The following is a 288358-nucleotide window of genomic DNA, read 5'->3' as shown; positions in this document are numbered from 1 at the left end:
AACGCTCTTTGTCTCCCAACCCTACAAGCAGCAGCTCTGGCCTCTTGGCCTCAGAGCTTCTGCGTGTGCTCTCCGAATGCTCGGGGAGGAAATAGCCTAAACTTTGGATGTGGCTAATAGCATTCTCATGACTTTCTCACTCGAGGCTTGCCCCATCACCCGTACTGATCAGGGCTGGAAGTTTGGAGTCTGGATGGCTGACTTCCTGCAGACAGAGCAGAGAGGCTGAGCCACAGCCAGCAATTCACGGAGGTCACCAGGTCATTGTTCTCTTCTGTGTTCTTGTCCCCTGAAGCAGCATTTTGAGTAAACAGCTCTTTCCTCTCACAAACCAAGACATGAAAAATATTTCTGGGGTCCAGCTTGCTGCTTTCCTGGTCCTGTTTCCTGTGCTCTGTTCGTACATTCCCTCTGATTTCTGTCCTTTTAGGGTGTATCGTCATGACTAATAGGAAGAGAGCAAATAGGCTACAACACTAATACTGCTCCATTTCGGGAAGGCTCTAAGTTACAGGAATCTTTTGTGTTTGGAAAGATACTGTGTTTTCTTAAAGGTATTTCCCTTGTAGCAATCAAGATTTTTAAAAATTCCACAAAGAAATATTTCCATTCTCGGTCATGCTTGAGATCATGCATCACTTAGAATTGGATGAACATAATTAAAACAAGCAGGAGATTCAAATGCGTGCAGGAATATCAAGACTTCTGAATGCCAGTGCAGGAATATAAAGTTTGCGTCTCTCATCAGCAATGCCTCCGTTCTGTTTTCCCAGCTTTATTGACTCCATCAATGGCTACACACGTCTGCACAACCAACAGGCCGGCATGCAATTGCTAACTCTACACAGATCCCCAGATTTTTGATGATGATGATTTCTTTACGTAGGACAAACAAACATAAAATGCTTGGAGGAAAAAAATGTTCTTAGAATGTAAATAACATTTTGCATACCAGTCTGGCTGCTGCAATGATTAAAACTCATTCTGTCTCTTGTTTATTCCAAGTTCATTGCTTAGAAACCACTGAACACAGAGATGCAGAATAAGTTATCTACTCTTTTAGCCTTCTCTTTGTGAATCATTTATGTGATTATTTTCCTTTTTTTTCTTTTTACTTAATGTGTGTTTCCAGAGGTGGAAAAATTTGGTATTGTTCATCCTCTGTCTCCCAGTTCATTGATCTGAACTCAATGGCAATGATTTCATTATTTTGAGATTCAATTCCTCAGGGGCATCTTGGCTTCATCAGGCTATCATTACTTCTTACCCAAATGTGTAAGAGTTTTCATAACAGTTCACCTGAATATAAGTTGTTTTTCGCTTGATATTTTTAAGACTCTCTCTCTCTCTGATTCTGTCTTTCAGTAGTTTGGCTATGATAGGTATACATATGGATGTGTTTGTATTTATGCTTCTTGGATTTGTTAAGCTTTTTGGATCTATAGATTAATGTTTTTCATCAAATTTATGAAGTTGGTTGCCATCAGCTCTTCAAATATTTTTTCCTGCCTCCTCCCCCGCCTTTTTTCTCTCTTTTTTCTTCTTGGGTCCCCAGTAAATGTATGCTGATACTTGATATTGTCACCCAAGTCCCTGGGCCTCTGAATATGTTTTTTCAAACTCATTTCTCTCTGTTCTTCAGATAGAATAATTTCTATTATTCTATTTTCAAGACTCTTGATTATTCTGACATTTCAAATATTCTGCTGAAGCCCTTTATTAAATTTTTCATTTCAGTTATGCTTTTCAACTTCAAAATTTCCATTTGGTTCTGCCTTGTAATTGCTTAAATCTCTTCATTGAGATTTCCTAAGCCCTGAGTCATTGTCATCGTACTTCCCTTTAATTATCTTAAACATGATTTTCTTTAGTTCTTTAAGTATATTTTTGACTGCTACTTTGAAATCTTTCCCTGCTAACTCCAACATCTTGGGGGTGCTCAGAGATAGTTTCTCTTGTCAGCCCTTTTCTTCCTGAGCGTAAGTCATGTCTTCTTGTGTCTTTGCAAGTCTCATTGAAGTTCTGACTTTTTTTCTGAGGGTTGTGGTGGTGGTGATGTTTCTGGTTTTTCTTTAGTAACTTGCCTTGAAGGAATCTGTAAATTCTGCCCGCCCCCCCCCCAGCATTGCGCAGACACTGCTTTTCTTGCTTTTATTTCTAAGTCTGGTTTTTGAGTAGTTGCTCCTTTGTTTGCACAGCTTATGGTCCAGCTGAAGATCCACCAGTGGTTGTGCTCCAACACCTCAAGCCTATAAGAAGCAAATTCAGGCTGGGCGCAGTGGCTCACACCTATGGTTGTAGCACTTTGGGAGACTGAGGCTGGTGGATCACTTGAGGTCAGGAGTTTGAGACCAACCTGGCCAACATGGTGAAATGCCATCTCTACTAAAAAATACAAAGATTAGCCAGGTGTGGTGGTGCACACCTGCAATCCCAGCTACTTGGAAGGCTGAAGCAGGAGAATCATTTGAACCTGGGAGGCAGAGGTTGCCGTGAGCCGAGATTGTGCCACTGCACTCCAGCCTGAGCGACAAAGCGAGAATCTGTCTCAAAATAAATAAGTAATAAATGAATAAAAATAAAAAAGCAATTTCAAACTTCAAGCTATTACATCTGCCTGGTCTTTTATTCCTGCATGCTCTTTTATGTCTCCTCTGTGCATGGGAACAGGATGTGTACAATGGCTCGAGATGTGTGAATGGCTTGGGTTCTGGTCTCTGCTGTACGTTCAAATCGCTTCTTATCAACCTGGGATATATGGAATGCTTGCCAAGTTTCTTAGGGCCGTGTCATCACTTGGAATCCCTGTTAAATCCCCAAATAATCTGCCTACCTGTTGTTGTTCCCAAGCCAGACGGCAACCTCAGGCTACTGGAGTCCCTGGCTCTTCCTTTCACTTGCCAATGTGAACAAAGACCCCATTAACCAGCAATGCTTCAGGTAAAGGAAACTCACTCTGAAGGCAACTGCAAAGCTGCTGGTTTCCATGGCACCTGAAGAGTTTGGGGGGTGGGGAGAGATGGGAGCAGCCCTGGCCAAGAAAGCCACTGTTCTTATCCAAAAGTTAGTAGTATTCACAAATAAATGCTTTTCAATGTGCTGTATGACTTTGATTAAATTTCGGAAGGCAGGAGTTGGTGGGTTTTGCCAGTTTTGTCCAGTTTTATAGTTGCTTTTGGGAGTAAGGATTTGTTGACCTGTCACTCTGTCATGCTGGAAGTCAGACGCCTCTCTCTGGCTTCTTGTTTACCACTTTCCCCTCATTCACTGTGCTCTGGCCCCACTGACATTCTTGTATATGTTGAACATACTAAGTCAATTTCTCCTGCATGTCTTTGTGATGGTTAATTTTATGTGTCAGCTTGTCTGAGCTAAGAGCTGCCCAGAGAGCTTGTAAAACATGATTTTTAGATGTGTCTGTAAGAGTGTTTCCAGGAAAGATTAGCATTTGTATCTGTAGATCGAGTAAAGGTGATCCCCTCTCACCAACATGGGGGGACTGGGGGGCTGAGAGGATCATCCAGTTGGTTGAGGGCACCAAATAGAACAAAAAAGTAGAGAAAGGACACATTTTTGCCTCTCTTTTGTTAAGTTGGGCCATCCATCTTCTCCTGCCCTTGGATATCAGAGCATCCAATCCTGAACCTTCAGATTCTGGGGCTTAGACAGGCACCCCTGCCTCCCTGCTTCTCCCCAGTTCTCGGGTCTTTGACCTCAGACTAAGAGTTACATCAGGGGCTCCCCTGGCTCTCAGACCTTTAGACTTTGACTGAACTATGTAACTGGCATTCCTGGTTCTCCAGTTTGCAGGTGGCATATTGTGAGATTTGGTCTTCATAACCTCATGAGCCAATTCCTATAATAAATCTCCTCTTGGCCGGTGTTGTGGCTCATGCCTGTAATCCCAGCACTTGGAGAGGCCAAGGCAGGCAGATTGCTTGAGCCCAGGAATTTGAGACCAGCCTAGGCAGCACTGTGAAAACCCATCTCTACAAAAGATTAACTGGGCATGGTGGCGTGCACCTGCAGTCCCAGCCACTTGGGAGGCTGAAGTGGGAGGACCATCTGAGACCAGGAGGTAAAGGCTGCAGTGAACCATGATCATGCCACTGCACTCTATCCTGGATGACAGAGTGAGACACTATCTCAGGAAAAAACAAAACAAAACAAAACAAACAAACCAAAAAACCTCCTGTTAGGTCTCTCTGTCTATCCTGTTGGTTCCTTTTCTCTGGAGAAACCTGAGTAATACAACTTTTATACTTTAAGTTTCTGGGAAAGTTCTTTCTCCATATCTTACTTCATTATTTCTTTATCTTTCTCATTATTCAGATTTCAGTTCAAATGCCACCTTCTCAGAAAGGCCTTCCTTAACCATCTCTTTAAAATAGCCTTTTGCTCTCTCTTCAGATCCATCTCTTTATCTTGCTTTATTTTCCTCATAAGAAGCATCAGTATTATGTTATTAATCATTTTTTAGTTATTTTTTCTCTCAAGCTTCAAAAAGTAGGAATTTTGTCACATTTACAGCTGTATCCCCAGCACCCAGAACAGTTCCCAGCATATAGTATATCTCAACAAGCATTTGTTGAGTGAGTTGACAACAAAGTTGAACTTTGTCCTCTACATATGCCTGAACGTCATTTTTCTTATTTGAGTTTCTTCTTATATGTAGAGGACAAAATTTGACGCATGCCTGAAAGTCATTTTTCTTTTTCTTGTTCTGAAAATGTTTGCTTACGTCCAGTCTTAAAATTGGAGCTCTTTCAGGACACCACAAATGTCTTCATAGACAATGGGAGTTTTTTCTCAAGTACAAGGCAAGAGTGGATGCGCTAAGGAACAGAAAACTTGTGCTGCATTGATTGATAGGAAGATGCAGGAGATCACTCACTTGAGCGTCCTTAGGTGTGATGTTTGTTTGCAAAAGTGGTAGGAAACCCACCTTCCTCCAGAGCTCACTGTTCTGTTTCTTCTCCTTTTCCTTCCCCACCCCAACTCTGGCATATAAACAAATCCACATCTCACCAATCTAAGTTGCAGTGGAGGTTTGCTATAAAGACAGATAAAATGACATGGACACAATAATAGAAAGATTTATAGAACAATCAGAGAGATGAAAGAGAAGTAGAAAGAGCACAGTTAAGAGAAAGGGCACTTGGACGATGGTCCAGATTCTTCGCAAAGGGTAGGAATTTACCTGTTTTCTGAATGGGGAAGGCAAGGTCAGAATGGGAGGATGCAGGGAAAGGTGCTGTTATGACAGTGGGTAGAAAATTTTATGATGGCTGGCTTAGTCCATTTTCACACTGCTATACAGAAATACCCAAGACAGGGCAATTTACAAAGGAAAGCGGTTTAATTGAATCGCAGTTCTACATGGCTGGGGGGCTTCGGGAAACTTACAATCATGGCGGAGGGCGAAGGGGAAGCAGGCATCTTCTTCACAGTGTGGCAAGAGAGAGAAGAGTGAAGGAGGAACTTCCAAACACTTATAAAATCATCAGCTATCGTGAGAAGTCACTCTCTACCACGAGAATAGCATGGGGTAAACAGTTCCCATGATCCAATCACCTCCCTCCCTCAACATGTGGGGATTACAGGTCCCTCCCTCGACACATGGAGATTACAATTCTAGATGAGGTTTGGGTGGGGACACAGAGACAAACCGTGTCAGTTGCCCACCGGAGGGGGTCCTGATGTGTTCTTCTTGGTGGAAGAAGGTGGGCTAGGAGCAAGACAGGTGCTTCCAAGAAAGTCGAGCCTGGTGTGAATTCTAGCTCTAGGTTTGGTGGGGAGCAAGGGGTAGGATATTCCAAGCAGAATAAGTAGGCAGCAAACAGCAAGGAAGAAACAATCCCCTACATAATTGCTTTCCAACATTGGTCTTCAGAATTATGATTGTTTAGTTCAATGTGATCAGTATCTTAGTTCTGAGCACACAGCTGCTGAACATGAGAGAACGAGGCCCCCAGACAGGCTACATGGTGAGGGAAGCCAGCCTAAGTTTAAAATGTCCACAGGTAATATTCTGAAATCATAGTTCACAGAGATATTTGAATGATGCTTGCATTGACACTTTATTATGAAATCTGTATTACACTTATTTGCGGAGATGATTTCTCTACCACTTCCTACAGGAAGGACATATATAGTGTTTTTGTTTTGTTTTGTTTGCCCCAATGAATTGTCATATGTTTTGTCTATTCATTTAGGTGAGACTTTACTGAGGCACTTGACCATTAAAATCAGTAATAAAAATAGGGAAGTGTGTTCAGAGTAGTCTGGTGAACTTTGATTAAATGAGAAATTAAGCTGGGACCAGTAGTGCATGCCTGAAATACCAGCTACTCCGGAGGCTGAGGTAGGAGGATTGTTTGAGGCCATGAGTTCAAGGCTGCAGTGAGCTGTGATCCTGTCACTGTACTCCGGCAGCCTGGGCGACAGAGCAAGACTCCGTCTCCTAAAGAAATAAGTAATACATGAGGAATGCTACTCCAAGAGACCCTCGAGTCATTGCTAAACCAGGTTGGCCTCAAGCGAGGGTTGAGCGTTAGAAAAGTTCAGCACTGTGCCTTCCAGTAATAGCTTCTTCTCCGTCTCTATTAGTTATCTGACTGCAGTTAAAATAACATTTACTGCTTTCTGCTTAATGTTCTAGAACAGATGATCAGGAAGCCATGAAAGCAGAGACAATGGTACTTCTAAAATCAGTGCAATGTCCTAACCAGTCTTCCCCTGACTTGCTGTAACTGGTTAAAGGCAGAGGAGATAGCGTATCAAGCTGCCTTATGCCTGCCTTGAAGGGTGCCATTGGAATTACAGCGTGGGCTAGAGAGTTAGAGCCTGAAAAGAGTCTCGTCTAGAGAGGCTTAGGAGTGGTACAGACGGAGACTACTGGGGAGGGGCTGCTGGTGGAAATCCAGGACCTGCAACTCCAGTGAATCTCCATGTGGAGCTGGATTGGGGAATGGTGGAAATAGGATGGTATCAGCCATTTTTCTTCCCTGTGCAATTTTCTTTTCTTTTTCCTGCAGGAAGGAACCCTGAGCACTCATTTGTCTCACTGCTTTCTCCTTAGGAACCAGCAATGTTGCTGACAGGGAGTCCTCAGGATGTGAACTGCTGGGCTTCAGCCTTGTCCAGTAAGTCCTATTTCACCTAATTCCATCTCCTTTTCAATATGTGGTCTTCACATTTAACCTACGGTTGTTTTCTTCTACAGGAAACATACGGCGATCTTAAGACCACGTATCCAGACGTTGCTTTTTGACTTGTCGGTGTACAGATTCTTCCCTCCATCTGCCTCCCAAGAGTATTTTGAGAAAATGAATTGCACATGGCATCTGCTCAGATGGGCCCATGGGGTCCTGGTGGCAGGCAGACCCCTGGGAGATCTGGGTTAAATGTGACTCGCCATATCCTACGTACTGCACCTTTGAAAGGGCTCTCCCATCTTCTCTTTGAAATGTTTCTCTTCTCTTCCCCTCTCTCTGTTGCCATAACCATGCCTTTCTTATCTCAACTCCCATCCACACCTGGATTTTGGCACTAATCTGACCAGCTAGCTGGCCTAACTTCCTGCTTAGAAATGTGAAGTGGCTTCTTATTTTCTCATCATTTCTTCCTGCATAGCTTTCATGTCCTTCCTTGTCTGACCCCACACTACCCCTCCAAGGATGTTAGTGCAGTATCACAGACCCTCTGCTCTGACTGGACTGATGGCCTCACTCACCCCAAGGCCTTTCCCACAAATCCTGGCTTGCTGTCTGATTTTATTTTGGCGGGGGGATGTCTTTTTCCTTCCCTTCTGCCTGGTCACATCTTCCTTGGCCTTCATGACCCCATCTTCCAGGAAGCCTCTGTGGATATCCCTGCTTCCTTTCACCTGCGGACTTCTCTGGGGCTTTGTGATGATACCAGCAACTCCATGCAGTTTTGCATTGACTTCTATTGCCCTCTACTAGTTTTTGGAGCTTGGTTTTTCAATTTTAAAATGTTGTTAATGACGATGATTCTAGTACACACTTAGTCGGTGGGTTAAAAGTGTCCCCAGTGGTCCTGGGCCTATACTAATTCTTGACAAATGCTTGCTGCTTGATTAAGTCTGTACTGTCAGCACTAAGGGAGATTGCAGTCAATTTCACACATATATCACTCGTTTCCTTCTTCATGGTTACTCTAAGATACTTTATTTATTTATTTATTTATTTATTTATTTATTTATTGAGGCGGAGTCTCCCTCTGATGCCCAGGCTGGAGTGCAGTGGCAGGATCTCGGCTCACTGCAACCTCCGCCTCCTGGGTTCGAGTAGTTCTGCCTCCTCAGCCTTCCGAGTAGCTGGGACTACAAGTGCGTACCATCACACCCAGCTAATTTTTGTATTTTCAGTAGAGGCAGCATTTCACCATGTTGGCCAGGGTGATCTCTGTCTCTTGACCTTGTGATCCATCCACCACGGCCTCCCAAAGTGCTGGGATTACAGGTGTGAGCCACCACTTTTAACATCTATAGGGGACTGTGTGTTTCGGCATGATAGGGGCAGGATGAAGTGACTTGAGCTATTCATTTGGAAATTGTTTTGCATGATACAATCACTCTTGTGACCAGAGTTCTCTCATTTCCTCTAAATACCCCTCCCCTTCTCTCTTGCCTACTGAGTGCTAAGGCCTCTCAGGCAGGAATTTCCACCTAAGTATGGTGCTGTGTTCATTCCCTTCTTCTCCATGGTTATTTCAGTCAAAACATGTACATCGAGTTTAAAAATAAATTTCCCTTGAACCCATGTCATTATGCACAGATTCACGTATGCCACGTCGGTTCACAAACACACAAACTCTGAAACATAACGATCGCCTCTGGGTTTCACTGTGCTATCATCCCACCGGCAAGTGAAGGTTTATGTCCCAGTGCCTGTTACACTAAACCAAGCCCAAACCTGTATTGTTCTCAGGTGACTGGAATTTAGTTTTTCTGTTCTGCTGAATTGGAGATGAAAATTAACTGACTGGTAGGGAGTAGGAAAATTCCATTTTGTTAGGAGAAGCAGTTCATGAATCCCCAAGAATCCCCAATATTCGATTTCTCTATTTTACCGCAATAATTCACTAATGAATTTCCCACACTCTTCTCAGTCTTGCTCATGCTTTTAGAGGTCTGTGTTTTGTGTTATTTTCAATCAGAGGTAGAACATTTGCTGCGTCACAACGCCACACCTCTAATTCCATTTTGTTTATCTCTGGGTTTTCTTTAAATTTTGTTTCCTTTCTTTGCTCTTCATCTGCCAGATCATTAACAAAGATGCCTAATGGTCACCTCTAACACCTTTCACAAAAGAGTTTACTGTTAATTTATCATCAACCCAATTTCTCAAGAAAACTACATAATGTATTTTCTCATTCATTTAATCTTCAGTTAACAATTTTTAAAAAGATTGAACTATTGAGACAGTAATTTCGCACTAATTTCATACCACAGGGCTACTGGATTTCATTGTACTGTCCGAGTTAAAGAAATTATCTTTCACACTGATTCCTCAGGGATGAGTATTGCTTTTAGTTCACCTGCAAAGCAACAAACCATTCTGAAAGATTTTCTGGAGATGTAAATGAGTGAGATAAAAGGATTTAAGAGGTTACCTTTTGGGGAAAACCATCCATAATATAGAATATGTGATGCATCTCAAATCTTAAACTTGGTTAGGAGCGTCTTGTTTCTCCTTCACCATTTCTTTGTAAAATTCAGGAAATTTCATAGTGCCAAAAGCCTTGTTCTATTTCATTCTCTTCTTCTTCTTCTTTTTTTTGTTTTTTTCTTGAGATGGAGTCTCTGTCACCCAGGCTGGAACGCAGTGGCGTGATCTCAGCTCACTGCAGCCTCCACCTCCTGGGTTCAAGTGATTCTCTTGCCTTAGCCTCCTGAGTAGCTGAGATTACAGGTGCCCGCTACCATATCCAGCTAATTTTTGTATTTTTGATGGAGACGGGGTTTCACCATGTTGGCCAGGCTGGTCTGGAACTCCTGATCTCAAGTGATCTGCCTGCCTTGGCCTCCCAAAGTGTGTTTCATTCTCTTTTTAATCACTAACTCCAGAATTTCCCCTTCCCCAACAACCACCACTTGATTTCTTCTATTTCAGAGGATTTGTAATAGAGATTAGATTTAGAAATAATACTTTCGAAAGGAAGAAATTGCACCCATCTCAATGGGGATAGAATCCCCTACTTCTTAGTGAGCCTGAATTACCAAATCTTGCCTGAATGGCGTGCGAGGAATGTGGGTATTAGTAAGAGATTCAGGTTTCGAAATGGGAGTTTCTCGGTTGCACGGTGGCCTCCCCTTGGTAGTGTGGGAAGGAGGACAGTGTGTATTATTGAAGCATTCATGGGTGACTGGATAAACTGCAGAGAGTTCAGCAGGCTAAAGAGATAAACTCCTTCATTCCACATCCAGACATCCTGCTGCTGCCTAAAATCAATAGCCTTGTGTTCCTAGGAATCTCTGTCCAAGACTGTGTTTCGGTTGTATGGTTGTTTATTTTGGAAATGTAACAATAAATATCTGCAGAGAGGATATTAGAGGAGGCCTCCTTGGGAAAGGCTACGGATTCTTTGGGGACATAAAGCCTCATGCATGTGGCCTCTGATAAGAGGAAATCACGATAGATAATATTTGCTTTTTCTACATTCCCTGAGGACAATAAAATAGAAATAACATCAAGCAGTATATATATATACACACACACACACACACACAGTACATTTATATATATGTAAAATCTGTTTGTTTTGCCTAGTAAAGCCTTCTATTTTCGCCATTTTGGTTAAACAAGGGAATAGGGACACTCGATCCAGAGTTGAGTCAGTGCCCTGAGATGCACCATCAGATCTGCTGAACACCCAGGAGTTAGACGGTTATAGCCGGTGGGGCGAGACCCACTCGCACACCACAACTGCGCCAGCTCTTTGAGGGACTTGGCAAGGCCGTCCTGCATTGATTAGGTCTCTGGCTCATCTCATCTGCCACCATCTGAGAATATCTGGTATAGAGTTTGGAGACAGGTTTGCAGCCATGACTAAGAGGAAGGAAGGGGGGAAATCTGAATACGTCCCGCTCACAATGGCATGTTCTTGTTTGTCCACATGCCGAGGCCTCTATCATCCCTAATCTCTTTGAGCGTTGCTCTGTATGGGTTTTGGCCCATGCACAATCACTGCCACAAGAATCCACACGCCAGAGCCAAATCTTACATCACCGGGAAGATGAAACATTCCCCATGCAAGACCTGCAGCCGCAGAGGCCGTTGCTCAGGGGAGAGAAATGCATGCTGACTGTATCCTGGGGGTGGCCCTCCCCAGGAGCCCTACCCCTTACCTAGAGGAGGAAATGTCTCCCGAGGAGTCCCGGAATTACTCAGAGTTCATCAAAGAAAGGACTCTACTTCCCTGGAGAGTTGTTTATTTTTCTTCCTCATTACAATGCATGAAGGTATCTTTTCTGAAATGTTGATTCAGAGGTTCTGAACTTAATTTGTGAGGCTGCTTTCATTGTAGCTTGCAAAAGAGTTAGATTCTAAACAGCCCAGCAGGAAGCACCTTGGATTCTAATATCCTTAACATGGAAGGGGTAGTGCTGGAGAGTCAGAGAACGGCTAAATTACTGACACTTTCAAAGGAATGATTAAGGTGGACAAAGATGGACAAATAACCATGAAAGGCTCGAACCACTGCATTAAAAATAGAGTATTTTAACAAGAAGCGGTCCCCCAACCATCCAAAAGTGTGGGGGCAGGGGGAGTCACCCTGGAGTTAATTACACTTTAAATCTCAGAGGAAGATTCCTCTCATGCTGTAGTTGACAGAAATGAAGAATGAACTTTATTATCTGATCAGAGGTGGAGTCGGAAGTTGCTGAGGCAATACATACGGCTGGTGGGGAGGAAGGAAAAAGGGCAAGTTTAAAATAAGCCCAGGGAAGGCTTATTTTTATTTATTTACTTGGTTTCAAGGCAACTGAATCCTCCCCAGTTTGGACTATAATTGACATTTGTTTTACAAAGAAAGAAAACAACAACAAGAAAGGAAATACAAACCAGGTATCCAGGTCCCCTGAGGCGCTGTGACCCCTGGGACTCCCCCTCACAGCCTTTCTAAGGGAAGGTGTACTTTGTGGAGCCACCGACATGCTGGGCTAATCTGGGTTCTCTGGGAAATAAACGCCAGGATGAGGTCAGTGTGGGAAGATGTGTACAGGGGGTCACCTTTGTGAGAGACAATGGAGCAGGAGCCAGGAAGGGCTAAGAGAGCCATGAGATCCCCATGAGAATACCACCTAGAGCAAAGGAGGCCGTGAAAGAAGAAGGTTGGGTTCATATATCCAAGAGCACCGTGCAGTTCAAGAAAAGTTCAGTAAGGCCACTGGGGAGGCCTTCAGCCAAAGTCAGGTCCCACGTGTCAGAGAAGTGTCATGTTTCCCAGGGGTGCCCCGCTGTGCTCAGCCATTGGCTGGGTTCAGCTCATGAGAAGGGTGACGTTGACGTAAATGTAACTGTGGATTTCAGGGGGTGCTGCTGACCTCCTTGGTCACTTACACTTCCTGCAGTTGGAGGTTTGCAAGATGTGTTCTCATGGTCACTGCAGTTCTTCCATGGAGGATTCTCAAGAGCAGGATTATCCTCTGTGCAAGTGGAAGCAACTTGGAAGATCATTGTTCCAACTCTCTCACTGTGTAAAATGAAAAGACTCGGGTAGATGGGGCTAGGTGATTTCCAGGACTGGGAGCCCCTGGAGTGGGGGAATTAATATTTTCTAAACCTGGATGTTTCTAAGAACATCCAGCTTTTTAGAACTCCAGAACTACTCCTTCCATTGAGCCAACTATACTAAGAAAGTTGTGTGCTCCAGAACTACTCCTTCCATTGAGCCAACTATACTAATAAAAAAAAATACGGATTATATTTCTGATGATAAGAATGCATACATTCAAGAAAACTTGGGAAATAAAGAGAAGTAACAAGAAGGGGAAAATATTCAGAACATGTCCAGCCAACCCCTCAAGTTCTTAGCCATTTGGTATGTTTTCTTACAGTTATTTTCCCTATGCCTTTTTTACACATCGAAGTTTGTACTGCATAAAACTTGAATCCTGATTTTTTTTTCACATGGCATCATGACCTCAATGTTTCTCATGTTGTAAACATTTCGGAAACAATATGGATGACTGTACAACTTTTTTGGTTCAGCCGCTATGAAATATCTTGGAAAACAAAGGAACACTGAAGGACATTTAAATTGAGTATACACTTCTAAGGAAAAGTTTCTGAAACTTATTGCCTCAACCTGGGATATTTATCGTGGGCAAAATTTGTAACAATGCTTCTAGTTTATACTTTGGAATATCCTTCTTTTAAAGAAAAATATTCAGTCTAACCTCTTAAACTTCATAGTACTTTTTGACAGAACACTTACACATTCTCAACTGTTTCAATATACCTGTTTTCTGTATCCACATGTTTGTGTTTAGAGTTTTCGTTTTATTAGCTCTTTGGAAGTTGAAAACTGGTTTGCTGTTTTCAGACTAATTGACCTGGTGAAAGAGAATACTTCCAGGTCAGACTTTCCTAGTAACTCTGAATTTCAGGAAACGATGGGATAAAAGTGATTTAAAAGCATGAACTTTGGAATCAGAGAGATTTGAGTGTGAACCTCAGCTTGGTCTTGTTCAGTGGTCCTTAAATGACAGATCAGTTCTTCAATCTCTGTGAGCTTCAGTTTATTACTTATCCTAGCAGTATCCCCCAAAGAAAGGAAATCAGTATACTAAAGAGATACTTGCACTCCTATGTTTATTGCAGTACTGTTCACAATACCTGAGACTTGGAAGCAACCCGTGTCCATCATCAATACATGAATGGATAAAGAAAATGTGGTACGTACACACAGTGGAGTACTATTCAGTCATAAAAAGGAATGAACTCCTGTCATCTGCAATAACATGGACGGAACTGGAGGTCATTATGTTAAGTGAAATAAACCAGGCACAGAAAGACAAACTTCGCATGTTCTCGCTTATTTGTGAAAGCCAAAAATTAAAGCAAAACAATTACAATTTTTTGAAATTTTTATTCTTACTTTTATTCCCATTTCATAGGAAACAGAACGTAAATTTCATTTGTCTTATGTAAAGATCAAAAGGATAGAATGCAAAGAAAGTACTTTACATGGATGTGGTATCCAGTCGGGTACCAAATAAAATTACCATTATTACTGTCTCAAGCCTTAGTCTGTTAATATTTTGTTTATTATTAATTTTTTAGTCTGGTTTAACCTGAATGATGTATCTTGTTCATGTAGTAAACCCACAGATTTCCTTGCTTTGTCAAAGACAGGGACAAAGTCCTTTTGTTAACACTTACCTCTACTTGATATCCCTATTATCAATCAATCAGATGTGGTTTATTACTGCAAATACACAACAACTTTAGAGGAAAGTACTGAGTATTCAGTCTATGCCTTATTTACGCTTGAGCTATTAATTGTGATTAGTGTCTTCTGTAAGTAGACACGAATAGCTGTTTATAGATTTGTGTGCAAAATAATGTTCCTTGGTTTAAAGAGTTGAATCCTAAGCTCCTAGCACAGGTAATGGCAGAAAGTCTGGTTTAACCTAATTCAAGGCCTTAACCCACGGCTTTCTGACATACACAGGGATACCATATGTTCCCCACATTCCAGTGACAGAGTGAGCTGTCCTGTCCCTTGGTATCCTGTCCCACCAAGCTGTCCTAGCTTGGTGTCAGGTTGACCCTGGCTGCAGGTGTAAGCTGGCTGTGGCCTACGCTCCCCTGTAGTAGCTGGGACAAAGTCCAGTTGCTTGAGTACCTCTAGTGGCTGTGAGTGAGGCATCTTGTCCCAGCTGTAGTGATTCCTCAGAGTTGGGTGGCAATCTTTATTAATATATCTGGTGAAAATTACTTCCATCCAAACTGGCGGAACTTCACCATGAAACTCTTCCATTGTTCCTTCAGGATTTTCCAGGTTGCATGAGGCTGTTGCAGTAGCAAAACCCCTGTAGCGAGGGCCCTTCTCTCCACTTGGTTAGCTAGACTGTGTCTTGTTATGATATTTTAAAAAATATCATGCAGATATGAGAATATCTTTTGGTTGCAAAAGAGTATAAAGAACAATTTTGTTGTATTTAAAAAACTTGGATTACAACCTTACCCCACTCAAAACTCAATAGACAGGCTGAGCTCGGTGGCTCATGCCTGCAATCCCAGCACTTTGGGAGGCCGAGGCCTGGATCATCTGAGGTCAGGAGTTTGAGACCAGCCTGGCCAACATGGTGAAACCCCATCTCTACTAAAAATACAAAAAATTGGCTGTGCGTGGTGGCGGGCACCTGTAATCCCAGCTGCTCAGGAGGCTGAGGTAGGAGAATTGATTGAACCCAGGAGGCGGACGTTGCAGGGAGCAGAGATTGCACCATTGGACTCCAGCCTGGGCAACAAGAGTGAAACTTTGGCTCCAAACAAAAAAAACAAAAAACAAAATACAAACAAAAAAAAAAAAAAAAGAAAGAAAGAAAGAAAAGAAAACCCTCAATAGACAATGCTTCTTCATCTTAAGGTACTGAATATAGCAGTAGCATTGAGCACCACTGTAGTTTTTATGCCATTGTTGAGAAATATTATTCTTGCCTGCATGCTTAAAGAATTGTAAAAAAAGTCCTATGAGCTAAAGATTCTAATAATTTCTTCTTATTGCCTAACCCTTTATAGAGAACTTGCTTTATCCTCAGCCCTATGGGACAGCTCTAATCACTTGACCCTTCTCTTTTGGGCACAGATAAAGGACCATGGATGGATAACTGTCCAGAGCTGGACCATTAATCATCTTATCCAGGAATCCGTAACTGGGGAATTAGACTGAGCATGCTACCTGCAGGAAGTTGAATTCAGAGATAGTGTAGGCTCAAGTGCTGACGTTTCCTTTGGGGGCAGCCATTGTCAACCATGTATAAACAAGTAAATAAGCAGAGAAGCCAGTTTGTAGAGAAATTTGAATGAAGCAGTCATAGAGTGAAAATGAGAGATAGCTGTGTGTGCGTATGTGTGTGTGTGTGTGCATGTGTGTGTGTGTGTGTGTGTGTGAGAGAGAGAGAGAGAGAAAGAGAGGAATGCCTACTGGAGGCATTGCTATAGAGCACATGGCAAGGTGCACTGTCTTGAAAGTAGAGAATTTTCTTTTCTGTTTCTCCCCTCTTTACCGACTCCAGCAACTCTAGCCAGCCCAGTGCCTGGTCCCATCTGTGCATGTCTAGGGGAGAGCAGATCTGCTGCTTCCTCTTGAATGAACCAATGGCTGTGTGCCTCAGTGGCACTCAGTGCAGGGCTTTAGAGAGATAGGAAGGCGAGCTGGCCACTCTTCCTCTGATGAGGGACCCTTGGCCTTGCTTGGGCATGAAATAGACTTTGGAGCTATTTCAGAAGAAGGAGAAGCTTGGTCTGGAATTTGGGTAAAAATGCCTTAGAGGCCAGGAGGGGCTGAGTTGGAGGCAAGCCTGGGGTGGTTGGGAAAGGGATGGAAAGTGAGAATCTCCTGCACCTTTCAGATATGTCTTTTTCTAAATCCTGTCCCCTGCTTTACTTTTTCTTAAAGACCATGTGACACTGAGAAGTAGCTGATTTGGGGACCTTGGATGCCGAGGCAGGAAAATCAGTGGCTCCTGTTGGCAGATTAGGAGTAGAGTGTGAAAGAGAATGAGGTCTTAGTTGGATCCACTCAAGCAATTGAGAGTCTGGGCTCTCAGCGACACCTCTCAGTCCATTCACTGAGAATGTTGTTTGTGATAACCTGTGCTAAAAGGTTGAGACAGGATGAGACCCAGTGAAACAAAAGGCAAGGGATCATTCCCTTCAAATCACAGCTGATTATCGGACACAGAGGCGGTTTCCTTGTTCCTCTCACTGTTTCCTGGAGTGAGTTAATAAAATGGCACCATGGGAGGTGGCTCTCCAGATCCTAGCCTGGGGCAGGAGCTCAGCTGGAGTCTAACTGAGCCTGGGGAACATCAGGGATAGGATTTTGGCCATTGTTGGTAGACATATCATCTATACAGAAAGATGCCATCTCCTCTCCATAGAGGGTTTGGGTATTTGCAAATAGAATTTTGTTTTTAAAGCAGATGGTGGGCCTTGGAGAATGTTTCCAATTTCTGCAAAGCACTAGAAGCATTGATGGGAGCTGTCTGCATGACGAGTAGACGTCTAAAACTTTTGTCACAGATGATGAGCAATTCCAAAGTCTCAATAATTATTAACCATTTATCCCAAATAGCTGGCTTATTTCTAACTGAGAGAAGACTGAAAAGCCATTCAGTGTCTTGGCAAATTCAATCAGAGTTAAACATTAAGCCCACTGTTGAGGAACTGGGAAGTTGCCTAAGTCTTTCAGCAACAATGGAAATTATGTCTCTAAATTGTATTTGTTACTGAGAATACTATTTTGTCTTATGTGCCAATAAGGCTAACTGCCCAAGTGACACATGAACTATTTAAGTTATCTACACACAGCTTCAGTTTCTTGTCAAGCCACAGAGCCTTTACAAAGTGACTCTTTCTGCTTTCTTAAGCGGGAAAAGTGTCAATGAATTAGTAGAGAAGTTACAGCAATTCCAACGGTGTTGATTTCTTCCCCCTGCCAAACAGTAGGATCAAATAGCTTCTGCCTATATGGTTTTCATTATTTAAGGCTAAAATTAGAATAAAGTCACTTCTGAAAAGAAAGATTAGTTCTGACAAAACCAAAGTATTCTTAGCTATTGAAATCATCATCATGAACCTTCCTTTGATCTCTTTGTCTTGTAAAGCATGAAAGGTCAAGGAAGCTAAATGCCAAATGAAAGTGTTTAGTACAAAATATGAGAAGACGTTATAAAATATTGCTTTGCCTCAGTTGTACATGTTCATTCAGCTAAAAAATTTACTGTGCACATATTATGTGCCAGGCATTTAAGGCATGTGTTCATCACTGTATAGGGGTACAATAGGGGAACAAATCCAAGTTTCTTCCCTTCTGAAACTGACATGTAATAATACTAACAAAGAACTCATGTAATATGGAATTTCACCATGGCCAGTATGGCTTGGTGGCTGACAGCCCTGGGTGGTAAATGAAGAAACCTAGACTTTAAACCAAAGCTATGCTGCCAAAAGAGCTATGTGTTCTCAGGAAAGTGCCTGGTAGTTTCCATTCTACTGCCATAAATCTTCTAAAGGGCACGGCCAGCATCTGACTTGCGTAGGTCCCCTAAATTGCCTAACAGATTCCTATGTCTGACAGATGTTCAACAAATGTTTGCTGAATGAACAGACTTCATATTCTCTGACATTTCTATCATTCTATTCAATCTCATGGCAGATTACTTTTGCCATGGAGAGTCAAGCTCTCCATCTCTGACATGCCAGGTTTTAGAAAAATCCCTTAGAAAAGGAATACGGGAGAGATGGTCTTCCTTCCCTGCTCCTCCATGCACATATGAAAAAAGCCATTCACTCTTTGAACAGGTATTCCCCTATCTCTTCTATCTGGGCCACAGTGCTTCTATCCAAGATGAATTTCACTGGTTGTCCAGTAACTCTTCGTATCTGTCCACTGACTGGGGACATCCAGCAGCCATCGGTTTGATGCTCTTAATCCCAGTACGCAGGTTACCTCCCTGCAGATGTCCCTGTAAACAATGACTAAGTCAACTTTAAAATCCTATATCCAGAAGACTTTTTCAATGATGTCTTTTTTAAGACTTTTTCAAGAAGGGGAGAATTAAAAGTAATGGCAAAAACCGCAATAACTTTTGTACCAACCTAAATACTGCAATTAGTTTATACTTACCTAAATACTAACCTAGATACTGACTTAAACGCAACTATACTTACATTACTATTATAGTAAATACTTACTATACTTTTACCTAAATGCATTCCACAATTACTTTACTAAGAATCTTCATAGGCTCTACATGTATTTAGGTTCATTCAAAAGTAATTGCGTGTTACTTTTGTACCAATTTAAATACATGCAGAGCCAATGAAGATTCTCATTCCTTGGCAGCTGTTTCTGTTTCATTCCGACTCTTCCTCTCCTGGCTCTGCTGACCCCAGAAGCCAGGGACCATGTCTGTCTTGCAAATCACCACATGTCCAAAGGCAAGTCTAGTTGCTGAACAAATGAATCAACGTTTTCAGGCTCAGTCTTTTTTCTTTTTAAATTTCATTTTCTTAAATTTCTGTGTATCTCTCTCAGTTAATGAATAGTTTATTATCCTAACTATTGCATTTGTAATCATTACTGTATTACATTTTGGTATAATTTCAATGCTGGCATCTATATCTAAATCTAAAACTAAATGGAACTGAAGTCTCTACCCAAACAAGGCAAGCATTGCAGCTATCATCTAAAAAAGTCATTGACAGATACTTTTGAAACAATTGGTAAGACTTGGATATGGAGTAACTATCAGAAAATTATCGATAATTTTCTTAGTAGTAATAACGTGATTATGTGGAGAATGTCTTTATTTTAAGAAGGTGGATAATTGTAATATTTAGAAGTGAGTGTCATGGCGTCTTTCAAGTGACCTTCAATACCTATTTATTATCTCTGTATCTACCCATTATCTAGATACAACAAATGCAGTCGGGCACAGTGGCTGACAGGTATAATCCCAGCACTTTGGGAGGCCGAGGTGAGCGTATTGCTTGAGCCCAGGAGTTTCAGACCAGCCTGGGCAACATGGCAAAATTCCATCTCTACAAAAAATACAAAAATTAGCCAGGCATGGGGCATGCACCTGGAGTCCCAACTACTCGGGGAGTCTGAGATAGGAATGTCACTTGAGTCCAGGAGGTCAAGTTTGCAGAGTGAGATTCTGTCTCAAAAAACAAAACAGAACGCTCCAGTATGGTGGGGTGTTAACAATTTTGGTTCTTGAGATGGATCTCTGTGTAATTATCATTCTATTCTTCTATATGCTTGAGAATATCCATAAACACATTTTAAAAGTGATATGGCAGACGTTTCTGATCTTGAGGACAAGTATGAACTGATTTTGCTCAGGGTCACCTCCCACCCGAATCACATTTGAACCATGAGTGTTGCAGAGTAATCTTTCCTTCAAGAAAAAAGTCTCCCATCTTCTCTGGCAGCCTATCCTGAATTTTCATCATCTTTGCAGTCAAGAGGTTCTTTCTTCTGCCTATTTCAAATGGTGATGGAACTCGTTTGGCCCTCAGCTATTTTGGTATCTTCCGATTTCATAACATGGTGGTTTGGAGAATGTGTTAGATTTTGACTTGTCTTTAGGATTCATGTTCCCATGGGCATTCTGGAATGGCTGGTAGAAGAGATTTCTCTCCAGTGTGGTCTGATATTTATCTGGCAACTCTCCAGGGAAACAGTACACGGTACTCTGATGCTGAGCCACATGCCTGTCCCCCAACTTTTTTTTTTTTTTTGAGATGGAGTTTCACTCTGTCTCCCAGGCTAGAGTGCAGTGATGCGATCTCAGCTCGCTGCAACCTCCACCTCCCGGGTTCAAGCGATTCTCCTGCCTCAGCCTCCTGAGTAGCTGGGATTACAGGCACCCGCCACCATTTTTAGTGAAGATGGGGTTTCACCACGTTGGCCGGGGTGGCCAGGCTGGTCTCAAACTCCTGAACTCAGGTGATCCACCCTCCTCAGCCTCCCAAAGTGCTGGGATTACAGGCATGAGCCACCATGCCCGACCTATTGACCTATTTTTCACACATTTCATATTTACTTACTGTCTATCTCTTCCACTAGAATGTAAACTGTGAGGGTGTGGCCTTGGTCTGTGTCAATTTGGACTCAGTGGTTCGAGTTTACAGAATGTTCCTTTTTTGGCTTTGATGTCTTCCTGGGATGCTTATCCTTCATTAAGGGTATTTCCTTCTAGTCAGTTCCATTCTAAAGGAGCCACCATTATAAGAGACACCTCATTAGGAGTTTCACACTTAGGGGCACTTGGGCGAACAACAAGAGGTCATTCTCCAATCGTATTTAATCTCTAGAATCTCCTAGAAACAGAATAACTTCAGCTAAGTGCCCCCAAATACTTTTCCTCAAGCGAAATTTAATTGTATTCTACTGATATAAACAAAACATGATTTCCTCCATACAGAGAACTGGGTTATTGAACTGAGTGCCAGAGAATAAGAACAGATCAATCTTAGGTATTATTATTAGCAATGTGTCATCTTTGTGTAAAACGATAGTTTCCAAATGACACAAATGATCTCATCTTTCTTGGAATTATTCCGTAGTGGGCAGTTTGGTGTTTAAAGAACTTGGGGCGAATGGAGAAATGTGTCTTTCCAGAGGTACGTTTGTTGATGAACACTTTGCATGCACATGCCCTGTGGTAAAGATACGCTCTGGTCTGGAATTGCATGTGCGTGCCTATGTACACACACGCACACATACCATACACAAACACAAACACACACATACACACACACAGAGACACCAACTAAATACATGAGTTTGCACATTGGAATCCAGGCTGAAAAAAGTTACGCTGTCCTGGATGTGCTCAGATGGTTGGGGGAGTAGGGGTCTGGTATATTTTCAAGGCTCTGTTGTGGTGTCAGATTGAGTGGAGATAGAGCAGCCATTAATTTAGCAGAGCATCTGGGATCTTTAAAGCCAGAAAGAGCTATACAATTTATCAATCTTAATTTGCTCTCACTGTCATTAGACAGGGAAGATCTCTGGGAAACCCTGACAGGCCCCAGATGGTCTCCATTCGGCTGATATCACACACACCAGCAATGGCTGCAGGACTCCCACTCCCAACTTCCTCACTCTCCCTTATGCCTCATCCCTTGCACTTGGGCTTGCTGTGCTAGTGCCCGGACAGTATTTAGTAGCAAAAATGCACTTATTCAGTTAGGACTCTCTGGGCCACCCTCCTCGCAACAGGAAACTATCCTGTTGGAAGCCACTGGCACTGAGGGTCAGGGTAAAACTTTCAATCGAGAAAACATTTGTGTTCTTAGTTAGAGAAATGAGAGGAAACTGGCCGACGCACCCAGTGTCTAGGACACATTCGGGTCCCTGAAATGGTCTCCTGAGTCAGCCATGTCTGAGGACCCAGAGAAGAGCTATTATTGTCACTTCGTTATTTTAAGTTCCTTGAAGGTAGGACTTGAATGTAAGATGTCATTTATCTTCCTACGATTTCCCCTATGATGTCATATATGGCAATGTTCAATTAATATACATGGCCAAACTGCATCATGGGGCTCTCACCAACTTATCCATTTTCATACATTCATCTCCTCCTTGTAAAGTAAGTTCTTAGTTCTGCAGGGTGAAAAATAAACAAACACATTTCTATCTTCTTTAGGTTGTTCGTTTCCAACTATGTGTGCCATCCTGGGCAAACAGGAGATAAGACAGACAGCACTTTTGGCTCCACAAACTTTAAGGTCTGGTGGTTGAGACGGAGAAGTAAACAGCTGTTACACACAGAGTGATGAAAGTATAGGATGGGGGAGGGAGAAGTCCTGGATTTTCTGAAAGGAGATTGCTGATTTTTAAATACTAGTTTAGGGGTTGGGGGGAGGAAACAACATTTATTTTAATTCTTGAACGATGAGAAATGAGCCGGGTAAAGATGAGGGGTGACTCTTGGCACAAAGTTTACACAAAAGTTGAGCACGGCATTTCATTGTTGTTGCAGTTGTTTTGATGGCAGGGGGAGAAGGAGTGATTTCCCTTCATTTTCCTAGTCGTGACCCTAGGCATGGAAAGAAGAAGTGACTCTTCTGCTACATTTAGGCATAAGTTTCTTGGTATATGCACTATTCCTTTGAATTAAGCCATTCTGTTTCAGAAGGCTTCAGTAAAAGCGGAAATCACCCAGGGAGGTAATACAAATGACCCATTAGCAATTTCATATGACTTAAATTATTTCTTGATGTTTTCTAGTCACCTCTCTGGGCTCTGATGAAATAAGCAATGTGGCTATTGGATTTATTTTATTTACCTATTTATTTTGAGACAGAGTGTCACTCTTGTTGCCCAGGCTGGAGTGCAGTGGTGCAATCTTGGCTCACTACAACCTCTGCCTCCCAGGTGAAAGTATAGTAGCAAGTGATTCTCCTGCCTCAGCCTCCCAAGTAGCTGAGATTACAAGCATGTGCCACCACACCTGGCTAATTTTTGTATTTTTAGTAGAGACAGCGTTTCATCAAGTTGGCCAGGCTGGTCATGATCTCCAGACCTCAGATGATCCTCCCGCCTTGGCCTCCCAAAGTGCTAGGATTACAGGCATGAGCTACCATGCCTGGCCATGAATTTTAAAAGGAAGAAGTGAAGTTCAGAGGAAGGAAGGAAAAACAGAGATGGTAAGGTGTTGAGTTTACCTGATTGGGTTTTGGGAACTCTATTTCAACCTGGTCTGAAATTTCAACCTAGGTCTGAAATTTACTCCCCTCAAAAGGCCCCATGCTAAAATAAGTTGAGAAAACACATGTTTAAAGGAAGTGAAAGTTTATTTATAGTAGGCATTTTTGGAGCTTTCATTATGCCAAAGTGCAACATGACTCTTCAAGAGATGTTATAACATTTATCATTTTCTAAATGTACTTGACCTCAGAATCTCTCTTTTTTTGGGAAAGGAATTAGTGTTTCAGCCAACACACATTGGGTGATTCTGGTTTGGTCTATGGAGTAGTTGAGGGGATGAATAACTCCTGGAAGGGCCCCACTGTGTCACTGTAATGACCAAAGCACTACATGGTGGAGGGTGTTGGGTTGACTCATTTGTACCCAAGATCAGCCTGATTTCTTGCTTGAAAATATGTTTGTTGGCTGGGCGCACTGGTTCACGCCTGTAATCCCAGCACTTTGGGAGGCCAAGGTGGGCGGATCACAAGGTCAGGAGATCGAGACCATCCTGGCTAACTCGGTGAAACCCTGTCTCTACTAAAAGTACAAAGAATTAGCCAGGTGTGGTGGTGGGTGCCTGTAGTCCCAGCTACTCGGGAGGCTGAGGCAGGAGAATGGCATGAACCCGGGAGGCGGAGCTTGCAGTGAGCAGAGATTGCACCACTGCACTCTAGCCTGGGTGACAGAGTGAGACTCCGTCTCAAAAAAAAAAAAAAAAAAAGAAAATATGTTTGTACCCTTCCATAACCTAGTGTGAATTTAAGAATATGTTAGTTCTGTAAACAATCCTCCCCCCAATTTTTTTTTTTTTTGTGATTTATTATTATTTCAAGATTAAAGATTTTCCATTATGCTCCCTAAAATGAGGTAGATCCACAAAGAGTCTGAGCTCTCATGCAATTGCTTTCCGGCCAGATGAGTAAACTCCTTCTATAAAAGTACCAGGCAATCCATCTTGTCCACTTGACCTCGTTTATCTTGCTTAGTTTATCAGTTCATCTTGGAAACACACTTTCACCAAGCTGACCATGACTATTTATATACACTTGGAAGACATTCCACTGGAAATTATTCTCAAACTGCTCTGTTCAGTATAGCAGGGAAGTGGTAATAGGACCCTACTGTTTCATCACTATGTTTTCCTTAAGATAGTTTCCTGTGGTGTTATCAGCCGCTTAAAGATTAAGAAAATCTCCTGCAGGCATTCCAAAACTTCCAACTCTTTTGGTTTCTTCTGGAGCAAGAAACATTTATAAAAGATGGGAAGGCAAAAATCTAAGAGAGGAAAGAGGGGGAGAACTATTTGTTTTCTTTATTTCAACTATTTAGATGTCTATTGATGTCTGTTGTGCACAGGAGACTGTTCGGCACTGCAAAAAATGTGGAAAGGGGTATGATGTGGCCGTGAGGTCCTTGCCATTAGGAGGCTGACAAGGGAGGAAAACAAGGTATTTGCATAATTGATTAACTATCAGGCAGATAAAGGCAAATATGAGATAACATCAAAATGCCCCGTGATTCACACTCTGGAGGAGGGAGCATTTTCTGTAAAGACTTCATCGGAGGCCGGCCATAGTGGCTCATGCCTGTAATTCCAGCACTTTAGGAGGCTGAGGCAGGTGGATCATCTGAGGCCAGGAGTGCAAGACTGCCCTGGCCAACATGGTGAAACTCCACTTCTACTAAAAATACAAATATTAACTGGGCATGGTGGCACATGCCTGTAGTCCCAAAACTTCTCGGGAGGCTGAGGCAGGAGAATTGCTTGAACCTGGGAGCCAGAGGTTGCAGTGAGCCAAGATTGCACCACTGCACTGCAGCCTGGGCAATAGAGTGAGACTCCATCTCAAAACAAAAACAAAAACAAACAAGAAAAGAACACTTCATGAGAGAGGTGGCTCTTGAGATAGGCTTTGAAGGATGGATAAGATTTCACCTTGAAGACAATTGGGGATGATATTTCATGGGGAGGGAAGAATGGGAGAAAAAGTGTGAAGAGCAGGTGTATTCAAGAAGCGCACAGCAAGTTTTTGGATATTGGCAATCATCTGCCCTGTGACATCGGCTAGAATCAGGAGTCTTTCTCATTCCTCCTCCACCTCTTGCATCCTTTACTCAACAGCTCCCTCAGTCCAGTGGATTTGCTCTCCTAGTAGCTTTCAAACCCATGGCGGATCCATTCCCATTTCACCTTTTCTTTTCTTTTTTCTTTTTTTGAGATAGAGTCTCACTCTGTCGCCCAGGCTGGAGTGCAGTGGTGCCATCTCGGCTGACTGCATCCTCCACCTCCCAGGCTCACGCCATTCTCCCACCTCAGCGTCCTGAGTAGCTGGTACTACAGGTGTGTGTCACTATGCCTGGCTAATTTTTGTATTTTTAGTAGAGACGGGGTTTCACCATGTTGGCCAGGCTGGTCTTGAACTCCTGACCTTGTGATTGGCCTGCTTCGGCCTCCCAAAGTGCTGGGATTACAGGTGTTAGCCACCGTACTCGGCCCCATTTCATCTTTTCTAGCCTGCCTTCCTGTGATTGGCTCCTACTGATTTCTCCTTTTCCCTGCCTGTGTGGCCTCTGGTAAACTCTCTACACTACCACCAGAGAAAACTCCCCTAAGACAAACCTGAGTATTCACACGGCAGCCCAAGACCACCAGAGGCAAGTCCAGACTCCTTACCGTGTCCTGGGCTCTGTAGTTAGATGGGCCTGCACTCAAATTCCAGCTCTGTTGTTATAAGTTATGTGATCAGCTGTGTTAACCTGTGAGGCCTGACCTCAGTTTCATCATCTATAACGTGGGCATCATTATTAGTAGCCATCATTAATATTCTTTTTCTTTTTACTTTCTTTCTTTCTTTTTTTTTGAGACAGTCTTGCTCTGTCGCCCAGGCTGGAATGCAGTGGCGCGAACTCAGCTCACTGCAACCTCTGCCTCCCGGGTTCAAACGGTTCTCCTGCCTCAGCCTCCTGAGTAACTGGGATTACAGGTGCCCGCCATCATGCCCAGCTAATTTTGGTATCTTTAGAAGAGACGGAGTTTCACCATGTTGATCAGGCTGGTCTTGAACTGACCTCAAGTGATGGGCCCGCCTCGGCCTCCCAAAGTGCTGGGATTACAGGCGTGAGCCACCACGCCCGGCCACTAATATTCTTATCACTGTTTTCTCTCCAGTATTTCTCCTCACCCATTCTTATACGATGCCTGCCCCAGTTTTTGTTGGCAACTGCAGAATGTTCTCTCTTGGCCTTTATCCTCTCAGCCTCTCATCCTTTTCTGTTACTCCTTCCACCTGCCTCTGAAATGGGCCTCCAGCATCCCTGTCTCTTGGAAATCTGCTGGTATCCTCTTCTCTGCACTCCTGTCCCCAGGACTTACTGAGTATCAGTGTTCCCATCCCACTAGTACTTCCCTTGCAATGTTGTGTGCCTTCGTCTTTCCACACCTGGCTGACTATTTCTCTAGGATAAATTCCCAGAAGTGAAATTGCTGGTCCAAGGACAGGTGTACTTTGAGTTTGGACACCCAGTGCCATATCACCCTCTAAAAGGGAGTGTCAATTTCCACTCCCACAAGCTGGGGATAAAAGGAGCTCATTTTCTCACACCTTGCTAACACTCAGTAGGGTCACTCTTTTTAGTCTTCGCCAATCTGATAGCTGAAATATGATCCACCATTGTTGTTTAAGATGATTTTCTTTGATCTTTAACAGCGTTTCATGGTACCTATATTTTCACCTTTGTGAATTGCCTCTGCTTTTTGCCCGTTTTTCTAGTGGGGTTTGATTTGTAAGATGCTCTTCTATATTCGCCTTTAGAAAGGTGCATTGCAAATATTTCTCCTATCTTATTATTTACCTTTAAACTTTCATTATATCATAGGTCTTTTATTTATTTTTGCGGTAGGGAAGTTTACAACTTTTACATTGTTGAACTTATTTATATTTTTCCTTTTCAAAATCAGAGTATTTTTTCGTACTTAAAAAGATGTCCCTCATGCTAGGATTATAATACCCTACTCATTTTTCTTCAAATATTTTTAAGAGATGATGATGATGATGATGGGATGATTACATTTCAGAAATGGAGCCTCGCTCTGTCACCCAGGCTGGAGTGCTGGAGTGCAGTGGCACCACCATAGCTCTCTGCAGCCTTCAACTCCTAGGCTTAAACAATCTTCCCATCTCAGCCTCTCAGGTAGCTGGGACTACCAGCACATGCCACCACACCTGGTTAATTTTTTAATTGTTTTGTAGAGATGAGATCTGGCTATGTTGCCCAGGCTGGTGTTGAGCTCTTGGCTTCAAGCAATCCTCCAGTCTTAGCCTTCTAAATATTATTTAAAAAATATTTAAACCTCAATCTATTTAGAACTTATTTGGATATAGGATCTAAGGTAAGGATCAGCCTTCATTTCTCCCCTAAACTGGTAGTCCATTGTTTCAATAGTATTGGAGAACAGTTCTTTCTCCATGAATATATTTGAATCATACAATAAATTTTTGTGTGTGCACCGGTGCTGTTTGCCTCTCGTTCCTGGACTCTTCATTCCTTTCCATTGCTCTCTTTTCTGGTCTTTCCTTTTTTTTTCTCACTCTGTTACCCAGGCTATAGTGCAGTGGTACGATCTCAGCTCACTGCAACCTCTACTTCCCAGGTTCAAGCAATTCTAGTGCCACAGCCTCCAAGTAGCTGGGATTACAGGTGCCCGCCACCATGCCCGGCTAATTTTTGCATTTTTAGTAGAGACAGGGTTTTGCCATGTTGGCCAGGTTGGTCTCGAACTCCTGGCATCAAGTGATCCTCCCGCTTCGGCCTCCCAAAGTGCTGGGATTACAGGTATGAGCCACTGAGCCCGGCCTATTGGCCTATTTTTCTATTTCTACATGAGTTTTATACCATTAGGTTGGTGCAAAAGTAACTGTGGTTTTAATGGCAAAAACTTCAATTACTTTTGCACTAACCTAGTTAAACGTGGCATTTATTAAATGTGGCATTAATTATCATATTTTGATATCCGGCAAGCTAATCCTCCACAGTCTCATTTTCTCAAATGTTCTTACCCCCCTGCCCTTGTTACTGGGATTGAGATAAAGACTCATCCATCTGCAGTCCCAGGAGATGCCTGGGATTCTGGAGATGCTGGTGACCTGAACAGACCGAATGGCCTGGATTCGTGTGTTCTTTTAGAAATCCCTAGGCTTTGGGGGATGGCCTCAGATTTAGAAAACTCGCAGAGACCCTGGGTCTAGTGCTGGCTCTGACCTCTGGGGATGTCTGTGCAGGTCTGGGCTGTTCTGTAGCAGGGAAGGTTCTAGGGATTAGGTATGTCCTTTCTGAGGATTGATTGCCATGCCTTGCTGAGGGCAAGAATAGTGGTGAGAGGTCCAGAGAAAGAGTGACGGGCTTTTGACCTCTGTTTCATTCTGATTTATACTCAGTACCAGCCTGCTTTCTAAAAAAGGAAAATTTCTACATTCATAAAATATTGGTATACCTAAGCTGTTCAATTACTCTTAAAATAAGAACGTGAGAAATGACTGATTGCAAATGTGAATGCTGGTGACTCGGACACGGTGTGAAATGTTCATTTTCAGAAGGAATGAGGCATTGTTGATGCACACCATGTAATACTTTTAATATTTCTAGGGCCAAGAGAACAGGGACTTTACCCTAATACCTTACATGGGTCTCGTTCCTACCCTTTCTTGAGGAGAGTGCACGTGAGTTCACCATGCGTTCATTCATACATTTGCGTTCCCAGCCACTGAAACTGTCTGGCTGTTTTAACTCAATCCAGTCCCCCTAAATACCACTCGCCAGAAACAGATCAGGGAAAACAACAAGAAGCAAGGTTTAGATGAAGCCTCTGAGGAGGGGGAAATGGTTACACAGGTCAAATTCCACTGAGGCAAGACTTGGGCAAAATCTACGATGGTCTGCATTTTCCTACTGATCAATAGTTTTCCTTAAGTAGGTTTTCGCTTTAGGGTACAGCCATCTTTCGTTATTGTATGTTTTTGTGGTGACCAGATTTAACCTATAAATAGAACTTGCATGACTTTGTTCTTCCAGGAATGAGGAGCAAACAGGCCCCAAACTCAGCTTTCATAGGTGACTTCTCAAATTATGGTCAGGGTACAGTTTCTCCTTCCTTTGTTGGGAAACAACACATTTTTGCATGGTGGTGTCATCAAAAACTATGCAACACATGGACTTTCCCTAAAATGCTGTGATTGTGTTTAAGGATGTCTTCAGGCAGCTGATTTCTGCCTTGAGTTTGCAAAATGAAACCCAGATTTTTTTCTGGATATGTAAACAGAATTACTCCCATGTAGAAGCAGGGCCAGGGCATGTAAAAACAAGTACTTCATTAGCTTTCGATTGTCAGCCCATCCCATGGGAGAGAGTTGGGGACCTAAAGAGCACCCCTGGAGGTCTCTACTACAATATAGCTTCTTGTAACGTGGTCTAAGGTTTCTCTGATTTGTCATCACCTAACGAACCAGGGTCCTGGGAGTGGGGTGGGTGTGGCTCCAGAATTCTGCATTTTTACAAGCACTCCAGGTACTGCCCATTCTGTCCACACTGAAGTTGAGAACTACTATCTTGATGTTGATGTTGATGAAAGTTTATATAAAAATCATCTGAGGTCTGGGTGTGGTGGCTCACGCCTGTAATCCCAGCACTTTAGGAGGCTGAGGCAGGCAGATCACAAGGTCAGGAGATTGAGACCATCCTGGCCAACATGGTGAAACCCCATCTCTACTAAAATACAAAAATTAGCTGGGCTTGGTGGCGGGCGCCTGTAGTCCCAGCTCCTTGGGAGGCAGATGCAGGGGAATCACTTGAACCCAGGAGGCAGAGCTTGCAGTGAGCCGAGATCATGCCACTGCATTCCAGCCTGGTGACAGAGCAAGACTCTGTCTCAAAAAAAAAAATAAATAAAAATAAAAAAAATAAAAAAATATCATCTGAGACAGAAAGTTAAAAATCCTACTATTAAAAGTTGCCAGAGGGCTGGACATGGTGGCTCATGTCTATAATCCCAGCACTTTGGGAGGCCGAGGCAGGTGGATCTCTTGAGGTTAGGAGTTTGAGACCAGCCTGGCCAACAGCGTGAAATTCCATCTCTACTAAAAATAGAAAAATTAGCCAGGCGTGGAGGCAGGAGCCTATAATCCCTGCTACTTGGGAGGGTGAGGCAGGAGAATCACTCGAATTCGGGAGGTGGAAGTTTCAATGAGCTGAGATCTTACGACTGTACTCTAGCCTGGGCAACAGAGTGAGACTTTGTCTCAAAAAAAAAAAAAAGTTGCCAAGAATGGGACTTTGAAGACTTTCGTTGGTTTAGAACTGTATACTATTTCTTTATATTGAATCCAAGACTCTTGAAGAACTCAAAGCTTCTTTTTGGTTATATACTTAGGGTTTAATTGGGTATTGCAAGCTCAAATGTATTCAGAGGCTAGGACGGCATCGTAAATAAAAGACAATTAGAAATGATGGGACCCAAGAGAAAATGGAGATTGTGTCCCCAGTAAAGGCTTCCAAATTCGAAATTGTGGTAAATACCATGGTCAAACAAAACACATGTCTGAAAGCTGTATTGAGCAAGTAGAACTGTGGGTTTAGGACCTTTGCTTAGTAATTTCTGCCTCCTTCCAAACAAAACGATTCTTAGTTCTTTCATCTTTATTCATGAGCAGGCATTTTTGTTGTTGTTTTTAGACCTTTCTGCCTCATTTTTAAAGAGGTAAAGGAGGAAGGTCTGCAAAAGTTGATTTTATAGCATGAAAACAATCAGGGCTGAGAAAAGTTCTTTGTTTTCAAGTGTCATTATTACTATATGTTATCAGTGTGTTTATTTAAAAAAGGGTATTTAATTTTTTGTGTTATGAAGCTAATATATTAATAGAAGTCTAAAAGAATAATTGGAAAAGAAAAAGAAAAAAATAAGCAAAATTAACTCATTCTTTGGTGAACAATTTGATGTATTTTTTCCAGTTCTTTTTTTCTATATAAAGTTTGAACATAATTTATCTTTATTTTGTTTTTTAGAGAGGGTCTCAATCCCATCACCCAGACTGGAGTGCAATAGTGCGATCGTGGTTTACTGCAGACTGGACTTCCCAGGCTCAGGTGATCCTTCCACCTCAGCCTCCCAAGTAGCTGGAACCACAGGTGTGTGCCGCCACGCCCAGCTAATTTTTTGTATTTTTACTAGACAAGGCTTACTCATGTTGCACAGGCTGGTCTTGAACTCCTGGGCTCAAGTAATCTACCCAACTTAGCTGCCCAAAGTGCTGGGATTATAGGCGTGAGGCACCGTGCCTAGCCAATAACTTATTTTTCTAACTATACCTCATTCCATAAAGGATTAAAGACTATGATTGAAGAGTAAGTGATCCATTATGTTCCCGTATATTTATGCAAACATGTATATGTACATGTACACGTATTTTTTTTTTTTTTTTTGAGATGGAGTCTCACTCTGTCACCCAGGCTGGAGTGCAGTGGCACAGTCTCAGCTCACTGCAACCTCTGCTTCCCGGGTTCAAGCAATTCTCCTGCTTCAGCCTCTTGAGTAACAGGGACTACAGGCATGCGCCACCATGCCTGGCTAATTTTTGTATTTTTTAGTAGAGATGAAGTTTCACCATGTTGGCTACGCTGGTCTTGAATTTCTGAACTCAGGTGATCCACCCGCCTCGGCCTCTGAAAGTGCTGGGATTACAGGCGTGAGCCAGTGCGCCTGGCCTACGTGTACTTATAATAGCAATCATATTCTGCATGCTGTCGACAGTGTTTGCATGCATTTTTTTTAAACGTGTGTTTCAGAGATCTTTCCGTGTTGTTACTTGTAACAGCCATAGTAGCCACAGCTAACATTTATTGAACATTTTGTATATGTAGGGCACTGTTCTGAGAACTTCACATGTGCTACTTATTCAATTCTCACAACAAAGAGGGTGTTGTTCATTCTGCCTTTCAGATGACACTGAGGCACAGAGAAATTCAGGGGTTGCCAGTGACACAGACAGTAAGTGGTGCGGTTGGGATTTGAGGCCTGCCAGTCTGACTTCAGAGTCTGTGAGCTCAAGAGTCTATGAGTTTCAGAGTCTATGAGGTTAAGAGTCTATGAGTACCATGTGGTACTGCCTCTCAGGCTTCCGAACTATTGCAGAGTGTTTATATTGAATCCAAGACTCTTGAGGAATTTTAAGCTCCTTTTTGGTTATGTACTTAGGGTTTAATTGGGCACTGCAAGCTCAAGTGCACTCAGAGGCTAGGGAGGCATGGTAAATAAAAGACATAGAAACAATGGGACCCATGAGAAAATGGAGATTGTGTGTCGCAGTAAAGGCTTTCAAATTCGAAATTGTGTTAAATACCATGGTCAAACAAAACATGTCTCAAGGCTGTATTGAGCAAGCGAGCTGTGGATGTGTGGGTGTGGAAACTTTGCTAAGTAATCCCCTCTTAAAAACTGTACCATGTTTTAAAAAATCTATCAACACTAATTGACTTTAGGTGGTTCCAAAATCCTATTATTACAAGTAAGATAACAGAGATATCTTGGTATACACACGCCCATATTTCTGTAGATTAGATAGTAGGCAATGGGCTCTGCTGAGTCACCAGCTAATAGATAGTTAACATTTTATTATATACTACCACAAAAGCTCTACCAATTTGTATTCCAACCCACAGTCTATGAGAGTGACTATTTCTTTGCCAATGCATGATAACATTCTTTTAATTTTTTTTCTTTTTTTTTTTTTTGAGACGGAGTCTCGCTCTGTCACCCAGGCTGGAGTGCAGTGGCTCCATCTCGGCTCACTGCAAGCTCCGCCTCCCAGGTTCATGCCATTCTCCTGCCTCAGCCTCCCGAGTAGCTGGGACTACAGGTGCCCACCACCACGCCCGGCTAATTTTTTTGTATTTTTAGTAGAGATGGGGTTTCACCATGTTAACCAGGGTGGTCTCGATCTCCTGACCTTGTGATCTGCCCGTCTTGGCCTCCCAAAGTGCTGGGATTACAGGTGTGAGCCACCACGCCTGGTCCATTCTTTTAATTATGTAGTGGGTAAAAAAAAAAAAACATGTCTCATTTTAAAAATTTGCATATCCTTAATTACTAGTGAAATTTTGTATGTCTGTTGGTCATTTAAATTTTCTCTTCTGTGAATTGTCCACTAAGAATCTTTGCTGAGTTTTCTATTGAGTTGTTTTTTCTTATTGATTTTGGGATTTCTTTACATATTGTGAATATAAATTCATGGTCTCTTTTAGGTAGCATTAAAAAAAATGAGAGGGGGCCACGAGTGGTGGCTCATGCCTGTAATCCCAGCTCTTTGGGAGGCTGAGGGGAGCAGATCACTTGAGGTCAGAAGTTTGAGACCAGGCTGGCCAACACGGTGAAACCCTGTCTCCACTAAAAATACAAAAATGCGGGGTGTGGTGGCACATGCCTGTAGTACCTACTACTTGGGTGTCTGAGGCAGAAGGATAGCTTGGACCTGGGAGGCGGAGGTGAGCCAAGATTGAGCCACTGCACTCCAGCCTGGGGAACAGAGTGAGACTCCATTCGCCCTCCCCGCCTAAAAAATGAGAGGTGACATTGGGTATGGGTTATCAGCACAGTCCACGAAGCAAGGCTGTCTGGATTCTAATCTTGGTTGTGCCACTTACTAGCTGTGTGATCTTGGCCAAGTGACTCAACCTCTTTATATCTCAGTCTCCTAGCCTGAAAAGTGAGAAGGACAATAATAGTGCCTACTTCACCCTGTTGTAGGTTTAAATGAGTAAGGACACATTAGGGTGGCATCTGGCACATAATTAGCAGCATTTGAATCAGTCATTATTGTATTATTGTTACTTGTTGTAAATATCTTCCTATCTGCTGTTTGTTTTCAACTTTGTGCTGCCTTTAGTATTAAGAAAGTTTAAGTTTAAGCATATATATACACATATATATGTGTATATACACACATACATATATTTATTTATTTATTTATTTATTTATTTGAGACAGGGTCTGTCTCTGTTGCCCAGGCTAGAGTGCAGTGGCATGTTCATAGCTCACCACAGCCTCTAACTTCTGGACCCAAGCAATTCTCCTGCCCCAGCCTCCTGAGTAGCTGGGATAACAGGTGTGTACCACTGTATCAGGAAAATTTAATTTTTTTTGTTTTGTAAAGATGGGTTCTTATTATGTTGCCCAGGCTTACCTTGAGCTCCTGACCACAAACAACCCTCCCACGTACTTGGATTACAGGTCTGACACACTGCTCCTGGCTGTAAGTTTGAAATTTTTAAATAGTAAAATCCATCAATCTTTCTCTTCAAAGCTTCCGAATGTCATGTCTTTTCCAAAGGAGGACTTCTCTGTCTTAAGTTTATTTATGAACAAATTCTGTTTATTTTACTACCTATGTTGCATTTTCCTGCTGTTTAATCCACTTAGAATTCATTTTTGCGTGTAGTGTGGAACAGAACTCTACCCACTCCATGAAAGAGGCATCCAATGTACTGTGTCTACCTGCAGGCTGGCTGGTCCCCCTCCGGAATGTTGCCATGTCAGGGGCTTGGCTTGGTCTCTGTTGGCTGGGTGGGCACTCTGCCCACTGGGTGGTAGCCTGGTCAGTCTTAGGGAGGGAAAGTCAATGTTGTTGAGCTGGTAAATGGCTTTCACTCCGCGCCCTGTCGACCATTGCACATACTCTGTTCTGTGCCCTAGGCAGCTGATGACATTGGCCTGTGTTGGCCTCTGTCATCTGCTTGAGTCTGACCAATGACAGGTATTGGTGGGATATCAGAAGACAGAATGAAAGAAAAGTCAGAGTGTCGATTCCTCTTGCTCTTTCCCTGACTGGCCACAGATGTGTTCTCTGTAAATAATCCTTCTTTTAACTCACTTCAGTCCAATCTTTTGAATGTTCTCTAAGTGTCCTGCAGGAACTTTGATTCATAGAGCAATAGGAATTAAATGAATGAAAATGTCAAATGACAAGGTTTCAGATGGAAGGAAAGCAGGCAAGGCTGACACATACAGTAGAATTTGATATCAATTCAGCCAAAAATCTGCGAATGACAAGGAAATAATGAAATCCCTAGTTGATGGCCACTCTAATTTTTTCACCCATTCGGGGAGAAAGTTAATTGTTTCAGCAATTCCTAGTTGTTTTGGCACTATGGAGTGTTTAGCTGAGATTTAAAGTTTGTGGCCATGTGTTGTAACACAACATGATCGCCCAGGATGAATATTTGTGTCAGGGGGAGGAGGAAAGAGTCCTGGAGAAGGAGGGAGTGGATGGTGCTACTGTCAACACATAATTAAAAGACATTTTTCAAGGTCCTGTGTTTCAGGAACCTATGATTCTAGTGCGATAACAAGCATAAAATGTGGCTTGAACTACAGAAGCTTTGGAATAATTTTTAGTGATTGTATACAAAACCCTTTGACCTGGGTCCTGAGATTTGCCCCATGCTTTAAACTCCTTTAAAAATAGCCTCGTTACAGCTGTGTGAAGGATGGCCATATTTTTACCTACCTCCTACAAAACAGGACACCATGCTGTAGACCTGGTCAAGATAAAACAGTAGAAACACTGAATTAGCAACTTAGTGCACCTTCTGTTATGGTATATTAATTATACATGGGTAATAGTTAAGGAGTGGAAATCCATCCTACACAATTGTGATTATCTCCTTATTTCTCATTTAACTGACTTATAAAAACTGTCCATTTCTCCCTCTAATTTGTTTTGGGCAGTTTGGTACTTCCTCCTGATTCAACTACCATGAACTTAGCAGGAAGTAATTAAAATGTAAATACCGGCCAGGTGCGGTGGTTCATGTCTGTAATCCTAGCACTTTGGGAGGTCGAGGCAGGTGGATCACTTGAGGTCAGGAGTTCGAGACCAGCTTGGCCAACTGGTGAAACCCCGTCTCTACCAAAAATACAAAAATTAGCTGGGAGTGGTGGTGCATGCCTGTGGTCTCAGCTACTCAGGAGGCTGAGGCAGGAAAATCACTTGAACCTGGGAGGCAGAGGTTGCAATGAGCAGAGATTGTACCACTGAACTCCAGCCTGGGTGACAGAGCAAGAGTCCATCCCAAAAGAAAACACAAAAATCAAAAAACAAAATGTAAATACTCTTGATGATCGACTGCTCTGGTGGGAGGCGGGAAGCGTGGGATGCGGGACGTGTTGTCATTTAGGGATTTATGTGGAGAGTCATGAGACACTGAATTCTGTGCCATGGAAATCTGTTCCTGCCGGACTCTAGGCAGAAGGTGCCATTTCCCAACCATCATGTCTTAGCGAAGGCCGTCTCCTCCTTCAGTGTCCTGATCACCTACAGGGAATGTACAGAGAATTCAGTTAGAAGAACAAAGAGCAATAGAAGTTCCAAGACACAGCCAATATTTGTCAGGCCAATTAGGAGAAAAATAAAGCCTCCATAGAAATAAATAATAATGAAGTATTTAAATATTAGTTACTGGTTAGCTTATTTATGGTTTGTTCATCCACGAAACTGTAAACTCTATGAGAGCAGGGAACATCTTCTTTACCAGTCTATGTTTAGTTCCTAAGTAGTGCTTGGCCTGTGGTAGTTACTCATTGGCTATTTATTAAATGAATGAGTGAATGAATTCATGAGCAAGGATTTAGCACAAAGGACTCTGAAAAAAATGAAGGAATCCTGAGCACACACTGTAGGGTTAGTTAGGTCGCCTTGAGATTACAGAAGGTAATTAATTCAGTTTGTACCTTGTGGTAGGCAAAATAATGGTCTGCTAAAGATATCTGTGTCAAGGGGGAATTATAGTTTCAGATGGAACTAGGGTTGCTAATTAGCTGATCTTACATTAAGGAGTTTATCCTGGATTTTCCTGAGAAGCCCAATGTAATCATAAAAGTCCTTTAAATTAACCAAGGGAGGCAGACGAGGGGGTCAGAGTCAGAGAGAGATTTGAAATTTTGCTGGCTTTGAAAATGAAGGAAGAGGCTATAAGCCAGGGAATTCAGGCAGCCCCTGGATTGTGGAAAGGCAAGGAAACAGCTCTCTTGTGGAGCTTCCAAAAGGAACTCAGTTGTGCGAACACCTTGACTGTAGCCCAGTGAGACCCATTGCGGACTTCTGACCTGTAGAGCTGGGAGATAATAAATCTGTGTTGTCTTAAGTCACGACCTTTGTGGTGATTTGTTACAGCAGTAGTAATCCCCCTATGTAGTAGATACTTATTAATTTTCACCTGTCTCCTGTGAACAGTGCCCACATTATTCTTTGGGGAACTCCCTTTCTCAACCCTCCAGGTACTTTGTGTAAAGTCAGTTTCCTTCTTCATATTGGATGTGAACAGATGATTCAGACGTGGCCCCTGGGAATGTTGTATTTGCCTGGTCAAAGTTGTTAGTTAAGGATTGGTTAGATTTGTGTCCTTCAAAAGTAAAAGCGTTTTTCTCTGGGATCTTGGGGAGCAAGGCTTGTAGGCTTGAACTCTGGAGATGTGGGGAGCCATCCCACCACCATGGAGAGCCTAAAACTGAAGGCAACATGGAGGAGCTCAGAGCCAAGCGAGGACGACAGATTGGGTCTTTGGACAAAGCAGCTCTTGATTTTTTCTATTACACGAGCCAATAAATTCCTTCTATAAGCCAGTTAACTTTTGCTTTTCCAATTCTATCATCAAGTTCTAATAAGGAGGCATAGGAAAGTGATAGAAACAACCCTATGTCTTTTATAGTGCATATTTAGATATGTGTGTGTGATACAGTTTGGATATTTACCCCACCCAAATCTCATGTCGAATTGTAATCCGCCATGTTGGAGGTGGGGCCTGGTGGGAGGTGATTGGATCACGGGGGTGGATTTCTCATGAATGATTGAGCATTATCCTCTTGGTACTGTCCTCACAATAGTGAGCGACCTCTCACAAGACCTGGCTGTTTAAAACTGTGGCCCCCTCGCCTTCTTTCTCTCTTGCTCTTCCTTTCACCATGTGATGCGCCTCCTCCCCCTTCACCTTCCACCATGATTGGAAGCTTCCTGAGGTCTCCCAGAAGCAGATACCGCTATGCTTCCTGCACAGCCTGCAGAACCCTGAGCCAATGAAACCTGTCTTCTTTATAAATTACCCAGTCTCAGGTATTTCCTTAAAGCAATGTGATAACGGACTAATACAATTTGTGTTTGTAGATATGTGTGTATAATACACTGTATATATTCTCATCATAGCCATTCTCAGTTACTTTTTCATCTTTGTAAAAATCTGAGTTAAATACTTCCAACCCCAACACCATCAGTTATAGCTCTATAGAGTCAGGTTCTCTGCTTGACATTACCTGGCTATTAACATCAAGACTGTATCAGAAAGACAGTACCCTATTATGGAAGTAGCTGCAACACATCTTAATTCTGTCTTTGAATGTTCCACATTATAATCTTGCATAGCATAATGAAACTCTTCATCATTTGAAAACATTAGCTATGAAAAGTTTTAAGTATTACCAGGAGGCCATTTTTTAAGTGTAATAATTTTTTTAATGATTTGTCTTCACTAAGTAATTTCACTTGATTTTCTCAATATTTAACTAATCTATTTCTTTGAAACTCACCAACTTGCATTTTGACACACCAGTGGCTTTTTTTAGTTGAGGCTTATCTCATCACTGAGTTATTCAGCATCAAAGAGTAACATTTTCTCTCTGATTGTGTGTGTGGGAGCCTGTTGCAGGCGACTTCATTCTAGGTTTCAGGCTGTCATTCCCTTACAAAGGCCAGACTCACCAACTCAAGTGCCCACCACAGCCAGGGAGGTAACGAGTGAAGTGGGTTGGATGGGGACTGTGGTTGATCAGAAAACCCACACCTGTCTAGGGCTCCTGCCACTCAGGACCAGTGCTTGTTCTTGCAGAATGTAAACTCCATTGCTGATCTTTCAGATTTTCAGCAGAGGCCAGAAATCCACGTATTTATGTACAGCTCTGAAGCTTTACCTATAGGATTCAAATTAAAATAAAAAAAATACCATGTAGGTGAAATAAATCCTAAACAAACAACAAAAGTCATGCTCATTGGCTTTATTGTGGCCCCAGGCCACCAGTTTGTCCTTCCAGAATACATTGACTCTTTCGTGCATCCAAAATGTGAGTCTCACTTTGATCGTTTGTCTAATTGTGTTTATTGCACTCTGGCTTCATTTTCAGGTGTATTGGGACATTATTAATCCTGACATGCTCAATACGTACAAAGGCGACTATTGGTGAGAACACTAGTGAGGAAAGACATACATTTATGATGGAAGAATATTCTGGAGAAAAAAAATGCAAGAAAATGGTGAGGAAAGGACCAAAGTTGCACACACACACTGGATGAATCATTAGGGAGCTGGCATGATTCTGAAGGAGAAATAGAATCCTACAATGTGTGACAAGTTCATGCCCATGCAATCTACAAAATTAGCAAGAAAAGAAGAAGAGTGATTGAGCAAATTAAAATTAAAGAGTGCTTGACTAGAAGGTTTAGTCTAAAAAATAGATGCCTAGTAACCTAACATTAATTCAGAAGGCTAGCAATTTGTTGAAGAACTTAAAAATTATTAATACTTTGAAAGTCCTGCCGCTATAATTTTTATGGCAACCTGTGGTTATGTCCATTGGATCAAGGTCTAGTTTGGTGATGAGGTAGCAAAATTATGAATATTGGAGCTATTAAGGAGTTTTCTGCGATCTTTGTGGATGTCACCAATGAAGAGATTTATTTGCCTCAGCAGATTTTCAATATTGATGAAGCTTTTTAAAAATTGGGGTAAAATATATATATAACATTTACCATTTTATTCATGTTTAACTACACAGTTCAATGGCATAAAGTACACCTGCATTGCTGTGCAACCATCACCACCATCCACCTCCAGAAATTTTTCATCAGCCTCAACTGAAACTCTGCACGTACTAAATACTACCTTCCCATTCTCCCTATCCCAGCCCCGGGTAACTACCATTTTCTTTTACTGTCTCTATGAATTTGACCAATCTAGGTATTTCATGTAAGTGGAATCATACACTATTTGACTTATTGAAGATGTTTGTGGCCAGGCACGGTGGGCTCGTGCCTGTAATCCCAGGACTTTGGGAGGCCAAGGCAGGCAGATCACCTGAGGTCAGGAGTTCGAGACCAGCCTGACTAACATAGTGAAACCCCGTCTCTACTAAAAATACAAAAATTAGCCAGGCATGGCGGTGGGTGCCTGTAATCCCAGCTACTCAGGAGGCTGAGGCAGGAGAATCGCTTGAACCCGGGAGGCGGAGGTTGCAGTGAGCCGAGATTATGCCACCGCACCCCAGCCTGGGCAACAGAGCAAGACTCTGTCAAAAAAAAAAAAAAAAAAATCTGAAATGCTTATTATGTGTCCAAGTGCAGATGTTGAGGGGACAGTGTGGTGACAGATGTACCTACCGTGGCATGACTGGAGGTAGAGAATTGGAGTCATTGTCATCGAGATGGTGTCTAAGTCCATGGATCTGCGGCGGTAATCCAGAGAGAATGTAAACATATTCAATGAGAGCCTAAGATGAGCATGACAGAGCCTCACATTTGGAAACTGACCAGTGGAGAAGGAGACCAACAAAGAGACCCAGGCAGAACAGTGAGCAGAAGGTGAATGTGCTGATGTAAAAGCCAAGAGATGAGAATATTTCCAGAACGACCGAATGACTGGCTGAGCTGAATCCTGTGTGGAACTGGGAAGAGGAAAAAGAGATAGCCATTGGCTTCTTGGAGTCTAACTTATTACCTTTAGAAAAAAAAAAAAAAATTAATAGAGATGGGATCTTGCTATGTTGCCCAGGCTGGTCTCGAACTCATGGGCTCAAGTCATCCTCCCACCTCAGCTCCCTAAGTGCTGGGATTACAGACAATCCTAACTTATTTCTAAATAAAAGACTGTCCCTAAACAACCTTTGGTCAAGCCTTAAAAAGAGTTTAAAACATTTTAGCATTTTTTTTTTTCCTCTGAGGCAACTTGGGGCAGTGATTTGCATAGCAGTTCATGTTTTAGCATAGGCAAAATACTATTTTATACTCTGATGGGAATTTCATACTATTTTATACTCTAATGGGAGTATAAAATCAAAATGATTTTATGTGCCAGAAGTATTATTTTTCGTTAATCAAATGGTGCAGGTAGACAGATAAGAAGAGAAAGAATGACAAATTCTGATGATTTTAATAAAGGCACAGAGGCTAGGGGATGACAGTCGACTGGCAACACTCAAGACTGTTAGTCACCATCTCTTTATGACATCAGCCTGGATTATCAAAGCAGACATCACAGGGGAATGATATATGAAGACTTACATTTTCAAACCCTGTAAAAGATATTCTCCACGAAATCTCATCAAAAGCTCTGTGGGTGCCCAGTAACTAACGGCTGCACAAGATTTAGGGTTTCCCTAAGATCTCCCAATTTTAGTTAACAGGATCTTCCTGGTCAATAAATTTAGGGCAAACGTGGTTTAACAGCCTAAATAAACTGCCGAATTTCCTCTCCGAACATGCAGTATTTTCCTTCTGTTTCAATAAAACCCATAACCAGTAGAAAACATGCCCATTCCCAAGCAAAAGCAAAATGGTCACACAAGGGAAATCGCAGCATGACATCTTCTCAGCTGCTTTTGCGGCCACGCAACTTAACTCTCTCCAGATGTAACCCTTCATTCCTCCCACCTCCTCGTAATTTTTGTCTTGAGTGAAACTACTAAAGGAGGGTTTTTTTTTTTTTTTTTTTTTCTTATGTGAACTCAAAAGTAGGAGGGAGTGAATTGCAAGTTCGGTGATAAGTACTTGATAGAGTGGGCTTTATCTCCTGACCCTGGGATGTACGTATAAGGGTAATGGCATTATGAGGAAAAAAAAAAAAAAACCTAACAGAGATGGGTCAAAAAGGCTAGATTTTAAAAATCATAACTCATGTGGAGTCTATGGGCTGCCAGGGGATCAGCTAATCTACACTGGACTTGGGAGGAGGTGGCTCTGCTCCTTGTACCTCTAACATTTATTCTCCTCCTAGGACAAGCAGCATAGCCCTGGCATGTCCTTCTCATGGTGATGATAGAGGTGAAGGAGACCAGGCTTCATCGTGCACATGCTTTTTCCACATATTTGCTTTCCATTTGCTAATATCCCACTGGTCAGAGCATGCCACGTGGCTGAACTCAGAAGCAAGGGTCAGGAAAGCTAGTTGGCCCTTTGATGGGAGGAAGAGCAAAGCCATGTGGCCAAGGGCTTAGATATAGGGGAGAGTGAAGGATTGGGGTTGCTAATACAACCTACCATTTAGGGGCAGTTCCAATTCTCCCAGATGAGATCATTGAAAGGGCATCACAACACAGGAGGAAAAAAAGTTCTAACTTTCATGCTACATATGACTTCCCCATTGTCTATGGGATGAAGCTCTTTGCAGGGATTTCTCTTCTTCATGGCTCTCCCGTCCTTGACTCTGTCCCTGTATAAACCTACCTTTTTCCAGTCTCCATGCCGTAAATCTCATCTGCATGAGGGAAACTCCCTCCTCTCTCACCAGACCTCTCCTTAGAGCCAGTGCATTCCTCTCCAAAGCACTACATTTCCTCACACCTGAGCATCTAGGCTGGTAGAATGTTCCTTAGGATACTTGATGGTATGTTTTGACTTCCCAAGTGACCCTTTGAGGTTTTTCCATGAGCATGCATCACAAACTTTCTTCTTTCTCCACATACGTTATTCCCTCTCTCTCTTATATACATACACACATACACATACACACATACACACACACACACACACCCTTCACATGTATTCCTCTAAAGTCCTAAGGATAAATATTAATTCTTGAAGACAGTCAGGTCTTTATAAAGAGAAAGAAGAATATTGTCTGTGTTTCCCTCTCTTTCTGTCCAACCATAATGAAATGCTGTCAGTCCCAAGATGGCTTCACATCCCACATCAGGCAAAATCACACCATCGCCTTTCTTTCTCTGACCCAGTATTCAAGCCAGAAACGATGATTATCTTTTCCCTCTCACCATCCTACAGGGGAGTTAGGAGAAATTCATTCTTCTAATTCTACACACAGCATCTCCATTGAAAAAAAATGTATAGCATTTCAACATCACATAGCCTGAATTACATATGAACAGAGATTGCTGTTGATGCAATTAACAGACCTCCTAGGTCAAGGACTAAATTTGAATTCTATTTGTCTGGGTTAATCCTTAATAACTTCTAGTTTAAAGAAGATTAAAAAAAACTATTAGGTTAATCCCCCAAGTAAGGAGATCTTTAGACAGCAATTGTTTGGGGCCACTGCAGCCCAGTTATATGAGGTTGTAGTTTCCTAAAATGAAGCAGAGAAAAGCAAGATTTTTTGATTTGACAAAGGAAGTTTATTCTGCCATTTAGGCTTCTAAGAAGTAGCTTTTTGGTGTAAGGAAAATGATTTAAAATACACTGTTCTAAAATTCTGAAACCCCATGGCCTTGGGAGTCAGTTCCAACCTTCACAGATGACCTAAAGAAGGGATTTCTCTGTTGAAGTATGTTAAAATTAAATAGCACATGTATTAGCCTGTTCTCATGCTGCTAATAAAGACATACCTGAGACTGGGTAATTTATAAAGGAAAGAGGTTTAATTGACTCACAGTTCTACATGGCTGGGGAGGCCTCACAATCATAGCAGAAGGTGAATGAGGAGCAAAGTCACATCTTACATGGTGGCAGGCAAGGGGAGCGTGTGCTAGGGAACTCCCCTTTATAAAACCTTCAGATCTCGTGAAACTTACTCGCTATCATGAGAACAACAGGGAAAAGACCTTCCTCCCACTGGGTCCCTCCCATGACACGTGGAAATTATGGGAGCTACCATGCAATATCAGATTTGGGTGAGGACACAGCCGAACCATATAAGCATATATCAAAATTTTTAGGTGTCAGAGAATGTTGAGAATGTTTAGTCATGTGCATGAATCTAAATAGAATTCTGAAAATAGAAGGGGACAAAATGTCTGTGGTTCTCATTCCCAACTCTTTGTAAACTAAAGGAAGGATTCAGCTTTGTACTTCTGTATCTAGGAGCCTTTCACAGATCTTAGCTCTTTTATTCTCTGATTTTGGGAGAATTTAAAAGGGATCATGGAAGTCATGGCAAATGATTTCAACCTCATTATTTTAAACGGTTCTTCCCCTGCTTTCAACATGAATCTAGTAGGAATTCTCCATATTTGTTACCTGTGGCAGGTTGTAGGATCCTGGTCTCTGCAATTAGGCAGACCTAGATTTGAATGTCATTTCTACCATTTGCTATGGGGCAAACCAGCAGAGGAAGCTACAGAGTCCATCTAGCCTGCGATTCATCAGCAAAACAGGGATCAATTCCATATTGGCAAACATTCCTTCCTTGGCCAAACTTTTGTCAGGCTCCTCTGAGCCCTCTCCTTGACCAGAGCCAAACATGGGCTTTCATCTTTGTCTTCGTAGTATCCCATTTTAGCAAGAATCCTAAGTTCATTTGGAAAGAGCTCCCATCCTTTACATCTGACCAAATTCCTCCCCATCACCATGCCCCAGGTGATGTCTGATTACCTCAGTCTGTCTCGGCCTTAGCCAGAATCGCCCCGACCCTGATGTTTCCTCTTTGTGATTTTCAATGCGCCAACCCCCACCCTGCTCCTTGCCTATAATCCCCACTTTTCCTTGCTGTATTCAAAGTTGAGCCCAATCATTTTCCCTACTGCAAAACCCCATTGCTGTGGCCCCTACACCCATGGCGATGGTCCTGAATAAAGTCTGCCTCACCGTCTTAATAAGTGTCAGAATAAGTTTTTCCTCGGCAGTATCTGTCTTGTATGGTTGTGTTAAGGATTAAAAGGAAGATGCACATAAATTACTTAGTGGAGGGCTTCATACAGAGTGGATGCCTAATGCATTTTCATTCTTATTGCTGTTAATGCTGCTTTTATGATGCCATCCTCAACTCCTTCCTACTTTACTTCCTCTTCCTCAGAACAATCCGTTACAGACCTGGGGTCAGTGTTTCCCCCAGACATTCTCCTCTTCAGGTTAATCAATCCCAGATGACTCAGCTATTCCCTGCGTGGTGTGGTTGCGGCATCTCCTATTTTTGTTGTTTTTCTCTCAATGATCAAATGCAGCCAGTATCACTGACGCCTGGGGCTCATGGGCCCAGAGAGACTCCTCAACCTGAGTGTGGGGTGAGAGGCCACTGGCCAAAGGGAAATATTCAATGCCCTCCACCTGGAGGTGGAGCTGGAGCCACTCCTTACATATAAATCAATGGAAATCCCCCAATAACTGGAAAGAAGGCAGTGGGAAGAGCAGATAGGTGGGGTGGAAGCAAGAGAAAAGGGTAGCTTAGGGGACCTGCAGGCCAATTGCCCAACCTGTGAGACCACAGCGATGTATGTGGGCAGGCACAGTTCACTCTTACCTGTGGCACCAAGGGCCCTGTCTACTTATGCTTGGTAAATTCACTTCTACCACAAGTGTCTGGCCCAGTGCCACATACAATATGTGCCCAGAGAATGTTCATTATCTTTTTCTTCATTCTGTCACCCACTGTGGCAACTGTTTTTCTCACCTCTGGGTCACTGTAGATTTAAACAATGTCTTCTCTGTGTTAATAGTGGGCTGGGGGCCGGGTGCAGTGGCTCACGCCTGTAATTCCAGCATTCTGGGAGGCCGAGGCGGGCGGATCACGAGATCAGGAGATTGAGACCATCCTGGCTAACACCGTGAAACCCCGTCTCTACTAAAAATACAAAAAAATTAGCCTGGCGTGGTGGTGGCGGGCACCTGTAGTCCCAGCTACTCGGGAGGCTGAGGCAGGAGAATGGTGTGAACCTGGGAGGCGCAGCTTGCAGTGGGCGGAGATTGCGCCACTGCACTCCAACCTGGGCGACAGAGCGAGACTCTGTCTCAAAAAAAAAAAAAAAAAAAAAAAAAAAAGTAGTGGGCTGGGGACCAAGCCCTACAGCCCAAATACAGGAACTTCCTCTCTGCTTCCCACTAACTCAGTGATCAGCACCCTTTGGGTTCTAACCAGCCAGGAATCTACTCACATATATCATAAAACTCATATTTATGCCTATTGCTTATGAGAATAAAATGATTATTTCAAGGGACAAGAAAAACGGAGAAAGAGAATATGGCTGCTAGTAGTAAGAAATTGCAAAGCAAGGCAAAGTAGATGAGTTAATTATTTGAAAAATGCAATCGCCTTGATCTTGTAATATATGCATAGAGGCAGTAAGTGAAGGGAAAACATAAATATGTGTAAATCTATTATTCACTCAGCGAACGCAAGCATATTACCTGGGTGAGTAGGTAATACTCACTTTTGATTTCTGGAGCCACTCATTACATATAAATCAATGGAAATCTCCCAATAAATACTGGGAAAGAAGGCAGTGGGAAGAGCAGATAGGTGGGGTGGAAGCAAGAGAAAAGGGTAGCTTTTCAAAAGACTGATGTAAAGATATCCTCTTTAAAATCTTCAGCCTGTCCTTAATTCACATGCTTAGGAATTTTATTATTATTGTTAGAAACAGGGTCTTGCTCTGTTGCCCAGGCTGGAGTGCAGTGGTGCAATCACAGCTCACTGCAGCCTTGAACTCCTGGGCTCAGGTGATCCTCCTGCCTCAGCCTCCCAAAGCTCTGGGATTATAGGCAGGAGTCGCCATGTCCAGCCTAGAATAGACACTTTTGAAGGGGGATGTTGTGAGTTGAATTGTGTCCCCTCCAAAAGACATGTTGAAGTACTACCTTCTGGTATCTCAGAATGGAACCTCATTCGGAAAGAGGGTCTCTATAGAAGTAATCAAGTTGAAATGAGAAAATTTAGGTCTGACCATAATTTAATATGATTTATATGTCCTTATGAAAACAGGGAAACATGGACCCAGGTCCTCACAGAGGGAAGATGATGTGAGGACACATGGGAACATGATGTGACGAGGGAGTATCCATGTGCTGCGTTTACAAGCCAAGGAACACCTGAGACTCCCAGAAGCTGGGAGAGACGCCTGGAAACAGGTGCTTCCCTAGTGCCTTCAGAGAGAACACAGCTCCCCCAGTACCTTGATTTTGGGCTTCTGGTGTCCAGAACCGTGAGACAATACATTTCTGTTGTTTTAAGCCATCCAGTTTGTGGAACTTGGAGCCCTAGAAAACTCACACAGAAGAAAAATACGGAGTTTTGAAAAATTAAAAGCCCTTATGGAAATAAAAATTATAGTTATATGTGTACCTTTCAATCAATGAAGTGAATGAAAGTGGAAATACAAAACTTTAAATCCAGGAAAGTCCACTGTTACTGCTTAAAAATCAATCCCACCTAAAGGTTGGCTAGCAGGACGATTTGCTAATGACTTAGTTGTTTGTACAACACAAACCACAATCAAAATAAGCCATAGCACAGAAAGATGAGGAGCCATTCTTACTGTGTCATGTCATGTCACCAATAGAAGTTAAATCCGGTCAGGCATGGTGGCTCACGCCTGTAATCCCAGCAGTTTGGGAGGCCGAGGCGTGTGGATCACCTGAGGTCAGGAGTTCGAGACCAGCCTGGCCAACATGGTGAAACCCCGTCTCTTCTAAAAATACAATAATTAGCCAGGTATGGTTGTGCATACCTGTAATCCCAGCTACTAAGGGGGCTGAGGCAGGAGAATTGCCTGAATCCGCGAGGCGGAGGTTGCAGTGAGCCGAGAGCTCATGCGCCACTGCATTCCAGCCTAGGTGACAGAGCAAGACTCCGTCTCAAAAAAAAAAAAAAAAAAAAAAAGTTAAATCCAAGACTTTTTTTTGTCAGGAGGTCCTAGTGTCAGGCTACATTTCTATATGGATTTTGACCCATAATCACAAATAATGGAGAACTTGCTCATTAACAATTCCAAAGGTAGATGATATTTGGGGGGTCGGGAGAGTTTAAAATGGCAAGCAGAGTTATACCTAATGCATGCTGGCCATCCTGAATGTGCCATTGACTTATGCATCACTGGGGGAGTTATCGTTTTACTTGGCTCCCAAAATGAGCCTAAAGTTTCAATGCTTTAAACTTCTCATGCTAAAGAAATCAACATTTTAATGTAATCAGAGTTCTGGAGGAGAAAATCTGCTATATTTGGGAAAAAGAACACTAGACCCTAGGGGGATACTGTCTTAGCATTTATGGACATCAACCAAAGGTTTTCATGCTCTAGATCTTCCTGTGGGCACCAGAATGAATGCTCTTTTCTCTACAGGTAATCTGTGAGGATGGTGCAACTTTTTCAGAGGAAGTGTGCAATCCACAAGAGAATTTTACCTTGTTAGAATTCTGCAAGGAGTGATCCTTATCTCATTTTGCCCAGTCTAGGCACCCAAATCTCAACTCAACATTTAGGAAGTATTGCCACAGTTAAGCGTCTACATATAAAGTGATGGGACGTGGCAAAGAGATCAACAGAATTCGTTGAGAAGACTGAGCTCCCACCTCATTTGTCCAGCTACAGAGCATCTGACTACGATGGAAGACCTCATAGGAGTTCCTCTTCCTTTTTGCAATGAATATGTGCAGTCTTTAATCAGTGGGACTGGCCAAGGTGGAGCCTTCTTGTGTATGTCTCAGGCAAGTCTTGCACCACACAGGCTAGTTTACACTGGGTTGAATGCTTTGCTCTTCAGCATCAGGCCAGGCATGGTGGCTCACGCCTGTAATCCTAGCACTTTGGGAGGCCAAGGTAGGTGGATCACTTGAGGCCAGGAGTTTGAGACCAGCCTGGCCAACATGGCGAAACCCTGTCTCTGGTAAAAATAGCTGGGCATGGTGGCGTGTGCCTGTAGTCCCAGCTACTCTGGAGGCTGAGACGTGAGAATCGCTTGAATCTGGGAGGTGGAGGTTGCAGTAAACCAAAAGTGGAGTGATCATAGCTCACTGCAATCTCAAACTCATGGGCTCAAGCAATCCTCCTACCTGAGCCTCCTGAGTAGCTGGGACTACAGGTATGCGCCACCACACTAGGCTAATTTTTAATGTTTTTTTTCTGGTAGAGATGGGGTCTCACCATTTTGCCCAGGCTGCTCTTAAACTCATGGCCTCAAGCATACATCCCGCCTCAGTCTCCCAAAGTGTTGGGATTACAGGCGTGAGCCACTGTGCCTGGCCAAGTGTAGGTTTTGAAGCATGAGTAGTATATAATACAAAGTGAAGGATTCATCCTGCTGCTTGCTATGGGGTACAGGGAAAACATCCAGATAAATTGTTTTCACTGGGATTCATGAATGTCAGAGAAGTGGCAAGTATTTAAATATCTTATGGGTTATGAGCAATAAATTGGTTTATATTGAGTGGCTGATAAATATTAGAACTCAAAATTAAATGTGTACATTAAATTTACTAAATTCTAATGAAATATAAATTAATATAAAGTAACATTTGAAAACAATTATCAAACCATTTAAACCATGCTGAAAGAATTGGGAAGGAAGTGGTACACTTAGGTTAATGCAAATTAACTTAGTCCTTTTAAGAGCAACATGTTATCAAGAGCTACAAAACTCTTCATATGCTTTGACCAAGCAATCTCATTCTTCAGAAATTCATTCATTGGAATAAACAAAAAAGAAATCCTAAGTATGTAAGCATGAAAGTATTCAATTTAATGCCCTTCTTCTTCTCCTTCTCCTTCTCCTTCTTTGTTTGAGGCTGTCTCATGCTGTCACCCAGGCTGGGGTGCAGTGGGGCTCACTGCAATCTCAACCTCCTGGGCTCAAGCTATCCTCCCACCTCAGCCTCCTGAGTAGCTGGAATTATAGGCACACACCACCACGACCTGCAAATGTTTTGTATTTTTTGGAGAGACGGGGTTTCGGCATGTTCCCCAGGCTGGTCTCAAACTCCTGGACTGAAGCAATCTGCCCACCTCGGCCTCCCAGAGCGCTGGGATTAAGGCCAGAGCCACTGTGCGGGACTCATAATGCTATTCTTAATATAAGAATCTGTGACCAGCTATTCCCAATAAGAGGGGGATGGTTAAATGAACCATGGTTCACTAACTGAATAGAACATTTACTATTATCATCACACCGTATGAATATTGTAAATAGGAGGATGCACACACATTTGTCTATAGCTGGTGTTTAGTAATGAAGGGAATGACAAAAGCACCTGTTCACATGATTATGACTATGCGTGTATATATAGTCATGCATTCATTCTAGCAATTGTTTTGATCACTGATTGTATAACAGGTGTTGGTGCCAGGTACAGGAAACATACTGAGGAAATGATATGGTTTCTGCTCTCATTGACGGTCACTCAGCCGCAAGGTAGCTATGGGAACAAATGGAAAAGTACGGAAATTCACAAAACGCTAATGGAGGACAGTTAGGCAAAGATGAAGGGAAGGCTTCGTAAAGGAGCTAACATGTATCTACAGTGGAGAAATCACTTGCATAAGGGTGGAGGTACTAGAAAGTACTTAAACATTCTTAATGTCTTTATTGAGATATAATTCTCATACCTTAAATGTGCTTATTTAAAACATACACTTTAATAATTTTTACTATACTCACGGAGTTGTTTTTGTGTGTATGTGGTTTGTGGGGTTTTTTTTTTTGTTATTGTTTGTTTTTTGAGACGGAGTCTTGCTCTGTTGCCCAGGCTGGAGTACAGTGGTGCAATCTCGGCTCACTGCAACCTCCGCCTCCTGGGTTCAAGCGATTCTCCTGCCTCAGCCTCCTGAGTAGCTGGGATTACAGATGTGCGCCACCACGCTTGGCTAATTTTTGTATTTTCAGTAGAGACAGGGTTTCACCATGGTCAGGCTGATCTCAAACTCCTGACCTCATGATTCGCCGCCTTGGCCTCCCAAAGTGCTGGGAATACAGGTGTGAGCCACTGCGCCTGGCCACTCATGTAGTCTAATACAAACATCACTGTAATCTAAGCAGAACATTTGCATCCTCTCAGGGAGCACTGCATTTTTGCTCTATTAACTTTCTCCCAATCTTAAATGTTTTTCTAATAAGGAATTAAGATGTAGAGACAGAAACCTCTGATGTCTGGCCACAACAGGGAAGCTTATGTCGCATGTGAAATAAAACAGAAATATGCCATCGTATCTTTCAGTTTTAATTTTATTAGTGACAAGGTAAATAGGTACATGAAAATCTTCACAGATATCTACACATGTATTTAAATAAAACAAGAGTTGAGTTCTAAGAATGCAGTTTCAGTGGTGACTAGTACATTTTTTTTTTATTTACTGTATACAAATCTCCAAGTTTATAACACTTAATTTGCCCCTATTCTTGTGTCTTAAAACCCAGCGACAAGAATTTAAAAAGGGAATTCTTTGAAGAGGAATACAGATAGACCCTCAGAGGAGTACAGCACATTATGAATTATGAAGGCAATCGGCAGTGCTCTAACTAGAAGCAGATAAACTCTGTGTGTTCTCTGTCGTCAGTATGTTCTCCGGGCAAAACTGATTGCTGGAAGGTTTGCTTGACCTCAGTTTCCTCCCATCCTCCATTTGCTTCCATATTTTTTTTTTTGAGACAGAGTCTTGCTCTGTCGCCCAGGCTGGAGTGCAGTGGCGCGATCTCAGCTCACTGCAACCTCCGCCTCCTGGGTTCAAGTGATTCTCTCTCTGCCTCAGCCTCCCAGGTAGCTGGGATTACAGGCAACTGCCACCACGCCCAGCTAATTTTTGTATATTTAGTAGAGACGGGTTTTCGCCATGTTGGCCAGGCTGGTCTCGAACTCCTGACCTCAGGTGATCTGCCCATCTCGGCTTCCCAAAGTGTTGGCATTACAGTCGCGAGCCACCGGGCCCGGCCTTTTGTGTCCATATTCTAAAGGGCGGAGGGCCATTGCGCGCATGCGCATGTGCGCAGCAGCCTTCTGCAATTCCCATAGGGAGCAGTGCCTGTGGGCAGGTGGAAGGTGCCCGTCCCCCTGGAAAGGGGCCATCTTGGCTGAGACTCTGGGATGGTGCAGTTCACTTTGGAGCCTTCATGCCTTGCTTCATTCTGGGTCTCAGTCTTCCTTCCGCATCTCTAGTTCCTCCCAGGTATCCGCATAAACTATCTCAACAGGGGTCTCTGTTTATGTAGCCCTAAGAGTTCTCAGTTCCTTCACAAATACTGGCTTAAAGACAAGGGGTGCATTTTTTCAGGGACCTTTTAGGACCCCAAATACCGAGGAGCTAATCTTTATTGGTCACAGATCAGCCAGGATCACCAGAGTCAAGGCATTACCTGGAGACAGAGAAAGCTGTCTGCCATTGCTCACATCACATCCTATAGATGGCCACCTACTTGTAAAACTGGCTCTACCTGGAGGACTAACACCAAAGACCCCCAGAGGCTGGTGTGGACACCCCTTAAATTCTTTGAGGCAAGTTCAGTGCTCATCCATAGTCAGCCACACAAACCAGCCTTGAGCTCCTGACAGACCCGAAACTGCTACCAGGACAGTATTCAATTCACAGGCAGGAAGAACATGAACTGCACCAGTGCACTCGTCCATGTGCCTTTCATTTGCTCCTCATTGAAGTTCCGCAGCTGTAGCCAAATGGCTCCTCTCCAGGTTATGGCATGACATAAAATTTAGTGTCTGTGAGCTTGGCTCATCTTTCAAATAAAGTGTGATTGTTGAAATCGGGACACAAAGTTTTCCAACAGCTTTGTAAACTTAAGGATTTGGGTCAGCTTGTTCTATCATACTTAACGTTTAGGAAATTAATTAAAAAAAAATAACGCCAGTGTAAACATGCTTCAGATACATAGGTCTATAAAATATTGCACATAAAAATTTGTTCAGTACTTCTTCATAGTAATTTTTCATTATTAAAAAAGGATACAAAATTGTGCAGACTACCTATACACTTGGCTGGTCAATTTTACTTCAAAAATGATAATATTACATGATTATGAATTATTTACAAGAGTTTTAAACATAAAAAATTTGTGATGGTTAAATTCAAGATGATGGGAAAAGAGCTTAAATAAAAGATTGTTCTCCAAAGTTATATATTATAAGGATTAGCAGTAAAAATAAGTAATAAAGTTGGAATAAGTAATTTTAAATAAAATCTTTAGGAATCAGTTTTCCTAGTTTGGCTCATGCCTGTATAATTTTATGTTTTGTCTAAGTTATATTCAACATGTTTTCTCTGTGTATACAAGTACAAGGCATAGCCCGAAAAATAGGTATTTAATCCCAAGCTAAATATCTGTAAGAAGTGTTGCTTCTTATAGACATTAAAAATAATGTTTACCCATATTGTTAAATTCCTTTTTAATTAATGAACTCTAGACATTTTACCATTACTTTTAAACACTCCAAAGGGTAGAGAGTACCTTGAAATTCATGTATTAACTAAGTCAATGGAAAGATATACAAGGAAATATAAATGCAACATCTTGCAAAGCTAAATGAAGCAGATGTGAGTCCCTGGATAATGTGAGTGAAAGGAATTTCAGATCGAAGGCAGCAAGGTATTAAATAGAACTGATTCCTAATGCCAATCTTCCTTTCCTTAGCACTGTCTAAATTCTGAAGAAGCTCTGCTGAATGAGTTATCTGCACACAGTGGTTTGTTAGGAGGAAACTGAGTGAGTGATTTTGAAAACTAGCTAACCAAATCTTAATTTCCAAATTCTCTAGATGACAGATTCTCAACCTAGAGACATGGAAAATAAATAAATAAATGTTCACCCTCACTCACAAGATTCTTTTTGTCCTTTCAAAAGTACTTTCACAGTACCAACAACATATTACTTGTCTCCCTGAGCCATAATGTCCTTAGAAATGTTTCTTTTCCATAGGGAGGTGTCAAATGTTCCATTGGATACAGTAGTGTTGGACGGTGCGGTCTTAGTTCTAAGTTCTATAGTAATTCAGTCATTTCACCTTAGTTTACTTTGTAAATTCTATTGTGATTCAGACATTTCATCTCTGCAACTTATGCTGGATTGATCTGGACTGCAACTTACGTTCCCATACCCATTTCAAAGTGTCTGCCAAGTACAGAACGATTAAAGCAAAAGAAAATCTTCCACAATTGCTGATGGCTTCTCCAGCGTTGGTGTTTCCTTTTCCAGCAGGGCTCAGTGGGCACCCATGACAATTTCTCCAAAGTGCGGTGTAGATGAGGTGATGTTCCAGGGTCCCCTCCATTTCCTGGGTGACTGTCAGGTATCAGAAAGCCTTGATTTTTAACTCTCATGTTCTTTTTCTTTGAACAGGACCTGTGTTTGAGGTCTTTGGTCTTTTTCTTTTTTTTTCTTGTCATGCCTCGGGGGTCTTGTCATTTGTCAGCTGTTCCCTGTCGGTCATGTCCTCCTGAGGAGGTCTGGCTCTGTCAAAGAATCCACACTATAAAGGGAAAGATGGGCTATAAAATCACGTCATTCTGGGAATCTGTGAAACCCCTCATTCAAAGAATTTTCACTTTACGTATTTTTTTTTTTTTTTTTGAAACAGAGTCTTGCTCTCTATCGCCCAAGCTGGAGTGCAGTGGCGTGATCTTGGCTCACTGCAACCTCCGCCTCCTGGTTCAAGCGATTCTCCTGCCTCAGCCTCCAGAGTAGCTGGGATTACAGGCCTGCACCACCACACCCAGCTAATTTTTGTATTTTTAGGAGAGACAGGGTTTTGCCATGTTGGCCAGGCTGGTGTTGAACTCCTGACCTCAAGTGATCCATCTGCCTCGACTTCCCAAAGTGCTGGGATTATAGGCGTGAGCCACCATGCCTGGCCCTTTATGTATTTTCGAAGGAGCCTGGAGCTCTGTGCATATAATCAGCTCGTTTCTCCAAATTAGGAGGTGTGAGCACAGTGTTTGTTACTTGTAGAGAGTTTATTGCATAGGGCAAGGTGAGCAGGAGGGCAGAGTGCTCACACCCTTTCTCCTGTCCTGCAGTTGGAGTAGAAGATGTCTCTTTCAGACAAACCACTTATGGACCTTGGATACTTTCCCGAGATCACAGGAATGTGTCCCAAGGGTTTCCCACATGCTTACTGGAGCAGAAGCACTAACTATTGACCAGGAAAGGGAGATTGTCTCCTAAAGAATCCTGTCGGCTGCTTTGGGATGGATTATAGGAAGAAGTGAAGAAATGGCCACACATCCCTCGGTGCTTGGTGGAACATAGAGCATATATAGAGGGAGAATCGATTTGTTATTTATTTCGATGCCAGAACCAGGTAGGCACAGATTCTTAGCGACTTTCCAAAGATTAGCCAGCAACTCAAGGAGGAGGTGACTCTAGAATTTTCCTCCTCTTCAGTGTCAAATTAGTACTTTGTCAAGTAAACTATATTTTTTCCTAGACACCTGGAACTTCAATTTTTTCTTCTGTTTCTCATGTTGGAAGCCAATTAACTGGGTTTGGCTTATAGACATTGAGTCATCTCTCTTTCCCAGAGCTACCGGAATATCCTGTCAATTGGCACACGTGATTGTGTCTTATACTCATTGGAAATACAGTTACTGTGAGTGACAGAACAACACAAAAGTCCATTCTAAAGGTATGTCACAGACCACGTGGGTGTAGGATGGCAAAACAGCTGATAATGATCAGAAACACTAGCACTTAACTCAAAGTCAAGGTTTTCTCAGTTTATATGTCTATTAGCCATGCTGCATATTGTTTCAAAATAAAAACGCACTATGATTTTAGGGAACACCACATAGTTACAAAAGATGTGACTGGGTTAATTACTCTATAGTCATGTAACTGGGACGTCATTTCCATTTTGGAATGGAAGGCTCTGTGAAACCTGGCAATTGTTTAGGGGCCAGAAATTAATTTCTATTGTAGGCTTTTAGAACAAACCTCAGTAAAACACATCAAAGACTAAGTTCAGGCTTCCCAATGGAGACAAACTAATTGGCAAAATTAAAAACTAAGTACAAGCATCCTCTGACATACATGATCTATTTGGCCTCATTAATAGCTGAAATAAAAAATCAGAATTGACCTATATTAATTGCATCTGCATAGTGCTTATAAAAAATCTCAAAGGATTGATGATAGGGCCATGTCAATAAAAAGCTTACGATCTTGGTTAATTAAACAAGAAAAAGAAGTCTCCATTAGAATATTATCACTCTAAGCATATTGGAAAAAAGATCACAGGTCTTAGTTAATACAGCCTAACTCTCTATATATTTATTTACAAGAAATCTCAAGATGAAAGCAACACTAAGCACCTCCAGTCATCTTAAATGTCAGCTATATAAACACATTAAGTATGCCAAAGCAAACAATACATGATTTTCCCTTTATATCCTTCAGACTCTTCAAAATTTCCAAAAATGCCTCCATAATTGTCTTTTAAAATCTCTAACTATATCCCCCTAAATTCCCTCAACAGCCCCTCTAGTTTAAAAGGAAAATAAAGTAAATCAACTTACCTTCCATAAAGCTAAGGTTAAAATGGCCAGAACCAACAATCCAAGAAGTATTGCTAGTATTATTACCCATAATGGGATTGAGAAGGAAACATTCGGAGTTGCCCAAATAACTGATGTCTTAATCTGAAATGGAAAACAAAGCAAACGAGCTCTAATGGGGAAACTATTCGGTGAAATAAAATAGTAATTACCAACACAATACTGGAAGTTGATCTGAAAGGATCCATATGACAACTGAAATTACCTAGGGGATATTTGAAAGGTAGCACTAGAACATGAACTTTTAAAAGCTAGCACGTTCTCAGATCTGCTTCGTTCTGTAAAATTCTAATGAGAGATTTGGTGGGTAGGTGGCTTCAAGTCACAGAGACCCTAGAATAGAATTGAGTGGGTCAGGAATCAACAAGTTGGAAAGGAATGGCCATAACTTGGGTTGTACCTTTTATGGGAACAATGGCAAAAAGTAGACTCACTAAAAAACTGAATGAGTCTGTCTACCATGTGTCTCCTTAGAACTCAGCTAGCCTCACTGAGAGAGGTAAGCTTGTGAATAACCATGAATCCTTGGAGAGGTGACACTTGGAGTGGAGTGACACTCTGTCTCCCAGGCTGGAGTGCAGTGGCACGATCTTGGCTCACTGCAACTTCCACCTCCCAGGTTCAAGTGATTCTCGTGCCTCAGCCTCCCCAGTAGCTGGGGTTATAGGCATGTGCCACCACACCCAAATTTTTTTTTTTTTTTTTTTTGTATTTTTAGTAGAGACGTGGTTTCACCATTCTGGCCAGGCTGGTCTAGAACTGACCTCAAGTGATCCACCCGCCTGGGCCTCCCAAAGTGCTGGGATTACAGGTGTGAGCCACTGTGCCCAGCCGCTTCTGTCTTCTTAACTAGAGTTGAGCACTCTGATGGTGCCCTTCTCAGCTTGTCTTGGTTTTTATTGCTCCTTCCTTCTTGATCTGCATCCCCTATGCAGCAGACACTGATGACTCAATTCATTTGATTCTCCAGCCCCAAATGTCATTTATATCTACACTAATAAAGGAATTGACAGAGGAATAAGATAGGGAGGGAGTCATTCCACCTTGACAGGAACATGCCAAGGGTGTGACAGATGTTCTTCATGAGAAAAAGGCTGGCCTCAACCTACTCATCGTTACATTTTCTTCCTATTCCTGTTAACTTTCCTCGCTAGGCATTATTTCATCTTATCCTGATTTTATCTGACACATCAGTGTGAAGCATGACAGTCCATCACCACAGTGACATTACGTACACCCTGCTTGCCACTGTTTAAGGACAAGACACATAGTTCATATGTTGAAGAAATCCATTTCAAGGACCCACCGTGGTTGCAATGCCACCTGGATGTTGCAGCCTAAATAATTTATTCTGAAATGATCTAAGACAAATATTACACATTCTCATTCATACACGGGAGCTAAAAAAGTGGATCTCATGGAGGTAGAGAGTAGAATGGCGGTTACCAGAAGCTGGCATAGGGTGGGGAGGGCTGGACGAAGAGAGGTTGACTGACAAACATACAGTCAGGTAGAACGGATACATTCTAGGGTTCAGTAACACAGTGGGGTGATTCTAATTAACAATAATTTATTGTCTATTTCAAAATAGGTAGAAGAAATTTGAAATGTTCCCAACACAAAGAAACAATAAATGTTTGAGACAAGAGATATCCTAAATACCCTGATTTGATCACTATACATTATGTTCATGTGTGTTTCAAAATATCCCCTGTACTCCACAAATTTGTACAATTATTTATCAATTGAAAATAATTCTTTGCATGTACACAGCTACATGAGCAAATCAAGAACAAAGATTATTTCTCTTTTTATGTACCATTCTTTAATTACACCTGATGACATGTATGAAATTACTGCTGAATCCAAATATTTTACTGTACTCAGAGAAGGGGTATGAAGTGGTATTTCAGGATGAACTTAACATTGCTTGAAGTGGACTTACACAGTTTTGATAATGAGAATTTCAGAATTTTGGAACTGAAAGGGATGGTAGTGATCATCTACTCACAGGCCAGTTATAATGACCCCAGGAGAGAGAAATCTGGAGCCATGGAAAATTCCAAGGTTTCATGTAAATGTTACTTCCTCATAACCCCCAAGTCCATTGAGGACACAATATAGTTTTAGTCCCTATTTTGAGCATGTGTCAGAGCTCACCAGAATTTTCTAAGAGGTAATTCAGGGTGAGACAGGCAATGGATCTTTCCTCTCCTGGTTTACCTAATTAATACCTTAAGGCTGGGCACAGTGGCTTATGCCTATAATCCCAGCACTTTGGGAGGCCAAGGCAGGTGGGTCACCTGAAGTCAGGAGTTGGAGACCAGCCTGGCCAATGTGAAGCCCCGTCTCTCCTAAAAATATGAAAATTAGCCAGGTGTGGTGGCAGGCGCCTGTAGTCGCAGCCACTCGGGAGGATGAGGCAGGAGAATCGCCTGAACCCGGGAGGCGGAGGTTGCATTGCAGTGAGCCAAGATGGTGCCACTGCACTCCAGCCTGGGTGACAGAGCCAGGCTCAGTCTCAGAAAAAAAATAATTAGTATCTTAAGTTACTGCCTACTATTTTATGTTAAACAGAAAAGAGTTCAAGTTTTATAAGTTAGAGAAAACACAAAACATGCTAAAGGAGTTGAAATAGAGGCTTTTCAAATTGTTAGCTTAATAAAAAGAAATGGAATGGGCTTAGTGGCTACCCACTGAGTACTTTGCTAGGTGACTTTGCCACTTGGTTATTGCAGGTTTTGATGTATCATCTATAAAACTGGTGTATCTATAGAAATAAGCAGAGAAGGTCACTTACAAAGAGCTAGTAAAGACATTTGAAGTTTTTTTTTTTTTTTTTTTTTGGTAGCAGTGATGAAAAAGTACAATGAAAATGTGAAATTGATCAGGATATGCTTCTTAGGGTCTTTTGAAGCAGAGAACAACTTTATAGGGATAGTTACAGAACTTACTGGCTTTTTGTTTATATTTGCTCCCAAAGAGCCTGAAAACAGGGTCTTTAAAAAGTCTGTGGGAAGATGATCCCCATGCAGTGATCACAAATTCGGAAATTCCCTTTCAGTTCCCAAATTCTGAAATTCTCATCATCAAAACTCTTGCCGGTCTGCTTCCAGTAACATTAAGTTTATTTAAAAAAAATACCACTTTGGGTCAGGCGCGGTGGCTCATGCCGGTAATCCCAGCACTTTGGGAGGCTGAGACAGGTGGATCACTTGAGGTCAGAAGTTTGAGACCAGCCTGGCCAACATAGTGAAACCTTGTCTCTACTAAAAATACAAAAAAAACCCCAAAACAAACAAACAAAAAAATTAGCCAGTTGTGGTGGTGGTGGTGGTGCACACCTGTAGTCCCAGCTACTCAGGAGGCTGAGGCAGGAGAATCACTTGAACCCGGGAGGCAGAGGTTGCAGTGAACCAAGATCGCACCACTGCACTCCAGTCTGAGCAACAGAGCAGACTCTGTCTCAAACAAAACAAAACAAAACAAAACAACAAAAAACACTTCATACCTTTTCTCTGATGTTACAATTATGAATATCATATATATTTCCTACATGTCATCCTATGCAATTCATTAGCGGGAAGGAACACACAGAGTTTTAAAAGAAGGCAACCTCTGAGTGACTCTCCTCCCATGCCTGCTTTCTGCTTTCCTGGTCCTTTTAGCTGTAGGATGTCCATATGATACCGAGATTGCCCAATCTTCTCAATCTAAAATGGGTGCAGCTGCAGAGACCTTCCTTCACCCTCGATGTTTTGCTAAACTTATGTAGGCTTTTGCAGTGTAGTCCAGAAGTCACTACAGTAACAATAGTGGAAATACAGAAAACCAACAACAGCGACCCAGAGCATTTCATCTGGTGTCCAGTGCAGAGGAGATGCTGACTCTTACTAGAAAGACTTAGACAAGGAGCCAAAGGTAATTATTCAAATAACTGAATAATTTTTTTTTTTCTGCCCTGTAATGATTCAGTGTTCAGACATATTTCTCCGAATTAGGCAACCTCGTCCTTGCCTCTGCACACATCATTAAAAGAGTCACGTATATGTCTTGGCAAGAGAGGTCCTTCTGGGAATGGAGCAATGGGGAGTCATGTGACATGGTCATCTCTCTAAATCAGTAAATCGCCGTGGGGAATCCCATGTGCAGGTGGAAATCAGTAAAGCAAAGCTTTTCCTGAAACTCCATGCTCTGTATAGATAAACTAGAGACTTGACCGCACAGGCAAGCTTAAGAGAAGATGACTTAACTGATCACTTTTACAGGACCAAAGTTTCTTTAAATATGTGTTAGTGCTGTGGGATTGCAGGCTAGTTCTGGGGAAAGCTTGGGCAAGAAAGAAAATGTTGACAAACACCAAAACTTTGTTATTTCTAATATCTATATTTGTCTCACAGCTCATTTTGACAAGTCTACAGGAAGCTTAGATCGAAGTAGCCATTAGATAATAATAATGAGGAAAAATAAGTCACAAATGTTAGAGTTTCTCATGACTAAACACTGACATATACAAAGAATCTTTCATTCATTTCAAATAATATTTATTTATTTTTGGATTTATTTTAGAAACACACTGCAAGTCACAAGCATAATATAAAATTTTCTAATAGTCACATTACAAGGAGTAAAGGTCCAGGCACAGTGGCTCATGCCTATAATCCCAGCACTTTGGGAGGCCTAGGCGAGCGGATCACCTGAGGTCAGGAATTCGAGACCAGCCTGGCCAACATGATGAAACCTCATCTCTACTAAAAATATAAAATTAGCCAGGTGTGGTGGCACACACCTGTAATCCCAGCTACTTGGGAGGCTGAGGTAGGAGAATCACTGGAACCTGGGAAGTGGAGGTTGCAGTGAGCTGACATCATAGTGCCACTGCACTCCAACCTGGGTGACAAGATCAAAACTCTGTCTCAAAAAAAAAAAAAAAAAGGCGTGAAAACAAGCAGGGGATGTTAATTTTAATAACGTATTTTATCTAACCCTAAATATCAACTATTATTTATTAATGATAAAACTATTATCCTTTCAACATGTAATTGGTTATTTATTATGAATCATCTAATTATTTATTAATGATGAAACTATTATCATTTTAATATGTAATTCATATGAAAATATTCACAATTTACATTTTTTTACTAAGTCTCCAAAATCAATGTGTATTTCACATTTGCAGCGCATAACAATTACTGAATTTTTTAATGGTTAAAGGGAAATGTAGTCCTATGAAAGTAATACAACTGTGTTTAATGGAAAAAATACTATCTACTGCTTCAGTTCTTAAGTTTACATTGAAATGTGTGAAAATGAAATAAAACCACAAGTTCTTCAGTTCCACTAGCCAAGTAGCTACCATCTTGGACTGCATAGTTCTAGAACATTCTGTATAATTTCACACAATGGTGAGATGGCTTGAATTACCCAAGTCTTTCATTATAAGATTTTTTTTTTTTTTTTTTTTGAGATGGAGTTTTGCTCTTGTTGCCCAGGCTGGAGTGCAATCTTGTGATCTCGGCTTATTGCAACCTCCGTCTCCCAGGTTCAAGAGATTCTCCTGCCTCAGCCTCCTGAGTAGCTGGGATTACAGGCATGAGCCACCGTGCCTGGCTAATTTTGTGTTTTTAGTAGAGATGGGCTTTCACCATGTCAGGCTGGTCTCAAACTCCCAACCTCAGGTGATCCACCCACCTTGGCCTCCCAAAGTGCTGGGATTACAGGTGTGAGCCACCACACTTGGCCCATTATAAGATTCTTGGTAGACTCAGGGCAGAAGACAAAGCATATTTAGGACTAAAGGTTTACTTCCGGCACAGGGGCTTGTGATGAGATATTTCAATTGCTTTAAGAAAGAAGTTTCATGTTGAGTAATTGGAGTACTTAAATTTAGGAAAAACTATTCAATCTTGTGCCAGCTAGTCAATAAAATATTTTAATACAGTTTTATTTATCAAGAACTTCTAGCTATTTTAAAAATAGCTTTAAGTAAGTTTAACAAATCACTTTATTATAATTATCTGCAATTTTAGAAAGTAGTATTCATAAATTGTAAGTGGTTTAGATTTTCTTAAAATGATTCTAAGTAGGGAACATTTAATCTTACCTTCATCATGTCGTAAATCTTGTTGTTTTTTATTATGGAGGAAAGACCATAAATAAACCTTTAATACGCCTACATTTTATTGTGGACATTTATGATATGTTTTTGTATATTTTGACAAAAAATACCAAGGTATAAGGAAAAAGCTCCCTTGTATTTGCAACGGTAATTAATGTTGACGTCTCTATTTATGTATCACAAAATCTTGTGTAAACACACTCCAGTGGGGTCAGAAGAATGTTTTAAATAAACATACGAAGACACCCTACCTACACTGCCATTTAGAACAAAATAATCACATGAAGTGGACTAGCTGAGCCCACATTTTGACAACATTTAAACAGCTTCCCTATGAGACAAGCAGTTCCCATCATAACTTTCAACTCCAAATAATTGTTTAATATAAGAGTTCCATATTAAGGTACTGAAGTTTTGCTAACAATTCTGAAAACCAAATGGGTTCACAGTTTATATACGAGTTTTTAAATAAAGATTTTCATGAAACATTTTGTAATAACCACCTTTGGAATTACACTAGACAATCCCACTTTCTGCTAGATGTAAATTATAGAATTGGGGGTTACTTGTACGGCATGCAAAGGCCAAAGTTTCCTGGTGAGCCAAAAAAGTGTTCAAATAATTGAATTTCAATTTCTTCTGTTGCAGTATAATGATTCAGTGTTCAGGCATATTTCTTTGAATCATGCAATCTTTCCCTTGTCTCTGGACATGACAAGCATCACATGACATGAGGAATTTTATTTGTTACAAACACAGATACTATGCAAGCAGCAAATGGGAACTGTGATTTTCTTCCGTAAGTAAAACTAATACAGGCCTGAAGAGATGGCTGAATTATGACCATGCTGAAAAGGGAGTAGGAACAAACTAATCATCACACAAAAAGGTCTAGGAAAATAAGCAATTAGTAGTTAGTCTCATTTAGAAGAAGGAACAAAGAATAACTTTCCTCAGGGGCAGATCAGAGCTCTGATGCTTCTCAAACCACCAGTTCCAGTGGATTCCACCACCTTAAAGCAATTACCTTTCTGCTGGGCTTTTTTTTTTTTTTTTTTTTTTGAGACAGGGTCTTGTTCTGTTGCCCAGGCTGGAGTGCAGTAGTGCGATCTTGGCTCACGGCAACCTCCGCCTCTCAGGCTCAAGCAATCCTCCTGCCTCAGCCTCCTGAGTAGCTGGGGCTATAGGCGAGCATCACCACGCCTTGCTAATTTTATGTTTTTGTTGTTGTTGTTGTTGCTGTTGTTGTTTGTTTGTTTGTAGAGGCAGTGTCTCACTATGTTGCCTAGGCTAATCTCAAACTCCTGAGCTGAAGCAATCTGCCTGCCCTGGCCTCCCAAAGTGCTGGGATTACAGGTGTGAGCCACCCTCTTGGCCCTGCTGGGCTCCCTTCGAGAGAAGAATGACAAGACCTTTGAAAAGAGCTCACTATAAAACAACGTCTGCCAGCTCCACTCAGAGTTCTTCTCTCACATCAAGCCACGGTAAGGCAGCATTTCCCTGTGTGTTGCATAGTTAACTTTGCACTGGCAAGGTCTTCTCCAGTTGGTCAGCTGTGGGAGATTTGAAACTGTTTCCATTCCTGGATCTTTTTCCAATAACCTTTACATAACTGGTGTGGTAAATCTCCTACATCAGATAAAAAGTCTTTTTTTTTTTTTTTTTTTGGCAATTCAATAATAGGGTGGTAGGGCTGGGGAAAGCATGTATCAGATTATTTTGTGGATCTTTTGAGATGAGTTGAGAACAGCAGGCTGTCACCTGTGGCCAGCGCTGAAAGATACAATCCTGTTGATGGAATCAACCGTAACATGTGTTTCTGTTAGGGAACAGGTGCTTGGAAAAAACAAAAGGACCTAGATTTATTTCCCTTAGAGCTATAAACCTTTGAACATTTTTACATGGCACTTCTATATTAAAATCCCAAAGCCTGTTTTCTAGGTTGAACATAAATCCAAAATACAGAGGACATCGCTGGAAAGAAAGAGAGGTGGTGTAAATGAAGAAAGATGTGGCTGTGCTTGCTTTAAATACCACCGAAGTTTACTGAAATATTTTGACTATGCACATATCTATCTTTCTTTTCTTTTTCCTTCTCTTTTCTTTTTTCTTTTTCTTTCTTTCTTTTTTTTTTTGAGACGAGGTCTTGCTTTGTTGCCCAGGTTGAGTGCAGTGAGCGTGATCACAGCTCACTGTAGCCTTGAACTCCGGAGCTCAAGTGATCCTCCCACAACTGTGTAAATCTTAATTGCCGTTTTCAATTTGAACTTACTGGACTTAGCCAGAGAAGGGGAGACATTTTGAGAGGTTACTCTCATGTATTGAGATTTGAGACTAACTTGTTCCAGGTACAGTGCTAGAGCTTTATACAGATAATCTTATTGATCTTGTTAACAATTCCATCAGGTGGATGTGGTGGGCTGTCTCAGAGAGGCAAAGCGACTTCCCAAAGGTTTCCTAATGAGAGCAAGGCAGGGCCAGGATCAAGCCCAGGTGATTCTATCTTGAAAACCTTGGATTTTCCTCTAGGCCACCTGCCTGTGCTAGACGCTCTCAACCCTGGCTCCGCTGCAGAATTGCCCCTCATAAGACTTTTAAAGCGCAGTGTCAGGGTCCCACCCCAGACCTACTGAATATGTGCGAGGAAGTCTTAGCATGTGTGTACTTTCTAAGTTGCATGAGTGATGATTCTGCTGCATACTCAGGGCAGAGAATCACAAATCAAGTGATTAATTTAGATAACTGAAAGTAGACTAGGTTAGAAAGATTCAGTGTTACAATTAAGTTTATGATCTAGGCTAGAAAGAGATGACAATAGTATCAACTTATCTACCATCCAAAGCAGTGCTTCTCAAACTTGACCATGCCTAGGAATGCCCTGACGATTTTGATAAAATGCAGACTCTGACTCAGGGGATCTAGAGAGGTCTGTTTCTGCAGGCCTAAGAACCTCCCAGGTGATGCTGATGCCATTGATCTGCAATCACATTTTGAGTAACAAGGTCTGGGGGACCAAGAGCTCAAGCTGTGGATGGGAAATATCCACTGGCTACCAAGGGATGAAGGTAGAATTCTAACATTGTTTTTTTGGAGCACTATGTTTTTCAAAAGTCTCTGACTACCTTCACAAATAACTGAAAAGGCAGAGCTTTGGTGATGGTGCCTGCTGGTCTTGTCATTCATTCCTTCATCCCCTTTGCATGGCCTTGCCGGGTGGCAGAGGATGATCAGAGTTGTTCTGTGGCAGATATTTGGGTGTCAGTAATGTTTAGTAGTTTCAGTTTTTAATAAAGACATTTCGGCTGGGCACACTGGCTCATGCCTGTAATCCCAGCACTTTGGGAGGCTGAGGTGGGCAGATCACAAGGTCAGGAGTTTGAGACCAGCCTGGCCAACATGGTGAAACCCTGTCTCTATGAAAAATACAAAAATTAGCTGGGTGTGGTGGCAGGTGCCTGTAGTCCCAGCTACTCGGGAGGCTGAGGCAGAAGAATCGCTTGAACCTGGGAGGCAATGGTTGCAGTGAGCCAAATCGTACCACTGCACTCCAGCCTGGGCAACACAGCGAGACTCCTTCTCAAAAAAAAAAAAAAAAAAAGACATTTCATTCTATTGAAGATCAGAGTAGACTTTTTTATTCCCTTCTAGGTCAAAATTAAGGTTCTTTGCATAGCAAGAAAAAATGACTGTCCAAAGCCATGCGGCTGCTCCATGGCCTACTCTCCCTAAGAAGGAATTTCTTCTCTTCTTACTTGACTCACCGTGCTGTTTAAAATGAAAGAATCAGTACGATTTCATTGTAATGATAACTGCTATCTGAATTTCTCTGAACAAAATGTCTTCATTTAAAAATGGTATTAGTCCTGCCCTTTAATTTTCTGGGGTAGACATTTATATTGAAATTTCAAAAACCAGATCAAAAGGCACTAGGAAATTTCCAGACTAATGTAAGAAATTGGTGAGCTGAAGGGGAAAATTTTTCTCAAGTCAATGTAAACACTAAAGCCTCACACAAGCTAGACAGTGATTAAAACAATTATTTCAATTAAATTCTTTGTGCCTATATATATTTAAAGATACTCACTGCTATGCTTCCTTCTGGGAGTTTTGCTGGCTGGTCTTTATAAGGCATCTTCTTAACGTCGAAGGACACCAGCGATGCAAGAGCATAGGGATCATTTTTTCTCTGAAAGTAAAAGTATTTATTTAAATATATTTCATATAAAGTTTTTAAGAGTTATACTGGCAGCCACCCAATTATTTTCGGCGTTTTGCATTTCAAGGCAAAATTTCATCCTTACTTTTTAATTTCCTCTTTCTTTTAACTTTTTCCTCCCATTCAAGCATTCATCCATCTACCCACACATCCATCCATCCATCCATGCATCCATGCATCCAAGCATCCAAGCATGAATCCATCCATCCATCCATCCAAGCATCCATCCACATCCATCCATCCCTCCATCCATGCATCATCCAAGCATCCATCCATCCATCCTTCCAGACATCCATCTATCCAAGCATCCATCCATCCATCCAAGCATCCATCCATCCGTCCATCCATCTATCCAGGCATCCATCAATCCTTCCATCTATCCAAGCATCCATCCATCCATCCATCCACCCATCCATCCATCCATCCATTTATCTTCTTCCTATTTCTAAGGAGAATTTGCCTCATTAATAAAAGACTGTGTATAATAAGGTTAAAATAAAAACAAAAAAATCCCAAAAAGTCCTAAAAAGGAGCAAGCAAAGAATTAATATAGTTACTGCTAGTGAAGGACAAAGGAGAAACATGATGGATTACAAAATTCTTATCAGATAGAGGGAAATGTTTTAGGAGAGAAACTGGGAGTAAGTTATAAAGAAATGTATTGGCCGGGCGTGGTGGCTCATGCCTGTCATCCCAGCACTTTGGCAGACCGAGGCGGGCAGATCACCTGAGATCAGGAGTTTGAGACCAGCCTGGTCAACATGGTGAAACCCTGTCTCTACTAAAAATCCTAAAAACAATAAAAATTAGCTGGGCATAGTGGCAGGTGCCTGTAATCCCAACTACTCAGGAGGATGAGGCAGAAAAGTGGCTTGAACCCGGGAGGCGCAGGTTGCAGTGAGCCGAGAGCACGCCACTGCACTCCAGCCTGGGCAACAGGATCCAAACTCTGTCTCAAAAAGAAAAAAACAATTGTATTACATTTCACAGATTACACAAGACTCACAGCAGGGTTTCTCCGCCTAAGCACTGTCAACATTCTGAGTTGGGGTGGGGGTGGGGGGCCTGTCCTCTGCATTGTAGGATGTTTGGCCAGCGTCCTTGGCCCTTGGCTAGATGCCAATAGCACCCTCTCTCAGTTGTGACAATCGAAGATGCCGGCCAGGCGTGGTGGCCTGTAATCCCAGCACTTTGGGAGGCCAAGGCGGGCAGATCATGAGGTCAGGAGTTCAAGACCAGCCTGGCCAACTGAGTGAAACCTGGTCTCTACTAAAAATACAAAAAATTAGCCGGGCTTGGTGGCAGGTGCCTATAATCCCAGCTACACAGGAGGCTGAGGTGGGAGAGTTGCTTGAACCTGGGAGGCGGAGGTTGCAGTGAGCGGAGATCACGCCGCTGTATTCCAGTCTGGGCAATCAAGTGAGACTCCATCTCAAAAAAAAAAAGAAAAAAGCCTGTAGTTACGGCCAAGTGTCCCCAGGGGAACAAAATCACCCCAGTTAAGAACCACTGACCTACAGCCAAACAGTGTTTTTAACAGAGTTTCTCAGCCAAAGCCCTCTTTGTTTAATTGGATCTCATATTAACTGTTGATAAAAGTCAACGTTAAAATATTTAAGAGTGACTCAGGAAGGCTGCTTGGAGAACTGAAGCTTCTGTGGCTCTCTTCTATTGGATACAATGGTTAGATCTACCCAGTGCTGGGTCCTAACTGGCTCATGATGGCCCTTGAGACCCAACTGTTAATGATTTCAAGACTTTTCGGTACCGGTTGTCAAAGAGAGCCATTATTACAACTTAAATTATACAAATGTAAACTTTAAGTAAATTATATTTCTTAAAAAAAGGGTAATAAATACTCAAAACCACATGCTTGCTATTTTATTACATTTGACTATTATCTGTGCTCAGGATGTGATTTATGTCTATTGTCTCTGTAAGAGGAAATGCTACATAATGGTGTGGGACCTGGCATCTCTTCCCAGCTCTGTATTCCGTGACAATCGTGGTGGTGACTTGAAATCAGTGGCAAATGCTATGCATCAGGGCTCTTTTTCCTTCCCAGAGAGTAGTTAGTAAAAATCTACCAGTACGTCACTGTCTATAATTCAATGTTGGGCCTCATGAGTCCAGTCCAACAGGCTGGACTGTAATAATGTTGCTTAAATATTTTTTACAAAGTTCTTTTTCCCCTGTGGCAGAATTTTTTTCTCTATTAGATAAACCCTTTTTTTCTCTACATGGTAAGGGCAGGACATAGTATGTAACTTTTATATGTATGTAACTTTTATATACTTAAAGTTACAATATCTTTGAGTGTTTCTCTCTCTCTACTCCTACCCTCCAGAATAAACAACTCTACTCATTTGGGAAAATTCTTTTTTGGGTGTTATTCTAATGATCTCTTCTCTCTTAGCATTTTCATTTTAACTAAAAGTTGGATTTTTGTTTGTTTGAGAAGTGTTTTTATACAATTCAGAAACTTTTGCTCATAAAATCGTGGGTGTACCTGGTGATTTCAATCTAATTTCCTTGCCATCCTCACTGGTAGAAACAAGAGAAATTCTAGCAATGAGATCCTGTGTGTAAGGATTATAATTATATTCTCAAATGTGTTTCCATGCTCCCAAACCTCCAATGAAGAAGTTTTCTTTAATCTCCAAGTTCAATAAAAAATGATAGAAAATATTACCACTCTTGAAGTCATGTCTTTGATAAATAGTTTGCAAACTGCATCTCTGCATCAAAATCTTTCTAGATGGAATGCTTCTCTCTTACAGATTCTGCATTTATAAATGTGCAAGTTTCTTAATGCATCATAGATAGCATTTGAACTCTAGGATGTAAAATGTGGATTAACATGTTTCTTCAAGGGAATTTTCTTTCACTTCCTTCCTTTGCCCTTCCTGCTCTTGGCTGCAGTTTGATTTCTCATATTTTCCATTCATCACATTACCAATCATTTTTCTGAGATGGAGTGTCACTCTGTTGCCCAGGCTAGAGTGCAATGGTGTGACCTTAGCTCACTGCAACCTCCACCTCCTGGGTTCAAGTGATTCTCCTGCCTCAGCTTCCCAAGTAGCTGGGACTACAGGCAAGCACCACTATGTCCGGCTAATTTTTGTATTTTTTTAGTAGAGTCAGGGTATCTCCATGTCGGCCAGACTGGTCTTGAACTCCTGACCTCAAGTGATTCTCCTGCCTCAGCCTCCCAAGGTGCTGGCATCACAGGCATGCGCCACCACGCTCAGCCTCATCACCAATCTTGACTGTCGTTTCTGGTGGTTGCTGAACTTCAGAAACACCTGAGATCAGGCTCAGAGATTCCGATTCAGCAAGACTGAGATGAGACTGTATCTGACATATTTTTTGGAAGGTTCACATTGTTGTTTAATTTTTCTCTATTACTTTTCTCCCCAGCTATATGATACAAACATGGAAGGCATATTCCATGGAATATAATGTCTATATCTTCTACAGAACCTAGAACAATGTGCTTAGGATAGCTTAATCAATACTGGATGTCTGACCACATGAATGAAGGGTGAATGAACACGTCTAATGCTTTGGTCATTTGATAATCCTCTCACTCCATGTACCATCCATTTGATGGCAATTAGGAAAGATCTTTCCATTATTGAATTGGACACCCTTTCCTTTCTCCCTTTAACTAGAGTAAGCAGTTCAGGAAGTTGTAAAGGGTGGTAGTGATATAAAATGAGGGCTACAGTTCCTGTGAAGGGGATATTGACACGCTCTTACCTCCTCAATCGAACTAGCCGTGTGCACGGATGTAGCCTGGGGCGCTAGCAAATCTTAAGGTAAGTAAACAGCATGTAACACCACCTCTCCTAGATCAGTCTGTTCTTTGTTTTAGATGCATTCTCCAAAAGCAAGGTTTCTTTCACCCTTTTTGGAAAGAAAAAAATGCGTTTTCCTCACTTTTAAAGAATGCTCTGGAGTTCCAAGGAATGGAAGATGTGGTTTATTAGACTGATGAGCAGAGTCAGCATCAAAGATACCCAAGTCCTGCGCTATAGGTCAGAGGCATGGCACAGGTGAGTATTTAATAACTTATGAAAAGCAATCATGGGCAGAGTTGTAATAGGGATTCCACATCCAAAGTTAAATGCTTCCAGTTGTGCTCTTTATATAACAATAGTATTATTCTTATGTTCAAAATAATCTCCTCTCCCATACAGCAATCTACTCATGTAATAGCAATCACTGCCATATTGTAGGCAATTTAGGATTGAAAAACCAGCTGGGGTTAATAACCCTTGGCAACACTGAGGACCTTCGTCTTGCCCCAGCTGGCTATTAATCCCCAGAAAATGCATTGCTCCTCTGTCATTACCGCATCATTTAAACCGTGGTTTGTAGCTCACTGGCTGTCTCTATGATGCACTTTTGAACAATGATTTGCTTATAGGCATGGTACCAATAAGTGTAAGAGTTGTTAACAAATGGAGGAGTTAGCGACCTAGTGTGTCGGGCAATGACACAAGCTCTCCCACTCCCAACTTCCAGCTGCTTAATTTCTTCCCAATAATTATTTTTAAGCACATATCCATTTTATGTAGCCCATTTTGAAATACTCAATATTTACCAGAAACCAAACCCTTTGAGGTGACAAAACCTAAGGAATTACTGGCAAAACTTTTACCTGTAAAGGAAATTTCTATTTCAAGCACCAATCACAGAACAGGGGACCATTTAGGATTAACCTACATACAATCTGTTTCTGACCAGTTTGCATGTTCGTTACATGGACAGAAACCAACATAACGCAGCAAGTCATGTCCACCAAGAATTGTAAACTTTCTAGCCTGGATTAGGAGGGCAGAAAACATTTCCCTCCTCCTGGCTTGTATGACAAAACTGTTAATACGCCCCAGTGTACAGTCTCTTCTTGGAGAGAGAGAGATTATAATAACGCATTCCTCTTTAGCATTTGGCACCTGACACTGAAATGAGCAGAAATAGTGGCAGTGCAGAAATCTGGGCTAAGGATGTGGGTGAGCACACAGCGACTTGTACCCGTCTTTCCCATATCTCTGGAAGTGATGCTTTTCCCTAGGACTGCAAAATGTTGCTACAGATTCTTCTTTTCTGACTCTGCTTGTGCTAAATATTTATTGTTTCCAAAGCCCCTCAATTACCATTGACTTTTTGCAGATACTGGGTCTTCTTTAACAGAAAAACAAAGATGTAATTTTCACTCGATCGGCCTCCTACCGGAGTAGAATGTCGTGCATGGAACTGAAGTGTGTGGGCTAAAATAGTAACTTTCCCCTACACTCTAGTGTCATAATGATAGGAGTCCCACCTCATTGAAAAGCTGTTCTCCCTCATTTCGGTAGGATGTGATGCTCAAAGTAAAGAAGGAATGTGTTGTTGTCATCTAGGTTGTATAGACTTGGGAATTCGTTAAAGTACCTCTCTTCCGACTCTTGGATAAAAAGTAACAATTAGCTGGGCGCAGTGTCTCACGCCTGTAATCCTGGCGCCTTGGAAGGCCAAGGCAGGAGGATCACTTGAACCCAGCAGTTTGAGACCAGCCTGGGTAACATAGTGAGACCTCATCTCTACAAAAAATACAAAAATCAGCCAGGTGTGGTGGCATGCGTCTATAGTCCCAGACAATCAGAAGGCTGAGGTGGGAGGAACCTGGAAGTTTGAGGCTGCCATGAGCTACGATTGCACCACTGCACTTCAACAGAGCGAGACCCTGTTTCTAAGAAAAAAATAAAAAGCAACAGCCAAGCAATAGAGTGATTATAAGCAAATCAACTAAATGCAAGTGGTTCAGTCATCCTGGGTATTCAGCTAAAAAATTCTATAGCTGGCCGGGTGCAGTGGCTCACACCTGTAATCTTAGCACTTTGGGAGGCCGAGGCAGGCGGATCACCTGAGGTCAGGAGTTCAAGACCAGCCTGGCCAACATGGTGAAACCCTGTATCTACTAAAATACAAAAATTAGCCAGGCATGATGGTGGGTGCCTGCAATCCCAGCTACTCAGGAGGCTGAGACAGGAGAATCGCTTGAACCCAGGAGACAATGGTTGCAGTGAGCCGAGATCATGCCACTGTACTACAGCCTGGGCAGCTGAGTAAGACTCCATCTCAAAAAAAAAAAAAAAATCTATAGTTATGAAAATTGGCACTCTGGGGGAGCCTATGTCACTTAAGAAAAGTGGAATCTAATTTGAAAAGGCCAATGACAATTTTCAAGTTTATGACAAATTGTTAAGGTATTAAAATGACATCATTTTTGTTGTTCAGTCTTTAAAGAAACTGTAGTGCTAATAAATGTGTGCCAACAAAATAATTAAATGATAAAAGACTCAGATGGCAATTTATCATGAGGAGGCTAACACTTGGATTCTCTGAATTATTAAATTTAGAACTAGCTTTTCTTTGGACTCACATTTCCAGGTAAAGGTTTTTTTTTTTTTTTTTTTTTTTAAACATTTCCTTAGAAGACCAGGGAATGGACAGACTGGTTATAAACTATACAAAGATCTATGTGTAGCATTTCTGGAAGATATGTTGCACTCAAAGATATAGGATATTTTGCAAAGCTTCTTTGGGGTGTGTGCTTGCTTCTTACATTTCAACTACAGAATAGAGGGAAACTTGCCTCTCATTTCCTTAAAGTGAGAAGGAGTTTGTGACTGGCTCTGATCATGGAACCTACCTCAAACGAGGCAACAGAAATCTGATTGAATGTCACTAAGGGTCTCTGGTCTCTGTCTCAGTAGATGAAATAAAAGGTATCAAAACACCTCATCCCTCTGAATCTGTCCCCTGGTTGTGTCCAAGAAGCATGGTGAGTTGCAGCCAACATTATTCATCACCATGTCTCTCCCCCAGGTTAAGTCTAGATAAATTATGTCAGCATTTTGTACTACTCAGACGTTTGACACTATCTCCCCTTTGGAAGTGGACCGGAAGCTGAGCCAGTATGACCCAATACTGCTGGTCATCATTTTGGGCAGGAAATAAAAGAACAATCATGACTCTTTGGACTTGTCTCTGTTCCCTGAGATCCTGAATTGTCTACCTTATGGAACTAAAAAGAATCAAATTAGGGTGTGGCTCAAAAAGGAAAGGCAGCCTAATTCTTATTTATTTTTACTGATATCTATTAGTTGCATGCATTTTGGAGGTACATGTGATATTTTGGTACCTGTATGCAATGTGTAATGATCAACTCAGGGCAATTGGGATATCTGTCATCTCAGACATTTAGCATTGGGAACGTTACTGATATGATTTGGCTGTGTCCCCACCCAAATCTCACCTTGAATTGTCATAATCCCCAGTGTCAAGTGTGGGGCCAGGTGGAGATAACTGACTCATGGGTGATTTCTCCCATACTGTTCTTGTGGTAGTGAATAAGTCTCACAAGATTTCATGGTTTTACAAATGGGAGTTCCCCTGTACACGCTCTCTTGCCTGCCGCCATGTAAGACATGCCTTTGTTTCTCCTTTGCCTTCTGCTATGATTGTGAGGCCTCCCCAGCCATGTGGAACTGTGAGTCAATTAAACCTCTTTCCTTTACAAATTACCCATTCTCAGGTATGTCTTTATTAGCAGTGTGAAAACGTACTAATACAATTACAAATCTTCCTTCTAGCTACTTTGAAATAGACAATAAATTATTATTAACTATAATCTCCCCACTCTTACTACTGACTCTCAGAATTTATTCCTTCTGACTGTATTTTTGTATCCTTTAACCAACCTCTCTTCATCCCTGTTCGCCACCTTCCCTTCCAGGGCTCTGGTAATGATGAATCTGCTCTCTGCCTCCAGGAGATCCACCCTTTTAGTTCCCACATAGGAGTGAGAACATGTGATATTTGTATTTCTGTGCCTGGCTTATTTCATTTAACATAGCAGCCTCCAGTTCCATCCATGCTCTCTCCTCAGTTTGGAAGCCTTCTCATCTCAACCTGGAGGGTTTCAATTTGAAAGATGTAAGAAAATGAGATGCTTGCTTCTGCCCAAAATGCAAGAAGTCTTTGCTAAACTCACTAAATCAGAACAGCTTGTGGCTTGAGGGAGGATGAGGTGCGAGGATTTGGGAGAAAAGCCAAATGTCATAACAAACATGAGCCCAAGCTCCTCATGGAAGATTCTTCTGGTGAACGGGCTGGCTGGGCACAGATGTCAGCATAGGTGCATTCTTGGCTGCACCTGTGCTTCTGAGGTATGGGACCGGCAGGACTTGTTTTCTGGTCACAACCCTGATGACTAAAACAAGACCTGGCACAGACAGGATGAAGGGAAGAAACTGGCTGAAGGCAGCCAATAGCTACTAAAGCAATCCCTAGCTGCCCTCATTGCTCATCAGCGTAAGAACTCCCACCAGCACCATGACAGTTTACAAATGCCATGGCAACAGCCCAGAAGTTACTGCTCCTTTCTATGGCAACGACCTGGAAGTTATCGCCCCTTTCCTAGAGAGTTCTGAATAACTTGCCCTTCAATTTGCATTCACTCACCCCTTAAGTTGCATATAATCGAACATGGGTATAAGTGGATATAAAGAGAGTTGCCAAAAGCCCACCAAGTCCAGCTCTGTGTGTGCTGTCTAGGAGTTAGCCCTGCTCCTCAGGGAGCAGGTCCAGTTCAATAAAAGGCTGATCAAGACTGTGACTTTCCTTACATCCTCTCACAAAGTAAGAATGAAGCCCTTTTTCCCACAAAGCAGCGTCACCTGTCACCTGAAAAGGCAATGTAAGGTTGCTTGAATTCTTTTCTGAATGAAGCCAAGAATGCTCATGGGCTAAGCCCCAATTTTGGGGTTCACCTGCCCTGCGTCACTTTTGCATCTCAAAGCAAGCCATCAAGGTGGCATTTCCAGAGACCCCAGAGAAAGGCATCAAAAATCACTTCTTGTTCATTTTGTTCAAAGGTATCACAAGTTTTTACATTTCTAGAATATCTGCTGCTTCCTGGGCTACTTGCTTTACACCATGAGGGATACTTTGTTGTGATCTCATTTGCTGGTTAGTTGGACTGGTTTCATTCTAAATAGACAAGGACTTGTGTACCAGCCAAGCCTAGCATTTGGCCTGAGATGTTTCATTCGTTAAAGCATTATAAGTAGCATCCTGTGTCAGGTGATACAAGGGCTGGGAAGAAAATTCAAAGACAAGGAAACATTCCTCCTCCTCTTGAGGAGCTTACCCTCTGGTATCAACTACAGATATATTTTTGGGAAGATTCCTCCACTTCCCTCCGCAAAACAACTTCTTAACACAACCTCACAAGTTTTTGTTTTTTCATTGCATATTGCAGAATTTCAATATTTTACTCACTCAGCAGATCTGAATCCAAAAGTTTACTTGCATGGTTCATACTGTATCTAAGCTTTGAAGTAAAGCCAGTACATTTGACCCCTTGGTCTACGTTCACCTCTTTTGCTGTCTTTGCTCACCACTCAGGAGAGCGACCAGGAGGCTGCTGTGTTTATTCAAACCTGTAACATCACACTTAGGGAAAAGTAGATTCCTGATAGAGATTTTGCCTTTTGGGATGGTGAAAGACATTGTTATAGGGCAAAGAGGGCCTAATTCTTACTTTATGAGGGGATATAAGGGAAGTCACAAAACTATTATTAAACACAATCCAGGTCTACATTCATAGATACAAGAATTGATTATATGACCAAATCTTACAATTTTGAATGGAAATATACTTCCCTAACATTTTAAAACAGTGCTGCCCCATAGAACTTTCTTCAATAAGAGAAATGCTCTTAATCTGCACAGACCAATGCAGTAGCCGTGAGCTGTGACTCTTAAATACTTAAGATGTGATTGGTGAGACTGGGGAAATGAATTTAAAATTTTAGTCAAATTGAAATACTTTGAATAGCAATACATGACTATTACTACTGTACTGGACAGTATAATTCAATAATCATAAGATGTTTTCTTTATTGGATTCTGAAATAGCATGCTATACAATGTAAACATCTTGAAAAAGTTTAATACACGGTATTTAAAACCTTTGTATAGTAGTTATAGTATAGTTATCCATAATATAAGAGTTATAGTTTAGCCATCTGTAGTACAGTGATCAAAATATAAAATCTACAGAGGCTGTTATGGTAATCTTTAGTTCAGCAGTCTAGTGTAGTGACATACATGGGGTAAAAGCTCAAGATTCTCCCCCTTACTATCTATGTGCCTTGGGAAGGCCATATAGTATCTATGTCTCAGTTTGTTCATCTGTAAAATGCAGCTGACAATAATAATACATGTCCCATGGGATTGCTGTAAGAATTAAATGAGTCATTCATATACAAGCATGTATCATCGTACTTAGCTGCATGGCAATCACTCAATAGTAACCTGATTATTTGCAGACAAACAGCCCTCTTTGGAAAGATTGGCAGGCTGTTCCCTAAGTGTAAAGAGCCATTTAGATGTAGTCTGTTCTCAGTCAACCAAAACATCAACACAATAAAAAAGTAGGCTATTGAGACAGCATACAGAGTTATTGCTGGCTTACACCAAGTAGAATAAACACCATAAATTACTTGTGAGCTACCTATAGAATCAGTGAATTTTCAGGCACGAAAAGAGACTTTAGTCCAATCTCTTCATTTCACAAATAAGGAACTTGAGCCCCATGAAAGTTAAGTGCTTTGAACACAACCAGGTAGGAATGGAACTGAGCTCCTGCATCCTGACCCAGTATCTACCAAAGATAGAGAAAATAGACTGTCTGATGTTAGTCAGGGTCATTCCTCCTAGAACTTGAATTTAATGGATGTCTGTGGTTTTTTGCACATCACTTTGCTAATAGGCAGTTTTCACATACGAAATTCAAAAACAGGCTCACCCCTGTGTTTACTCATACACTTTTGCCAATATTTACCCAAACTGCAAGAGCATCTACACTGCATCTCCAGCCCCACTCAAGCCTTCAGATGACTTCGGCCCCAACTGTTCTGGTTCAAAATTTTGCCCATTTAGTGATAATGTCTAAGAGTAGATGGAAAATGTGTGTAGTGAACAGAGTCATAACAAAAACAATTTAAACCCCAATTAATTACTTTCTTCTCATACTAGTAAGGTTGGTGAAGTAGTTTAAGGAGCATATTTACTAGATTAAAGAAATTGGTGCAATACTGTGGCAAATAGAGTCAGGCTTTGCTAGTGGGGATAGAAGATTATTGATTTTAGGGGGTTGAATAATGTCTTCCCCAAATTCATATTAACTTAGAATCTCATAATATGACCTTGTTTGGAATAACGGTCTTTGCAGAATGAATTAAGGTAAGGTTTGAGATGAGATTGTACTGGGATTAGGGTGGGCTCTAAATCCAATGTCCTTATAAGAAATAGAAGACACAGTGACACAGAGACACAGAAGGGAAGGTGATGGGAGATGGAGGGAGAGTAGAGTGATGGTCTACAAGCCACTGAATGCCCAGGATTACTGGCAACCACCAGAAGCTAGGAGGGGCCAGGCCTGGTGGTTTATACCTCTAAGCCCAGTGCTTCGGGAGACCAAGGAAGGAGGATCACTTGAAGCCAGGAGTTTGAGACCAGCCTAGGCAATAGAGCAAGATATAATCTCTACAAAAATAATTAAAAAACTGCGTATGGCATGGTGCCAGGTACCTGTAGTCCCAGCTACTCAGGAGTCTGAGGTGGGAGGGTTGTTTGAGCCCAGGAGTTCAAGACTGCAGTGAGCTATGACTGCACCACTTCACTCCAGCTTGGGTGACATAGTGAGACCCTGTCTTTACAAAAAAAATATAAAAATAAAAATAAAAAAAAGAAAAAAAGAAAATAATAATAAAAAACAAAACTCCACAAAAACCAAAAATAACTTGAAGGGAGGCATGGGGTAGTTTATTCCTCAGAGCCTCCAGGAAGAACCAACCCTGCTGACACACTGGTTTCAGGCTTCTGGTTTTGGACTTTGAGAGAATAAATTTCTGTTGTTTTAAGCCACTTAGTTTGTGGTCCTTTGTTGCATCATCCCTAAGAAATGAATCTATTGATCACAATAATATAGCTTACTCCCAGCTTTCATCTGACTAGAGAAAAACAGGATTTACAGCTTAGGCTTTCAGACAAATTGCATCTAAAAGTAGGAAATTCAAGGGCTAATGATCTGTGGTATTAGATGGCCACCAGGGATTCTTCCCTCCTGGTATTCACACCCTTCTACGGGTGCCTCACCTACTGAATGAATACGACTGATATGTGCAAATGATAGGACATTGTGGAAATAAAAGAAAGTGACCATCCTACCTGTAGCAGCAGCCCTGCTGCGTACTCTTTATCCTACTACCCTGATCTCACTACCCGATTCTACTTTCTTCCTGGCACTGATCCATCTGTTTGCCTGCTCAGTTTCTGACTCCCTTCACTGAGATGAACAGCCCTGTGAAGGCAGGTGCTATGTCTGTTGTGTTCACAGCTATTTCTCCTATAACTAGACCCTGAAGCAGCCCTTGGCACACAGTAGGTCCTTCCTACATATTTGTTGAGTGAATGAATACATAATGGTTTGATTTAAAAATAAAGTCAAATAAATTGGGCACTGTGCCTCTCCTTAGGTCAGTGGTTCAAAATGGGATGATGTCCCCCGAGGACATTGGCGATATCTGGAGACAATTTTGGTTGTCACACCTGGGGTAAGGGTACTACCAGCACCTACTAGGTAGAGGCAGGGATGCTGCTAAGTATCCTATAATGCCCAGGGTGGCTCCCAACAACACAGCATGATCTGTTTCAAAATGTTAATAGTGCAGAGACTGAGAAACTCTGCCTTAGAAGAAAGGAAAGAAAGGAAGGAAAGAAAGAAAATGAAGTAAGAAAAGAAGGAGGGAAGGAAGATACAAAGAAAGAAAAAGAAGGAAGGAAAGGGAAAGAAAGAAAAAGAGAAAGAAAGAAAAGAGACACAGAAAGAAAGAAATGAAAAAAATAAAGACAGGAAGGAGAAAGGAAGGAAGGTAAGAAAAGGAGAGAAGGAAAGGGAAGGGAAATGAAGGGAAGGGAAGGGAAAGGAAGAAAGGAAGACGGCTTCACAAATGACCTTTAAAACAAAACTTTAATTTTCCTCGTTTTTATTTTAAAAACAAAAATAAGATTGACAAGACTATGGAAGCATATTAAATCAGGGAAAACATAAAAATCTAGAGATAAAAATCCTATATTTATAACTAGACTCAAAGGGATTTGACCCTTTGATTTTTCATGGCACAATAAACCAAATGAGTTTGTTTAGTAGTTAAAATGTGAGCAAGAATGCATAGACGTGGTAAGAGTTAATTTAGGATTAAAAAAAAAAAAACCCTAAAACAATAAGGTTGTAACACAGTAGTATCATTTAAATAGCACATTCCAAAATGAAACTCTCATTTTCTTAGCATAAAAGAGATTTTAAACTTTTAATATGCACACAGTCAGCCAGGAGCAATGGCTCATGCCTGGGAGCACTTCGGGAGACTGAAGCAGGTGGATCACTTGAGGCCAGGAGTTTGAGACCAGCCTGGTCAATGTGGCGAAACCCTATGTCTATTAAAAACACAAAAATTAGCCGGGCATGGTGGCCTACGCCTGTAGTCCCAGCTACTTGGGAGGCTCAGGCAGGGGAAATGCTTGAACCCAGGAGGTGGAGGTTACAGTTAGCTAAGACTGCACCACTGCACTCCAGCCTGGGCGCCACAGCGAGACTCCATCTCAGGGGAAAAAAAAAAAAATGTGCACAAATCAATGGAATGATCCCCGGCTGTTGTGGGATGCAGAGCCGATCACGTGAGTGGTGCGTAATCTATAAATCACACTCACATACTTGGAGCTTGGCTGAGGTGCTATCCTGGTTGGAGCCCATGCTGCTAAGAGGAACCTTCTAGAACAACCTCCCTTTTCCCTTCTAAATTGATTTCTATTTTAACTTCTCTGGTCATATATGTCTTGAATAATTATGTTCTGATACTCATCATGCTGCCACTGACTAATAGTTACTGTGCCCAACACTGGGTATGTAACAGTGGACTAAGTACATTTTCTGAATCTACTCTTCAAAGTCTTAGGGAATTAGGATATTTAAACTGTCTTCATCTGCTGGGAAAAATGGCCAGTTCATCTTGCTCAACTCCTCCACATAAATTTTAATTGAAATATTTTTTTAAATGGAAACTTTTACATTGAAAAATGTAAAAAAAAATTTTTTAAGTTTAAAATTCGTTTTAATTTTTCTTTCTTTTCTTTTCTTTCTCTCTTTCTCTCTCTCTCTCTTCTTTTTTCTTTTTGTTTGGCAGCATCTCACTCTGTCACCCAGGTTGGAGTACAGTGGTACAGTCTTGGCTCACTGCAACCTCTGTCTCCTGGGTTCAAGGGATTCTCATGCCTCAGCCTCCCAAGTAGCTGGGACCACTGGTGTTCACCACCATGACCGGCTAATTTTTGTAGTTTTAGTAGAGATGGGTTTTTACCATGTGGGCCAGGCTGGTCTCAAACTCCTGGCCTCAAATAATCCATCTGCCTCGGACTCTCGAAGTGTTAAATTAGAAATCTCTATGAAAAGACTTCCTACTGAGCTTTTGCGAAGCAGCTCCCAGTGAGCAGTGTGTATGTGCTTCTGTGGTTGTTTATTACCTGGAGGAAGGTGTGGGCCCATAATCGTGACCTGACTTTCAGGACTGCGCTTTCTCCTCCTTCGAGTCGTCCCACTGCACAGGAGATTTGTAAACACTCGATATTTGTACAATTCTGCAAACAACAGCAGTGGGAACACGTCAGAGCCTTTAAATCATGGTAGAGACAATGAAGTTAGCTTATTGACATTTTATTCCCTCAGAAGTCATCGCCTTATCATAAATTATTAATTTAAATAGAGAACAATATATTGCAACAACCAAGAAAATACAGTTTAGTGGCGAGGATGAATCAACTTTAGCGGTAATGTAGAGGTAAACTGGAACACAAAATACAACATAAAATTTAAGCTCTTTTCGAATGACTTTAAGACAATCTTTCTGCAGCAGCAGTAATTGAATTGTTCTGTTTCATTTTCTCCGAACTGGGGGAGGCATTGCTCATAGATATTCACAATACCCAATGCTGGGCTCAGCAAGTCTGGAAGGGATTGCAGAGGAAGACCTCTGAGCCCATATTATCTCAAAGACCTACAGTTACTGACCCATTGACGTACATTTGTTCCATAACGTTCTTCTGTCTAAATTATTTTTCTGGTTATAAAGGAGGTTTTTCTACGACTTTCATTCATTAGGCTATTTTTTAATGGTTTCTAGAATTGCCCAGCGTATAATGAATAACCTTTAATATATGAAATGCATGTTCCTGAAAAGGATTCATTATAATGACATTCTATCTATGAAATCAGATTTTCTTTCTTTTTTCTTTTCTTTTTCTTTCTTTCTTTCTTTTTTTTTTTTGAGACAGAGTTTTGCTCTTGTTACCCAGCCTGGAGTGAAATGGTGTGATCTCGGCTCATTGCAACCTCTGCCTTCGGGGTTCAAGCAATTCTCCTGCCTCAGCCTCTCCTGAGTAGCTGGAATTACAGGCACCTGCCATCATGCCTGGCTAATTTTTGTATTTTTAGTACAGATGGGGTTTCACCATGTTGGCCAGGCTGGTCTCAAACTCCTGATCTTAGGTGATCCACCTACCCTACCTCGGCCTCCCAAAGTGTTGGGATTACAGGCATGAGCTACCATGCCCAGCCTCAAATCAGATTTTCTAATCAGATTCCAGCATGGAAATAAATGAACAATCATAATTTCACATAGAAAATCATAATCCATTTTCTGTGTGCCATGCACAGAATGATACTTCTCTAACTGTACTCCCTCATGGGTTTAAATTTATACTGTGGCCCATGTGTATTCATTTTTCTTATCTCAAGCACTCAACATTGGCCTGTTAGTACTCAATAAAAATTAAAGTACTGGATATTATGTGAAGTACTTGACTGAGACATTTCACTTTAATGAAATGGATGTAACACAGAATAATCCAAGGAACCTATTACCATGAGAGCCTTTTTTGAGAATCTTTTTCAAGATCCTCAGAATTCTCTGCAAAGGGGTTAGTAATATATTGTCTGATAAATTGCAGTGAGGTTCATTTCCTACAGGACGCTCCCAAAGGCAGGTGGGTGGACTGTCCTTGGGCTACTAGAGTTGGGTGCTGAGGTGCTGATGTTTGGCTGTGTCCCCACCCAAATCTCACCTTTAATTGTAGCTCCCATAACTCCCATGTGTTGTGGGAGGGACCTGGTGGGGGATAATTGGATCATGGGGACGGTTTCCCACATACTGTTCTCACGGTAGTGAATAAGTCTCACGAGATCTGATTGTTTTACAAGGGGTTCCTTCTTTCACTTGGTTCTCATTCTCTGCTTGCCTGCCACCATGTAAGAAGTGCCTTCTGCCTTCCACCATGATTGTGAGGACTCCCCAACCTTGTGGAACTGTGAGCCCATTAAGCCTCTTTTTCTTTATAAATGACCCAGTCTCGGGTATGTCTTTATCAGCAGCTTGAAAATGGACTAATACAGGTGCCCCCAGCAAGAACAGGAATTCTCAAAACTCTGTGGTTTGTGGCCCTTTCAAGGACTCTCATGTTGACCTGTGCTCCACGGCTGACATGCTGTGTACCACTAACCCCACCCTTCAGAGGGAAGAGGGGTGTCAAGGTCAGGAGTTGTAGACTCCCTGCAGATGGGGATCCCACTTAGCCAGCTCTGCTAGAGGATTCTGGAGAAGATGATGCTTGGAATGAGCCATGAAGGTGTGAACGGGAGATCACCTAGCAGAATGGGAGACCTGGCCCATGATTCTGTTGTACTAGACTGGGGCATGCTCGAGAAAGGGAAGGGCAGGGTATATGAGGGTGAAATGGACAGATGGAAGTAGGATAGCAATGAGAGAAAGTCTATATGAAGAGTCTTCCTACACATGCTAAGGAGTTTAGATTGTATTCAGAAGGTACTGGGGAGCCTGTCATGCTTTTATATCCAGGGGGTATTGATCAAGTCTGTATTTTAGAGGGATGGGTAATATGAGAGGAAAGAGAAGAGAGAGGGAAGTGTAGGGGGCAGGAGGGTGATAGGGGCCCAATGCAAGAGCCCCCGGTGAGTGAGGCTGAGGCCCTGAACTGAGGCAGTGGAAATGGAGAGAGGAAGATACATTTTGGAGAAGTTTAGAAAATAGAATAAAGACATGATGACTACACAGAGGTTGCATGGAGAATGCTCTTTGGAGAAGAACGGAGTGGATGGGTACTGGTAACACTGAGACTGGGGATTCTAGAGAGGAGGTACATTTGAGAAGTCATGGAGACAAGGGTTTTGGGGATGTGAGGATGGAGGTGGCTCTTAGACACCCAGATCAGGCCTTTAAGGCTTGAATGCAGTAAGGGAGGTCTGAGATGACAGAAAGCACTGAGGAAGGACTGGAAATATGATCATCCAAAAAAATTAAATGGATGGGAGAGAAGAGAAGGGGGCTGGGATGGAATCCTGGGGCACAGGGGCATTGAAAGGATGGGCAAAGAGAAATCTTAGAAGAGACTTTCTAAGAAGGAGCCATTCAAATGGCAGAAAGAGAACCAGGCCAATAGTATCAAATGCTGGAGATGCATTAAGAAAGGCAAGGTGGCTGGAAGCTGGGCAATGAAAGGGAAGACAGGAAAGTTTGGAGAGGAGGAGATGGAGGTGATAGCTACAGAAGCAGCAGGGGCCCACGATGAGAAAGGGAAGGGTATTCTGGGGGTGGAGGAGAAATTCTTTTTCAGTGTTGTAGATACAAATTTTTCCTATGCAAATTGGAAATTATGATCCCAACACAGGATGTTGGCATTTTGCACTTTCAAATTCCTCATCAGAAATGTGATTCAGTAAGTTGTTTTTAACTAAACAAAAAACGCAGGCGGTCTCATTTCGCTTTTGATTTTAGAATAAACTTTGCATAATCACTTTCTATCCAGAGTTGTTTTGACTCCAGGACATGGGGAAGCATAGGATTTGCAATTTTCGAACCAATAAGAGAAAGAGAGTAATATATGTGTTAACAAAACCAGATACGGAAATCAGGAACTGCCTTGGCCTTCATCTGAGAGTTTCTGTGATATTCGGGAGTTTAAAATTATCTTACATCAATAATATTTAAAGAGAAACAATAGAAGGAAAGAAATGGGCCCTGCAACACAAATACATACAATTTTCAAAAACAATTTAGTTATTGATCTCTACTGTCTCAGTGTACTCATGAGACATACCCTGAAGTGGAAATTTAAAAACATACTTGAACTTTGATTTTTCTTTTTTTCTTTTCTTTCTTTTTTTTTTTGAGATGGAGTCTCGCTCCGTCACCCAGGCTGGAGTGCAGCGGCGTGATCTCCGCTCACTGCAAGCTCTGCCTCCTGGGTTCACACCATTCTCCTGGGTTCACACCATTCTCCTGCCTCAGCCTCCCAAGTAGCTGGGAGTACAGGCGCCCGCCACCATGCCTGGCTACTTTTTTTGTATTTTTAGTAGAGGCGGGGTTTCACCGTGTTAGCCAGGATGGTCTTGATCTCCTGACTTCGTGATCTGCCCGCCTCAGCCTCCCAAAGTTCTGGGATTACAGGTGTGAGCCACCACGCCTGGTCAAACTTTGATTTTTCAAATCATTAATACTGCATAGGTTTGGACATTGGTTTTTCAGAAGGATTTTCCCATTGGTAGTGCATATTAGAATTCTGTAGATGTCTTTTTTTTATTATACTTTAAGTTCTGGGATACATGTACAGAATGTGCAGGTTTGTTACATAGGTATACACGTGCCATGGTGGTTTGTTGCACCCATCAACCCGTCATCTACATTAGGTATTTCTCCTAATGCTATCCCTCCCCTATCCCCTCACCCTCTGACAGGCCGTGGTGTGTGATGTCCCCCTCCCTGTGTCCGCGTGTTCTCATCGTTCAATTCCCACTTATGAGTGAGAACATGCAGCGTTCGGTTTTCCGTTTCCTGTGTTAGTTTGCTGAGAATGATATCAATTGTTTTCTGTTCTATTGTACACCATGGAAGCTTCTTAAAAATGATAATATGCAAAGCTTTATTAATTTATCCTAAAAGGAATAGTATATGGATTCCAGACTCTTATGTTTCTTAAACATTACAGTGTCGTAAACATTTACTTGAGGCTGCATGCGCTGGCTCACACCTATAACCCCAGCATTTTGGGAGGCCCAGGCGGGACATTCACTTGAGGTCAGGAGTTTGAGACCAGCCTGGCCAATGTGGTGAAACCCCATCTCTTCAAAAAAACACAAAAATTAGCCGGGCGTGATGGTGGGCACCTGTACTCCCAGCTACTCAGGATAGAGGTGGGAGGATCACTTGAATCCGGGAGGCAGAGGTTGCAGTGAGCTGAGATCATGTCACTGCACTCCAGCGGTGACAGCACACACAGGTCCCACAGATGCCACTAAATTGGCTGAGAGAGTAGAAGACTATTTATCCCCAGTGCATTTTCCACTTTAGTTGAAGGGGCAACTGATTGTTAACATTCATTCATATTGTCATTACATTTTATCTTTTGCACTTCCTTCCTTCCTTCCTTCCTTCCTTCCTTCCTTCCTTCCTTCCTTCCTTCCTTCCTTCCTCTCTCTCTCTTTCGAAAAGACATTTAATTGACTCACGCTTCCACAGGCTGTACAGGAAGCAGGACTGGGAGGCCTCAGGAAACTTACAAGCACGGGGAAAGGGTGAAGGAAAAGCAAAAACCTTCTTCGCATGGCAGACAGGGAGACAGAGAGCAAAGGGGGAATTGCAAATCCTTTCTTAAACTTTAATTTTTCAGTTATGTAAATCAAGCATATGGGTTTCCATTCTACAGATGAGAAAATCGGGGATTCAGTTTCTTGAGCACTGATTTCCTTTCTTCAGTGACAGCTACTTTAAATTATTTCAGTGTCATAACTGGCTGGAGCAGTTCTAGTCCTCAAAGCATCCTTGAATGTTGTCATAAAAAATGGCTGCTTTTATTTATTTATGTCATAACATTTTATTTTGAATTCAGCAGGTCCGGAGGCTAATGAATTTGGTCACTACCAACACTATCTTTTAAATGGCTTGCAATATATCATTGGCTTATAATTGGATTTAGGATTAAGAGCGTTTAGGTTAAGAACACATAGAAGGGCACACCATGGAGCATTTTAGACGGTGATTCCAAAAGCTATCAGTATTGTCTGTGATGAGTTCATTCACTGTGTCATTCACATGTTTGCTCAACAGATGAGCTGGTATTATGCTACATGTTGAGAAAACAATACTGAGAAACCAAAACATGCTACCTACCCTAATGGGCTGTCAGGACTGCAGACAGGGAGGGAAGGAGGATGCTCCCTTAGGCCAGTGCACTGTGGCACCTGGACAAGTCTAGGAGCTATTCAAAGTTTCTGGGATGAAGCCACTCTGGAGAGGGTCGGCAGCATAGGTAGGTTAGTTGTCTGAAGGCTTTCAACCCAGCCAGGACTGTGACTGCTGCCCCTGTAGAAAGAATTCTAGCACCCTCCTTGGTTCAGGCTTTTCCAGTTCTACCTCCACCTTCCCTTTCTTATTACTCATTTGCCCTGAGGCCTTCTGCCAAGGGTTTCTCTCTCTCTCATTTTTTTTTTTTTTTTTTTTTGAGACCAAGTCTCACTCTTGTCCCCCAGGCTGGAGTGCAGTGGCATGATCTCAACTCACTGCAACCTCCACCTCCCGAGTTCAAGTGTTCAAGCGATTCTCCTGCCTCAGTCTCCTGAGTAGCTGGGATTACAGGTGCCTGCCACCACGCCTGGATAATTTTTTTTTTGTATTTTTAGTGGAGACGGGTTTCATCATGTTGGCCAGGCTGGTCTGGAACTCCTGACTTCAGGTGATCCATCCACCTTAACCTCCCAAAGTGCTAGGATTACAGGCTGAGCCACAACGCCCAGCCAGGTCTCTCTCTTTGGCTTGCTTCTTTGGATGGACAACCCTGGACTTATCACTGTGGCCTTTGATTCAGTATCACCACAAATCACTACATCTTGGACTGAGCTTCTGAACTGCAGCTTTGGGGCAAGAAGTACCTGCTTGGTCTGTCCCCCCAATACCTGACCCAGTGTTCCCAGCCTGTCCCTGCTCTAAGCACGGAATGTTTGTTTTCTTGCTTTATCTTTATTTTATATATATATATTTTTTAATTTTTATGGTTATATAGTAGGTGTATATATTTATAGGGTTTATGAGCTATTTTGATATAGGCATACAATGTATAATGATCACATCAGGGTAAATGAGGTACCAGCACTTCAAGCATTCATTTCTTTGTGTTACAAATGTTCCAATTATGCTCTTTTAATTATTTTTAAATGTACAATAAATTGTTGACTATAGTCACTCTGTTATGCTATCAAACAATAGATCTTATTCATTCTATCTAACTATATTTTGTACCTGTTCATCATCCCCACTTCCCTTGTTTGCTTGCTTTTGAGAAGGGTATTAGCTTCTGAGGTGATCTCTGGTTACTTCTGCATAGCTGGAGAATGTGCATGTAGCTTCCTACTTTCCATGGAGATGGTCTACAGAGGACAGATAAACCCTGGCATTCACTTTGAGGGTGAATGGTCAGGGAAGAGGCTGTGTATTCACATGAAAACATAAAGCACTAGAAGCTGCCGTAATAGGATGAGTGGAGAATAAAATCAAAAACGCTGACTCTGACCAGGTGTGGTGGCTCACGCCTATAATTTCAGCACTTTGGGAAGCCGAGGTGGGCAGATCACTTGAGGTTAGGAGTTTGAGACCAGCCTGGCCAACATTGTGAAACCTCATCTCTACAAAAATGCAAAAAATAGCTGGGCGTGGTGGCATGTGCCTATAGTCCCAGCTACTCGAGAGACTGAGGCAGGAGGATTGCTTGAACCCTAGAAGCAGAGGTTGCAGTGAGCTGAGATTGCACCACTGCACTCTCGCCTGAGTGACAGAGTGAAACTCTCTCTCAAAAAAAAAAAAAAAAGTGCTGCCTCATGAACACTGAAGATAGTATTGCTAAGCGCTGACTAAGCTCAGGCTTAAGCTGCCACAGACCCCAGTGCTAAGACTTAGCAGGAGTTTTGGCCCAGGAAACCTGAACACAGCATTCTTTTTTAAAAAGTAGAGGCTGTGTCTTGCTATGTTGTCCAGGCTGGTACCAAACTCTTGGCCTCAAGGGATCCTTCCACCTCAGCTTCCCAAAGTGCTGGGATTACAGGTGTGAGCCAAAATACCCAGCCCTGAACGCACCATTCTTGCCTCTTCCAGATAATCAGAAGACTCTGAGATTCTGGGACAGGTGCAAAACCCCAAGGGTCCACGCTCACTTCAAACTACCGCAGCCCAGCATCTATGCACAGACTAACAACGGAAACTGTATGTTCCTGAAATGGATTGAAGGCCACAGTTGATGTTTTCACCATTATTCTCCAAAGTGGCCTCCATGGCAGCTTTAGAAAAGTGAAAAGGTTATATTGCAAGTGCTCCTTAATTCTTACAGGAAAGTTGCTTTTCATTATCGAGATAAATACTGCCAAAAAATGTTAGGAATATCTGAGCAGTGAAGGAGACTAAGAACAATCCTTGAAGTTAAAACCATCTGTATTTGGGAGTTCTATCCAATCCATTCATTTCCCTCAGTTCTATGCACACTGGCATAACTCACCAGTATTTTTGCAGGGCTCTGTCTGTGGAATTCAACCACGGGCACATCCCTCTTCCTGACAAGATGAGGAATGGTAGAGTTTCGCAAAAAGGCGCTGAGCTCAGGGGTGTCCTCCGGGGAGGCAGCAGGCTGCAAAAGAAAGTGGGAGATGCCACACACAATTGCGTGAACAATTGTTACATTTTCATTAGCCTTGAACTCTAGGCAAATTTTTTTTTTTCTGAGTGGAATATGATTCACATGAGAATCCAGTCATGTGATTACCAGCAGTGTGTTTGACAGTGACGTGACCTGCACGCACAAAGAACAAGCTTTTCCACTCTTCGATGACAAGAATTCATGAAGCATGGGGAATGCATTCCTGGGAAGTTTATCTTGCAAGGAGAAGATGTGAAGCAGAAGTCATTTCCCCATAAGGATAGAAAACGTGCAAGTGACATTTCAGACATGAGCCATCCTTCTCTCATTACTTTCTTCTCATTGTAGAACAGGGCCAGTTAAACTGAGGGATGTTCTGTATGGGGAGATGAATCCTGAGGTGATAGAAAAGTGAGGTGCCAACCTCATTTGGGGAAACAGCCTGATGTGGTCAAGGACCCAACCTCCACATGGCTGAACCCCACGTTCCTGCACTCCTTTAGGAGAAAACTCTGCCTTGATGAAAATGACTTTTCCAAAGCATGCTACGTGCTCACTGTGCCACAGTGGAGTCTGTTTTCAGCCCCGAGTTTATTTTGCAAATGTCCTAGAACTTACTATTTTATCTCAGGTTCCATGCTGGGTCCATCTGCTGGCTGGATAAATATTTTGAGACTTCCAGTAAATCACGCAGAATATCCCACTGACATTCTTTATTTTAGACCCACTGAATACAAAGACCTAATTTTCTGCACCCCACTCCCACCCTTGAGAATTATGATTTCTCTTACACAGTTTCTCTTTGTAGTCACAGGAGCAATAATAGTATGCCCATCTCTATGGAATGATGAAAAGAAATTTCTACATTGCAGATGTAGGCTGCATCACAAAAGACGAAATAAGAGTGCTCGGTATGTCATAAAAACCTGGAAAAACCTACCAGACAAACAGAAGAATGGAGTCCAGACTCCCTAGCGTGGCACACACAGGTCCTCACGTGCTGGTCTTGGCCGGTTTCTCCAGCCTCTTCTCTGACCAAGAACCCTAGGTCCCCCACTCCAGCATGCTAACCTGCTCTCCACTCCTGACAGCCACAGGCACACTCGCCACGCCTCTGATGTTCTGCATGCCTGGTCTGGGGCCCATCTGTGCCTATCCGGCTGCACCTCAACTGCCTGCTAGCTGGTCTGCATTGCCAGATGAGAAAATGCAAAACACAAAGCAGAGAGTCACTTAGAGCCTCCCAGGAAACAGGGAGACGAAGATAATCTGGAGAGGAAAGCTAAGGCAGGGAGATCAGATGTAGGAGGTAATCCAGGGAAGTGTGGCTTTTATAGAAGCCCAAGGAAAAGAAAGTTTGCAAAAATAAGACAGTGACAAAGAATGCCAAATCCTGCAGAGGAGTAAAGGGCAAAGACCTTTATGCACTGAACTTGGAAATTTTGTCACGGCCTTTGCAGGGACATGGATGGAACTGGAAGCCATTATCCTCAGCAAACTAACACAGGGACAGAAAAACCAAACACCGCATATTCTCACTTATAAGTGGGAGTTGAACAATGAGAACACATGGACACAGGGAGGGGTACATCCCACACTGGGGCCTGTCGGGGTAGGGGGTAGGGGGAGGGAGAGCATCAGGAAAAATAGCTAATGCATGTTGGGCTTAATACTTAGGTGATGGGTTGACAGGTGCAGCAAACCACCATGGCACATGTTTACCTATGTAACAAACTTGCACATCCTTCACAAGTACCCTGGAACTTAAAATAAAATTAAATTAAAAAAAAATTATGGGCCAGGCTTACACCTATAATCCCACCACTTTGGGAGGCCAAGTCAAGAGGATCTTGGCTTGTGGCCAGGTGTTTGAGACCAGATTAGGCAACATAGTGATACCTCATTGCTAATTAAAAAAAAAAAAATAGCCAATGTAGTGGTACAAGCCTATAGTCCCAGACACTTGGGAGGCTGAGGCAAGAGGATCATCTAAGACCAGGAGTTCAAGGCTGCAGGGAGCTATGATCACGCCACTGAATTCTCAGCCTGAGCAACAGAGTGAGGCCCTGCTCCTAAAAAAATAAAAATACAAAAGAACAAAATTATAGATGTCATTTTATCAGAAGAGATTGGTGGAGGTAGAAATTTAACTGCAGTAGCTCAAGAGTTAATGGATTTTAACAAATGGATAATTATTATAAAAGATACAAAATTAAATCCTTCTGTTGTTTTTATATTAAATTCCCTATGGCTCAGAGACAAGGTGAGCCTTGTCCCCCAAATAAGGCATGAAAATGAAATATTGCTCTTTGTAGCAACGCTATTTATAACAGAGAAGAAAAACAGTAGCTTAACACTTTGTAGGCATATACAGATTACTGATTAAATAAGTTATGATATATTTATACAGAAGACTACTGGACAGGTTTTAAAAATGATGACATGAAGCTCCATTGGAATTTAGAAAGATACAATATATTTGCAAGGGAAAAGACAGGTTTACAACAGCATATGTAGTAAGATTGTATTTTTAATAAAAATGGATGTATCTGATATTGTAGATCTATAAGTAGAAATAATCTGGAAGGGCGGTCCTCAAAGTGTTACAGTGGTGGAGATCTGATGATACTAAGGGAGTTTTGCTTATTTCTTTTTAGGTATGATAATAATGTTATAGATTTTAAAAGGGTCTCCTTACTTATTTTTCATTTTTATAGACAGGGTCTCACTGTGTCTGTCAGGCTGGAGCACAGTGGGTACAATCGCAGCTCATTACGCAGACTGATCCTCCTGCTTTAGCCTCTCAAATAGCTAGGACTACAGGCACATCCTGCCACACCTAGTGAATTTCAGTTTTGTAAAGACAGCGTCTTGCTGTGTTGCCAAGGCTGGTCCTGAACCCTTGGGCTCAAGGGATCCTCCTGTCTCAGCCTCCCAAAACATTGAGACTACAGGCATGAGCCACTGTGCCTGGCCAAGCCTCCTTATTCATTGGCAATATATATAATAGTAAAGTGTTTACGGATGAAGTGGAAAAATAAGTTAATGCATAAATAAATGGAAAAAATAACAGTAAACAGGTGGTAACACTATTAGATATTGAAAATGCTCTTCTTTATGTTTTTACATATTAGCTGATATATTCTTATGATGAACATTTAGTATTTTTAACATAAAAATTATGAACAATGTACAAAAATGTAAAATTGTAAAAAAAAGTAAATGAGAAATGAAAAAGTAGGGATAGCAAGCACAGCTTGGCTGTAAATGGAAGGGGAAAGAGGTCCGTTCTTGGAAGAGAATACAGAGTGAAATTACTGCATTTACTGTTTGTTTTGAAGATGGGAGAAATTTAACAAAGTTTATAGAACCCAAGGAATGCCCAAGGAGAGAAGAAGAGGTTGAAGATACGGGAAATGGGGATACTTGATGTAGCAAAGTTAATTCATGGAGCTGGAAGAATAATCCTCCTTTCTCTGGAAGTGTTGGAAAGAAATTGAGGATGGAAGAGAGATGATTAGGAGGTGTGTGGAAGGCTGGGGTGGTGTGTTAGTCCATTCACACACCTCTATAAAGAACTGCCCAAGACTGGGTGATTTATAAAGGAAAGAGGTTTAATTGACTCACAGTTCTGCCTGGCTGGCAAGGCCTCAGGAAACTTACAATCATAGCAGAAGGTGAAGGGGAAGCAAGGCACCTTCTTCACAAGGTGGCAGGAGGGAGAATGAACACAGGAGAAACCACCAAACACTTATAAAAACATCAAATATCGTGAGAACTCACTCACTATCACGAGAACAGCATGGCGGAAACCATCCCCATGATCCAATTACCTCCACCTGGTCTCTCCCATGACACGCGGGGATTATGGGGATTATAATTCAAGGTGAGATTAGCCTAACCCTAGCAGGTGGGGAGGGGTTTGGGATGGGGAAATGGATCATTCCTAACAGTAATGATAGAGCTATTGCCTAGGAAGGACAGAGAGCGTGGTGAAGGTTTAGACAAGGCAACGAGGAGGATGGGGAGGAGCGATCATTACAATGGCAGATGCCCCTGCGAAGCTGGTGGCTCCGTGAACGTGCGCTGACATCCATCTGTCATGGCGCCATCAGGCTATGAGGTAGAGAAGCCAGGCTGTGGGACTGTGCATGCATGACTGAGATTTTCAGGGCAGGGGCTTGGAAGGATATTAGGAACAGGAGGTTATGGGGGCTTGTAAAAGCGTGTTTCAAGTAACGCATCGTGGAGTCCAGGCTTGGCAGAAAAGAAGGTATGGCCAGAGGAAGTCCTGAAAGTGGGTTGGGGTAACTGTGTCAGAGAAAGCATTTATACCAAGGAAGAAAAATTTTCTTGAAGAGAACAAGTGAGACCATCATAAAAACAGGAGATTGAATTGGAGGAGAAAGGAAAGTTGAGTTGAATGTCTTGGAGGCAGGGTAGTTTGAGGTGTTGTTGAAGACCAGTGGCAGAAACCCTGGGAGGTGGAGTGCATGGACCTGAGGGGAGGCCTTGGATATCCCAACCCTGTGGGCGCTGGGACATCCCAGAACCATGGAAGAGCCTGGCACAATAAGGAGGAGGGGAAGCCCCACAGTTGATCTAGGTTGCTGTTGTGGTTTGGGTATTTGTCCTCCCAAATCTCATGTCGAGTTTTAATTGCCAATGAGGGAGGTGGGGCCTGGTGGGAGATGCTGGGGTCACGAGGATGGATCCCACATGAATGGCTTGGCCATCGCATTGGTGCTAAGTGAGCTTCCACTGTGAGTTTAAAAGTGTGTAGCACTCCCTGCCCCACCCATCCTCTCTCTCTTGCTTCTGCTTTCACCATGTGAAGTGCCTGCTCCTCATTCTGCCTTCTCCATGAATAAAAGCTCCTTCGGGCCTCCCAGAAGCCAGGCAGGTGCCAGCTCCATGCTTCCTGTACAGCCTGCAGAACCGTGAGCCAATTAAACCTCTTTTCTTTATGAATTACCCAGTGTTAGGTATTTTTAGCCAGGCAAGAATGGCCTAATACAGATACTCAATGATCGAGGATCTGATAGAACAGTTTTTATGGCATAAGATAAAATGTGAGCTTAGACAGAAAATTAAGAATTGTGGAAATCGCTTGCTAAAATTTTCTCATATGTTTTCTATCATATACTATGTGGGCGTGCATGTAGATTGTGCTTTGAGATGAATCATGTGAATTCTTTTATAGGTCATTGACAGTTACGTTACAGAGGTTAACTCTGTAGTTAACCAAACTACAGAGAAGAGGCACTATAAAAAATGAGAGACTGACTCTTTATTCCCAAGCTATAGCCTATTATTATTATTATTAGCAGTAAGCAGTAATAGTAGTGGTAGTGGTAAAACAATAGCCCGAACAGCCGGGTGCAGTGGCGCACGCCTGTAATCCCAGCGCTTTGGGAGGCTGAGGCAGGCAGATCACATGAGGCCAGGAGTTCAAAACCAGCCTGGCCAACATGGCAGAACCCCATTTCTACCAAAAACATAAAAATTAGCTGGGCTGCTGGTGGTGCACACTGTAATTCCAGCTACTCAAGATGCTGAGGCAGGAGAGTTGCTTGAACCTGAGAGGCAGAGGCTGCCGTGAGCCGAGACAGTGCCACTGCATTCCAGCAGTCTGGGCGACAGAGTGAGGCTGTCTCCAGGAAAACAAAAACCAATACCCCGAAGAAAACTCTTTAACTTCCGGTGTGGTTTCATCAGATGTATCTTGTGTACAAATAAAGAACATGTCCTATTGGGGTAAATCGTCATTCACAAATATTTGTAAGTGGTCTCTCAATAAAATACAGGGCTTACTTTGAGCTAGAGAATGACAGCGTCGTGTGGCAGAGGTTGATGGAATACATCTCTGTATTTTGCGACACTGTTTTACAAATAGAGGAATGCCACTCTTACACACCATAGTCAAAAGGTCTCCAAATAGCTTGCAAACCAGCTTTCTGAAATGACATTCCAGAAATTATTTAAAAACAAAAGAAAGCAAAAAGGAAGAAGTTACCCAAGAAATCTAAACAACAGTTAAAGCCCATTTTCTACATGAACATTTGGAGCCTCTTTCACAGTTGACAATGAACCTCCAGGCCATGGTTTTCCACTGAGGGTGGAGGACGCTAGCCTCTTAGCATCCATGATAGGCAGACAGTTCCCAGGACAATTTGTTAAGTGCTAGGAGAAGCTGGTGGTAACCACTAAAGTGTCTTCTGCAGAACAAATGAAAATGACTTCTTTCTGCATAAGGAAATAATTGTTGGTAAACATGTTTCTTTCTACAGCTGCTACTCAGAATTTAGCCCAACAGGAGTTTTCTATTTTCATAATCTTTACCAAACTCTTCACTGTGTCATAAGTTTAAATTTATGGATTAAAGGGATACTGTGCAGCCAGAATGTGCAATACAGTCGGAAATGCGGCATTTGAAGAAAGGTAGTTGGGTGAAATCAGATTAAGGGCCCTGTGAACCCAAACAAAAGCAATGCACACTATCTTTTTCTTGTTTGTAATTTGTTTTTGGATTTCAGATATTCCTAGCACACAAAAAACAACAGACAACTCTCATGTACTTTGCCTATAATTAAACCGAAGTGGAGACAAGCCTGGGGGGGCAGTCCACCATGTAATTTTCTTTAAGACATGAATGTTGAGGGTTTGTAGGGAAAGAAAAACCCCACTTTTTTTAACCTCCTGAAAAGTTCATGCAAAGCATAACTAAAAGAATCAACTCACTCTGCTGGTGATGTTGAAGCTTTTGTTAGTATTTGAACATGGTGTTTTTACATTCCAAAATATATATGCAAACCTGAAGACCATCTCAAAGAGAAGGTAAAAATCTCAGACTGTATAATTCTTTTTGGTGGTCGAGAATTGGATCTTCAGGCACTCTTAAAAAGGCGAATACAATTCTTCTATCAGAGGTAGCATTCCCATAAGAAGGAGAAAGCCTACTTAGGACAGACTGACCAGGTCCAGAGGTAAGCCATAGATGTCACTAGCACGTCACAATCGGAGAGGAAGTAAATTAAAATTGACTACTCTTCTCCTGATCAGACCTTCTAAAATAATAAACAGTTAAGTTTTTTTTGTTTTTGTTTTTCCTGGGAGGAGAGTTTGTACAAGACAGCTGAGTATCGAAGGGGCAAGTAACAGCCATCAAATAATGCTTTAGCTAGGACATAGATTACGGTTCCTGTGGTCAAGGCTGTCAAAATGATTCCACAAAGAAATCAGGAGTTAATGGCAAAGATATACTAAATAATCTTCTTCCTTTCATGTCTTGATTTTTTTTTTTTTTTTTTTTTTTGAGACAGTCTTGCTCTGTCACTCAGGCTGGAATGTAGTGACGCGTTCTCAGCTCACTGCAACCTCCGCCTCCTGGGTTTAAGTGATTCTCCTGCCTCAGCCTCCTGAGTAGCTGGGATTGCAGGTGCCCACCACCATGCCCAGCTAAGTTTTGTACTTTTAGTAGAGATGGGGTTTTGCCATGGTTGCCAGACTCATCTTGAACTCCTGACTTCAAGCGATCCTCCTGCCTCGGCCTCCCAAAATGCTGGGATTACAGGCATGAGCCACTGTGCCTAGCCATATGTCTTGATTTTTAAGGGGGTGTGTGTGTGCGCGTGAGTGAGAGAGAGAGGGAAAGAGAACCAAGAACTGTTGTGCTAGGAAGTAACAAGAGTGCCTGCATTCTGAATTAAGGAAAACCGGTACACGAAGGCAGTCAGGAAGAAGAAAGTACCCTTAAGGATAACACAAAACTATGCAAATTTGCCAAGCCACTGTCTGCGGGCCCACTCATTCCAAAACACAACTCCAAAACTCTCATCCTTTTTTTTTTTTTTTTTTTGAGACGGAGTCTGGCGCTGTGTCACCCAGGCTGGAGTGCAGTGGCGCGATCTCGGCTCACTGCAAGCTCCGCCTCCCAGGTTCAGGCCATTCTCCTGCCTCAGCCTCCGAGTAGCTGGGACCACAGGCTCCCGCCACCACGCCCGGCTAGTTTTTTGTATTTTTAGTAGAGACGGGGTTTCACCATGTTAGCCAGGATGGTCTCGATCTCCTGACCTCGTGATCCGCCCGCCTCGGCCTCCCAAAGTGCTGGGATTACAGGCTTGAGCCACCGCGCCCGGCCCTCTCATCCTTAATGAACGGACAGTTTCTGTGTCTCTGCTTTCCTTGTTTGTACTATCTGGTTATAATTTGGACTTCCCATGGGACCGGTCTGGTTCAGGAGACATTCTCGGTGGCAACCTCCAGCTTTCCATGGCTCTCACAGCAGTTTTTACAAACAGTATTGGCTTTTGTAATTCTGTAATTTTGTAATTCTCTCATGTTAAGCTCTTCTTAGTCTATAGAGTCTTTCAGGCCACTTTAATCTCAGGATTATTTTCTTGAACTTGGGCCCAAAACGGTGTTCCATAGTCTTAACATAGGTTATATGTGGGCATCTTATCGGTCTTCCTCTCCTAGGTACGGTCTCACATCTAAGCCTTTTCCCTCTGCATCTCACACTTAGCTGTCTATTACAAAGTCTTGCCAATTAAAGAAAAATCCTAGGCCAGGCATAGTGACTCACGCCTGTAATCCCAGCACTTTGGGAGGTTGAGGTGGGTGAATTGCCTGAGCTCAAGAGTTTGAGACCAGCCTTGGCAACATGGTGAAACCCCATCTATACAAAAAAAATGCAAAAATCAGCAAGGCAGGGTGGTACATGACTATAGTCCCAGCTACTTGGGAGACTGAAATGGGAGGACTGCTTGAGCCTGGGAGGCAGAGGTTGTTGCAGTGAGCAGAGATAGCGCCACTGCACTCCAGCCCATGCAACAGAGTGAGATCCTGTCTTTGAAAAAAAAAAAAAAAAAGAGGCCAGGAGCAGTGGCTTACTCCTGCAATCCCAGCACTCTGGCAGGCTGAGGAGGGCGGATCACCTGAGGTCAAGAGTTCGAGACCAGCCTGGCCAACATGGTGAAAACCTATCTTTACTAAAAATACAAAAAGTAGCCAGGTATGGTGGTGGGTGCCAATCCCAGCTACTCAGGAGTTTGAGGCAGGAGAATCACTTGAACTCAGGGGCAGAGGTTGCAGTGAGCTGAGATTTCGCCTCTGAACTCCAGACTGACTGACAGAGTCAGACCCCATCTCAAAAAAAAAAAGAAAGAAAGAAAAAGAAGAATCCTTTACTCGTTATGAAACTTTTGGCTCCTCAATAGGTTTTACTTTTTCAACCTCATCTTATCTAAAGATCACAGTCTGTGTGCAGGACTCTCCAAACCCTAGGATAAAGCCCATCAAATAAGAAAATTGATAGTTTGAAATAATTATTGTACTGGCTTTAGATTAGTTGAGAAATACTTGACTCAACTCTTAAAATTTTCTTCCAAGAAAGATCTGGAAAAAATTAGCTCTAATGGATTGCTTTGGATGCTGCAGACCGTTGAACATTTCAAGAAGTTGTAGATGGTACGATGTGAATAAAGTGCCGTGTTAAAATCCTCTATCTCTGACCTAGATCCTGAAGCCTGGAGGGAGACCCTTCCCAGGCATCTGCTTATGCCCCTAAGTTTACAGAAAACACCAACGGAACCTTGTGAAGCAGAAACTGTCAACGGAGAAACAGAAACTCAAAGGCAGAGACATTGTCATTGGGAGGCAAAAGAGAAAGTGGGAAGGGACGTCCCCAAGGTACTTCCATGCCCGTACGCTGACCTCAGCTGGGCCCTGGGGCCAACTCACAGGGGAAACCCCAGTTGTGCAGCTCACCCAGCCTTTCCTGATCCCCTCCAGCCCCCCGCCCTGTTGCCTATCCCTGATTCTACCTTCCCTCATGCCCTAAGGTTCGAAAGTGTGGACACACCAAGCTGAGTGAATCCCATAAATCCTGATATGAGGCAAGTATTTATTTATTTATTTGTTTAGAGGCAGGATGTCATGCTGTTGCCCAAGCTGGAGTACGGTAGTGTGATCATAGCTCACTGCAGCCTCCAACTTCCGGGCTCAAGTAATTCTTCTTCCTCAGCCCCCTGAGCAGCTGGGACTCCAGGGACTATAGGCATGTGTCATCATGCCTGGCTAATTTATTTTTATTTTTTGTAGAAATGGGGTCTTGCCACATTGTCCAGGCTGCTCTTAAACTCCTGGCCTCAAGTGATCCTCCCACTTCAGCCTCCCAAAGAGTTGGGATCGTAGGCACGAGCCATGTGCCTGGTCCAAGACAAATATTCAGAATAAGAACTCTAGAAGCATTTGTGTGTGGTTGCCCCTGCCCCACCCCAATTTAGTTGCTAATGCTCTGTGTTTGGACAACAAGTGAGATGGTTGTGGGTGAGAACTTTTCACCACTATTTTTTAAAGCAGCTACAGGTTACGGGATGATCCCAGTGGTAGCTTACAAAAGCCGTCAATGTCTCCTACTGACTTTGGGGACATTAGGGTAACTTGCTGGGATAACCAAACTGTAACCAGTTTCCACTGTGAAAAAAACCTGAACCTCGTTTGGGTCTTATCACATGCCGAGACTTACGTGTGAAGACTTTCAGGGATATGTTGTATTTGCAGTGCATATCCGGGTTATAGACTGGTTGTATTTCAGAAGGTTTTAGGCTAGATGTTTGGCATTCAGAATGCATTTCTCTTTAGAAATGATATTTTAAATGGTGTTTCAGTTCTCAAGCCAGTCCACAAAACCCCAACTTAATCCTCAATAGGGCTTTGATGCCGTCAAAGTATGTGTTTGTAAGAAAAATAACAATGTCCAGGACTGCTGCCATATGAGTAATTTAAAAAATAGAAGAAAATCCATTTGTTAAGTACATTACATTAAACACTGATATTTAGGTGGAAATCGATTTAATTGAGAGAAATTAGGAAGTATGTGGGAGCTTATAGGGATTCTCAGGGCGTATCTGGGCAGTTCTGAAGGCTGTAGAGTTAGTGGCAATGGATCCCTGTAGTGTGTGACCTCTAAAATGTTTCTTAGGAAGTTTGGCTTGTTTTTCGCAAGTTTCCCTAGAGATCTGTGAGGGATCAGGGAGAGGTAATGAAGAAGACAGCATTTTTCCAGTGGGAAGTGGGCAACTTAAGAACACATAAGGAAGGGGGATGTTGACTACAAAGTGTATCCGAACACAAGGGAAAGGGATTTTGCTGAAAGGAAATCAGTGGAATGATTAAAGAGGAAAACATAGGAAGGAAATGGCCAATCCCTCAGCTTGAGAAAGCTGGGGAGAGAGCTCCTCTCTTACAGGTCCACGGTGGCCTGCAACATTTTGGGGGCTACTGCAGTGGGGACTGGACCATCTTCAGAAAGGGAGAAGAACTTGTAGACATGTACTACTCACAGATGCAGCTGTTTTATGAGACACTTGCTCCTATATCACTCTTCTTATAAAGAAACCGTAGAACCAAATAATCAGGAATTGAACCTCAGTTCACTTCCCCGGTAAGTAAGATTGGATACTGGAATTGAATTCTTGCCTTGACAGATGTTATTTCTGCCGCCTCCCTGTTCCTTTTTGTAAGCCCATCCTCTGTCTGCTTCTTACTAAAAATAAAACTAACTATACAATTTTTTTAAAGAGATGGAGTCTTGCGATGTTGCCCAGGCTGACCTCAAACTCCTGGCCTTACGTGATCCTCCCACCTCAACCTTCTGAGTAGCTACAGACACACATCACTGTGCCTGGTTATGGCACAATTTTTTGTTTTTTTTAACAGCAATTCATTTTCATGCTAATTTGAATCTAAAATGATTATTAAAATTAAAATTTCTCAGGTCTATTCTGTTGAAGACAACAATGGGGAAGAGATTATTTGTTTTTCACTGAAGTCCAAGTCACATCAAGAAAAGACGATCTTTGCATTCTCTAGGAAAAATTAAATTGCCAAGTAAGTTAACAGCAACTTCACCAAAAAATTATTTAGCATCATAAGAGAATAATTTCCAGTGCTCTCAATTATTTATAGCCACTAATATAAACTCTCTTATCTGTTTTTTAATGTCTATTAATAAAAGCTCCCTTAGACTTTCTGGAGCATTTATTAAGTGTAGGTGAAAGTACTTTGAGAACCTGAAAGCAGTAACATTTCAACTTCTCTATGAATTTAGAATTTCAAAAATTCACAAATTGCTATGATTAGTTATTTAAGGGAGATATTACTTTAAATTGTATTTAAATCTTATATTCAATTTCCACAGATTGAAAGTTTTAGGAAAATAATTGAATTGCATTTTAGAAATTATTAGCCTCAGACAGAATTTATTAGCCTCAGACAGAATTTTAGTCCAAGCCTATACATTAAAGAATAAGTGGGGGCCAGGTGCGGTGCCTCACAACTGTAATCCCAGCACTTTGGGAGGCTGAGGCGGGTGGATCACCTGAGGTCAGGAGTTTGAGACCAGCCTGGCCAACATGGTGAAACCGCGTTTCTACTAAAAATACAAAAAATTAGTCAGGCGTGGTGGTACATGCCTGTAATCCCAGTTACTCGGGAGGCTGAGGCAGGAGAATTGCTTGAACACAGGAGGCGGACGTTGCAATGAGCCGAGATGGCGCCATTGTACTCCAGCTTGGGCAACAAGAGCAAAACTCCATCTCAAAGAAAAAAAAAAAAAAAGAATAAGTGGGGAGTAGGGAACGCCAGGTGCTTAGTATATACTATGGCTTGGTTTGCAAGAATCTGTCAACATTTAAGACAAGTCATCTATTAGTACTATCCCAGTCACAGTATGCCACAAAAAAACAAATAACTCACAACCAACATGGTGTACATTAAACCAGTTACATAATATATACAAACATATATAAATAGTGTCAGATATAAACTAAACATTACATTCAAAAAGAGTTAGAGGTCTCTGCAGAATCATGTGCTCAAGGAATCTATGACTGAAAGTACATGTTAAATGCAGTGCAGGATATGTAAAAGTGTTAATTATTTAAATGTTATACATTTGCATTTGCAGATGTTATTTTACAATAAGCTGCTGTCCTTTAAAGAATTTTAAATCATCTCAATGAAGAGCAGAGAGGAAATGAGAAAAAAAAAATGCCAGGAAGGAAGTATTTTAAAGAATCTTGTGTAATACAAGTGGCCTTATGTATTATTTTCACATAAAGGAGGCTGTTGTCTCGTAAGTCCTTTACTAATGAACCCCCTTTAGTCTTCCCTTTGAATAGAAGGCATGTTGGGTTGAAAAAGAATGCCTTTCAGAATGAGCAATGACCCAGTGCCACTGGCCGAGGTAGGGGCAGACCTGCTGTGTCCTGGCTGGTGGCGTTGGTATTCCATGAAGCCTGTGCTGCGCCATTTTTAATAGAGACACCGTGTCCTGGTAGCTACTAGGAGAACATTCGTTCTTACGTGAAGTTCTCTCCTAAGGACAATATCTGACTACAAGAGGTTGTTGTCTTTTGTTTTTCTTTATACAAATGTGGCATTTTCAAGGGCTTATGCTAATTAATTTCTTTCTTTCCCAGAAAAACATGAAAGCCAAATTTGGATGTTAATCTGAATGGGATCAGCTCCTTGCTCCTTGTTAATCAAAGTCGGGCCCACAGACTGGCATCAGGTACAGGAGGTGGGAGCTTGCAGAGAGGCAGAATCTGAGGTCCAACCCCAGCCCCTGCATTTTAACAGACAGCCAGGTGATTCAGAGGAAGTTTGAAAAGCACTGCTCTAGGCTTTAAACTTCAATTAAAGAATAGGGCCCAGAACATTCCATTCTGGGAGTTCTCATGGCTCTTGGCAAATTATCACAGTTCACCACTTGCTATGGGCTGCAGCTGGAAGAGCCTCTTTTGGCAAAGACCCTTACGAAATTTGGCAATAGACCAAAAAGACTTTAAAAATAGTATTTTTATACTAATTCTCCCAGACATGACATGTCTATTTATGATTTTGGTGTGCTGCTAATTGAGCCAAAAATAAAAGGTGCCTATTAAAATGGGTGAAATAAATGACAAGTCACCATGAGCAATAAAACTAAAAGAAATTTAAGTTTTTTAGGAGTAATACTTTAAATTAAGCTTGGTGTTTTAACTATAAAATGAAAAGGTCTGATCAATGATCATTGAAGCAACTTAAAATGATTTCACTGTTCTTTTTTAAACAAGCCCAGTTTGTATTTTTTCTATACCATAAAAATAAAATCAGCAAAACCACTGATTAGACCAGACTCCTACCTTTATATCCTGTGGATTGATATTAGGATTTGTTTGGCACTGCAGAGGTCCCAGAGTTTGAATATGGAAAATGTAGAGAAGAAATTCATCCCGGGCAGAGAAAGGCCAGCCCACCTCCAGGATGGTGTCACTGATGGTACTTGGTCCAATATTGTGCAGCTGTAAACAAGTGGCATGTTATCTAATGACACAGCAGAAGGCAGAGAGATGAAATCAAACTCCATATACTCTAGACCCATTTTAAAAAGCATGTATTATTGCTTTTAACTCATCTGGACTATGACTATGGAAAATTAAGAAATTCAGAGTCGAAATGGCAAGAAGCACTCTGAAAGCATCGTGGGCTGGTGTTTAGAGAAAACTCTTCAATCTGTGAAGCTCTAAGAGTGGATTTCCTCAGTGAGGACCATACTACCCTCGTCTGATAACTGTGATGCTGGCTTTAAATTTATGTTAATTTAATCGTAGTGCTAGACATTTTAATTTTGATTATATGCCTTCAAAACTTAGTGATTCTCTCTTTACATTGAAATCTGCCTCCGCTTTCTTGACTACTGACTGTCAATTGCAACCATATGTAATGCACTCTCTTTCACCCTCTGGAAGAATGTCCATCCATTAAGAGCCAAGGCGGGTCCATGATCACCACAGTTCATTTCAAGTGCACGTTTCAAAGCTGAGCTCCTTCCGTTTCCATCAGCAAATATCAAGGCAAGAAAGGCCACATCTCATAAAGAGATGAACGTTTTTTAACACGTGAATCCTGTACTTGGAGGACACAAAATTGTTTGCCCAAAACACCGAGTGCATTTACATTTATTACAGTTTTTTTAAAGTCAGCAGGGATTTTCTTCTGTCTTTTTCTTTGTTTCTCAGTTCTGAAAATTATAGTGATCTATAAAACAATGGATAATTGCTTTTGCTTATTCGATGACCTATTTAATTCATCTTATCAAAGAAGTTTGGCAACTGTTGATATAGTATATTTTGAGTCATGGGATTAGCAATGTATGGAATATTTGATGATTGCTTTTAGCACTACCAGTAACTACCCTAAACTTTTATGATCCACATTTATGCTAACATTTGAAGCAGAACTGCCCTGAGAATGACTGAGTCTGAATATATTTTCATACTTTAAAGATTCACCATTCTTGAGCAGAAACCAGCACACACAACTTTATTATTTGACAGCTTTTTTCCTTTTTCTTTTTTCCAGTGAGGTTCTTAATCAGAGTGGCCTTGGAGACTGTGTTATCCTTTTGCTATCAAAAGAGCTTAAGGCAAAGCTTTGATCCAGCTTTGGACAAGACTCCTGAATCTGGGCCACAGGTTGGGAGGATGACGGAGGGTTTCATGCTGATGCTGCCAGGAGTTGAAGCGTCTTCCCCACGTTTGTAAACAGTTCATCACTTTTGAAAAGGCTTTATTGTTAATCTTAGAGGATGTTATTCATGTCCCTTGTAGCTTGAGATGAAAGTCATAGTCAGAATTACTAGATTAGAGGCATGAGTTACATAGGAAAGGAACAGAAGGCATTAGTCGAGAAGGAACCTCAAATGGAATGCCTTGGAACATGGTTTTACCAAAATTCCATGCCTGGTTCCTTGAAAACAAATAGGAATAACTACTCTTTACTGCTAGCATTGACTTTATTTAAAAAAACAAAAAAACAAAAAAACAGAGCAATACCAAACAAAAACCTGAACAACTACTAAAGTAACCCTTTGCTATATGTTGGTTTCTTTTTAGAAAATTATTTATGTTATTTTTTATTATTATTTTTAGAGATGGGGCCTTGCTATGTTGGCCAGGCTGGTCTTGAGCTTCTGGCCTCAAGTGCTTCTCCTACCTCAGCCTCCCAAAGTGCTGGGATTACAGGCTGGAACCACTGTGCCCAGCCATCTGTGTTGGCTTCTAACTGAAAAAAAGTTTAAATGTTTCAGGTGATGGGTCAGCAGATCCTCTCCCTGTTCACAACTTAGTGCCTGAAATGGGAAAAGAACATCAACTCCTTTTTATGCATCACTGGTTCACTTCTGGAAAATATTTTACTAATCAATGAACTATTTAAAATCTCAGAATATATTCATTTCCAATTTGGGTTCTTTGGATGAAAAGTAAAATTATTTTTATCTATGTACCATATTCCCACCTCATATATTATATATGCTTTTATTTTATTTTATTTTATTTTATTTTACTTTATTTTATTTTATTTTAGAGACATAGTCTCACTCTGTCGCCAGGCTAGAGTGCGGTGGCACGATCTCGGCTGACTGCAACCTCTGCCTCCCGGGGTCAAGCGATTCTCCTCCCTCAGCCTCTCGAGTAGCTGGGACTACAGGCTTACGCCACCATGCCCAGTTAATTTTTGTATTTTTAGTAGAGATAGGGTTTCACCATGTTGGCCAGGATGATCTTGATCTCTTGACCTCATGATCCACCTACCTTGGCCTCCCAAAGTGCTGGGAGTACAGGCATGAGCCACCACACCCGGCCGGTTTTATATCTATATATATATCTCTCTCTCTATCTATCTATCTATCTATCTATCTATCTATCTATCTATTAGCACAATAGTGAATAGTTCTTAATATTTTCTGTCTAGTACCTTCTAGTTGGTGACGTTCAGTTTAAAAGATGGGTGGGTTTTAAGGATATCTGAAATATAGGAAAAAATGAAGTAATGTCTAGGAAGCTAGCCATTTTTATGTCTAGGTTGTCCAAATATTTTAAAAACGGAAATAATTAAAAACAACAATGACAACAACAATAACAAGATAAAGTGTTTTCACCATGTAATGGCTCTCATACTAAGGAACAAGTGATTATATCCAGGATTAATCAACAGAACACCCCACTACACCCCACTGCAATATGATAGCATCACAGCACAAAGCTAGGCAGTATATACAGCTCAGAACTTGGACTGATGTCTTTTAAAATGCTATCTACTGTAGTCCTAGCACTGTGAGGGGCTCAGGTGGGTGGATCGCTTGAGCTCAGGAGTTCGAGACTAGCCTGGGCAACATGGCGAAACCCCGTCTCTAGAAAAAAATACAAAAATTAGCCAGGTGTGGTGGTGTCCACCTGTAGTCCCAGCTACTCAGAAAGCTGAGATGGGAGGATTGCTTGAGCCCAGAAGGTCGAGGCTGCAGTGAGCTGTGACTGAACCACTGTACTCCAACCTGGGAGACACAGCAAGACCCTGTCTCAAAATAATAATCATCATCATCATGCTACATAGAATTTATTTGCACAGGGCTTAAGAATAAAGCCCTAACACAACTTTCACATAGACAATGGCTACCTCGTAAATATGTTCCACCAATGGTCCGACCTCCTCCTCTTTGTGGGGTTCCTCTTCTGGTTCCCAGTTATGAATGGGTAGAACAATCTGCGGAGGGTGTGACACTCTGCAACATGAAATGTCCTGTTAATTGTTGGCAGTGGCCAAGGTAAAGAATGTTTTACTAGTGGACAGTACACTAACAGAAGCAGAAGAAAGTGGCTTTCAATTTATTTGAGTAGATATTCCCTACAGGGAAAAATATTGAAAGTGACATCCAGTAGAATGACTACAGCCATGGTGAAGGATCTGAAACTGGTACTGTAGGCTCTCCAGCCCAGAGGGCAACTATTTTATAGCATCTCATCTCGTGGGCACTAAAGAAGAGAGTGGAGAGTGTTCCTGAGTTGAGATGAATAACCAAACCTATATATCCATCTATTTCACATGTGAGAACGTGTGTGTGTGTGCTGGGGCGGGCGGGGGGGTGGTTATTTAATCCCTGCTTTAAGCGGTATCAAGAAATGGGACTCTTTTTTGCAGATTAAAAAAGTCTAGGATGCTGTGTGTTGTGTTAAATGTCCAGTTATGAGGAAATATAGTTTCTGGTTGAAGTCATCAGAGTGGAAAAGTGGTCATTGTACATTCCTCCTTCCTATATTTCTTTGGCTTCCCGGGAAAGCTAGGCCCAGAGCCAGAACAAAATAAAGTGTGATTGAGTTATAGAGTGGTCTTATAGATATCTCAAGTGTGAGAGAGAGACAGAGAGTTAAATGGTGTAATTAAGGAAGTAGGATATTAACTTGACATATGATTTTTTTGTTTCCTGCAACTTACACCTAGAAAATGAGCATTGGATAAATGACATACAATACATAACATTATTTCATATAAAAAGCTGATTACAAACTAAGTTGTTATTTTTACAAAATCTTAAGAAAGGTAGTCCTCAAAACAAACCAATGTCTTCTAGCAGTTTTTAGGTAAAATGTGTCTTTAAAAGAATTCCTAGACTTTCAACTAAAAGTAACCTCAACAGAAAACATCTCTTTTGGCAATCAGATGTCATAGTGCCCTTTTGAAGGTATCCAATAATTAACATGGCCTCTGGCAACTTCAAATGTTAGCAAAATTTATTGGGTTATATTCTGACCCTAGGGCAAGTAATTTAATTTCTGTATATCTCTCTTTCTTCATCTGGAAAATTATGATAAACTCTTTGGTTTGTGTACCACAAATGATTGGAAAACATCTCAAATGCTTTTGGTCAAAGTTAATTTGACTACATTGTTTTCTAGGAATGACTACATTTTAAAAACAGACAACCCACAGAAATGTTGCTAAATTGCATAGCTCTTTGCATATGTCCTTACTGTGCAATGTTAAATAAGAACAGGGCACAACTTTGCTGGACTGATACCACGAACATTTCTACCTTTATATTGGTTTGTCATTATGCTATGTTCCCTTTTCTTACTTGGTTTGATTAAATCCTGACAGACTCCTTTCATCAGAGAGAAGCCCAGAGAGCCTGGGTTTCTATTCCTGTCTTGACAATCTCACCACCCAAAGCTGGAGTTTGCTTTCAGCTTGGCAACAGAGAGTTGAGTTTGTGTTCACAATCCATTGTCCATTGTGAGGTTCTAGGGACACTTTTATTTATTTATTTATTTTGCATAGAGAACAAACACAGCACAGAAGCTGAACACATTTTCTCTGAAAACTTTTGTTTTTATGGTTATCAATCCACAGGACTGGTTATAAATTCCCTAGGTTCATAGAATTATACGTATTTGAATCTTGACCAGTACTATGGAGATGATATCTTCAAAACCCTTCACTTTATACATGAAAGGAAGACTGTTGTACAGGAAAGTAGAGGGTTAGTTGCAGGTGAGATCTAGAACTCGGATCCTAAGTATCAGCTACTCTATTTCTAATATAAAATGCACCATCGGGGCTCCTAAGCTGCAGTGGTATTTAGTGAGGATGACTTAAACTTCCTGGCATAGTTTTGTAACAAAAAATCAAATAGAAGTCTATGAAGAAACACATAATCTATCGAAACATCATATCAAAATCATTTAAAAAGCATGGGTCACAAAACTCAGTTATTTACCCTCTGAAGACTACTTCAAATCCAGGGAAACCATGGTAAAGAATGGTTCTCTAAAGATCTCAACTAAATCAGTGTTCATGGTTTTCAAAGTGAATTTTTTAGAAAGAAGGAAGAAAGCAAGCAACATAGAATATATTGAAGTAATTTGCCTAGGATGAACAGCCAGTGTGGTAATCTTACAACCCTCACTGCATACCCTTCCATCCTAAGATGGAAGCTAGAACATTATCCCAGTGAGACCCTCAGATAGGAAGAAGACTGGGGTACTGTTAATGGTAACAACAAACATGAGAAATGCATTTTGGGAGAAGCAAGGAATTAGTTTTTTTTTAAAAATTAAACGTTATTTTGAGATAATTCTAGATTCATATGTAGTTGTAAGAAATAATATGGAGCGATTCCATGTACTATTTAGCAGTTTCCCCAATTGTAACAGCTTGCAAAACCAAAATGTGATATTGTATGTAATATCACAACCAGAATATTGTCATTGACATAGTCAAGAACACTTCTATCACCACAAAGACCCCCTTTTACAGGAACATCCACTTCCTTCTGTCCCTGTCTCCTCCATATCCCTTGGCAACCACTAATCTGTTCCTCGTTTATATAATTCTGTCATTTCAAGAATGTTATATAATTGGAATCATACAGGATGCAATCTTTTGGGATTGGCTTTTTTGACTCTGCATACTTCCCTAAAGGTCCTTCTGTCGATTGTTCATTCCTGTTTATTGTTGAATGATATTCTATGGGATGGATGTACCATGATTTGTTTAACTATCAACCCGTCAAAGGACATTTGGGCTGTTTGCAGTTTCTGGCCATTATTAACAAAGCTGCTATAAAGATTTATTTATGGATTCTTTTTTTTTTTTTTTTTTTTTTTTAGGTTTGCAGCCTGAGCATCATCTTTCTTAATCTCTTTTTCCTTATGATGCCTTTTTTTTTTAAAAAAAATTATACTTTAAGTTCTAAGGTACATGTGCACAACGTGCAGGTTTGTTACATATGTATACTTGTGCCATGTTGGTGTGCTGCACCCATCAACTTGTCAGTACCCATCAACTCATCATTTACATCAGATATAACTCCCAATGCCACCCCTCCCCCCTCCCTATTTATGGATTCTTGTGTGAACTTAAGTTTTCATTTCTCTGGAATAAAGGAATTAGGTTTTCAGTAAGTTGAAGTATATACGCAATCAGGAAATTCAAATCGGAGGATTTGGTAGTGTGTTGTGAATCCTGTTTCAGATCCTTGTTTTCAAACCCTATCATTCCCAAATAGCAAAGACTACCACGTATTGTATGGAACAGTCTTGACCCTACCTGCTGCGGACGGTATCCTATGCAAACCTCAGTTGTTCATGTTTGTGGTCTCTCTTAGTGCATACCCATTCAATCTTGATTATTTTACAAAATCTGCAATCTTACTACTCTTCATGAACTCAGTGTATGTGGTGCTGTCTCTTGTGGCCAAGTTTACTTCTCACAGACATGTGCTAAACTGATCCTTTGTACCACGAAATGCATACAGATCTGCTGAAAGATGATGTTATCTAGCTTTGAAAGAAATGGAAAAATTCTCAGTATTTTTTTCCTACTCAAATAAATAAATCCATTTTTGTTATTTTTTAATTATAAAAAAAGTAGATAAAAAACTGCTTAAAATAAAGCATGATAAATTACATCAGAATAAACACCACGGACCAAAAAAAAAGAAATTTCCGGGAGAGAACATGGAAGATTTTCAAACAGTAGCTGTTTGTTCTTTGATGTATTAAACATTGAAACCAATGTTTTGCTGCATATTTGCAGGAAAGAGTTTCACTATGTAAATGGCTAAAAAGGATTTTAACACAGTCTTAGTGAATAAACTGTGGCCAATTGTTGGACATTAATCTAGCTATTAAAGTAACCACATTCATATGAGAAACCCAACTTTAATGATCTGTTTTGATTATTGGCAAAAGTGAATAGAAATTTCCTTCTTTTTTTTTACTGTAAGTAATGACAGTAATATTGAAAATATTAATCTCATAAAATGGATATTGAGAATAAAGATAGTTATATTCAGCCATTAGTTGTCTTGGATTTAGTTATGTCCTAACAAATAGAAATATTTCCCAATTTTTAAATTTGTTTTGGAATTAAGAAACAGTTTCAACTTATTTTTGGCTAGAAAAACTAAGAAACACTAAGCCTAAAGAAGGAGACAAAAGTTCATATACATTAATTATAAGCTTTGAAAAGATATAAAAATAAGATAGTAAAAAATAATGCTTGTGTTTTTTTCTCTGATTTTTAAAAATAGCAATTTTCTCATCCAGAGAGATAAGAGAATGAAATTAGAAGTCAACAAAAATAAAACATCTAGATTAGCTCCAAATATCTGTAAATCAAACAAGTCACTTCCAGTGAGTCAACTCATGACTAAGGAAGGAGTCACAAAGAAAACTAGAAAATATTTTAAGCTGAGTTATAACGAAAAACCCAACATATCAACATTTTGGTATGCTGCTAAATTTATACCTCTAAATGCTTATATACAAAAAAAGTCTCCAGTCAAACATAAAATTTCTGCATAGAAGAACTAGAAATGGGAGAGAAAGTCAAATCCAAAGAAAGCATGAGAAAGGATAACAAGAAAAACTGAAACCAATAAAATAGAAAAAAAGAAAAGAAAAAATAAAGAAAACAAAGAAAAATTAATAAAACAAAAAATGGATTCTTTGAAAAGATCACTAAACTCTAGCCAGACTGATCAGAAAATGTTAAAAAAAAGAAAGAAAAAAGGAGAAGATATAAACTACCCATTTCAATAATGATGGAGAAGACATCACTAGAAATCCTACAGCTATTAAAAGGACAGTGAGAGAATATTATGAACAACATTATGCCAATACCTGTAACAACTTAGATGAAATAGACAAATTCCTTTAATGAGAAACTACCACAGCCCATTCAAATAGAAATATATATTATAAATAACCTTACGTCTAAGAATGAAGTTAACTTGTTCAAAACCTTCCTACAAAAAAATCCCCACAAAACCCTCCAGACTCAGAAGTCTTCACTGAATTTTACCAAATATTTGAGGAATAAATAATACCAACTCTACATGAATTACTCCAGAAAATAAAGCAGATCAAGGAATACTTACAAATCATTTTATGGAGCTAGCGTTCACCAGATACCCAAATTAGAAAAATATATCGTGAGAAAGGAAAACTACAGATCAGTACTTCTTACGAACATAGATGTAAAAGTCACTAATAAAATTTTAGCAAGTCGAATCCCAGAATATGTAAAAAGGATAATCATCAAGACTAAATGTGTTTCTTCTCCAGAATGCAAGTTTGGTTTAAAATTCAAAACCAAAAATTAATCAGTTCACCACTTTAATGGATAAAAAAGGAAAACAATTTAACCATCTTCATATACACAGAAAAAGCATTTGAAAAAACTGAACATACATTCATGTTAAAAATTCTCCAGAAAAGTAGAAATAAGAGAGAACATCCTCAACTTGATCAAGGGTGTCTACAAAATCCCTGCAGCTGGCATCAAACTTGATAGTAAAAGGCTGAATGGTGTTCTTGTAAAATTGAACAAGGCAAGGATATCTCTTTTTACCACTTCTATTGATCATGCACTGGTTTTCCTAGTCTATGCTATAAGGGAAGAAAAGAAAATGAAAGGCATAACTATGTAACAAATAATTTAACCTTGTCCAAGAAGAGGTCTGGCCTTGGCCCTCAGCTTCTGAGGGGTAATGCCTAAGCTCTTGGAATTGTATGCCTGATAGGAATAGCTTTGCTTGCCTGGGGCCTTGAATCACAGTGAATATCCTAACAATATGATTTGGAGTGGGGGTTGTTCGTACCAGAAAGACCAACAATGTGATATAGAGTGGAAGCTTTGGTCACATCATATCAATCAACTTGGAGACTGAGATCAATTATATGGGCAGATGATCAATCAATCAATCATGCCTATGTCATAGAACCCCAGTAAAAACTCTGACCACTGAGGCTTGGGTGAGCTTCCCTGGTAGGTGATACTCCATGCATATTGTCACATGTCAATAGCAGAAAAGTAACATCCCTTAACTCCACAGGGGAGAACAATGGAAGCCCTGTGTTTGGTCCTTTTCCAGATTCCACAATATGTATTTCTTCCCTTGACTGATTTTAATGTCTTTCTCTCTGTAATAATCTCTGTAAGTGTAATAGCTTTCAATGAGTTCTGTGTACTTCTACTGAATTTTTGACACTGAGGGTGGTTTTGGGAATCACCTGAATTTGCAGTTGGTGTGAAAAATGCAGGTGATCTTGTGTGGGGACTGTCCCCTCCAACTTTATAATTGGATAAACTTTTGCGTATGCAGATGGGAAAACAAGAAAAAAGTCTTTATTCACAGACAACATAATTTTATAGAAGATACTAGGAAATATGCAAACAAAAAGCTACTAGAATTTACAAATGAATTTGTCAAAATCTCAGGATATATTCCTATATTTCAAGCCTTATTATTATATAGATTAGAAAGATAGGTGTACATACACACATACATACATACATCAATAGAAGAGAATAGCAAATCCAGAAATAGACTCTCACATATAATAATGGATTTTCAACAAAGGTGCCAAAGTAATACAGTGGGGGTAAAAATGGTCTTTTCAACAAATGGCATTAGGTATTCATGTGTAAAAGTGCATCAGGTACAGCGGCTCATGCCTGTAATCCTAGCACTTTGGGAGGCTGAGGCAGGAAGATTGCTTGAGGCCAGGAATTCAAGACCAGCTTGGGCAATATAGTGGGAGCTCATCTCCACAAAACTTTTAAACATTAACTTGGCATGGTGGTGCATGCCTGCAGTCCCAGCTGCTTGGAAGGCTGCAGTGGGAGGATCACTTGAACCCAGGAGTTGGAGGCTGCAGTGAGCTTTGATAGCGCCACTGCACTCCAGCCTGGGAGACAGAGTGAGACCTTGTCTCAAAAAAAAAAAAAAAAAAAAAAAAGGCCCTGGGCCCTCACCTCACACCAGATACAACAATTAGCTTATAATTATAGCTCCAAGTGTAAAACCTGAAATTATACAACTCCTAGAAGAAAATACAGGTGAAAATCTTTGTGACTTTGGAACAGCATTATTTCAAATTAGGACAAAAAGAACACAAACCATTAAAAAATTAATCAACTGGATTTCATCAAACTGTTGCTCCTTGAACATCACTATTAAGGACATATAAACCCAAACTGTATACTGGGAGAAAATAATCACAGGACACATATTTGGTAAATGGCTTTGTATCCAGAATATACAAAGAACTTCTACAACTGGATAATGAGACAGAAAACCCAATAAATGGGTAAAAGATTTGAAGGAACACTTCACCAAGAATGAGATATTGATGGCAAATAAGCACTGAAAAGTTGCCCAATGTAACTAGTCATTAAGCAAATGAAAACTAAAAACTCAGCGGTACACTACAAGCTTACTAGAATGACTAAATACAAACCAACATAAAGCACATGCTGGCAAAAATGGCGCATGACTGCAACTCTCATGCATGACTGATGGGAGTGAATAATGGAAACAGTATAGCCTTTCTGGAAAACAGTTGCACAGTTTCCCGTAAAGATACACTTATCATACAACTCAGTAATTACATTTGTGAGAGCAAATATTCCAACAAAGATCTGCATATGAATACTTATAGGAGCTTTATTCTTCATAGCTCAAACTGAAGACAACTCAAATGTTCACCGACGAGTGAATGGATGAACAATTAACTGGACGTCCATCCATACAATGGAATACTTCTCAGCAGTAAAGAGAAACCATCATAGCAAAGACTTGGAACCAACCGAAATGCCCATGAATGATAGACTGGATAAAGAAAATGTGGCACATATACACCATAGAATACTATGCAGTCATAAAAAAAGGATTTCATGTCTTTTGCAGGGACATGGATGAAGCTGGAAACCATCATTCTCAGCAAACTAACACAGGAACAGAAAACCAAACACCACATGTTCTCACTCCTAAGTGGGAGTTGAAGAATGAGATCACCTGGACACAGGGAAGGGAACATCACACACTGGGGCCTGTCAGAGGGTGGAGGGTTAGGAGAGCGTTAGGAGAAATACCTAATGTAGATGACAGGTTGATGAGTGCAGCAAGCCATCATGGCACATGTATAGCTATGTAACAAACCTGCACATTCTGCACATATATCCCAGAAATTAAAGTATAATAATAAAAAAGTATATATATAAAAAGAAATTGTCTACTGATACATCCAAGAACGTAGATGTTTCTCAAGTACATGAGGTTAGGTGGAAGAAGCCAGCATCATTCCCAATGACTTACATGACATTATAGATCATTCTGGAAAAAGGCAAAACTATAGTGACAGAAAATAGGCCAAGTTTGCCAGGGTCTCGGAGGGGGGAAAGAGTTGATTATAAAGTAGTCCAAAAGAACTATGTGGAGTGATGGTACTGTTCTATATTGTATGTTCTTTTCATGTCATAACTTCTTCAACTAGACACCTAAAAAGGATGAATTTTACTTTATGTAATTTATATTCCAATAAATCTGACTTTTCAAAAACCCCACCAACTCCATAAACTGTTGAAAGATACTGGCAATCTTTGTAACTGATAAAGGATTAGTGCCTAAACTCTAGAATAGAAAAGACTTTCTATACACTAATGAGAAAAAGTCAACTCTTTTAGTAGAACTATGTGCAAAAAAGGCTGGGTGTGGTGGCTCATGCTGTAATCCCAGCACTTTGGGAGACCAAGGCAGGTGGATCACCTGAGGTCCAGAGTTCGAGACCAGGCTGGCCAACATGGCGAAACCCCATCTCTACTAAATATACGTAACACCAAACTCTTTTTGGTATTGTGTACCAGGGGACTACAAGTTAAAGTAAGGTACCATTTCTTATCCACCATTCTGGCTCAAAAACCTGATCATGTTGAGAGTTAGCTGACAGTGTGGGGAAACGGAAACTTCACCCACTTCTTACGGGAGTGTAATTTGGCATAAGTATTTTGAAAAAGACTTTGGTATTATGTCGTAAAGTTAAATAGAGCCTACTCTCTCATCCTGAATTTCCACTTCTAAGCATATCCTCTGCTGACGTTCTTCTCCATGTGTACTGGAAGATATGTACAAAAAACAATTGCAGAAAGGTAAATAATAAAAGCCCTGCATTTTCATCAAGAGTAGAATAGATAAATAAATTATGGTATATTTTTGCCAGGCACGGTGGCTCAGGCCTGTAATAATCCTGGCACTTTGGGAGGCTGAGGCGGGCAGATTCACCTGAAGGCAGGAGTTCGAGACCAGCCTGGTCAACATGGTGAAACCCTGTCTCTACTAACAATACAAAAATTAGCCAAGCATGGTGCATGCCTGTAATCCCAGCTACTGAGGAGGCTGAGGCCCAAGAATCACTTGAACCCAGGAGGTGGAGGTTGCAGTGAGCCAAGATCAGCCTGGGTGACAGAGTGAGGCCCAGTCTCAAAATAAAGTAAAATAAGATAAACTATGATATAGTTTTACAATGTAACACTCAGGCAGTTGATATGAATGACTTACAGGCATGTGCACTAAAATTAATCTCAAAAACATTGGTTTGAATGGAAAAAAATCAGAAACATACATAGAATATGATTTTATGTAGATAAGTTTCAAAAAACAATATCCCAGGCAGGATAGATAGCATGATCATTTCAAAGCATGAGCTCTGGAGACAGTTGCCTATATTTACATTCTGGCATTTTCTAGTTTAACCTTCAACTCCTTGGGCCACAATTCCCTCACCTGTACAAGGAGGATACTAGTTCATTTTAAGATGGGCTAACTTGGAGTAGCACCCAGAAAGGAACGGTACATGTTAGACATTGCTATTATTCTCTAATCCGACAGGGGGCGCCCCAGCGGCACCAGGACAGCAGGGCAGGACCCATGGCAGCACTGGCTCTGCCTGCAGAAATACCAGCTGTCATCACGGAAGCTTGTAAACCACCGTGGAAAAGGAAGGAAACCAGGATTCTGGAACCCCAGTGACAACTTGGTCCAAAATACCAGTTGACATTTTTAGCCAATGTCATTGTTTTGAAAAACAATGATTTGTTTGTTCAAAACCAGATTGTGATTTTCTGAATCCGTGATTGTTCTGAAAAACCAGAATCATCAGAAAAAAAAAAAAAATCAATGAAGTCCAACTTCATGCAAGATAAGAACTACACACAACCCATTTCTGATTTCTTTTTCCCCCAGGCATGGATTTTGCAGCTGGTTGTCATTTCCTTGACCCTTTTCCCCGTCTCTCAATTGATTGCTTATTGGCACCTTCCTTAAAGAATAGGACCAAAGAAAAAAGATATAAAATATAGATCCAATCAACCCTTGCATCTGAGAGTTAGTCATTTATTAAACTCCAGATGTGGCGTGGTAAGGCTAAAATGTCATCATGCTAAAATAATTATTGGAGAATTGAGACTTTTTTTCAGGGAATCACATGGTTGTCTATTTTATCGGGCTTCTTATCAACTGGTTTTTATAGTTTGATTACTGCACTATCAATTTGGGGAATAAAGTGATTTCTTTTTTTTTTTTTTTTGAGACAGAGTTTCACTCTTGTCACCTAGGCTGAAGTGCAATGGCACGATCTTGGCTCACTGCAACCTCTGCCTCCCAGGTTCAAGTGATTCTCCTGCCTCAGCCCCCTGATTAGCTGGGATTATACGCTTGGCTAATTTTTGTATTTTTAGGAGAGACGGGGTTTCACAATGTTGGCTAGGCTCGTCTCAAACTCCTGACCTCAGGTGATCTGCTCACTGGATTACAGACATGAGCCACCACACCTGGCATAAAGTGATTTCTTGTTTTGATATTCTTGGAGTTAATTATTATTTAGGGTTTACTCTGCTTTCCAATGGAACGCTGATAACAATCAGTAGAAAAGAGTGAAAATTAATATCCAAAATGAACTGTGATCTCTAATGCATCAGGAAAATTCCACATCATTTTCACTAGTATTTTATCTTAACCCTATATACAGAAGGCTATAATACTATTACAATACGTTGCTTACTACTTACCCTCTTATTTCCACCTGTGCTACAGCAGTGATGTTGATTTGCAGGCTCACAAAATTGCTGTCTGGATTGTCCTTGTTGGAACTAAAACACAGGGACATGTGATTTAAATCTATCTGCTCAGATGTATTATTACAATATATGATCATAAACATTCTGTATATCACAGGAGCAACACGTATTACTAACCTGATCATTCAGGAAACAAGTGTATTCATTCTCCAAAATCGTAACCATTTGTACAGAGAAATGCTAAGATCTTTGAGGATCAATAGTAATGTAACAACTATCTATGAAGAGACACTCTATCTGGAAATACAATAGATATCTGGATAAACTAACACTTCTTTTTTTTTTTTTTTTTTTTTTTGAGATGGAGTCTCCCTCTGTTGCCAGGCTGGAGTGCAGTGGCTCAGTCTCAGCTCACTGCAACCTCTGACTCCCCAATTCAAGCAATTCTCCTACCTCAACCTCCCAGGTAGCTGGAACTACAGGCACACGCCACTATGCCCAGTTAATTTTTGTATTTGTAGTTGAGACGGGATTTCACCATGTTGGCCAGGATGATCTCAATCTCTCTATCTCATGATCCGCCCACCTCAGGCTCCCAAAGTGCTGGGATTACAGGTGCGATCCACCATGCCTGGCCAAAACTAACACTTTTTTAAATGGCTAAACCAAAAAGGTATTGAACTGAGTTCATTTTGCAACTTCTACCCTGGACAAATTCCTTAACAACTCTGTGCATATCATGTTCATTGCCCATTTAATAGGAAGTGACAGCACAGCCAACTCCTGATTTTTCTTGCTAATAAAGAGAAGAGCTGGCATGAATAATGCAGAGAAACACATAATCAAAACAGCATTTGTGTTTGGCTCTGGGATGCATCATACCATACATTGGCTTGGCAGCAATTTCATCTTCCTTACGGGTTATTTCTTAAGTTAGTATTAAAATAAGCATATATTCACTGCATACTCACCAGATAACTAGGACAAGGAGTTGGAGGGTATTTTAAAAGACCAGTTTAAATTACACACTTCTCATTACCCACAATGCCCTGAATATAGACCCAAGGAAGTTGGGAAGTTCATAAACAGGCAATTAGGAGATGACATGGATATTTACAAAATGCATTAAGAGTGTCTAGATAGAAGGTGTGTGTTTAACAATACTTCTTTGAACAGTAACAAAATTATTTTTTAAGTTTGCTGGGGTTTTTTCTCTCCAGCAAATATAATTAGATATGAAACAACTTTTAAAAATGCATGGGTTTCAAAATGCATGTGCTATGAGGAAAATAAAACATACTTTACAAAGAGTCTCAACCAGTAACTGGGTTTTGAAGGCGGCTTCCATCTGCATTTTATAATCCTAATTATGCTTTTACTGAAGTCACTAAAAAGTTAGGCAGCTTTTAGCAAACCGAGACACAGCCACATCACCACTAACAGGTCATGTTTATATTCAGGTGTCGTTAGGAAGAGAAAGCGTCCTCTTTTTGTCATGAAATCTCACTCTGATTCGATGGACAAGCTCTAGCACCAAGAGGATGGTAATGGGGTAGGTTCTGACTAGCTTTTGAAGCTTTCCAAATGTGAAAGCTGGAAAGGATATGATAAAATTCTGCTTTCAAAGCAGGAGGAGGAAGAATTGTTCCCATGATGCTTTTGAGAAGTCCTGGCCGATTGTATATACTGATAAGACAACTTAAACTGCAACCACACATAAAAGATATAAACAGGCAAATGTCAGGCTCATTTCCTGGAATGGAGCATCGCCACTAAACCCATGACTGAGCTTAAGGGACTTGTTCCAGAGGCTGAACCCCAGTTTCCAGGCCACTTTATTAAGATCACATCTGGGGAGGATCAGTCAACTAAAAAAATGTCTGTGTGTGTTTTTAAAGCAGTATTCTGAATTCTAACCACTAAGAAGTAATTAAGTAATTTTACTTATTGTAGACTTTATGGTTCTAAATATATTATGAGTAATTCTTTAGTTTGGAAATTTAAATATATTTTTGCCACAGATTAACCAGACTTTTTTCTATTTCTAGTTCACTACTGCTTGGCAGCTGTGGAAATTAGAATTATGAAAAAACACAGTTTCATATATATAAGTTATTGCATAATTCTATTATATTTTCTTCCCAAGTGGTTTAAATAACACACTTTTCATTACCCACAATACTGTGAATATGTAAATAGACATTGAATATTGAAATTATCCTTGAAAACAAGTCTAACACTAGGCTTTTAGAGGCTGTTTTGAAATGCAGCAAGAACAGCAGCAGACTCTGAGTCCAGACCTTCTAGTCGGCTAATCAAAATCATCTTTTGTCACACAGACTTGCCATGACACTTGCTACTGCATACCAGTGGTGTCAGCAAAATCTCCTGGTAAGAAAGGAAGCAGGCTTGATAAATAACTCGGATGCTTCCTTGACCTCTTTCCTGAAAGGAAAGCTCCCTCACTAATACCACTGCTACATCCAAACAAGCCATCCATCACCGCCATGGAAGCTGAACTATTTAAACTGTTGGTGCTGGTTCTACACAAAGAATGATGAATTTCCTCTCTACAACTGCACCCTATGTTATATACTATGGATAGACTTGTTTTTCACTTTATTACTCCGATGCTATTTTCTTTTTCCTTACTATTTCCTATTTCCTGTATTCTAACATTCCCTCTATGCTTTCTGTGGTCTTTGGAATGTCAGCAAAGATAACACAGTATTCATTTCACCATTACTAAGGAAGCAACTCTGAGATGGTTACCAAGACCTGTTTGTATGTGGCAATTGCAATCTGAGACCCGTTGGACACAGGGAGGAAAATGTTTATGTCATGTAGAGTGAGGGCATGGAGAGATCGCTTAATGCAAATATTTGGTAACAGGAAATACTTTAAGTTTATTAACATATAAAGCCCATTTCTCTCTTGACTTCTATTTGTGGAAAAGGGATTCATTAAATGCAGGTCATGGCAGTCAATATATGCCTGTAAGAGTTTAGACTTCAGAACATTTGGTTTAATTTATTTTTGGTTTAAACACATTTAAACCAAATGCAAAACCATCCATCTACATCCTTATTTACAGCTTTGGAGTCAGCCAGCAAACCATGCAGATAAATGCTCAGCTCTCAAATACCCTAGTAACTGAATTTTTACAGTGTTTTACTCAAACATTGTATTCTTTTTTTTTTTTTTTTTTTAAGATGGAGTCTCACTCTTATCACCCAGGCTGGAGTGCAGTGGCTCAATCTTGACTCACTGCAACCTCCGCCTCTCAGGTTCAAGTGATTCCCCAGCCTCAGCCTCCAGAGAAGCTGGGACTACAGGCTTGCACCTGTACTTTTATTAGAGAAAAGGTTTCACCATGTTGGCTAGGCTGGTCTCGAACTCCTGACCTCAAGTGATCCACCTGCCTTGGACTCCCAAAATGCTGGGATTACAGGCATGATCCACCGTGCCTGGCCTCAAACCCTGTATTCTTGCTTTTATACCTATAACGTATGTTTTGGGAATTTAATGCTATATGTATATTCCAGTTCTTTCTGCATTTCTGCATTTTTATATTTTTTTAGGGTAATGTTAAAATAGTCATAAGTAGAAATGGAATGTAATCAGTCATGACCCTTTGTTTTAGATGAAGGGGAATGTTAAAAATGTGGCCATTTCTATTTTACAGCAAATTTAGCACTTCATTACTGAATTCATTATTTAAATGATGATCTACAGGATGGACTTAGGGAAAGCATCTAGAACACTACCTAGTGTCTTTTGCTTCTTAGGTGAACTACTAATTGCATCCATTCTCTTTCGTAACTTCAACCAAGAGTGAGGAGGAAATATCAATGAATTTGCTTTGTATCAGACTTTCTTTCTATACAAAGGTTGTGTATTTTATGAGAGATGTATCTTTCTCCAGGTGACACAAAGCTTCATGTCAGTGGAGGATCAATGGCACAGACAATGATGGAGAGGAATAGAAACTTCAGGTTACTGTCTGGAGGGATGGTGGTACTTTGCCAAGACATGTTTTCTGTTTTTTTGTTTCTGTTTTTGTTTTATTTTTCTTAAGATACTTAAGAAATATCAACAGATTTCCAAAATAAAAATATTTAGGGCTTCCTAAACCTTTAATATATTTTTATAGATACAAAGAAATGATTTAACATGCTTTTGGTAAAATGAAGGAATATTACAGAAGAATTCATTCCATCTGTATCACATCACTAAATTTTATCCAGATTTTAAAAACCTAAAATTATTCAGCAGAAAATGTCTAAGTTAAATTCAAGAAAGACTTCATTAAGGTCAGAAATGAATACCTAAGGTAAGTTGAGAAAACCTTCCTCCCTAGATATCTATCACAAAGTTTGGGGTGGGAGAGTAATTTGTGACATGGGTTGTGGATTTTAAAAATCTGCTACATTCTTACAGACTTTATACGTTTTTAAAAAATTCTAAGCCTTTTGCTGAAGTAGTTATTTAAAAAGTAATCCATTGCATGGAGTCATTATTCTAAAAGTTATCACACTCTAATGATACTTCTTGCAAGATATTAAGATAAACTTAGAAATTAACCATCTTGCACACTAGTATTTGAGACTCAAATTGTGGATACTGACTTCATATTCATTTAATGGTTAGAGCAAGGGTTCAACATGCCAGGCAAGGTATAAATAAATACAGAAGGCTTACATGTCCTGTTTATATCAGTGTTTTTCAAACTTTTTAAGCTGCAGACCACAAAAAATATATACATCTCACTAGACATCTTACTACACATATTTATACTTACTGAAAGAAACATTTCATGAGCTGTGCTAGTATATACTATACTATATTATATTATATTATATTGTATGTTACTTTCCATTCAATTTCCTTTTAATATGGGTCTAGAGCCATTAAACTGATTCCATTATCCAGTTAATGGGTTTAAGTTCACAGCTGGAAGCCCTGGCCCAACTGCCACACTACTTTCTTCAAGTCTTCTTTTTCACAAAATATTATTTTCAGCCACAAAGGAGCAAACAGAATAGGTGGTAAGAAGGTGAAGTCACAGTTGAATTCTCGAACAGTGTCAGCCTTAGAAAAGAGAGGCAGCTACTTATATGGCTCGGCTTATCATTGCTAGAGAAGGGTTTGCCCTCAAAATAGAGTATCTCACCTGCATCCTGCCACAGTGCTCACAGGTAAGCCGTCAGAGATTCGTTCATTCTTGGAAATTGAAGAGACTTCAGGATTGCCAATGCAAAATCTATGCTTTTTTTGCACAAATTTTGTTCTCAGGGACTAGCTGATGCCCAGCTGAGAGCATGGAGTTAGGGTGGGGAAAGGCATGTGCTTTGGAATGAGGAAAAGCGGAAGTAAAGCAGGTGGGAGGCTGCCCAGGACAAAATTTTGCTATTTCATAACTTGGTCTATATAATGTAATCTCTTTTTCAAAACCCCTAAAATGTTGAAATTACTGAAATAATTGAGGAAAACAAAGACTAAATGGGCTGTGAAAGTCTGGGTTCTAATTTCAGATGAGCTTTTAAGGCCAAGGACCTTGACAGGTGGCATCATTTCACTGTGGATCTCTTTTCTGTTGAATGCCGTCAATAATATAGGCAGGTAAAGGTCTAACCTTCTGATTTGGAGATCGAAGTTAATGCTCATGTTTGTTTTCTCGAGACGTGGAACTGCAAATCGGAGGCCCAGGGAATACTAAAAAAGAAAATAAAATCACACAGGACACAAAGTTATTACGTGAGAGTAGCTTGTACACAACATCAAAATATTTTGTAAGTCATTCCTGCAAAACCCCACCCTGGATCACTGTAACTCTCTCCTTTGTTCTGCTTCTAACCCAGGTGGCTGAGAGCCGAGAGAAGTCATGCAATGAACTGCAGGCCCCAGAAGATTCAGGTTACAGTACAGGTTGTTTCTCTCTCTCCATTTAGTTCTGTACTGCCTCTTCTCCTGCCACCTTTTTGTGTGTTAAATTGAAAATAATCCAAATACACGAGAAGACACTGATTGATTGACTGATTGATTGATTGAGACAGGGTCTCGCTCCATCACCCAGGCTGGAATGCAGTAGTGCGAGCGTGCCTCACTGCAGCCTTAACTTCTGGGCTCGAGTGATCCTCCTTCCTTAGCCTCCCGAGTAGCAAGGGCCACAGGTGCACGCCACCACATGATTAACTTTTTTGTTATTTGTAGAGACAGAGACTAGTCTGGTCTTGAACTCCTGATTTCATGCAATCCTCCTGCCTTGGCCTCCCAAAGTGCTGGGATTACAAGCATGAACCACCACACCTGTCAGAAATTGACTTAGAAAACTATGATGCTTCTGTTTGATGGGCATTTATGTAGTCATTGAAATTGTAGCTGTGAAGTCAATGCAACAATATGGAAAATGCTTCTAATGTAATAACGATCAACAATGAATGAAGGTTACAATGTTTATGTGCAATGCTCCTCAGCTATGGTTTTAAAAGTCTACAAATCAAAAAATTCTTCTACAGTACAGGAGCGTGGATGTATTATAGGAAAATGTTTCAGAATAATATGTTCTAGTTGAGGTTACAGTTACATGGATTACTTTTTCCTTTTAAATTTTTCCAAATTTTTAAAACTGCATTTATTATTTTCATAACCTGTAAATAGATAAAAACATGGGGAAAATAAATTCAATGGTGATATAAATAAGGAAGTAAAAATAATAGTTAACACATCTGTAATATTATGTTACTTACTCTTCCAAGCACTGTACTGTGCCTTACACACATGATCTCATGTAATCCCAAAAAGCACTCTGGGGTAGGGGCTGTTGTTGCTGACATTATACAATGGAGCAGCAACCTGAGGATTAGAGAGATGAAGTACCTTGCTCCAGGTGCAGTGCAAATAAACCACAGAGCTAGAATTTAAATCCCTGCAAGCTAACTTTCAAATCTGTCGTCACAGCCACTATAGTATCAGAATCAAACCATTAACAAAAACTCATATTCACATGAAGCAGTAATAATAGGAACTAATAATAAATCATCTCTTTTGTCATAAATCAGCAGCACCAGTTCACCAGCCCTTGCCGAATGTGCTTCAAATCACGTACCATCCTAATGGCTTTACATTTGTCATATCATTCATTGCTCCAAACACTCCTATAGGTAGGTGTTTTCTCATTTCAGTGTGACTTGCTCAAAGTATCACAGCTGATAAAAGGTATAACCGGTATTTAAACCCAGATGTGTCTTAATTATAAGGCATTATGTCCCAGCAAGGATTATTTTATTTTTTTGAGACAGAGTCTTGCTCTGTCGCCCAGGTTGGAGTGCAGTGGCATGATCTCAGCTTACTGCAACCTCCACCTCCCGGGTTCAAGTGATTCTCCTGCCTCAGCCTCCTGAGTAGCTGGGATTATAGGTGTGCACCACCACACCCAGCTATTTTTTGTATTTTTAGTAGAGATGGGGTTTCATCATGTTGGCCAGGCTGGTCTCATACTCCTGACCTCGTGATCCACCCGCCTTGGCCTCCCCAAGTGCTGGGATTCCAGGCGTGAGCCAACGCACCTGGCCAGATGAATTTTTTAATAATTCCAAAGGAGCAATTTTCTATCAGCCTCTTCTCTCTTTTTCAGAAGACTTTTAGCTTTTACTTGCCTTTTCTACTTGAAGAACTCCTAAATCACGCCTCAAAGCTCAGGACAGGAGATATCTCCTGTAATACATTCTCTGATTCTATGGGCTGGGCCAGGCAAAATTGTTCTCCTTTTTATTCTCTGTCTCCTTTTTTACCACTCTTCTACCACTCAACTTATGACACTGCAAATTTTGAGTTTCTTATTGAGTGAAGGTTATGTTTTTATCTTTATATTGCCAGACTCTAGCTTAGAACCTGGTTTATAGAAACAGTGCAATAAAAATTGCCAAAAGAGGCTGGGTGCAAGGGTGGCTGACTCCTGTAATCCCAGCACTTTGGGAGGCCAAGGTGGGTGGATCACAAGGTCAGGAGTTCAAGACCAGCCTGGCCAACATTATGAAACCCCATCTCTACTAAAATACAAAAATTAGTTGAGTGTGGTGGTGAGTGCCTGTAATCCCAGCTACTCGGGAGGCAGAGGCAGGAGAATCGCTTGAACCCAGGAGGCAGAGGTTGCAGTGAGCCGAGATCGTGCCATTGCACTCCAGCCCGGGCAATAGAGTGAGACTCTATCTCAAAACAAAACAAAAAAAATTGCCAAAATTGCCAAAAGAGGAGAGTTTGTTTTTGTTTGCTTATTTCCAGTGATAGAAAACTTACTGTATTGCAATAGAGGCTACCTAATGTTGGTTTTCATTATAGAACAATCAGCATGGGACAAAGACCCATTGAAGATGTGACAATTTCATATTGGTAAGAGGTGCATGTGTCCTTAACTAGTACCAAACACCAGATCTCATGGCATTGATTTTAAAGCGCTTTCACTGACCCCACCATTTAAAAAAAAATTTCCCACGAGAAAATTTGCAACTTGTTATGAATCTTATTGGCATATAAATATCTTATATTACTATAGCTACTCTATGGAAATGACTTTACTATTTAAAAATCAGAAGTAAAACTTCTGAATACTACCTTGAATATTTTGTTAAGTTAAAATACAAAGTCACTTGAAAATGATTTTCAAAAGATATTAAATAGAACTAAACATTCCTGGCAATTTATGATGCTTTTAAAATCTTTAGCACTGCTTTTCCATTTGGAATTTTACCACAACCCACTGAGAGTATTCTTTTTAAAGTGCAAAATGAAGAAGAATATAAATCAAAGTGTTTTATAACAAAACAGAATGCAATAAAATTTGATGTGTTTAATGGCATTAAAGAATGAGATAAGAAAGCTATTAGGTTTCTTCTACTATAGACCTCAGAGATAAATGAATATAAACAATTTACTTCCCTGTAAAGATTATTTGCTGGTAAAATGAATTGACATCCTTTCACATAAACACATTGGTGGTTAAGACCCACTGCCATTTTTCCTCCACTTTGAATGATACTGGTGGCCAGTTTTGTTCAAGATTATCCTTAGATGACCTCTGGTCTAGCTGTAACACTTCTGATACTGAAAAAGGAACGAGTGGTCCATCATCTACAAATGCTAACATTGTTAGCTACCACTTCAATTCATTTTTCTTTTGTCTTAGGTAACCCTCTTCATATTAAATTAGGCCATTGATGCTGGGCTCGGTGGGACACGTCTGTAATTCCAGCACTTTCGAAGGCCAAGGCAGGTAGATCACCTGAGGCCAGGAGTTCAAGACCAGCCTGGCCAACATGGAGAAACCCCATCTCTACTAAAAATACAAAATTAGCCTGGCACATTGGCGTGCACCTGTAATCCCAGCTGCTCAGGAGGCTGAGGCAGAAGAATCGCTTGAACCCAGGAGGCAGAGGTTGTGGTGAGCCAAGATCGTGCCGTTGCACTTCAGCCTGGGCAACAAGCGTGAAACTCCATCTCAAAATAAAAAAAAATAAAATAAAATAGGTAGTTGGATTTTTCGCAAAAACTAGCAAAACGATTCATTAGCTTCCAGATAAAAGGACTATGATAGTGAAAAATGTTCTAATATCTCAGTGTAGACATCCCATTCTCTCTTTCAATGCTTCATTTTAAAGTCTTATCTGTTACTTATTCGTTTTTATCCAAGGGCTTTTCACGATGTTGCAGACCGGATAGAACACGGGCTTTGCAGTGTGAGGCTTTGACCAATTCATTCGACTTCTCTGAGCTTCAATTTCCTCATCCATAAAATAAATACTTGACTCACAGGGTTGTTTTGAAAATTCAATAAAACAACATTAAAAAGCTCCCCTCCTCCCACTTCTCAGTTTATAACCTAGAGGACAATCAATCCATGATCACCAATAATAATCTGTCATAGGAATATACTTGTCATTGAAATATGTATTTATTTTTGCCCCAAGAAGCGAGTTTACTATGGTTTTAGCACATTTTTGAATACCCAAGATCAAAGCAACATTATAGCACAAAAGAGCAAAAATATCATTCTAGCATAATATTGTAACTTGAGAAAAGTTTCAAATGCTCAAGCAAAAGTATGAAACATCAGGCTAAAAGGTTTATTAACTGAAAGACTTATCAGCATCTTTAAAATGTAAATGCATACCTGAATCTCCCAAGGAAGGACATGACATTCAACAGTGACCATAGAATTCCCTTTTCAAGGCTGCTGTCAGGGGACTAGCACTCTTTGGAATAAACTTTGGGAAGTTGTTTTAATACAAACCTACATAATGATGACTTTCCTGGAAGTTTTTTTCAAACAGGCTATTTCACTGGTAATCATAAACATCTAATTTTGAATAGAGGACTATGTATGTTCAATTTATGTAAGCTTTGTTAATACTTTCAGGGTTCTGAATTTTTTTTCTGATTTTACATCATAAAATAATTGCTTTCTGTAATATTTATTACTAGTTACCCTGCATATACTTAACTATAATTGGATAAAATTAACTTATTGGCCTGTGATCCCAGCACTTTGGGAGGTTGAGGCAGGTGGATCACAAGGTCAGGAGTTTGAGACCAGCCTGGCCAACATGGTAAAACCCCTGTCTCTATTAAAAATATAAAAATTAGCCAGGCATATTGGTGGACACTTGTAATCCCAGCTATTCAGGAGGCTGAGGCAGGAGAATCGCTTGAGCCCAGGAGGCAGAGGTTGCAGTGAGCTGAGATCGTACCACTGAACTTCAGCATGGGTGACAGAGCAAGACTCCATCTCGGAAAAAAAAATATATATATATATATATATATTGTCCACAAGCAATCCCGAGTGGAAATTTCCTAAACCTGGAAACAAAAAGGAGAAGTACAAGAAAAAGGATGAGGAGGAGGAGAACAAAGAACTATTTTTTCACATGTATGTTGGAGATCATTATTAATCTTTATTTTTTCTCCTTGCTATAAAACTACAATTTTCTGTACAATTCTTCAAGTAAGATAATGGAAAATATAAACTTGGTGAAGCTGATTCAAAAACCGGGTTATGATAACTTTTTAAATATGAAGATACTCTGAATGATATTCATATAGGAGGTATATTCGAAAAAAAAGTTAATGTAATTGCCATTGCTAAAATCTTTGTCCTAAGTTGGTTATTTTTAAAGTCTTTAACTTACATTGCATTTCTTTTGAAATTCAAATAAAAAGTATTTAAAAAAAATATCTGTAGTAAAAACAAAGTCTGCATAGATTTGTTGCAACTAAACGACACGCAAGAGTTATGTCTAAAGAGAAAGCATAGAAGAGCCTGCATCTTTCTGTGTTTGTGGCCTGAGACGATTCACTCTGTGTAGGCTGTAATGTGAAATTCCACTACTCTGGCAATTTCCTGCCTAATTTGTTGTTGCTGCTAGGTGCTGAGTTGCTGAGTGGTAACCAGAGAGCTTTCCATTTGTTCCCTGTAAAGTCCAGTTAGAAGGAAATCGGTCAGTATTTCTGGTTCTCTCTTACATTTGTTCCCGACACCATAGGGTTCCCAAGGTCACACACCACCATCCTGGTTACATTTTCCATCTTGTACTCACAGCTCAGTGGTCGAAATCCCTACAATGGGAAAGAACAGGGGATTTAGGGGGTAGCATAAATGACATCTTGACACAAAAGCCATGCTGGGGGCCTGGGAGCTCCCCTGGATCTCAAACACCCAGGAGGGTGACAGTGCAAAAAAAGTAATTGATGACCCTTAACTCAGAAGAGAAAGTAGAGAGAGAAAAGTAAAAGTTAAATTTTAGAAATAAATGTATTGGGTGGGTAAGCATATTTATTGTGTTTCATTAAGGAAGACAATGTGTAATATTGCATTTATATAAATAGTTTAAACAATATCTTCACTAATGTTAATGTGAAACTGAGAGCATGAAAATCATAAATTATTAAACATGAGTAAATAAATTTATTCTATTAAGCTTTACAAAAACAAAATGATCATAATACGTATAGATTATAAGATTCAATGATCATTTGCCAGAGAATTGCCTTGAACACCAGTTTCTATACACCATGGTCCCATTTTGAGATCATGCAATTGACTTTCTTCCGTTCTTCATTATTTCAGATGTAAAGAGAATGCCTTCATGTTTAGCAGTACTTCCTATTTCCTTTCCTACCCCTATATCCTGTTCCAAGTAGAGTTCATACAAACTGAAGTTGGAAGAGGTTCTGGGAGCTATATACTGGTCAAATTCTCAAGGTTGAGCAGATGAGAGGGGAAATACAGATTTGTTCTGGAATGGTTGCCCTTGGTTTCCAGCTCCTCTTCATGTCCGCATGCTATTCCCAGCTGCTTAGAAACCCACCCCTCACTCTCTACCCTATTCTTTTTCCATACCTCAAACCCTTTGGTCCCACTCTGCATGTAGCCATAGCTACTTACACTTCTCCATTGTTTCATTCTAACTTATTATATGCCATCAGTATATTATCTGTCACCCTTGTTCCCAAACAAGCTTGCAATATGAGGACTTTCATAAAGGACCAAATTTTGGGGGAATTTCTGTCCCTGTGATAGGTTCGGAAGAGGGTTCCCAATATAATGACCATTTATCCATCTGTCAGCTCTATTGAAATTTTATTTTTTTATCCTTTTTCTGTTATCTATTGAAATTTTATATAAGAAAATAATGTAAAGTTTCAGAAACGATCCTCCATTCCCTTCTATTTTATTAACAAAAACCCAAACCCAAAACTCAAGCAAAAAAACGTGAAACATTCCCCAGACATCTAGCTAAAGAATTCTGTAAGTAAACCACACACTTTGAGAATATAAGCTTCAAGAAGGCAGAGGTTTTTGTGTCTGTTCTATTCCTAATGCCTAGAGTGGACTTGGACACAAAGTAAGTGACGGTTCAGGAACAACAGAGTAGAGACAACTGACACCTTCTTGTAAAAGAGAAGGCTACAATGAAACAGACAAATATGCAGCTAAGTGTACAACCCCGATCCCGGAATCCCCCAGATAGACACATGGAAACATCTGTCCTAGTTATTGAGAAAGGAATGGATCACTAATATTTGGAGGCACAATTTAATACATCCTCTCTTCAAATATCCTGAAAGACAGTTATGTTAAAAGTGGTAACATTCTTTCTTCTCAAAGATAGGTTTACTATGTATTCAGCTTCTTAAGGATCCATACCTAACCCCTAATCACACAGAGAGGCTTTGTGTGGGGATTATTAACTCAGTCATGAAAACAGAAAAAACAAAACCCAGAAAAATCTTTCATAACTGCTCAAATGTCCCTTGAATGTAATTCAAGGATTTAGTTTCTATAGTAAATATATTTTTTTAATCTCACCTAAAGGTTAAAAGTTATATGTACAGTTTTTCCCCAGCTTTCTGGAAACAGTTCTTTGACATCAATCAAAGAATTTTTTTCTCCCTTTCACATCCCCTCCACCCTTTTTCTTTTTTTAAGCGTTATTTCCTCTCTTTAATAAGAGGAGCAATGAACTTTTTCTGAACATTTCTAGATGATTTTCCTCTGCAGTTCCAGGGACATTCTTGTTCAAATCCATTTATAGCTCTTAGAGTGTTCTTCTTTCACTGAAAACATTAACTGTGTACCCACTATTGACCAGGCCTGACATATAAGACCCCTTGTCCTCATTGAATTCTTAGTTATTTTAACAACTGGAACAAGTAATTCTAAGCAATTGTAACAGCAATGGAAACACACAGTTGCAGTAGAGTTGGGTAAATTTTATGATAGGATAAATAAATAGTGACAAAGGAGGACCTGCACATAGATCCAAGCAATCAGAGAAGGCATCCTGGAGGAAGTGGCATCTAAGCTGATGGGGGCAGTGCATATCAGGGGTTAAGAACAGGGTTCCAGCCGGGCGTGGTGGCTGACATCTGTAATCCCAGCACTTTGGGAGGCCAAGGCAGGTGGATCACCTGAGGTCAGCAGTTTGAGAGCAGCCTGGCCAACATGGTGAAACTCCATCTCTACTAAAAATACAAAAATTAGCCAGGCGTAGTGGCCAGCACCTGTAATCCCAGCTACTAGGGAGGCTGAGGCAGGAGAATCACTTGAACCCAGGAGGCAGAGGTTGCAGTGAGCTGAGATCACGCCACTGCACTCCAGCCTGGATGACAGAGTAAGGCACCATCTCAAAAAAACAAAACAAAACAAAAACAAAAAAACAGAACAAACAGGGGCCTGGACTTAACGTTTGACGTTTGAACTTGCTTCTACTACATAATAGCTGTATAACCTTGGGCATGTTACTTAATTTATTCTTATCTGTAAAACAGGGATAGTGACAGTAGCTTCTCTATAAGGCTGTTATAAGAATGAAATACATTCAAGAACTCAGAGGATTACTCAGCTCATAGCAGTTGTTCAATAAATGTTAGCCACCTCAATTATTATTGTCTCAATTATTAAGCCTCAATTTTTATTAAGTCTCAATTATTATTTGAAGGATGAGTGAAAAGAAGTAAAAATAAGTAAGATAGACAAAGAGGATGAGGGAGCAGAGTTAGTGTGTTGGAAGGAGAAATGGCTGGAACAAGCTCTCCGTGTCATTACAGGTATGGAAAAGGAATTCAAGCTGGCTGGAAGCATCAGCATTTAGTGATGAGGCTGAGGAGGCAAGTGGGAGTGATATGATCAAGGGCCTCATGCGTCATCTGAAGGATTTGGATCTTATCCTCAAAGCAATGGGGAGCTAGTGAGGATTTGAAGAGAGTGCCATGCTCAGATTTGCGATTTAGAAAGATGGATTTTTTTTTCTATGTTAGCGGTAACAAGTTGGCAAGATGAACTAGGAAGACTGTTGCAATAATCTGGGCAAAAGATCATGCCAGCCTGGATGCAGGTGGTGACGGTAGCTGTTGGATGGACTCAGTTCAGAATCTCTTTAGTTCACATCCTTCTCTCCATCCAGCTGCTACTGTCATCACCCTCATCCAGGCTGGCATCACTTCCGGTGTTAGAAGCCAGGAGATGCTGGTGTCATTCTCGTACACAGAAAATGAAAGGGAAGCTGGATGTGGTGGCTCACACCTGTAATCTCAGCACTTTGGGAGGCCAAGGCTGGGGGATCACTTGAGGTTAGGAGTTCAAGATCAGCCTAGCCAACATGGTGAAACTGATCTCTACTAAAAATATTAAAATTAGTCAGGTATGGTGGTGGGCGCCTGTAATCCCAGCTAGATGGGAGGCTGAGGCAGGAGAATCACTTGAACCAGGGAGGCAGAGGTTGTAGTGAGCCAAGATCATGCCACTGCACTCCAGCCTGGGCAATAGAGCAAGACTCCAATAAAAAAAAAAAAAAAAGGAAGAAGGATGTGAGTGGGAAGACCAAAAGTCTAGATACAGACATGCTGAAGGTGAGGCAGCTGTGAGAGATTGAAGAAGAGATGATAACAGGTCCCTAGAATCACCAAATTCACAGAGACAGAAAGTAGAATGGTGCTTACCAGGGCCTGGGGAAAGGAACAATGGGGAATTATTTTTAAGGGTTGCAGAGGTTCAGTTTGGGATGATGAAAAAGGTCTGGAGGTGGACAGTGGTGATGGTGGCACTACCATGTAAATATAATGTCACTGAACTGTATACTTGAAAATGGCTACAATGATAAATTATATCTTATGTGTATCTTACTACAATCATAATGATGATCATGATGATAAATATAAAACACATACACCTTTTTCACAGAAAAATTAAGGAGAAAAATCACCAAAAGGAAATATAAAGGCTGGCTCAACTAAGGTTTCTGGAGCAAGAGATAATAAAAGACAAATGTTTTCAACAAAAGAATAGCCAACCTTACAATCAGATAATGCCTAATATTTTTCCCCTTGAGGAAACAATGGTTAAAATATGTTGAACTGAGTTGAAATCAAAAGGTATACAAACCTCAAACTGTTTCAAAACAAGGAAGAAATTAGAATGTGGCTTAGTCACGTAAAATTCAAAGACCGAGGGAAGTCTCTGCCAAAGGGAAATTGACGGAGAAAAAAGTAGTGAAGGGATCATTCGAGATTACAGATAATGTCCCTTGTAATGTTTACAGCCAAAGATAGAATCCTAAGTGCTCTCCCGTGTTTTCTATGCAACAAAACCAACAGTAAACTGGATGTTTTGCTAAAAGAACACTTCAGAATAGGTCCTTTGTTGAGAAAAGTCGGGGGTGGAGTGAAAAGAAGGGAACTGAAATAAAAATATGAGTGGAGCTCCAGAATATTAAAAACAAAACACACTCAAACTTCGTTTTTGTTTGTTTCATGCATTATCTGCACGTAAGTATCTGTAGGCAACAGTTTTCTGTTTTTGCTTCTAGAGATTTTATTATGAAATGACATCTTCAAATCAAAGTGGTTATTAAACACCATTTTTATAAGTTGTGTGTATAATTACTCCATTTATTCTTACTTATTTATTTTTATCTTAAAGTGACTTTAATAGAGAAATGAAGATTTAAAAAAAAACAAAACACATAATTGGCCAGGCAAGGGTGGCTCGTGCCTATAATATCAGCACTTTGGAAGGCCAAGGTGGGTGGATTGTTTGACCCCATGTATTCAAGACCAACCTGGCCCACATGGCAAAACTTCCTCTCTACAGAAAATACAAAAATTGGCCAGGCGTGGTGGTGCACACCTGTAGTCCTAGCTACTCAGGAGGCTGAGATGAGGGTTTTGCTTGAGCCCAGGAGTTGGAGGTTGGAGTGAGCTATGATCACACTGCTCCACTCCATCCTGGGCAACAGAGCAAGACCCTGTCTCAAATAAATAAATACATAAATAAATCACACAAAACAAAAAACAAACAAAAAAACACAATTAATTCAAGAAAGAAGAAAATGGGATGATTATAAAAACTACTTACTGGAGAAATTAGGGTTTATATTGATTTTCATGTTTGAAATAGCAGGGAAATGAAAGCTGAGTGGAGAGTTGCAAATACTCTTGAAAAGAAATGGAATGTTTTTTTCTATCTATCCAACCTCACTGTTAACATGGAAGAGTTAGGAATAATTTTGGACTATTTTTTAGAAAACTACTTTATTAAGATATGACTAACATACACAAAACCGCAGGACATATTTAATGTATAACATTTGATGACTTTGGAGCTTCTTTTTTCCTATATATTTCTTCAACAGAAACTCATAAGGATTTTAAACCAGTGTTAAAGATGCTCTATCATTACTCATCTGGATTTTTAAATTTTTTTGTTTTTTACTAAGAAGGATTCAACTAAAACGAAAAGAAATAATGAGACTAGAAATGTGAATAGAGAATTTTATATTCCCTAAGTTTTTAAATGTCTTTAAAATACCAACATCACAACAACAGTTTGTTAACAACTCTTTAGAAGAATTAGTTTTCATTACAAATTATTCAATCATTAAAATGGATGAGGTCCTCAGGGGGTGTGGTATTTAGAAACTAGTAGACATTTGATACATTTGAGCTAAATGAACAACACTATCAGCAAGTATTTAAGGAGCACCTACGCTACACCTCATCCTGTGAAGGAAACGTGACACTTGGGATTTACCCTTAATTGTGAGTTTGTGTATTTCCGACACTGAGGGGCTTTCTCTGTTATACTACAATGTATTTATAATGGTTTTCTAGACCAAGTGATTAAGGACACTGCAGAACTGGAGGATGCTTTGAATGGGAAGATTCATGTTCTGATAAGGAAAGGGAAGACTATAAATAGCATTGTTGTCATTTAAACAAATAGTGGCATTGAGGAATGGCAAATGAGGAAGACCAGGCTGTTCCTGGTCATAATTCTGACAACGTGGACCAAGAAGAAAGGGGAGGGACCTTGTTCCCCTTCCGGTGCCGGTCCAAGCTGTTATCAGTGCTGAGCAGGGATTGGTTGGACCTTCCTCCCTAACCAATAAGGAAAACCAGGCTTCCTGACATGTGTTTGAAACTGAAAGAACTCAACGCAAGGCTAGAAAAGCCAGTGAAGACAGGGAATTAGCTTGGAAGTTTAGCTTTTTGATCGCATTGGTAAGCTTCTTCGTTCAGTCAGTCTTGTTCTCTTTTTTGCCTTAGCTCTCAATCTTTGGCCAATTTATCTTTGCACTACGGCAAAGAAGATATTAACACTGTGTAAGCCTCCCCCCACCTCCATGGCTCATTGCTGTGGTGATTTAACAAAAGAAGGTATCATTTTACTGTCTTTTATTGAGGAAGAAACTCTCAGCTAAGATGGCCCTTCTTAACGTTTACTTGACTTCAAAAATATACTTAGCTCTTGACTTCCAATAATTTGCAGGCATTACCTTGTTGTTGCGTTCGATCCCAACATAATCTGCCTCTTCTGGTATCATTACAAAGAGTTCAGCTTCATATGCTCCTTCCCCTTCATTTCTTGCATTTATTATGAGCATAAGGTGATTTTCATCTCCAATGATTACCTGATGCTTATCTCTAAAAATGCAGTTTAGAAAGAAGTATTAGGTACTCTACTTCTTGGCTTCATGAATATTTTATTTAAGGATTTATTAAGGAGGAAAAGAAAAATGGCAAATGCAAAAAAAGAAGATGGATCATCATGAAGAGATGGTAGGAAGAGGCAAGATAATCATCTCTGGGTAAAAACGGCAGGAAAACATCTAGTAGTGTGTTGGTAAATGTTTAACAACCAGTTCTCAAAAAAAAAAAAAAAAGTATTGATTTATAACATTTTCAGATTCCAATGGTGTAAATCCATGCACCGTGGTCAATTTCAAGTTACCAACATATTTAACAATCTACCAACAAAATTCCTGCAAATTTAACATTTCACTTACAAGCCAAAATGAAGCAGCTTCAGCACTTCACTGAAAACATACATTAGGAAGAAAATGGACAATGAAATAAAAGGAAGAGAGGTGGTCTAGAAAGTAAGAGGGAGAGATTAATGCAAAGGAAATAATGAGATGGAAGAAGTAGGCAGATACGATAAGATCTTAAATCACTGATAGAGGATTTCAAGGTATTTTGAAGAGACGTAGTTCACTTAGAACTGCAAATCAAACCAATATTTGGAAATACCTATTGTACTTTTTACCTTTACTCAAAGCGATTGCATTTGAAGTTGGTAAATTATGAAATCTGGGGGAAATCCCTCTGAGAAGTTACCAAGTACATTCCAAACACTGGCAGTGAGATAGTTCCTGGGAGGAAAAGGAGCACAAATCTGTTTCTTGACCATAGGATGTTTTACATCCTAGTCCATGTCTTCCCATAACAGAATACAGTGCAATTTCCAGTGCTGGAATGGGGGCGTCCATTACTGGCAACTGTGAAGCCCTTTGATTCTTTTCAATTTTGTGACACCTTCTGCTTTACTCCATAGAGTGCTATTTAAGTATTTGTTCAGTAAGTTAACATTAATTTTGTTCTGACAGTTTTAAGGATGCCTTTGAGTCATGGGGTGCTGAAAAAAACGTTTGGTTGAGGGTGTAGATGGAACCTGCCTGTCTGAATCCTTTGTCTACTTGACTGAGGCAAGTAAATATAACCCGAGCCACCCCATCAATAAGTTTACTTTCAACAAAAACTTTTTTTTTTCAGTTTTGCTGAAAGATGAAATGGCCCAGGCAAAATCTTAGGGTGTGCCATTTGACACCAATGCCAAATAACTGACCCAAACCACAGGCTACCGAAGTGTAGCCAAGCTCAAGAATTTCACGCAGCATACTTTTGGTGGTCATTGGAAGTGTATACTTTCTCCAGAGAACCTTTAAATAAATACCTCTAATTCCATTACATAGAATGCACACATTTAGTTATTTAAACTTACGGTCTAGCTGACAGCTTCAAGTCAGGAACACACAGATTGTCTTCTCCACAGTCCACCAGAATGTGAGCCTGTGTTGTATAAACACACATCAGGAACAATCCAGGAAAATCTGAATCACACCCTTTTTCTTGAAAATTCTGAATAGTGCCACAAATGGAACCAGAGCTTTCGTCTCACTATGCATGACTCTACCCAAGCCAATAGCCTACATTTCATGGCGATCTCCCAATATAGGCCACTTTACATAATAGCCCAATTCCAATGCACTCCGAAATATCTGTAAAGAATGCAACTCTGGCAATGGCTTGAGGATTACAGGCTGTATTGCTTCCATTACAGCCACATTTTGAACAAATTAAATCTTGGTTGCACAAGAGGAAAGGCTTCCGAAAAACACAATCATGCAGTGTTTCAGGAAACATGGTAGGAAAACTCCCAAATGTTCCATGTCTGCATGCAGAAATAAAAATGAAAGGAGCTGGCTTTAGTCTTAAAGCCATAAGAACGACACCCCAGAGAGCCTGCTTGAGAAAATACCGTCAAAGACCGCAAGGACTTACCTGTTCACTAACAACATTTTCCCTGTAGTAGTTCAATATTGGTTTCACTTCCAGGCCTTCCTTAAAGGTGGATTCGTCCAAACTGTAATTCAAACTAATGTTGATTGGAGACAATTTATCTCGGAATTCAGTTTCATCCTAGGAAAAATAATCACAAACTCAACAGAGGCTCCATGAAATAGCTGCAAGATGTCAGTCTGCAAAAGTCAGGCAACACTGGAATTTACTCAATGAAAGTGAATGATGAAATAATCATCTTTGCAGCAGGCTTAGATGGAGGCTGATTTATGTGGCATATAGTTGCCAGCATACCTAATATACGTGCAGTGATGAAATCATTTAGAGCTGCGGCTTCATTGAAACATGCTTCTGGAGCCAATCTTTGGGTTCTCCAGACCTTCAACAACTCATGCAGAATTGGTCAAGTTGCAAAGTAAAAGATTACACTTGTATACCATAAATGTCACAAAAACCACCATGAATTTGGACTTTTGTTTTCGTGAGGTTGCCAGAATTTATGAGTTCTCTCTTGGGGCTCAGAAGAAGAAAACATCTTGATTCTCTTCCTCTCATCATCTTTTTAAGCCCTTGCCTGCATGAACTGCAGAACACCTTCAGGACATTTGAAGTTCTCTTGGGAAAAAGAAACAGAATTCCTTTAGTAGGGAGGGGTAAGTGCCCAAACAGCAAGCACTAAACACATGGTGGATATGTCACCCTTCAATTGTATGCCAATCAAGGGTCAGGTATCCAACTTTTCATTCTTCAGTGTGATTGTAATCTGTGATCTTCCCTAGGATGGTCCTTGCTAACTAAGCCCCCTAATGGAAAAGAGAAATTGAGACAGTTATCACAACCTCACAACTGGCAAGGTGAAGATAGGTAATTGTGTTATAAATAATTTTACTTTTTAAATTTTGGTAGGTTTTGAAGTCATTGTAAAAATACATTACTTTAAAGAAGATAATTATAAATTACTTCTAATAAAAGCTTTGAATGTCTAAATGTTTTCCTGAGTTGGCTCTGAAATGTGCATTGATAAAAATCTAACAAGACATACTCACATAGGAGAAAAATTCACATAAATTACGTTGCACTTTTATGTTTTTTGGGGAGGAGGTGGGTAGAAATGAAAACCATGTGAACTGAATGCCATTATAAAGATTTTGTTCAAAATGAAAAGAAGCCTTAGAAATTAATAGCAACACATCATCAGGTTAGTTGAAGTCAGGGTCAAGAGGAGAGTATTTGACCCTAAAATAAAGTTTCCTGCTATGAAAATGAAAACAGACGGATGGGGGTCTATGCAGACAAATATGATGGTTAAATGGAGAAAAATGGTTGGAATTCGGATATGAAAGTGAGTGGCCAGAGGAGTCTTTCTGGCATACTTACTCGAAGGTAAACGATGAAATCCCGGCACTGGTGGGATTTCTGCCCTTTTACCACAAGAGGGAAGACACGATGAGTCTGATGGTTATCAAGGAAGAGTGTCCGTTTAATGGTTCCTTTCTGTTTCAGGGAATCTAATTGCACCTCTGCCATCAAGACTAAAGAACAGAAGTAAAGTAGAGAAAAAGTCTTCAGTGAACACAGTGCTCTATCAGAGAGATGAATTTCCATTTCAAGTTGCTTATTCAAGAAACATTTATTTTTCATAGTTGAGATCAAGCATGATAGATGAACTGGAAAAATTTTATAACATACTCTCCAAGCTAAAAATGTTTTATAATGGTTTTACAAAAGTTGTCATTCTCCCTATAATTACATGTTCTTATAAATAATAGTATTACCAAGTACTGAAGTAATATTTATGTAGAAGGTTCCATATATGCAATAGACATCTTGGTATTCCTCAAGGGTTCTTTCATTTTATATGGTCTGTGCAGAGAAATGGTTACTGTTCAACTTTCTTAGTATAGTATAAGAATGTAAAAATGAAAACGTGCTTACCTATTGTGTTTGAAATGCTCTGGCCTGCGACAGATGCACATACTCTTAAAGAAAAGCTATAGAAAATAATAGTCAGTAATTTATTGGTTAATAAAGTTTTGAATCTAAAGTAGAAGCCTTCCTTTACCTCATCCCAGATAATGAATATCATTTTCTCTATATATTTCCAATTATACACACACACACACACACACACGCGCGCGCGCGCACACACACCTACCCCTTCTACCAGTTGGTCTCAACACTAATACAGTTAAGACAAGTGACATTATCATTACATGAAACGTAATACTGGAAAATAGTACAGGAGGTTAACTGATTTAATCAATTGCTCAATTAAGCAATTACTTGTTGCTTTTATTCAATGAATACAAGTGAGTATCTTCCATGTGCCAGGGAGAGAAGAATTAGGCAGCACAGCAAGAAGATAGCTAGAGGTAAAATCTGGAGGTGAGTAAGAATCTGGACCCATTTGAGAAAATTGAAGAAATTCAGTGTAGTCGGGGCACTGAGCAAGATGGCAAAGTTTTAGGAGACAAGGCCGGCTTGGTGGATCGCTGAGGAACAGGGCTTTGAAAGTCATGCTAAAAAATACAGATTTAATCTTCAGAAGCATGGAGCACATGGTATGCTTAACTTAAAAGAGCCACTCTGCTTGGAGGGAGATGGAATTTGGCAGAACCTTGCTACAGCTGGGGTAAGACTAGAGGTAGAGACGAGAAGAGGGAGGGGAGAAAGAGAAATAGGAAGCTTAGCATGGCTGTCTCAAGCTAGGTAGGCACAATGATACAGGAATAAAGACAATCAAGAGAGGGCAGATGTCCATGAGAGACACTTTGGAGTTGTGCCTTGAACATGTGATGACTACCATTCAAGGCAATGTCTGCACTGGCTTGTAGGTTGATCTGCACTTGGCTTTGGTCTGTGGCTACAGATGGAATGAGAGATGGCTGACTCCCTGGCTGCCTTTGCTGAATGAATGTGCTCACCTCTCCCTGAAAAATTCCAAGCCCTAACAGCCATCACTAGAGATGGGGCCTTTTCTCGTTTCTAGGAAAGTGAAAATATAAGAAAATACTTAAGTAGGGTTTAATGACGATCATAAACTTTTTACCAGTAAAATACCATAGTATGATTTGGGTATTTCTACAGAATTCAAAGGGAGTAAATAATCCCCAATCATACTTTAATTCTGTGTCAGCTTCCTGTGTCAAATATAATGAAAAAGTGTCACATCTGGGATTCATCTATCTACCGTGACCTCAGTCAACGTCTCCCCTCAGGGTAAATAATTTGCCACATACCATTAAGCTAAAAGTTTCCTGAAATGTCTATGCTATTATAAGTGTTTATTCCGCTTCCCCAGAGAAATCACTGATTCCAACTCGCTTCTGCTTCAATTAGAATTATTCAAGAAAGACGAAGAATTAATCACACCTTTCAATTTTGTAGTAAACCTGGCTTTCAAAATTAGAATTTTCCTGTGTCCAATCTTTTTGGAAGTATTTGGGTGTATGTTCAAATCGGCCAATGATCTTTTTTTCTATTCATCATTAACTATGTAGATAGACATAGGCCAATAAAATATATTCCTATTTATAATGAAATTATCAACATATATATTAAAATCATTTTAGATATAGCATGTTTAATACAAACAATTCAAATTCAAAAGCAATAACAAATTTTTAAAAAGGAATAAAGTTATGCAAATGAATATCTTTTTTTTTTTCTTATGAGATGGTGTATGGTTGATAAATGATGTTATCAGCTAAAGGGTTACTATTTATTTATGAGCTACATGTCAGTATAAATCTCTGTTTCTTTCTCGGCTCTCTCTTCCTGTTATCTGAATATCATCAGCAACTGGACGACTTAAATTTTTTTTCATACAAGTGTAATATCACTGCTACAATGTGCTGAATTCTCAATAATAGTACTCCAACCTAAACCTGCCAGTTCATAGATCACTTTAGTGGAAAAGAGTCTGTCAAGTCATAATTTTTCAAACACTCTGTTCTGATCTATAAAGAAAATTTCAAGATTTTACAGTAGTGCATTGATGTGCTCATTCTGAATTTAGAAAAACATATATACTATATTATATGTAAGCACACATACATCATGGGTCATATAGAGTATAGAATTAGGATCACTTGAAGGTCTACAGCTAATTACAAAGTATACTTGGGTCATTAGGGAAAGCTGTAAACTTTGATTAAATTAGAATTAAAATTTCAAACTAGAAATATTGGTCATTTTCACTATGGCCCATTAGTCTAAATAGGTCTGATTGGAACAAAAAAAACCATAAAAACAACCCAGGTCCCTTATTATATAAGTTCTAAATTAAACTGTTTATGGACAATGCTTTTGATATGGCCAGAAGGCAGGGCGATATACTACATGATCTTCTGAGGCTAGTCCCAACCCAAGCATGGTTGGAATAATGGTTCTGTGATGTGACTGTGCTCATAGCAGTCTATGATGAAGAGAAAATGAGATAAAGGTGAAACATGATTTAAAAGTACAAAGCAATTCATTTTACATTCTCTTCAGTTTTCAATCCTATTTCAGTGATAGCAAATAGCAGGTTTCACATAGTCACTCACATCCGACAAGTTTTTAAAATCAGGTTGGACAAGTGGGTAATTACTCACGTTTACATTTCTAAAATGAAATAATGTGCTAGTTTTTCATTTTTATAAATGGTTAGTCGCCAATTATATTAATATTTATTGAGCTGGCTTTTTCCCTCTTTTTCTAACTTAGAAATGCCAATTAAAGATAGTCACTTTATAAAACTACACTGCTGTTTGAAAGACACAGAAATCCACATCGATGGAAGTGAAGAACTGTTTGCCAAGTAGAGTTTATGTGATAGTTTTCAGATGTGTGATATAAGATTATATCAAATACAGACACAAATAACAGCAGAGAAAATCAACAGAGACCTTTCAATCATTTTGGAAAAACTAAATTAAGTTCCTAAAATAAAGAAAAAAGAGAATCAAAGAAACACATTCTAGACTGAATCAGCTGTTAACTTTCTGTCTTCTGAGACTCTGAGGCACCATTCACAAATTTTGCATGTGAAAATAAGACCTCTTCCAGAAAAATGTATGCAATAGAAACAAATATAATTGTAAAGGGATATACATTTGTCCACATAACAAACTGCACTTTAACTTAATAATATGATTAAATGCAGTAAGAAAATGGCTCATGAAAAGACAGACATTTAGACAGACATTTTCTTGTTAAAAAGTAATATTCTTTCCATAAAACCAAACAGAACTATTAATCTGGTGAAAAACAAAACAAAACAAAACACCAAAACTTCAATCTCATAAAAACATCCATTAAACTAAAACCCCTTAGAAGCAAGTATCTATTTCAAAACAACAACATTCTATATCAGAGTGTACCACATGTGCTTATTCAAAGAATTCAGCTTAGAAGTCCATTCTGTTATGAAGGTGTGAACATGAGCCTGTTTGGGGGAAATACTGAAGTTTTAATACTCATGAACAACTTGCAATTCTCACAGTTCATTGTTCATTTAATCATGCATGGGTAAGGATAAATGCTGGCTCTCCAACATATTTTCTCAGATCAGGTTTTCATTATAATATTTTACGACTTTAAACCATTTTAAAATGTGCCCAAGGCATTTTCCAACTCTTTTCAGAAGCAGTTAAAGAAGAGGACGTGCTCCCTCCACACTCCCCAGCTCCCAGCAATAGGATGTTTTTCAAAGAATTCTTCAGGGTCCTCTAAGTCCCCACCATCCACCCTTAAAAGCTTTGACTCCAGTATGAACTCCTGTCAAAAGGCCATCAACAACATGTTAAAATTGGCTGGAAATAACTTCTCTGGGTCAAGAGTGGTTAGTTCTGCAATTCTGACATTCTCAGAAACCAAAAATACTGTCTGAGTTAGACCACATCTCCTGAAAAATAAGGGCAAAATATTAAACACCTCAAGGATTTGTTGATCTTTCAGAGGGTATACCCTGAAGGTATTAACCAACATAGTGACTTCTAACCCTGGAGGACCTACGTATTGAGAAACTAAGTGGTATTTTCTTGAGCTGTGTTACAGTCAAGTTCCATCTTGCACTCCCATCAGATGGCTGACAAAATTCAGAAGGAACACTTTCAGAAGCTGTATCAGCCAGCTTCTGAAAGTCCAAGCAAAGCCTCCATCATCCAGGCAAAAGGAATAATTCAATCACTATTCTTAATGATGAACACAAAAATACAGTTTATGGCACAAAAATCTTTACTTGTATAATGTGTTCCTGCTATCTAGTTGTGCATGCTAAGTTACAAAACTGGTATCTGTTGTCAGCATAGAAAACCCAGTAAATTAACCCGGTAAATTGACTAGTTAGAAAAGGGACATCGGCTGGGCATGGTGGCCCATCCCTGTAATCCCAGGACTTTGGAAGGCTGAGGCAGGCGGATCACCTGAGGTCAGGAGCTCGAGACCAGCCGGACTAACATAGTGAAACCCTGTCTCTACTAAAAATACAAAAATTAGCCAGGCATGGTGGTGGGTGCCTGTAATCCCAGCTACTCAGGAGGCTGAGACATGAGAATAGCTTGAACCTGGGAGGTGGAGGTTGCCGTGAGCCGAGATTGTGCCACTGCCCTCCATCCTGGGTGACAAAGCGAGACTCCATCTCAAAAAGTAAATAAATAAATAAGACATTAGATGAGCCTGAAAAGCAGTATCTATAAGCATATGCCAAAAATGTAAGAGCGTAGGTATTTTGTTATATTTTTACATCGGTTCGTGTTTATTTCAGTACACCAAGAATCTAAGAGCAATCTCCAAGATTTGTTTCACTGGGAATTTCCCCAAATGTTTTTACACGTCTCCTCTCACCTAGAGTCTGCAGATTAGAGAAGTAGCCTTTGAATGGTAAGTCGATAGCCAAAGATCAGCACCATATCATAGGTTCTCTTGAAAGACGAACTCCTTGCTACTCAAACTTGGGCCACAGACCAGCAGCAGCAGCATCTCTTGATGCTTTTTTCGAGAAATGCAAAATCTAGGCCCCACCCCAGACTTACTGAATCCAAATCTGTGTTTTTCACAAGATACCCAGGTGATGTGAATTCACATTGGAGTTTGAGAAGCACTGGACTAACTCACCAGGCTGCAAATGTCATAGAGTCTGGAATCTGGCAAGTTTTATTTTCAAGATTGACAATCATTGGGTGCAGCAGAAGCTGGGCATCTACCGTCACAACCGGTCTTGCTCTGCAGGGAGAAAATGCAGCGTTTGTTTGAATAAACCACAAAGGTGATAGGCAGGGAGAAGCCCACTTCACTGCATACTGAACTCAGTAGTAGATAGAATACTTCAGAGGCCATTGCCAACATTCTTAGCATTTGTGCCAAGAATTTTGCTCACTGCATGAACAGGTGGGTACCACACTCAGCTAATTACCTCAAAACACATCTGGAAGCACACAAACACAAATAAAGAGTGCTGTGGGTCTGTCAGGCAAAGTTGCATACACAAACCTAATTTCTTGATGAAGTGGGCTCCCAGTATTAAGGAAATATTGCTGTGAAATATTGTTTGTCATCTGCTAGCATATCTACATCCGTATCTGATGAAATACATCATCTTACAGCCATTCGTGTTTGTGAGTACTTGAAGTCTGCAACTTTTCATTGGTAATTTTAATTTTGTGAGTACTTGAAGTTTGCAAATTATCATTGATAATTTTTAAATTTCCATTGATAGTTTTCAAGCTGAGCTTTGCAAATTTAGCTAAATACATGAAGGTGGGTTTGCAGAATAATTTTGTACATCAGCCAGAGAAGTGGTTCTCCATCCTGACTGCACAATATAATCACCTAAAGAGCTTTAAAACAAATTCTATGCCCAGGCCCTGCCACACCAACTGAACCAGAACTTATGGGGTAAGGATCAGACATTGGAATTTTAAACAAACTCTCCAGATAATTCTAATATGTAGCCAAATTTGAGGAGAGAGGCTGATAGAGCATAAGTAATTCAATTGCAGCCACCCAGACAAGAATAACAAAACAAAAAAGTATTAATAAATCATGGGGGAAGGAAATGGAGCAGATTTTAAAGCTTCGTTCCAAGATATGATCATTGGAAGCCAAAGTCCCCAAATGACAGGGAGAAATGAAGCCATGTTGGGTAAGTTTCCCCTCAACAAGAGGAACGGCTGTGTCTCAGGGCAGAATGGGTTTACATCACTGCTTTAAACAATAAGCAATGGGCCTGCTGGGATTTCTCCTAAGTTCCTTCATGCCACTTCTCTGTATTTTGTTACATAATTCTGCTTTCAATACTGTGTTAGTTCCACTCCTTGGAAAAGCAGATGATAAAACGGAACTAGATATGCAAGAGATGTACTGGGGTCAAACATCTATGAGGAAAAGTGGGAAGAGAGTGGAGGGGGCTGGGAGTTCTGATCCCTGGAAGGATCAAGGGAAGGACAGAGGACTGGATAAGAAAGTTCTGGCCTGGGCAACGGAGAGTCCTTGATCCAAATTTGCCCATGAGAGGAGTTCCATGTCTTGCAAGAACAGGTCTGCATTTGTGTTCTTGTTGTGTTGGCTAATTGTCTTGGAGCAGCTCATGGAAAACACAGCCTTGGCATGAAAGTGGCAGATTGAAAGCAGAGCAGCTGAGCCTTATGCCCATTCTGCTGCAGCAGCTCTGAGTGGTATACTCCACGGCCACCGCAAATCCAAGCCCCATACTACAGACACCTCGAGGGTTTCGACTGTCTGATTCTCTAGAACCTTAAGTGGGACATGGTTGGTACAAATCAACCCTCTTTGAGTTTGTCTTGGGACTGATGAAGAAGAAAACTTACCTATTTGAGGAAACCTAACCTTAGAATCTCTCTGGGAGCCGACTACGTTAGCACTATGCACCTAGTACACCCAGGTATGCCCTCGCCCTTTTGTCTTGATATTCTAACCTAGTGTCTTGAACTCTCATAAAACCTTTTTTTGTTGTTGTTGTTGTTTTTGTTTTGTTTTTTGTTTTTGAGATGGAATCTCTCACTCTGTCTCCCAGGCTGGAATGCAGTGGCACAATCTCTACTCACTACAGCCTCCACCTCCCGGGTTCAAGTGATTCTCGTGCCTCAGCCTCTCGAGTAGCTGGGATTACAGGCATGCACCACCATGCCTGGCTAATTTTTGTATTTTAAGTAGAGATGGAGTTTTGCTGTGTTGGTTAGGCCGGTCTCAAACACCTGACCTCAAGTTATCTGCCCACCTAGGCTGCCCAAAATGCTGGGATTATAGGCATGAGGCACTGTGTCCTGCAATAAAACTTTTTTTTTTTTTAAAGAAGCTAAAGTTGAGCACCACCTCTCTCCCAGTTACTATTCTGTGTACGCCACATGCATATTCTCACTGAATCCTTTGAACAAAGGTAACCTTATAAATATTGTTTTTTATCCTTCTTTTACAGACCAGAAATCTGAAACTCTGAAAGTGATAAGAACTTGCCCAAGATTACAAGTCAGTGAGTGTATGGAATGTCCAGGCTTGGAATCCGTAGCTATTGTATTTGAACTGTTTTCAATACTTGCCTTTGGAGGCTACCAACTCCTGGAATGTTCTATTCTCTAACTTAGTGTGCAGTTTGATTATAGAAGCCAGGATAAATAGTAACATTCTTCTACCCTGCACCGCTTATTTATAAGCGAACATTTCAATGCATTTCCAAAGCAAAGAGAATAAATCAAATACAGTAAGATCTAAAAAGTGGGTCATTTTATATGATCTGCTTCGTTTTCATATCTTATTTAACATTATGTTCATAAAATCTGGAAGTTTGGTCATGCAGTATGAGAGTAAAAATGCAAAGAAAAAAAAGAGTGAGAGCAAAAAATACCTCTAGACTTTAAAAAGAGCATCTAAGTATTCACCAGAATAAATCACTGGAATGTGCTCTTTAAGGCAAAACTAACAAGAAAATGTACTTTAAACAATGAGAAAAACATTTGAATACTATCAAAAACGTACCTGTAAACAGCGACTTTTCCTGTTCCAAATGCACCCACAATCAAATCTTAAAAAGACAAAAACACAGAATGCATGCATGAATCGTACAGAAACAATTTACTAAGTTCAAAGTTGTAAGTAGCACATAGAATACCCCTACGTGCTGATGGTAGGAGAGCCACAAAATTAGAAGAGATGTCACACCTTTCTTAAGACATTTTGGAAAGGATGTTGGAGCTTCGCTATAACCAACTTGATAAAACGTCCATCCGTAGATCTCAAACCCCTCTGTGCTTAGGAAGGTTAATTTCTAGAAACTCATTATCGCATCACTTTTCCTATCCTCCAGGTTCAAGGCACATATCCCCAGGGAAGGAAAAGAGGAAAGTCAGGTGGTGAGTGTCTGCTAGGTACCAGGCTCACTATACATTTCCTGTTATCACTCTCACCAGCAAATACCCTATGAGGAAGGATTGTTAACCCAGAAGTGGAACATTCTGATTGTCATTTTGACAAACGTTTGCTCTTTACAAATAGTGTGGGTGGTGAGTATACTTCTGGCAAAGCAATCAGTAGTATATAAAATAACTAACATATTATAACGATCTAAAGTAACAACAGCAATCCTAATAAATAGCACATGGAACAACGCTGTATGCCAGGAGTCCTTTTAAAGGATTTCCTTTGAATGATTCCTAACAAGAATCAATTTTGCAAATGAGTCAACTGAGACTTATGAAGGCTAAACTATAAATTTCCTAACATCATTCACACAAGTAGGTAAGTGGTGGACCTGGGTGACTGCGGTTGAGCAATCATGGACTAGGTAAGGGGAAGTGCTCAGAATTATTTCAGTGATTGGCTAACATAGAGGTCAAACTGTTGGCTTTTTTTTTTTTTTTTTTTTGAGACGGAGTCTCTGTCTGTCGCCTTGTCTGGAGTGCAGTGGCGCGATCTCAGTTCACTGCAAGCTCCGCTTCCAGGGTTCAAGTGATTCTGCTGCCTCAGCCTCCTGAGTAGTAGGTACTACAGGCACACACCACCATGCCCGGCTATTTTTTTTTTTTTTCTTTTTCCTGAGATGGAGTCTCACTCTGTCGCCCAGGCTGGAGTGAGTGGCGCGATCTCGGCTCACTGCAAGCTCCGCCTCCCGGGTTCACGCCACTCTCCTGCCTCAGCCTCCCGAGTAGCTGGGACTACAGGCCCCGCCACCTCGCCCGGCTAATTTTTTTGTATTTTTTGTAGAGACAGGGTTTCACTACGTTGGCCAGGATGGTCTCCATCTCTTGACCTTGTGATCCACCTGCCTCGGCCTCCCAAAGTGCTGGGATTACAAGCGTGAGCCACCGCGCCCGGGCGGACTTTTCTTAATCTCATTTACAATGGCTGTCCCTGGTAGAAGCAATCAAACACAAATAAAAATAACAATGGCTAAATCTGCAGAGTAAAATTTAGATGTAAGAAAACTGGACCTCCATGGAACCAACCCAAGTGTCCATCAACAGTGGATTGGATAAAGAACATGTCGTACATAAACACCATGGATTACTATGTAGCCGTAAAAGTGAATGAAATCATGCCGTTTGCAGCAACATGAAAGGAACCAGATGCCATTATCCTAAGTGAACTCAGAAACAGAAAATCAAATATTGCATGCTCTCACTTATAAGTGGGAGCTAAAACAATGAGTACACATAGACATAAAGATGCTAATGATAGCCACTAGGGACTCCAAAAGTGGGAAAGGAGGAAGGGAGATAAAGGTTGAAGAATTACCCACAGAGTCCAATGTTCAATATCTGAGCGATGAGTATGCTAGAAGCCTAAACCCCTTTATGCAATATACTCATGTAACAAACATGCACACGTATCCCCTGAATCTAAAATAAATTTAAAAAGAGAAAAAGAAAACTGAACTTGGTAGAAATAAGGGCCACAGAAGAAGACTTACAACAGTTGAAACTATAATTGGTTAATTCTAGCAGAACGGGAATGAAAATAGAAAAACAAAAAACAAAGGTGGAAGGAGGTCCTATTTGACCACTCCATATGGAAACTAATTCAGGAATTAAATCGGTGTAATGGGATTTGTATAGAAAAATGATTTATAGCCGTATTCCCTTGGCATCCACCTTTTGCACATGTGATGTTGAGTGTCAACTTGATCGGAGTGAAGGATGCAAAGTATTGTTCATGGGTGTGTCTGTGAGGGTGTTGCCAAAGGAGATTAACATTTGAGTCAGTGGACTGGGAAAGGCAGACCCACCCTGAATCTGGTGGGCACCATCTAATCAGCTGCCAGCACGGCCAGAATAAAAGCAGGCAGAAGAACGCGGAAAGATTAGACTGGTTCAGTCTTCCGGCCTCCATCTTTCTCCTGTGCTGGATGCTTCCTGCCTTCCAACATCGGACACCAAGTTCTTCAGCTTTGGGACTCGGACTGGCTTCCTTGCTCCTCAGCTTGCAGAAGGCCTATTGTGGGACCTCCCCTTGTGATCATGTGAGTCAATTCTCCTTAATAAACTCCCCTTTATATGTTCAGCAATCCTACTAGTTCTGTCCCTCTAGAGAACCCTGACTAATACACGTACATGTGAACAGAGACAGACTGCAGGTGATTCTCCCCCTGAGGGCTTAGTGTCCCTGAAAATGGCTTTTAGTCAGTTACAGGTAGGAATTGGAAAGTGAGTGGCCCAACTTCCTTCTCAGTCAAGTGGGATAGTTGAGGTCTGTTCTCTGACTTTGCTTTCACCAGCCAGATGAGGCCCTGATTGCCCACAGTGGCAACTAGCTTGATGATGACCTTTGTTGTATTCTTCTTTTCCATGTTTCTCTTCTCTACCTTTACCAGTATTTCTCAGGATTTCTTAAATACACTGCTTGTTTTCTTATCCTTATCTTAACGCCTGCTCTGGGACAACCCAACCTAAGACACAATAACACTTGTTTAAAAAAAAAAAAATGATCTGAAAGTTCTCCAGGTCAAAACCACTGTCAGATGTCTTAGGTTTTATGGATACAGAATCAGATTCAGTTATTAGACTTGGAATTTGACTCCAGAGCTCCATATTTAAAAACACGTGCATGCTGATGTTCAAATAAGTCAAACAGATGTCATCTAAAGAGTTCTGTATTCATGAAATTAAAGAACACGTTAAGCGAACGGGTACACCTTGGCCACCTACGACTCATGGAATAAAACATTCTTTTGTCAGGGTTTAAATCTCTGAAGCCAGATGCCAAAATTTCTAAGTTTACCAGTTATTAAAATTATAATGATAAATTATATCAGAATTTCAATTTTTCAACTATTTTTACATGTATTCTTTCTGTTACATTTGTCTCTTCTAGCAAATGAGTGCTTTTTTTTTTCTAAATTGGAGGAAAAAAGAGCTACTGATTTGAAGAAACATGAGCTCTGTTCTTCCTGTGTAATTACAAACCCCAATATTTAGACAAGTGTAACACAGGTGGCCCTGGTCTGAATCCATATCTGTTGACATGACACCAGATAGGAGAGCTCTTTTATGAAAACTGGTTCACGAGGAATTATGTACTTTGTTCTTGGCTCCAAATAAGGTGAAATATTTATTTAATAAGATTAGACATTTTATAAGTAAAAGGCGAATTTTAAGAATTGATTCTCTGGAAATGGCAAAGAAAGTAAGACTGTAAGCCCTTCCAGGGCAGGAATCTTTATGTGTGCACATCCTCAAATATTCACGGAATGGTATGGGTTGAAATAAATGAAGAAAGAAATAACCTTGGCATGCATGTTACCAGGCACAGTGCCAGATACAGAACAGATACTTCATAAATGCCTGATTAAATAGGGAGGATAAGTAATAATAAATTAAGACACTAGAGATGAAGAAAATGAGACAATTAATTAAAACTGACTAATGTCAGCTGCAGCTAAATTCTGCTGGAGTTTTGCATGTGTACTTGAAGGTGTTCAGATACATACACACACACACACACACGTTCCAGATCCTAGAAAGTAATATAAAGTCTCCATCAAAACTAGATTGTCATTATAGGTGAGAATTTGAGGGACACCTTCCCAACAGTAATGAGACATGGGCTTTTCCTTTAGGAACTTTAATTCCTGTGCCTTAGGGTGGGAATTTTTCCTACTCTGGAAAAATAAAATAACTGGCAACACAAGCCACAATTTTCTTCATGAGAATGTGGTCACAGTTATTCAGAGGCCAAGAAAACAGTTACCTACCACAAAAGTAGGCTTGCCTTTAGACACTACCTTGGAACTATGCCTGCTAGAAAGAGCCAGAAGTACTTACGCTCTGGAGCTTAAAATTGTCAGATCTCTCCAGGGGAGCAGAATTGATTGGCTGGTTTGTGTTTTGAATGAATTTCTCTTTTCAAAATATGTGGTTGGTTTTGGAAAGCACTATGCTGCTTCCATCTATACACACATAAGTATAGAAGTTTGTGTATGTAGCATATCTGTTATATATGTGTTCTATTTATATATACATACATTTATATTTATGCTGGAGTGTGTATATTTATGTGTGCATGTGAAATAATATTTAAATAATACTCAGAAATAATATTTTAAAAATGTTGCATAATTCTGTGCTTAGGCATTTAAATGATAATCAGGACACAAAGTAAGTTCAGGGCTGATGTTTGAATTTCTAAAACTTGGAACATTTTTTTCTCCCTTGAGATAACGGGTCTGATACCATTATCTATGTTTACTTCCTTTCTATAAATGCCTTAAGGGCAAATTGAAAACAAACAAATAAAAAACTTTGCCTTTCTCTATACATAGATACTTAAGCTGGCTTTTTTTTTTTTTTCTGGAGGAAATAACTGGCAATTAAAATTGGTTCTTTCCTTTCAATCAAAAACTGTTCCCGAAGTGCTGGAGGCCTTTACTGTTGCCTCACATTGCCTGAGAAACATAGTTTATTTTCTTTTTGGCTTTTGATGGAACAACTGAGTACTTCTAAGGAAACAAAAGGGGACATTAGCATGAATGCAGGATCAGTTGGCAAGAAAAAGAAAAAAGCCCTAAGAATGTGAGGTCATAGGAGATGCATTACACCTAAGTTTCGTATTTTATTTCTTGCAAATGGTTATTTTTAAATGAGGAAGAAGAGCCAAGCCTTTAAAGTGGTGCTTGGTTTGCAGGGTCTGATTTCACTAATTTGGGAAGGAAATTTTAGTATTGGAAGAAGCTCTATTTGAAAACATCAGCTTTGTTTTGAGTGTGGATCTGAGGTTTGGATTAGGTGGGCAGGAAACAGTGAAGGGGAGGGAGAGTGGAACCCTCCTAGGGAACAGTCAGGCCAAAGGAGAAGATGAGGAAGAGCTGACAGTATCAGATTAAAGGATCAGCCAGGCATGGTGGTATACAACCTGTAGTCCCAGCTACTTCAGAGGCTGAAGTGGGAGGCTCACTTGAGCCCAGGAGTTTGAGATTGCAGTGAGCTATGATGGTGCCACTGCACTCCAGCCCGGGCAACACAGCGAGACCCCACTAAAAAAACAATAGCTGGGCATGGTGGCTCACGCCTATAATCCCAGCACTTTGGGAGGCCAAGGCGGGCAGATCACCTGTGGTCAGGAGTTCGAGACCAGCCTGGCCAACGTGGTGAAACCCATCTCTACTAAAAATACAGAAATTAGCCGGGCGTGGTGGTGCATGCCTGTAATCCCAGCTACTTGGGAGGCAGAGGCAGGAGAATCACTTGAACCCAGGAGGTGGAGGTTGCAGTCAGCCGAGATTGCGCCACTGCACTCCATCCTGGGCGACAGAGCAAGACTCCATCTCAAACAAACAAACAACAACAACAAAAAAAAGCAAAAAAAGAATCACCCAGAATCAATTCAGGGGAGCAGTCTCTGTGGCCACCCAAGCACCTACACTTCCTAAGCTAAGTCACCTTCCTCCTGCTTCCTTCTTCTCACCTCTCACTCTCATCTTCTTGATAGATGCACTAATGTTTATATCTGTTGCCAAAAATGCCATTGGACATCTCCTGGTTTTTTTTTTTTTTTTGGAATTAAAAAGCATTTACTGTTTTAGAATAATTCCAGACAATGAGAATGGCCACCGGGAATTTCCAAACAAATGTCAAACGTGGAAGTGTTTATCTTATAGTTGTATAAAAACATTATGATTAATCAAAAGGGAAGACCTCCTTAAACATGACCAAAAATGTAGAAATCACAAAGGAATTTTAAAATCTAAACTACTTTTATAGCAAAAAACAAAACAAAACAAAAAAACACATGAGCAAGGTTGAAAGAGAAACAAAAGCAACAGGGTGAAATGTTTATCATGTATATGCCTGATCAAATGTTAATATTTTTCAATGCCTAGAAGAATGTTTGGCACTTGGTAAAAAAAAGAAAAAAATGTTAACATTTATTATTATGCCTAATCTGTAACAAATTAATACAAATAAATAATAAAACTATAAACATTCTAATAAAAAGATTACAAACAGGCATTTCACATAAAAATAAATACCTGTGACTAATAAATATATGAAAAGACTTCAACCTCACTAGTCACCAAAGAAATCCAAATGAAAGGAACATAGAGATATCATTTTTTAACCTTGTAAATTGGAAAAGATTAGTACTAGGCATTGTTGGATAGAGAGCAGAGGTATGCTTATAGGCCGTTTGAGGAAGTATAAATGGGCATTATTTTCTTGGAAGGTAGTTTGTTGATATGTATGACTGTGTACCTCTGACCTAGTTTCTACTTCTAGGAATTTATCCTGAGGATGTGTTGGACAGTTGCATAAAGATCGATCAAAGAAAAGCTAATATTCTAAACATTGTAAATATAATTGCCTCCTTTAAGTGATACAACAATCCTATGAGAAAGATACTTTTATTATTCCCATCTTAGAATGAGAAAAATGAGGTACAGAGCCCGAATACAGCAAAGTCACAAGACCAAAGTTTAAACCCAGGCAGTCTGGCTACTGAGCCCACACTGGGATCCTTTTTGCCACTGCCTTCTAGGAGCACATCTATATGCTGTTTTTATTCTCTCCTTAAGCCTTTAAAAAAAAATTAAAGATATGGCCAGGCACGGTGGCTCACGCCTGTAATCCCAGCACTTTGAAAGGCCAAGGTGGATGGATCACCTGAGGTCAGGAGTTCAAGACCTGCCTGACCAACATGGGAAAACCCCATCTCTACAAAAAATACAAAAATTAGCCTGGTGTGGTGGCAGGCGCCTGTAATCCCAGCTACTCAGAAGGCTGAGGCAGGGGAATCGCTTGAACTCATGAGGTGGAGGTTGCAGTGAGCCGAGATTGTAGCACTGCACTCCAGCCAGGGAGGCAGAGTGAGACTCTGAATAAATAAATAAATATAAAAATAAGTAAATAAAGATACATTTTACTATGATTAATTTCATCCTTTTTAGTAAGCAGAGTTAAGAGCTTTGATAAATGCACCCAGACCTGTAACCACTTCCACAACAACACAGAGAACAGTTCCAGCAGTGCCCCAGTGTCACCCATGCTGTTCTGTAGCCAAGCCTGACCTGTCTCCTAACCCCTGGACTCCACTAATCTATTTTCCAGAATGTCGTATAAATGGAGTCATACAGCCTTTCGGGTCTAGCTTCTTGCAGTCAGCTCGGTGCATTTGAGATTCATCCACAATGTTGTGTGTACCAGGAGTTCATTTTTTATTGCTGAGTGGTATTCCACTGTGTAGATGGCCCACAGTTTATTCATCCGTCCCTGGCTTAGGGATCCCTGAGGTGTTTCTAGTTTTTGCAAAGTCACTGTAAACATATGTGTACAGGAGTTTGTGCCTCAACAGGCCAATTTTGACTTGCCCATTGTCTCTCTTTGAATCTCTCTAAAACCTTTGAAGACTTCTTTGAAACACAGTGTTGTATGTCAGGTGGAAAATTACCAAGTGGAGGCTGAAAAAATGAGCAATTCTCAACTCCAGTTCACTTTGCTACTGGCTTCTAAATGACATTGGACAAGTCAATCTTCATCGCTGAATCTCTGGTGGTCTTTAAGTTTCTCTAGATGAGAAGGCCAAGAGCTCAGTAACATTTGTTGGAGTCTGATGACTGCATTCTGGGCACTTTGATGTACAATCCAGGTCTCTGCTTTGCTTTTGGACTCAGCTTTGTTCCTGCAGATTTAGGGACTCCTTGTGCCTCCACTGAGAGACAGCCAGTTTCTGGCTTTCTCCCTGATTTCACCAGACTTGATTTCCTCCCATCCAGCTTCATAACTCAGCTCTATAGACGCCTGACTCCTGTCTTGGCAATATCACTGCCCACAGCTCACAGAATCTCCTCCAGGAACTGCCCATCACTGCCCAGGTCCCATCCTGCCAATCCTTTTCCCACAGCACCCAAATCTTTTAAAGACGAACTAAGGCCATCAAGTATAGTTGTTTACATAAACCAACCCCAGGTTGGCTCACTTTCATACAACGATGATATTAAGAGAAATAAGAGGATTCGAGATAATGTGTCCAATGGTGGGGTCACAGATGGTGGATCCATCTGGCAATGTTCACTTGGAAGTGGGCTATGAAATTGGCTTAAGTGTCTGGCATTGCAAATGCAGCTCATGTCTGTGGGAATTCAGCATTTAGATAAGTCTCCTTGACTTTGGCAAATGTGTTAATCTAAAAATAGAGGTTGCCTGTCTGCCTTGCTTTTTTATTGCAACATGCAAAATATTATTGCAAGGAAGGTTATGAGTTGAGGAAGAAATGTTTGAAAAAAAAAAAAGCATGATTTTATCCCAGAAAGTAATAATCCTAACAATCTGTCTGAAATGCTTCCAAATGAACTCTGAAGAAAAACTTTTATGAGTTGGAACGTGGTATTATGTTGCAACATTCTAATTTACTGGGGGATTGTTTTCCTTTAAAAAAAAAATCCCACAGAAAATAACAGCAGAATATCAAATGATGAGTCTGCCTTATGAAAATAGTTTTCTGTATATTATTATCATCCTGTGGTTACAAGAATGATCCTTCCGCTTTCAATTGTTTGATCCTCCACTTGTTACATTTCATGTCAGTGTATCAAAGGCATTTAACTTCATCCTCGTCATGGTCACACTGAATCACAACATGTGTGCCATCTGTGCAATTGCTGAGAGCCCCGGTGGAAGGTTTATTTCTTCAGTACCAGTGTCACTTATATGTAGCTACCTATTGGAAAGGGTTTCACAGTCTCCAGAAGAGCCTGACAAAGATGCTTCCCTGACACCCAGTCTGACAGATAAACTCCTATTGATAAAAACCTAATGGGACTTGATGCTTTCGCTAAGTGTTTTAGGCAGAACTGTGTCCCCCCCCAAAAGCCCTATATTGAAGTCCTAACTGCCAGCACCTCAGAATGTGACTATATTAGGAGATAGTGATATAGGAGTTAAGAAGAAATTATTATGCAGATATGAGGGTTCGGGAGTCCTTAGTAAGGTTTTCCTTTTAATGAAAAGCAGCCCCCAAATCATTTTCTTTTCAAAGAACAGCCTATAAAATCGAGCCGCGGACATAGACAAGCAAGCCGGAAGCTTGCACGGGTGAATGCTGGCATCTGTGCCAATAGGAAAAGGCTACCTGGGACTAGGCATGTTCAAAATGGTGGCTCCATCTTTGCCAGCCAGGTATACAGTAAGGAACAGGCAACATGGCACCTGCCAGGCAAAAACCTCATTTGTGTGATAGGATTAGGGTGGGGCAGCCAGCTTCCTTGCATGTTATATAAACATCACACCTGGGCCAATCGATCTTTGGGCGCTATGTAAATCAGACACTGCCTCCTCAAGCCTGTCTATAAAATCCAGTGCACTCCAGAGAGAGAGCTGTTCTCCTTTCTTTCTTTTCTTTTCTTTCTTTCTTTCTTTCTTTTTTTTTTTTTTTTTAGACAGAATCTCACTTTGTTGCCCAGGCTGGAGTGCAATGGCTCACGGCAACCTCTGCCTCCTGGGTTCAAGCGATTCTCCTGCCTCAGCCTCCTAAGTAGCTGGGATTATAGGCAGTCACCACCATGCCCAGCTAATTTTTGTGTTTTTAGTAGAGACGGGGTTTCACCATGTTGGCCAGGCTGGTCTCAAACTCCTGACCTTGTGATCCACTCGCCTTGGCCTCCCAAAGTGCTGGGATTACAGGCATGAGCCATCACGCCAGGCCTCCTTTCTCTTTCTTTTGCCTGTCAAACCTCTGCTCCTAAACTCAGTTCTTGTGTGTATCTGCATCCTGGATTCCCTTGTTATGAAACAATGAACCTCAGGTGTTTACCCCAGACAACAATGCCGCTTCAGTAGGGTCCATAAAGAGGTAATTAGTTTAAAATGAGATCATCTGGGTGGCCCTAATCCAATAGGACCAGTGTCCTTATACAAAGAGGAAGCTAAGATACAGACATATGCACAGAGAGAAGTCAACATGAAGACATAGGGAGAAGATGGCCATCTACAAGCCAAAGAGAGAGACTTAGAGGAAACCAACCCTGCTGATGCCTTGATCTTGGACTTGCAGCCTACAGAACTGGGAGGAAATATATCCCTGTTTGAGCCCTCCAGTCTGTGGCGATGTGTGATGGCAGCCTTGCGATTGATGGAGTTGCAAGGGAGGTGGAAGAGGAAGGCAAGAACAGTTACACCCGTGGTTCCCTATACTGGGCACCCTCATCTAACAACTCATCATTGAACCTCCAGCATGAGCTGGGTCCCACCCTAACTGCCCAGGATTCAGCAGAGGGCTTTAACACAGACACTCCCCTGCCTTCCAGCTACTTAGAGTCTATCAATCAACTCATTGAGAGGTCATATTACAAACACAGGCTAGGATTCACTGAATTGAAGTCCCTGGGTGGGACCTGCTTTCCCTGGATCACTCACATTCTTATGAGAATAAGGTCATTAGATCCTTCCCTTTCACATGTTTGAGAAGAGGAAATAGTGTAAGTTTCTGCAGTTGGTATGCAGCAGCCCTCAGGTACAGAAAAGAAAGGAAACAGGATGAAAAGGGCTGAGCATCCCACAAATACGCTTCTCCTGCTTCACTCTTTAGTCTGTGGTCTGGCTGGACTGCCAGCTTTCTGGCTTACGCTGGCTCTCTCGTGAACTTCTCTTAGGATTGACAGTTTTCACGTAACCAGCTATTAATGTCATTGTAGGAAAACATCAGTAAGAAAATCTAAAAGAGATGGCATATAGAAAGAAGAGCATTACATGAACAATACTTGCAAATAGGAAGGACAAAAGAGATGAAAGAGGGCTTTGTTGCTGTATTAGTTGTTTTGAAAACCTCCCATCTGTCATCCCAGAGGAGGCTTGAGACAGATTCCCCAAGTCAACATCTGATGGCACAGGTCTGAGTGTGGGGTGCAGAACCTGGACCCTCACCCTTGGAGCTTGTTTACATGTCTCCTACTGTCAGGGGCATTTGAACCAGAGCAACTCCATCTTGAATAGGGGCTGGGTAAAATAAGGCTGAGACCTACTGGACTGCTTTCCCAGGTTAGTCATTCTTAGACACAGGATGAGATGGGAGGTCAGCACAAGATACAGGTCACCAAGACCTTACTGATAAAACAGGTGGGAAAAACACGAAGGTGGTTTTCCCAAGGCGAGGCTTATCCATTCCACTCCAGATGTGCTGACCCCTGTGATTTCCCCAAATGTGGGAAACTCGACTGCATAATTTGTGGTAGTAGGGGACTGTGTTCGCGCTTTCCCCTGATGTAAAAAAAAAAAAAAAGAAGTCAGTCAAAATCACCAAAACCAAGAAGGTGATGGGAGTGACCTCTGGTCCTGCTCATTGCATATTCTATGCTAATTACAATGAAATGCATTAGCATGCTAAAAGACACTCTCACCAGCCCTATGACAGTTTGCAAATGCCATGGCAACGTAAGAAAATTACCCTATATGGTCTAAAAAGGGGAGGAACCCTCAGTTCTGGGAATTACCCACTCCTTTCACAGAAAACTCATGAATAATCCACCCCTTGTTTAGCATATAATCAAGAAATAACAGTAAGTATAAGCAGCTGAGCGGCCCATATGCTGCTGCTGTGCCTATGGAGTAGCCATTTTTTATTCTTTTAGCTTCTTAACAAACTTGCTTTCACTTTATGGATTCGCCTCTAATTCTTGCATGAGATCCAAGAACCCTCTCTTGGGGTCTGGATCAGGACCCTCAGTAACACTACCTCCATTTTGCTAGTGGTGTTTAAAAATAAGAACAACTGACGTGCTCAAGGCGATGGATATCCTAAATACCTTGACTTGCTCATTACACGTTTTATGTGTGTATCAAAATATCGCATGTACCCCATAACTATGTATCGAAAAATTTAAAAATTAAAAAGGATCAATTAACTGTGCAGAGTACTTTCCAGTGTGCAAATTGTCTCTACAACAATCCTGAGTGGTGGGGATTGGTCTGATCACCTTTCTTTTGTGGCTGGATAGGCTAACGGTAAGGAGCTGCAAGTGCGGGCAAGGCTGCAGAGCTGGTAACAAAAGAGAATTTGGGTCTCTTGACTCCTGGCGTTCTTTCCATCACACTGCCTGCTCGTTCTCCTGGTCTCTCGCAGCCTGAACAGCAGCTGGCATCTGAAGGCCCAGTGAGAAAGGAAATTAAATCTTGGGACCCCAAACTCACGAAACCAAAGGGAGACGTCAAGCTGGGAACTAGGTCACACAAAGCTGCCTCTCCCTTTTTGGTTTCTGAACAAGATGGAAAGCTACATGCCTCCCCCATATTTTGCCCACAAGGAAATTCCTAGTGAGCTGCAAGATCTTCACTCTAAGGTGTTTCTGCTAATATTTCACCACGGCAAGGTAAATTGATAGCTTATCTTTATAGGTGCATTCACCTCCACTGCCCATTTCGCCTCTGTCATCCCCTCTGCCCCATTTCGTCTATGTTATCTTATGTAAGAGTCAGGCTCCCTGCATTTTTCCTCTGCCTCACTTGTCTATGTCATCTATGTAAAAAAATGCAGATTCACTGAGCCAGACAAAGGCAGTAATGAATATTTTTCCCTACCCTCCTCTTACATGAAAATTGTGTATTTCTCAATATTCTGCCCTTGCCCCTTTAAATTTGGAGCCGTTAAAATTGTCTTCAGAGGTGGGGTGTGGTGGCTCATGCCTGGAATCCCAGCATTCTGGGAGGCCAAGGTGGGTGGATCCCCTGAGGTCAGGAGTTTGAGATCAGCCTGGCCAACATGGCGAAACCCCATCTCTACTAAAAATACAAAAATTAGCTGGGTGTGGTGGCGTGCGCCTGTAATCCCAGCTACTTGGGAGGCTGAGGCAGGGAGAATTGCTTGAATCCATGAGGTGGAGGTTACCGTGAGCCAAGATTGTGCCACTGCACCCCAGTCTTGGCGACACAGCAAGATTCATCTCAAACAAACAACAACAACAAAACAAAACAAACAAAAAAACATGTTTGGAGATAGACATAGACCTGTCCCCAGGAATGCATCCTTAACTTTGGCAAATAAACCTCTTAAAATAATTGAGACTTGTCATTTTTCTCGATTCACACTGGTGAAGGCAGAACTAGGGCTAAGGGTTAAATGCTAGCCAAGAATCAGTCTACCACTTTGAGTAACAGGAGACAGATGCCAACATTTATTTTAAAGGGCATCATCATCGTCTCTGCCTATCTGTCCATTCTCATTCTGCAGAAATATAAAATAGTTGACTGGATTTTAAATAAAGTTGAAACACAGTGGCAAGTTAAAGATGTGAGCAACAATTTACATACAAGGTGTGCAGCTGGAAGGAAGCTAGTTTATTTATTTATTCATTTATTCATACTCATTCATTCAATTATTCACTTAATAAATATCAACAAGTTGCCTTTTGTGCCAGTTGCTGCCTTGGGCATTAGGATTTTGCAGTGAGTAACACCAAATCCAGTCCCAGTCTCAACTAATACAGTGTCCAGTCTAGTGGAATAGAAAGGACATTTATCAAAGAATTGCACACATGTGTAATTTCCATCTGAGATCATTGTTTTCAGGGGAAGGACAACAGTTCAGGGAAGGCTTCCTGAGGAAGTGACATTTGACCTGAGTGTCTAAGTGGGAAGTGAACTCCTGGGAAAATGGCCAAGGCACATAGAGACTTTGAGGCAGAAGGGATGCATCAGGTGAATGATATGAAAATATGGGTTTCAATTTATATATTAATACATTTAAAGTGACATATTAAAAAACATGCTGAGGGAGGGAAGAAATAATGTGAGGTTCTAAGCACAGGAGAAATTTACTCCAACTAATTCATACTCCATTCCTCATATCCTATTTAAAAAAAAAAAAAAAGCCTGACTTTTTAATGATCACCATTCTAACTGACGTGAGTTGGTATCTCATTGTGGTATTGATGGGCATTTCTCTAATGACCCGTGATAACGAGCTTTTCTTCATATGTTTGTTGGCTGCGTAAATGTCTTCTTTTGAGACATATGTCTGTTCATATCCTTCACCTACTTTTTGATGGTGTTGTTCTTTTCTTGTAAATTTATTTAAGTTCCTTATAGATTCTGGATATTATGCTGGAGAGGATGTGGAGAAACAGGAACGTTTTTACACTGTTGGTGGGAGTGTAAATTAGTTCAACTATTGTGGAAGAAGTATGGCAATTCCTCAAGGATCTAGAACCAGAAATACCATTTGACCCAGCAATCCCTTTACTGGGTACATACCCAAAGGATTATAAATCGTTCTACTATAAAGACACAAGCACACGTATGTTTATTGTGGCACTATTCACAATAGCAAAGACTTGGAACCAACCCAAAAGCCCATCAATGATGGACTGGATAAATAAAATGTGGCACATACATGCCATGAAATACTATGCAGCCATAAAAAAGGATGAGTTCATGTCCTTTGCAGGGACATGGATGAAGCTGGAAGTCATCATTCTCAGCAAACTAACACAGGAACAGAAAACCAAACACCGCATGTTCTCATTCATAGGTGGGAGTTGAACAATGAGAACACATGGACACAGAGAGGGGAAAATCACACACCAGGGCCTGTTGGCAGGTGGGAGGCTAGGGAAGGGAAAGCATTAGGAGAAATACTTACTGTAGATTGATGGGTGCAGCAAACCACCATGTTGTATGTAACCCTATGTAACAAACCATGTTCTACACATATCAGAACTTAAAATTATATTAAAAGAAGAAGAGGAAGAAGAAGAAGAAGAAGAAGAAGAAGAAGAAGAAGAAGAAGAAAAACAACAATATGCAGTGGGCTCTATTGGCTTCGTCTTGCGCATGGGACTTCTAGCCCCGCCCCCTCTCCAAAAAAAAGCCATGGCTAAGCAGCAAATTTCTATTAACTGTATCTTTACAAGCAAGATCAAGTATAAATCATATCCTATCATATTCACTGGGTTTCAGAAAGAACTCAGTCTCTGATTATTTGGAAGGAAGTTAGTTCAAACTTAAAGTGACAAATGATTTGTGGCATATAAAATCTAATAGCCATAGAGTTAGATCTCTTTTATCTGGTGAGGGAAATTTGCTGTATTTACTACCTGTGAATGGGATATGATTTAAGCCTGCTTTGGGACCGAATCTGGATTCTGAAGGATATTCTATTTGTGAAATAAGAAGGATTTATTATTTGCGAAAGGTTTTATCTGAGAACCTGATTCAAGCATGGGGAGGGATGTAGTTCAGGTGTGCGAGGGAGTCCTGGCTTCACGTTTAAGGTCATTGACATAGCTGTGTACATAAGGCCCACTTTTTCAGTAGGATTGCCTCTTCAAAGGTGAGTCAGAAATGAGGCAGATGGAGGTACTCACAGGTTTTCACAACACACTAAGCAAAACAGAAATATCTGTTTGAGAGAGATGACAGTTCCTACATTTTCATATCTTAATCTAAAGCTGGAAAAAAGTCAGATATTATGTTATTGGACTTGAAAATGACTACAGCCAATCTTTGTTTTGGGCTTTCATAAATGCAGCTGTGAGTGTAGACAACGGTCATTCTCAACCTGGATCTGTGAATTTCTGAAAAGAGTAATTCCCTCTTGGAAAGACATCCCACAAACAGGAGATAAATGTATTTGTAAGTGGCTGGGCAGAAGCAGGTCGGTATCTCAGGTTCATTCAGTGATATGGATAGCAATTGTAGAACTCTTATCACATCGAAGTCACTACAGCTTGAAATCAATCATGGTGAGAATATTTATACCACGGAAATTGGTAAATGCTACAAATCTGGGCCTTTTTTTTTTTTTCTTCTCTCCCTTGGGAGCTGGTTGTTAACCATTTTTTAACACACCTTTGAATATAAAGGCATATTTCAAGGTTAACGATATATAGACAGTGGGATCTCTTGAGACGTGTGCACAGCAGCTCCCAGGCTGTCTTATGAAGGATGGGAGGCTGGATAGTCCCTGCTGGTCCTCCTCCTTTAGGCTCCTTTCTCCAGACACCTCCAGCTGCCCTGGCCTTGCTGCTTCATCACATTATCCTCCCCTGGGATATTTTAATGACTTTTGATTTCATGTTTCTTTTTCATTATTACTCATTCTGCTCATTGCTAAGGAATGAGGTCCTCCAAGCACCATTTTGGAATATAGACCATATATCTTTTTCCATTACTTTACTAATAACTAATTACTTAACATGCTATTCAAGGCCCTTTGTTACCTGTCCCCAATCTTCCTTTCACTTTTACCTCTCTCCATGTGTGCTTCCATCATTTTGGACCAATTCACTTCCAAAATTGCCTTTTTGAAAAAACTAGGAAGCATTTCCTTTAACTTATATATAGAATTTCTTTTTTAGCATGATCAAAAAAATACGGCCGGGCGCAGTGGCTCAAGCCTGCCAATCCCAGCACTTTGGGAGGCGAGGCAGGCGGATCCACGCGAGGTCAGGAGATCAGACCATCCTGGCTAACAGTGAAACCCGTCTCTATTAGAAATACAAAAAACAGCTGGGGCGGTGGGCGGCGCCTGTAGTCCCAGCTACCGGGAAGAGCTGAGGCGGAGAATAAGCGTGAACCGGGGCTGGAGCTTGCAGTGAGCTGAGATCCGACCACTGCACTCCAACCTGAGCTACAGAAGCCGAGACTCCGTCTCAAAAAAAAAAAAAAAAATACAAGAAGGTATGGTTGGAATTGCAGTACATCATGCTAACAAAGACAAACTACGCAACATGTTCATTACACAAAACTGAAACATCAACATTAATTATTTTATGTCAAATTCCTTTTAGTTTAGGCTTTTAAGATGAATTCTTGCTCTGTCACCCAGGCTGGAGTGCAGTGGCACACAATCTCAGCTCACTGCAACCTCTGCCTCTCAGGTTTAAGCAATTTCCCAAGTAGCTGAGATGACAGGTGTGTGCCTCCACACCTGGCTAATTTTTGTATTTTTAGTAGAGACAGGGTTTTACCATGTTGGCCAGAGGGGTCTTGAACTCCTGACCTTGGGTGATCTGCCCACCTCGGCCTTCCAAAATGCTGAGATTACAGGCACGAACCACCACGCCCGGCCACCAAATTCCTTTTAAATTCTACCTATATTATATGGTCCTAGAAATCTGTGGATCCCTTTTTTCCTCCCTCACTCATACATCACTAAGTCAAATCATTAATTCACAATGTTGTATCCCTTGATAATACAAAGGCTTGTCAAAACTAGGAAATTATCTGGGTCAGAGGATGATCATAAGACATTGAATACGTACGGCCTCCTGCAGTTTTCTCATCTAGTCCTTCTGTTCCCTGATTCAGGGCTCTCTGTTCTGCGAAGTCTTGCTTTTTACACACTTGACATGTAATCTCAGGGTCTTAGCTCATGCCGTGTTCCCCTTCTGAGATGCCTTTTCCCTATAACCACTCACAGTCATACCTATCTCAGGATCCTACTTATCTCCCTCAGGAAACTTTCTCTTATCACCTTAGCAAGAAACACTGTCTCTTTTTAACTGTTTCATTATTTTTTACCTTCTTAAAGCTCTTCTCATCCGCTGCTTACATTACAGTTCATTGTTGGATGTTTTATCTCCATGATTACATTGCTCCTTAAAGGCATGCATTATGTGCATATAGTAACAATGTGTCATTTATAACTAATATTTAGTGGCTACTACTAGATGCTATTCACAGCATTAACTGCTTTATACATATTATCTAGCTTAACCTCCAAACTCCAACTTTAAAGGAAAAAACTATTATTAGTTATTATTATACCTGTTTTATCACCAAGAAACCTGAGACTCCAGAAAGTTGATGAACTTGGCAAGGTTACACATCCAGCCTGTGTTAGAGCTATAATTTGATTTAATTCAGGCCCACGAGAGCAGGATCTTTGTTTAAGTCAGTGCTATATCCTCAACATCTAGAATAGTGCCCGGCACAAGGAAGGCACTTAACACATACTTGTGGGGTATACGGATAATGGCATTTCTGAAAGTACAATCTCTTGAATATCATGTAATCAGCAAATATTCTACCATCAGCATCACTGGTCACAGATTGGAAGAGAGTAAGGAAATATAACTAAGTGCAACGTGGGATCCCAGATTGAATCATGGGACTAGAAAAAAGAACTGTAGAGGAACAAATGGCGAAATTCGATAGAATTTCAAATAGGTCCATTGATTCATTAATAGTTCATTGTAATATGTTTATATAAGATGTTTATCATTGGAGGGCTGGGGGAACAGTTTATATGGGTCTACAATTTTTTTTTGCAACTTTTCTGTGAGTCTAAAAGTATTTCCAAGAAAACATTGAGAAAAAAAGTCTTGTATAATTTCACTAAATCTTTTTTTTTTTTTTTTTTTTTTTTTTTGGAGACGGAGTCTTGCTCTGTCACCAGGCTGGAGTGCAGTGATGCAATCTCGGTTCACTGCAACCTCCACTTCCCAGGTTCAAGAGATTCTCCTGCCTCAGTCTCCTGAGTAGCTGGTACTACAGGCACGCGCCACCATGCCCAGCTAATTTTTGTATTTTTAGTAGAGACAGGGTTTCACCATATTGGCCACGATTGTCTCAATCTCTTGACTTCATAATCTGCCCGCCTCAGCCTCCAAAAGTGCTGGGATTACAGGCGTATTCCACTGTGCCCGGCCTTCACTAACTCTTTTAAAATATAGATCCTTAATAATCTACCCAATATTACCGAGTAGTGTGTAAAGGCAGGAAATCTCGATCTGGGATGATAGTATCAGAGAAGTGTACAGTTAAAAAGACCCTGGGAGGAGCAATCCCTGCACCTTTGTCACTTCTTGATGAGGAAGGCAAGACCCAGAGAGGTGGAGTTACTAAAATCACACGTGGGAGAACTGGTTCTAGAACTCAGGCCCTTTCCCTTTCCACTCATTTTCGTTTCTACTTGACAGCACTCCTCAATTCAAGTCCAAGAGCTCTTCCAGCTGGATTACTTCAATTCGATCTACATGTGTGAGATATTTTTACCCCAAAATTTAATATTCTAATTTCTAATGTGTTTATCATGAAACTACGAATATCTTAGTCAATAAGAATGTAATGTTTTGCTTTTCACACAAAACTTGAGCAGCAGTTTGAGAAGTAAAAATAAACTTTGACTATAGTATTTGAACCTAGTTCAACTAAACTTCAAATTAACAATTTCAAGGAGCTCAAAGTTTAATTAAAATGCTTTATTCAAGGAGCTCAAAGTTTAATTAAAATGCTTTATTCCCTTTGGATAAAGCCTCCTTCCATGCGCAGGTTCTGAGTTACTCGTTTGCTTATACTAAACACACACACACACACACAGAGCACTCATCGAAAAGATAATGGGTTATTTTATTTCATTGAGTGTAATTGTCTGAAATGGCTTCATGATACAATCATATATTAGGGGCCTGGATGAGGCAGTGATAGTCTTGGCCTTCTGCCCATGTTTTCCTCCAGTTTTTCTTGCCTGTAGGATTTCTGCTCCTCAACAAAATCTGTACCTCCCCTCCTCCACCTTCCAATGCCTGGGCTATGCGTTTAACAGATGGTGTTGTTATACAGTCACGTTTAAAGGGATTAGAGCAGATCACTGGATTTCAGAATTCCTGACTATCACAGCTGTTTCTCCTCTAAAATGCTTTCACTCAATTAATGTATGCAAGCTACTCCTCTGGCCAATCCTACTTTCCCAATGAACCCCAACAGAGAGACCTGAACACATCCACATTTTGAATCAGAAAATGAATTTTGATGCTAGAAATGAAAATACTTATGGTTCTATGTAGTGTGCCAGTGACAATATTTATTGTAAAAAGCCTAAAAACGTATTGGGTGGTTGACGTAGATGTTAGGAAAATTATTCCACACATTATTTCTGCAATCAGATCTGTATATTCCATAACAAAATCCCCCAATCTGTCCATGAGACCATCCTTATCTTGGGTACACTGCATTCAAATCTGAGTCATCTTTTACATCCACCTCTTCCTTACCTCCTGCTACCTGCTCTACCTTCCGTCACTGCTAGTTATTATCAAGCCTTGATTATTTTTCATTTACACTGTTGTGTTAGTTCCTTGCTTTCAATTTCCACTGTCATCACCATACTTCAGGCTGAATCTAGATGAATTTCAATATATTTAAATGGCTAAGGGGCAGCAAGAGAGCAGTGTGTTCCTCTGGTAACTAGTAAGGCACAACAGTGAAAAATGAGAGGTTGGCCACGGTGGCTCACACCTGTAATCCCAGCACTTTGGAAGGTCGAGGCGAGTGGATCACTTGAGGTCAGCAGTTCGAGACCAGCCTGGCCAACATGGTGAAACCCCATCTCTATGAAACATACAAAAACTAGCTGGGCATGGTGGCGCACGCCTGTAATCCTACTTGGGAGGCTGAGGCAGGAGAATCCCTTGAACCTGGGAGGCGGAGGTTGCAGTGATCCGAGATCATGACGCTGTACTCCAGCCTGGTCAATAGAGTGAGACTCTATCTCTAAATCAGATTTTAAACAGAGGTTGTCCCTTTCCACCATCGTAGAATGCAGTTTCTCAAAATCTTATGGGACTCCACGTGACCGTGAGGTAAAGTAGCTCATATTCTGTTCATGATCAGCAAATTGGTTTCCTTTCCTATTCTGAGCCATTTGACAGCATTTTGTAAAAATCCTCTGCCACCCTAGAAAGTGCATGCACACGCAACCCAGTGAAGTAGGTATTATTAGCCCCATCACACCAGATAAAGAAAGAAAAGCTGAAAGCAAATCACTGCTCAAGTGTTACACTAATCAGTGTTCAATGTTCAATGGGAATCTGAACTCAGGGAGTCTGATTTTCCTTCCCCTGTTCTCACAGACTCTTTAACTTTTTTTTTTTTTTTTTTTCGAGACAGGGTCTCACTCCTGTTGCCCAGGCTGGAGTGCAGTAGTGCGACCTTAGCTCACTATAGCCTAGTCTTCCCAGGCTCAGGTGATTCTCCCACCTCAGCCTCCCAAGTAGCTGGGACTGCAGGCATACTCCACCATGCCTGGTCAATTTTTGGTATTTTTAGTAGAGAAAGAGTTTCGCCACATTACCTAGGCTGGTCTCAAACTCCTGGGTTCAAGCTATCCACCTGTCCCGGCCTCCCAAAGTGTTGGGATTACCAGCGTGAGCCACCATGCCCATCGGCTAACCTTAATATAGTTTTTTTTAAATTGGTTTGATGTTTTCCAAAAAGAAGTGCAGTGTCATCCAATCTTACCCTATAAACTCTGTGTACATATATATATTGTACATATAAAAAATACACACATACATAGATGTTTGAGTATATGTATCTGTGCATGAGAGAGATTCCAAAATGATATATTACAATACACACTGTATTTACCCTCTGTGCAGCAGCTGGCATGCTTTGGGCTCTTAATTATTAGTAGTAATAATTAGTATAATTGCAAAAACATTACCAACATAACAGACTCTATGCCTGCACTTTGCTAGCATTCCTCCGAAGAAAACTTAAGTAGTCCTGATTATATACAGAACATCTGTAACGTGCAGAACAGATCATGTGACAACAAATAAATACAAATCAAACCACTTCTTACATGTCTGTGTTTTCGGTTATTTGAGGTGCTGTGTTACTTTATTCTGAGTCAGTTTGGAAGATGAAACAGCTGTAATGCACAAAGAGTACACATAAAACATCACAATCAGCCCTTCTCTGCCTGTGAAAGGCAGCCAGGTTGTGTTAAGAATATGTAAAGACCATTTGCTGCTATCTATGAATGGGGCAATGTGTATGCCCTGCCATTACTAAAGGTAGATTTCTTAATAGGCTGCACAGAAAAGGTTTTACAGCAGACAGTGAAAACTGGGGGAAGCCAACACTGCCCGTGCTTTTAGATAGAGCTGCTAAACATTTTGGCTCCTGAAATGAGGAGAAAGTGTTCATCTCAAGAATGGGGAAACCAACCCCATCATAACCCCATCAGAAAGCGCTGCTGTCAGGAAGTGTGGCTTCTTAGGGGTGTTCCATTCCCTAATCATGCCAAGTAGTTTGACTTGTTTCCATTCAGCATTTTAAATGTTTGCCTTTGCATTTGTTTTCTCATAAATTCTGCAGGTAACCAGGTAAAGTGACAAAGTTTGGAATTTTGTTTCTGATCTATTTAGGATGGAGAATTTGAAACAGGGCGGCTGAAAGCCTATATGTCTGTGAGTGAATTTTAAAAGGATCCTGGGCATGGTGGCTCACATTTGTAATCCCAACTCCTCAGGAGGCTGAGGCAGGAGGATCGCTTGAGGGCAGGGGTTTGAGACCAACCTGGGCAACATAGCAAGACGCTGTCTCTACAAAAAATTAAAAAACTAGCCAGGTGGCCGGGCGCGGTGGTTCATGCCTGTAATCCCAGTACTTTGGGAGGCCGAGGCGGGTGGATCACAAGGTCAGGAGGTCGAGACCATCCTGGCTAACACGGTGAAACACCGTCTTTACTAAAAAATACAAAAAATTAGCCGGGCGTGGTGACAGGTGCCTGTAGTCCCAGCTACTCGGGAGGCTGAGGCAGGAGAATGACCTGAACCTGGGAGGCGGAGGTTGCAGTGAGCCAAGATCGTGCCACTGCACTCCAGCCTGGGCGACAAAGCCAGACTCTGTCTCAAAAAAAAAAAAAAAATTAGCCAGGTATGGTGGCATGCACCTGTGGTCCCAGTTACTTAAGAGGCTGAGGTAGGAGGATCACAGGAGCCAAGGAGTTTGAGGCTGCAGAGAGCTATGACTTGTGCCATTGCACTACAACCTGGGTGACAGCGCAAGGATCCTATCTCTAAAAAAAAAAAGTTGCTCCTGCCCCTTCCTGAGTGGGGTGTGCCCAAGCATCACCATGGCAGGAGCCACACAGAGGCAACATTGGAGAAAAGAGCGGCTGGTGGGTTTGACACCCTTGTAAAGAATAAATAAAATGCTAGGGCTTAGCAAACTGGTTCTTGGCAAAAGAGAAAAGCACATCTGACTGCTGTAGACCTGGAAGCAGAGCCACCAAGATTCTAGGGTGGTGTTACCCAAAGTGGGGTGTGGGGTAAAGGCACAGATCCCTCAGCCCCATCTCAGTCATCACAGTATCTGAAGGGGTGCTGTGCATTCAGCCATTATTAACAAGCCCCACAGATAACATGCATGCACACTGAGTCTCAGAGCCCCATTGGAAAAGCTCAGCACCCTACAACTCATTGCATGGTGTGGTGTGAAGGGCAGCAGTAAGGGCCGCACCTTAAGTGAGGAATCTCACCCCACACGCTTGATCTCTGCATCAGGATCTGCAATTGATAAACACACCCAGGTGAGCTGTTTGCACACTTGGCAGGGAAACACTGCTCTAGAGGACTCATTCCGAAAGTGTTGCACACCAGAATCGCCAGGGTCACTTAAAACCTATCACTATAGTCTGTGCTCCAGCCCAGAGAGGCTAATTTAATTGGTTTGGAGGGTGGCCTGAGCGTTCCGATTTTTTTTTAAAGCTTTCCAGGTGATTTTAATGTGCAGCCAAGGTTGCAAACCCCTGTTTACAAAGGATGATGAGATAGATTTCAGATGGAGGAAGTCAATTTGTTGAAGAGATTGTGAAACTCAGAAGGCACAGTAATCTATGTTGTAGCAAACCCCCGTCAACTCCAGTGGGGATGGCAGCATGTTCAAGAGGCTGAAAAACAGAGCCAGCAAGTGAGACATGAGGTTTCACTGAGGATCCACGTACAGGGGAGAGAGTCCAGGGGTAGAAGGCTGGGCAAGAGAACTGCAACTACTTGCAGAAGGCATGCAGTTTGTAAAGCATCTTCACTTACTACCCTCCCGCTGACAACCTCCACCTGGCAACCTTCATTTACTCCAAAAACAAAGGCCCTCAATCCCCTCTACGGCCCGCATTCAATGGGACAGACCAGTGTCTCAGGTCTTCCTCATAGACAAGGAATGGATCTCTGGGCTGGCCACTCCCAGATTCCCTAGCTCTGATTTCCCAACCACATTCGAGTGTGTGTGCCACCCAGGGTCATTTTGGGGTATGCTGACATTATTGCTCTCAGATGCATTTACTTCACAATTGGAAAGGCAAAGTGCTTTTGATTTGAAAAAAGCAGGACCCCAGAGTGAAAGAAAATTGTTTCTTTTTAAGTTCTAAAAAGCACTGGTTTGGAAATTCACAAAACCAATCATGGAGGCCTAGAACATAGAGTTTATCAAATAAACTAGAGGGTTTAGAAAGCATGCCACTCAATTACCTTTAGGGGAAAGAGGGCTTTTGTTACTTCCCAGGCAAAACATAACAAAGACTGCAGCTCAATCAGGCTGGAGCAGTGAGATGCCTGGGTGGAAACTGGCAACAGCTAACAAAAATCTAGGTAGATAAGCCTGAGGGCAATCACAGGAACCTGCATACCCAACCCGTGCATTTCTGAGTCCTAAGAGTGGCTCAGAAGCATTTGCTAAAAGGGGACTGAAGAGGCTAACAGAAGATGAAGAGGGCCCAGGACACAGGGAACTTTTGAGCAGAGGTCACTACACAGACAATGGAACTAGCCACAGAAGCTTGAGCAATGCCCCAAAGACCACAAGGGACTAAGCTACCCTTTAGTCTGAAGCCAATAATAGTAGATGATGGGTGTGAGCCAGATAGCTCTTCCAATCACCGGACAACAGGTAAACCCCTTTCTATTCCATTCCTTGAGAGGGTGGCTACACAGGGCCGAGAAAAAGAGTCTTTTTTTTCTGAGATGGAGTCTCGCTCTGTTGCCCAGGCTGGAGTGCAGTGGTGCAATCTCAGCTTACTGCAACCTCCACCTCCTGGGTTCAAGCAGTTCTCCTGCCTCAGCTCCCTGAGTAGCTGGGACTACAGGTGCATGCCACCATGCCTGGCTAACGGGTCTTGAATCTGAGTAAATATTTACCTAAATAAGACTAAGTCTAAACCTAGAAGTGATTGCAAGATTAACATTCTCTACCATGGTGGAAATGGAGGCTTTGAAAGCTAAGTGGAATTCATTTCTAGAAAAATGAAGAAAGTTACATGTCTGATTCCTGAATTATGCCTGTAGCTTTCAATCAACTGTACTAGTTAAGGGAATCTAGTTGCCTGCCTATAAGGCAGTTTCTTCTCTATAGGTCCTGGGATCTTGCTATCAAGTTAAAAAGACTTCTTTGACTGGCATTCTTTTTGCTAAAGGACGAGGATCAGGGAAAAATGTTGTAGAATCATGAATCACATGAATCATATTCCTATCTGAGAGATAGACTTAGGGCTAGAACATACGTCTACTAAGATGCATAGATGAACTCTGAAAGCCTCAAGACTCTCTTGATGGATGAATTCAACTAAGCAGTATGGACAGGCCTGCCTTAGTAAAGAACATTTACTTCAGAGACAAGAGGCACTGCACTGACATGTCTGATTATTATAATTTGCATCAGATTGAGCAGATAAAGTTGTTGACTAGCAAATGGCCTCAAGTGAATATTTCTGATTGTTAAGGGAAGAAAAAGACATAATTAGGTAATCGGCTGGGCGCAGTGGCTCACGCCTGTAATCCCAGCATTTTGGGAGGCCGAGGTGGGCAGATCATAAGGTCAAGAGATTGAGACCATCTTGGCCAACATGGTAAAATGCCATCTCTATTAAAACTACAAAAATGAGCTGAGCGTGGTGGTGCATGCCTGTAGTCCCAGCTACTCAGGAGGCTGAGGCAGGAGGATCACTTGAACCCAGGAGGTGGAGGTTGCAGTGAGCCGAGATCATGCCACTGCACTCCAGCCTAAGGAAAGAGTGAGACTCCGTCTCAGAAAAAAAAAAAAGAAAAAGAAAAAAAGAGGTAATCGATTACTAACATTGCACAGACTTTAGCTTCCTTTTCCTTTCCTGCTGCTCTTAATTTTTTTCTCCCTGAAGGGAATATTCTTGGGGAAAAAAATTGACTCATGCTACTCTCCTTCCTGGCTCTCATTTTGGACATATTTAGCCTTCGAAGGAAGTCGAAGGGTCAGCTGTGTGATGGATACATCCTCTATTTCCTTTGCCTCATGGAAGGCACAGCCTTTCTGTCAATTTCCCTGGTACTAAGGGTGGGAAGGAAATCTGTGACTACCATAATAAATAGCAATAACTTTCTAACTGTTTACCTAAAATGCAACCCAGGATTAATTGATTTTCATTAATCACCCTGACATTTTTGGGGTAGGAATTACATAAGCGACCTAGATTTTTGAATTATTTTAAATTTGGATATATTATATATACAAACCTCCCCCCAGTAATAACAACTAACTACCATTGATTAGCATAACGTAACCTAAGAAAATAAATGTAGCTAGATATTCTTGAAATTGCCACAGGTAGAGAGCATTAGTATACAGTATAATACCAAATCCACTTGGAGCCCACTTCGACGTCTCCATTAGTGTCATAAAAGGTTTATGGCAAATGTATAAGACTATGTTGTGGTATCCTTTTTGTCTAACCCCAGAGGAGAGAAGAAAGCCAAAGTCCTGAAATTAATGATGTATATTTAGGCAGTCAGCTTACTGGATGCTGCCCCAAACCAAAAAATAGCTCTACATATGGAAAATTCCCAATTAGGGGAGGGGCTGGTGGAAAAGACAAGGTTTTTGTAAGTAGTTGAAGCTGTCATTTAACTATTAATGGCTTCTAGATACTTATTGAAACCATCTTAAACATAAAAGTGAAAATCAAACCATAAAACGAAGAAGTCTGATGTTCTCTGCTAAAGAATCTGGACAGTGAAATAATATTTTAAGACAAATCAATATCTTCATATAGCATGCACAAAACATAAATTATCTGTGCCTTATGGCTCTCTATGTGCCTTCAATATAGGGGAATTAGGTAAATCAAGAATAGTTTATGATTCCTATCATGAATCAGTTCTTTTTTTCTCCGCTTTAAAATGTTCAGCCTATCTTTGGAAAACCACAAAATATGACTGGAAGAGAAACATATATTATATTTTTGAGACACAGTCTCACTCTGTCTCCCAGGCTGGAGTGCAGCGGCGTGATCTCGGCTCATTGCAACCTTTTCCTCCCGGGTTCAAGTGATTCTCGTACCTCAGCCTCTCGAGTAACTGGGACTACCGGCATGCACCACCATGCCCAGCTAATTTTTGTATTATTAGTAGAGACGGAGTTTTACCGTGTTGACCAGGCTGGTCTTGAACTCCTGACCCCAACTGATCCACCCATCTCGGCCTCCTAAATACTGGGATTACAGGCGTGAGCCACCATGATGGGCCAAGCTGGAAGATATTTATGCTTTAAAAACATGAGCTTCATGACAGAAATGTTGAGGTTCTTACTATAATAGGAACTATGAGCTCAAAAGGGTTAAAATAATTGGTTCCAGAGAGGATGCAAGCTGTCTGTGTCAGTGCAAGCCGTGGTATTGAGGAGTTTCAAATGAAAACTTGGGTTGTGAGGTTGACAGGTTTTAGGTACAATGCAGATTTTTAAGCCATTTTGCCTTTCTATCATTGTCTCTTGACAGGAGAAGGAAGTGTGTGTTTGTCTTTCTTTAAATTCTCATGAAAGTCGCTCTGGAATCATACTTTTAAAAAGCCTGTAGCACACTTAAGCTTCAGCCCCATCTGTAGAAGAAAACTGCCTTTGCATGATGCATTTTCCAGAAAATAGACTCTTTTCAGGACGTAGACTCTCACGTGGGAAAAGAAAGAAAACCTTACCTGGGTAATCATTCTTGTCTATGTCTGAATCTCCTCTTAAAGTAAAGCCAAATCCAGAAGGGACAGCGTGTGAGGCCCACACTCCTTGCAGAACTTGGGAAGGCTTGGTGTTTAAGCCATCTTTGTTCCCATTATAAATGAGCACTTTGCCTTGTTGATCCTTGCCTGCAAAAGGCACGCCGATGGCAATGTCTAAAAACAGACACAAAAACATATTTTATGTGTATATGTATTTAATTCTTCATTTATTCATTTTAGAGACAGGACCTCACTCTGTCACCCAAGCTGGAGTGCAGTGATGGGATCATGGCTCACTGCAGCCCCAAACTCCTAGACTCAAGTGATTCTCCTGCCTCAACTTCCCTAGGAGCTGGGACCACAGGTACGTACCACCATGTCCGGCTTCTATATATATATATATGTGTGTGTGTGTGTGTATATATATATATATGTGTGTGTGTATATATATATTTTTGTGTGTGTGTGTGGTTTTTTTTTTTTTTTTTTTTGAGCACCGGGTCCTTGCTTTGTTGCCCAGGATGGTCTGGAACTCCTGGTCTCAAGTGATCCCCCCACCTCAGCCTCCCAAAGTGTTAGGATTAAAGGCATGAGCCACTGTGCCTGGCCATGGAGACATTTCTTTTCTTAAGTACAGAGGAATGGTTCAGAAACAGAGTTTAGTATACTCAAAGAGCAGTATCAAACTCTAAAGGGCTTATAATGTTTACCATGAAAATTCTGTAGTACTGCTGCAATGACAAATTATTTGTTGCCTTTTATCCATCCAACAAATATTTATTAAGAGCCTCCAGGGCCTGGCGCGGTGGCTCACGCCTGTAATCCCAGCACTTTGGGAGGCCAAGGCAGGCGGATCACGAGGTCAGGAGATTGAGACCATCCTGGCTAACGCAGTAAAACCCCATCTCTACTAAAAATACAAAAAATTAGCCGGGCGCCTGTAGTCCCAGCTCCTCGGGAGGCTGAGGCAGGAGAAGGGTGTGTACCTGGAAGGCAGAGTTTGCAGTGAGCCGAGATCACACCACTGCACTCTAGCCTGAGTGACAGAGAGAGACTCCATCTCAAAAAAAAAAAAAAAAAAAAAAAAGAGCCTACAACATGCTGAATGCAGTGAATACAACAGCAAATTAGACACTCAAAGCTCCTGCTTTTAGAAAACGTATATTCTAGTACAGGTAAGAGACAATTTGCATAGAGAAAAATAATCAAATTATCAAAAGCAATAAATGCTATGTAGAGAATCTTTTTTTTTTTTTTTTTTTTTGATGGAGTCTTACTCTGTTGCCCAGGCTGGAGGGCAGTGGCACAATCCTGGCTCACTGCAGACTCCGCCTCCCAGGTTCAAGTGATTTTCCTGCCTCAGCCTCCCAAGTAGCTGGGACTACAGGCACGCTCCACCATGCCCAGCTAATTTTTATATTTTTAGTAGAGACAGGGTTTCACTGTGTTGTCCAGGCTGGTCTCGAACTCCTGACCTCAAGTGATCCGTCCACCTCGGCCTCCCAAAGTGCTGGGATTATGAGTGTGAGCCATAACGCCCGAACAAGAGTCTTAAAACTAGTGATTTGATGGAGAGTGGTCAGATTGTTGTTATTAGATTAGGTGGTCAGAATATGTGTCTCTGTGACTGGCACTGAAACTGAAATCTAGAAACAGGAAGCAACCAACAGTGTGAAAGTCAGATGGAAAAGCATCCAAGCAACTGCTGCACAAAGGCCCAAAGGCAGAAGGAGTGTCGTCTATTGGAGAAACAGCCAGAGGCGTTCCACATAGAAACTCAGTGAGTGACAGAGCCTGATCAGATCACAGATCCTGGGGCTGGGTGGACCAGGTGAGGTAGGTTTGCTGGATAATTAGGAGATCCTTGTTTCCAAAAGAAAGGAAAACAGCTCATTTTGAAAGATTATTTCATTTAATGATTACTTCATCCCATGAATGAACAGGCAAGACCCTTTCTGTAGTTGAGGACAGTGGGAAACCTGGAGAGTGTCACCTAACTCACATCGATATGCCATTTACCTTCCACACGTTTTGTCAGGATCGTTCCTGAACAATAAACGTGAGTACCCAGTTGTATTTGAAGAAGAGTTCTAATAACACCATTCGCATCTTAGTCCCCATGGTGGGTTGCAGCATGTGTTCTCATTTGTCGCTCTGTTCCTCTTTCTTTCTGGGTACATGTGGATAAGACTGAATACATCGAGACTCAGTCTTCATGATGTTAATGAGACTGATAAATCCACTTTTTCTGAACAAGTAAAGAGAGACTATCTAGACAGGGCACAGTAGCTCACGCCTGTAATCCCAGCACTTTGGGAGGCCGAGGTGGGTGGATCACGAGGTCAGGAGTTCAAGACCAGCCTAGCCAAGATGGCGAAACCCCGTCTCTACTAAAAAATACAAAAGTTAGCCAGGCGTGGTGGTGGGCACCTGTAATCCCAGCTATTCGGGAGGCTGAGGCAGAGAATTACTTGAACTCGGGAGGTGAGACTGCAGTGAGCCGAGATCACGCCACTGTACTCTAGCCTGGGTGACAGAGAAAGACTCTCTCAAAAAAAAAAAAAAAAATCTAAAAATTCAGATTTTTGTAGAAAACAAAGATATTGTCCTGTGTCAGGTGAAAAGGAACACTTTCTTAACTTTCTCTAAGTCAGTGCCTTGACTCCCATCCCCTTGTTTACTCTCAGTGAATTTGACGTTATTTTACCTGCTTTATATACTCAAGGACACCAAAGCTCAGAGAGGCTAGGACCTCCATTTATGTCATTTAGAATACTTCTTTCATCTTTTAAAAATGCTATTAAAGGTTTGAGAGAAAAGACAAATAGAAGAAACTATGATTTTTAAAAGACAACTCCATAGATAATTTAGCACTGTTTATTTTACTTGAGCGATCAGGAATAGAGCAGCTTTAGAAGGCAGCAAGTCACTTAAAGGTAAGCTTGTCTTTACAAAAATTTCCCTGCAACCATAAGCTTTTTACATGTACTTTGTTTTATGGTACTCTAAAAATTACTAACCATATGTTGCTGAGAACTGTTTTCAAAGAATGTATGAGTACAGTAACATTTGCCATATATACTAATGAATACTAATCTGATGTGAATACTTCCAAGGCTACTTTGTTAGAGCAAGTTCCTCTTACTTCCTTGACTTCAATCAAGAAATTCACTATACTTGGTTCTTAACTTAAAAGTCCTGAAAATGTATGCAAAATTTTGTGTGAAGTTGTGTTTTTCTGAGGAGAGGGTACTTGGAGGGGTTTCATAAATTCTAGACTAAAGAACGACAAACCTAAGCTAGGAGTTTAACACTACTTTGTTGCAAATATTGAAACTAAGGTGAAGCTTACATGCCAATTAAAATTCAGCATAACCTATACATAACCCATATAGGCTAATCAGAAGCCAGGATACTTGCTAATATATCAACATGTATTTATTTGTCTTGACATATAGAAGGTGTCCTAGTTAAGTCACCAAATCCAAACATCAATTTTAAAAATAATTCCTGCCACTGCTGAGAGCTATTACAGGATCGTCAACATCAAACGTGAGAAAATCGCTTGGACTTCAGAGCAGGGACTATTTCTGTATTAACTTTGGCTTTAAAGTTTTAATTCTTAAAATTTAGTAAGAAATATTTCCGCGAGTAAACAGCACTTATAAGTAGAGAAGTCTAAGGTCGAACATTTGAGATATTATTTTGAAGATTGCAGACACCTAAAGGTACTATTTTTATTGTAACCTGGAGTGCCTGTAGCCTTCCAACGTCTCTTAAAATTCATTTAGAGGTTTTCAAACTGTAGTAATACCCTCAAACCATTACCCGGAGCTCTGAAGACTGATCTCTGAGGTAGTATGGTTTTGACATTGCTTAATGAGGTTTTTCTGAAGTTTCTGATAACTGAATGTGTCTTCTACAAGGAGATCAATTATACTACATTTAGGATTGAAGCAAATTATGTTACAGATTTTCCCTCTGTGTCACATTGTAATCTTGTGAGATTTTAAATAAAAATTTTCAGAAAAGTGAGAAGGGAAATTTCCATGTAATATTTATATTAGTCAAAATGTATAAACTTAAAGCTGCCTTGAGATTTGTGATAGTTTATTAAAAATCAGTCATAATAATAACTGTACCCACACACACCATACTGAATACTTTAAAACAGGCATGGCTTCCTTTATGCAGTGGTGACGACACATAAATGACTTCCACGCTTTGGTTTACATTACCATTGTATCCATCTTGGTTCAGGTCTCCTAAGTGCGCCATAGCACTTCCAAATCTCCCAAATGTCTCGGTGCCAGTAAGGATCTGGGGGTCTCTGAAGAGGAGGGAGCTCACTTGCAAATACAGGTAGATTTGCCCTACTTCTCTGGGGTTGCTCTCAAATTCACGTTCCATAAAGAGAGGTGCCCCAACCAGGACATCATCCAGTCTGTAAGGAACAGAGAAAGCAGCTCAGCGCACTGGTAGAGAGGAGAGTCATTTTGGGTGTATTTGTAATCAACTAATCAAAAGTACCATTTCCACTGGTACTTTTCCTTCTCTGAGGGTTATTTTACAGTCATCAGATTGCTTTCACTGCTTTGTTACGTCTATGGAATCGAATGCTGTAAGAAAATAAGAGTTGTTAAATTATCACACTGAACATTTTAGCTATGTTAAAAATGTCTACTTTAAAAAAACCACAGATATTTCACCATTTTCAGCTTTTTAGTGCATTTCCAGAACCTGTACTTGCACAAAGAAAACATATCGAGAAAGGACAAAATAGCTTTTTGTAAAAATAGATTAGAGTTTGTCTGCAATTAATATAACTGTACATTTAAATTATTCAGTTTTTATGCAGCAATGTTTAAAATCAATTTTGTCCTTCCCTTTCCTTTTGTTAGCTCAATTTAAATAAAACAGATTAGAGAGGTATATCAAGCTGGTTAGAAAGGTAGCAAACAACTTCTCAGCCCAAATAAAAATTTATGTTCTTTGCATACATAGATTATAGCAAAAAACTAATATGTAATTTTTAAGGTTAAAAAAATTTCAAGAGATATTCAAGCAAATTATTTAGAGATAAAGATATAACCACCTGGAGAAAAAATAAAACAGTGGTTACAGGTGTTTCCTTCACAGAGCCAGATGGGCAGGAAGAGGACTGGAACAGGAAACTTCACTATAAGCCTTCTAAGTGATTTGATTTTTTAAAAATGTATAATGTATGATTTCTATTTTAAAATTTTAAAAGTCACACCAACCAAAATTTATATATATATATATATAATTTGATCTAAATTAATGACCTCTACTAAAGTTTGTCTACAGATGCAATGTCTTGGCAGATGCAGTAATCTCAAGAGTGACCTGAGGCAGGAACATATATTTGCATTTGACTTTTATGCCTATGTAGATTAGGTAATATGCTGAAGTTTGCCAAGCAAACCGGTTAAAATATTATTAATATAATTTAGTTATAATAATTCATGTATATGAGATATATAACAATGTATATTAATACATTAATGTATGAAATATATAAAATTAATTATATAAATTGAGTATATTATGTAAATATAAAGGTCAAGAAACAATACTATATTAATATGCAATATATTAATACCTAAAAATTAAGATATATCAATAACATTAATAACATAAAATCAATAATTTGTATAAATAACATATATTAATAACAGATTCCATGTCAAATGGCTCATATACATCTTTAATATAGTTTATATCAAAAGTCAGGGATGAGGTGGGAACAGTTACTGAAAACAAGAAACTTTCTTTAAGATCTGAGCCGTCTACAAGACACTCCAGCATCACTCTGACCTACCCTCTCTCCAACTTCTGGCCTTCCTTGTGGTATTTATCTATTGTCTTCAGTCTGAATCAAAAGACATCCTGTGTTCTTCCTAGGTTTAAGGTACTTTGATAAGTGGCTTTAATGCAATGATGACTATTAGGTCAACCAATTCATTCCCTAATAACTTACAAATGAGGTTAAATGACTACCCCTATGACTATAAACAAGGCAGACTGGGAAAAATAATATGAGACAATGAAATTAATTCTGGGTATCCTGGACCAGGGAGAGGCTGGGTGCTTGGAGGAAACTAAGGAAGGTTCCATGGAGGAGACGGCTTTGAACCTGGGTGGGATCCTGAGGTGGGCTCTCCAGGTGGAGGTGTTGTGAGCCAAACCAAGTGTCCCTGCGTAGAGTGAGGGTACAGTGAGTGTCTAGACATGCTTGGTGCCAGGGGCATTCCAACAAATTTAATTGTAAAAGTAAAATGTACAAAGAATTCTTAAAAATTAACCCCCTGAAGAAAAAGTATGTAATAATAACATATATCATTATCACATATTATATACTATATATTGTTACAATCAATATTATATGTACATGATATACAATAAGAAAATAAGCCAATTAAAAATTGGGCAAGGCCAGGTGCAGTGGCTCATGCCTGTGATCCCAGCACTTTGGGAGGCCAAGGTGAGCAGATCATGATGTCAGGAGTTTGAGACCAGCCTGGCCAATATGGTGAAACTCCCGTCTCTACCAAAAATACAAAAAGTAGCTAGGCATGGTTGTGCGTGCCTGTAGTCCCAGTTACTCAGGAGGTTGAGGCAGGAGAATTGCTTGAACCCAGGAGGCGGAGTTTACAGTGAGCCAAGATCACACCACTGGACTCCAACCTGGGCGACAGAGTGAGACTCTGTCTTAAAAAAAAAAATTGGGCAAAAGATGTGAATGGACAGCTCATCAAAAAAGATAGATGGCAAGCAAGCTTATGAGTAGACACTCAATATAATATGTCATTAGGAATTGTGAGTTAAAACCACAAAGAGATACAACTACACATCTCTTAGAATGGCTAAAATCCAAAATGCTGATGGCACCAAACATTGGCAAGGATGTAGAACAACTGTAATTAATTGCTATTGGGAATACAAAATGATACAGTCACTTTGGAAGACAGTCTAGCAGTTTCTTACAAAGCTAAACAAAGGCTTACCACACAATCACAAAATTATACTCCTTGACAGTTACTCAAATGCATTTAAAACATATACATACAAAAATATGCACAAAAATGTGCATAGAATAATTGCCCAAACTTGGAGGCAACCAAGACAGTCTTCAATAGGTGACTGGATAAGCAAATCGTGGTACATCACACAATGTAATAATATTCAGCAATGAAAAGAAATAAGCTATCAAGCCATCAAAAGACATGAAGGAACCTTAAATGTATATTGTTAAGTTAAGCCAATCTGAAGAGGCTACCTGCTGTATGATTCCAATTGCATGACACTCTGGAAAAGACACAACTGTGAAGGCAGCAAAAAAAATCACACACCTGGGTTCATGTTATAGGCAACCCAACAGTGTGCATAAGATACTATGCTTTTAATGTGTCTCCCGAATTTCATGTATTGGATACTTAATCTTCAGATGCATGTATTAATGGCATTTGGAGATGAAACTTTTAGAAGGTAATTAGGATTAGATAAGGCCATCAAGGCGGAGCCCTAAGATGGACTTGTGAATTTATAAGAAGAGGAATGGGATACAGAGCTGGAATGCTCTTGCCCCCCCCACGACATGTGATGCCTGGCACTTCCTCAGGACTTTGCAGAGGGTCGCCACCAGCAAGAAGGCCCTCACCAGAGACGGCCCCTTGACCTTGGACTTCCAGCCTCTAGAAGTATAAGAAATACATTTCTTTTCTTTATAAATTGTCCAATCTCCAGTATTCAGTTATAGTAACAAAAAACAGGCTAAGCCATGTGTTGCTTTAACATAGAAACTTTTCTGTTTCTTTTTTTTCCCCAGTAGTACACGTTGCATGCTAATGTTCATGACTAATATTCAGAATTTAGTTATTTATTAAAATAATACAGATTAGTGGACTAGATAGTAGATATCAAATCAACCTAATTGATAGGTAAGAACTAATGTCACTTCAGTTACGTTACAGAAAATAATTTACAACCTCTTTATGGTTTAATTTTTTAGATTTTTCTACCTAATTCAATCATAATGATATGTCCTGTATGAATGAACATACTTGCACTAAATCTAGCATAAAAATATAGTTCCCTAAGCTGTTTCCTTTCAACTGGATTTTTCTGTAAATTATTCTCAAGTTAACCACTAAGAATCTGTTTAAATTTGGCTCCTTTTGGTCCTGCAGAGGTTAGAAACAATTGTTGTATAGAAAGTATCCAATGGATTAAATTGTAATTCAGTGAATTTCTGAAGTAATATAACTACTATAAGGCTCAAAAGCCATAAGAAATGAAAACATATTTGCTTGTTTAGGCACGAGATGAAAAATACCATTTCCATTTGTTAACAAGTTTGTTCAGAAATTCCTAACAAAGCTTACATTGACATAGTTTGTAGTAATGGAAGTCTTAAGATAATAAGACTTAAGATGATAAGTCAGCGAAACTGAAGATAATTTCCCCAGCTTGTTTATATTTTCAAAACTGTCACAGGCTTGATAGTATTAACCATCAACCAGCATGCACACAACTGTTAAGTCTAAATGTTTGCTGTCCATTCAATCATACTCGGAGATTTTTTCTTAATAGAAAAATATCTGGGAAAATTTCCACCAGTTAATTTATTTGGTCACTTACTGACGCTGTCTTTTTTTTTTTTTTTTTCCTGATATTGAGATTCTGGAGCTCCTTTTTGGACCTTGTTTTTGTTGCCTAGTTTTCAAAGAATATATGTTTTCCAACAATGTTCACTAGAGAGCCTTGTGCACAAATGTACTTATCTCCAGCTTGGGGAAAGGAGGGTCTGGTTCAAGCCCATAAATGTGTGTGTGCAGGGAAGTCCTTACTTCTGAACCATGAGCAATGACCTAGCCAAGTGATTTTTTTAAACCCTATGAAATATATTATATATATATCATCATTGTTGTAATTCCAGACTTCACTTGAGTTGTCTATCTTTCACCTTTCTTTGGCCAGTCTCAATTACTTCCAGAGCATACTTACATATAACAGGACCTTGAATTTACATAGCATCTAAGTAATTAAAAACAGCAAATGATATACTGAGAATCTGTGGGCACTTTACCTTTATGAATGGCGTTAGTAAATTAATGCAAATATCCTTCAACGCAATCTAAAGAATTCAGAAAATACTATGTAATAAAAAAATATGCATAGCAATTTTTAAGAACATCAAGAAGGAAAGTATTACTTTAAAACAGTTATGTATTTGTTACTACCATATTATTTTGATCAACAGGAAGCCACTGAGGTCATATTCTCACAATTTTTTTTTCCTTAACATGGCAAAAAAAAAAAAAAAAGTACTATAAACATTGTCACAAAACTTCACTATAGACTAGAATGCGCATGTTTCCAGGAAGGACGGTGCCCTGCAGGGCATAAGGCGAAACTTGGGCAAAGTCCTGAGGATTCAAACCAGGAGTGGCCTGTGGAAAAGAACACACAGAGTGAATCCGTATAGCGGGGGAAGAGCCCCTGCTGCTTGTGTGACCGTCAGTGGGGAGAAATGTGTCTGTGCATATATGAAAGGCCACAGTGAGATTTTTTTTTTCCCCCCTGATTTTGAGATTTTGGAGCTTTTTTAGAAACCTTGTTTTTGTAAGCATTACAAAAACTGGATGGCATGCTATGTCTGGCCTTCAAGTTCTTTAGCTATTTTCTTTCCAAACGACTAAAAGGCTGTGATTACAGTTACAGTCCACCTAAGTTGGAAATCTTGAATGGCAGTCCTAATAGCTACTTTAAAAAAATTTTTTTAAATTTTTTATTTTTTTGAGATGGAGTCTCGCTCTGTCACCCAGCCTGGAGTGCGGTGGTGCCATCTCAGCTTACTGAAAGCTCCGCCTCCCGGGTTCACGCCAATCTCTTGCCTTAGCCTCCCGAGTAGCTGTGACTACAGGTGCCCGCTACCACGCCCAGCTAATTTTTTATATTTTTAGTAGAGACAGGGTTTCACTGTGTTAGCCAGGATGGTCTTAATTTCCTGACCTCATGATCTGCCTGCTTGGCCTCCCAAATTAGCTATTTTTACAACTTAAATAACTGAAGATGAAGGCAATTTATTTTTAAATTAACTGCTTTCAGGATAAGATTGGCATTCAACTGTAACTTCGAAATACATGCAGAGTGCAAGCACTGCCATCTCCCTCCACTGCTGTTGCTTAGACAGAGTCATTTCACTGCCCTCCAAGCCGCTGTCCTGCCTCCCCTGGTACATAGTAGTAGGGTTCCAGAAGGCTCTGTGACCATCTAGAGCTGGTAGACAGAGCACAACTGATAACACGAAGCCTGAGCAGGTACTGCTCACCTGGAATCCCCATGGCTCACAGGACGTTGTAACAAGTTGGAAATGGACTTGTTCTAGTCCATGGCAGAGTTTGTGTGCACTGTGTGCAGTGGTTTGGAGTAAAGGCAGTGACCTGCACACCTTCACGATCCAGCTCCCTGGGGTTCTCGCTCCACAGCTCTCCGCTGGTTCTTGAATATGCCTGGAGCTCCCACCTCAGGGAATACGCACCTTTTGTTCTTCCACAGGGAACACTCCTTCCTCCCTCCCGCTTAGATCACCATGGCTGGTTCTCACCTCCCTTAGGTGTTTCCTTAGCTGGAATCTTAGCCCTAAGACCGTCATGATCTCCCCAATTGGGGATTGCATCCCTTCAAATACTCCCTATCTCCCCTCTCTTTCTATTTTAACACGTTTAATTAATAGACTTTATTTTTTAGGGCAGTTTTAGATTGTTTAGATTCAAAGCAAATTTGAGCAGAAAGTACAGAATTCTCCCATTACCCTCTCCCTAACCTGCAACCTCTCACACCATCACGTCGGAGGGGCACATTCGTTCCAGTCAGTAAGCCCTACATTCATACGTCATTATCAACCAAAGACCATGGTTTACATTGAATTCACTGTTGGTATCAAACCTTCCATGGGTTTTAACAAATATATAAGGACACACATCCACTATTACTGTATCATACAGAGTCGTTTCACTGCCCTAAAAATCCTGTTCTTCACCTTTTGATAACTCCCTCCATCAGAACCCCTGGGAAACACTGCCTTGTTCCTGTTGCCGTAGTGTTGCCTCTTCCAGAATGTCATGGAATTGGAATCATATAGAATGTAGATCTTTCAGACTGGCATCTTTCACTTAGCAATATTCAGTTAAAGTTCCTTTGTGTGTGTGTGTGTGTCTTTTTTTTTTTTTTAGACAGAGTCTCGCTCTGTTGCCCAGGCTGGAGTGCAATGGTGCAATTACAGCTCACTGCAATATCAGCCTCCCGGATTCAAGGGATTCTCCTGCCTCAGCCTCCCAAGTAGCTGGGATTACAGGCACCTACCACCATGCCTGGCTAATTTTTTGTATTCTTAGTAGAGACAGGGTTTCACCACATTGGCTAGGCTGGCCTCGACCTCCTGACCTCAGGTAATCCACCTGCCTCAGCCTCCCAAAGTGCTATGATTACAGGCATGAGCCACCGCACCTGGCCCCTCTGTGTGTTTTCATGGCCTGATAGCTCATTTTTTTTTAGCACTGAATAAAAATTATCAGGATGTACCAGAGTTTATGTATTCAGCTACTTGGTTGCTTTCAGCCCTTTTGTTTTTGCTGTCTCCATAGTACTTATAACCATCTCACATAGTCATTACTCATTTAATTTTTGTCTGTAGCATGAACCTTCCTAACTCTACTATAATCTTCATGAAGTTATGGATTTTTCTGCACCCAGAACAGTGCCTGTTAGCGCATAATAGATGCTCGAGAACTTTATGTTCAATGAAAGAATAATAGACATTTCCCAACAGGTACAAAAGGTATGAAATTTATCTCCATTCAAATGCCATGACACAATTAATACAAAGTCCATTGATAGCTATATGAAGGTCACAGAAAATATCTAGCAAAGGTATAGCTAAAGTGCTTAGCACATTGCCCAGAACAAAGTAAGTATTCTTCAGATATTTGCTTTCTGTGAAAATGTGAGCTCCCTGAGAGACTCTACCTGTCTTATTCACCTGTGTATTCCGGGCACCAGGAACAAAGCCTGGAACATGGTGGATGATCCAATAATATTTTTGGGTGGATAATCAATACATCTCAATCTAATGGTTTTTTACTTTAATGATTCATTAATTTACCTGTCAGGTCCTTTTAGTGAATCAAAGGGGCGTTTAATCATTATTTATTTTTGAAGTAATGACTTGAACACAACCAAAATTCACCGTACTGTTTGGTCCATGTTCAACTGTAATTTACTACTGTAATCTGAAAAATAACAATTTCATCTTCTCCATGGCTGTTACTAGTATAGTACATTTTTAAAGCAATTAAAAAATCCATTTATGTGTAAATGTTTTGTGAACGTACCACATGCTAGGTGAAAATTCTAGGAGTAAAGAGAAATAGATGAATGTCCTCAATGGCTATGAATTTTGAATGACTGAAGACTTTATAAGATTAAAAATAAAACGAAAAAAAATAATCCTCTTCTAGAAGCAGCAGATGTGGAAAATCTCCATAAGGACAAAATCAGATGACAGAGAATTATTTAATAGATGCATCTTCTTGTCCTGAACCAAAAACGTTGAGAACAAGGGAGCCTCTATCTTGTTGAGGCAGTAAGGAAGGATGTATTTTGTGAAGGGAAAATATAACATCTTTATGAATGACTGTAACATATTGTATATGACAGAGGTCTGTAAACTTACCCATCACTGTTAACATCTGATACGACAATGGTATATCCAAAATAAGATGCCATCTGCAAAGGAAAATCAGGAGATGACATTCTGTGTCCAAACAGTCAGTTTTGTAGTCATGTCTCCATTATTCCCGAAAGATTCATCTCATTGTGGTACATTTTTGCATTTAAATTTGTAGACTCCTGGAAGTTGCCAGGGTCCTCTTGCCTCATTTAGTCTAACCCCTGACCCAATGAATAATTTTCCCCATAATAACCGTGACATCTGCTTGGACACCCTCTGGGGATGTTCAACAATCAGTCCATTTAATTGGTGGACACAGCTATCAGAATGTTCACTGCTAAATCTGGCTCTTCCATAACTTGCAGCACTTAATCCCACCAAGTTCTGCAATCTCGAATCTCACAGAAGGAATCTAATTCCACTTCCATATGATGTTGTATGAAAATATTTTCAGGCCAGGTGCAGCGACTCATGCCTGTAATCCCAGCACTCTGGGAGACCCAGGCAGGAGGGTCACTTGAGTCCAGGGGTTCAAGACCAACCCTGGCACTATGGTGAGACCACATCTCTATAAAAAATAAAACAGAATTAGCAGGGCATGGTGGCATGTGTAGTTCCAGCTAACTGGGAGGCTGAGGTGGGAGGATCTCCTGAGCCTGGGGAGTTCAAGGCTGCAGTGATCTGAGATCACACAACTGCACTCCAGTCTGGGTGACAGAGAGAGACCCTGTCTCAAAATAAAATATTTTCACTTGGCTCACCATCCAACCTCTCTGTGTTAGAGATATGATATGTGGTACCAAAACACAGATGACACTTGTGAGTGCACTGACTACAAGAGAAGAGTTAGGTAGGATTTATGCTTCCTGCTTCAGAGGAAGAATAAAATGTTTTCATGTTGGGGGAACCCACATCTCAGTGTCAGTTTGTATTGTGCTCAGAGTCAACAAAAGCTCCTAAATCCTTTCCATGAGTGTACCTAGTATACTACACTCTCTCCACATTTTTTTAAATTTTTTTTTTTTTTGAGACAGAGTCTCGCTCTGTTGCCCAGGCTGGAGTGCAGTGGCGCGATCTTGGCTCACTACAACCTCCCCCTCCTGGATTCAGGAAATTCTGTTGCCTTAGCCTTCCAAGTAACTGGGATTACAGGTACCCACCACCATGCCCAGCTAATTTTTGTATTTTCAGTAGAGATGGGGTTTCACTATGTTGTCCGGGCTGGTCTCAAACTCCTGACCTCAGGTGATCCATCCACTCGGCCTCCAAAGTGCTGGGATTACAGGCATGAGCCACTGCGCCCAGCCTCCCCCCATTTTATCTCTGCAGTTTTTCTTTTTAAACCTGTTTTTGGATTTATAATCTTTTCAGAATTTATACTCTCATCAGATTTGACCCATAGTTTCAGCTTGCCAATTTTGCTTCCATAGTGTGCCATGCATTGTTTGAGGTGACATAACTTCCTATCATGCCCTCATTTAATGAACACGCAATCCCTTAGAAGGCACGTGCCCCAGGAGACAGAGACTTTGGTCTGGTTTGTTTACTGTTCTATCTGAACTTCCCGAGCAGTGTCTGGACCAAAGTAGGTGCCAAGTGCCAAATGCTCTTTGCAGAGAAAATGAATATACGAGTTAACAAGTGGCGTGTAACAACTCAATTCTTGCACCTCTTTTCTCTGTTCCAAACATAGATCATGAAATTCTTACTCTTTATGTGGCGGTGTGTGGCCTTCACTCAGAGGAATTTCATCATTTATGAAATTTCATCATTTATCACCTTCTGAGGTTCAGGATTACAGAACTGGGTAGTATTGAGGAGAAGAAGTTATAGAAAGGCTAAATTTAGCAATGTTTAAAAAGTTTCTAATGATGAAAAGTAAACAAATCTGGGCAAAGGAGAAGCATTGCTAGATTCTCATTCACTTATTAATTACCACCACTTAGGAAAAGTTGTTTGAAATAGTTGTTCAACATCTATTCAACTTCCTGCTCATCTCAGTCTTACTTCTCCAAACTTTCCAAAAGAGCATCAGGAGATGTAAAATGCTTTGTTGAAAATGTCAGAGTAATAGACTAAAGCCCCAAATTATAGAAAAAAGATGTCAAAATCATTTTGTGTTTATTTTTAAACCTGCTGATTTCTCTTCTTTCTTTTTTTTTTTCAACAGAGACAACAGTCTCACTATGTTGCCCAGGCTGGTCGTGAACTCCTGGCCTCAGCGATCCTCCTGCCTTGACCTTCCAAACTGCTGGGATTACAGGTGTGAGCCACATTTCTTTAAATACTGAGTTGGTACTTCCATCTAAGGGAAGCCAGTTGTGAACTGAATTTGTTTCTCCAGACAATCAATTTTTCTCTCCTCTTCAAATTAAATTAACATGGTTAATTTTAAATGTATTACTTCCACAGTTTGTTCATATTTAGTTTAAAATTAAGTGTGTAGTTCTGTTCGTAAATTGTCACATATTAGTTACAAACACAAGGAGTTCATTTTAGGTTTGTCCTGCATTCAAACATGGAGGCCTGAATCTATATCTTACAGACATAGAGATGCAATCATTTATGATCATTATAAGCACACGTATTTGCATGCATCTCAAATTATAGAAGATTTAATGGCACATGGGAATTTAGTGGCTTTTGTTTAGTCAAAAGACAGGAGAGAGGAAGTGGGATGGAAAGGAATTAACATTTCTTGAAGAGTTATGTGCCAGGGAATCTTCTAAGTAATCTATAATCCTTGATTTATTTCATTCTTAAAAGGAGCTTGGAAGATAAACATTTTCTTCTTATTTTGCAAAGCAGCTCAAAGAGGTCAGGTAATTTTCCTGTGATCTCACACGGTTCATGAGTGGTGCAGTGGGAACTGGAAGTCTGATCTGTCAACTGTAGAAGTTCAGGCCCTTTTTACAGAGACATTCTTCCCATATCTTACATCAAAAGCTTCAGGCTTTTATAGACTATTGAAAGATTCATGTTAATACAAAACCACTTCCCGTTGTTCTTAGAAAAAAATTCCTAATCCCAAACACCGCCCGCCTACCCCACCAGTCTTCTATGAGTAGCCCCCATCCCCTCTGTCCTCAGCACCTACGTCTCTCTTGCTTACAGAGACTGTGGCCTTCACTCTGCTCTTCACACATGTCCGGCTAGTTCTTGTTTGAAAGCCTTCGTGTTAGCCTTCCCTTGCCTGGAAGGTTCTAGATAAGATGGCATAGTTGGCTTTGTCTTGTCATTCACATTTCAGTCCAGACATTGGCACCTCAGAGGCCTCCCTGATCACCCCATCCAAGGGCTTCCTTGCCACCTCCCTCCTGTCTTACATTACTCAGCTTTATTTTCTTTAAATCATGGTTCACAATCTGAAATTATGAACATTTATTTGCTTGTTAATAAACTGTCCCTCTCCATCCCCTGCCACCTCACTGCTGCCTGAGAGCTGGGTGGGATCTGACTGTCTGATGCACATGATTGCATCCTCAGTGCCTAGGACAGTTTCCAGTGCATAGTAGCTGCTCATTAAGTATTTGTTGAATGGATGAATAACTGATATCAATATTATAGTCTACTGGTAACCCAGAGTGATTTTATTTATTTGATATTAAAATGTCTCTACCTGTTCGCCAGTGAAATTCTGAATAAACGTCATATCTGTAGAGTTAATGATTGAAACCTGAAATCATAGAAATTAAACAGGTTACACCATTTGACGTAGAATTGGAGCCCTTTTTTAAAACTACAACTTGAATCATTTAAAATTTTTTGGAAAGTGTGATAAATGGTTAGCTAAATGTAAAACAAAAATGAAAGCCCACAGAATGATCTTACCTAAAAAAAAAAAAAAAAACCAATTGAAGTTTTTCTTTATGGTTAAGTCTGAGATGCTTTCAGACAAAATGCATGCTTATTAATCTGAGCTGGAGAAATAAAAGTTAAATTCAAGAATATTGAGAGCGATTAACTTGACGATTGGCTGATTTAACCAGGATTTTTGTCTAAATCCATTTCTGTTCTTGTGCTACTATAAATTGATCATTATGGTTCTTTGCAAGAAAAATTAGGTTTTAAAATGCTATCCACAAGGCAAAAATATTCCTTTTAATTCTACTTAGCCAAACATGATGCTTTCTAGATACTTTTGCAAAAGATGAACTTTATTTAAAATATGGTTTTCTTTCAGATCTATTTATTTACTTTTCCTAATTTCATAGTGACGGGTTTGAATAGTATCACCCCAAAATTTCATATCTACCCAGAACATCAGAATAAGACTTTATTTGGAAATAGGGTCTTTGCAGATGAAATTAGTTAAGGATCTCAAGATGAAATCATCTTGGTAGGCTCTAAATCTGATGGCTAATGTCCTTATAAAAAGAGGAGAAGACACATGTAGACACAGAGGGTAGAAGGCCACACAAGGATGGAGGCAGAGACTGGTGGGATGTTGCCACAAGCCAAGGAATGCCAGGGACTGTCAGAGGCTGCAAGGGGGCAAGGAGAACCCTCCTATCATAGATGCTCTGGTGAGAATATCATCCTGCCCACAATTTGATGTCAGACTTCTGGCCTCTAGAACTGTGAGTGAATAAATTTATGTTGGTTAAAGCCAGCCAGTTTGTGATTCTATGTTATAGCCGTCGTAGGAAACAAATAATAAATTTACAATTAGTTAAATTTACAATAAAATTAAATAATGCAATTAATTAAAATAACTGAAATAACAATTGCTTTTATTTCTACTGTATGAGACATATTAAGGTTTTGATCATAACCATGGCATCCTCCACAATTATTCTCAGATTATACCCACAGGTAGGACAAGCCTTGTGGGTATGTGACTTGTGCAGTCACACGGGACCCTGTGTGCTTAGGTGGGTCCCACACTTGGTTTAATGCTCTGCTGTTGCTGTCCTGAAATTTTTGATAATTTTTGAACAAGGGGCCTGTGTTTTCATTTTGCACTGGGTCCATCAGTTGCCTAGCTGGTCTTGCACATGGATGAGAACACATCTAATCTGGCTTGTTTTCCTTCCTTATTTGTAAGCAAGCAGGATGAATCGGGAGGAGGAACTCCTTAATAAAGGAAGTGTTAAAAGACTTAAAAGTTGCATAAAATGAAACATTTCTTTGCATATACAGATGGTCCTTAAATTATGATGTTTCAACTGACAGTGGTTCAAAAGTGATACACATTCTGTAATAATCATACTTTGAATTTTGAGTTTTGATCTTTTCCCAGACTAGCAATATGCAATATGATACTCTTACTTGAGATATGAACACTTTATTATACAATAGGGTTTTGCCCACGTGTGGGCTAATGTAAGTGTTCTGAGCATGTTTAAGGTAGGTTAGGTAAGCTATGATGTTCGGTGGGTGAGGTGTATTAAATGTGTTTTCAACTTACAGGATTTTCAAATGATGGGTTTATTGGGATGTAATTCCATCAAGGAGCATCTGTACAAGAAAATATCCTATTCCTATAATGCATTCTCAGTACTCACATATCCAAAATTCTGTGCTCCTCTTGGAACTCCAGCAACCAATTCTGGGGATGAAAATAGTCATTTAGAAGCGGAATTACACACACACACCCACACACACCCACACACCATATAATAAATAAGTGGTAAAGACAGTGCTTTTTAAATGAGTGGCTATCAGAACAGAGCAGGGGTCCCCAAGCACCAGGCCATCAACCAGTACCTGTCTGTGGTGCGCTAGGAGCCTGGCCACACACACAGTAGGAGGTGAGCCTCAGGTGAGCCAGAACAAAGCTTCGTCTCTATTTACAGCCACTCCCCATTGCTCACATTATAGCCTGAGCCTTGCCTCCTGTCAGATCAGACGTGGCATTACATTCTCACAAGAGCGCGAACCCTCTTGTGAACTGTGCACGTGAGGGATCTAGGTTGCATGCTCCTCTTGAGACTCTAACTAATGTCTGATGATCTGAGGTGAAACAGTTTCACCCCAAAACCGTCCCTCACCCCCACATCTGTGGAAAAATAGTCTTGCATGAAACCGGTCCCTGGTACCAAAAAGGTTGCGGATTGCTGATGTAGAGGGTTGGAAATTTGAAGCCAGGGCTTTGCGTTTACTTTTGTTTCTTCTCCAGATAATAGAAAACAGAAAAACAGAGGTCGTACCCCTTTGTCATACTTTGACATTTATGTCTTCATTGGGAGTCTCTCTGCACTTTGGTCTCTAGATCATGAACCTGGCTTCTTGGGTCCGCATGCGATTTATAAGTTAGACCTCTTACTGTGATTCTTCCAGCTTTTACTATAGTGACATCTTTTGTACTAGTATAAAAATTACAGTTCTGGTTCCATCTCAGAGTCAAGGGAGGGAATGGGATCAGGTGCGAAGCAGAGAGGGGAGCCTTGGACAGGAACGTGAATGATTCATCTACAGCAGCAGGAGAGCAGGGGAAGCATGCTCTTGAATCATAAAACAGGGTTCAGGAAAACTAAGCAATCTGGATAGACTGCCGGGAAAGTTGACGGAACTGGTAGTACCCTGTCCAGTTTTCAATAATCTTTATTTGGTATAAATTAAGTTCTCCTGACACTAAAAGCAAACCACGATCAGATATAATAGGGCTGACTGATTTCAGAGTCAGGCCTGTGGGTGAGGACAGATTCTAGAGGATTGGGCCATTTGAGAAACATGGCAACCACGACTTCTCCCATCCCACAAACATCGGGAATTTTGTTTTTAAAATATCAGTCATCCCACCCAGTAATGGTGAAGTCTGCAATCTCATATGACCACAACTCTAAGGAGTTATTAAATGTAATATTGAGTAAAGATGCTCCTAATTTTTAAATAAATGATCAGGACAGTTTAATTGCTTGGGGTCTAAGGCAAGTCTGAAATGTCACTCAACTACAAAAACTATTCAGTTGGAAGGAAAAATAGGAGACTTTTCTTTTTCAATGATTCAAGGTGAAATCTTCAGAAGGCCTTTTTTTTTTTTTTTTAAACAGGGTCTCACTCTGTTGCTCAGCCTGGAGTGTAGTGGCATAATCATCATGGCTCACTGCAGCCTCAACCTCCTGGGGTCAAGCCATCCTCCTCCCTCAGCTTCCTGAATAGCTGGGACCACAGATGCATGCCACCATGCCTGGATAATTTTTGTATATTTTGTAGAGACACGGTCTCACTATGGTGCCCAGGCTGGTGTCAAACTCCTGGGCTCAAGCCATCCACCTGCTTCGGCCTCCTCGAGTGTTGGGATTATAGGCCTGAGCCACTGTACATGGCCAGAAAATTTTTAATAATCAATATAATCAGGAAAAATTTAGATCCTTGGCCTGGGAACACATGACTTGAGTAGCATACTGACTAGTGAGAAGCAAAACTATTTCCTTCATTTGCAGCTTAGAAAGGTTCTATCACTGTTGAACTCATAGTTGGTGAGTAGTACAAGTCGAAAATTGACAGCAAAGTCAACATTCTTTCCAACACGTCAAATTACATTCCTGGACTTGGTTAGGGACAGACTACTTTCTTGGGTTTTAGCTCACTACATCTCACTCTAAAGTGATAACAAAGGCTCTTAACCTTTTTTGAGTCATGAACCTGTATGAAAATTGGAAAAAAGCTATGGATCCTCTCACCAGAAAAATTATACACAATCAAATCTTGCATGTAATTTTTAGGGGTTCCGATCCAGTGAAGCCCATCCATGTCCCATCCAGCAGTGGGAGGATCCATGTTAAGAACCCATCATCTTGAGGACATTGAAGTGCTCACTGTTTTTTTTAAATAGAATTCTTATTCCCTGTTGTCTAATTAAGTAAATCTTGAACATGCACAGTCCTGGATTCGTAGTGATCTGGTGAGCTGATTGTGATGTTCCTCAATAGTGCTTTCATTTTAGATATCCTCAAAACACTTAAAACACAATCCATTTTCAGACATTTTATTTTAGATATTTTATTTTAAATAGTTTAGATATCCTCAAAACACTTTTTATTTTATTTTAGATATTTTAGATATCCTCAAAATACAAAATATCCTTTTAGATATCCTCAAAACACTTAAAACCCAATCCATTTCTGAGATCTAATGGAAAATCACTACTGTTTTCTACCATCTTTCCCTACAATGTACTCTTGTGCATCATTATTTATTTTATTGGGTCAAAACTGAATGCTATTCTGGAGAGCTTTCCAACAAGACTCTTTTTTTTTTTTAGACGAGGTCTCAATCTGTCACCCAAGGCTGGAGTGCAGTGGTGCAATCATGACTTACTTCAACCTTGACCTCACAGGGTCAAGCGATCCTCCTGCCTCAGCCTCCCAGCCTCCTAAGCTGGGATTACAGGTACATGCCACCATGCCCAGCTAATTTTTGTATTTTTGAGAGGAGGTCTCACTATGTTGCCCAGGCTAATATAGAACTCCTGAGCTCAAGCAATTCTCCCACCTTGGCCTCCCAAAGTGCTGGAATGACAGGCATGTGAGCCACCACACCAAGTCCAACACTATTCCTAATGCCATATTACAAAAATAATAATTTGGCATGTTTTACAGTTTCCTTTGTAAAATTTTCAGTGATTTTTAGATTTGACCTGTTCTCAAGGCACTAGTTACTCAATACTATCTTTGATGGTTCCTAATTCAATGGTTCTTGTGACAGCCAACAGCGCTTTTTAGATATCAGGCCTTGCACTGTTTTATGGATACACAGAGTTAACTCATTTAATTCTCACAAGAATCCTATGAGGTAGACAATACTATTAGCATCATCATCCTTATTTTAGGAATGAAAAAAGTTGGAGGCACTAAGATGCTCAGTAACTTCTCCCAGGTCACAGAGATAGTAAGTAGCGAGGTCAGGGTTTAAACCCAAGAGGTCTGGCTCCAGAGTCTAGGCTCTTAAGCATTACAATATACTGCCTTTTAATACCTTGAAGAAGACATAATGAAAGGACAAGTCCTTTATGAATTAGTTTTTACCTAAAAGAAAAATGTTCTTTCAAAGGAAAAAATAAAAACCTGATTATCTTCAACCCGAACTGCAAAACTTTGTTTATGATATTCTGCTTTGTATACCTAAACACAAAACTATGAAAGGATCTGTGATGATTCCTAGAGGTGACCGTATTTCATTTACTCTTAATTATTTGTGAATTAAACCACTTGCGTTAGTGAAATGCAGTCAGTGTTCATATGAAACAAGATGGAAAATGGTAAATACCGATTGATGATTGACTTATTTAATAAATATTACCAGTTAAGTAAAAGTTCTCATTTATTGCCTTGCATCTAAGTATTTCTCATGCATTCACTCATGCAATCTTCAGAACATTATTTTGAGTTAGTTAGCATTAGTGTTATTTAAAGATGAGCAAATAAGAACCAGAGAGGTTGTCATATCCTAAAGAATAGAAAGTCCGTGAAGTCAGAACTTGAACCTATGTGGATCTTGACTCCAAAGATTCTACTTATTTCTGTCAGGCTGTTTCCCATATGAATCTATTATGAGCAACACATGGTCTAGTCTTTGTAAAGGAGATAAATAAGAAGGGGCAATACATAACAATACATAGATTTGCCTTCAAGGAGGTAGACATGAAGAGAAGTGATATATATGATACCATTTTTCCTTACTCTCATCTCAATCAAATCCACATAGGTAGCCAATGTGATTTGTTCTCTTTTTTCTTTTAGATTACATGCATAATTGGATTATATTTACTCCTCAGCTGAAACCTTTCATGTCTTCTTCCCTGCATGTTGAATAGATCCCAGAATCGTTTCCATGACCTGTAAAACTGGACATAATCTGAGCCCAGACCTTTCTTGAAGCCAATCTCGTTTCACTATTAAAGTCGGGCAGTCAAACTGAGGTCCTTGAACACCCCCATTTTCTACACACCTTAGAATATAGAAATTGGTCTATGTCTATCTGAACCCCTGCCCTCATCATCCCAGGCTCTATTCAAATGTTTTCTTAACACCAAAGCTTTCCTTACTCTATGTTTAGAATTTTATCCTAGCACTTATCATAATTTAATTAGGTATTCTGTGTTAATTATTTCATGTCCATCAGCCCCAGTAGACAACAGTCACAGCAAAGTAGAGAAGGCAGGACAGAAGGGATATATAGGAGATAGGGATTCGTTTGTTTTGTTATTTGGGTATGTTCAAAGAGGAAAAAGGAAGTAAGGTTGGGGTGTTGGATTGGAGTTGGCTGGGGAGAGTAATTTTGGACATGTCCTATATGAGAGGCACTAGAAATGAGAGTTAAAAAGGAATCTTAATTTCACAAATTTGATCTGTCACTAACAGCATGGCTTTTAGTCATCTGTATTGTTCATTCATAACATGGGACTATGGCCCTAATATTTTATTGCTTAACTAGATTTTATACAGTTGATATTCTTATGAAATTATTTGAGACTTAAAATGCTATACCGAAGTATTTTTTTCTACAAAATATTATAGGCAGTCTGGGATTCCATTAACGTACTTTTTGTATGGCAAATAAAATCACATTGATAGAAAAACTTTTTGTCATTTTACCATTTCCCCATACTTTATAAGTGATTTAAACTCAGCAGTGTCTCTCACCTTGCTGAGAATCCCCCGTAAACTCCCCAGCAGCAACTGAGTATCCTGTTTTAAAGAAAAGAAACAGACTCATCACACTTAATGACTTAACCAAATTAGTTACATCTAGAAAAAGGTGAAAGGGCTACCGTGGTACTGCTTTATTTAGAAATCTCTACAAATATTATAAAGATTAAAGATTCTATAAAGGAAAAATTAATCACACTTAAAGGAACACTTTAATACTAAATCCTGAATGCATAATAGATTATCTACAACTTAAGTAGTAGCATAGCAAAAAAAAAAAAAAAGAGAGAGAGATTCTGAGGTCAATTTTTAAAAGCATGGACACTTCATAATCCACCTTGAGTGTAAATGGTGGCTGTTGCATTTTAAGAGCTGCTGATTGAAAGTAATCAGACAGAATACTCTGAAAGATTTCCTTTGGGCTCAGGTTTTGCTATTTCTGGTCACCAGCAAGACCTACTTCCTAATACCTCTCATGATGACCACAATTTCATTTAGCTCTAAAGTGAGGTGCTGGCTACATTGACAAAACATAGCTACATTTCTTTTTCAAATTCATCAAGCAATCAAAAGGCCACTAGGATACCAAAGGTGGGAAACAGTAGTGGTAAAATGACTGTGTGGTTTGTACATAATACAATTTGAGAATATTTCAGCAACTCAAACTTCTCTTGTGTGGCTCTGTTAACTAGAGAAGGCTGCTGTCATGCTGTCCCTGTTACACCAGCAGCAGCCCTGCTAATACGTAGTGTCTACTACTGGTGAAATAGTTCACGTGGAAGAGACTGCTATGGAGCCAAGAAAATAGCTGCTCAAATTATGTATTACACATCGTGGCTGGAAAAAATAGCAGTATTAAAAAGAAAAGAAAAATCGAGTCTACTCTAATAAAAGAACACTTGTATAAGATGCCAAATAACATCGGATAAGTCAGGGATAAAACTTGCATCTGCATTTACTATGCTTGTCTTTTGAAAAACCACAAATGTCTTGGGCAATGGGTCTTACCAAGGTAACTGTCATCATAGGAAGCTGGAGCCACTTCTGTCTGCTTTTCTCCTGCCAGTTTTCTGAGGATATCCTTGAATGAGTAATTTGCAATGATATCTGCAACACTGGCAGTGATCACTTGCCCTGTGTTTAAACAAATTAATACATTAACTGAATGAATGCAAGAGGCAGGCCCTCCCTGGGCAAACACACATTCCCTTGAAAGCTATGGTGGAATTGCTTGCTTTTTTGATGATGAATTTTCCTGCCTGCCACTCGAACTCCAAGGCAGAGTTAGTTGCACCTGGGTAGAACTTTCCATTCTGACCGAAGACCCGAGATGAACTACAATATTTTGTTGGTCTTCCTGCTGCTTTCAACATACACATTCCACCTCCAAATAATAAAAATATCTAAGAGTGGAGGCCAAATTTGCAGGCCAAATTTATGTGATGTAACTTTTTTTTTTTTTCTTAGCGGGGAGACAGAGTCTCGCCCTGTCGCCTGGGTTGGAGTGCAGTGGCGTGATCTCAGCTCACTGCAACCTCCACCTCCCGGGTTCAAGTGATTTTCCTGCCTCAGCCTCCTGAGTAGCTGGGACTATAGGCGCCTGCCCCCATGCACGGCTAATTTTTTGTGTTTATAGTAGAGACGGGGTTTCACTATGTTGGCAAGGCTGGTCTCAAACTCCTGACTTCGTGATCTGCCCGCCTCAGCCTCACAAAGTGCTGGGATTACAGGTGTGAGCCACGGCGCCCAGCCATGATGTAATTTTTATTCTGGAATATTTCAGCTGGAAGGAAGGTTTGAGATCATTTAGTCAAATATAGCTTCTTCTAGGTGGAGAAACTGAGGCCCAAAGAGCTAGAGTGCATTCTCTAAGGTCATATGGTTTTGCTAGTAGGATATCAGGCATTTTAACCAACATTTCCTTTGGCATTCTAATAAAACTTTTGGTATTCTTGCAAAGTATAGATATTGTGTTCAATCTAAATCAGGTATCCGATTAATAGATGATAAAATATATCAGCTAAGTTAAACGAAGGAATTACAAAATCTTTGAGCCATTTGCTTTTCTTGCTAAAATAGAGAGCGAGCATAAAATTACAACAATGGGAAGCAGCTAGGTCCAATGAAATCCAAAATTCAGCAAAAGAGAAATCCATGGGCACCAACATTGATACGATAAGAACTTTGGCCAATCTCTCTCAAAAGTCACTCTCAGAAGTCTTGAAATATGGCATTGGGGTAGACAAGTATCTAAAAGACCACCAGCAATTTCCACCGCAATTTCTATGCATTCCCATGTTTACCATGGACATCTAAGGCAAAAGTGTGAGATCATGTTCTTTGGGAGAAAGCTGAAGAAATGCTTTCAAAAGACTATCATTTAACATCAATTTGAAAGCCAAATTAGTCTTTGGGATTTCACACATAATTCCCACAGTCTTTCTGTTGGAGGTCCACAAAAGAATAAAACTGTCAAACCAGATCATAAATATTGCCAAGTGACTGGGACTGAAATGACTATTCTGCTGTTAAGACAATGGTATTTACACATGAGTTTCTGAACACTGTAGAATTTGCCAGTTGTCTCTGGGTTAGAGCTAAAGACCCTCTTTCCTCCATCCCACATACACACTGTCTTTGCTGTTTCCTTTAGCTGTGTCTATAAACATTATCATCTTAAACCTGAATAAAATTTTAAATTCTATGTCTCAAACATGTGTTTCTATATGCAATTGCTATGGCAAATTTTTAACAAATCATTTGTCTCAGACATTTTTTCAGTTTAAGGAAAAGAATAGATTATGTGAAATAAACCAAGTGAATTAGAAAACCGTCCATAAATATAATTTTCATTTTGTAGCCATCTGTGGTGCAAAATATATAGTTTTATAGTTTGCAAAGTAATTTTTAAATACCAAAATGTTAATTATTTGATGTTTATAATTGCATATGCATGAATTGAGCTTAACATTAAGTTTATATACAATTTTATCATAAATCGGCTGGGCGTGGTAGCTCACACCTGTAATCCCAGAACTTTGGGAGGCCGAGGTGGGCAGATCATGAGGTCGGGAGTTTGAGACCAGCCTGACCAACATGGTGAACCCCTGTCTCTACTAAAAATACAAAAATTAGCCAGGTGTGGCATGCACCTGTAGTCCCAGCTACTCAGGAGGCTGAGGCAGGAGAATCGCTTAAACCTGGGAGGCAGAGGTTGCAGTGAGCCAAGATTGCACCACTGCACTCCAACCTGGGTGACAAAGTGAGACTCATCACAAAAAAAAAAAAAAAAAAAAAAAAAAATTATCATAAATCTATCTCTCCTGGATCTTTCTCAATGACTTTCAAACATGATCAAGTTTCTTCCATTAAAAAAATTCCTCCCTCAACTATGAATCTCAGATTCTACTCTGTCCTAAACTTTACAGCCCAAATTACAGAATCTTCTCAGTATTCTCTCTCTAGGCCTCCCATCTATACCCGTGGCCTCAGTTAAAATCAGTATGGCAAGTGATGAAAATTTGTATTTCACTTTAGATATCTTCTGAGCTTAAGCCCTAAATACTTATGTGAAACCCTTTAGGTATTTCAAACATTTTCATACCCAACAGAACAAAAAGTAAACTCATCTTCTTCCCTCTCCAGCCTGCTCCAAACCTGTTTTCTTCCAGTGTTCTCTACCTCAGTGAACGGCCCCCACCTATAGCCATTCAGTAGCAGGCGTCAGAAACATTCCCTCACCACCTCTCTTCCCTTACCGCCATATATCCAACCCATCATTTAGGCTGCTTCTTTTGCCTCCAAAGTGTTTCTCAAATTTCTCTTCTTTTTCAGTCTGTACCATCATCACTCTAAGAAACAGACGTCTTTACCTGAAACTTATATAGCTTGTTTACCTGATAAAAGTAGTTTATATCCTTGTAACTACTTTGCTGATAGTTCACCTTGGCCAACTTTCAATCTATTTTCTGTAACACAGCCAGAATGATCTTTTCAAAACATAAATTCAATTGTAGCACTCCATGCTTAAACTCATTTCGTAGTTTGTCAGTATACTCAGGACAAACAATACCTTCTTACTCTAGCCTAAGCCATCCATTTAAACTCTTAAAATCTCCCAGTGGTTTCCCATGGTTTGTAGAATGAAGACAAAACAGCTTAGCATGGACTGCAAGCCTGCAATGTGAAACCTGAATAAAATTTTAAATTTCTATGTCTCAGACAAAATGCTTCTATGTGCCATTGCTACGGAAAATTTTCAGCAAATCCTTTGTATCCAACGTTTTTTCAACTTAAAGAATGGATGATGTGAAATTAACATCTATTAACATTATTATGTTAATTTCACATCATCCATTCTTTTGTGAAATTAGAGACTCCATACCACCCAAGCACTTCTTCCCTCACTCTCTTAACTCTGGTCACCTTGACTTTGCTCTGTTCTCACCTGCACTGCCCTCCTGCCTCCCACAGAACATCTGCACATGGTCCCTCCTCTCTTCACCTAGGTAACTCCTACGTAAGGTCCAGATCTCAGTTCAGGGTTGCTTGCTTTCCAAGTTCGTTAACCTTTGCACTGCTGCTGGCCTATGCAGCACCTTAGCAAGAATTAGAAGATGTCATTTCCTCTGGGCAGATGCTGTCGGCACCTGGGTTCATAGCGAGTAAGCAGAGCACAGGTTGTATTCCAGCTCCCTGTCAGCCAGTGGTCAGAGGACAAAACACACCTATCCACAGCCACCCTGGAGAAGCCTCCTAATTTCTCCCGGCCCCATCACCAAATGCCTTTGCTTTGGAGTGTGTATCACAGTTGGGGGGTTCTCGGGTACCTCTGTGAGTGTTTGATTAATGCCTGTTATTCTCTAGATATTAACCTCCATGACAGTAAGAACAATGTGTTTTTACTCATTAATGTATCCCCAGCATCTACCACAGAGCTTGGCAGAGCCTCAACACATTCTTGATGGAGAAATGAATTGTTAAGTTGCAAGAGTATTTTAAAATATCATTTACATTACAGAGTACAGGCTGGGCACAGTGGTTTATGCCTGTAATCCTAGCACTTTGGGAGGCCAAGGTGGGTGGATCACCTGAGGTCAAGAGTTTGAGACCAGCCTGACCAACACAGTGAAACCCCATCTCTACTAAAAATTCAAAATTAGCTGGGCATGGTGGCATGCAGCTGTATTTCCAGCTACTCAGGAGGCTGAGGCAGGAGAATTGCCTGAACCTGGGAGGTGGAGGTTGCAGTGAGTCAAGATCATGCTGTTGCACTCCATCCTGGGCAACAAGAGCAAAACTCTGTCTCAGAAAAAACAAAAACAAAACAAATGAGAGTACAAATCGAAATGATGCTTTTGTTCTTACTCATACATGGAAGCTAAAAAAGTTGATTTCATCGAGGTAGAGTGTGGAAAAGTGGTTCCTAGAGGAAAGGATGAATAGAGATGCAGGTATAGCCAGAGATGAGTTAACGGACACAAAAGTACAGCCTGGTAGGGGGAATAAGTTCTAATGTTCTATAGCACTATAAGGTGACTACAGTTAACAACAATTTATTGCAGATTTTCAAATAGCTAGAAGAGATGTAAAATGTTCCTAATACAAATGATCAATGTTTGAGGTGATGGTTTTGCTAATTACCCTGATTTGATCATTACACATCATATACATGTATGAAAATATCACATGTTCCCCATAAACATGTACAATTGTTTTGTCAATTAAAATAAAATATTAAAAGCAAAAACAACAAATAATGCTTCATTTGAGAAACTATGAATAAGGATATAAAATTTAGGTAACAGAAGGTAAATATTTAACATTACTTCTGGGCCTATCCTTCTGTTGGTAACAGTAAATGTGCTTTTCTGCTCTGCCAACAGAACATACCTTGCCAGTAGAAACTCCCAGGTCCTCCCACAATAAGGTCTCCATTCTACAAAACAGAAACAGCAACAGCAACCATAATCAGAAAAGAAACACTGAACATTTTTAAAGGGTGAGAAATCATTGTTAAAAAGCATTGCTCTAACAATTCGTTACACATAAAAAGCAATTTTTAAAAGAGACCCTTCTATCTGGGGCCTGCAGTTCATTTTCCTTCCTCTTTTGTTTTCAATTATTTAGTGTATTATCACATTAAATAATTTTAATTTCACTCAATTAAGTAAGTTGAACTCTCTCCCTTGAGAGAGATAAATTCTGTTTTTTGATTGCCTCTGATAAGCAAAATATCAACATGTTTAATGCTGTACAGTCCTGCAGACATGGTCTTTTGAGGCTCAGTGATAAAAAAAAATTCTGTTCCAATTTATTTCAAGGCCATAGTAATGCCTATTTTTTTCCATACATCCTCAATGCCACCTCCTTCTCAGGAGAAAGAGCAAACACTCCAGACTAACACATATAAACATTTTCTCATGAATTTACATCCTCACCTTTCATGCTTCATATTTTTAACTCTCAGTGGAAAATATCAAAACAAAAAAGTAATGATAAAAAGTACGATAAAAGACAGTAAACAGTTTATACATTGATGAAATTTTTCTATACTATTTTCAAAACCACAGAATCTTTTCCCTCTACATTCTTACTGAACATCTCTTTTTAATTTTGTGAAGGATATATGAATTTTAATATTAATATTAAATGTAACTGGTCAATTGCAGTTAACAAAACAATGAATAGATTCCTGTGATCTTTTTAAGAAACATTTCTTTACTGAGTTTTTTAGATTTTCATTTAAAAAATTATTGCCACAAAGGGTAAGAAGAAAGGCTGTTGCTTTTCGTCATGTCTATTTCTCTACTGTTTAATAGGCTGCTATGTGCATAAGTTATTTACATAAAAATAAAAAGTGAACAGAAAATATTTTTAGAAAGAATTTTCCCAAACAGGCTAGGTATATTCCTTAAGATTCTTTGTTTCTTTGGTGGTGGTGGCGGCTTTGGGGTGTGGGAGTGAGAGGCAGAGGGTTAAAAAAAAGCAATCAGATGAAATATTAGAAGCTGCAAGACCAAAATAATTCACCTTATAAAAATCCAGACTAAATCCTGCTTGGCAGTAACCCTGCCCTTCCGGATCAGCATTGCCTAGAATGATCAAAATACATAAATGTTATAACGTCATCATTCCTGAAATATTTTATAATAACCAATTCAGGATATTATGTTATTTCCTCTAGAACCTTCTAAATTAAAAATGATCAATATGTGTTTTATGTTTATTTTTTAAAGGTATTCCAAGTAATTTATTAAACAAATTTCCATCTGTTTTCTTACCCCAAATATCATTGTGATTCTCTAGTAAGATCAACAGGAATAACATCCCTTTTGGCTACTACATTGGGTTTTATGACTCATGTTCATTGGAAGAAATAAAATCTCTATCTTTGACTATATTCCAAATTTCCCATGAGGCAATAACGTGTCTCTCTTTTGCCTCCTCATGCTGAGTGAAGGCAGGTCTGTCATTCCCAACAGGTGACACCTTGAGGAAGAAGGAGCAGTGCAAGATGACCTTTGTGGATGTCATCTTCTGGGCCACCAATAAGCGTTTCCATTATTATGCTCTTTAATAGGAACTTAATTTTAAATTATCCTATTATGGCCAGGCGCAGTGGCTCACACCTGTAATCCCAGCACTTTGGGAGGCCAAGGCAGGCAGATCATGAGGTCAAGAGATCGAGATCATCCTGGTCAACATGGTGAAATCCTGTCTCCACTAAAAATATAAAAATTAGCTGGGCATGGTGGCGCGTGTCTGCAGTCCCAGCTACTTGGGAGACTGAGGCAGGAGAATCGCTTGAACCCGGGAGGCGGAGGTTGCAGTGAGCAGAGATCATGTCACTGCACTCCAGCCTGGGTGACAGAGTAAGACTCCATCTCAAACAAACAAAAATAATAATAAAATAAATTATCCTGTTATAATAAGCTAGGTAAATTGGGAAATTGCATTTCTGGTCACAGTCTCCCTGGACATTGCAATGCTAGTGTTCACAAAAGACAAAATTCTAGTAGTGGCTTATCTTGCTTTCCATCCAATATGACTCACTAACTCATTGTCCAATAGGATCTCATGGTACAGTTGTAAAGTATAGGCAGGCCAACACCATGATTTCAAGGCTACTATCAAAAGTCTGTAGGGCATTAGGACCAGGAATTTACTACTTGTAACTTGTACTTTGAAAGAGTTTCTACAACTCCTAACATGCCTAAAATAGCCAAAATGTAGTGAATTAAGTAGAGGGAATTTCAATCCTGCATAGTTAGATTTGGACATGTAAATAATGACTCCTTTCTTATCAAGGATATTCCTCAATGGAAACTGAAATAAGAGGATGGGAAAGGAAACACACGTCATCACAAGAAGTACTGATGACTGGGCACGTGCCTGTTCAGAAGCTTTTTGAGATGGACCTGGCCTTTCCAGCTTCCCTTAGAATGTCTCCTGGTTTTTTCTTTCCTTTGGTCATCACTTAGCTAATTTTAGCACTGTCATCATCAATTTTTTACAGATGCTCCCTTTATTTTTAAAAATACTTTTTGACCTCATGCACTGTATTTTAACAAAATTTGTTCCTTATTTCACAACTATATTTCATGATTTATGGTCATGAATCCTATAAAGTTCCCTAAAAGCTCATCTCAATAATCTGGAATGTCTGAGTAGCAATTTTCTAGAAGCTCATAAGTGTAAATATTTATATGCATCTAGAAATATATATGAATGCATGAGATATTACTCTGAACATATATGTATTCATACACATGTTCTTACATGTATTTTTCCATCCACAAGCCTTTAAAAATCCCTTTTAAATTCAACCCTGACTTTTTATTTTTAAGATTGTAAATTATTCGAAAGGGAAGAAACACAACCATTCTTTGAAAGTACTGCTTTAAAACAGCAGGCTGAAAAAAATTAAGAGAAAACATTCATTTTTTACAAAATACACTGAGAAAATAATGAGCTCCAAATGTTTATTGTAAGTGGTAATTATAATAGGGCATGAGGTTCTTTCCATGACAAAGTCTTTTTTTTTTTTTTTTTCCTTGTTGAATCATAATTTATGAGAGTTGAAGGAATCTTTCTTCCTGGGACTTCAGAGCATCTGTGAACTTGATAATTACATCCTAGAGTGAACTCAGGAATCCAAGGAAGCCTGTGGATAATTTGCTACTATTTGTTGACTTCTTATCCAACAAATGGAAGGGTGTGTGTGAACCATCTCCACCTGAATGATGAATGACCATAAGAGCCATAGGCAGGTGATCAATATGAATAAGCAGGTAATGGCTGACAATATCAGCAGAGTGGGTTTGTGGTGTAAAATTAACATGAGGTGCTTCTTTACATTTTCTTTTGAAAATAATACTACTGATGTTTCCTGTTCTGGGATACTGACCATCCACATGCTCAGGAAGAAGCTGGCTTTGTGTTAATGATCTGTGAACTTCTTGGCCATGATGGAAAGTCTGCTTCTTAGATGATCTGAGGAGGAAGAAGTACCCCTAGGAATAGGGAGACCAGGAGGATGTGAAAACTGTGGCTATACACCAGAGAGGAAAGAATTCATGGCAATTTATTGAGCTATTCTGCAACTCAACATGTGCTCCATTCTATCTTTGTTGAGCTATTAGCCTACTGTGTCCGTGTAGCTTAAGATGCAAATGTACATTAATGTACATTTTTGAAGAATGGTTCAGGCCGGGTGCGGTGGCTCCCGCCTGTAATCCCAGCACTTTGGGAGGCCGAGGCGGGTGGATCATGAGGTCAGGAGATTGAGACCATCCTGGCTAACACAGTGAAACCCTGTCCCTACTAAAACATACAAAAAATTAGCCAGGCGTGGTGGCGGGCACCTGTAGTCCCAGCTACTCGGGAGGCTGAGGCAGGTGAATGGCGTGAACCCTGGGGGCGGAGCTTGCAGTGAGCCAAGATCACACCACTGCGCTCCAGCCTGGGCCACAGTGCGAGACTCCACCTCCAAAAAACAAAAATAAAAAATAAAAAAAGAATGGTTCAAACTCACTCTGAAACTTTTCCCCTAGAAGTCTACATTTCATGTGGTGTATTTTGATGTGAGCCCTCACATCCCACACAGGTAGTCAGGCAAAAAGGCAGAACAAGGAGTGACTAGTTTTATAAAGATCATCCTTAATGGCAGTTGGAAGAATATCCGACATTACCAAGGCAAAAGTCATATGAAGGATGGTCTCCTCTTTTTAGTTAGAGTTATTTGTTGTTCATTGAACAAGCCAGCTTGTCCGTGAGCGAATGGTCAATATCATAGAACAGGCATGGAGTATAGGATATGGATAGGTGTAAATATTGATGAAACAAGTTCAGTCATGAATCTCTCCACTCCCATTGTTTTTCTGATATATTTCGGATTTCCTTTGTTATTGTTTGTGGGATTTTATCTTCAGCATGACAATACTGACCTCTTAATAAATCCAAGAGCACAGCACTTTGAATGGAACACGACACAAACTAGGCCTCATATTGGTTGTTGCCTGAGTCTGGGAAGTTTCTCTCCTCTCTACTCCAATAATCATTTGCTAGAAGAATCCCTTTCTATCATCTTGTCTAAAATGCTGCTCTTCTCCTGGCTTCCCCAGCACAGGTCTCTCCCTCCTTTCTTGTCTTGTTGTATTTTTTGTAGCACTTTTCACTGCCTGACATTGTATCATAAACACGTTTCTTTACATGTTTACTGTCTAGAGCCAGTTCCTTGAACAGAGGGCTTTTTTCCTCTTGTTCTTTGCTGTATTCCCTAAACATAGAAGAGTTAGTTTAGTGCTCAATGTGTGTGTGTCTGTGTGTGTGTGTGTGTGTGTGTGTGTGTGTGTGTGTTCTAAGAAATCCTGGCCGGGCGCGGTGGCTTACATCTGTAATCCCAGTACTTTAGGAGGCCGAGACAGGCGGATCATGAGGTCAGGAGATCAAGACCATCCTGGCTAATATGGTGAAACCCCATCTCTACTAAAAGTACAAAAAAAAAGAAAAGAAAAGAAAAGAAAAGAAAAAACTAGCCGGGCGTAGTGGCGGTCGCCTGTAGTCCCAGGTACCAGGGAGGCTGAGGCAGGAGAATGGCGTGAACCCGGGAGGCGGAGCTTGCAGTGAGCCGAGATCGCTCCATTGCACTCCAGCCTGGGCGACTGAGCAACATTCCGTCTCAAAAAAACAAGAAAAAAAAAAATCCTGCATTGAATAAATACTTGAGTCCCATGATCTGCAAAGAATACCTACTTTAAAGCTATTTAAAATAAAATCCTTATTCCATGGACTATCCATTCAGCTGACATTTGTTGTAATCTGAAGAAGTGTCTGATTTACTTCAGTATTTTTAAATAGAAAGAAATAATCTTCTCCTTGTTAAAAATCCTCACTAAAAGCCATCAGAGTTAAAATGTCCAAGCCAGGTGTGGTGCCGCACGGCTGCAATCCCATCACTTTGAAAGGCTGAGATGGATGGATCGCATGAGCTCAGGGATTCAAGATCAGCCTGGACAACATGGCAAAAACCCCTCTCTACAAAAAATACAAAAATTAGCTAGGCATGGTGGCACATGTCTGTGGTCCCAGCTATTTGGGAGGCTGAGGTGGGAGGACTGCTTAAGTTCAGGAAGTCAAGGCTACACTGAGCCATGATCACACACATTGTGCCATGATCACACTATTGCACTCCAGCCTGGCTGACAGAGTGAGACGCTATCTGAAAAACAAACAAACAAACCAGCAAAAAAAAAAAAACAGTTCCCTTCCCAGTACTTTAGGTTTCTAAATCTCCGTAGCCTCTGTTAACCCTCTAATATCACTAATCTGTTTTTTCTCTTCATTTATTTATGACATTTGATCATTATCTTCCCTACATTAATATTGAATTTTAGAAACACTCATGCAAAAGGAGAAAAATTTATAGTTTTAGAGATCAAGCTAATTTGGGATTTAGTGGTTTTTAAAAAATCAATATCCTGAAATCAGTCACTAGAATGTTCTTTCTACTACATTTTCCTTCCAGTATGGTCTTGTGAATTATCAAGAATAAGAATGAAAATCTGTAGGTTGCTTATCAACAAATCCCAGTGATCTATCTGGCACACTGAAAACTGGAGGAGTTCATTAAAGGACTCGGAGTAGATGAATCCATCTATCTATCCATCCACCCATCCATCCATCTATCCATCCATCCATCCATTCATTCATCCATCCATTCCGCCCATCCGTCCATCCATCCGCCCATCCTCTCCATCCACCCATTCATCCATCCATCCATCCATCCATCCATCCATCCTTCCATCCATCCATCCATCCATCCATCCATCCACTCCACCCATCCATCCATCCATCCATCCATCCATCCATCCATCCATCCTTCCATCCATCCATCCATCCACCATCCATCCATCCATCCTTCCATCCATCCATCATCCATCCATCCATCCATCCGTCCGTCCATCCATCATCCATCCATCCATCCATCCATCCATCCATCCATCCATCATGCTATCCCAAGTCTTGGGTATTCCACAGAGATAAAGTGATTAAAACACAAAACCCCAAAGATGACACTCCCAGGTTTGCTTTAAAGACTGCTTGGCTGCAAGATTCCTGGACCTGCCATATGAGATTTGAACTCTAAGTATACAGAGTCATTTTGAAAAAAGGGATTAAACCTCTTAAGCAGAAAGGCATATCATGCAGACAAACTGCATACACAGCTGGTAAAGAAAGAAACAGCCATTGAGAACACAAGCCAGACAGAAATCTCAAGTTGAACATATGCCCAGGTCCAACCATGCTAGCTAACACCATTTCAGCAATAAACAAGTAGAGTGGGGAGTGAGCATTCTTTAGGACACGGGGCGTGAATTTTGAACAGCAACTGACACCTTATGGCCTAAAATAAGGAACCAATCAGTTCTGCAAAATATCTTAAATCAGAAGTGTTCTAAAACACAGAAGATCAGTAGAATTCCACGCCTTTGACTTGCTGTCACATCAAGACACCTGTAAGGCTGACAAAAATCTTTACTTACCCCCAAAGCTTTTTCCTTGCAACCCTGTAAGTTTTCAATGGTGTTTTGAGTCTACCTGCACTCCTGTCTACAATAGAAAAGCGCTTGAGCTAATGTCACTTTCAAGGAATAAAATTTGCTTACTGTTCCGGCAAGGAGAGAACTCGGCATAGGCGCTGAAGTTCTGAATTGCTACATAGCAGGTGCCAACTGGATCCTTTTCTGGCGTTGGTTTAAGAGTTCTCCAGTGATATAAAGGAGCACAGGCCTAGGAAACATCAAAGACAAAAAAAATACATTTTTGCTGTAGGTTTCTCATACTATAGTTTTATTTGATTTATTGGTGTAACAAATGGTTACATTATTGGGTGAATAAATTGGCCTCTAGCATGCTAATGAGTACCTTGGTCATCAGAGGTAATTACTTCCAAAAGTAATTTTTTATGTTAATACACTGTAGAATTGGTGAAAATTAAATACATGCAAAAAAAGGAGTTTTCTGACTTTTTTTTTTTTTTTTTGGAGACAAGGTCTTGCTCTGTCACCCAGGCTGGAGTGCAGAGGCCTGATCACAGCTCACTGTAGGCACAATATCCTGTGCTTAAGTGATCCTCTTGCCTGAGCCTCCCAAGTAGCTGGGACCACAGGCACACACCACCATGCCTGGCTGATTTTTCTTTCTTTTTTTTTTTTTTTGTAGAGATAGAGTTTCACTAGGTTGCTCCAACTGGTCTCAATCTCCTGGGCTTAAGTAATCCTCTTGTCTCAGCCTCCCAAAGTGCTGGAATTACAGGGAAGAGCCACAGCACCTAGACCCCATAGAAATTAAATTTTTTCTGCCTCTAAAGGCAAGCAGAAAATAATTCCTAAAAGTGAGTAACTCATATTTCTTTTCTTCTTTTTAATTGGACCTACATAAAAGCAAATGATCACGTAAACAGTGAATTAATCAGTGTGATGTCTTATGAGAACAAGTTCCTTTCTGTGTCTAACTATTGTTTTTGAAAGATGACTTTCCAGTCAAAGGATGCAAACAAGCTAGTAAACTTCTGTTTTGTGACGCCCCCTAGTTTATCACCGAAGCCGCATCTTACGACTTTTAAACAATGACTTTCATCTGGATGCACTTCTCCATTTTCACAGTGTTTTTGGCTTGGTTTTTCCTTTCATGGTTTTTATTCAGGGCAAAACCGAAAGTAAACGCATCTTATGCCTGTTTTAGCAATTTTATCAGGGGTGATCAGAAAGTCAGTAAGAGAGCATGTTAATGAGCTACAAGCATTTCAAGGCATTAAACACGACAGGTGAAGCAATTCAAGTCTGTGGCCCTCCTTGTTATGGAGCAATTGTATTGAGATAAACTCCAAAGGCCTCAATCTTTTTGAGAAAGGAGAGTTATCCAAATTATTTCATAAATGCCCTCTCCATTCTAAGGTAGCAAATAACCAAAGGGTTAGAAACCAAATGTCCTGGGCTTATTTCCAGCTAACATATAGAGTGGTAAATTAAATAATGTTGCACACTGTACAAATATTTGCTCACACTTTGGAACCTTTTTTGGAATTGATTTAACTGCCTACAGGACTTACATATGAAGGTTTGCATATAAAACTTGATTGATAGATGTATAACATGTTGAATTAAATGCATGCCTATCAGATAGAAGTTGAAACATAATTTTACAATACCAAATGATGCATTTGTTTGTTATATCTTTGCTTTTATGATTTATAATTTGTCATATCAGAAACTGATTTGATGCCTCACCCATTCCTTTTCATTTTCGGAATGTTGCTTTAGAGAAAATAAGACATACTTTATGTCATTGCCTATGACCCTTTTTTAGGAATACATTATGGTGAAAAGAGAGAACTGCTTCTGAATTAGTTTGCTTAATATCAGGAATATTATGGGCAAAAATGAATTTAAACAACAGCAAGAAAAACATGATCTGGCTGTTTTTGCAGAAGTTTAGATTCTAACAAGAGCACTGTACGGAAATCCTCTTCAAGGAAATGAAATAACATTTTGTTAGGAATGAAGAGAGGAAATAAACGTGTATAAAACATTAGCATGATTTGGACTTCCGTTTTGCTTGCCTGAATCTTCTGTAAATATTGTACTTGATTCTCCAAATACTCATCTCTAAAGACAGAATCCTAGAACACAGAGCTGCTAGCCTGCCTTCTAACTTGATGGTATTGTGTCATACTTAATTCCAGAGAAGTGAAAAAAAAATCCCAATTTGAAAGTGGTCTATGCTCCCAAATGTGTCCTTGGTAATTTGGACCAATGTATAACTACTTTTAGTAAAGGTAACTCCTAGTGTCAAATAAATTACCCTTCTACAACTTCAGTTGTTTGGTTTTGCCTCTCTATATATTGTAAAGTCTTGGCCAATACCTCAAAACTCTGTAACTCTTCTAGGTTCCCCAAGTTATCTAGTTCATAAATTCAGCATAAGGTGCAGTTGCAAAAGCACAGGGAAGTCTACACCATGAAGCATTCACTTGTGTAGCTTGATCTCATCCAACTGGCCTCACCTTCTGTTTCACCAAAAGGCATTTCATGCCACGAAAATGCTTTCCAGTGTTTGTCTGATGTTAGCTCTAAAAAGTTACTCTTTTTCAATCTGCTCAGTTTCACATTGATGTGAAACATACTGATGTGATATATTTCAGCTTTGACCCAAACCTGCTATGTATACTCATGGTACCTGGATATATAAAATGATACTTCTGAAGGCAGGATTTTGCAGTTATAAAATTACATCATATAGGAGAGAATTTAAATGTTCAATCTGCTAAGTTTCAGTGTTCAAAGAAAAAATTTAGCTTGAAGTATACTCTGTATTATCCTATTTCCCATCACATATTTTAGAAAATGCATGCATGCCAAAAATTAATCACTTTTATTATGAACATGGTGTATTATTTTAGTTTCCATTGTTTTCAGGGTTTCTACAATTATTGAATAAATACGCAACTATTATATGTTACAGATAAAATTTCAAGACACACACAAAAAAATCAAAACTCTCCAAAAGATTTTTTAAACCCCAAACAGTTATTACACAGAGTTAATTTTTCAACAGCAAGTCCCATAAGTCATGTACCACCTTAAAAAGTGCTTACCAATTCTGGAATGTAAAACTTGTATTAATGCAAAGACAACCGTACAAAAACTATATTGTAAATGTTGGATTTCTTAACTAGAGAGGGCTATATACACTTTATACATTACCTGTTTTATGTCAAAATCTTCTTGGGGTTAACCACAGACTAAATAAAGTAAGGCATTTCCTTTAGATACTTATTCTTATTAAATCATAATTCAAGTAGCTTTCAACAAATCCTAAAAGCCAAAGTTATTGCTTTATTGTTGTAAGGAAATTAAAGCCAATAGGTTGAAAAATTCCCCAAACTAAAAAACACTTCCAGATTACTTCAACAGTCATTTGCTTCTTGATAACTTAGACACGTATCATTGCTCAGAACAATAAAATAATAGAATTATAAAGTCATAGCACTTTGAAGCTGAAAGATTATCTATTTGGGAATGAGTGTTTTTACTTTAAAAAGTATTAATGAACTCAGAGAATCATGCAGTCAGCCGTTTAAAAATTATGAAAGACAGTTTTCCTTTCGGTGGAAAAAGGATCAATGAAATCAAAGCAGATTAACTTAGCCTTCTTATGGGAATAGTCCTATTTTTCTGGTCAGATTTTAAGTAGTCCCTAGGTCAGTCTTAAGCAGTATAATGTTTTACCACTTTAAGATTTAGCTTTTACTCTTCTTAGCTGTTTTTGAAATATTTGAAAATATTTAACTGCTTTTCTGGAAAACAGGCTTTATTTCTGATAACTTTAAACACTAAAATACATTCTTTAATTTTTAAGCATTCAGTTTCTTTTAAAATGGCAACAGGTTTATCACTGAAAGTCTAACATGTTCCTATAGGAAAGAGCTTTCCTAAACACGAGCTTTAAAATATTGTAGTGCACACCGTATTCCAAAGCACCAGCACAAGCCCACGGCTCATACTCACCACAACTTTTCCTTTGTGAGCTTTCACTGTTGCTCCAAACCACTGATTGGATTTAAACTCAATATACCTCTTGGTTCCATTAATCCCCGATCTTTCTGTTCGACACAACAAATAATAATTCAAACATGGCAGCCAATTAAAACACATAATAAATTTGTACATTAAAAATACTTGAACTAATACCAATCCTTCTCAAACTCCTCCAAAAAAATTGAAGAGAGGCTGGGTACGGTGGCTCATGCTTGTAATTCCAGTAATTTGAGAAGCCAAAGCGGGAGGATCATTTGAGTCTGGGAGTTCAAGACCAGCCTGGGCAACATGGTGAAACCCTGTCTCTACCAAAAAATACAAAAAAAAAAGCTGGGCGTGGTGGCTTGTGCCTGTAGTCCCAGCTACTTGGGAGGCTGGATGAGAAAATCACTTGAACCCAGGAGGTGGAGGTTGAGTTGCAGTGAACTCAGATCGTGCCACTACAGTCCAGCCTGGGCAACAAAATAAGACTCTGTCTCAAAAAAAAAACAAAAAAAAAAAATTGAAGAGAAGGAAATAACCCAAGGGCCAGCATTACCCTGGTACCAAAGCCAGACAAGGGCATTACCAGAAAAGAAAATTACAGGCTAATATCCCCAATAAACATAAATGCAAAAATTTTCAACAAAATACTAGCAACCCAAATCCAACAGTACATTAAAAGGATCATTGATCATGTTAAAGTGAGGTTTATCCCTGGAATGCAAGGATAGGTCAACATAGCAAATCAATAAATATACTACCCGCATTAATAACATGAAGGACAAAAACCATATGATCATTTTAATAGATGCAGAAAAAGCATTTGACAAAATTCAATATACTTTCAACATAAAAACTCTTAAAAAGTTAAATATAGAAGGAATGTACCTACACACAGTAAAACCATAAATCACAAGCCCACAGCTAACATTACACTTGGCAGTGAAAAGTTGAAATCTTTTCCTCTAAGATCAGGAACAAATGCCCACTCTCACCACTTCCATTCAACATAGAACTCTAAGTCCTAACCAGAGCAGTTGGTCAAGAAAAAGAAAAGACATCCAAATCAGAAAAGAAGTTAAATTGTCCTGTTTGCAGATGACATAATCTTATATATAGAATGCCCCAAAGATTTCACTAAGAAACTATTTAAAATGATAAATCCGGTAAAATGGCAGGGCACAAAATCATATAAAAATCCCATTTACGATAGCATTTAAAAAATACTTAGGACAGACGGCATCGGCCAGATGGAGACTAGAGGTGCCTAACGCTTGCTCCCTTACAAAAAAGGACCAAAACAACAACAAACAACTGCATTGCAACCAGACTAACTTAAGGAGATTACTGGAGTACAGCAAGGGAGTGGCAAAAACCCTGTGAGAATAGAAACTCTGCATGGCTGCAGAGAGAGGGGAACATAACATCTTGCCTCCACCATTTCATCTCCCAAGCCAGGATGAACTCAGAACTAGGAGGGAAAAGAAGAGCAGGAGGTCTCCTGAGCCCCATCACTGTCATGGACACCTGCAGTTTGCTTCGGGAGAATTCTGCAGTCCTCAAAAGCCCTGAGCCCAGCTGTAGAGCGACCTGCAGTTCACACAGCGGAGCAACTCCAGAGATGGAGCTCACTTTGTACCCCACTCCTGTGACCCAAGCTGTTACTGCACTGAGCCATCTGGAATCAGGAGTCACTGCTAGAGTGCATTCCTGCTCTGGTGGGGGCCACTAGCCACTGCATCCCTCCATCCTTGAGCCTCTGCCAACATTGCACTATCCTCACACACACACAGGCAGTGCCCCAATCCCCAGCCAGCCTGCTGCAGCTCCCTACACCCTGGGCCCTTCATCTCCTATCCCATCCCAATTGCCGCTGTGCCCTGCTGCCAGCTACTCAGAGCATGGGCCCAGCAGAAAAGCCGAGTCCAAACCCACAGAGGAGCTGCACCCCTTTGGCACCAGAAGCAACCTTGTGCTTTGGCCCCACAGAATTGGTGCTTTGGTGCAGAGGAGCAGGTGTGATTCTGCACTCAAGCCCGTGTTTTGCCCACCCTCTCCAGGAAACATAGCTTTCTCTGAGCTGCATTACCCAACCTTTGGGCCAAATGGCAGCAGCACCCACCTCCCTTAAGTGCTGGAGCTCAGCCCTCCATAGTGTGAGCTGCTGAGGCTCTTCACTCCCTGGGGAGCGAAGCCAACATTGCACTGCTCCCTGTCCCCTGGTGTCCAAACTACCACTGCACACTACCATTCATAGGACTTTGCTGCCACTGCACCCGGCCTCACAGAGCCTGGGCTACCGGTGTCCAGCACTCCAGGGTTCAAAGTCAACACTGTGACTTAAAAGTGGAAATCCTCTCATTTGCCACAACATGGATGAACCTGACGATTTCATGCTAAGGCATGAATATTTTGTGCCTGAAACAAGCCAGGCACAAAACCACAGATAAACATGGAACTACCGTATGATCCAGCAATCCCACTACTGGGGATATATTCAAAGGAAATGGAATTAGTATATTGAAAATATATCTGCACCCCCATGTTCATGGCGGCACTGTTCATAAGTGCCAAGGTATGGGATCATCTTAGGTGTCCTTCAACAGATGAATAAAGAAAATGTGGTGTGTATATGATGGAACACAATTTAGCCTTAAAAGAGGAAATCATCTCATTTGCCACAACATGGATGAACCTGAGGATATCATGCTAAGGCACAAATAATTTTGTACCTGAAATAAGCCAGGCACAGAACCACAGATATTGCATGATCTCACTTACATGTGGAATCTAAAAAAGTCAGACTCATAGAAGCAAAGAGTAGAATGGTAGTTACCAGAGGGTGGGGAGGGCAGAAGGCATTGGGGAGATGTTTGTCAAAAGGTACAAAGTTTCAGTTGGGGTGAACAAATTATAGAGATTTATTGTACAGAGTTGACCAAGAGAATAGATTTTAAATGTTCTTAATATACACACACATATACACAAAAGGCAACCATGCTAGGTAATTAATATATTTATTAGCTTGATTTAATTATTTCACAATGTATAAATAGCTCAAAACATTACATTGTACACGATAAATATATACAATTTTTTTTGAGACAGGGTCTCACTCTGTTACCCAGGCTAGAATGCAATGGCATGATCACAGTTCACTGCAGCCTCGACTGCCCTGGGCTCAAGTGATCCTCCCACCTCAGCCTCTCAGGTAGCTGGAAATATGTGCACGCCACCGTGCAGGGCTTTTTGTTTCTTTGTTTGTTTGTTTTTCGGTAGAGGCAGGGTTTTGCTATGTTGCCCAGGCTGGCCTTGAACTCCTGAACTCAAGCAATCTTCCCGCCTTGGCTTCCCAAAGTGCTGGGATTACAGGTGTGAGCCACTGTACCCAGTCTTATACAAATTTTGTCAATTAAAAAAAAAACTTGAGCACCAATTTTCATATAGAGGGGGATTTCTCATTGATTAAGTCTAAGTTGGAGCATGACTCCCACTAGATAAATATGACATGAAAATATGTATTCAACCATGACATTTCACAACTTAAAAGAAGCATTTTCTTAAGATTTGCATTTCAGAGGTAACTGTCTTGCAAACTTAGTGTAGACTCTGGTATCCTTGAATCTGCACTTCAGTTATTGATTTCATATTGAAGACCATATATTTATAACTACTCTAAATATTTCCAAATCTTTCCCAATAGTGAAACACATGGGATTCTGCCTACTCTGAAGAACAGAGGCTTCCCAGCATGTGTTAGCGGGAACCAGCAGGAAGGACTCCAAAGTCTTGGTTTTTAACTGAATAACACATGTCTACACAACCACAGTAGATAACACCCCAACACAATTGTACATACACTTTGCAGATGTCAGCATGAGTGGGGCCATCTGGGTAGAAACTCAACCCAGTTATAACACACTTTAGTCCTTAATAAAAAGCATGCATCTTGGCCAGGTGCAGTGGCTCATGCCTGTAATCCCAACACTTTGGGAGACCAAGGCAGGTGGATCACTTGAGGCCAGGAGTTCGAGACCAGCCTGACCAATATGATGAAACCCTGTCTCTACTAAAAATACAAACATTACCTGGGCACGGTGTTGCACATCTGTAGTCTCAGCTACTCAGGAGGCTGAGACATGAGAATTAGTTGAACCTGGAAGTGGAGGTTGCAGTGAGCTGAGATTGTGCCACTGCACTCCAGCCTAGGCAACAAAGTGAGACTGTCTCAAAATAAAATAAAATAAAATAAAATAAAGCAAAGCATGCATCTTTTCTTTCACTCTTGATTTCACATTCAACTATTTCACACGTGGTTCTAATTGCATAGTTTTAACTAGAGCTTTATCAGTAATAGCTAATGAATTTCAAAAGACATTTGTACTAGGGCATCTTATTTGTGTGTTTCCTGTGGTATGCATTTTATTTTTCTTCCTTGACTTTATAAAAATGCATTACAAAATAAACTTTTTATTCCTATTAAGTGAGGCCAAAATAAACATATAATTAAACTTTCAATGGAGTTTTCTTATGATTACAGACTGTTTAAAGAATAAATTATACATACTCAATCTTAACCTAAAATTTACATTTTGACATGTTAGTAGAAAATCATGAATTTCCCTCTTAAAAATCTTATGCTTTTGATGTTTCCAGATGTTTTTAAAAAACAAGTTCTGGAAATCCTCACTCAAAGTGCACATGACTAACAAAGCGTTACAGCATCTTACAGTTTATAGCTTAAACTGGAAAATATAGACATTTCTATTTATGTCTAAGCAGCTTGGAAGATGATAGAATTTGTAGCTGAAGGTTCTTGCCATCAATGATTAGGTGACCTTGGGCAATTCATTTAATCTTTTGCAGTTTTGATTTCTTCTGTAAAAAGAGGCTGAGAATAGCTTCCCCTTCTCCTCCTGCACAGGTGGTCGTAAAGTCACGAAGGTTCCGTGAGATAAGTGAGCATGAAAGTTCTCTGTAAATTGGGAAGTCATACGACAGCAATCTTGTAGTGATACAGCTGAAGGTCCATAGGGTTTTTTTTTTTAATCTCTAAATTAGATAGCTTGCCAGTTTGGGCACAGCCGCAGGTTCAGGTGTTTTAGTATCACAGTTTAGTATCACCAGCTTAAGATATCCCCACTTAAGCTGGGATGTTGATGTTGTACAACAGAAATCTTGCAGCAATACAACTACATGAAGGTCAATGGCTTTAATATAAACTTATTTTAAAAAATCTATATTATATATAAATATATATAAAATATCTATATGATATATAATATATTTATATTTATAATACATCTATTATATATAAATATATCTATAATAGATAAAAATATATCTAATATAGATTTATAATATATATCTATAAAATATATAAAAATAGAGATATAATAATATATAATATAGTGAATATAATATTTTATGTATTTATTAATATATCTTATAATATGTAATAATTATATCTATTATATATCTATATATATCTTAGGAACCTAGAAATTTAACCTAAGTCCAAGAATTCAAAAGAATGTCCCAGACACACAAGTATAATATGTTGTTAGTAGTGACTTATGGCACTCAGGAATGAAATTATGATACCTCACAACATTGTCAAGGTGGCTTAGATTACACACAGGGAGAAAGTACTAAAATTACGTTCTTAAAATTACGAAACTACAAAAAAGCCATGAAAAGAAGACCAGTGCCTCAAAAATTCAAACAGAGTTAAAGGAGATCCCAAAAGGACTTCAGAAGAGCTGGCTTCCGTGAGGAGGGAAATGAATTCTAGGGAAAAAAAGAAGCCACAGAAAGAACCGGACCTTCCTTTGCTGGTTAAAATTCTGTAATTCTGCCTGTGTGATTCCCAAGATCTCTTTTCTGCCATTATAGGGTGAACTGTATAATAACTTGATTGCAAGTGTCAACTGGGCTATTTTTCAGTAATATATTTCTTCTGGACTACGGGTATAAATGAATGGGCTTCATTAATTTCATATCCAATCCAGGGATTATAACAGAGCAGAATTCCACTGTCCCAGGTCTCTATGTACTGAGATGAGTTTTTAATCTGTGTGTATCATCCTCTCATTGACCTTTGAAGTCAACAAATCACCTTTCTAAAATTCTGTTTTATTATTTCAATAAATTATCTAACTTTGAACCTAACATTGTATTTGCATCAAATTTCAAATAAGTAAGATGTATGTGGGTTGACTGTGAAGGGTGAGCTTTCCCTAATTTCTTATTTCCCTTTTCTAAGCAAGGTTCTTTCATGTCAAATAAGCTGACACACTGCTCATTACTGTGTCAACCTAGTGCTCAATGGACCTTTGATGCATGGAGGATGTTTTTGATTTAATTTGATCTGACCTTTAGTGAAAACTACTTCCAAGGAATGTCTGTCAATACTCAGCACTGTGTCAGCCCTTCCAGTCTCTTTTCTTTATGGGAAGAACTGAACGTATGGAAAATACATTTCTCAGACTTTCTAATGAGCAGGATTCTGAATGAATGAGAGGCTCAGGAGAGATTTGAGAACCGGGAAACAAAGAGAAGCCACGTTTTCTGGTGACAGCCACAGGAAGCATGTGGACATCAGCGGTGACAGATGTGCTGTTCTTCCAGCAGCTCCCAAATATCCTCCTGACAATCACCTCTTTGGTCCTTTGGACAGCAGAGATCAAGTCCTGTGATCCCTGAACTTCCACATTCCTTGATCTGCAGGTAGCAACTTTCCAGACTTTCACACCCTATCCTTGACGACGTCCATGAAAGCCTGCCAGACTCTGGAAATTCCTTCCTAGTTGTAATACTCAATGTGCTCTCTGTTTTCCTAACCAAACCTGCTGACTGACGTGGGACAACACATTTAGGGTAGGGCCGCATGTCCTCTGAAACAGAAGGAAGGCATCAGGTTACCCTGGGAGGACTGTCAACCCCACAGAACGCACAAGGACCAGTGGTTCCGGGAGACAATGGAGCCCATTAGTTACCTAAGCGAGTCTCTCAGCATACCACAAACTATGGAGACAGCAAAGGCAAAAGCTCAGAAAAGCTTTTATAGTGGCTGCATACATCTTCTCAAGTTTTCTAAGTGGCAGGAGGTGATTAACAAAGCTAATAAATGAAAACCAAAGTGAAAATTTTTCAAGAAAAGGAGGAATATGTCAGAGTCCCCAAATCAATGAGAAAAAGACTAAAATTCAATAGAAAACAATTTCTAAGGATCCGAACAGGCATTACAGGTAAAGATAAATTAGCCAGAAAATTCAGAGAAACAACCTGAGCCTCAAATTAAAGCAATAATAACTTACCACTTGTCACTTACCAATCTGGCCCCAAATTAATAATATTTGCTCTATTTCAAGACAACAATTTGATGCTGAAGTTTGGAACAGCCATTTGGCACCATGTATCCAAATTTTAAATGTATATTTCCTTCTGATCAAAAAATTGTTTCAGTATTTTGTTCAGTGGAATTAGTAACACAGTGGCTCATGCTTATAATCCCAGCACTTTGGGAGACCAAGGCGGGAGGATCGCTTGAGGCAGGAGTTCAAGGCTACAGTGAGCTATGATAGCGCCACTGCACTCCAGCCTGGACAACATGGCAAAACCCCAACTCTTACCAAAAAAAAAATTAGCCAGGCATAGTGGCCCATGCCTGAGGTGGGAGGATCAGTTGAGCCTGGGAGGTAGAGTCTGAAGTGAAGCCAGGATCATGCAACTATACTCCAGTCTAAGTGACAGAGTAAGAGTAAGTACTCTCCTGTCTCTAAAACACACACACACACACACACACACACACACATATACACAAGATATAGTATGAAAATATTGCTACACTGTTTGTCACACCAAAAACTGGAGCAACTTAAATGTTTATAAGTAAGACACTCAAAAAGAAACGTCTGCTATCTATAAGACAAAGATTCAACTGTTACACACATATGATAGATTTGTATGCACTGATACAGAAAAATGCCTACACAATACATGTATTTTTAGCTTTTCTGAGGCTTTTTAAAAGTACACAGAGGAAATTATAAAAGATCTAATACGTGAAACACAGGTGGCCTCACCAGGAAGTACTCACTTAATTGAAGACGATTAACGCTTAGAATTATGATTCACAAACATTATGGTACCTTTTTTAAAAAAATACATATACTTAAGCTCCTAAAGTACATGCATAACGTAGCAGGTTTGTTACATATGTATACACGTGCTATGTTGGTGTGCTGCACCCATCAACTCACAAAGCACCCATCAACTCGCTTCTCATTTACATCAGGTATAACTCTAATGTAATCCCTCCCCTCCCTAAGATAGGCCCCAAGTGTGTGATGTCTCCCTTCCTGAGTCCAAGGATTCTCATTGTTCAGTTCCCACCAAGGAGTGAGAACAGCGTGTGTTTGGTTTTCTGTTCTTGGTGATAGTTTTGTTAAGAATGATGGTTTCAGCTGCATCCATGTCCCTGCCAGCGAAACCATCCTTATGGCTGCATAGTATTCCATGGTGTATATGTGCCACATTTAATCCAGTCTGTCACTGATGGACATTTGGGTTGGATTCCAAGTCTTTGCTATTGTGAATAGTGCCGCAAGAAACATACGTGTGCATGTGTCTTTATAGCAGCATGATTTATAATCCTTTGGGTATATACCCAGTAATGGGATGGCTGGGTCATATGGTACATCTAATTCTAGATCTTTGAGGAATCGCCATACTGTTTTCCATAATGGTTGAACTAGTTTACAATCCCACCAACAGTGTAAAAGTGTTCCTATTTCTCCACATCCTCTCCAGCACGTGTTGTTTCCTTACTTTTTAATGATCGCCATTCTAACTGGTGTGAGATGGTATCTCATTGTGGTTTTGATTTGCATTTCTCTGATGGCCAGTGATGAGGAGCATTTTTTCATGTGTCTGTTGGCTGTATGAATGTCTTCTTTTGAGAACTGTCTGTTCATATCCTTTGCCCACTTTTTGATGGGGTTGTTTGTTTTTTTCTTGTAAATTTGTTTGAGTTCTTTGTAGGTTCTGGATATTAGCCTTTTGTCAGATGAGTAGATTGCAAAAATTTTCTCCCATTCTGTAGGTTGCCTGTTCACTCTGATGGTAGTTTCTTTTGCTGTGCAGAAGCTCTTTAGTTTAATGAGATCCCATTTGTCAATTTTGGCTTTTGCTGCCGTTGCTTTTGAATAACTAAGCCTCAGTGTGTTTAGGATCTTGAATAGGTCTTAGCTATTAGTGGCGTGCTAAGACTGGGAAATGGTGGCTCTCCTACTTTAAAGTCAGGCTTTAATTGTCAACTCCCCAGCCAGTTCTGTTTTCTGTCTCTTCCTCATACACTCCTTTCTTTCCTCATTTACTGTTCCTATGAAGCAAATCGAGATTGTATTATCTGCTCTGCACACACAATAGATTATAAAGTTCTTGTCATTTAACCACACAGATATATTCTCCTAAGAAATGTGTCATTAGTGATTTCATCATTGTGCATATCATAGAGTATACTCACACAAACTTAGGATGATATAGCCTGCTAATAATCTAGGTTGTAGGATATAGCCTATTGCTTCTAGGTTATAGACCTGTACAGTATATGTCACTGTAATTGAATACTATGGGCAGTTGTAACAAAATGGTATTTGTGTATCCAAGCATCTAAATATAGAAAAGGTAAAATATGGTATAAAAGATAACAAGTGGTACAATCTGTATAGACAGCTCCATTATATAACCTTATGAGACTGGTTGTGCTTCATATGCATTGACCATTGCTGACCGAAACATGGTTATGTGGGCACATGGTTGTATGTATTTCTCAAAGTTACAGAAATTTTTTTCCTTTAAAATAATCATATTATTATCATGTCTAATTTCCTAACAATAATTTCCCTAATATCAAATATTTAGTCAGAAAGCACATTTCCTTGATCGTCACTATTTTAAAATTATTACTTTTTTTTGTACTTTGGGATCCAAACAATTTCCACACATGAGATGAATTTGTCTTATTTACAGACTGCCTTTTGCCTATTTTTCTTTTCCTTCTCCGCCGAAGTTTATTTGTTGAGGGAAACAGGGATTTGTCTATAGGATTCTATATCCTGACTGTCTTTCTTTGTTGCTGTTTATTATTATATTTCTGTTTCCTCCTGTATTCTGTAAACTAGTAGTTTTGAGCTAGACTGGAAGCTTATCAGAAATTTTTGGCAAGAGCACATCATAGGAAGTGTTATGTACTTTTTTTTTTCATTGAGACAAGGTCTGGACTCTGGCCAGGCTGGAGTATAATGGTGTGATCTCTGGCTCACTGCAGCCTCTGCCTCCTGGGCTCAAGCCCTTCTCCTGCCTTAGCCTCTCGAGTAGCTGGGACTATAGGTGTGTGCCACCACACCCAGCTAATTTTTGTATTTTTGTAGAGACGGGTTTGCCCATGTTGCCCAGGCTGGTCTCAACCTCTGAGCTCAAACAGTCTGCCCACCTTATTCCCAAAGTGTTAAGATTACAGGCATGAGCCACCACCCTGGCTATGTTAGGGTACCTCCCATTACATCACATCAGGAGGCACACATGCTGCTTTTTCTTTGTGAAGTTAAGTACTATCAGTGGATTTAGGTGTTATTAGTCTGATCACAGACCCTGTTAAAAACCTTGATGCTATTGTGATTATTATTTAGTAAGGGTTATAAAATGAAGATATTCTGTCATCCTTCCTGTATTTCCTAGCTGAATTTTCTCTCAAGAACCTTTAACAACATCAACTATTTGTTACCCTGAGACAGTTTATGTAGGAAAATTGATGTGCTTGATTTTCTTTCTTCTATTTAAAGCAATATCAGAATAATGAGCTGATTTTTCTAGTAGCCCAGAGGAAACCAGTACCTTTTTTTTTTTCACCTGTTAGCCAGGATGGTCCTCTGGATCTCCTGACCATGATCCACCCACCGGCCTCCCAGTGCTGGGATTTGGGTTGAGCCACCGCCGCCATTTATTTATTTATTTATTTATTATTATTATTATTATTATACTTTTAAGTTCTTAGGGTACATGTGCATAACGCAGGTTTATATATGTATACTTGTGCCATAAGTTAAGCTGCTGTACCTTATCAACTCGTCACATCTCCATCAACTCAATATTTACATCAGGTATAACTCCCAGTGCAATCCCCTCCCCACTCCTCCCTCTCTGTGATAGGCTCCCTGCGTGTGATGTGTTCCCTCCCGAACCAAGGGATCTCATTGTTCAGTTCCCACCCAGAGAGAACATGTGGTGTTTGGTTTTCTGTCTCTTATGATAGTTTCATTGAGAATGATGGTTTCCAGCTGCATCCATGTCCCTACAAAGGACATGAACTCATCCTCTTTTTATGGCTGCATAGTATTCATGGTGTATATGCGTGCCACATTTTCTTAATCCAGTCTGTCACTGATGGACATTTGGGTTGATTCCAGTCTTTGCATATTAGGAATAGTGCTGCATACGTGTGCATGTGTGTCTCTATAGCAGCATGATTTATATAACTTTGGGTATATACCCAGTAATGGGATGGTTAGTCATATGGTAAATTTCTAGTTCTAGATCCTTGAGGAATCACTCATGCTGTTTCTCCATAATGGTTGAACTAGTTTACAATCCCACCAACAGTGTGTGCGTTCCATTTCTCCACATCCTCTCCAGCACCTGTTGTTTCCCTGACTTTTTAATGATTGCCATTCTAACTGGTGTGAGATGCATCTCATTGTGGTTTTGATTTTGCATTTCTCTGATGGCCAGTGATGATGAGCATTTTTTTCATGTGTCTGTTGGCTGTATGATCGTCTTCTTTGAGAAATGTCTGTTCACATATCCTTTGCCCATTTTTTGATGGGGTTGTTTGTTTTTTTCTTGTAAATTTGTTTGAGTTCTTTGTAGGTTCTGGATATATGGTACCTTTTGACACCTGTCCCCCGTTACATTCCTCTTCCCACATCCCCCTCCAGAGGTTACCACCATCATTAATTAAATGTATGTGTTTCTGGCCATTTAAAAAATAATACCATGAATAATATAGGGCCATGTTCTACAATGCTTTTCCTGTAAAGGACTAGATAAATGTCTTAGGCTTTGCAAACTATATAATCTTTGTCACAGCTACTCAATTCTGCCCTGTAACAAAAGCAGCCCATAGACAACATGTGAAAGAATGGGCTTGGACTTGGCTGTGTTCCAATAGAATTTCATATTTCATATAGGAACACAGAAATCGAATTGAATTTTATATAACTTTTATGTGTCATGAAATATTATTCTTTAAAAACATTTCTCCAGCCATTTAAAAATGTAAAAGCTACTCTCAGCATGTAGGCTGTGCACACACTGATGGTGGGCCAGTGTTAGTTGTAGTTTGCCAACAATTGATAGCGTAGTCTTTGGTGCAGTCCTGTAAACTAAAGAAAAATGGTATTATATGTTCTTTTTCAATTTATTTTTTATTTCAATAGGTTTTAGGGGAACAGGTGTTGTTTGGTTACATTAATAAGTTATTCAGTGGCGATTTCTGAGATTTTGGTGCGCCCATCACCCAAGCAGTGTACACTGCACCCAGTGTGTAATCTTTTATCCCTCACCCCACTCCCACCCATTCACCAGAGTCCCCAGCGTCCATTGTATCATTCTTATGCCTTTGTATCCTCATAGCTTAGCTCCCACTTAACAGTGAGGACATACAATGTTTGGTTTTCCATTTCCAAGTTACTTCACTTAGAATAATGGTCTCCAATTCCATCCAGGTTGCTGAGAATGCCATTATTTCATTCATTTTTATGGCTGAGTAGTATTCCATGGTGTATAAACATACCATACTTTCTTTATCCACTCGTTGATTGATGGACATTTGGGCTGGTTCCATATTTTTGCATTGCAAGTTGTGCTGCTATAAACACACATATGCAAGTATCTTTTTCATATAATGACTTCTTTTCCTCTGGGTAGATACCTAGTACTAGGATTGCTGGATCTAATGGTAGATCTTCTTTTATTTCTTTCAGGAATCTCCACGCTGTTTACCATAGTGGTTGTACTAGCTTATTCCCCTTCCGTCCACGTCATTCTTTTTTAAGTTTTTTATTTATAGTCATTCTTGCAGGAGTGAGGTGGTATCACATTGTGGTTTTGATTTGCATTTCCCTGATCATTAGTGATGTTGAACATTTTTACATATGCTTTTTGGCCATTTGTATATCTTCTTTTGAGAATTGTCTATTCATGTCTTTAGCCCACTTTTTGATGGGATTGTTTTTTTCTTTCTGATTTGTTTGAATTCTTTGTGGATTCTGGATATCAATCCTTTGTCGGATGTTTAGATTGTGAAGATTTTCTCCCGCTCTGTGGGTTTTCTGTTACTTCTGCTGATTATTTCTTTTTCTGTGCAGAGGCTTTTCAGTCTAATTAAGTCCCAGCTATCTATCTTTGTTTTGGATGCATTTGCTTTTGGGTTCTTGATTAGAAGGATTTTGCCTAAGGAAAAATGGCATTTGGTTAGGCACAGTGGCTCGTGCCTGTAATCCCAGCACTTTGGGAGTCCAGGAGGCAGATCACCTGAGTTCAGGAGTTAGAGACCGGCCTGGCCAACATGGTGAAACCCTGTCTCTACTAAAAATCCAAAAATTAGTTGGGCGTGGTGGCACATGCCTGTAGTCCCAGCTACTGGGGGGCTGAGGCAGGAGAATCACTGGAACCTGGGAGACAGAGGTTACAGTGAGCTGAGATCCCGCCACTGCACTCCAGTCTGGGAGACAGAGTGAGAATGTGTCTCAAAAAAAAAAAAAAAAAAGAAAGAAAGAAAGAAAGAAAAGAAAAGAAAAGAAATAGCGTTATATTTTCTGTATTTAGCAGTCTATACTTGTGTTTTACCCTCAGTTTTATGTTTGTGAGAAATATCCATAAATAGATAGATGGCTAGTTAGCTAGATACATAGATATGTAGAAACATAGATGAGTGAATGGATAGAAAAATAGATGACAGATAGATACATACATACATAGATCAGTCTAGCTCATTCTTTTTAACTCCTGTATAATATTGCATCCTATTGAATAATAGTCTACATTTATTTATCCAGTCCATTTACATATGAACATATATGGATTTTTTTTTTTCATTTTTCCAACTTCTACTCTGAGCTGTGAACATTCATATACCCACCTCCATGTGCCTGTGTAAAAGGGTTTCTCTCTGGCACCCAGACTAAGAATGACATTGCTGGGTCATAGAGAACGATCATACTCATTTGATCAGACATGCCCACTGATCTCCAAAGTAGCTACAATTTTATGTCCACTAGCAGTGTGGGAGCAAGGGATTCTCAACTTTTGTTATTATAGGAGGACTTTTAAATATTTTCCAGTCTAGATGACCATGGAATGATATCTCATTTTGTTTTCATTTGCATTTTCTTGACTTTTAGTAAGGCTGATCATCTTTTCATGTTTGTGGACCATTCACTTTTTTCTTCTGTGAAGTGTCATTTTATATTCTTTGCTCATTTTCTTGTTTAGTTATTAGTTTTTTTGATTCATAATTCATACATTTTTGGCTACTGATTCTCTTTCCCACATAAATGTTGCAAGTATCATCTTCCAATTTTTTTCTAGTCTTTTAACTTTGTTAATTGGGATGATTGTCCATCCGGAATTTATTCTTGTTTATACAGTGGCAGAGATACCTTTCTTCTTTCAATATGAAAAGCCACTTGCTCCCACAGCACTTACTGAACAATCCATCTCTTCTCAGTGATTTGCAGTTCCACCTCTGCAATAATAAAACCTGACTTGGTCCAAGGGGACAACATTGTCTGGCCCCTGATTGCTTCTCCAATCTCAGTGCCTCCTGCCTTCCCATGCTCCTCAACCTGCAGACACACCAACTTCCTGTCCTGTGAACACCCCCAGCGTTTTCAGTCTTGCCATTGCATTTCCTCTTCCTGGAATGCTCTTCCCATAGTGCTTCACTTGGCTGCCTTCTTCGCATTACTCAGATGAGAGTATTGCATGCTATTGCAGTAAACATGCAAATAAGATGTTGCATACAGTAAGCATGCAACCAAACCAAAGATAGTTAGCTGGGACTTAATTAAACTGAAAAGCTTCTGCACAGCAAAAGAAATAATCAGCAGAGTTAACAGAAAACCCACAGAGCGGGAGAAAATCTTCAAAATCCATACATCCAACTAAGGACTAATATCTAAAATCTACAAAGAACTCAAACAAACATCAAGAAAAAAAAATAAACAATCCCATTAAAAAGTGGGCTAAGGACGTGAATAGCTCCAGTACCACATCCTCAGAGACACATGCCCTAAGCCACTGGTTCTGTCTACTCATTGTCGTTCACTCCCCCATTACCACTTTACATTTTCTTCATAGTACTTATCACTATCTGAGATGATCGTGTTGGCATGTTTACTGCAATAGTATACAATACTATGTAAGAGTTAAAAATCTATGTTTTTATATAGGTATTATCTACCCTTTGAGAATATAGATAGATTCCACAGAGATGTTCTCTGCTTCACCTCTGCATTTTACAGTGCCTAAAACCTAGTAGATCACAGTGTTTGTTGAATGAATAACCAAGCTCCCCTCTATTCATTCAAAAGTTTGTCAAGAGTACATTGTGGCCGGGCACGGTGGCTCAAGCCTGTAATCCCAGCACTTTGGGAGGCCGAGACGGGCAGATCATGAGGTCAGGAGATCGTGAGACCATCCTGGCTAACCCGTGAAACCCCGCCACTCTACTAAAAATACAAAAACTAGTCAAGCAGGTGGCGGTTTCAGTCCCAGCTACTCCAGTGAGGCTGAGGCAGGAGAATGCATGTGAACCCAGGAGCATGGAGCTTGCAGCTGAGATCTGGCCACTGCACTCCAGCGCCCATGAAGGTGAGTGAGACCTGCCTCAAAAAAAAAAAAAAAAAAAAAGAGTACATTCTTCAGTATGATCCCACTTTTATTTAAAAGTCAAATATTCTATGCCTGGATGTATATGTGTGATTGTTATTGTGCTTGTGTGTGTATGTATTGACACTAACCTATGAGTGATGGTTATCTTGAAAGCAGGGAATATACAGGTGTCATTGGCTTTTATATTTCCATGGAATACATTTCTGTATCGTTTGAGCTTTTACTGTGAGTATTAGTACATCTATGATCTGAAAAAGGGAAACCCTAAAGATAAACTGAAAAGATCTGTAAGTCCACCCAGGGAGTTTAGATGGGTGGTGTCAATACAATTGATTTGACTCATCCTCCATTTCTGGCCTTTGAAGTGATCTCTCTGAAACTGGCAGCTTTTGGTTCTTTTTTTTTTTTTTTTCATGGGAATATGCATTTCAGAGGAGGACTGAGGGGATGTGGAATATGGTGCACACGTGGGCTGTAAGCAGATTTTTCTAATCTTCTAGCGTAGTGAAATGAGAGGAATTACACCAAGTGAAGAGAGATCACCCTAGGACAGGAAGAGAAGAGTTGCAACTGACACAGGTGTGACCAAACATTTTGGCAGACAGGATAATTTTTGAAAACTATTTATAAAGCCCTCGACCCCCTAGAGAAAACAGTAGGTTTCCCTATAACCTTCAGTCATCACTTTAAGTTTGTCTCCTTGGAAATTTTCTTAAAGCAGTTGCAGGAGCTATCCAGACATTTTTAATCAGGGAAAGGGTAAAATAAATCCTTAACCATTTGTTTATAATTTTTATCATAGTCAGATTTATGCTGTAAAATTTCTAATTGGAACTAAGCATCTGAGAACAGGGAATAGTCATATGTAAAATTCAAAATAAAACAGCTGTGGCCAAAGAACTCCTTGTCTATGAGAAACAAATCCAAGAAAAGGACCTGAATTGATTTTTATATCACAGAAAATTGAACTTCCAAATGCATGGCTCCAAATACTCCAAAACCACTCTGAAAACCCTTTAAACAATATCACACTAATTCACTTTTCCTTATGATGTTTGAGAGATGTGTTATTTTTATTAAATGATTATTTCATTATTTATATCATGTATGCATACTATATAAAAATATGTGCATGCTTACACTCACATTAAATAATTTTCTTGTCTTTACTTCAAAGATCAAATATAAATACACTGCCTTTAGCACTTGAAATTTTTTTTTTTTTTTTTTGAGACGGAGTTTTACTCTTATCACCCAGGCTGGCATGCAAATGGCACTATCTTGGCTCACTGCAACCTCCACCTCCCAGGTTCAAGCTATTCTCCTGCCTTAGCCTCCCAAGTAGCTGGGATTACAGGTGCCTGCCACCATGCCCAGCTATTTTTTGTGTTTTTGGTAGAGATGGGGTTTCACCATGTTGGCCAGGCTAGTCTCGAACTCCTGACCTCAGGTGATCCACCCGCCTCGGCCTCCCAAAGTGCTGATTATAGGCTGGAGTTCACTGCGCCTCGCCCACCTGGAAGGCCTGGACCCTGTCTGAGCTCTGGGTATTGATTGGGCTTCCTTTCCATTTGGTTTAACTTTCTTTCCGTTCCATGTTGAGTCTCATTCCACGGCCTTCTTTCAGACATTTATTTTGTGAAATTCCTTTTTTCCTTGTTTGCCAACTTGTTCAAATCACTCCTTAAAAGACTGTTTTAAAATGTAGGGCTCAAAATTCTTATCTTTTCAAATTGAAATTCTTTGAGATTATTGTTTCAAAATTTTCAAATAGTGCAAAGTAACAAAACTTGTATACGTAATTGTATAAAGTAGCAACTAAAAGGCCATTAGAATCCAACTCCCTGGACCTAGTCACTGTTCAGTTTGGTAAACTCATTCAGAATTTAAGAAGCTTCTAGACTATTCCTTTAGTTCATAGTGAAATAAACTACTCTTTCCTGGAAATCATGAAACTTCCCTTTTAAATTATTTGTTCATATCACTATTTAAATATTCAGTTTCATATATAATCAAATACTATAATAAAGCTAAGTGAGTTAAATGCATGCTTTTAGAGTTTTAATAACCATTTTCATAAATATGGGTTTGTAATAGCAACAGTACAGACTGTATTACAGTCTGCCTATTGTATAGTTTTTCTGATCCGGATGAGAACATAAATTTTGTGCTGTAATTATTTTCATGTCTAGACTGTCTTCCTTAAGAACAGAGATCACATTTCTAACTTCCTGTCTTGAATAACCCATAGTGCCTAGCCAGTGTTCTTCAGACATTCGCTTGGTAGTAAATACGAATGGCTTTTCCACATCACATACTCTCATTCAGAATGTTTTTCATATATAAATCGACTAAGTAGTATGTATGATTTGGTCAGGAAATACCTATGGATTATACGATGCAAGCAATATTTTGGATACAATGCAAGGGAAATTGGGAGTTGAGAAATGAAAGAATTATCTCTTCCAAGGGAAATGATAAGTTATCTGTGCCAGATCAGACTAAAAACAAAAGCAAAACTCCCAAGTATGAAACAACAGTGTGAAACACAGAGCTGGTTACAGTGGATTCTATTGATCGAGACAACTTTGACCTCATCTTCTACAACCCACTTCACTACATCCACACAGGCTGGAACAGGTTTTTTCTCTCATCTGTCCATCCCAGAGACAGACATGCACGCATAGGCATACCCAAACACACACGCCACTCTTCAGCTCCAACTTTTCATGTTGTACTCTCTGAAAATCCTCCCTCAACACACAAAAGCCCCCCATTCATTCAAGCATAGGAGTCATTATTTTGCACATCTGAAGCCGTCTTCACTTTCTGCTGTTACAGCACTTAGGCCCAGATTAGAAGAGCCAGGCACTAGTATCCCATCAAAGTTGAATATTGTGAGATCAGAGGATGTCTGTCTTGTTCATTATTTTTACCTAATATAAATGGTAACACCATTAACGAAGCCAGAATCTTGGAATGCATCCTTGACGATCCCCGACCTTGCACTCCCAAATTTCAATGAGTCATCAATTCTTGTTGATGCTTCCTTTTGTTATCTCCCAAATCCATCCACCTCTTTCCATCCTTGTCACCACTTTCCTAGTTATGGTCATCATTTTCTTTAGCCTCCACTGCTGCAACAGCTTCCTGACCAGTCTCCCTTCCCCCCGCATTGCCACCTTCAAACCCATTCTCTATCCTGAAGCCAGAGTCGTTTCTCAAGTGCACCTGTTTCTTAGGTGCACGCTACTGCACTTGCTAATTTTTTTTGTAGAGATAGGATCTTGCTATGTTGTCCAGAGTTGTTTCTTTCCAGAGTTGTTTCTAAAATCTCAACCTTTCTCAAAGAAACTCTTCCCGTGCCAATATCATCTTTGCTACTCTCAACCACAGTGGTTTACTTTCAACTTTCTTCATACTTGAATCTTTCATACTTTTTTTCACCTCTATGTTTTTTTCACACTTGGAATAATTACCTAGGATCACATATTGTAGTCATGTGCAGCCGGGGAAATGAGTACTCTCAGTATGGCTTCAGTGTCAACTCCTGATGGCCAGGAACGCAGCATGCTTCTATTTAGTACCCAATCATTTACTTGCTTCAAGAAGTAATGAAAACCTCTCAGCATGGGCATCTCAGGAAGGCGACTCACTGACATAAATTTCTTCAAGATGACCTCAAAGGAGTACTTTTAAATACAGGATATGATTGGGTTTCACGATGAAGGCTGTATAAATTTTCCTCCCAATAACACTTGAAAATGTATTTACACTACCTCCTGTTACATGGTCTTATATTTCTGAGAATCTCATGTCTGCTGCCAAAAGATATAGTAAAGGGTTCCAACCATTCACCTAACAGAACAGTTCGTATTATGTTTTGTTGTTGTTGCTGCTGTTTGTTTGTTTTTTTTAAGTCATCATTCCCAATGTTACACAAAATAGGCACTGCAGAATTCAAACCTTCTGTTTCTGTGATTTATCCTTAGAGAAGATTAACACTCAAGAGGAGATTATTCTGTGGGAGATCTTCTTAAATCCTACCCCAAACAGCCGTGCTATAGGCTGAGCAGAGGCAAAATGTTACTTATCCAACTTACTGCCTGGTAATCCCTATTATTTCATGACTCCACTTACTCTGCCATTCTGTCACTACTCTTTGAATTTCCTTTTTCTCCCAACCTTCTCTTTGACCTCCTCAATGTCAGATGGTGACCTTGCTTCTCATTTCAATGAGAAAATGTAAGCAATGAAAAAAGATCATTTTCTTCCTCCTGCCATCCAATCCAGCAGCCCATTCTCGGTTCTTTCGTGGCTCTGCCTGCCCTCCTTCCACTGCAGATGAACTGCATTTTTGCTGCTCTAAGGCCAATCCTTCCATTTGTATAAGAATCCCCTCTATTCCCCTCCACTCAGAAATTTGTTCCTAACTATGCTTTCTCTCTCTCTCACAGTCATCTGAACCTATTAGACTACGATCAAGCTATAATACCTTCTTAATGATTAAATTTCTCTGGTCCTATTTATAGCCAAACTTTAAAAATGGCTACACACACTTACTCTGTTCCATTGGCCATCTCCCATTCTCTCTTGACACACTCCACTGCAACTGGATTTTTCAGTCATCAGTAACCTTCAATTGTCAAATCATATGTTCCAAGTTTCCACCCTCATTTCACGTCACCTCACAAGACTTTCTTTACTGGCTTCATGGCTTTCTTTTACCTAACTGGTGGCTCCTTCCTTGTGTTTTATACACATCCTCCTCAAATCCCCAGTATTTCTGTAGATGTCGTGGTGCCCCAGGGCTCAATCTCAAGCTCGTTCTCATCTCTTTGCTGCTCTTGTCTCTTGGCCTCTCTTTGCCTCCCTCCTCTTCTCTTCATCCACACTCACTCCCTAAGTCATGGCCTTAAATATTACCTTTGTATTCAGACATCTTGCCTGAGCTCTGGGTTTATTTATCCAAGTGCCCATTTGACATCTGCTGGGAGGTCTAATAAGCATCTTAAATTTCACATATCTGGACTCAACCCTGGGTATTTCATCTAAGACATGCTCTTTACCCACTGTTCTCTAAGTCCTATTTGTTCAGTTACTTAGGCCAAAATTTCCTCTTTATTTTGCACTCTTCATCTGATGCATAATGATAAGCTACTAACTGCATTTCCAAATAAATCCCCAAACCAACCATTCCTCAGCTCTCACTGCTACCACTCAATCTCAGCCATACTTACCTTTCACTGGAAAGGGAACGGTCTTCTACCTAGTCTCCTTGCTTGCTTGCTTCTGCTCTTCCTTGTCTGTAGTCTATTTTTCAACAAAGCTAAGCTGATCCTTCTTTTTCCCTCCTGTCACTCACTCTGTCAGGCTGGAGTTCAGTAACACAATTATAGCTCACTGCAGCCTCTAACTCCAGGGCTCAAGTGGTCCTCCCACATCAGCCTCCCTAGTAGTTGGACTACAGGTGCCCACTACTGCCCCTGCTAATTTTGTAACATTTTTTGTAGAGATATGATCTTGCTACACTGCCCAGACTGGTCTCAAAGTCTTGGTGTCAAGTGATCCTCCTGCCTTTGTCTCCCAAAGTGCTGGGATTACAAATGTGAGCCACCATGGCTAACCAAAACTGATCTTTAAAAAACCATAATTCAAATTATGTTACTTCCTTACTCAAAACCCACCATTGGCTGCCCACCACTCTTAGAATGAAATCCCAAATCCTGACCTTGGCCATGAAGATACTATACCATCTTGCTTATACCTGGCCTTCTGGTCTAATTTTCTATCACACTTGCCCTGACTTGCTTTTCTCTAGTTCAGCAATCTTTCTCCATTTCCCAAGCACATCCACATCTCCACACTCCAACACTGACACTCCTACAACCTAGAACATGTCTCCCTTGGATGCCACTTGGCTCCCTTCCTCACTCAAGTTAGGCCCTTGCGCAGATATCACCTCCTCAGTGAAAGTTCTTGTGACCACCTGTGGTACACAAAATAATACCGCCCAAGAGGGCTACATCTGAATCCCCAAAACTGACAATATTAGGCTACATGGCAAAGAGGGACTGAGATTGCAAATGAAATTAAGGTTGCTAATCAGCTGACCTCAAAATGGTAGATTATCTTGGATCATACATGTGGATCTGATGTAATGATACGGATACTATCAGGTAGAAGAAGGGGCCAAAAAAGGAGATCCAGAGATACGGCAGTGGAAGAAGATGTTGCTACTTTTGAAAATGGAAAGGAGCCCTGAGCCAAGGAATGTGGGTCACCTGTAGGAGCTGGAAAAGGCAAGGAAATAAATAGGTTCTCCCAAGAGCTTCCAGAAGGAATGCAGCTCTGCCAACACCTTGATGCTAGCCCAGGGAGACCCATTTTAGGCTTTGACTTCCAGAACTATAAGATAATCAAGGCTAGGTGCAATGGCTCACACCTGTAATCCTAGCACTTTGGGAGGCCAAGGTGGGTGAATCACCTGAGGTCAGGAGTTCAAGAGCAGCCTGGCCAACATGGTGAAATCTCGTCTCTACTGAAAATACAAAAATTATCCATGCTTGGTGGTGGGTGCCTATAATCCCAGCTACTTGGGAGGCTGAGGCAGGAGAATTACTTGAACCTGGGAGATGGAGGTTGCAGTGAGCCTAGATCATGCCACTGCGCTCTGGCCTGGGTGACAGAGTAAGATTCCTTCTTAAAAAGAAAGAAAGAAAGAAAGAAAGAAAGAAAGAAAGAAAGAAAGAAAAAAGATAATCAATTTGTGTTGTTTAAAGCGACTAACCATGTGGTCATTTGTTATAGTAGCAATGGAAAGCGAATGGCCTGCCCAAGCTAAAATAAATGTGCGTGTGCGCGCACACACACACACACCATTCTCTGTCCTCTTGACCTTTGCTTTCTTTTCCTCCACTTGTCACTGGCTTTTACTATGAACCCTGTCCAAAGGGGCAAGACCTTAGGCTTTGTTCGTGGACATACTCCCACGTCAAGAACAGCATCTGCCTGTGCAGTGTTGCAAACAGTAGCCCCTGAAACTTAATTTTACCATTTGCTAACACTAAGCTTGATTTTCAACTCTCTTTTTCCCCCTTAGATGACATTTAATAAGTGAAAGTGTGTTAAAGTGTGTTATGATTTAATAATGTGTCACCTGAGGAACCACAGTGAAAGGAAGAAGGTCATCCAGTCTTCCCAGGTAATCTTGGTGGTAAAGAATGGATAATGTATCACAGGAGCAGAGAAACAAAAAGAAAAGAGAAAAAAAATATCCAGTGGAGACCAGGTGGAACAGGTTGGGGACTGAGTGTTGGTATAAAAGTCTCACTCATATCTTTGAATCTGTTCACAAAAACATCCTCTCCTTGCCATGTGTCTGTTAATAGGTGAAGGGGTTGAGACTGTCTTTCCTGAATAACTGTGTATTCGAACTATCTGAGTGTCCTAAAAACATGTCCTGTGAAATAAAATTTAAAAAAAAAAAAAAAAAACAGTTTTAATCACGTTTCCCAAAGACAATCTGTTTGTGTTCATTTCCTTTCTCAGGCTCTTTTAAAGATGGTAGATATAATTTTGATAGGTGCAGATAAGTAAAGTTTTCCATAGTTAAACAGACTGGCCCAACAAACCTCCTAGGCATGGTTTGGCCTACAAAATATGTCAAATAATAAATATCAATTCCAGGTGGAAGCTGTAACAGACGGTGTGCAATTGGACACACACTTTTCCAATTAGGGGGATCTCAGACACCCGTGCCAATAAGGAATCTCCATGAAGCTGGGTCCCTGTGTGGCTTGAACTGGCCAAGCCTCCCTATCAAATCACACTGAACATACAGTATGAGCAAGATATAAACCTTAGATGCTTTAAACCAAAGATACAGGGTCATTTGTTTCTACAGTCATTTGGGCCTCATAAATGTGAGGAGAACTAATGAATGTCACAAAGGTCCCATCCTATGAATCCAATAGGTTGCTTTCGTTTGTGAATTCTTAGTGCATTTTCTAAGAGAATATGCATTGTAAGTGTCATAGAAAGGGAGCAAATGCAGTCATTTGCAAACTCATTTGACATAAAACTTTTTTTGTTCATTTTTGCGCAAAAGAATAATGTGCAAGAGATTTTCAGAAACTCTGCTCCAGCTTTCATTCTGTCAGTTCTCCCTGAAACGTCTCACTTTTCTCTGCTCGGCCGAGATTGTAAGCAAGTGTGTTGACATACTCTTTACTTGGTAAACAGACACACCTTTACAGAACATTTACAAACCTTACTTGGGACTGAGTAGAATGGTGCACCCCGGAAGACATGCTCTAGACACATACATAATGTTTTAAAGAAAAGAAAAATCTCATTATTGTACATAACAGAGCAAGAACTAAACACCAATTCATGCTATGATTTTTGATACTACTTCATGAGTTTATCTGGATGTCTTTACTCTATCCAATGCCTTCCATATTTTAAGGTCTATGGGATTATCTGGACCTATGGTCACTCTTGATTTCTTTCCTATGGGCTCTTATAACAAGTTTTGTGAACTGATTGCAGTCTAAATAGATTGTGAATTAACTTCTGGCAAGATCGTCTTACTCAGACACACTCAAAACTATTCTATACACAAACAGCTCTTGAAACTGCCGTGTCAGAGCAAGTCTGTATCTCTGTCTTTAAAGATAATCTAGAATGAAAACAGGTGAGACTTATACTGCATCTTCTTATTTTTACACATATTGTTACTGAAAATACCCTTGGTCTTTAGTATTTTAGAACCTAGGTACCTTATATAAATGAATGCTTTTCTAAACCAGTCAAGCATCTGCTCCCAAGACAAGAGAGGGAACAACTAAGATTGCCATCTTCCAATCCAGAGCTTTGATTCTGATCTTTTATTGTTTTTTTTGTTTTGTTTTGTTTTGTTTTGAGACGTAGCCTCGCTCTGTCGCCCAGGCTGGAGTGCAGTGGCATGATCTCCGCTCACTGCAAGCTCCGCCTCCCGGGTTCCCGCCATTCTCCTGGCTCAGCCTCCCGAGTAGCTGGGACTACAGGCACCCGCCACAACACCTGGCTGATTTTTTGTATTTTTAGTAGAGACGGGGTTTCACTGTGTTAGCCAGGATGGTCTCGATATCCTGACCTCGTGATCCGCCCGCCTCGGCCTCCCAAAGTGCTGGGATTACAGGCGTGAGCCACTACGCCCGGCCTGATCTTTTATTGTTAATCTTTACAGCACTTTAGTGAACTGACTCATTTCATCTACATTTTTTTGTGTTTAATTTTTTCATTATTTTTCCTGATCATAAATAAATACTTGTTCATGGTTTGACAACAAGAAAAAAAAAATGTATGAGAAAAAAAAGTCTTAATCACATTTCCCAAAGACAGTTTCTCATTACAATTTCCTTCTTATACTCTTCAAGCAGTTGTAAACACCATTTTGAATTTTATGTTTTTTATTTACCATTGAAACAAAAGCATATTCTCATATTAATCTTCTTTGTAGACTTCATTTTTAATGGTTATATAATATTTAATTGTGTGCTTTTATGCCCTAATTTGATTAACTATCCATATATAGGTTATTCAAAAACATTATTTACTTAGGGTTGTACCCCTTTTCTTTCTTTTTAAAAAAGGATTTGTAGCTACTTTAGAATTAATTTCCGAAAATGTATCCTGGTGGGAACTGTAGGAGGAGAGAAGCCAGAAGCATCAGGAAATCATTCTGGAAGATCAGATGTCCTGGGTGGCTAAGAAGGCAGGAGGACACGGTGCAGGGTGTGTGACAACACGTGTGTATGCAAGAGTTGTTTGCGGCACTCTAGAGAGACAAGCTGCGCTGTACTGTGTGGCACTGTGATAAAGAGATCAGTTGCATCATCAGTGAGGCAAGAGGGGGCAGGCATAGGCTGGAGACATCTGGGGAAATCACAGTCTCTGACAACTGAGACAGTTGGAATAGAGCTATAACATGGCCACAGGAGATTTACCTCCACTGCTATACCTGGGGTGAGATGCTGCGTATAGTGTGGGCCGGGTCAGGTCCTTGAATAAACCTATTCCTGTAGCAGTGGTGTGTGCCCTTCTGTCTGGTGTCAGTATGTCCTGGAAATCAGGGCAGGCTGATACAGGGTTTTTTGCAATATCATATTCAAATCTGTGTTCATATGTCAAATATCAGAGTCAAAGAAGAAAACTGACCAAATGTTTCTAAGTAAATACCCTGCAGTGCCATTATACTAATTTTGATAACTATGATCAGGTATTTAAAGTGAGCTCTCTTCAGTGACTACTAGTGAGGAAGTTTTGTGCCTGAATTTCATCAGGATATAGGAATGATACAAGTCATTGCATAGATATTCTTATGCAATGTGTTTGCATTCGCACTCTTCTTATCAAACACATTCGGAACATATGATCCTTTATTTAAAGAATGTTAAAGAAGTTCCTAAATGATGATCTGACTAACCATTCAGCCTTACTTAGGAGCAGTGACCTATGCTTCTCAGGGATATGTGACTTTACACTCCCAGGTATTGTTCTATCAAATCCTCCCATAGCCTAAAAGCCTATTGCCCACGGGCTCAGAGCAACAGCCACAAAATCACATTGAATCATCGTATCAGATATGTAACTCTCTTGCATTCTCCGTAAAGGATTTTTCTCTTCACCTTTTGTTTGTATTTATTTATACATTTATTTTATTTACATATTGTATTAATATAGATTTTTAAAATATATTTATAAAATCCACTTTTGGTGATCTACAGCATCATGGGTTTTGACAAATACAGGCAGTCATGTATCCACCACCACAATTGAGATACAGAAAGTTCCATCAACCCTCCACCCAAAAAATTCCCTTCTATTACACCTTTGGAGTCAACTCATCTCTTCCACTCCCAATGCCTGGAAATCACTTCTATAAACACTTATTTTCATAATCTATACCTTAATTTTACCAAAGAAAGAAAGAAAGAAAGAAAGAAAGAAAGAAAGAAAGAAAGAAAGAGAGTAAAGAATCACTTTCTTCAGTGTTTATTAGTCTAGGAAAGTTTCTCAATTTGCAGAACTGCGGGCGGATACACTAAACACCACAGACCTAAACTCTGGCCTTTCAGCAGGGCTGAGGTGGAGCTCCACTCCTTCCAGACCATCTAATGACATTCATCTAAGAGCTGCCCACCTTAATTCTACAGCAGTCCGTAGCTGATGTATTAAATGTATTTGGTTTTAAGTATAAATCACTTAGTCACAATTAGTTGGCATATCTTAAATCTCCTTATCATGTAACCTAGAATTGAAACTACTTTAATCTATTATATGATTTCATTATGGAGGAACACCTTGCTTTATGCAATAAATATGTTATTTGTAAACATGTATTTAAGCCGAATTTTGAAAAATAAAAATTATTTTAAAATGCTTTGAACATGCTTGCTGATTAAAGGATGAATGAGTGTTTTTTGAATAAAACCAATAATTAGTCTTTCAACTATCTTCCTCAAAAATCAATGTTCAATGGCCCGGCATGGAGGCTCATGCCTGTAATCCCAGCACGTTGGGAGGCCAAGGCAGGTGGATCACTTGAGGTCAGGAGTTCAAGACCAGCCTGGCCAACATGGTGAAACCCTGTCTCTACTAAAAAACAAAACAAAACAAAACAAAAAAGTCACACAATTAGCTGGACATGGCGGTAGGCACCTTTAATCCCAGCTACTTGGGAAGCTGAGGCAGGAGAATCGTTTTAACCTGGGAGGTGGAGGTTGCAGTGAGCCAAGACTGTGCCACTGTACTGTAGCCTGGGTGACAGAACCAGACTCCATCTAAAAAAAAAAAAAAAAAATTCCGTGTTCATGTACTGGCATGGAATCCATCAGGGCACCCCTGAGCTGAGCTTTTTCATAAAGTTGGTAACTCTCTCCATCAATGCAATTCCCAGATACAAGACTTGTTATACACTAACAGGTAAAGTTTGAATGTGCACATCTCAACCTGTCAGCTTAAATGTGAAAGTGCATTTTTCCTTTCAGAATAATTTCAAGACTATTTCAAGATAATTTCAAGCCATTTCTCCCAGCATGCTGCAGAGGCTACACAGAATATTCCTGCCAAGAAGCTGGAAGCCTGTTCCCTCACACAGACTTCCAGTTTCTTGAAAGAATTTTGCAGATTTAACAACGGGCGCCTAATGCTCATACTGCTCAACTAGCCATACAGCAGATCTGTTTCCCATTTCTAGTTGGAGTTTCAAGGACTTCCTTTTTCTAATTGCTTCCTCAGTTGCTATGGGCTGTAGGGACTGCTGCCTCCTCCCGTCTCATACCAAGGTTCCATTGTGTTCTGTTGCATGAAGTCTGAACTAACAGAGAGAAATGTAGGGATAATGGTTGCCTTTGTCATGCCAACATATCCAGGCATAGTAGCCATCATGAATTGCTTCTAGAATCATAAGTAAGACATCCAGCTTATAAACCACCTTTGATGACTCAGTTGGATCAACACTTAGCAGAGGAACATTTCTGCAAATATTGTGCTGTGTGCGCGTGTGCACACACTGCTTCTTTTTTTCTGAGTAGCAACACTTACTTTCATTGTTAAGTCTTGAAAAGAGCAGGTTATCTTTGGGCTTCCCTCTTCCCCCACCTTTGTAACCTTCCAATTGAACTTACTCGAGCACAGACTTCTCCTGGCCCTGAGTCCTGTCCTATTTATGTTATTTCCTGTGTCATTTACTTGGGTAGCTTTAACTTACATTTTTCTTTTCTTTGTTCCTGAACAAAAACTGATTTCTTTCTGGGGAAGCTAGAAAGGCAAGACTTATGCAACCAATATGTTTCCCAACCCTCACATGCGTAAAAGAGCACACCCAGCACTATCAAAAAACAACCCTATGTCAGTTGCAGAACCAGATGCTTTAAGCTGCTTCTCATTGTGGGATCACTCAACACAAAATGAAACAGACCCCCCAAAACAAAGGCTTCCGGTCTCCCGCAATTCCAACAAAAACCTTGTCATTCCAGAGCTTTGAAATATCCTAACCAAATTGTCTTCCATTTTAAGTTTTCTTTTCTTTTTTTAACACAGGGATACTAAGTTGAAACCAGGTAAATTCTGCTAGTTTTTCTCAGATGATTTCCAAATCTCAATGGCACCTCCTACCTCTTCCTGTCTGCTTTTTATGTGGGCTCCTCATTGTGACTGGTTCCCAGCTGTATTGCTTCTCTATCATTATTAGTACTTTGATGATTATCATCATTAATTAGCACGCATCACCTTTTTCCTCAAACATTTTACTTGAGCATTTAAAACAATCAAATACTTGTATGCTATAGTTTGGAACTATGTTGCAACTTGCCCTTCAAACAATCAAATACTTGGCGTGCTATACTTTGAAACTATGTTGCAATTTGCTCTTCATTATTCCAAAGGTGAGAGTCCGTTTCATTGTCTCATTCATTCTCCCTTTTAGCAGAAGGGTTACAACCTAACATTCTTTAACCCATGCATTGGTTTGGAAAATGTAGGAAAAAGAAGAAAGGGAACCTTGGAGTAGACACAGAAGCGGGAGGCGTGAATTAGGCAGATGTGATATTTTAAGCTGTTTAAGTCATGGGACATAGTTTAAAGAGTTCCTGAGACAAAAGTGAAAGAAATCAATTTGGTGATAGGAGGAATTTTCTTCTATTGAAGTAAACAGGGAAAGACAGAAGGGAGACAAGAGAAGTGCTTTTTTTTTTTTTGGAACCCCTTGATTTTGTACAGAGCAGGAAAATTATCAACTCTTTTCACCTCCCCCACCAGCATATGCTTCTGGTATTCATTCATTAGACATTCTGGACTAGTGCAAGCTTCCTCTGTTTTTGTATTTATCATGAGAAATGTTAAAAAAAATCAAGTTATATGATAAGGTAAAAATAAAATAAATAATGATTATTTCATGAAAAAAACCTGAAAGGCAGTTTTTAGAAAATGACCATTGACCTTAAATAAATGGAGGAACAGGATCTTAACTGGACTCTGGGACTCAATTATAGGGCTGCCTCCCTCAAAGTCTAAGCTGAGAGAATTTACTTGGTTACCAGCGCAGAACACCCAATTGTAGACACCCCAGGAACCTGAACAAGTTGAAACCACTTCATTGAAAGGTCAAATTTACTTAGGATGTCTTGAATTCAGATGTTGTAGTAAAAGTAGGGTAAAAGACCAGGAAAGTCACCAATGACTTGACAGATGAATATTTGCAATATACGTATTTATGCCTGACACATCACACTCCATTATGCAGATGCCAATTTGGGGCCACTATTTAGTTAAGCAGAGAAATTGTCTTCCTTTTTTGTGGGGGAGAACAATACATTACTGGCACTGGGCAGAGAGTAACTCAGGAGGCAGCTTATCAGAGACCGTGAAGGGGCATTCTGTGGGAGTCTGAGCAAACCAGGCGCAAATGCGACCCACCATTCCCACCAAGACAAACCCTGCTTCTACAATGCTTCTGCCAAAACTGTTTATCCTTTTCACCCCTTCTCTGGAGAATCATTTAAAATGGAATTGTAAAGCCACTGTTGGAGTAGGGGAATGGAGGAGAGGGAGGGAAGGTGAATATAGCCTTCCAGAGCTCCTTGGGGGCTTAGTCATAATCCTGAACTTGCAGTCTATCAGGGTCAATCCTGTCCCCATTTCTGGAAGGAAGGCAGGGTGAAGAAGAAGGCTGTGAACTGGGCAGACCTCTATTCCAGTCCTGCCTCTACCACTTACCACTCTACGGTCTTGGGTATACCTTTGATGTCAGTTTCCTTACTTACAGAATGAGTTTTACATAGTAGTTTTGATTTGTTTTATATAGTAGAAACAATGTGTGTATAGTGTCTGGTACATAATAGCAATGTATAAATGGGATGCCTCTGGCAACGCCGACTTCAGGACCCAGAACCAGTGATGTCTGTTTCCACCTTTCATCTTTGGCTTTAACATTCCACTTTGTCCACAAAGCTGATGTTCAGATTGGAAATAGCTACTCTGGCTTCTGCTGTGCCTTCTTCACTTGCACAGCTTTGCGTCAAGTAGCTGCCACTGCCAGTTCCACTGTCTAAGGGTATAAGGATAAAGCAATTGGCACAGATGAAGTGTAGAGAGTGAGCAACCACTTGGTAGCAAACACCTGAGCTTTGGTAGTGGCTTCCTTCCCCACACCCGTTTTCAGGCCATTCCCACTGGCAATCAAGGTTTCTGGGCCCACAGTACCCCCTGATGGCTGACGTGGGGAACTTTCTTTTCCCAACAATTCCTTTCTCCTCTCCTAGTGGAACCTCCCTGTCTTTCACAGGTCACAGCGTTGTTCATTCTGTCATGGACCATTCATTTCTCACAAACTTGTGTAGCCTTTCCTGCCTTGCTTTTTAAATTTCCTGTTCAATTATTTCAGGAACATCTATTTTTCTCCCTCCTTCTTTCCCTCACTTTGTTCCATTTATGAATTCTGAAATTATTATGATTGTCATTGATAAGTATAATAGTAGGATTAGTGCATTCATCTATTTATCAAATAAACCACTATATATTTGGAAGTACAATAAAACATAGTGTGGAATGAGCAGCATCAATCTCTAAAGCCCTTTGAGATATCCAGACATTTTCCTAACCTACACAAAAGAGGACATTGTCTTTCTCCAAGTAACACTGATCTTTTCTGGACATTATTTTTCTATTTAATTGCCAAATTGTTCTAGTTTGTCCCCTACTGATTTACTGCAAATATAATTCAGCTACAATTAGGGTTAAGTGCATTCCTGTGGGCTATTCTGGAAACCAAAGCACATCTTTCAGCATTAGTTCTCTATGGGAAAGTGATTCAAGGCTTCAAGCAATTGCTTTAGAATGAACTTGGAAAATATTACCTATTTTTTTTTTTTTTTTTTGAGATGGAGTTTCACTCTTGTTGCCCAGGCTGGAGTGCAACGGCACTATCTTGACTAACTGCAACCTCTCCCTCCTGGGTTCAAGTGATTCTCCTGCCTCAGCTTCCCAAGTAGCTGGGATTACAGGCAACCACCCCTACACCCGGCTGATTTTGTATTTTTAGTAGAGATGGGGTTTCACCACGTTGGTCAGGCTAGTCTTGAACGCCTGACCTCAAGTGATCCACCTGCCTCGGCCTCCCAAATTGCTGTAATTACAGGCGTGAGCCACCTTGCCTGGCCTACCTCTTGTAATTTAATATTGAAAATTTTCAGTTAGGAGTGGTCAATTTTTAAAAAAATTCATAGTTGACATCTGGATTCTCTGGTTTTTAATCTATTGGCCTATGACAGCTATTGGGATGAATACTTACAAAGTAAGTCAGGTGTCACTTATCTGGGCAGACACTGATTCTTTCTTTATTAAAAGAAAAATATACTAATCAGATCCTGATTTGATATGTTATGAGACTATACAAGAAGATTATTAAATTTTTTTCTGCGACCATAAATTGCTTCTTGGGGAAAACACATCAACCATGTCTCAAAATATAAATACTTTCCTTAATGTAAATTCAAATAATGTCAATGATGTCTTTATTTGGCCTGGGCTTAAAATACTTTTAAAAATACAAATGATTTGGGTATGAATTATTAAAATGGCATTAATTTTATGTTTAAATGTTTAATTCTTCTGATTTAGAAAGCTTATTCTTAAACTAGAGAGCAGTAGCTAAAAAGCATCTCAAGTCTTGATAAAATAACTAATTAAAAGATTTCTGTCACAAATTAACATCAAAAGGTTTAATCTTCCTGGTTGCTAATACTCAAATTTAAAAGTAAAAGCTTATAAAAACTGGTATAAAATAACAGAATTATTTAATAAAATGATAAGCTATTGTGACCATACAGAGACAGGCATGATAAAAATATAATTTTCCAATGCTTTTATAAAATACTTTCCTAATTTGGTCACAATTCAAGGTAATGCTTACATAGTATGTTTTGCTTTGAAATATTTTCATATTTATGGGACTGAAATTGTTTTCTCCTTTAACAAAAAAGATACAAATTAGTTATAGTAACAGGTAAACATCAGCCAGCCAATTTCATCGAAATTCTGTGAAAATATTCTGCATAAATTCTATATACACACTAATCAAACAATTAAAAATCAAAGAGATCAAGTATGATGTCATAAAATAGTTGTGTGATGCAAAAGGTATTTTAAATGATTATTTATCAAGGACCATTATTCAAGCTGACATATTCGCGTTTTTCTGGAAAGAGATATTTGCTTTCTGATAATATATACCTTTTGAATTCATAAAGTTTTGGTGGTAAAAATTAAAGCATTCGGTGTTAATGTTTTTGAAAGCATTGCATTTAAATTATTTTCTCAGGCTCTAAAGAGAAAACACCAGAGAAAACAACCAGACTGAATTGTTTAAAATGTATTTTCCCTTTAATTAAATAAGAAACATCTGTCTGGGGATTTTGGAAATGAATGTAATCCATCCACACTCTGCCTGCACTACTTTGCATCCAATGTCTAATATTTTGAAAGAAAATTCTTTCTTTCTGTAAAGAATTAAACAGCAACACGGAGAGATGTCTGGGTCTGGGGCAGCTAAGTCCTGCCTCCGGAGCTTGGACACTGGAAACGCTAAAGAGCTCTCTTTTTCCACATCTGTCCTTGAAAAGCAACCAAATTCTCTCCACAGTCAAAGTTAGGACGTAGCTTTTGTATTTCTCCAAAACATCCACTCACCCTGCAAATGCTCATTCCAGAACGGTAAAGAAACAGGAGTTGCCAGGATGCATCCAAACACTCAGGGTCAAAATAGTGTCCTTTCTCTAGGGTTCACGAAACATCTTCCTTCATCTAACTCAGAGTTGAAAAAACTGATTTCTCTAGAGACCCACACAGCCACAACACGGACACATCAGACAAGCTAAATGAGCATGGCACCAAGACAGCGGGAACTCTTCTCTGGGATGACCCTGGTTCTCCCAAACCCAGGCCCGCAGCTTAGAAGGACAAATGTCACTTACTGGTGGTGTCAAACGGTATCTGCCTGCACTGCGCAGACCCCTCCGCGGGCCAAGGACAGTAATAGACGGCCCCCCCTTCCACGATGTCGGGCTGGCTGGTGTTGGCTTTGGGCGCCCCCACCAAGACACTCGCTCTGCAAAAGAGTTGGAGAAAGTCACTCTTTAGGCGCCACAAAAGCGTGCGCATGCAATACAGTCTCTGTAGCCTCCTGCGCGGGGACACTGGGGCAGGTGTGGAGGACAGGAACGTATTTATGATGAGGACCCACTGTCAAACTTGATTTCCTCTTGGAAACCTATGGGGGTCCTCAACTTGGTTTGCAAGAGTGCAAACGGTCCTGCTTCTCTAGGTGGAGCTCTGTGGGTACAGTGAGATGAGAGAAGGGGGTGGGGTGGGAGGAAGCCAAAGACAGAGCCCAGCTGCTGGTAGCCGACAGCTCTTGCGCCCAGACGCAATGGTTACAGGCTCTGCATAAACAGACCGCGCTGTGGCCGTGGTTTTAATTGGCTTTGGTCTTCTGGGTCCCGTTCTCTCCTTTGTGGGATGCGTGCGTCTTGGTACCTGGAACACCCAGGACTTGCGTGTTCTATGCAAGTGGCATATCTCTAGCTCAAAGTTCACAAGGCACATCTAGCAGGGCAGGGGAGAGAAGGGGCTGGTGGCGGGGAGAGAGACGAGACCCCGGGCGGGCGGCAGGACGGGGATCCCAGGCTGCGGGGACTGCGCGGCAGAGCTGCTGGGACCGGACCCCGGAGAGCGTTCGCCCCAGCGCGCACCTCTCCGGGTCGGGAGACTTACGTGCGGGCGTCGGGTATGTGGAAGTCCACAGCGTAACCGAAGTAGCTGCCCTCGGGGCCGCTGTACACCGTGAGCTTTTCCACGTCCAGGTTGAACGCCTGCGAGGCAGGAGACCACATCATCATCCCCAGCGCGGCCGCAGCGCAGCAGAGAGGCGCGATCAGCGGCGTCCGGCTTCCCCAGGGACCGCGGCTGGCCCCGGGCGACATCTCCCTCCGCCCCGGTGGCTGCTACCCGGGAGCGCGAGCCGAGGACCCCGTCGGGGCTAGCGGCGCGGGTGGAATCTGGCGGTCCCCAGCTGCCCGCGTCCCAGGTCGGTGCGCCCGGCGCACCCGCGGTGACAGTGCCCGGCGTCTGCTTGCGCCCACCCGCCCGCCCGGCTCGTGGGCTGGCCCAGGCGCTCTAGCCCTCCTCCGGCCGCGGGCGGGGACCAGTGCTCTCGTGGCGCCTCCTCGCGGCTGGTCTAGAGCTGGGGACTCCCCGGCGGCTGCGCTGGTGGCTGGAGCGCTGGATGCCTGTTCGGGCTGCCCGGATTTCTATTGCAGTCCCATCTTAAGGACAATCAGTTTCGCATCTGTTACCTCAAGCTATTTATTGCTTTAAAAGTAACGCCCCACGTGGAGGGAGAGCTTGCTCCAGTTTCTCTCAAATGCGCAGCTTGGATGGAGAATGTGAAAACCAACCCCACCACCAGGAGGGACAAAGCAATTATCTCTGCATCACCTCTGCAGCCTGACCTCAGCGTTCATAGCTTTGCACGTCTGTGACTGAGAGTTAAAGTTGAAATGCAAGAACCCTGTCCTCCCCCAAGTCCACCCACCTCCTGGCAGAGCTAACTCATAAACAAGAAAGCCTCGAGGGTTTTTTGTTTTTGTTTTTGTTGTTGGGTGGGTGTGTGTGCATGTGGGGTTTGTTTTTCTTTGGTTGGTTTACTTTGTTTTGTTTATTTATTTTTTTCTTTTTAGAGATAGGGTCTCTCTCTCGCCCAGGCTGGAGTGCAATGGTGCTATCATAGCTCACTGAAACCTCAAACTCCTGGGCTCAAGCGATCCTCCTGCCTCAGCCTCCTGATTAGCTGGTATTGCAGGTGACTCATCACACCTGGTTAATTTTCTAATTTTTTTTGTTGACATCGAGTCTCCTCATGTGGCCTAGGCTGGTCTCGATCTCCTGGCCTCAAGCCATCCTACCACCTCGAGTTGACTTTTAAAATTTATTTTCTTTTCTTTGTTTCTCTTTTCTTTTCTTTTTCTTTCTTTCTTTCTTTCTTTCTTTCTTTCTTTCTTTCTTTCTTTCTTTTCTTTCTTTCTTTCTTTCTTCCTCCTCCTCCTCCTCCTCCTCCTCCTCCTTCTTCTTCTTGGAGATGGGGTTCTCACCATGTTGTTCAAGTTGGTCTTGAACTCCTGAACTCAAGTGATCTGCCCACCTAAGCCTCCCACAGTGCTGGGATTTCAGGGTGAGCCAACATGCCCAGCCCTTGAGATGTTATTCATCTCTTTCTTAAAGGCATCTTGGGCATATTAAATGACTTAGTAGTAAATCTCCATCCTGTGTAATTGTGACCAAGTTTGGCGAAGTTAAGAATGTTGGAATTTACAGTCTACTTTATGTGGGGGTAGAAGGTGTAGTTCACAGTCTACAGGAGTTCAGACTTCGGTTCTGATGGATGGGTGTTGTCAATCTCTTCCCATGTCTCCTGTGTCGGAGAGGAAGTGAGACTTGAGTAGGGGGGAGGACGGAGAAGAGAAAAGGAGTATAGATGCCCTTACGTAACATATGGTCTTTCATTAACATTAAACAAAACAGGTCAGCATGAAGCTGGAAGGGGGCGAGATTAAATAGAGATGACGTTTAGAGACAGAAGAGCTAAGTTGTTTCTGAAGCATTGTAAAAGTCTCCTCATGTAGGTGAAAGATGTAGATTTAGGCAGGATTTTGAATAGGGGGCTCTCATTTGGGCATTGTGGGGGGAGAAGTTGAGGGAAGGTATTAATACTTAGAAAAGACAGAGATTAAATGGTTGTACATGGGACTGGAATAAAAGGGGTGGGTTGGGGAGTGGTGGGAAATAGGGTTGGATGGGTCTGCAGGAAGAGGATCTTAATAACAAGAACATTTACTGAGGCAAAGGGAGCCGGTTCTAGAGCAGAGACAAGACATACCTCCTGGGGTTCCAAAAGTTTAGGGGTGGGGAGTGGGGGGTAGTTGTTGGAAGGAAGGGAAAGCAAAGTAGGTGTTGCCCAGATGCACTGGGAGGCTAGGACCTCAAGCTGGTTAACAGAAGGGAGGTCGGGGGACGGGGGCACAAATGCTAAAGAAAAGAACAGGCTAGGCATGGTGGCTCATGCCTGTAATCCCAGCACTTTGGGAGTCAGAGGCAGGAGTATCATGAGGTCAGGAGTTTGAGACCAGCCTGATCAACATGGTGAAACCCCATCTGTACTAAGAAAAATATATATATATACACACAATAAAAAAAAAATTAGCTGGATGTGGTTGGGTGTGCCTGTAATCCCAGCTACTCAGCAGGCTGAGGCAGGAGAATCGCTTGATCCCGGGAGGCGGAGGTTGCAGTGAGCTGAGATAGCACCACTGGGTTGCAGTCTGGGCAACAGAGCGAGACTCCATCTCAAAAAAAATTCAAGGTGTCTCAAGGTATTTACCTAGAAAAGAAGAATAATGAATGGTAGCAGTGGGGTTAGAACAACAGGTTGGGGAAGTAGAAGGTAAGTTAGATGCTGGGCTCATTGATTTGAGTTACTAGCCTGAGATTAGCAATATAGATTACAGTTTAGGGAGTGGTCAGTCTGTCCATTGATTTGAGGGTTTATCCAGAGAAAAATCGCTGAACTTACTGAAAAGCTGAACTTTTTGTCTCCCTTACATCAGAACCCACTCAGTAGACTGATTTAAATGTTATATCTTTAACTTGTCTTGCCCCTGTAAAAATAATGCAAATAAATAAGCTATCAAAAATTTCCCTGGCAAATTGTCACGTCTGGATAATTTCCTAACTGAATACTCCTTTCCCAGATAAAGACTGAAGAGTAGATGGTAGAAGACTTGCTTCTCATTTTAAAAGTTCATTCGCTTTGAATACAGAGTCTGCTACTCTGATCAAGTTACTGTTGTTCATCAAAGTGGTGTTCCCTTCAGTAAATTTCAATGAGGAATTCATGGGCAGCATACAGATAGGAATGTTGACGACTGTGTTGTACACTGAGGTTAGAAAAATAACCTCAACTCAATCATTTCCTGACACTGGCATGCTGAAATTTGGAAATCTGTCCTATTGCAAGCTGGCCTGAGGTGGATGAGAAACATCTAAATAGGTAGAAGGTGATAGAATGATCCTAGACATGCACCTGACCTGTGTGCTGACTTACTAGGTGGAACTAGCTATATATTACACAATGCTTTGATTTGCACAGGGAAGCGCATCACCAGGGTATCCCCTGTTGTACCCACTTGCTTACTTCCTTGGCATATTTCTTAACCTTTTTGGCCTTTTTGTTCAAAAATAGAGTGAGAGGCTGGGTGTGGTGTTTCACACCCGTAATCCAGCACTTTGGGAGGCAGAGGCAGGTGGATCAACTTGAGGCCAGGAGTTTGAGACCAGCCTGGCCAACATAGTGAAATCCCGTCTCTACTAACAATACAAAAATTAGCCAGGTGTGGTGGCACATGCCTGTAATCCCAGCTCCTCAGGAGGCTGAGGCAGGAGAATTGCATGAGTCCAGGAGGTGGGGGTTGCAGTGAGGCAAGATCGTGCCGGTGCACTTCAGCCTGGGTGACAGAGTGAGACTCTGTCTCAAAACAACAACAACAACAATAACAACAAAAATAGAGTAGATAAGGAAAAAAAATCTGTTTACTGACACATAATAATCTGTTTACTGACACAGGAACACATAATTGTTCCTGTGTTCTAAAATACACTTGCTGTTGACTTACACAAGTCTATATTCTTAATATGGTCACTTTCTGCTTTACAGATGAGGACATTAAAGTTTGGGGAGGTATGATAATATGCATGTTTACAGGGCAAGTAAGTGGTACTATTTTAACCCTATCAAATGCCAAAACCAGTTCCTCATGCTACGAGGTCTATAAGGAATCAGGTTTTAAAGCCACCTTTCCAAAGGCAGTAAGCTATTCTGGGCGGCCCTCTGGGCATGCCTATGACTAGTCCTTGAGAGATGGCATAAAGCTGCTGTGTACTTTTCCGAGAGGTCGTGGAAAAGGGTTTGGTTGCACCTTGGTATTTTGGAGGGAACGCAAACTAACTCCAAGCTCTTTGACCTCCCTGGGAGGCCAAAAGCCTGGGAGAGTGGTAAACCTTCCAAGAAGCCAGGACAAAAAAAAAAAATACTCAATTGCAATAATTGCAGAGAAGGGATAAGTCTGAATAGGTGTCTTGTACATTTCATCATTCTGACGTATGGGAACCATGCCAATTGGTAAGATCTGGGGAATCGTCAAAGAAACACATGGACAGTGACAGGTCTCATGCTGAATGAGAAGTTTGACGTTTTAAAGATCTACCAGCACTGATTTATTTGTCAGAAAAGCAAGTCTGGGACTTGTTTATCATCTACGTGAGCATGTGTGTATGCTTCATGCTGGGAAAGGTATACATAGTTCTTTCCCTAAAAAGAAAAGGAAAGAACCCAAAGGTCAAAGATGGAACAGATTTGGCCCAAACTTTCCAAAAATAAACAAGTAAAGAGTACCACAGGGGAAAAAAAATGATGTCTGAGTTGTAGCCATGTACGAAGTGCTTAAAAATAGAAATGCCAGACCATTTAACCAGTTAGTGCATACTTTTTAATCAAAAATATGTATAACTTAATGACCAATTATTATTTCTGATTGTGTTTCAATCTATTTATTTATATGACGTGACCATGCCTTAAAATCAAGAAGTGTGAAAGTATCAACATAATTATTTCATTAATATAACCACACTTCAAATATTTTAACTAAACTATTTACAGAATAAGCCAGTGTGAATGCAGTGTATGCTCGGAGGCTCCATCAGCTTTAAAAATGAATGCACCAGAAATGGAGGGTAGCTTTTCAGTCTCTACTTATAAAATGGATAATTGAGGTTGTCTCAGATTTTTCTTTTGCGCAACTGAACTCAGCTTTCCTGCAATATTAGAAACAACTGATTAGTAGAAACTGGATGGTTAAACTTACTGAGGGGAAAAGACTTTTAAATGTGTCAGGTGTCTCTGCTGACATCAGCTTATGTCTGCAAATTTTCTATTCGGTCCCTGAGGGGTGAATTTCACCATAGTAAAACCTTTTTTTTTTCTTTTTGATGATTTTGTTTGTAATTCTCTTTTATGGTTTCCCTTCATGATTTTATTAGCCACTTTTAACTTAAAAGTGCTGTAGCACTGGCCCCTGTATTGGCGGGAGTTCAAGCACAGCCAACAGTTGGTTTAGCTGAAGGAAAATTCCCACTAGTCAAAACCAGACTCCAATTTGATCTCTTTTTTAGAACAAGCCTTGAAAAGCAGCTCTGCTTTAAACAAAAATAAAAGTAAAAGAATTCTTCCTCCAAAGGGAAGGTAACTGGAAAGCTATGTTCTTCCAAAGCATTGACATTTGAGGATAAATCTTCCTTAGAGTCACAGCCCTTGGGGGTGGGGAGGGCTGAATTTGTAATCAGGATCTTGAGTGATTTACATGTTTCAGTTAGGGTCAGTTGACTCCAGAATACTGAAAGACCTACACATGTGTGATGGGTTGGTGGGCTGGATCATTTAGTAACTATTGATCAAAATGACTAAAGGAAACTCTTGAGAGGAGAAGAGAACTCATAGCATCTAAGCTGTAAATTAGGAGTCTGGCAATTGAGAATTCCAATTCCCCAAGGGACTCATGTTTGAGTCCAGTGCAAAGGGTGGAAGCGGTAGTGGGGACCTGCAGGAATGCTCCAACTTGTAATTTTATTACAAAAAAACTAAGTCACCGTAAAGTGCTAGGGTTCAGAGCAGCACCACACTGGTCCTTGGCAAAAAGGGCAAGATGGAAAGTGGGGCATTCTTCCCACCCCTGCACACCCCAGGACTTGAAAGCATAGGCCTCTGTGAACACAGGGCTGCAGGCACCTTCATGGACCCCAGATAACAGCAGCAATAGATGTGGTTCCTGGACAATCAGGGAGTTATAGCCTTCTAAAGCAGCCAGATACCGATTTACTCAGCTCCTGGGGGAGGCTACAGGACTCAGATGAGACACCCTATACCTCCTACAAATAAGTGGGGAAGTCCTTCAATTGCAGAAGCCGGTGAAGGCTGGAGCAATTGATGTATTGATAAGAGTGTGTTTAAAATCCAGGCTAAGTTGCTGTGCTTAGTTTGCCTTTAGGAGAACCGCAAGGGTGTCTAGGACTGCCCTCTAGTGTCTGTGATCTTATTCAAGTGTGTGGGATTTTCCATTAATAATACAAGCGTTCCTTGTGAAAAATGATTTAGCCTTACAATTTTGATAATTCTTGCAAATGGATCTTAAAAATATTTTTATTAAAAAGTTTCCAAATATTGATTTAATCTTTCCCACATTTATTAAGATTTTTATTTCCTTGTTATATCTTTGCAAATCATTAGGTGAAAAAGAAAAAAAGAAGAAACAGAGAAAGGAAGGAAGGGAGGGAGGGAGGAAAGGAAGGAAGGCAGGAATGAAAGAAGGAAGAATGAAGGAACACTGGCAGGGAGAGAGGGAGGGAGGGAGGAAGTAAAGAAGGGAAGGAAGGAAGGGGGAAAAGAAGGAAGGGAGAAGGAAAGAAGGAAGATAGGTAGGGAGACAGGGAAGGAGAACGTGTCCCAGAAAATAAAAATAATATTTTCCCAACTAATGACAAAGTCCAAATTAGTTGTCACTGTCATCCATGCAAAGACTATGTCCTGCTCAACCTCACTTGTCTTCCTGATTTTGATTTACTTATTCGTTGTTTTTATTCTTTTAACAAATGTGGGCACCAGTTTTGTCCTACGTACCATGCAAGCACTGGTGATGCAGCATTAAGCTAAAAAGATATAGTTCCTCCCTTCATGGAGCATACAGTCCAGTGAGGTGCTAGGTGGTGAACAATCAAGCAACCTGAACAGAATGTAATTAAATGGATAAATGCCAGATGGATAAATGCCAGGACTGAAACTAATGGGGTGTGGTGTGAGAGAATGATGGGGCTGGAGGTAAGATGGGGAAGGCTTCATGAGATATTTTTCATCAGAGAAGACTAAAGCCATGTGATAAGCCAGAGAATAAAACAAACTGTTCATGGCATGACTTAAAAAATATATGCATGTGATTGTAACACTCCTTACCCAGATCTGGAAAATAAGGAATGCTATGGCTTGTCTGGGGCTGCTGATTTAGAAAAGTTCAACCTTAGCAGAATTCATCTGAGCACATCAAACCACGTTGATATGGTTTGACTGTCCCCACCCAAATCTCATCTTGAATTGTAGCTCTCATAATTCCTATACGTTGTGGGAGGGACCCGGTGAGAGATAATTGAATCATGGGGCAGTTTCCCTCATACTGTTCTCGTGGCAATTAATAAGTCTCATGAGATCTGATGGTTTTATAAGGGGTTTCCCCATTCACTTGGTTCTCATTCCCTCTTTCATGTCGCCATGTAAGACGTGCCTTTCACCGTCTACCATGATTGTGAGGATCCCGAGCCACGTGGAACTGTGAGTTCATTAAACCTCTTTTTCTTTATAAATTACCCAGTCTCAGGTATGTCTTCATTAGCAGCATGAAAAGAAACTAATACATAAGTTAAGACATTTACTGCCCCCATAAAATGCCATATGCCATCCATGGCATCTGCATTTTGTTCTCTGTTTAACTTATGTAAAAAGGCCTCTTACTTATCATGTAAAAGTCTCCGTGATGGCATCTTCTTAAGTTATCCATGACAATGGCCTTGACCATTTTAATTCTCTCCTTGTAAGAATGCCTTAGCCTGTTTTTAGAGCTAGAAGTCTTTGAACAACTTGAAAGTTGGAAGTGAATTTCTGTCTTCTACTGAGCTTGCCTAAAACGTAACTTAATTGACTTAAATTGATCTCCCTTGTTTTCATTGTGTTAATGTATTAAAAACTGGGTCCTTTTCCCAAAGGCCTCTGGTCTCATGTACAAAAGAATAGAAATACGACAAGTTAAATTAAAACCAGCAGATGAAAGTTAAAATACTCTCATGAAGAAAAAAGATGCCAAGTAGCATTATGGGAAGGAGAAAAAAAATAAGCCAAATTGATTGAACTTAGCCTATTTTTCCATTTGCCAGGAGGACTTGCTCAAAGTAGATGTTAGAGTGACTTCCTACAAAACTCCTGAAAAACTATTTGCCACTACATATCATCACACCAAATCAGCATAATGATGGTAATTCCAGAGACAGAAGAGATCCAAATTGTAGTTCTTTTTATAGGAAGGTCAAGATGGTCTGTCTGGCTTTTAGTCACTGTGTGATCTTACTCATCTACATTTCTACATTTAGAGATAAACTCTAAACATATGAGCCTTTCTCTCTTGAGCTCTAAATCCCGCCCAGTGTAGTTATGGTGTAGTTCTGTTTGGAAACCAGACAGAACTATGGTGTAGTTCTGTTCATCCTTGGAGGGGCAAAAGAGCATGACCAGTAAGAGCATGGATTCTAAAGGCAGATACCTAGTTCCCTGGCCTGTTTTTGCCACCTACCTGTAGGAACCTGGGCAAGTTACTTACCATCTCTATGCCTCAGTTTCCCCATTTGTAAAATTCAGGCACAGGTTGCATTTTACAGGTACATTTCTGATCCCAAAATCCCAAATCTGAAATATTCAAAAATTGAAAACCTTTTGAGCACCCAACATGGCACTGTAAGTGGAAAATTCCATACTAGATCCCATGTGATGGATCACAGTCAAAATGCAGTTGTATAACACAGCTTATTCAATATTCCTGAAGGAAAAATACAATCACTTTCAGGTTGTGAGTATAAGGTGTATATGAAACATAGATGCATTTTATGTTTAAACTTGGGTCTCATCTTGAAATATCTTATCATGTATATACAGATATCCCAAAAGCCCCCCAAATTCCAAAATCTGAAGCTCTTCTGGCCTCAAGCATTTTAGAGAAGGGATATTCAACCTGTGCTAACAATATGTCACATGGATTTGTAAGGACTAAATGAATTAAAATATACAAATCTATGTAAGAATCCATAGGAAAAGCAATTTGTTAGCTAGTATTGTCACTTACATTTCTAATTGGCTATGGATTGCTAATGGCATAATGTTATTGTTTGCTTTCGATTGTCCACATGTACCTGCCCTTCACCAGGGTCAAGCACTCACTCTTTGCCAGAACTTAGCCTAGACATCGTCATACTCTTGAGTACAGTTCCCTGCTGTCTTGGTCAAGACTTCTCAGTTAATACTCCTCTGGTAATGTAGCAGTCCCCCCGTATCTGCAGTTTCAGTGATGCAGTAATGCAGTTTCAGTTACCCACAGTCAACCGCAGTTTGGAAATACTGATATTTTGAGAGAGAGACCACATTCACATAACTTGTATTACAGTAGGTTGTTATAATTTTCCCATTTTATTGTTTACTATTGTTTTTAATCTCTTACTGTACCTAATTTTTAAATTAAGTCTTATCATTGGTGTGTATGTATAGGGAAAAACATAGTGTATATAGGGTTCAGTACCATCCGTGGTCTCAGGCATCCACTGGGGGAGTCTTGGAACGTGTACCCTGCAGATAAGGGTGGAATACTGTAGCAGGTTACAGAGAGGTTACCACAGTATTTTGAGTATGGGGGAGGGTAACAAATGGGTAACAAATGTTTTAGAAACATTAATCTGACAGTTATGTGAATGAGGAAAAAATGGAAAATAGTTATTACATGCTTATATTTGTACGCAAAAAAATAAAGGTCAGATTTAGGATGGTGCAATGCAATGGAGATGGGCAGATAAGATGGCCATGAAGGAAGATTTAACTGAGCTCTGTGACTAGCTGGCAGGAAAGAGAGGGAAGATCAAACACGAGGTGTTTTCCTTTTAATTTTAAACTTAAAAAAAAACCAAAACCTGAAGCACAACAAATACAAGAAAATTACACAATATAAATATAATGCATAATGGATGCTCACAAAGCCTAATACCTCTGTAACTGCCACTCAAATCAAGAAATAGAATACTACCTGCATCCCAAAAGCTCCCCTAGTACCGCTTCCCATCATACTCCCTCTCTTCTCCTCAAACTCAATTATCCTGACATACAAGCATAGCTCAGTTTAGTCTGTGTTTAACTTTATATCAATGGAATCCTACAGTATGAACCTCCTTTGTGTCTGGTTTTTTGTTTTTTTTTTGTTTTTTTTGACCGAGTCTTACTCCATCGCCTAGGCTGGAGTACAGTGATGTGATCTCGGCTCACTGCAACCTCTGCCTCCCAGGTTCAAGCAATCCTCTGCTTCAACCTCCCAAGTAGCTGGGATTACAGGCATCCATCACCATGCCTGGCTAATTTTTGTATTATTAGTACAGACGGGGTTTCATCATCTTGGCCAGGCTGGTCTCGAACTCCTGACCTCAAGATCCACCTGCCTCGGCCTCCCAAAGTGTTGAGATTACAGGCATGAGCCACCCCACCAGGCCTGGTTCTTTTATTTAATGGTTTTGAAGTTCATCCATATTATTATTTGTATCACTGGTTCATTATTTTATATTGATAAGTACTACTGCATTGCGTAAATACACCATGATTTATTTATCCATTTACCTATTCATGGACATTTGGACTGTTTCCATTTGGGGATTACTATAAATAGTACTGCTATGATCAGTTATGCATACGTCTCATAGTACTTATCTGCATGCATTTTGGTTGGAAATACATCTAGGCATGAAATTGCTATGTCATAAGGTATTGTTTAGTGCTGTTTGTGTTGAATCTTTTAATCTGGATGTGACTGTACTAGGTAACTCACAGGTAGATTCTATTGTTTTACCCTATCTGTTAGTCTTTACCTTTTAATTGGAATATTTGGTGAATTTACATTTAATATAGTTATTAATAGATTTTAAATCTAAATCTATTCTTTACTATTTACTTTCCGTTTGTTCTGCTCACTCTATATTCTTCTGTTCTCTTTTCTTGCCTTCTTTATACTGGTATTTTTATTATTTCATTTTTCCCTCCATTAGCTTTATAATTTCACACTTTTTTACTAGTCTTTTAGATGCAAATTTACTTAGTATTAAATTCTACTATAAATCAACATTTCACTTCTTTTCAGAAAATTTCAGAGACTTTTGAATACTTTAAGGCCATTTATCCCCTCCCAACTTACATGCTTTTGTTATCATATATTTTAATTCTCAAAAAATGTAATTCCATAAGATGTTATTATTACTTTATACAAACAATATTTATTTACATTTGTTGGCATATTTACTCTGTTTTTTGCTGTTCATTCTTTCCTGAATTTCTGTGTTCCCATTTGTGGTCTTTTGCCCTCTGCCTGAAGAATGTCCTTTAGTCTTTGCTGGGGTTTACTAATGATGAATTCCTTTGGTTTTGGTTTGTCTGAAAATGACTTCATTTCACTTTCATCCTTGGAGAACACTTTTGCTGTGTATAAAATTTGGGATTGATAATTTTTATTTATTGATTGATTTCACTTTGAAGTTATCATTTTATTGCCTTCTGGTTTCTATTGTTTTTTTGTTTGTTTGTTAAGATGTCAACTGTCAGTCTAAGTGTGACCTTGAAGGTAATTTTTTTTAAACTGTCTGCTTTTAATATTTCCCTTTGCCTTTGGCTTTTAGTGATTTTAATACAATATGCCTAGTTGTGATTTTCTTCTTGTTCATTCTTCTTGAGGTATAGAACTTCTTGTATCTGTGGGATAATACTATCTTTCATAGTTTTTAAAAGCTTCTCTTGGCCGGGCGCAGTGGCTCACGCCTGTAATCCCAGCACTTTGGAAGGCCGAGGTGGGTGGATCATGAGGTCAGGAGATAGAGACCATCGTGGCTAACACGGTGAAACCCCATCTCTACTAAAAATACAAAAAAAAAAAAAAATCAGCCGGGCGTGGTAGCGGGCGCCTGTAGTCCCAGCTACTCGGGAGGCTGAGGCAGGAGAATGTCGTGAACCCTGGAGGCAGAGCTTGCAGTGAGCCGAGATCAGGCCACTGCACTCCAGCCTGGGCGACAGAGCGAGATCCATCTCAAAACAAAAAAAAGAATTCTCAAGTATTATTTCTTCAAATATTATTGCTGTCTCATTATCTCTCTGATCTTCTGAGAATCCAATTGAGATATTAGACAACCTCATAGTATAGCTCATATTTTGACTTTTACATTTTTCATTTATGTGTTTTATCTCAGTATTTTCTTCGGATTGATCTTTATAGTTGTGACTAATTCTGTTTATCTTTATAATTGTGACTAATGTGCTGCTCAATCAGTCCATCAAGTTCTAAATTTTAGTTTGCATTTCCTAAATATAATTTCCACAGGCTATTTTATTTTTACAGTTCCAATTTTCTGCCAAAATTCTAAACATTGTTTTTTATTTCACTGAATATTTTTGGAGTTACTTTAAACATATGTCTGCTACTGGCCCGGCGCGGTGGCTGAAGCCTGTAATCCTAGCACTTTGGGAGGCCGAGACGGGCGGATCACGAGGTCAGGAGATCGAGACCATCCTGGCTAACACGGTGAAACCCCGTCTCTACTAAAATATACAAAAAACTAGCCAGGCGAGGTGGCGGATGCCTGTGGTCCCAGCTACTCGGGAGGCTGAGGCAAGAGAATGGTGAGAACCTGGGAGGCGGAGCTTGCAGTGAGCTGAGATCCGGCCACGGCACTCCAGCCTGGGCGACAGAGCGAGACTCCGTCTCAAAAAAAAAGATGTCTGCTACTGTGTCTATTGTGTGCATCCTGATGTAGGATATGTTTGTATTTTCTCTTGTTTCTCTTGAGTTTTGTTCACATTATCTTGTCTTCTTGTGTGTTTTTCACATAAAAACATTTTAAAAATTAAATGTTAGATCCCATATATGAAAAAAAGTATGAAAAATTTAAGCCTAGAATGATGCCACCTTCTTCCAGATGGAGTTTAACACTTATTTCTGGCAAGTAGCCATGAACACTAATACTATTCAACCACGTTAGTCAATATTCAGGGATTGAGATGGTTTGAACGTGGACTTCAGTTGCTGGAAGGGCCAGTCTATTTCCCATTCATCGTTTGTCCCAGACCATAGACCAAGTGTGAGATATTTATCACCGAATCCTTTCAAGACCCTGGATTACAATTTTTCTCCCTTTAATGCCACAAGCCCTTCCCACCCCCATCCCAAGTGCTTTATTTCAGTAGAAGCATAGAGGCTTCTTACAGATAAAAATAACTCCAAATATTGGCTCTTAACTCTGAATTTCCTTCTTCCTTTGGACATTGGCCTTACAATTCTGTAGTGACTTACAAATAAATGCTCTAGTGTCTTTAAGAACACTGAAGAAATACTTTGTGAATATTTTCTAGTTGTTCACAGCAAGAGTGTTAGTCTGAAATATCTAGTTTGACATCACCAAAAGCTAAAGACTTCGAGTCTGAAAAACGTGAATGAATTATTGTGCTTCCATTAGAAATGTAAAATCCTAATGTGAGACTTGGTTTAGCAAAAATAATTTAGCTTTAAATGTTTTTAATTTGAAGTAACATTTATACACCCATGTGGCATTGTTCCATACAGGTTAAGTATTCCTTATCTAAAATGCTTGGGACTAGAAGTGTCTTAGATTTTGGATTTTTTTCAGATTTTGGAATATTTGCATTATACTTATTGATTGAACATCCCAAATCTGAAAATTCAAAATCTGAAAGGCTCCAAAATAAAAGATATTTTGAGCACCAACACAACACTTACAGGAAATACTCATTGGAGCATTTTGGATTTCAGATTTTCAGATTTGGGATGATCAACCTGTAGTTGGTTTGAAATACAGGACAGAATCTCAATAAATAAGTCAACTGACTCTTGCATTAGATTTTACATGTGGAGAAACATATTTACCAAAGCAATTATTTCTTGTGAAAGGTCTAAAGTGAAGAAAGAATGAGTGACCCTTTCATACTAAGGGGTTGCTAATATTTATCAGTCATGAGCTTGATGTTTTATTTTATCCTTTATATGCCTCATATCATTTAATATGTTTTAAAGTATTCTCATTTTTAAAATGAAAGCCCTTGGCTTGATGGAGTTAAGCAACTTGCAGGAGGTTCCATGTCTGATGAGTGGCAACACCTAAGGGTAAATCACAGAATGTCTATGTTTTAGATTATTCCATTTCTGTTTTGTAAGTTTGAGACAAGGTGCTACCATCAGACCTTGAAAATTCGAAATAAGGGGAATTAAAACAAGTGCTACCAGCTTGGTGCGGTGGTTCATACCTATTATCCCAGTAATTTGGGAGGCCAAAGTGGAAGGATCACTTGAGCACAGGAGTTCAAGAGCAGACTGGGCAACATAGTGAAACCCCATCTCTACACAAAATAAAAGGAAAAAAATTTAGTCATGTGCAGTGGTGCTTGGCCTATTGTCCCAGTTACCCTGGAGGCTGAGGCGGAAGGATTGCTTAAGCCGAGGAGTTTGAGGCTGCAGTGAGCCATGATCATGCCACTGCGCTCTTGCCTGCATGGCAGAGTGAGACCCTGTCTCTAAAAAAAAAAAAAAAAAAAAAAGGTGCTACCACTGAGTGGGCCTAGAAACAACAACACTCCAGTAGCAACAAGCACACCCAGGACCCTGATCTTGGTTTCTAATACCATTCTCCAAAAACAGGATCCAGGTCCCTCAGAGGAATGGCTTATTCTAGGACTGGGGCACATAATATACAGGTTTAACCTGGTGCATCTTGTAATGCAGAAAAAAAAGGGAGGGCTCAAGAAACAAACTGATGGGGTATTTCAAAGGCACACAGCAGTCAACCAAAGGAGCTCCCAATGGCCAGAACTGGAACAGCTTGAACAATAAAAAATAATATAGAACTGGATTGTAACCTAAAATATAAAATAGATATCCATGAATCCATAGTGATATAAACAAGTCATTAAAAAATAAATAAATGGGGGGAGAAGAGATAAATTTCCACATAGAAGAATTTGAGGAAATTTGTATAGGTGCTTTCCCTCAAGGAGATGGAATATTAACTCCACACTGCTTAAATGTGAGCTATACGTAGTAGGGACTGTCTTCCAAAGAGGGTGCCATGGAGAGAGGCTAAATGTGATGAATATTAACATCACCAGTGAGAAGTCATATTGATAATGTACCCTTAGATACAATGTGATGAGAATGGCTCTTGACCTCTGCAGTGTTCCTCCCCCAAATCTACCACCCCAGTTCAATCAAGAGAAAAACATCAGACAAACATGAATTGAGAGACATTGCAAAATATCTGACCAGTATTTTTCAAAAGTACTAAGGTCATCAAAAAGAAGTGAAGTTTGAAAAACTGTTACAGTCCAGAGGAACTTAAGGAAACAAAAAGACTAAATGTTATGTGGTAACCTGGATGGAATTCTAGAACAGAAAAAAGGACTATCAACGTCTGAGTAAGGCATGAGCTTTTCCAACCCTGCTGGAAATGAGAAATAAGAAAAGGCATGGGTTTTGGTTAATAATACTATACCAATTTTGGTTCATTACTAGTGGCAAATGTATCATACCCATATAAGGTCTTAACAACAGGGGATATTGAGGCAGGATACATTTAGAAATGATCTATATTATATTTTGTAAGTTTTCTGTAAATCTAAAATGATTTCAAAGCAAAATGTCTAAAGCAAAATGCTAAATTATGTAGTTGTTCATCTTACAGATAACTTATCTTTTTTTAATTTAATTTAATTTTTTGAGAAGGAGTTTTGCTCTTGTTGCTCAGGCTGGAGTGCAATAGCACAATCTTGGCTTACCGCAACCTCTACCTCCCAGGTTCAAGTGATTCTTGCCTCAGCTTCCCAAGTAGCTGGGATTACAGGCATGCGTCACCATGCCTGGCTAAATTTGTATTTTTAGTAAAGATGGAATTTCTCCATGTTGGTCAGGCTGGTCTCGAACTCCCAACCTCAGGTGACTCGCCCACCTCAGCCTCCCAAGATAACTTACCTTTTATATTGTTTCTCTGAATATTCCAAAGAGAATACTTACTGCTTTATCTTGGGAACAAAGTTGCTTTTTTTTTTTTTTTCTGTTTGTGTTTTTGCTTTTTTTCTCATTGAGCAGGTCCTATCCTTTTATTTTTTCCTTCTCCAAGACAGAGCCTCATTTTGTCACACAGGCTGGAGTGTAGTAGCATGATTATGGCTCACTGAAGCCTCAAACTCCTGAGCTCAAGTGAACCTCCCACCTCAGTCTCCTGAGGGGCTGGGACTACAGGCATGTACCAGCATTCCAGGCTAATTTTAACATTTTTTGTAGAGACAGAGTCTCATGATGTTGCCCAGGCTAGCCTTAAAGTCCTGGGTTCAAGCAATCCTCCCAGCTTGGCCTCCCAAAGTGCTGGGATTATAGGCTTGAGCCAACGTGCCTGGCTTGCGTTCTTGTAGTCAATATTCTGCCACATGTTGGCAGAAGCCTGGTAGTAAAGGGAGGCTTGGGGGAGGGCAGGACCTTCTGAAAACGTAGAGTGTTTATCTGTGTCAATGAGGAAGTCCTGTAGGCATCTTTTAAGATGGACGCACAGTTGCCACATATGAAACTTCTCCACGGTTGTCTCTGTCTCTTCCTTGGTAGTCAGTCTCTTTCTCCTTTTGTGGAGTATCTCTGAAAATCCCTGAAAACAATATTTGCTTTTAGATGTTTTAAATTAAATCCTCTATTGTCTTTTTCCTTTGAATCCTCTCCTCTCTTTTCCCATAGAGAAACTCCCAGATTTTTCACTTTAAGATTATGTTACTGAACCAGGTGATCCATCTTGAGCCTTTGCTTCTCAGGTTAAAAAAAAAAAAAAAAAAAAGAAGAAAAAGAAGAAGAAAAAAAACCTGCCCATGCTGGGAGATTTAACAAACACTACTACCTCTTCTCTTCCAGATCTTGTCAGCTGCACTATTCCAATCACACTCAAAGCAGATCCACAACTCCCAACCCCATTCCTGTTGGATTTTAGTGCTGGCCTTTTACCAAGAGCTTGCGGCAGCTGCGCCTGCCCTCTGAGTTCCTTAACCCTTTCCTCTTCTTCACTCTCATTTTGAGAGTTAGAGATCTTGGAAAGGAGGTTCATTCATTCTTCCCACAACTATTAGCCATATTATACAGCAGCCACACTGTGCCAGGCACTGAAGTTCTGGCAGTGAAGAAGGCAGGCCAAGTCCCTATCCATGGAGAGGTCACATTCTAATGATGGGTAATAATCAGGGAGCGTTTATTATTTTTGTTTGTTTTTTGTTCATCCTTTTGTTGTTGTTGTTGTTTGTATGTTTGTTTTTCTGAGACAGTCTCGCTCTGTCGCCCAGGCTGGAGTGCGGTGGCATGATCTCAGCTCACTGCAACCTCCGCCTCCCAGGTTCAAGTGAGTCTTCTACCTCAGCCTCCTTAGTAGCTGGGACTACAGGCGTCTGCCACCATGCCGGGCTACTTTTTTGTATTTTTAGTAGAGACGGGGTTTCACCACGTTAGCCAGGATGGTCTTGATCTCCTGACCTCGTGATCCGCCCACCTCGGTCTCCCAAAGTGCTGGGATTATTATTTTAGAATAATGCCTGCATTATTGAATGGGGTCCTTATGATATAGGCACTGTTGTTATTCTCATTTACTGAGACACAGAGGTGTTTACTGACTCACACAACGTCATGCAATGGGTAAGTGATTGGGGTACCATTTAAATCCAGGGACACAGCCTGGGCAATGTAACAAACGTAGCAAGTCCTTGTCTCTACCAAAAACAAAAACAAATAGCTGGGCATGGTGGTGTGCACCAGTAATCCCAGCTACTTGGGAAGCTAAGGTGGGAGGACTGCTTGAGCCCCAGAGATTGATGCTGCAGTGAACCATAATCGCACCACTGCACTCTAGTCTGGATGACAGAGTGAGAACCTGTCTCAAATACATACAAATAAACAGGCAGGGCGCAGTGGCTCATGCCTGTAATTCCAGGACTTTGGGAGGCTGAGGAGGGCAGATCACCTGAAGTCAGGAGTTTGAGACCAGCCTGGCCAACATGGAAAAACACCATCTCTACTAAAAATACAAAATTAACCAGGTGTGCTGGCATGTGCCTGTAATCCCAGCTACTCAGGAGGCGGAGGCAAGAGAATCGCTTGAACCTGGGAGGTGGAGGTTGCAGTGAGACGAGATCATGCCACTGCACTCCAGCCTGGGTGACAGAGCAAGATTCCGTCTCAAAAAATAATAAAATAAAAACAAATACATGAAAATAAATGAAGCCAAGGACTTGGATCCCAGAACACTAGGATTCCTAGTCACTATAATATTGTATTATTTTAGGGTTGATAAATACTATCCTATTTTTCTCTTTCCACTTAAAACATTGTATGATGCTTAAAATATATATCTGTAGTGTTTTCTTATTAAAATTCTAAAAGGAAAAGCAGGTTTCTTTCTTCCTTTTTTTAAGGAAAATGGTGCAGTAGGCATTCACTAGCCGCTTCTGTAGCGTCCATCACCTCTCTTTCTCATTTATATGGTGAAGCGCTTCTTCCCGTCTTTTCTCCTTGCCACTGTACAGAGCATCCAGGTGGGATGAACCCACCATCAATTCTATGGGTGGGCTCTGATTGGCATAAGCCAAACAACATGTCCTATTCCTTTGGCCACAATGATTGGTAGGGCTAAGGTTAGTGCTTCAGGCATGAACCAATCAGTGCCTCAGGCATGAACCAATCAGTGCCTGGCATTCAAATCACCACCCCGACTGGTTTAGGCTCAAATAGGAAGTAGAGATGGTGAGAAGTGAGGCTCCGTCTCCTCCTGGTTGGGAAAGAGGAAGCCCATAACCCCAATAGCTGCCAGTAACTATCAGGAGGAGCGTGGAACGTGAGAGCAGCGTGGGTAAGTGGAGTCAGCGTTGTCACCAAACCGTGCCTAATTTCTGCCTCTCTTCTGGACTCTTCAGTTATGTGAGTCATACTCTTTATTGTATTTCTGTAAGTTATTTTGGAGTTTGTTATACTTTCACCCCAAACCATGTTATCTGATTACAAATAATTTCTTGTGATTTATGCATATACATCATAAATATTGAAGTAGGTTTTTAAGAAAACAAACTCACAAGAAACTTAAAAAAAAAAATCTGAATTATCCAGAGGGCTTCAAATATCCAGAGAACATTTGCAAACAAATTGGGATCCCTGACGTATGTGCAATAAAGGTAATAATAATAATACAAATAAAAGAAAACAAACTCACAAGAAACTTAAAAAAAAAAATCTGAATTATCCAGAGGGCTTCAAATATCCAGAGAACATTTGCAAACAAATTGGGATCCCTGACGTATGTGCAATAAAGGTAATAATAATAATACAAATAATAAAGGAAAATAAAATACCCATAGCCCAGGTGATTTGTTTGCTTCACATGTGAAGACAATCAAGATTGCGAGTTAGTAGTTTGGGGCCAGATGTAACAGATGCTCACTTAATTGGCCCACAGCATGCTGGTTTCAGATTGTCCTGTACAGTTGTCTTGGATTTTGTTGCTAAAAACACTCCTGTTCTTGCCAAACAATACTGTTTTGGAGGTTTGCCACCACAAACAGAGAGCTTGCTGTGATGAAGATTTGTTCTTTTTGTGGGACCACAGAATACCATTAGATTATAATAATGTGAGAGGGAAGATATCGGCCTGTCTGTGTTCAGTTTATCACACACTACTCACTAGATTTAAAAGCATAGTTTTATTCTCAATAGCTAGCAACCAAGAGTGAAGATAATAGTGATTTGATTGGGCTTTTAAAATGCACGGGAAGTTGCATTCTATCGGAGTCTGTACGCGTCCAAGGACATTCCTTCCACAGCCAATTTAATGTTCCGTGGGATCTTAGCCTATGCAGAACAGAAGGCCAAAACTAATTGAGAATCATTGGGATGTAGCACAACAAAGCTCAGCTTATAGCCAGCTGGGGAGACAGAGCCTGTCGAGGAGTTAGCTCTCTAATGGAGCCATCCCATTATGTTTTCAGCTTCATTATCTGCTTTGTTGGCTCAAACCTGGCAGCTTTCCGCTCTGTTCCTAGAACAAAATATTAAGAAAATAGAGGTCACTTTGGGAGGCCAAGGCGGGCAGATCACCTGAGGTCAGAAGTTTGAGACCAGCCTGACCAACATGGTGAAACTTCGTCTCTACTAAAAATGCAAAATGATAATAATTAGCTGGTCATGATGGCAAGCGTCTATAGTCTGAGCCGAGATTGTGCCACTGCACTCCAGCCTGGGTAACAGAGCGAGACTCTGTCAAAAAAAAACTAAAAAGAAGTTGGTCTGACAGTGGTAAAAATAAATAAACAGAAGTGGATAGAAGTTTTTTTCCATTTTTATTTCTTTTAACATTAACTACTGTATCTGACATTTGGAATGTGGATAGACATAAATCATAAATTTATTCCCTTAGGAATAAAATACATCTGGAACTCTATTAAAACTAATGAGGACGAAACATCGAGTGTGAGTATAAAAACATCGTAGGCAAGCACAGCCCAGACTCTAGACAGACTGTGCTCCCAAAGTCAGCTTTTATGGGTTGTATGGAACTTGGAGCACATCTTCTGATGCACACAAGCATGACGGTCAAAAACTCAGCCTGCTTGTTCAGAATGGCTTGAATAGCAAAACGGTAAAGCCCAAAGCCCAAACACAGTGTGTCAAGGTTGCTTCTAGGGGAAGTGGTTCGGACTTCACACTTGGCTTGCTGTTTGTCCCGGCTGCACTGAGCTTGGGCGTTCCTTGGCAGTTCCCCAGGAGCTTACTTAGAGCAGTGTGGGGGAGGCTGTTGATGAGTGGAAACAGACAAGGACTCAGGTGTGGAGGGAACTAGCACTGACGGGGATGCGAGTGTGAGCCAGTCAGGGCACAAGAAAGTCTGTGGCTCCTAACAGCGTAAGCTGTAAGGTCTCTGCTTGTGATTCATCTCCCTTTTAAAAATTCTTACCTTCAAGGGCAAAATCAGAGAGGCAGACCTTGCCTCAGGTCACTTCGTTGGCAAAGGAAATGATGGGATATGTATTCAACTCAAAGAACTGTGGGTGATGTCCAGTGAATATAAGCCCGGACTCTTGACACAGTGAGCTTCAGAATTCTGATTCTGGGGACTACCACAGAGTTTTGTGTAGTAGAATAATCCCACTTCTTATCAAAACATGAGCAGAATGTTTTATTTTTTATAAATCTTAAGTTCCTTTTTTTTTTTTTTCTTTTTTGAGACAGAGTCTAGCTCTGTCTCTCAGGCTGGAGTGCAGTGGCGCCATCTCAGCTCACTGCAGCCGTCACCTCCCAGATTCAAGTGATTCTCCTGCCTCAGCCTCCTGAGTAGCTGGGATTATAGTCATGCACCTGGCTAATTTTTGTATTTTCAGAAGAGATGGGGTTTCCCCGGGTTGGCCAGGCTGGTCTCGAACTCCTGACCTCAGGTGATCTGCCCGCCTCGGCCTCCCAAAGTACTGGGATTACAGGCATCAGCCACCGTGCCCAGCCCCTAAATTCAATTTCTATTTTAGGAAGTACACCTTAATTTTTTAATGAAAATCATAAGTACACTACTTCTGTATAATTTGTGTATGTCAGCAAAACACATTTAGAATGAAATCAATTATATAAACATTTTTTTCTTGAGAGAGTACCTACCTTTTGATCAGCTCTTCAAAATGTTAATAACCCTGGAAAAACCAAGATTCACTGTTGTACAAAGACAGAGTAGTAATTAATTATGGGTGCAGTTATAGTTAGAGAGTGATGGATGGTTTTTCAGAAGAGCTAGAGATTTTTCAGCAGCATCCATAATGATGACTTTGGGACATATTCATTTGAAAGCACTAATGTCTCAATTTGTTTTAAGATGACAAAAGCAAATTTAAATATGATGCTTGTGAGGTTTTAATTGCAGTTTATTAAGGGGAATGGTTATAAATACACAATTATATTACAGGTATTTAAAGGTATGTGAACATATAAGTTATCAGATAGTAATTCCTGATTATTATTATTTTGAGATGGAGTCTTACTCTCTCACCCAGGCTGGAGTGCAGTGGTGTCATCTCAGCTCACCACAACCTCTGCCTCCCAGGTTCAAGTCATTCTCCTGCCTCACCCTCCTGAGTAGCTGGGATTACAGGTGCGCACCACCACTTCCAGCTAATTTTTTGATTTTTAGTAGAGACGGAGTTTTGCCATGTTGGCCAGGCTGGTCTTGAACTCCTGACCTCAAGTGATCCACCTGCCTTGGCCTCCCAAAGTGCTGGGATTACAGGCATGAGCCACCATGCCCAGCCCTGATTATTAAATGATTATTTCTTTCTATGACACTATGTCCAGGTTGTTGTTAATGAAAAAGTATGGTGTGTGAGCTCTTTGGGACTGGGAGCTCTACCTTCCCTGTTCTTTCAATTTCCCTAAAGACCTACTGTCTTGGTCTCCATTTTTTAAATATCCTCTATAATCTATTCCACAGCCAGGTAGGATAAGTACTTGTTCTGGGTTTGGTTCTCTTGCTTGCTTTCTGTCTTCTTCCTGCCTCCACATAATCAATATCTTAGTGATTCTCTTCAGGTGTTTTTCCCTTTGTCAATATCCTCTGCTACTCCTGTAAATTCTCCTCTAATTTTTTTTCTGATATTCTGTTGTAATCTTTGCTCACTTAACCAGCTTTCTCTTGTCAAAGGCCTCCTTAAATTCCCCCACGCTCCAATGTCTTTGCTTGACAAGGAAGATCAAGAACATGAGCATTCAACAAGCATTCCCTCAACACACTGGTTTGTGGCAGGCAATATGCTGGGTGCTGGGGATGAGATGCACAGTCTCTACCCTCCAGGAGTTGAAATCCAGGCAGGTTAAACAGTCTGGCAAGATCTCCCAGGACCTTCTGTCACTTACCAAGGAAGGAAACGGGCTGTTGAAAATGAATAGTTTGGGTGCCACCCATTCTGCCATTTTATCCCGTGATGTCCCTGACCTTTGTGTGGGTGCTAAATAAGCCATTTCTCAGTCTCGTGTTACAGAAGAAAAGCAAAACTACACAGATGGTGACCATTGTAAAAATAAATTCATTTTTAAAAGTCAGTCATCCTGAGAATAGTCCAGTTTCCCCCACCATCTCCAAAAAAGCCTGATTCCTTGCCAACCACTTGAGGATGCATTAATACTTTTATTTCATTTTTCACTTTATTTTTTAGAGTTTTAACTTTTATATTTAGTTCAGGGGTACAGGCGCAGGTTGGTTACATAGGTAACCTTGTGTCATGGGGGTTTGTTGTACAGATTATTTCACCACCCAGGCATTAAGCCTAGTACGCGTTAGTTTTGTTTTTTTTTTTATCCTCTTCCTCCCACCCTCCAAAAGGCCCCACGTGTGTTCCCTTCTGTGTCCACATGTTCTCATCATTTAGTTCCCACTTATAAGTGAGAACTCGTATTTGTTTCTCTGTTCCTCTGTTCCTGCTTTAGTTAGCTAAGGATAACAGCCCTGCAAAAGACACGATCTCGTTCCTTTTTATGGCTACATGGTATTCCATGGTGTCTATGTACCTCATTTTCTTTATCCTGTCTATCATTGATGAGTATTTAGGTGGATTCCATGTCTTTGCTGTTATAAATAGCACTGCAATGAACATATGCATGCATGTGTCTTTATAATAGAATGATTTTGGTTCCTTTGGGTATATACCCAGTAATGGGATATGCATCAATACTTTGAGGAAGATTGCTTTGGACTGTAATCCATCAGTCAGTGAACAAATGTTTACTGAGCACAGGTTGTTAGGTTCCAGGCACTGAGGACACAGAAGAGCCCAGGACAGAACCTGTGCCCTGAAGAATTTGGGATGTACTGTGGAGACAGCATATGAGGGATCTAATCCATCACTACCTGCCTCATTTCTCTTAGGCCTGGTCTAATTTCCTTCAAGTCAGATAAGTCCTGTAAATAGCTGGTTTGTTTTGCTCAGCAGAACCAAACTTGAACTCCTGATTTCAAAGCCCTTGGGGGTATGGTGAGGCCCCTTCAAGTGGCTCCCTCAGTTGCCGAACAATGACCTGTCTGCGGTTGCTGCTGATTTCACTGACTGTGTGGGATCACTTTTCAATAGAGAGATGGCTGTAACCTTAATCACACTGCATTGAGTCACAACAATATATTTTTTGCCAAATTCTCCAACCAGAGGGGCTGTCTCCCACTCGTGTGTACTCCTGTGAAACTCATAAAAGTGGATGTGATTCATCATATTGCTAAGGCTTTTTCCAGAAATATCTTCATTCGATTTCTGTGAAAACAAATGAAGCAAGTTTTCTCCTTCAAAAGCATGAGATACAGGCTTCAAAGCACTTAAAGGTAAACATGCCATCAGAATGAGGTTTTAACCATGTGAGATTCCGTACTTCCCTTCACCCTATACAAACTACACTTTGCTCCAATGCTTTGAGACCTCACACATGTTCCTCTGTTCTCATTCAAGCCCCTAGACTAACATACTCTGGAGATGACAAAGGCTTTCTATAAATGACACTGTTGGTCTTTCTTGTTTTTACTAACACAAGGAATGAATACCATTCTGGCCAGATTGGTAGTCCTATAGATTGGGGGTCTGTCTGCACTCAGTTCTTTTAGCCATCCCTCTGGAGCCCTGTTGCTGAGTCCCTGTGCCTTTAATGGTATTCTGGGCTGATGAGGGTACCCACTCAGTGCCAAGACTGATTGTTTGGTCAACAGATGTCTGGGCCACCGAGATATCCTCACAGGGAGTCCTTTGGTCCCAAAACTTTGTGATGTTGTAGCTCTGGATAGCAGATAGATTGCTTAGGTGTAGTGACCCTGCCTTGAAATAAGAAGGCAGTCATGGGAAGTGGAGAGTGCAGAGGAGAGGATGGAGAGTGTGTTAGGCAATTTTTACATTGCTATAAAGAAATACTTGAGGCTGGGTAATTGATAAAGTAGGTTTATTTGGGTCATGGTTCTGCAGGGTGTACAGGAAGCATGGTGTCGGCATCTGCCTCTGGTAAGGGCCTCAGGATGCTTCCTATCATGGCGGAAGGTGACAGCGAGCAGGCACATCACACGGTGAGAATGGGAGCAAGAGAAAGAGAAGGAGAGGGCCTCAGACTCTTCAAGCAGATCTCAGGTGAATTGGGCAAGAACTCACTTACCACCAAGAGGGGATGGTGCCAAACCATTCATGAGGTATTCACCCCCATGATCCAATAACCTCCCAGCAGGCCCCACCTCCAACACGGGGAATAATATTTCAGCGTGTGATTTGGAGGGTATAAACATCTAAACCGTAACAGGGAGAGAGAGTGGCCCTAGGTATCAACCAAAGAGGCCCCAGCCCAGGTACTAGGCCTGCGTCATGGCACTGCACCCACTGACCACTGGGTCTATTTAAAACATTGAATGTGATCCAAAGAGACTTTTGGTGACCTTGTATCTGTCATGACATTTCAGCATGCTGCCATCTAGTGGATGTGTCTGTGGCTTGACTGACTAGTTAGAGGAATTTGGACCCTTGGATCATCTTCCTCTTGATCACATTGAGCACTTAGCACTGGGAACTTTGAAATGAAATGTGATCTCCTTACTGGAAATTGTAGCAAAAGAAGGAAGTAGAGACAACAATGGACTATCTGTGATCCAGTCTTCCACCCAAGCTCCCTAGGGGAGGATATTTTCATGGGTGGGGTGTAGGTGGCTGGCACATGATGTTAACAATCCCCTTGTGCTTGGCTTCATTGCTGCTGGAATATCAGTTTTTCCTTGCTTTCCCTATGGGAAAATCTGCTAAAGAAGTGGAGTCTCTTCAACATGTTCCCTGTAGTGGGTACCATTCTCAAAGGACTCTACTTTCTCATGGCGACTGCTTCACCTCCTTCTGTCCCTCCACTCCCACTGTGATCAGAGCAGAACCTCACTTTCACTGGTAGCTCTTCTTGTTCAGTTAGAAAGTCTTTATGAGCCAGTGGCCTGCTTATTAAAATCCAGTCAGAAGAGTAGTGATCCAAATGCTATTAATCCCACCTCATTTAACTTAGTGAGTTAAATACTTAGGAATACAGAGTGTATCTGGCTAGGTCAAGGTGACCAGAACAAGGTTATCTATGATTGATTATATATTTTAAAATATTATCAATATCTAAGCTTAAACATATTCACTGTGACTCAATTCTCTTCCAACAGAAATATTAATAATCCAAATAATATTCTTTGGGAAAGAACCTGAGCACAGACTAAAATTTGTCCTTCTCTCCCCTTGTACCTCCTAAAGTGAAATAATCTCAAACAGAAGTGGAAGTCATTGCCCATTAGTCCTACGGCAAAGGTATATTTATCTCCCACTAATCTCTGTGTCACAACTGCCACCGTGTCTGTGAAGTTGGTCTTCTGCTTCCACAGATTTCCTAAGCCTAAAACACTTCCACAGATGACCTGGCTTCAGCTTCATGGACCACATAATATCAGAAATCAGCCCTCATTTTGCCTCCCAATTTGGGAAGGCATTGTTCTACAGTGGAGGCTTACTTACGTCCTCGGCTGTGCCTCAAAATCACTTGAGTTTTAAAAATGTACATGTGCCATAATTTGACACCCGAATATTCTGATTCTTTAGACTTAGGACGAGGTCAATTGTCTGTAGTCGTAACTCCAATGATTTGTTGTCAGAACAAACAGCCGACTGTTCTAGAACTTCCAAGTCTAGTTCCACATGTTCGCTGCCTGTTGTGTACACACCATTAGCCATATGGAATGGATCAATTCATACTCAGATGGTAACTCCAGAATAGCACCTCTTACTAAAAAATAGACAAATGCTCAATGTATTCCCAACAGAATTCAGTTGTGATGACTCACCACAGTTCACTGGCCAGAACACTCCCTTTGGAATCCATCACTCTTCCACTTCTACTGGTCCTCCGCCACCCCTGGCACCACTGTTACCCCAACAGCTGGTCAGTATTAAGCTGTCGTCATATACATATAAGGAATTCAATAACTAGTGCTGGGGACTAGGGGGAGATTTGTGAGTCTTGGCTTGATTCCAGATGCAATGCACATTTTGCCCTAGCCAGCTGCTGGGAGACCACAACTTCTGACTCTCCAAGGAAACAACAGATGCTATCTTCAAGGTCTTTACACCCCAAGCATTCTACTCATGCTCATCCAAGACTCAGGACTCCCTTCTCTACCTTGAACCCTTATGTGTGTGTTAGAAGAGGTTCTGGGAACACAGTGACATTAAAATCAACCACTGGGACAAAGAGCTAGGTGAAGAAACCCTTCTTCCACTTCAGAAATGTTCTGGGGCACATTAGGGCCTGCCCTGCATAAACCTGGGGGAAGCTAAATCCCTCTCTGGTTGGTGGGAGGTGGTGTCTGAATTCAGTGAGCCCCTTGTGTAATTCATCCTACTAAAACCCAAGGGTGCAATTACCTTTAATAAAAGCTACTCACTGCAGCCATTTTCTCTGACTTGGAAAATGTTCCCAGACTCTGTGCCCACACCCTGGTTTCCTTGGCTTCCAGCTGGTGGCCTCCCTCGCACCTGTATTCTCTCTCTCTGTCCCCAATCCTAGCCTGGGATTGCATTTCTGATCAGCCATCCTACAGGGTTCTGATCTAAAGATGCTGCTTCCTGGGTCTCCAGTGGTCAAGCGACTTTTTCCCCTAACATCCTTTCCAGCTTCCTGGCATAGAACATCATGGCTCAGGCCTCGTATGCAAACTCCAATTTTTTGAGTAGGTGAAGGGGCTAGCCCCAAGGACTCAGTAAGAAAAATTAATACCCCTTCCTGGATGTTTGGAAGGAGCTGCAGAAGAACACTTAATCCCAGTGGGAGTCTTCCCCTCAATTCCCCAAGCTATGACTACCGGTCCTGAGCTCTTTCTTTATTGCTGCATCATTTTAATTTATGACTTTTCATCTTCTTTCATCTGACCAGATTGTTAGATCTCTGATGGCAACAATGCACTCCCTAAACTTCGTTTCTTCATAGTATCTGCTGTAACCTTTTACTTCAAATAGGGGATCAAATAAATATCAATACATATAGATGCGATGAAATATGCAAACATCACTAGTGCCCTCTCTACACAAAGGTAGAGGTAAATGTGATGGGTTCAGGGGTTTCTGTGATTTTAGGTAAGATGTGCTGGTTGGCTAATCAGAGGCTTCTAGAGGGAGTCAATGACAGGGCGGGACTGCTCAGCCCTCACTGGAGGGGGAGTGTATTAGTCTGTTTTCATGCTGCTGATAAAGACATACCTGAGACTGGGTAATTTATAGAGAAAAAGAGGTTTAATGGACTCACAGTTCCACGTGGCTAGGAGGTCTCACAATCATGGCAGAAGGCGAAACACACATCTTATATGGTAGAAAGCAAGAGAGAGAATGAGAACCGAGTGAAAGGGGTTTCCCGTTATAAAACCATCAGGTATCATGAGACTTATTCACTGCCATGAGAACAATATGGGGAGAACTGCCCCCGTGGTTCCATTATCTCCCACCAGGTCCCTCCCATCACATGTGGGAATTATGGGAGCTATGATTCAAGATGAAACTTGAGTGGGGACAGCAAAAGGATATCAGGGAGAGCATCTGACAAATGCAATGGATGGATGTCTTGAGAATGATTGAGTTCATATCCCAAATGAGAACCATATGCAATTTCCTATAGATTTTTCCAGATCTCCCCCTCAAAGCAATAAGGGGTATCTGCTGGATGGCTGTAACCATGTTCAGTTCTTCCTCATTCATCAACCTGTGAGGGCATTCACTGGAGTGGGCTCAGACTCTTGCATGGAATCTTCTTTCTCCAGGCCTGAGCTTTGTTCTGCACCAGCTGTGCTGTGACATCTTTTATTTTCCTCCTTCAAAGTCCACATGACGAAGCACAGAAAGGAACTGGTCTTTTCTGATGTAATTGTTTTTAGCACAGCCTGTAAGTCATGAATCTTTACCTGTTGATTTTCAAGAAAAAAATTTTTTTCCCAATGTGTTATGCAAAATGCTGGCTATATTCTCTTCAAATAAAGTTGCATTTCTCTGTCTTTCTCTACCTAGATGAACCTCTGCTTGGATTCTCTTTACAAGCTTTATTCTCTGTGGGCAAGAAGGATCTCTTTGCCCAGTGAACATACTGTGTGCAGTTGTTTTACACAGCTCTGGTGGGTACAACTGCTGCTTGCTTGCAGTCTGGGTTGAAAATGGATCTTCCTCTATGCTTCTGTGATACTCCCTGTGGCCAGGAATGAAACAGTTTAAAGTAGTCTCACCATCCACTCACTGTGGGCTATGTGGCAGGCCTGTAAGAGGTGTGGTTAACAGGAGGATGAAGAGAAGGAGAGTTGCTGCTGCTGTTCGTAATTAGAGGCTAAGGTTGTTTGATGAGGAGGATAAAGAGTACATAAGAAATATCTTTACAACCCATAATCAATTTGATGTGATCAAAACAATAAATATAATGTAATCACTGCAGAGCCAGTAATAGTTTGTGAAGACAGGGTAGCAGGTATAAGAGGATGTAGGAGGAGGTAGAGGGCAGGAAAGTTGGTGAGGAATTCACTGGGGCAGCTGGGTCTTATGGCGGCATAATGTAACAAAGGAAATATCTGGGAATGAAAGGAATGAGAGAGGAAAGGTTAAGTACCTGGAACCTCAAAAGGATGCTTTATTTTTTTGAGATAAGGTCTCACTCTGTCACCCAGGCTTGAGTGCAGTAGTGTGATCATGGCTTACTACAGCCTCAACCTCCTGGGCTCAAGCAATCCTCCCACCTTAGCCTCCGAGTGGCTGTGACTACAAGGGTGTGACACCATGTGCCGCTATTTTTTTTTTTTTTTTTTTTAAGTAGAGATGTGGTCCTGCTATCTGGCCCAGGCTGGTCTCAAACTTATGGTCTCAAGCGATCCTCCTGATTTGACCTCCCATAGTGCTAGGCTTTCAGGCATGAGCCACCACGCCTGGGTGACCCTCAAAAGAACCTTGACACCACTGCCAACACTCAGAAACTCTGAGAAGTTGGAAGCTGGCTCTGAGTTAATGAGCTGAGTTGGTGAGTCTTTTTGACAAGAGGTCAGCTGCTATGCTCATGGACTCGTGCGTTGCTCCGTCCTGGGTTCTTGAGTTTGGCCTGAGCCCCAGCCCGTCCCTGTGGGTACAGGTTTTATGGACTGATCGATCCATATGAATGCTTATTTTCCGCCATACTTTCTACCAGCAGTTCATGGAGAACTCTGCTTGCTGCCAGCCTCTATGTATCTTCAAGGACTTGTGTGACTTACTTTCTTCTGTAGGGCTATTATCAGAAGACTATATTTTCTTTAAGTGATTTTTCCACATCAGGCAGCTCTATAAAAATGATAACAGTGGGTGGAAAATAAGTTTTACACAAATTCTTAAAAAATATCCTACCTGGTGGCATTCTTTTTCATTTGCATTTGGAGGGGACTGAAGGCTGGGTGAGCAAGTGAGAAAAAGGGACAACTTAGGAGATGCATTTTTGGCAATAGAAGAGGAGGCTTTTCTGGTGTGTGGCTTGGCGGTTCGTTGTTTTGTTTTGTTTTTCTTTCTTTCTTTTCTTAGAGACAGAGTCTCATTCTGTTACCCAGGCTGGAGTGCAGAGGTGCCATCCCTGCTCACTGCAATCTCTGCCTTCTGGGTTCAAGCAATTCACCTGCTTCAGCCTCCCAAGTAGCTGGGATTATAGGCATGCACCACCATGCCCTGCTAACTTTTATATTTTTAGTAGAGACAAGGTTTCACCATGTTGGATGGGCTGGTCTCAAACTGACCTCAAGTGATCTGCCTGCCTTGGCCTCTCAAAGTGCTGGGATTACAGGCGTGAGCCACTGTGCCCCCACCCCGCCTTGTTTTGTTTTGTTTTGGAAAGCAATAAAGCCCAAAGCTCAATTTGTTTTTGATTAGCTGCAGTTGCTGAAAAGAAACTCTTTGTCTCCAGCAAAGACAGAGAGGAGGAGTTTATGTAGCAGTAACGTGATCACGGATATTTGATGTGGCCTGCATAATGAGGCCAACAGTGAGAAGCAAAGACAGTTCTCTAGAGGAGACCAAGGCCATAACAGGTAAATGAACACTGTGCTAGATTCAGAAGATGGGATTTCGGGCTGGGTGTGGTGGCTCATGTCACTAATCCCAGTACTTTGGGAGGACGAGGTAGGTGAAGTACTTGAGCCCAGGAGTTTGAGGGCAGCCTGAGCAACATGGCAAAATCCCATCTCTACAAAAAATACAAAAATTAGCAGAGCGTGGTGGTGTCTGCCTGTGGCCCCAGCTACTCAGGAGGCTGAGGCAGGAGGATCACCTTAGCCCCATACTGCAGTGGGCTGTGATTGTGCCACTGTACTCCAGCCTGGGCGACAGAGTGAGACCCTATCTCAAAAGAAAAAGAAAAAGAAAAAACAATGGGATTTTGAATGCATCTGGAATTATGGCTGAGTTGTCTCTTGTAACATAGGTGAGCCATTGAAATCAGAGGTCCTGGGTTCTGAATAGGGCTGAGCTACATCTGTTCTCATGAAGTTCTGGATAGCAGCTGCTTGTGTGTATAGCTTAGTTCTAAGAGCTAGGTTATGAGAGCCTGTCTTATATTTTTTTCTTTTGGTGTTACATAATAAGTTTCTTCTTTTCTTTTCTTTTTTTTTTTTTTGAGATTGAGTTTCGCTCTTGTTGTCCAGCCTGGAGTGCAGTGGCGTGATCTCAGCTTACTGCAAGCTCCACTTCCCGGGTTCAGTCGATTCTCCTGCCTCAGCCTCCGGAGTTGCTGGGATTACTGGTGGGCGCCACCATGCCTGGCTAATTTTGTACTTTTAGAAGAGACGGGGTTTCACCATGTTGGTCAGGCTGGTCTTGAACTCCTGACCTCAGGTGATCCGCCTGCTTCAGCCTACCTGCTTGCTGGGATTACAGGCATGAGCCACCGCACCCAGCCAATAAGTTATTTCTTTTCACAACTGAGACATTCTGGGGTTCATGTGGAAGCATTCAAAAACACAATCACTGGAAAGACTTTAGTCAAGCCATTAACAGCTTGCTGGCACAAAATAAGGAATTGAGAGACGATCTCAGTGGTACTGTGAATCTTTGTGTGAACTGAGAAGGTTTTCCTAGTCACAGGACAAGGCTGTCTGCCCTTCAGTTTGTCCCCCCCACCACATCTGTCCTGTATACAGCTGGCAGCTCTCATGAGCTGTGTCCTGAAAGAATAACCAAACATCCTTTGTTTCTCACTAAAGTTCTTCAGCAATTCCCCTTCTTCCCCGACCCCTCCCAGTTCAGCATGTATATTTAAATCAAGAACGGTTCATATTTTAAGTAAGTGAAATACATAAAAAGTTAAAAAATCTCAATTTAAGTATAAATCGCATCTGTCATTATGCTGCCACCTTGCTACCGTAATCACATAATCTTGGCAGCCAATGGACAAATTTGAAACATGTCAGTAAGTCTTTGAAGTTGTGACGTCACACATGTAATTCTACTGAATGGAACAGATTCATGGAGAATCTCCCATTTTTACTGACAGCACCAAAAACATATGCTACTACAATGGCGTGAGTCGCTATTCATTAAACACTTACATTGTATTTCCAATGACAATTGTCAAGGCATGAAAGTGCAAAACATACGCCCAGGTAGAACTTCTGGAGCGCTGGCAAATTAAGACCCTGTCATGTCTTGGGGGGCAGAAGATTTTATCGTATTGGCGGCATTGCTAATATAATAGCTAATTATAATGCTATACATTATATATCATATTAGCATTATAATTAGCTATTATATATAATATATATTATATATAATCCATATTATAATATATATTATATATAGTAATGAATAATATACAATATATAATATATGTTATACATAATATAGTATATAACATATAATAGTCAATATTTGGGAAAGTTTTCTACACATGTTAATAGTTGCAAAACTGTATTCCTTTTTTTTTTTTTTTGAGACAGAGTTTTGCTCTTGTTTCCCAGACTGGAGTGCAATGGTGCGATCTCGGCTCACTGTGACCTCTGCCTTCCTGGGTTCAAGCGATTGTTCTGCCTCAGTCTCCCCAGTAGCTGGGATTACAGGCATGTGCCACTGTGCCTGGCTAATTTTGTATTTTTAGTAGAGACAGATTTCTTCATATTGGTCAGGCTGGTCTCGAACTCTTGACCTCAGGTGATACTCCCGCCTCGGCCTCCCAAAGTGCTGGGATTACAGGCGTTAGCCACCACGCCCGGCCTAGAACTGTTTTTTTCAGGGGAAGGGAATGTGGGTGTATTAGTCCGTTCTTACACTGCTATAAAGAAATACCCAAGACTGGGTATTTGGAATATGCCCGACCATATTCCATTTTTTAAGGTCCAATTGAGAGAAATGTATTTTTATTATAAAATCACAAACATTTATGGAAAAATTAGAATATACAACTAAGCATAAAAAAGAAAAGAAATCGGCCAGGTGCTGTGGCTCACGCCTGTAATCCCAGCACTTTGGGAGGCCGAGGTGGATGGATCACGAGGCCAGGAGATTAAAACATGGTGAAACCCCGTCTCTACTAAAAATACAAAAAAATTAGCCAGGTATGGTGGCGGGCGCCTGTAATCCCAGCCACTGGGAAGGCTGAGGTAGGAGAATTGGGGAGGCGGAGGTTGTAGTGAGCTGAGATTGTGCCACTGTACTCCAGCCTGGGTGACAGAGTGAGACTCCGTCTCAAAAAAATAAAAATAAAAAAATAAACATCAACAACTCTTCTTTCCCAGAATTAAATACTATTAAAGCCTTGATGCACATCTTGCCAGGTCCTTGGCTGTGTATGTGTGTTGTAGAGTGACCAGCTGTGGCAGTCTGCCTGGCACTGGGGAGTGTCCTGGGTTACTGGGCTTTCAGATCTAAAACTGGACAGTGTTGGGTAAACTGGGAGAACTGGATCATATGGACAGACTTGTGTGCACACACAGATTTACCCACACCATAGTACGTGAAATTATTTTATTGAGGACTCAAGGGCAGGGCCAAAGAACATTAAGCTTTTTCTATGCATTATTAGTATTCTCAGTTTTCAAGAGGGAAACCAGCTGCACTCATGCCTGTAATCCGAGGACTTTGGGAAGCCAAGTTTTCAATTGCTTGAGGCCAGGAGTTGAAGACCAGCTTGGGTCTTTGAGGACTAGTCTCTACAAAGAATGATCTGGGTGTGGTGGTACACACCTGTAGTCCCGCTTACTCAAGAGGCTGAGGCACGAGGATCATTTGAGCCCAGCAGTTTGAGGTTGCAGTGAGCTGTGATTGCACCACTGCACTCCAGCCTGGGTGACAGAGCAAGACCTTGTCTCTTAAGGAAAAATGAAAAAAGGAGGGAAGCTAAGGCTTAAATGGTGTTTTTATTTTTATTTTTAAATGAGAGAGTCTCGCTCTGTCGCCCAGGCTGGAGTGCAGTGTCCTGAACTCGGCTCACTGCAACCTCTGCCTCCCGGGTGCAAGAGATTCTCCTGCCTCAGCCTCCCAAGTAGCTGGGATTACAGGTGCCCACTACCACCCCTGGCTAATTTTTGTATTTTTAGTAGAGATGGGTTTTCACCCTGTGTTGTCCAGGCTGGTCTTGAACTCCTGACTTCAGGTGATCCACCCGCCTCAGCCTCCCAAAGTGTTTGGCATTATAGGCATGAGCCACTGCACCCAGCCAGAATGGTGTTTTTAAATTAATGTCCTGTTAAAATGTTAGGTCTATTTTCCTGTTGGAGTAGAGTAGTGATGTAAGCTGTTAGACACATACATGCATGTTTTTTCCTAGTTTGTCATTAAAAAAAAAATGTTAGTTGGGGTTTTCTGTATACAGACATTATATCATTTATGTAGTAGTGCTCTCATTTTTTTTTTTTTTTTTTTTTTTGAGACAGAGTCTCACTCTGTTGCCCGGGCTGGAGTGCAGTGGTGCAATCTTGGCTCACTGCAGTCTCCAGCTCCTGGGTTCAGGTGATTCTCTTGCCTCAGCCTCCTGAGTAGCTGGAACTACAGGTGCGTACCACCATGTCCAGCTAATTTGTTTTTTGTATTTTTAGTAGAGACGGGGTTTCACCATGTTGGCCAGGATGGTCTCAATCTCCTGATCTCATGATCCACCCACCTTGGCCTCCCAAAGTGCTGGGATTACAGGCGTGATATCATTTTCCTATTTTATGTGACACTTTAGAAAGTCTTTTTCCCTCCTGAGGCCATATAAAAAGTCACTTGTAACTTTTTATCAGAATTCTTAGGGTATCACATGCATTTGGGATATACTTTAGTGTAAGATACAAGGTAAGGATTTAACTATTTTTTTTCTCATATGGATACAGGTTGACATAATCTATCCTTTTCCCTTTTCTTTAAAGTTCACATATTTTACACGCAGACACA

The 288358-nt window shown here is 40.6% G+C and overlaps 1 protein-coding gene and 1 non-coding gene across 2 annotated transcripts; one reads left to right on the top strand and one right to left on the bottom strand.

Annotated features, from left to right (window-relative positions):
• Positions 1 to 51632: 51632 nt before the first annotated feature.
• Positions 51633 to 253462, bottom strand: ITGA8 (integrin subunit alpha 8). The gene is made up of 31 exons (XM_031652474.1): positions 252703 to 253462; positions 251900 to 252037; positions 236713 to 236718; positions 217918 to 218008; positions 214015 to 214138; positions 207878 to 207939; positions 206738 to 206783; positions 201854 to 201979; positions 200840 to 200884; positions 195758 to 195801; positions 193870 to 193926; positions 190254 to 190306; positions 181735 to 181940; positions 177479 to 177670; positions 149314 to 149359; positions 146437 to 146544; positions 141274 to 141329; positions 140716 to 140870; positions 139321 to 139458; positions 138761 to 138828; positions 137256 to 137403; positions 130444 to 130536; positions 124562 to 124641; positions 118918 to 118998; positions 107686 to 107791; positions 104373 to 104531; positions 90046 to 90174; positions 81961 to 82074; positions 67189 to 67290; positions 56945 to 57067; positions 51633 to 54900 (listed from the first exon to the last, which is right to left on the bottom strand). Exons 1-31 carry the CDS (start codon positions 252909 to 252911, stop codon positions 54814 to 54816), a joined length of 3192 nt encoding a protein of 1063 aa, XP_031508334.1. The 5' UTR covers positions 252912 to 253462; the 3' UTR covers positions 51633 to 54813.
• Positions 160860 to 161018, top strand: LOC116269631. The gene has a single exon (XR_004177247.1). It is a non-coding gene; the product is annotated as a U1 spliceosomal RNA (small nuclear RNA).
• Positions 253463 to 288358: the final 34896 nt, after the last annotated feature.

The sequence above is a fragment of the Papio anubis genome, chromosome 11, assembly GCF_008728515.1.
Source record: "Papio anubis isolate 15944 chromosome 11, Panubis1.0, whole genome shotgun sequence".
NCBI classification, from domain to species: domain Eukaryota; kingdom Metazoa; phylum Chordata; class Mammalia; order Primates; family Cercopithecidae; genus Papio; species Papio anubis.
Note: the sequence above shows the minus strand (reverse complement) of the source record. Positions and strands in the feature narration are given on the sequence as shown.

Coding starts and splice junctions, on each gene's coding strand:
- ITGA8 (XM_031652474.1), bottom strand. CDS start 252,911: ATGTCGCCCGGGGCCAGCCGCGGTCCCTGGGGAAGCCGGACGCCGCTG. Junction 195,802..200,839: donor TACGGGGGATTCTCAGCAAG/GTGAGAGACACT, acceptor TTTCATCCCCAG/AATTGGTTGCTGGAGTTCCA. Junction 149,360..177,478: donor AGACAAGAATGATTACCCAG/GTAAGGTTTTCT, acceptor TGTCTTTTTAAG/ATTTGATTGTGGGTGCATTT.